At 41.1% G+C, this 288358-nt stretch overlaps 2 protein-coding genes, 2 long non-coding RNA genes and 1 pseudogene across 8 annotated transcripts; 3 read left to right on the top strand and 2 right to left on the bottom strand.

Moving 5' to 3' along the window:
• Positions 1–34169: 34169 nt before the first annotated feature.
• On the top strand, positions 34170–36005 carry LOC139588611 (cyclin-A1 pseudogene; annotated as a pseudogene).
• A 26718-nt stretch (positions 36006–62723) lies between these two features.
• On the bottom strand, positions 62724–86127 carry LOC139589135 (uncharacterized). Of its 2 annotated transcripts, none has more exons than XR_011678946.1 (3): positions 85993–86127; positions 82505–82584; positions 62724–63025 (listed from the first exon to the last, which is right to left on the bottom strand). It is a non-coding gene; the product is annotated as an uncharacterized lncRNA (long non-coding RNA). The 2 variants fall into 2 exon arrangements; XR_011678943.1 differs by lacking the exon at positions 62724–63025 and adding an exon at positions 70643–73133.
• Positions 86128–86131: 4 nt separating this feature from the next.
• On the top strand, positions 86132–113667 carry LOC139589129 (uncharacterized). The gene is made up of 3 exons (XR_011678942.1): positions 86132–86163; positions 100988–101035; positions 112173–113667. It is a non-coding gene; the product is annotated as an uncharacterized lncRNA (long non-coding RNA).
• Positions 113668–116838: 3171 nt separating this feature from the next.
• PCSK2 (proprotein convertase subtilisin/kexin type 2) lies at positions 116839–228797 on the top strand. Of its 4 annotated transcripts, none has more exons than XM_071425221.1 (12): positions 116843–117310; positions 134958–135062; positions 175457–175570; positions 176994–177102; positions 179163–179200; positions 197255–197331; positions 202770–202858; positions 205396–205571; positions 219621–219836; positions 221051–221151; positions 223132–223359; positions 227096–228797. In XM_071425221.1, the coding sequence occupies exons 1-12, from the start codon at positions 117131–117133 to the stop codon at positions 227580–227582; spliced, it is 1920 nt and encodes a 639-aa protein (XP_071281322.1). In that variant the 5' UTR covers positions 116843–117130; the 3' UTR covers positions 227583–228797. The 4 variants fall into 4 exon arrangements, with proteins under 4 accessions (XP_071281342.1, XP_071281330.1, XP_071281322.1 ...); XM_071425237.1 differs by lacking the exon at positions 116843–117310 and adding an exon at positions 131519–131554; XM_071425229.1 differs by lacking the exon at positions 134958–135062 and having other exon boundaries at positions 116840–117310.
• Positions 228798–233167: 4370 nt separating this feature from the next.
• On the bottom strand, positions 233168–250374 carry BFSP1 (beaded filament structural protein 1). Its single transcript, XM_071424143.1, has 8 exons — positions 250004–250374; positions 243885–243945; positions 240860–240955; positions 239973–240065; positions 239169–239276; positions 236791–237011; positions 235414–235499; positions 233168–234114 (listed from the first exon to the last, which is right to left on the bottom strand). Exons 1-8 carry the CDS (start codon positions 250372–250374, stop codon positions 233168–233170), a joined length of 1983 nt encoding a protein of 660 aa, XP_071280244.1.
• Positions 250375–288358: the final 37984 nt, after the last annotated feature.

Here is a 288358-nt window from a genome sequence, read left to right as displayed (position 1 = left end):
GACTACTTAGTGCTACCTAAGTTTCTTCTGTTGGAACTTGATTTGTTTGCAAATGCAAGGTGTTAACTTGTGCGCACCTGGAAAGTAGACCTGCCTTGAAAATACAGTCTTTAGAAGACTCAAAAAATTGTATAGCACCTGACATGGCTTGATATTTTTCTTTAAGTTCTTTAAAAAAGGTAGTTTTATATAGTTACAAAATTCACCAATATCTAGTGAAATTTCTTTCTGACTTGGGATATGCATATGGATTAGATAGTGGCAGACAATTCTGTGTGCCAGTTCTGCCTCATTCTTTGTGCATTGTAGCAGTTCATGTTACTTGCAGATTTAAGAGCCAGGGTAGATTGTGTTCAACAAAATTGCTGGGCCTTCGTTTCTCCCATCTCTTTGCTATCCTTAAGTTTTAGGTAGATTGACTCCTCATTCATGAAGCAGTAAGGTAATTTTCAGCACAACACACGCATCTTATTGACAATTTGCAATATGCTAATTTAGAGTGGAACCTTTTTCCTGACTTCCATTTTCAAGGGCCATCTAGGTCTATTAAAGTGTGTTTGTATGAATGAAGCTACTTCATTAGCATAAAACATTCAGAATTATAATGTGGAAGGTCAAGAATACAAGGCTTTATTGATAGCATTTCAGGAATTATGGGTTTCATTTGGAAGGGGAGATAGAAGGGATGGAACTTTAAAAGGAGTCTTTATATGGCAAGTTTAAAGCTCCCAAAATATATGCATTAAATACAGGTCAGATTACTGTTTTCTGCCACAAGGAATGTTTCTCAAACAAACTACATAAATCAGGGTCATCGGTACTGGTGGTGTTAACAATTGGTTATTTACAGCTATAATTTTTCTACTTGCAAATGCACTTTCCTGATATTAGAGGCATAATCTGTTGTGATCTGAGAGATGTCCAAGAGATTAAAACACAGTCAAATAAAACCAAAACTGATATGGTATATGTCTGTAGAGCCTTACTTCAGACAGCCATGATGTAGTACAAGTTAAGCCTGGTACAAAGGTACTGCCATTATTTACTGGTTGGAAATTTTCTTGTATGGAAGAAAACCAGAAGCTCAAGAATCTGAGACACTTTTGGATGCAAGCAATACCTTCCAGTATTTCTCATGCAAAAGACCCAAAACCCAACCAAACAAAAAGCCAAACAAACCACAAAAACCCCTTGAGACAGCATCAACAGCAAACCTAAATGTTAAGTATTTCTGTAGCTTGCCACTATTGAAAAACCACATAGTGGTGATATGGAAGAGTCTTGGTGCTTCTGCTCAAAGCTATTCTTACACCCTCAGACTTTAACTAGATTTTTATATTGTTTATGAGGTGGAACTCATCACTTGATGGGTTTTGAGGAAAGCTTTGTTTTGGGTGAAGAACATCAGAAACCCTTCAGAAGTGCTTTTTGTGATATGAGAATATGAGGTTTTGGCTTTCTGCTGTCATTGTACTCCACTGATTTGACTTTTGTGTCCAGAGAAAATATGTTAATAACTCTGCTGAGTTTTACCGGGAGGAGAAACTGTGGTCAGGTTACAGGATGGACACAAAGCCACCAGGTGGCAGAGGAGACTGAACTATCCAGCAGCTCAGCCAGTGGCAGTGCCTGGGTTTGTGCTCCTGGCTGGGAAAGAGACCAGATGTAAGGCACCTGAGCTCCTCGCTGGTATCTTCTATTGGGTTTTTCAGGAACTGGAAAAGCAGAGAGAAGGGAAGAGTCCAGCAGATCTAGTAACGGACCGAAGTATTCTGCTGGTCAGCTTAAATTGCTACACAAGTATGGTATTGAGAAGGCAGTGCATGATCTAATGCACAGTTATAGCATTTACTTGGAATAACATCTGTGTCCAAAAGCAGCATGTGCTTTCAATTTTTGTCCTTTTCTTCCTCTTTGCTTCTTATCCTAAATTTAAACTATTCACTTTCAAAAAGGTGAAATGAAAAAAAGAGATGCAGTTATTTTCTCTTCTCTGATGTACTGAAAACAGAAGTACTGATATTTTTTTCTATAAAGTACTAGACTATTCCCATCTTCCTGTTGTGTGTGAGGGAGCCTCATACTCTAAACTCTGCTGCCTCTCCCCTCACTGTCTCTGGCAAGGTAATATTTACACTTCAGGATTACAGATTTAAAAGAAAGTGGGGAAAAAAAATTTCCAAGTTCCAGCAGGGTTTCCTCTGGTGGAACAGTTCTGCATTCACTTCATGCTTAGTTTGCTAGATTGGTTTTAATTACTTCTTTTGTTTGATTTATAGTGAGAGATATTTGTTCTGCACCTCATTACTTGAGGTCTTCTGCATATGTCTAGAGCCCGCAAATTATCAATGCCCACCCTGAAGCCTGGAGCTGAATGAGATACCTAGGTGACCTGGGTGAGGGACACAGTAGAGGAGCAGTGTTGTCCATTCTGCTCTCACTCTGTGCCTTGGGGTGGGCTGGAGCACCTGACATATAACTTGAGAGACATTGAAGGTGCCCCATTAACTTACAGTGAACACATTCAGCATTTTCTCTGTGAACATTTAGCTGTTAATATGAAAAAAACCCCATAGCATTGGCTGGTAAGCAAGGAGCAGACAGCTTGTTAATATTCATTAGCAAAGTCCAGTTATTCTTGCCTTAGCATCAATGAATAATCTAGTTTCTCACTCCATTGAAAGTGTTAATTAGCTAAAACTGAGGTATGGGCACTATGTGACTGGTTAACAACAGTTGCCTGGAGACCTGAGGCTTTGCAAGTTTAGCAGGAATAATAACATATATTATATGTCAAATATAATTATACATTTCTATAAATTATTATAATATAATAATGCATAATATATTATAATAATACTATTATAATTGTATTATAATATATTATAATAGGAATAATATATAGTATAGGAATAATATATAGTTTAGCGGGAATAATAATATATATTATATGCCAAATATAATAATACATTTATAAAAATTATTATATTTATATTTATATTTATATTTATATTTATATTTATATTTATATTTATATTTATATTTATAGTTGTAGTTATATTTTAGTTTTATATTTATATTATTATATAATAATATATTTATTATCAATAACACCTGCCAAATAGAATAATAAGACCACATAGATTCCTAGATGATAGCCTAGAGAAATCAAATAGCATGGGAAACACAGGCAGCACAATTCACTGAAAGAAGATGGTGCTAGAAAATAATTGTTTGCTTTGCATTTTGAAGCTATTTCTGGTGTAAACTACTTTTCAAAAGCAAGCAAGGGGCAGTGACAGAGAGCCAATGTTTTCCTTTGCAGGTAGAGCCTGGGACATGCATCTGTTCCTTATGTTCTGGAAATGGAATTTATGGATGAACTGTTCTCTAACTCATAAAAAGCAGGAAAATCATTCATCTAGGGCCTGATGCCCTGATTCCCATGTGATTCTTTTCATCTTTAGAGTAAAGGTTATCTGATAGGTGCTAACCCTTCTTCTCTCCAAGCTGCAAATTAAAGTAATTAGCAAAGAAAGCCAGTGTAGATTTTCCATTGAAGCTGCAAAAATACAAACAGACACAGAGCATCAAGGCACTTTTTCTTTCTTGTTTAAACATTATAAATGTCATTGATAATTTCTCGGAATTAATCTTGCGAGATTAATTGCAAGAGCAGAAATGGTGTGAAAAGGGTAGGCTGTGAAAAAAAAAAACCAGGGTGAATATTAATGCAAGTACTCTGGTTGTCAGCGATTCAAGCAAACAAGACACTTAGAGGTTGGTTGGCTGAAGAATATTTCTATAATAGAGAGAAATGAAGTGTGTCATGTAGTAAATGCAATCTGAAGAGCCATTTCCTGGCAACAATTTTTGTTTGTGTCATAGCCCACCATTAAAGAAAGCATGGCTGTATGTTCCTGTGGTTTTGTGCTGAGACTTTCCATTCTTTGCTGTGAGCTACAGCAATGTGGGACATCCTGTGGGGAAATGAAACTTTCTAGGAAGTGTAGATGCTAAAGAAGGCAAAGGGTTGCTTCTTTGCATATGCAGTTTGGCTTGAAATAGCAGCCCAGAAAGCAAATTGTGAAAGTTCCTCAGTCATGATTTAAGTTCAAATTTGTTTTGGAGAACAAATAGGTGACTGATTTTTTTCCATTAGGAGTTTAGAGGTACCTCCTTGGCTTTTAGTGTTTGACCAAAACCTGACAGGTTGTTCAAAGAGACAGGTTGTTTGTTTCACAGCAATTTTTTTTGCTTACTTTACTGCATTATGGGCATACCTACCACTGCCTTTCATTTTCTGTAATTTTTAACTTATTGTCTTTTGGTGTCTCTTGTTCTTGGTTGGATTTAAAAGTTCTGCTGCTCAGTCATGCTGACCTCCTGCATTGTGCTACAAGGAGCAGATGCTGCAAAACTAGGAGATGGGTACGTGCTCAAGTGCCTTAAATTAGTTAGGGCTGCATTCTCTCCATGTGGGTTGGAGCAGTTCTGTAGGAAACAGTCTAAGGGAACAGTGTGTTCCAACCCCCTGTACTCTTACATCCCTCTTTTGAATCTTCCTATGTGGTGCTATAGGGACAAGTCTGTCTACGAAGGCTCATGACAGGTTCATGCATGGCTCACAAGCCAGTGTAAATGGCAAGGTTCACAAATGTAAATCAATCATCACCAGATCTAAAAATAAGGTTTCATTCAAGATAGTGCTTTTTACCATTTCCCTCAGAGCCAACAGTGCTAATTAAGCTTTGAAAAACTGAGCATGGAAGGAACAGAATACTGGTGCTTTCTCCATGAATAAAACATGGTTCTATGCAACAACTGTTTTTATGCCTAAACTGGAGTTGAACTTGTTTTTACAAATCATACTATTCCAAATGTAGCAAGCACTGACATTTGGGCACAATTTCTCTATAACCACATAAATAATTTAATTAGTAGTCCAGATTTTTCCCATTTTCTATTGGCATTAAAGGCAGCTATGAAACAAAACTATATTTCCTATTATATTTGTACTTGATGTTAAATGAGTCATGAAGTGAGGCAGTGGATAAAGAAGTATGAGAGAGAAGGAGGGAAAACTAGTGTCATCCTTATCTTCATTGAATGAGTCATAAACCTCTCCCCCGCCATGAAACCAACTCCAGTTCTACAGCCGGAAACTTTCATTGGAATTAAAGATGTAAAAAACAATCCTACCCCACCGAGTTACAGTCCAAATATTGCTGTGGTTGTAATTATCTCAAAATCATCCATATCTGAGTTGCAGCATAAACAATCTGTGCTCCAGCAATAGTTTTTCACACTTATCTCCACTGATGAAATATGCAGGATTTTGAATCTACCTGACTTCTTGTTTAAGGGTGTTTTGTTGTGATTTTTGGTTAGAGTTATTACTATTTGATGGCAGATACTGTTGCTATTATAAGAAAAGCAAATGCCAAAATGCTCCTCAAATGAAGTGTCTGATCTTCCCTTCTTAAGTATTGCTTCAGAAACAGGCTACGTTCTTTTTTCTGTAATTCTTATTGGCTTATTGGCAAAGGTTGCAGTGTTCCAGAGGCCAAGACACATCAAGGACAATAAATTTGTGGAGGCTAAGAGTTGGAATGATAAGCCTGGCCATGAGGAAAAAGAAGTAACATTATTTAAGATTGTTACAGGTCATTCTCACAGTTTGGTGAGGGCAAAAGAAACAATAATCAGGAAAGTTTTTTCTTAAATGCTCAGGATGCTAATTTCTCTTGAAAGGGAAGTTCCCTTTTTAAATTTTGCTTCAGGGGTCTCAGTGGCATCTGATCTCGCAGGAAGATTTTTCAGCTCAGCCTCTGATCCCATTGCTCATTCTGCCACCAGTTCTCCTGAGACTGTTTTCCTCAACTCATATTCCTCTCTTCCTCTTTCCTGCATATCTGCTGAATACCGGTGTATTGAACTAGGCAGCAAGAACGGCTCTGCTTTGGGGTGTTGCTGCAGCTGTGGAAGTGGAATGACATTCCTGTCACTTGGTCCCAGCTCACCCTTAGTTACAGAGAGAAATGCAAGAAGAAATCTGATCTTGTGTTCCTGGCTTTTAGCCTAGGAAAAGTGATGCCCATGCTTGGATTTCATAAAGGAAAACTGCACTATTCCACTTGCACTGCCAGCTCTGAGATACATGCTCCCTTTTCTTCCTCATTGTATGGTACAGCTATTATTAAAGAGATGCAAGGTCATTCTTCAAAAAAAACTTTCTTACTAGATGGAGTGTTGACAGCAGTGTGGTCCTGTTAAGGGATACATATTTCATGACATACACAGATGCTCTCTGAAACTCTCATGTAGATCCAGATCCTCTCCCTGGCCAAGATTTTTCTTGTGACCTAACAGCTTAATTTAGATGCTAAAACACGCATCCTAATTTTTAGAAATCTAATTTCCCTTGGGCATAGTTTGAAGCCATTGCCTGTTTAGATGGTAAATAGACCCATGAATGAAGTACTAATGCTCATTTTGAAAAAAAACCTGACTTTTCCTGGATCAGAGTGTATTTGGGTGGGAGAGTTTGGAAAGGAAGTAAAAGTGTGAGATGTAGCTCTTATTTTATAAATTTCATCTTACAAGACAGATTTTCTTCATACTTACAAAGCCTATTGATTGATATGGCAGATAAATGTAGTCTGCATATATATGTATGAGTAATATCAGTAACCCATTAACTGCTGCTGCCACAGTCAGAACTGGGTTGGTCATGGCTTTGTGCAGTCAAGGTGGAATTTGGGGGATGTGATAGCAGAATGACACATTAATGTGAAATAGAGGTGCAAATGTAGTTTGGATTATGAAAGTAAGGTGGTTCCAGAATACACTGGCACTTCCATTTTGCTTGAACATTTGTCTGTATGTCACTTATATTTGTATGGTGTCACATGAGAAAGGAAATATAGAAATGTATTACAAGTCTTTGCAAGGAGCAGGAAGTGATGGCAAAGAACCAGGAAAGAAAAAGCCATTCAGAATTGTTTGCTAATGATTTTTGTAAGAAATGCATTTCTATAGGAGAAACACTGCAAGAAGTACAAAAATTAAATCTGTTAGTGACAAAGTTAAACGGAAAAGATATCATTGCAGAAAAGCATGGAAAAGTCATGGAATGGGCCCTTGGATTGCTCTAAAGCCTTGAATCTCTGCTTAGTCCAGGACCAACAACTTGGCAATATATTGTAGAAGCTCCTCCTTGGGGCAAATATTGTAATTTTTTCAAAACTGGCCATAGCTAAAGAAGAGCAAAATCAATTTTAATGAAAAAGAGATAAAGCTGGTCCTCTACTAAACACAAATAGTGAACAGTTCAAGTCATGAGAATGGAGGACATTGGAGACCACAAGCAAGTTCCATATGGGCTCTGAGTGGCTTGCTTTTAAAAATCCCTGACCTAAAGTGCAGCAAATTAGTAAAATCCATAGAGGGATAAAATGTAAATATTTTACAGGTTGAGGGAGGAAACTTGCAATTGTATATTGGCACAAACTTTTAAAGGGGTGATGGACAGTGTGTTTCAAACAGTCACTAACAGTGGCAGGTGGGACAACTTAAACTCTTGGTTTTTTCCTCCTAAGAACATTTTCACTGAAATATATTGCTCTAAGTGCCTGGGTGTATTTGTGGCTTACAGGTATAGTGGACTCTGTCTGGATATTTAAAGTTTGAATTTTTTGAGAGGGTCAGCTCACTTTTGTTTTCAGCATGGCCAAAGAGTAATGATGTAAATGATCTTTCTAAGTATTCTTTTGGTAGAATATTTTAAATAGCACAAAATATTGCATGGCTTAGTATGCAACAATGAAAAGCTTTTCAAAAATCTGCTCATTTTTAAAGCTGATGTTTCTAAAACCAGCAAAGTTTCAGCTTTGGCACATGTGGAGGTTATGCAAAATCAGAATATAAAACATTTAAAGATTTCCAGGTATATCTTTGCAAGCTGATGAGCAACAATTCACTTAGAGGTGATGGTTTTCCATCAGAAAGCAATAGAGCAGAAATACAGAATGGGTAAATGTTTGCAGGAAGACAGGAGGAAAGTAAACATGTTTGTGATGACTGCTTATCATGAGCTGGCTGATGAGGGCAGCCAGCAGATGTCATAGAATATATTGTTTTTGTTCTTTCTGCAGTACATTTAGGTATCTTAGCTAAGTGCATTAAAGCCTTAACTCAGATACAGTAACTCTGCCTTGCATCACTTCATGCTGGAAAAACAGACCTTTTCCAGTGAACTAGAATGAACAGATGCAGTTTCAAATAGCTAGCAGATGTTAGAAACAAGTGAGCAGGAATCTGTTTGAGGGGCCTGTCTGGGGGAGGCAGGTCTCCCAGGAATTAGGAGAAAGGGAAGGAACTGAGGAGGATTTTTCTGAAGAAATGAAAAACAGTGCCATACTGACTTTTTTTTAGCTTAGGTGAACAAGGTCCTAATGAATTCCAGAAATCTCTTCACTTACACCTCCCTTTGGGGTTTTTTTGGTTTATGTTTTTTGCTTGTTTTTTTGCAGCCCAGGTGAGACTGCTAGCTTGGATATGGATATGTATTTAGGGCATTAGAATGGTCAGTAATAAGACTCCAGAAGTTATCTAATATCTAAGAACAATGTAGGTTTTCTATTACCTCTTTGCAGAAATAGAATGAGAGATTAATGGAAAAAAGGGCCATGTGAAAAAGACAGCAGAACAAAAAATGGAATTAGTATAACTTTTTTTTTTTGCAGCTCTAGAAGAGCTGGTTCTTCCCACCCAGCAGTGTCACAGAAGTTTTCAGCAATCTCTAGATTGCTGCTGTATAAAAACCTGAAAATTACTGTTGTGTGCAAGGTGCTTGCATGATGCAGATTACCTGGTTCATTATTTTTTATAAGGTATTACACATGGACCATTAAGAAACTCTCTACTTTATAGAAATCTATTTTCAGTCTGCTTGTGAGACCATGCTGTATTGCTGTTTCACTCTGTTTCTTTGAGAAAATACATTACAAAGAATGTTATTATTCTTGAAGGAAAAGAAAAGCCCAAAATCATAGACCAGCAACATTTATTAGGCAAATTTGACTGTTAAGGTGGGAGTACGGAATGGACTTTAAAGAAAGTATTTTGCTTTTGTCATTACACACTGATGGAAAAAGGCATAGTCATTCACCATGGGAGCTAAGGCTCCTGAAAGGTGAAGGTGGTAAAACATGGGAGTTTTAACTCCTCACTGATTACAACAGGAATCACAGAACAGGTGAGGCTGGAAGGCAGCTCAGGAGACCATTTAGCCCAACCCCCTCCCTCTAAGCAAGGTCATTTGAGTAAAGGTTTTCATGGCAGTGTCCAGTTGGGTATTGTCTCTCTCCAAGGATGTATATTCCACAGCTCCACTGGGCAACCTGTTCTAGACTTCTGTCAGCCATGAACCTTTTTTTTACCATTTCCTGTTTAATACAGAATTTACTGGACTTCAGTTTATGGTTGTCTTGTCCATTCACTGGGCAACTCTGATAAGTGTCTGGCTCCTTCCTTACTGACTGCACTCTGTCCTGCCATGCTTTGATATCCTCACTGATACCCCTAAGCCTCCTTTTCTCTAGCTTTTCCTATTCTCTCCTTACATGTCTGGTGCTCCAAGCCCTACTCATTTATAGCTATCTACTGGCCTCACTCCAGGATATCTGTGTCTCTCAGAACTAGACCTACCAATGAAGATGTGAGTGAGCACTCTTCTAAATGGCATTGAGTAGAGGTTGGCCATTGTAAACAGAGAGGGAAAGAGAGACTAAGGATCAATATGATGCTTGCCATCAGTTAAAACACAGTCAGCAGAAACAGAGTAGAAAACTATCTCATGGCAGCCTTACTTTATTTTTGAAATAAAAATGCTAAGTCTGTGTGGCGTTAGTACCAATCAATTTATAATAAGCACCTGTCCTGGGTTGACTATATGATGCTTTTATCCCCAGTCGTCTTGTTCTGTTGATGCTGAATAGTAAGCTTTGCACCTTTAAGATTTGTTCCAGAGAGTGAAGGGGGAAGAGAAGAAGCATGCAGTTTGTTTTCAGACACTGCTCTCACTCCTCCATACTCCTTCTCCTGTGTTGTCTGCAGGTGAACAAACAGCGGGACAAAGCTCTCCTTTATTTTAGTTAGTTTTAGCTATCTGAAGCAAAGAAGTTCTCTAGACTGTGATTTTTTTTCCTTTTCTTTAGACCTGTTTAAACCTGCTCCAGACTAAACATCCAGAAGAGCATCAGCAACTCACACCTGTAGCCCACTGGGCCCGAGCCTGGGCCGTGGCATTCCCAACACTGGAAAAACTGACAAAAGTCTGAGTGAGCTGAGCTGCAACTCGGGGAGGGGACTTTCTGAGTTTGTCATCTCTCTTGGAGCAGCAAGAGGTGTTATTGTTTAATATCGTTTAGGTTTTATTGTTTAATAACTAGGTTTTTTCTACTTTTCTCCAAAAAAAGTATTTTTCTCCTGAACCAGTTGAGAAGAAGGGCCAATTGAATCTGCTTTCCTAGAGGAGCCCCTTTAAGACTTCTCTCCAAAATTTGTCCTGAACCAGGACAAATACATCTAGTGGCGCCCAACGTGTGGCCCGAGAAAGTGGAAAAAACCTTTATTGATTGCGTGTTGGTTGTGCTCACTCTGTAATGGGTTAAAGCAGTCAGTAGCTATATTGCTTGAATTTGTAATGTCTCTTGGGGTGGAAGCCTTCATGTCATTCTGGTCTCTAGACCTTTTTCAGGTCTCAATACCTTTCTGGTCACTAGGATTATTGGCCCCAACACATAATTTTTACAGTAGAGGGGCACGGATTGGAATAGCTATTGTGCTGGGCTTGGTGATAATAATTTATAGGGTGTTTACAAAGATACTGGAGTCTGTTTATGATATATGTGGTTTATGGTTTCTTCATCCTACCCCTCATCACAGTTCCAGTAGTATGTTTTAGGAATTTATTAGTAATTGCACCCAGTTTGTTAGAGGAGGAGCAGGAAATGAGCCTTTCCTTTCCTTTCCTTTCCTTTCCTTTCCTTTCCTTTCCTTTCCTTTCCTTTCCTTTCCTTTCCTTTCCTTTCCTTTCCTTTCCTTTCCTTTCCTTTCCTTTCCTTTCCTTTCCTTTCCTTTCCTTTCCTTTCCTTTCCTTTCCTTTCCTTTCCTTCCCTTTCCTTCCCTTTCCTTTCCTTTCCTTCCCAGAACTTCCCGGAACTTCCCTTCCTGGAACTTCCCGGAACTTCCTGGAACTTCCCTTCCGGGAACTTCCTGGAACTTCCCTTCCCTTCTTCTCCTTTGAATCTGTCATGTCACTTTTTGAGAATGTTCCGTTTCCCCTGAATGTTAAAGAGACCATCTTTCTGGTATTTAATCTGGTAAGCTTCCTCTATATGGTCTGCAGCTTCTCTAGAATGAGGGCTGAGATGTCTAGAGAAGCTGATGAGACCCCTAACCCAGAAGCAGACTCAGGCATGGAAAATCCTGAGTAGTGTGGAGAATGGGAAAATATAGGCCAAACCCTGAAAGAATTTTCTGATCCTGTAAACTGGGATTTTCCACGTAAACAAATTCAGAACCCAGCTAAGATGAGGAAATACTTGAAAGAGAAGTGCCATGATGACTCTAAAGAGAAAAGGCTCATTGCAATAAACTGGGACCTGGCCTATGCTTATCGCACACTATTAGATACAGTAGGGCAGCAGATAGAGGCGGGGGGCAGGGAGATAAAGCAGCAGCTACCACAGCCACTCAGGCTGCAGCCAACATCCCACCTACTCAAGCTGTAGCTAAACCAGACAGTGAGCCTAAGCCACTAGCAGTTGCCACAGGAAAAAAGCACACAAGCAAAACAAATCGACCAGTGACGGACGATGATGATCCAGGGGAAGGACCCTCAACACCAATTACTGATACAAAAGCCAAAGTTAATGCAACTGACGCAACATCAGAAGCCACTACTGAGTCCTATTCCCTGAAGGATCTTCGTCGCCTAAGAAAGGATTACACTCGAAGACCTGATGAATCCATAATTAGTTGGTTCGTTCGTCTTTGGGGTGCTGCAGGCGAAGCTACAGTTTTAGATGGTAGTGAAGAGAAGCATTTAGGATTCCTGTCACATGATCCTGTCATTGACCAAAAAATGATGAAAGAAGCTAACCCTCACAGCCTCTGGGCACGGGTCCTGGGAAGTGTAGCACAAAGATACCTGTATGCAAACAATCTCTATATGCAGCAAACCCAGCAGAAAACCATAAAACAAGGGATTCAATGCTTAAAGGAAATGGCAGTGGCAGAGATTGTCTTCTCAGATAATGTAAACACTGTAAATCAGACTTAGTACCATGTACATCTGTGATGGGAAAACTTGTACGATTTAGGCCACAAAAATATGCTTCTGCTTCAGCAATAATGAAGTGGGATGACAATACTAAGAAGACTGTGCTTAATATAGCAAAAAAGCTCCAAGCATATGCAGATGTTGTACATAGCCCAACACATGCCAGAATTGCAGTGGTAAAAACACATCTGCAGAAATTAGAAGACAAGATAAAAGACAATCACAAAAAACTAAAAAAGGAGATTAAAGAAAGCTTTCTCCAAATCTCAGCAGTACAAATCAGAAGTTCTGGTACCCAATGCAAACGTTCCCCATACGGGGAGAGAAGGTACACCCCACAAGCTGAGCTGTGGTTCTTCTTGCGCAATTGCAAAAAAACCATAATAAGATGAAAAATCTACTGCAGCTCTGGCACGAGTGCATGAACTGAAGACTCAGTGAAGAAGTTCCAAAAGGGAAGCAGCTCCAGTAGCCCGTAACCAAACTGCCATATGATGATGATGACGATATTTTCAATCGCCTTGAAGGAACCTCCAAGATATATGCCCAAAGAAAGAAAGATAACCAGGCTTAGAGGGGCCCTTCGTCTGGCCAGGTAGAAGCTAGAGAAAACTGTGTTTTTTAGACTGTGTAGATTCATTGGCCTCGCACATCTGAACGACAAGAATATAAAGCTTTAGTTGACACTAGTGCGCAGTGCACATTAATCCCATCAAGACATATAAAAGCAAAATCTGTTTCTATTGCTGGTGTGACAGGGAGATCACGAAATTTTACTTTGGTGAAAGCTGAGGTTGAACCTGACTAGAAAAAAGTAGAAGAAATACTCTATTGTGACTGGTCCAGAAGCTCCATGTATTTTAAGCATAGGCTTCCTCCAAAGTATGTATTTCAAAAACCCAAAGAGACTCAAATAAACATTTAGAATAGCTGCTGTAAAAACAGAAAGCATCAAGGAATTAAACACCTTGCCTAGACTATCAAAAACCCCTCTACAATAGGACTCCTGAAAGTAAAAAAGCAATGAGTACCGATTGGCACCTTGACAGTGCACCACCAACAGTATTGAACAAATCAAAATGCCATGATCCCCATCCATAAAATAATCCATGAGCTAGAAAACCAAAGAGTAGTCACCAAAACCCACTCACCCTTCAACAGTCCTATTTGGCCTGTGCGTAAATCTAAAAGAGAATAAAGATTGACTATAAACTACCGTGCATTAAATAAAGTGACTCCACTGCTAAGCGCTGCTATGCCAGACATGCCGGAACTCCAGTATGAGCTAGAGTCCAAAACAACAAAGTGGTATGCCACTATTGACATTGCTAATGCATTTTTCCCCATTCCTCTGGCAGCAAAATGCAAGCCTCAGTTTGCCTTCACCTGGACAGGCGTGCAGTACACCTAAAACCGACTGCACCAAAAGTAGAAGCACAGTCCTACCTGTCACAGACACTTTTAATTAAAAAGCCTTTCCTTAGGATTTTTTCTCCTGAGAAGCTGAGAGGCCTCAGGAACAAAATGTAAACAATGATTATCTGCTGCTGTGGAATGCAACAGGTGGATCTGTGATTGGTCTCATGTGGTTGTTTCTAATTAATGGCCAATCACAGTCAGCTGGCTTGGACTCTCTGTCTGAGACACAAGCTTTTGTTATTATTCGATTCTTTTTCTATTCTTAGCTAGCCTTCTGATGAAATCCTTTCTTCTATTCTTTTAGTATAGTTTTAATATAATATATATCATAAAATAATAAATCAAGCCTTCTGAAACATGGAGTCAACATTCTCGTCTCTTCCCTCATGCTAAGACCTCTGTGAACACTGTCACAGCTACCATCTGCCATGAACTGATCCAGAGTGCACTAGAAAAAAGTGAAGCTCCAAAACATATACAATTTATTAATGACATCATTGTGTAGAGAAAGACAGCAGCAGAGGTGTTTGAAAAAGAAGAGAAAATCATCCAAATTCTCCTAAAAGCCAGCTTCACCATCAAGAAGAGCAAAGTCAAAGAACCTGCTCAAGAAATCCAGTTTCTAAAAGTGAAGTAACATGATGAACAGCTTCAAATTCCCACCAATGTCATCAAAGAAATCACAGCAATATCTCCACCATCCAACAAAAAAACCCCACAAAGCATTCCTAAGTGCCATAAGTTTTTAGAAAATGCATATTCCTTAGTACAGTCAAATTGTAAGCCCTCTCTACTCAGTCACCCATAAAAAAACTCACTTTCCACTGGGACCCTGAGCAGCAACAAGCCTTTGCCCAAATTAAGCAAGAAATTGCTCATGCAGTAGCCCTTAACCCAGTCAGGACAGGACCAGATGTGAAGAACGTGCTCTAATCTGCAGCCAAAAACCATAGTTTATCCTGAAGCCTTTGACAAAAGATGCACGGGAAGACTCAAGGCCAACCACTAAGATTTTAGAGCCGAAGCTACAAGAAGTCTGAAGCCAACCATACTCCAACAAAAAAAGAAATTTTAGCAACCTATAAAAAAGTCTCAAGCCACCTCAGAAATAATAAGCACTAAAGCACAACTCCTCCTGGCACCCCAACTACCCGTACTAAAGTAAATGCTCAAAGCAAACATTCCCTCTACACACCATGCCACCAATGCTACATGGAGAAAATAGATTGCTCTCATCACACAGCATGCCCATAGTATAAAACTAAATTTCCCTGGGATTCTAGAAATAACTACAAACTAGCTGAAAAGTGAAAACTTTAGTCTCGCTAATGAAGAAGAACAATAAGTGACATGTGCTGAAAAAATGTGACCATATAACCAACTGCCAGCGAAAGAAACACAATATGCTCTTTTTACTAATAGTTCTTGCCACATTGTGAGAATGAAATGAGAGTAGAAAGCAGCCATATAGAGCCCCACATGACAAATCGCAAAAGCCACTAAAAGAAAAAGTAAATCAAACCAGCTTACTAAACTCAAAACTGTTCTAACTGGCTCTAGGCATTGCTAAAAAAAAAGTCACCAAAACTCTACACTAATTCATAAATGATAGCCAATGCTCTGTGAAGATAGCTAGAAAAGTAGAAAGAAGCTAATTAGCAGCATAAAAGAAAACCAATTTAAGCTGCTGATGAGTGAAAAAACATCTCTACTGAGATAGGGAGGCTACCTGTAAAAATCTGCCATGTAAATGCCTATATCCCCAATAGTAAAGCCAATAAAGAGGACCAAAACAATGAGCAGGTAGACCAGGCTGCAAAAATAGAAGTGTCAAAAATAGACTTAAATTAACAACATGAAGAAAAGTTATTCCTAGCTCAATACGCCCATAATACCTCAAGTCATCAGAGCAGAGATGCCACATATAAGTAAACACAAGACCAAAGAGTAGATTTAACCATAGACAATATTTCTCAAGTTATGCACAACTCTAAAACATATGCAGCCATCAAGCAAGCCAAGTTAGTGAAGCCTCTATAGTATGGTGAGCAATAATCCAAGTCCAAGTATAAAGAGGCCTAGCAAATTAACTACATCACACCAACCCAGACACGCCAAGACAAGCGCTACGGTGCTGACCATAATAAAAGCCACCACTAAAAATAGTTAAAAATAACTATTTTAACTAAATAACAATAACTATTTAGACTATTTTTAACTAAAAATAGTTAAAAATCTACCCTGTGCCTCATGCTACAGCCCATAACACCATCCTAGACCTTGAAAAGCAAGTCCTGTGAAGACATGGTATCCCTAAAAAAATTCAGTCAAACAGCAAAACTCATTTCAAAAACAGCCTTATCAACACCTGGGCTAGAGAACATAGCATTAAGTGTACCATATCCTCTACCATGCACCAGCTGGAAACAAATTAGAGAGATACGACAGACTGTTAAAAATCACCTTGAAAACATTAGGTGAGGGATCTTTCAAAAGCTGAAAGCAACATCTGGCAAAAGCCACCTGGTTAGTTAACACCCAAAGCTCTACTAACCAAGTGAACCCTACCCAATCTGAGCCTTTGCATAAAGTAGATAGAGACAAAGTCCCAGTGGTACATGTCAAAAGCTTGTTAAATAAAACAATTTTGGGTTCAAACAAACTCGAGTACAAACAAACCCATTAGTGGCGTTATTTTGCTCAAAGACCAAGTTGCACATGGTAAATAATGCAAAAAAATAGAAGAACATGATGTGTACCTCAAAAAAATCTAATTGTTAAGTGAGAACTATATATAAATATTGCTGTTTGCTGAATGTTACTACCATTGTCTGTGTATAGCTATATATTAGATGTATAATGTACGTGTTTGTCGAGTTAGAATATATATTAGTTTTAGTAGTAAGCTGATGATATAAAGAGTAGTATGTCCTAGGTTAACTATATGATGCTTTTATCCCTAATCGCCTTGTTCTGTTTATGCTAAATAAGTTTTTCATCTTTAAGACTTGTTCCAGAGAGTAAAAGGAGAGAAGAAGCGAGCAGTTTGTTTTCAAACACTGCACTCACTCCTCCACATTCCTTCTCCTGGACTGTGCTGTCTGCAGATGAACAAACAGCGGGACAAAGCTTTCCTTTATTTTAGTTAGTTTTAGCTATCTGAAGCAAAGAAGTTCCCTAGACTGTAGTTTTTTTTTCCTTTTCTTAAGACCTGTTTAAACCTGCTCTAGACTAAACATCCAGAAAAACACTGACAAACTCACACCTGTAGCCCACTGAGCTGGGCCTGGGCTGCAGCATTTCCAACACTGGAAAAACTGACAAAAGACTGAGTGAGCTAAGGTGTAACCTGGAGAAAGAACTTTCTGAGTTTGTCATCTCTCTTGGAGCAGCAAAAAGTTTTATTGTTTAATATTGTTTAAGTTTTATTGTTTAATAACCAGGCTTTCTTCCACTTTTCTCCAAAAAAGTATTTTTCTCCTGAAGCAGTTGAAAAGAAGAGCCAATTAAATCTGCTTTCCTAGATGAGCCCCTTTAAGAGTTCTCTCCAAAATTTATCCTGAATCAAAACAAACACAGCACCCCAGCTCATTTCCATGAACCAGCCTCTGGGCTGACTGACAGACGCTGACTGACAGACGCTGACTGACATAGACAATGAGAGCTCTCCTAGGATGTAGGCATCTCATTGTTCAGAGTCTGGGAGCACAGAGATAGACCAATGATCTGTCTCGACCCAGGAGTTTTGAATGGGCTATAAAAGGTGCCGGAGACAATAAATGAGCCTGTTTGTCTGAAGAAACAGGCATGAGTCTGTCTTATGTTATTCCTCAAGCATAGGAACTCCACCTGACAAGCCTGGAGAGTACGCTGATTGTGTTAATACTGCCATTATTGAGCAGGTTGGGGAACTATTTTTGCAGCAGAACCAAAGATGAGCCTAGCTTCAGTAGTGGTGTTTCATTCACAGCAAAAAAAGACACTGTGTATCTTCTGAGTAATTGAAGTTACATTACAGGTCCTTACCACTGGCAAGAAAAAAATTATCTGCAAATATCTGTGGGAAGATGTATAAATGATCTGGCATTAAATTTATGTTGTGTCTAGCCCAGCTGCCCTGCTTTGACTTGTAGTTGTTGCTGATGTTAAGCTATTTAGCAGGGTTTTTCTGATCACTTTATTGTAGTTGATATTATGAATTCCTGATCCAAATTTATTTAATACTGGTTATTACAGTAGCTTGGTCCAATATGATCTGTGAAATCCACATGATTTTCATGAAATTGTGCATACTCTCTTCAAAGCACAGAGTAGTTTCCAGAGCAAAACTCAATACAATCAGACCTCTTCTAGGATTTATGCCTCTTGACCTGACTCATTGCTAGGAGACCAGGTCTTTCCAAGCTCTTATGATTGCGGAACTTAGCTCTGCCATACTTTTCTGCACCCTCCTGCTATCACTTGTTAACAGTAAAGAGAGGAGATGCTTTTCCTTCTATTTGAGGTATTGTCAACAGGCCTATGCAGCTTTCCAAGAGAAATTCTCTTCATTTGGAGCAGACCTCTACTTTGTTTCCCTACATCCAGTCTAGGCCATAAAACATCCATCCTGCAACAACTTAAGTAACACAGCATCTTTCCTGAATGGAGCTTTCCTATGGCATTTACCAATCAAGCACAAGATTGTTTTCTTCCAGGGCTCTTACTTACTGTAACTAAATTTGCAGACTGCATTGAAGTGGTATTTTGTAAAAAGGCAATACCTTTGTTGTCTGGGAGATGGCAGCAGTTCTATGCACTTATTTCTGCCATAACTCATTGTTTCTGGTACAAGTGACAAAACAAATGGTACCCATAATGGGCAAATCCTGCTCACACTGCCCAGGACGAGTCTTTTAAATGAAGTTCCAGTCAAGCATCTAACTCCAAAAGAGAGAAATTTTGAAAGCATCGTCTTTCTGATGGAATAAAAAATGTCATCCTAATCAAAGTGGAAATTGTCTGTTAATCCAAGTGGATGACTGTTGGCTGGCATACAGATAGTTTAAGTTTGTAACTTGATTGACAAATCTATGAGCAGGAACATGTAATTAAAAGTATTTTCAGGGCTCTGCACTGTTGTCTTGGCGATTCAAATTGATACTGTATTCCACATCAATCTGTGCCCAAAAATTGTTACTGTATCTCTAAAACCCTACACCTGGAGACCCCGTGTGTGTGTGTGTGTGTGTGTGTGTGTGTGTGTGTGGTGGTTGTGGTGGTGGTGGGGAGGGCAGTCTGGGTTTGGATGGTTTGCTATGTGTTGGCATGTTAGAGATAAGTAATGTGATGGTTGGCTCTCACAATTAAGAGATAAAAACTATGTGTATGTTAAGAGAAGTTTTATAGATATATAGTTATGTTATTGTGGTATGTTCTCCCCATAGTCCTCTTTCCTCTACCCCTTGTATTATTGTCATTGGACAGCCTTGGTAGTCGGGGCATTTGGGGGAAGGTCAGGCTTGTTACTAGGAGGCGTGGCATGGCAACATCTGACCTCCAATCATGTTATAAGAAAGTGATCTCCACCAATTGAAGGCAGAGAAGGAGCTGACTGACAAAATTTTGGGAGGGGCAAAGAATATAAAAGGCAGAGCATCCGTTTGGTGGATGAGCATATGGCGCTTTAGTCCCATGTTCCCAGTGCTGTAATTTTTCCTTATTCAGTCATTTGTTGTATTTTGTAAAGGTCTAATAAACCTTTCAAATTTTAAAAGTGACTGTTGTTTCTCACAGGCGTTTTTAAAAATTTCTCCGTCTCAGTCTTTGTTGCTTTTCTTGCCGTGGTATTTGCTTCACTGGCTGCTTGTTCTTTGTTCAGGCAAAGGCTTTCCTTTCTGTTTTGGTTTATTTCCTCAGCTTGGAGTAGCTATCTTTGAGCTGCCTTAAGGACAAATTCCACAGCTGCCTGCCTGAAGCTGGGGTTATTACACAGTCAACAGCAGAGTGGAGTGGCCCCCAGCCTCAGTCACAGTCGACTGCGCCAAGCTGGGGACAGAAACACCCAAGTTCCCCAGCCCAGCTGCTTTGCCTGCCATGGCCGCTGTGCTATGCCTTGCCATGGGGAGAAGGTCGATGCTGGATAAGCTGTTGGGCCTTTGTCTGCTGCTGGAACGGATCTGTGAGGCTCCTGCCTTCCCGAGAGGAATCTGGCACCATCTTACCCCTTTCTTCCTACAAGCCAGGGCCCATTGCTTCCAGGCCTCATACTGCAAACATTTGTTCCTGACACTTTGGTCTCTCATTGTCTCAGTGGGGTTGTGTGGGTTAGCAGTCAGATATCTTGCAGTTATTTTTTTTTTCACTTCCTTGCCTGGTGGTGTTCTGTTTCAGTACAAGCTGATTCGTACTGAACATTAATCTGGTTATAAATAAGAAACCCAGCCCAGTTCCATATACCAGCCTCTGGGCTAACTGACAGAGGTCTCAACATATAACAACTCACCTAAAATACGAGCATTTGACTGGTTCAGAGTCTGGGAGGTGTGGGGATTAGAGCAATGGCTGTCTAGAACCAAGAGCTTTGAATTGCCTGTAAATCAAGCCCCAAAAAATAAAACATGTTGTTTGGCTGATGATCAATGGAGGTCTGTTGTGTGTTAAGTCTCAGACGCACGAACATCACGTATCACTGTTCTATTCCTTAATAAAGTGTTGGTTTTTTACTTTTATTTATTAGTAATCATTCTTTATTGGTGAAAAGGGATTGTTGGAATCCTTAAAAGGACACAGATAATTCCAGAGTGTTCTCCTTTAAATTGTCTCATACCAAGACAACTCTGTGTTCAGCTAAGGCTTGTACCTGGCCTCTGTGCGAATTGATTACAACAAACTGTGGAAAGAGAGGATGATTTCATCTCTGATGGTATGTAGTAATACAGCAACCTTCCTCATAACACAGATTTGTCTTGTGTGAAACTGCCAAATTTTCTCATTGCAGACTTCTTGACTTTGACAGAACATTGTTAAGGGATTGTAAACAATTGAGAAAAATCCACAGAAAATCCAGGTGTTGTTTTTGTCTGATTTTAACCATGTTATTACAAGATGAATGTGCATTTTGTGCGTTTATGTGTGTAATTCAAGTCGCCAGATCCAGTTCTACCCCTGGGGAAAACCAAATACGCAAAGTACAATTTTCATTTTCCATATTATCTAGTATCTACTGGTGACTGTTGTTCATATGGAAAATGAATGAGAGTGCTGTCATCAAGGTCTTGCTTCAGTTATAACTTGTCTTTTCTCAACAACATACATGGAAGTGAGTGATGAAGTGTGTTTTTGAAGTGTGCAGATGCTGTGAAACTGGGGGAAAAAATTAATTTAGTTTATATAAGATTGTTTTGTCTACAGGAGATCTGACTAGTGCTAATCACTCCTTTTGTCTTTACAAAGCTTGCTATTTTCTTGCTTACAATTATTCAAATATGAAACTTTCCTGAAACCCTATGAAATGATCAGGCTTAAAAAAATTATCAAAATTAGGCCAAATAAATGTTCCTTTCTATTCATTTTTCATATGTGTATGCCATAGATGTTCATAGAAAAAATTCACATATCTAGCTATTCTTGTTCATGTCATTTAAAAATTATTATATATTTCTGATGGCAGGTTTGCTAATGGTAGGATATGGGGACAATGCTGGGAAAAGATCTATCAGCTGATGTTGGTGATAATTCACAGCTGTTTCCCTACTGTTGTGGTTTGAGAGGAAGTGAGTTTTTTGGGATGCTATGGTCAAACCAATAGGTGCTCAGATTTGAATATTGGCACCTGGTGTGGTCACTGAGGTCATGGATACGCCTCTGAGAACACGGGGGTTAAAAGCAGAGAACTCCCAGGAAAACTTCTCTTGGGTTCTGGCAGGGAAAGAGCTCCGACCTCCTGCCCTGCCCAGCTGCTGTGGCTGGGTGGGGGAGGTGAAGTAGGCCAGCCCCTGAGGATGGAAGGGTGGAGGAGCACTAAGAGCCATCGGGCAGCCACCCCCCCGCACCCCCCCCCGCCCCTCCTCCAAGGAGGGAGAGAGAGAGCGAGCTGGTGTCTGTGCCTGGGCCACCTGGAAATTTGATAGCAGGGCTGGTGAGGAGGAGAAAGGGGGTGTGGCGAGAAGGTGCCCAGCAGGGCAGCCGTGGGAGTTCTGGACAGGTAGAGACTGAGATTTTTAACCCTTTTCTTGGATGGTGGAAGCCTTACAAATGCTGATCATCCTCCTGAATGAAAAGAGAGATAGGGATGAATAGCAGGAAATGGGCAGTGTGATGAAAGTTTGTGCAAGTCAAAGATGTCCGAGAGAAGTTCAGAAGAATTCTAGGTGGCAGGAGATGATGGAGTGGCCTTTGGCTGGACTTTTCTTGTATAGCCACGGACAGAAGCATTTTTTTCCTGTGACACAGAGACTGCATCTAGGGGTAGGCAATGGCTCAGAGCCAAGGGAGTGCAGTGATGGTACCCCTCTGCCCCAGAGGTGAAATTTGGGGGGAACAGGTGTCCTGAAGGTGAGAAACTGTGCTCTTTTTGGAACTGGACTGTTGCAGTGTGTCACCATTTCCTGTCTCACCTATCCCAACCCCCTCAAGGATGCCAACCTTCCCCCTCCCCTTTTGCCCTCCTGCGGGGCACCTTCCAGCAAGGCGTTGTGTGATTGGCAGATGCCCCCCCAGGCCTGGGCTCATTGGTTTGTCCTAGTGTCCACATCCCCTGACCCTTCCCCTGCTCACATCTGGTTGGCCCTCACCTGTCCGTCCCCTCCCCCTGTCCCTGGGGCTTAAAAAGGACACGAGACCATGAGGTCGGCGTCTCTGCCGTGTCTCTGCCAGCTCTGTCTGGAGCTGATACCACATTCAGAGGTCTACCATGCTACAATAAACTCTGGATCTAAGCTACATGGCAGAACCCGCTCCTTTTCTCTTCACCGTTGCCTGAACCTTTTCCACCAAAGGTAAACTGAGTTCCTATTTTGCCTGGACTTGTTCTGAGCGCCCAGCTGCAGCACCTAGCCAGCCAAAGGCATCTCTGGGGTGAAAAACGCCACAGCTGCCGCCTTTGGTCCAGCAGTGAGGCCAGACGAAGCCAGGCAGGACACACCCCGAAACATTCGGGGCTTAATATTTAATATAGTGGCGCCCAACAGTGTGGCTGCACGGACCTGCCGCCCCAAAAGGAACCTCAGAACCTTGGAAAAGCGTTACAGCAGCTTTGCTTCCACTGGAAAGAGCTGTGGTTGCACGGCTCTCCAGAAGAGACTTTGGGACTGATCCCACAAAAAGCCTCGAGGAACGCATTGCGCCTTTGGAAAAACAGCTCCTTTCTGGTGAGCGAATTTTCCAGGGGAGAATAGGGGAGCCCCTCCTGCCCAAGAGGTCCTATTCAAGTGAAGAGACCAGCCTGCCTGACCTTGCCAGGAACTGCTTCGATTTCGGTGAGTATTTCTGCTCCTTCGGGGGGTAGTAGCTCAAAAACCCGTCTTTGCTGTGAGACGAGTTCCTTTTTAAAAACCCGTCTTTACCGTGAGACGAGTTTGCATTTTAGGCTGCGCAGCCCTGCGGTCATAAGGTTGTTCCCTCTGTAAAGCTTTAACTCTCCGGCGTGTTCTCGCCGCTTTTGGAATTGGCGCCAGCTCGGAGGAGCGGGACGGCCCTGCCTGCCCCTCCCCCCGGCTCGGCAGCGTGCTCTCTCTCGGTGCTTGGGGGGTGCTGCGTTCCCGGGGCGGGGGAGGCTTTGTCTCTGTCTCCATGCGGCGCGGGGCGGCCCCGGTTTCGGCTCGCCACGTGGCGCGGGGGGCGCTCTCTCTCTCTCTCTCGGCGCGGGCGGGGCTGCATTCCCGCCCGACTCCCTGCTGCTCCTGCCCGCGGCAATTTTAAAAGCAGTGTATACAGCTGCATTGTGAAAGCTTTCGTCTGTTATTGCCTTTTAACCATAGTTTTTTTTTTTCCTTTTTTGAAATCGGTAGCTGATTTTGGTTTTGTATTCGGTCGGCGGGAATTTGTTCTGTGCCATTTACGTCTAACATGGGCTCGAAATTAAGCACAGTACAAAAAGGAGTGTATTATCATATTATTGGAATTTTAGTTAATGCAAATGTAAAGTTCTCAAAAGGAAAATTGAAACAGTTTGTAAGGTGGCTTTTTCTGCACTTCCCACAAACTTCTCCTGAAGAAGTCCATAATCTTCAGTTTTGGGATAAAGTAGGGCATGAATTGATAACCTTGGGACAGTCTGGGAATACATCCTCAGCTAAATTTGTGTTCTGGAGCTTACAAATTCGGACTGCTTTACTCAAACAAAGGGAATTGGAGAAAAAGCCAAATGTTAAGCCATGTACCTCTGCTCTCCCTGTGTCCCCCCCTTCCAGCCCTGAACCTCTAACCCCAAAACTTGGTATTTTAAACAGAGCAAACCCTGCTCACATGCTGAGAAGTCGACTCCCAGTGCAAGTTAAAATGCCTGAGTCCCCTTGTCCACAAGGCCCTGGCCAGGTCTCGTGGAAATCTTCCCAAAACCCTGTTTCCCCCACTCTAAATCCCAGAGCACGTGTAAGCTTTTCGGAGAGCAGTGATCCCCAAAATGGCCCCCAGTGCCTAGGGGCTACCCAAGATGGAGGATGCCACGTGGCACCCTCCCAGACCTGGTCATCTTCTTCCCAAGATGCCCCTAAGTATCCCAAAATTCCTTCCCCATCCCCCTCTCCTCCTGGTCCTTGTGACACCTTCCCTCCCCTACCTGCTGTACCCTCAGCTCCGCCCCTCTACTCCTCCCAGGGGGTGTCTGCCGAGGTGACGTCACCAGTTATCTCCGCCCCTTGTTCCCACGGTATCCCCGCCCCCTGCCCTCCCCCTGTCTCCGCCCCCTGTTCCCATTGCATCCCCGCCCCCTCCCCGGGTTCCCTCGGTGGGGGCACGCCCACTGCATGTCCCCAAACCTGCTTCTGTGCTCCCGTTGCTTCCAATGCAAGGGATACAGGGCAGGAAGCTGCAGACCCAATACAGGGTCCCACTTTGTCATTTGCCCCTGTTTCGTATCAGCCTGCAGCCCAAGGGGGAGCTGCCCAAACTGCTAATTGGAACTCTTTTGGACGACAATTGATTAAAAGAAATCTGTAAATCCCACAAGGAGTATGGCCCACACAGTCCATACTTCCGTGGCCTTTTAAATTCCGAATTGAGCAGAAATGTAGTGGTCCTGCATGATTTAAAACAGCTTTTCTCATGCCTCATGACCTCTACAGAATTCAAATTATGGGAAGTAAAATGGAAACAACTGCTAAAAGAGGCTCTCCCAAGCTTGCATGCTGATCCAAACACAGCAGAAGATGCTAATGGCATGCCAATTACCATTGAGCATCTCACTGGTGAAGGGCAGTGGTCTGCAGCCACGATCCAAGCAAATGTAATACCCGTAGAAGCACTGGAGAAGGTAAAAGAAGCTGCTGAAAAAGCATTCTTTTCCCTCCAACCTGAGGGGCCTTTTGAGCCCTACAGTAAGATCAAGCAGTTGCCATCCGAGTCTTTTCTGAAATTTGTAGAAAGGTTGACTAGAGCCATTGAAATCCAAGTTAAAAAAGAGAATGCAAGGGAAGAGGTTTTAGAGGAAATGGCATTTACAAATGCAAATGAACAGCGTTGAGCAGCAATTTTGAGCCTTCCTCTAGAACCTTGCCCTACACTAAAAGATATGCTTCTAGTCTGTAACAGGAAAGTGCCTCTGATGAGTGTGGCTAAAGACACCAGACCAAGGCTGCTGCCAAGACCACCAGAGCGTGTCGCCATTGCCAGCCCTGCCCCCATTCCCTCAGCACAGCAGTACCCTGGGCAGCAGCGACGACCACCAATGGTTGACCCCACAAAGCCATGCCTGCTTTGCAACAGCCTTGGGCATTGGAGTAACCAGTGCCCCCTGAAAAAGCAATTTGATGAGTTTAGAAATGGCACGGGAGGGAAATTAGAAACACTCCCAGGGGGTCAACAACAACAAAAAAACTGAATGGGGAGTGCCGGCCTGCTAGGCGTGCAGACACAAAAAGAGCAGGCCAAGGGAATAAGGGAACCAAAACAAACCAAACACGCAGTAATGTTACTGTTTCTGTAAGTGAAGCTGATGCTTCAAAGACCACGTCTGCTGGTCCACTGTTAAAAATGCAAAAAAATAACCCGTTATGATTTAAATGAACCTATGTTAACCACGTCTTCTGTCAATGAGCCTTTCAGGTTGCAGCTGACAGAATCACTCCACCTGAAATACACTGACTGGCATTTTGTTTCTGTCAACCCAGAACAGAAAGGTACTTGGCACCGTATTCACTGTAAGTACATCGTCATTGGGGACGCCAAACACACACCACATGAGATTGAAATTGCTCCAGGAATGACAGCATCAGATCCTGAGCAATTCGTTCTCGGGCTACACTGTTTCCACCCTCCCCTGTTTCTTCCCAAAGGTCAAATTGTTGCCCAAGCTATCCCTGTGCCGTTTTTGCCTGAAGGCACCGAAAAACAAGGGCCCACAGTCGCCTGGGTCCAAGTTATTGGGAGAGATAAACCCAAATTATGGTGTAATGTCAGTAGAGGTGGGGAGTCAAAACGCATTGAGATGCTTGTAGACACGGGTGCAGACTGCACAGTGATCCCAGTAAAAGACTGGCCTGCACATTGGCCTTTGCAAAACGTTGCCGGTCATGTTAAAGGTGTAGGAGGCCTGCAATTGGCAAAACAGTCCAAAAGCATAATCCAAATTAAAGGACCAAATGGACAGTTGGCAAATATCCGTCCATTTGTGTTAGATTATTCAGAACCTTTGTTAGGGAGAGATTTGATGGCCCAGTGGGGTGTCACAATTGATATTCCAGACTCCCCACAGGATTTTTGTACAGCGGTCATTGAACAACAGTGCCCCACCCAAAAACTGAAGTGGAAAACGGACAAACCAGTTGAGGTGAAACAGTGGCCGCTCAGTAAACAAAAAATAAAGGCGCTTGAAGAGCTAGTGGAAGAGCAATTGAAAAAGAGTCACATTGTGGAGACCATGTCCCCGTGGAACTCTCCAGTGTTTGTAATTCAGAAAGCTGACAAAAAGAGATGGCGGCTCCTCCATGACCTCCGACAAATTAATAATGTCATTGAAGATATGGGCTCTCCCCAACCTGGTATGCCATCCCCAACAATGCTTCCCCAGGATTGGAAATTAGCTGTTATTGATATAAAAGATTGTTTTTTCCATACTCCCCTCCACCCTGACGATGCACCGCGTTTCGCATTCTCGGTCCCCACCATCAACATGGAAGCCCCTATGAAAAGGTACCATTGGACAGTTCTCCCTCAGGGCCTGAAGGCTTCCCCAGCGATCTGGCAGTGGTATGTCTCTTCCCTGCTTTCCCCAGTGCGTGCAGCTGCAGGAAAGGCCATCATCTATCATTATATGGATGATATCCTTGTGTGTGCCCCCAATGATGATCTACTCACACATGCGCTTGACCTAACAATCGATGCATTGATTGTTGCGGGGTTCGAGCTCCAGGAAAAGAAAATTCAAAAGATGCCACCTTGGAAATATTTGGGCCTAGAAATTGGAAATAGGACCATTGTTCCTCAAAAACTAGAAATCAATCCAAAGATCAAGACCCTTGCGGATGTCCACAAGTTGTGTGGGTCTTTGAATTGGGTAAGACCATGTCTCGGTCTGACTAACGAAGACCTTGCCCCTCTTTTCAATTTATTGAAAGGGGGAGAGGACCCCGGTGCTCCTAGGTCTATTACCCCAGAGGCACGGAAAGCTCTAGAAAAGGTTCAGATTGCCATGTCCACAAGACAGGCCCACCGATGCCGGCCTGACCTGCCATTCAAATTTATCATCTTAGGTAAGTCGCCACACCTCCATGGAATCATTTTCCAATGGGAGGAAAAACAAACTCCTAAGGTAAAGGGCACACCTAAAAAGGGCCAGGACAAGAGGGACCCTCTCTTGATCATAGAATGGGTTTTCCTCAGTCACAAAAGGTCCAAGAGAATGACAAAGCCTCAAGAGCTGGTAGCAGAACTGATCCGGAAAGCAAGAACCCGGATCAGGGAGTTAGCAGGATGTGACTTTGAGTGCATTCACATTCCAATTGAATTAAAATCGGGTCAAAATTCTATGCAAATATTGGAACAATTGTTTCGAGAAAATGAAGTGTTGCAGTGTGCTCTGGATTCCTACTCAGGACAAATTTCTGTCCACCGGCCTGCCCACAAAATGTTCCAACAAGATGTTCAATTTATTCTGAAATTGAGAAGTGCTCTGAGTAGGAGACCTTTAAAAAAGGCTCTGACTGTCTTTACAGATGTGTCCGGGAGGTCCCACAAGTCCATTATGACTTGGAAGGATCCTCAAACCCAGCAGTGGGAAACGGACATTGCTGAGGTGGAAGGTTCACCTCAGATTGCTGAATTGGCTGCAGTTGTTAGGGCTTTTGAAAGGTTCTCAGAACCATTCAATCTGATAACGGATTCTGCATATGTGGCAGGAGTAGTGTCCAGGGCAGATCAAGCAATACTGCAAGAAGTGTCTAACATCACACTTTTTGAATTGCTCTCAAAACTTGTAAAGCTAGTCACCCACCGAGAGCAACCATTTTATGTGATGCATGTCAGGTCACACACCGACTTGCCAGGGTTTATCACTGAAGGCAACAGAAGGGCAGATGCTCTTGCTGCACCTGCAGTGATGGCCACACTTCCAAATGTTTTTGAACAGGCAAAAATCAGCCACCAGCTTTTCCACCAAAATGCACCTGGCCTAGTTCGTCAGTTTCACGTCTCTCGAGAACAGGCCAAAGCGATTGTGGCCACATGCCCAAATTGCCAACAACATGCACTCCCTACAGTGAGTACAGGAGCAAACCCTAGGGGGTTGAACAATTGTGAACTGTGGCAAACAGATGTAACACACATACAGTCATTTGGACGGCAGAAATACGTTCATGTTAGTGTAGATACCTTTTCTGGAGCAGTCTATGCCTCTGCCCACACAGGAGAGTCATCTAATGATGCCATTAAGCACCTCTTACAGGCTTTTTCTTTCATGGGCATCCCCAGAGAATTGAAAAACTGATAATGGGCCTGCCTATAAATCCAAGGAGTTCGGGAGCTTCCTGCAGCAATGGGGAGTAGAGCACAAAACTAGCATCCCCTACTCCCCTACAGGTCAAGCCATTGTAGAAAGGACTCACTGCAATATTAAAAGAGTCCTGGACCAGCAGCAACAAGTTCTGAAGGTGGAACCCCCCCACATCCGGTTGTCCAGGGCGTTGTTCACAATAAATTTTCTGAATTGTTCCTTTGATAGCCTGAACCCACCCATCCTGCGCCACTTTGGGGGGAGCAGTCATACGAAGTTAAAAGAAAAGCCTCCGGTTTTAATAAAGGACCCTGAGACTTGGAAAACTGTGGGACCTTACAAATTGGTTACTTGGGGACATGGATACGCCTGTGTGTCCACCCCCTCTGGGTTAAAGTGGGTTCCTTCCAAATGGGTAAGGCCCTATGTTCCCAAGGTCTCAGAAATCGATAGAAGCGCCCCAGGTTGCCAATGCTGCCTGGAGAAGGAAACGCCGCACGCGTTCTCTGGAGGAAATTCCATTTAAGCCTCCTTTCTGGAATAGCTTGTAATATGTTTGTCTTAAGTTCCTTGTACCAGTTTAGATCCCATGGTTCGTGTGTAGCCTCAAGACTCCACGAAACCAAGCCTGCTCCTCGTCCTACTCGTGATCATCCCACCAGCGATCTCCTGGATAGTCCCTCAGCCCAAAAAACGTACGGACTACCTTGGCAAAAGACCTCGGACATCAAGAGAGAAACTGATGACTGGCTGAATGGACTGTTCAAAGACTGGGGACTCTCGGGCTGGGTGGGATCTATTCTGAAAACTGTAATTTTAGTACTGTTTGTATTAGTTTTTGTTGTTGTACTTGTTAGCATTGTTTTTAGACTAGTCGACCGCATGGTTCTCAAGTTGATTTCAAGCTCATCTCCTCCCCCTCCTGAAGTTTACCATTTGGAAGCCCTTAGTGCTCCAATGAATGACATAGAATCCTCAGTGGAAAGCACTGAACCTCCTGTAGAGGAGGAACCAATTTACAGACCATGGTTTGGCAAGCATTCTGCACCGCAAACCCAGTCCTCTTCTTTTTAAACAAAACTAGGGGGAGATGTTGCAGTGTGTCACCATTTCCTGTCTCACCTATCCCAACCCCCTCAAGGATGCCAACCTTCCCCCTCCCCTTTTGCCCTCCTGCCTGGCACCTTCCAGCAAGGCGTCGTGTGATTGGCAGATGCCCCCCCAGGCCTGGGCTCATTGGTTTGTCCTAGTGTCCACATCCCCTGACCCTTCCCCTGCTCACACCTGGTTGGCCCTCACCTGTCCGTCCCCTCCCCCTGTCCCCGGGGCTTAAAAAGGACACGAGACCATGCGGTCGGCGTCTCTGCCGTGGTCTCTGCCGTTGTCTCTGCTGTGGTTCGGTCTCTGCCTGTCTGTCTGGAGCTGATACCACATTCAGAGGTCTACCATGCTACAATAAACTCTGGATCTAAGCTACATGGCAGAACCCGCTCCTTTTCTCTTCACCGTTGCCTGAACCTTTTCCACCAAAGGTAAACTGAGTTCCTATTTTGCCTGGACTTGTTCTGAGCGCCCAGCTGCAGCACCTAGCCAGCCAAAGGCATCTCTGGGGTGAAAAACGCCACAGCTGCCGCCTTTGGTCCAGCAGTGAGGCCAGACGAAGCCAGGCAGGACACACCCCGAAACATTCGGGGCTTAATATTTAATACTGGACAAAGCACCCTTAAAAGGAAAACCCTAGAAGCAGCTCTAGTCCATGTGCAGTGGTGAGAACACTGGACATGGAAGGAAGATGTCATGATGGCAAATGATCTCTGGGCAGTGCCACGAGTGACATGGAAACACACAAGGTTTCAATGGTGTTTCCTGGGGAAGCCTATGGCACAAGAGGGACTCCTCACTCCTTGATGAACTGAGAATTGATTATCTAAAGGGTGGCAATGGACCGAGAGTTGGTGATCTGGGGGGTGGCAAATTAATTGAGAGTCTAAGGTTCTGTCTTGCTGTGATGTATTGGGAACCTGGTTGGGGAGAGGAAGAATGTTTGGAAGGTTTTCATCCTGAGTTCTGTGTATTTCTTTTATATATTGTAAGTTAAAGTTTTTTTCCTTCTATTCCAAAGCTGGAGCCTGCTTTGCTCTATTCCTGATCCCATCTCTCAGTACACACCAGGGAAAAGGTATTTTCATGGGGGCACGGGCATGGTGCCAGCCTCAAACTGAGACACCTACTGACAAAGCAATTTGTGTAACTGATGTCCCTGGTACCTATAGGGCTGAAAAAAAAAAATCAAGACCCACATGTAGCATTGTTTTTAATTCTAATACATTTCCAGCAGTCAGTTTTGTAATCTTTCTTATTTTGTGCTGTTATAGCATATTTTATTATTGATGGATTGTTCCTTTCCCCCCTGTGTTATTGGTTTTGCCCCAGCTGTCCATCGCTCCAAAGACCTACCCCTCTGTTCCCTGTTCCTCCTCCTATTGAATGTCAATCCCTCCCCAAGTCTGCCTCTTCCTCTAGAAACTTCCCTATCAATCTTGTGTCCTTCGAAACCCCATTGGTTTGTTTAAATTATTCTCCTCCCCTGCAGTCCCCTATTGGTTTAAACATTGTATTCCTCGCCTTCTGTTCCACCCCCAATTTCTCCCAATTGGTCAAAGACTGTATCCTTCCCTGGGACCGCCTCCCCCTTATAATCTGATGCATGCAGTTGAGTCTGCTCTTTTTGTCACTGAACCTCTGGGACTAAGCTTCTTTGGCGACCATACAGAGGGTTTCTCTCTGATCCTTGTCCCTACCCTCGGCACAGTCTGCAGTCCACCTGAGCCGTAGAGCTGTCATACCCTGCAGCTGCACCCCGGATTGGACAGCTTTCTGGGGGCAGCCCACCTGTGCTGTCGGTGTCAGGGGCTGGCTGGGCTGAAGAAATCGGGCACCCACACACGTATACCAACTCCCTAAAAAACACATACACACCCACTCACACATGCACCCTCCTCCACTCTCACTCCCCCCAAAAAACCCACAAAACCCTAAACTCAAAAACCCTGACAAAGGAAACAACTCACATGGCTCACCAGCTGAAAATTTTTGTTCAGATACAAAAATAGTTTGTGTGCTCAGTATCCCCAATATCTTCAAAAGAGTGAAATCTTTCCATGTAGGAAATAAAAGATCAAGAGCATTGATTTAATACAGAATAACAGAAGTGGTCTTTAACCTTGTGCTGGTACTAAAGTAGCTTTTAAAGATTTTGGGTGTCAGGAAACTAGGGAAGTTCTTGCTTTTAATATTCCCCTGTTTCAGCCTCACACTGACGAGATTAGGCTGAAACACTGGGCACTGAGGACAAAAGTTTCTAACATAGTTTTCACATTGTCCTGAGAACAACTGGCTTCTTGAGCTAGTAAGACAGAGATGGGGAGCAGAATTACTCCTCTGTTATTCCTTCCTCTGGGAGGAATCAGTTAGTGACCTGCTGAGCTACTTAGATGCAAGTCTATGGGACCAGAGGGGATCCATCCTAGGATGTTGAAGGAGCTGGTGGAAGAGCTTGATGAGCCACTGTCCTTCATTTATCATGAGTCCTTACTAGCTGGGGAGCTCCCAGATGACTGAAGAGGCCAAAGAAGGATCCAGGAAACTCTAGGCCTGTCAGCCTAACCTAGTGCCCAGCAAGGTTATGAAATAGATCATATTGAGTGTGGTCACATGGCACCTAAAGGACAGATGAGGGATTGGACCCAGCCAGCATGGACTTGGGAGGGGCAGGTCCTGCCTGACCAGCCTGATCTCCTTTTGTGATCAGGTGATGACCATGCTTGTGGATGTTGTTTACCTGTTGTCTACCTGTTGTCTACTTCAGCAAAGTCTTTGACACCATCTCCCATGGCACAGTCCTGGAAAAGGTGGCAGCCCACGGCTTGGACAGATGCAAACTCTTGTATGGGGAAGTATCGTGAGGTCTCGAGATATCGTGAGGTCATGCAGAACCCCTCCCCTTTTACTGTTAATTGACCGTTACCCCCTGTTATAAAAGACCCTGCCTAACCGTTAATAAATGCCAGTTACTGTCCACCACATTGGTGTATGCATGTGCTTGGCCCATGTGGCAGAGGCGGTGCCACTGAACCGTCCTCGACCCGGGATGCCATGCCCCAAGCAGCGGCAACAAGTGGTGCCGAAACCCGGGAACAATCCGAGAAGCGGGAATTGCCTGGGCAAGTGGACGGTGGCCGGAGCAGCAGGACTGTCTCTGGCGGGGAGGACGCTCCCAGAGGACCAGCAAGAGGGAAGGGTCTCCTGCTGGCATTCGGCGAAGGAGGAGGGCTCGCGCCTAGGACCAACGAAGGAGGAAGTCTCGCGCCAGAAAATTGGCGAAGGAGGAGGGCTCGTGTTGCAGCCGGCGGAAGAGGAGGTCTCGCGTCACGATTCGGCGAAGGAGGAAGTCTCGCACCAGGACCTGGTGAAGGAGGAAGTCTCGCGTCGATAGCCAGCGGTGGAGAGGATGGAGCCCCTTGCTAAGGTCATTTTTAAAATTCACAGAGACTGGGGCATAGATTGTGAGCCAGGAGATTTTGTCCTCGCAGTGTCGAGGCTCCTGCGCCCTGGCGCTGGGGTAATCAGGCATCCGGAGGATATCTTCCGTCCTGAAGCATGGGATAATTGTACTGGGGCCCTAGCGGAGGAGGCTATGTCCTCAGGCTCGGGGCAGAGTCTAAAATCATGGGGCAGGGTCATGCGGGCACCGAAAAAAGCTTGGCCAGTCCAGCGGGAGCAGGGAAAGTGGAAGGCCACCCAGGACTGCTTGTGGGAGGGACCCCGGCAGGGTGCGGACGATCGTGGGTCCGCTGAGTGTGGGGATTCGCAGCCGTGGGAGTGCTCTTCGCAGCTCCCGAGCCCAGGCACCCCATCTACAGGGAAAAAGCTGTCATTTTGGGACGGGCTGCTAAAGGAAGCGGGGAACGCGGCCATTGGTTCAGAGGCGTGGGGTGCGGCCATTGGTTCAGAGGTGCAGAGCGCGGCCGTTGGTTCAGAAGTGCGGGGTGCAGCCGTTAGTTTGGAGGCACAGAGCGTGGCCGTTAGTTCAGAGGCGTGGAGCCCCGCCATTATCTCAGGGTCGCAGGGCCCCGCCATTAGCTGGGATGCGGGGGGCGCCGCCATTGATTCGGACTCCAAGGGAGCCTGGACGGGGCCTTCGCCTCATGTGCCGCAGGGTGACGAGCCCCAGAGGGAGGGGGTCACCATGGCGACCCGTGGCCGGCAGGGCTGTTGAGGCGGCGCGCCGGGGGTTGAGCTGCCGGGCTCCCAACTGGACTCGGCCAACAGCTGCCACCTCCAGCGGCCGCGCTTACACAGGGCCGGCGGGCACCCTGGGTGGCGCGGGGCGGCCGGACCCTTCCGTGGGCTGGTGGCGAGCGGAGCTGGGCAGCGCGGTACCGACGTCGGGGCGATGCATCGCACCGGAGAGAAGAGCCGTGCGGGGCGGCGGGAGTCCTGCCCCGCCGCCCTCCGCAGCAGCGGCGGCTGGGCCGTGCTGGGGGTGCTGACAGAGAACGGGCAGCAGCAGCAGCGGCCCGGCGGTCAAGGTGCTGCTGTTATCAAGCGCTTTTCTGGCTTTGAAAACACCATCACTTCATGTAGAAAAAATGAAGTGCCCAACTGCATCATCAGTGCTGCATCAAAGCAAGGTTTTGTTATCTGCATAGATGATTCAGAAGATAAAGAAAACTACAGCTGCCAAGTGTCTGAAGAGCTGGAATTAAGCCACTGTGAACTGGATACCAGTGCAATGATATCTAGTATTCATCGGCGGCTGGATCTGAGTTCAGGCTCTCCTATGGTAGTGGAAGATGTTGTAACTCTGGCTGTGGGAGAGTATGCAGAAGACATTTAGTACCTCTCAGTACCTCCGAGAGGCAGAAGTAAGATTTAGGCCCAAGCCCTACTACATGAAGAAGCAGCCAGATATCACAACAGGAATGCATGCTATCCTGGTAGACTGTCTGGAGGAAGTAGGGGAAGAGTATAAACTTCGGACAGAGACTTTGTACTTGGCAGTGAACTTCCTGGAGAGGTTTCTTTCCTGCATGTCTGCTCTCAGAGGGAAGTTACAGCTTGTGGCAACAACAGCAATTCTTCTGGCTGCAAAGTATGAAGAGATCTACCCACCAGATGTGGATGAATTTGTCTATATAACAGATGATACCTACACAAAGAAGCAGCTGCTAAGAACAGAACACTTGCTTCTCAGAGTGCTGGGTTTTGACCTAACAGCCCCAACCGTCGACCAGTTCCTCCTTCACTATGTTCAGAGACGTGGAATCTGTATGAGGACAGAGAACTTTGCAAGGTATCTTGCTGAGCTGAGTCTCCATGTTAATCCTCTTCTGGAGTACCTTCCTTCACAAATTGCTGCAGCAGCCTACTGTTTAGCAAACTATACAGTGAACAGATCTTTCTGGCCAGAAGAACACCTTAACATCGTGACACTGGGCCACCCGAGCATTTGAGGAAGGCCCACAGGTCATAATTAAAAATGAACTAGGGGAATGGGAACAGGGTTGGAGACTGGTACTCACAGGGCGAGGGTACGCAGCCGTCAAGAAAAATAGTAAAATCAAATGGTGCCCGCTTAAGTCAATAAAACTGTACCTTCAGGGCCAAAACTAATGAAATTTGTAAAGTTTGTTTTGCAGGACTGAATCCTCAGACACCCCCGCGGCCTGTATACCTGACTTCCTAAAGGCTGCGACGAATCATCAAGCAGCCTGATGGCAGACCATCCCGGGGTCGTGAAAGAACTCAGTGACCAAACTAAAGGAGTGGCTGGCACAAAGAAGGATGGGGGGGGGGAAAAACAGCTCAGCAAAAATGTTAAGAGGTATCCATCAAGTAGAGTTCGAGCTCTGGCCAGGTTCTGGCTCTACTTGGATGGAATGCCAAGTAACCCAGAGTTCTTCCTGTGTCAAAGGATCAAAGGGCGATTTGGAGGGAACGTAAGTCTGGACATGGACTCTCCAAATCCTCTAGTTTAAGATCAAACAGGTCGCAGACTCTGGGAAAATAATTCGGTCCTAGGAGGTCAACTAAAAAAAAAAACAAAAACTGAGGAGGTCCTACAAAGATATTCAAAGACAGGGTTCAGTCAGCCACATGAATGATCGCCTTACATTTTAAGTAAGTTTGTGTTGTTTTTTTTTAGAAAAAAACAATTAGAGATAGTTAGCTTTTTGTTTGTCAAACATTTGCAGTTACACGTTTATTGCAGTTGTGTTATGGTGTTCAAGTTAATTGCATTTTGCCAGTTACACATGTTTCCTACTTGTCAGTTTTGCTTTATGTTTTTAACTGGTCATAAAAGGGGGGGGAAATGTGGGGAAATACCGCGAGGTCTTGAGATACCGCCAGGTCATGCAGAACCCCTCCCCTTTTACCGTTAACTGACCGTTACCCCCTGTTATAAAAGACCCTGCCTAACTGTTAATAAATGCCAGTTACTGTCCACCACATCGGTGTATGCATGTGCTTGGCCCATATGGCAGAGGCGCCGCCACTGAACCATCCTCAACCCGGGACGCCACGCCCCAAGCAACGGCAACACTTGGTTTAAGAACTGCCTGGATGGCCAGGCCCAGAGAGTGGTGGTGAATGGTGTTGCATCAAGTTGGTTGCCAGTCACCAGTGGTGTCCCCAAGAAATCTGTGTTGGGCTCAGTCCTGCTTAATATCCTTATTTATGATATGGGTGAGAGGATTGAGTCTACCAGATGACACCAAGTTGGGTGCCAGTGTCAATCTGCTGGAGGCTAGGAGGGCTCTGCAGAGTGACCTCGACAGGCTGGATAGATGGGCTGAATCCAACAAGATGATGTTTAACAAGACCGGGCGCTGGGTCCTGCACTTTGGCCACCACAGTCTCCTACAGCACTACAGGTTGTGGATAGAATGGCTGGACAGCAGCCAAGCAGAATGGAACCTGGGGCTACAGATTGATGGCAGAATGAACATTAGCTAGCAGTGTCCTTGTGTGGCCAAAAAATGGCATCCTGGCCTGTATCAAGAATAGTGTGGTCAGCAGGACCAGGGAAGTCAATCTTCTTAAATTGGCACTGGTTAGGCCACAACTTGAGTACTGTGCCCAGTTCTGGACACCCCAATTTGGGAAGGATGTTGAGATGCTGCAGCATGTCCAGAGAACGGTCAAGAAAGCTGATGAAGGGTCTAGAACACAAGAGTCTAGAACATGAAGGGAGTTCATGTTCCTGTGAGGAGCAGCTAAGGGAGCTGGAGAAAAAGAGGCTTATGTAGAACTCATCACTCACTACAACTCCTTGAAAGAAGGGTGTAGCCAGGTGGGGGTTGATCTTTTCTCCCAGGCAACCAGCGACAGGACAAGAGAACCCAGTCTTAGTCTGTGCCAGGGGCGATTTAGGACATTAGAAAGATGTTCTTCACAGGAAGAGTGACTGGTCACTGGAATAGGTTGCTCAGGGAGGTGGTGGAGTCACCATGCCTAGAGGTGCTTAAGAAAAGACAGGATGTGATATATAGTGCCATGATCTTCTTGACAAGGTGCTGTTAGGTTATAGGTTGGACTTGATGATCTCAAAGTTTTTTTTCCAGCCTAGTTGATTCTGTGATTCTGGGATTTGAGATGAGTATTTTTAGATGCATTGTAAAGCAAAAAAAAATTGTTCCCTTCCTGTGAGCAAACCAGAAGGGACAGGAAACTGGAGAGTAAATATTTTCAATGAAATTCACTTAGTCTTATATTTGCCTTCATACTAGAACATGGACAACTAATAGTGCTTTTCGTGGTCTTGGGGAGATTCTCTATCATGCCGTGTCCTACCATGAAGCTGAGGTATGAATCCTAATTTTCCGTAAGGTTTTGGGTGGTAGCTTGGGAGATCTCAGACTAAACAAAGGCATTGAAATTCTGAAGCATAATTACCATGTAGCAGAAATTTTCATTGTCTGTTTTCTGTAAATTAAAAGGACTATAAATTGACAGTATTGTGCCCTTAAAGAATAGATGAGTTAGAATTACATTATTTCTTAAAGACCAGGGAAATGCTGGGCATTTCTCTGATGTACATCCATGATGCTTCTTATAGAAGTAAAAAAAATGAATTATCCTCAAAAGCTGTACAGATGCTTCTCAAATGGGAGTTCTGGTATGTTTGAAGAGCAGTTTTTCAGCATTCTGAAGATTTGAACAACTGTAAAAATATCAGTGTTGTAGCCTGTGTTTGTTGGAACTTTAAACCTAAGAGTGTCTGCCTTGCTAAAACTTCATTACACTATCTGCATAAGTTAGGAAGTCCAAGAGAAACCCATCCATTTATTTCAGCCAAAATGCCACCTTGGTGCTTTGTTTAGCACTCTGAATATGCTCTGGTCAAAGGATTGGATTGATGTTCCTGGGGAATTTGAGTGACAAAGTAAACTGGTAATGTTTCTCAAGAGTGAGTATTTTACAGAGTTATTTTATAACACTGTGATTACAGATTCAGTCTTGTTTTGGATTTTTGAAGCCATTAATAGTGTATAGCTCTGGCTGGGGGAAAAACCAATTCAGTGTTGCTGCTTTAGTCTTCTTTCAATGCTTTAAATTTCTTTCTCTGATTATATTTTTACTTTCAAAAAAAACTGTCTCCTCCTTGAAGATTTTATCTTGTGCTTTCCTTTTTCACTGCAACTTCATTGAGACAAATAGGCACAAGGCAGGTGTTATCAAATTATCCTTTGGGGAGATGAGTCTAAATCCATAACGTTGGAGTTCTGTAGATATAGATTTTCTCACACAAGCTTCAAGGTAGGCTGAAATTCAAAGGTTTATTGAGAGTGCTTTGTTCTTGCTGTATTGAATTTTTGGCAACATGTGAGCTTTTAACAAGAGCTAAAAGGCCTTGTCTTTACTACTTTGAGTGATGCCATCCTTGGTGAAACTGCTTTTAAGTTTAACTTTGAACAGGTGTTATGAAAAAATTTCCCTGAAACATTAATTTCTGTAAAAGTAGTTAACCAGAAGAGTATTTTTTTTTTCAGGTGCAGATTGTTGTGTGCACAGTAGTAAACTGCAGAAATAATAAAAAAATATTATTTAGTCATTATTACAGGGACACATTGAGAAAGTTATCATGATATTTAGTGCTTTGGACTGGAAAGTCTGATCTTAAGTTTCAGTACCAGCAGTTTCTGGCTTGCTGCCATGAGCAGCAGGCTCTGAGGAGGGTACAACCAGCTTTTAAGGATCTTATTTTTGTTTTCTTGGCAACAAATTTTGTATTTTAACAGTACTAGAAATTATTCAAATAGAGATCTCAGATGTGGACTACATAAGAAGAAATGATGAGTGAGAATCTGGTTAAATATCAAATCAGTATCATAGAGAGCTGAGAAGAAAAGAAAAAATTAACCCCATGTGTGTTTCTACACATGGCCACCTGTAAAAGGGTTCTGGAACAGGAAAAGAAGAGGAGGTTCCATAGAACATTGTGTCAGTATTGTGTCAAACTGCATTAACTGTAGTTCCCTGGAGGAGTATGGGGACATGTAGGTTAATACAGCAACGAAGAAATAGCAGGATGTTTCATGGCAGCTTTACTTAATTTAGATTAATTTTTAGTAGATTGAAGTGTTCCTGACTTTTCTCCCATATACTGTGTAAGTCAATGTTGTATTTAGGTATTGCAAATTGTGAAAATCTTTTTCTAGTGTCCTGGCTTTTACATCTTCTTTTACCTAGTGCATGTAGTCTGATCTGGTCTGAGCTGGATATTATATTTAGTTGTCTGGAGTTCTACTAAACCTCACTTGATGCCCCAAGTACTCTGAATAGGGAGCAGTGCTACAGGGGATTGGAAATCTCAGTGAAAGTTTTAAGGGTTGGAATTTTTTTTTCTGTAAGTGGAGAGCACTCATCTGCACCACCTCGGTAATTGTACTGTGATTAAAAGTATCAAGAAGAAGAAATTGGTAAGGAAATGAAGCTTAAAAACAAAACAAAACAAAACAAAACAAAACAAAACAAACAAAAGGCCTCAAAAAACCCCCTATAGGTTTCCCTCGTAACAGTGATTATCTTGTAGACCAAGACTGCTTTTTGAGAATTTGCCCAAACCTCAGAATCAATGCACTGCTTTCCTCTTGAGGACATGGGGAAAATAAGTAAAAGATTATGCTAACTGTGGGTATGATGAGAAATGAAAGGCCCAAATAAATGCTCTCTAGGGATCATTTACTTCAGACTTCAAATTTTGAATCTTCAAGCAACCCTCTAGAAAATGTAAGAATTCATTTTGTTTTCCATGCTGAAAATGAGAAGAAAATATGTAAGTTGTATATAACTTTGTTTCTATGTGTTAATTTTGATTTCCAATTTCCAACAACCCATTCCATTCACTTAGGATATTTCACTTTTATCATCTTTCATGGTCAAGGGTTCTCTAGTTTGTGGCTGTCTCCATTGAGTAACGTTTTTCCTCAGTCTTCTTTCAATGGTGCAATGAACAATCTATAAACAGTAGGTAACTGGAAATACTGAACTCGAACAAATGCCTTCTCAGTACTGTAGTTAGTTGCAGGCACTGAGCTCATCTTTTCACACAGCTCCTGTTACAGCAGTCTTGAAAATATATGACAGCTGAAATCATCTTACAGAAGTGCCAGATAAATAAAAATATTCCTTAGTGTTTGCAGGATTTGGATTTCTGGTTCCTGGGATAGTTTTATACTTCTGAGATTAATTTTTATGGCATAATCTACAAATATAGTTGGATCTCCAGCCTAAAAATCATCTGCTTTCCTTGAGGAGTAGAATAAGACATCTAGGTTTTCAGGAGCATAATTTAAGGGTTTGCATGTGGTCTTTTGTTTGGGTGCCTAGAGAAGGTTCTGTGCTCTTCCAGTTGTACATACACGGAAGTCCTTGGCATCCCTATGAGGCTCATCTATATCCTTCCATTACAAATGGCAGCATGATTACAAGAGTTAAGGGGAAAAAAGTAATAAAGAGTTTAAATTGAGAGGTATAATTAGAGTTTTTCCATCCCTGTGGCATTGCAAAAACACCACCATTACGTAAGTTGCCTTGGTACATAGCGTGCACATCTCCCTGTGCTCTAGACATGAGAGGCAGTCGGTGACTGCACTTTGTTAGCTGGTAGCTCTGAATACTGACCTAAATTAAAACTTCATATGCATGTGGACAGTGCCATGCTCAGCTTTGGTTTGTGTGATGATGTAGGATAACAGGTTGCTATGGTAAAAACTGTGGTGACGACAAGCTGTGTGATGGCAAGCTAATATATGGTGCTTTTAGCAAAATGAAGAAAATACACTGAGAGAAATATTAGGCAGATATTTTGGTGAATAATGCTCTTTATAGTTAATGAAAAGAAATACTATTCTACCTGCATTCTCTTTGGATACTGAATCCAAACCAGATGGGGCTCATTTAAATCTCTGGCCATTCATTCTGATCAGTGTGCTCAGGCAAACAGAATCTAATTGATGGAGGAGCAACATAATTTCATTTTGTGCAGGCAATTTATACATTTCCTAAGATTAAGCTGAAACACAGATGCTTCTGTGAGTGGAAGAATGCTGTATTTAGAGAAAAACACAAGTATGTCCAGGGAGATATCCCCGTTTTTGTTATCCAACTTTCCTAAATTGCTCCTCTTTTGAGAAGTATGCATAGAATGTCTCACAGTTCCCAAGATTTGTAGTACAGTGATGTCTAGTGGATTCAAACTAGGTATTTAGCTATAAAGGAGGGGCATACAGAGCCTATATCTGTTCAAATGAGCTAAGCTAAGCCTTATTTTTATTTGCGCCTGATTGTTAATATAGTAGAATTTTTTTTAACATGTCCTAGTCTAAATTGGTAATCTTCCCATTCCTTGCTTCATCATGTTTACAAGTTAAGGTTTTCTGACTATTTTTTAGCCACTTTGTCTTTTTCAATACAGTTGTAAATAAATGGTGAGAGAGTGCAGTAAATGAAAGTAATTATTGTTTTAGTTCTGAGGAACAAATATACTGGAAGATGTTGTCATCAAAGAATGAAGTCACAACAAAAAACTACTTAGAAATACACGGAGTAATTAGTAAAGCTGAGAGGACACCATGACACTTGCATGAGGTTTTTATATTTGAGTTTGACTTTAGGTTTTGCTTGCAATGATTAAGCCTTATTAAAATTCTATAAAGGAGATGCTAAGTTGTTCATGTTCTAGCAATGGTAAATTTATAAAGGAATAGCAGCCAAAAAATGGGTGTCAGGGCTGCAAAGTGGCAGCACTACTAGTTGTCTAAAGTTCTCAGTAGAAAACATGTGCAAAACCTGCTAGATTCTGTTAGAATAGGAGAAGCTTATTGGTGTGGATAAAATGGTGAAAGGGCAATGTAACATTTAAGGGGCAATATAACATTTAAACATAATAGTTGTTCACCTGTTAACCCCTTTTTTTTCTGAAGATAGCTACATATAAGCTCAAAGCATGATGTCCTTTTTAAGAATTTCCTTTCTAAAAGGATGAAAAAACATTACACTTTATAGTTTTTTTACAGTCTAAGCTGATTTTTTCTCTTGTGAACTCTTAGGTAGGTTGAGAGAAATTGCTGCAGGTTTTCTTTAACATTTGACTTTTTGTCCTTTCACACATCACATGTAATTGTTGATATAATTTTGATCCAGAAAAAGTTATTTCCAAAGCTTCCTTTCAGATTTCTTCCATCTGGTTTCTGAAGTTTTTTTTCCAAATGGATTTTTCTCAGCTCTGCTGCATGCTGGTTGAGGAACAAAGCTTTAAAATCCATAACAAATAGATGGCTGCTGTATTGCCTCTTCTCAAAACAATATTGAAGCTGGTGGGACAGAGATTTAATGACTGCTGGGAACATTTCGTTAAGGTGTCCCTGTGCTTACTCTTTCTCTGTTTGCCCTCCTCTGTCTCTCTGGATCCTAAGGTTGGCTCAGGCAGGGGTGATGATTTTACAGTGGGTTGTGAGTCTCAAATCATCATCACTGGGAAGAACATTTTGAAACATTTTCAAAGAAGTGTTCTTACCTTGCTTTTTCTTGTCTGTCTTGCATTTTCCCATTACATCTAAATTAGATACATACATGATGAGTATTTAATTTATTGGTTAACTACTTGTTTATTACCTCTAAAATGGTTAAGACCTATTTTACCCAGTTCTTGGCTTTTTTTATTTTATATCTGCCTCTTGGTGAGTTCTTTGTGTCCTTGGGCTCTCCCGTGTCATCCATATCACCTTGTGCCTGTACGCCTTTCACCAGGGGATGTTCAAGTGGGTAGTTTTGCTTAGTTGGTTTTTCTTCATTTCTCGTTTGGTTTTTAAAGGAAGAGCAGTTTGTCCTGAGATATTTAATATGGCTTCAGCTGAAGGTGATGTGTAGCCTTTGCAGAGCAGCTGCTGGGATGAACCAGCTTAACTTCTAGTGCTTGAACTTCCCAGCCCTGACCCCAAATGTTCCCAGTAGATACCTGGAGACCCTTCTGGGTCATGCCATGCAGGAGAGATCCTATATCCCTTGAGGGATATAGGCAACTACTCGCACAATTGAGATAGTGAAGATCAGCTAGTATCATTGAGGGAGGCCATAGTTAAAAAGTCTCTTTGGTGACTACCAAAACCTTTATGGGTTATAACAGACCAGAGCCCTGCATTTTTACCATCTTGCTGGGAGGAACCAAGAGATCTGAGTAGCTTACTAGGAAAACTGTAGAGCAGTGCAGGTAAGGCAAAAAATACACCAATCTACTAATGCTACAGTGATTTAAAAAAAGTTATATATGATTTCTTCCCCTGACTGAAAAAATCTATCCTCCCTCTCCCTGCAAAATCATCCCTCTCTCTACCAGCTGCAATACCAAAAATACCATCAGTAGAATTTTAAGACAGAAGTTAACAGGATTGAATTAAGGGAGAATTAGGCTATCAAACAAACTGACAGATGGATTTTCTTCCACAAAAAAAAAAACCCCAAAAACAAACAACAACAACAACAAAAAAAAAAACCCAAAACCAAACCAAAACAAACAAAAAAAACCCCAAAAAACCAACAACAACAAAAAAAAAAAAGGCAAAAAAGCAGATATTGTGCCAGCCACTTACTATTGAAATATCAAGGATGGGATTTCTCTCACTTTTCTTTCTCTACTTTCTGTTTTTCCACCCAGGCTGCTGGGTTAATTTCCTGGATGCTGCATACATCTTGGGTTGCTGCCTTCCAAGCCTAACAAGCCTAACAAGCCAGTTGGTGCCAGCCATGGTTCTCTGCCCAGACATGTGGGAATGAGGCTGGCTTTTTTTGGTGCGTGGCCTGGTGGAAGTTTCGGAACTGCTGAAGTAGCTTGGACTGTGGGAATTTCTCCCTCTGCCAGCTCTCTACTTACTGCCCAGCCCTAGGCAGTGTTTAAAACAGGCCAGCACTCAGTGTACCTCCCTGTTCTTTTCCATGGGTTTTCTGCAGTCAGTCTCCTCCTGCTCCGCCTTCCATGTTCTCCACTTTCTACTATCAGCTGTTCTTTTCCTGTGTCTCGTATTCACTTTCTTAATTCTCAGCTTACTCCAATCGAATGACATTGTTTATGATACTGAGAAGAGATGAGAATGAGGGCCCAATGTTGTCATCTTGCAAGGTATTTTGATGGCTAATTGGAAATTGGAGAAATGGAGTGAATTACCTGTACTATGCATGCTTTCCATACCATCCACCTTGCTCCACTGTGCTGAGATGAGCCAGTGGGAAAAAACTCATTCTCTTTCTGTGCTCTAAAACCTCTCAGTGATGAAGAGTTTCTTTAAGGAAGCTTGGAAATCAAGGTTCTTTTTGATCTACCTATTTATTTCTCATCTTCTTGATGCCTACGTGGAACAAAGATGTGGACTTTTGAAATGGCAGGTGCTTTATCAAATAAAAACAACCAAAATTCAATCTCTTATGGAGGAGTAAAATAAATGATTTCTCTATTTAACCAGCATCATGTTGCATTTTGAGATTTTTGTAAGCAGCATTGTCTGCCAAGTTTCATGTCTTAAAATTGTCAAAAACTTGAGTAGTGCTCTTAGGAGTCAAATATGTGGTTTACACATGTGTATCATCCAAGCGTTTTATGGGCAGCTGTACATTCTTGTTTGTAGGCTGTGATGTTTTAAATTTTGTTTCACAATTTTATGTGAAAGTTACTTAAGGTCAAGTCCAAAAGCATTTCCTTATCACTGCTGCACTTCATGTAAGCTTCCAAGACAGAATACATCCTTAGCTTTTCTAGTAAGAAATGTGATGTGTTGTTCACATTTTCCGAGATGGAAACCCCTGGTTTTTAGCACCTTCCCTTAGAATCTAATCAAATGGGCCCCTTCAGCAGCAGTATGAAGATAATTTCAGGAAAGTGGCTGTAATGGCAAGTATGACCTCATGTCTGTCTTTACTATTAAAAGAAAACAAAGGAGAGAAAATGAGACCTGCCAAGGTGTGACCTTTTGTTTACAGAACCCCGGGTAATTACAGTATTTCAAAGCACATTGTCACAGCCATTCCATTCTTGTTGCTTCTGAGGAAAAGACATGAAGGAGACACCTTGCAAAGAACACAATTTTATTTGCAGGGTTGAGGAAAGATGTAAATGGCCCAGGGAACTTGTGAGTCAATACCTTAGATGCAGAGAATTGCTGGTTTAAGAGGATATTTGTTTTCTGTACCAAAGTCTTCTTTCCCCCATAACCTGACATGAAACTGAATGTCAGCAGTCAAAATGCTATGAACAATTATGTATCTCATCTAGATACACAGATATCATGCACTTCTTTTTCCTCTGCCCAGGGCCAAAAATCTCGTTCTAGATTCTACTTATTTTAGTAAGACTTCTTAAATATTTTTTTCTTCTCTGATGTAAAAATAAACTATTTTCAGTAAAGGAAACAAACTATGGAAAACTTAGATGATCTGGTAATTTATCAAGTGTTGGCTACCAGGAAATGGGACTCAAGAAATTTTTTTCAGGTGCTTTGAAAAATTTGTGTTTGCATTCATAATGGAACTGGAGTGTAGGCAAGTGCATAAGGTAGGGATCTAGCTATCTCTTTACATTTAAAACATTCCTAAGAAAACATGCTGATATACACACAATCATAATTAGTAATTATGGCAATTTCTGAAAGAGGTGAAGATCAAATTTATCTGAAAGGGGTGCAGTTCCTCATACCTCTCTGCAGAAAGACATAAGCTAGTAAGGAAGCTTGAGAGAGAACTACAGGCAAAAGATTTTGTTCAACATCCAAAGTTGCTTCCAGTTTTAGCTTTAAAAGTGTTAGACCTTGGTCCATTGCCAATGAAATCAATTCACCTGCTGTCCTGACATTCTCTATGAAGCATGTCAAATTTTTACCACAGAAGAATCTAACATAATATAAAAAGCTTCTGTTATAATCACATTAGGAGCTCTTGTACCAGTCATCAAATTTAGTTTAGCAAAATGCAATGCAAATTTGTAACACAGAGGTGATTGATGACCCTGTAAATTTGTTATTCAAGTCATTGCAGAACATAAAGTTATTTTCTGAAAATGCAAGTTCTCTGACTGAAAGTTGACTTGTGATAGTATGTTCAGCTCTGGGAAGGTTTGTGCTGGGTATTGGTAGAACAGTCCTCAAGTATAAAATTAAGAGGTTTACACAATGTACTCTTTTTGAGGCTACACAGATTATTATTGCTGTTCTTGCTGCTATTTCTCCCCTGAAATTCATATCCCACCATATGTGAAGCTTTTATCCTGCAAATAGTAGTTTGTGGTTGAACTCTATATAAAGTATCTCTTTTTTATGCTGCAGAGAAGACATTGAGGGCAGACAAGTGTTTGAGTCTTTCCTCAACATAGCATTTTAAGATTTTGCTCTCTTCCCTACATACTTGCTGTCATGCCAGGAGAAATTTTGCAGTGAGGAGCATACTCTCCCTCCATTCCTGTGCAATTCAGTTGATGCTCCTTTATGAAGTGTATTCCTCAGTGCCAAAAAGCAGCTCTTTTTCTACAAACTACTCCAAGCTTGCATGTTTATTGGATATACGGGGTTTTGGGTTTTTGGCTGGGAAACTTGTTTGTGAGTGGGAGAGGATACTGTAGATTTTGTTGCAGCATAGATGTTGCCTAGAAAAACTTCTTCCTGTTAAATAAAACCATTTAATTTCTCTAGTAGGTATCTTTAGAGGAATTTTAAATCTCAAAATGTAGTAAGAAGAATAGATAGTGTTATATATGAAAACTGGTTTTTGGTCCATTTTTCATTTCTGTTTTCATGTGGACCGCAAAACTTTTGAAAAGCAAAAGGTTGATCTCAGGTGTCAAAAATATTTAAAGCTCTTCAGCAAAAGTTTGCTTCTGCTTCCTTTTACTTTTTTAGTTCAGCATGGATATTAATCATGCATTTTGTTCCTCTAGTCCTTAATTGAAGCCTCTTAGACTTAATAATGGAGCAAATGTTCCTTTTACTTGAAAGCAAATGATAGTCAAGGTTCATATTTTTTAGCATTTAAATTGCCATTTATGATTGTTCTTTTGCAAGTTTTAAGCTCAGGTCTCTATGGCACAATATGCAAATACTGTATTATCCTTATTAAAGTGGAGGAGAAATGAAATGTTTTTGACATTTTCCAGAATAAATGCAGTTTTGCTGTCTGAAAGATCAAATCTGTATGGAAGCTGCAGTGCCATAAGATGAGTAGGAAGAAGTAAAATTGGAGAGATTTTAGGTTGTGGGGTGTTAATTATTTATAGGATCTGACATCTTATATGCTGTTTTGGGAGTAGATACCTGTTTTTCCAGTTCCAAACACCACTTTTATAGCTAATTGTGAAGTGACTCAGCATTATCTCTCGGTATAGATTATTATTAACCAAAATCTGGCACCCTACTTTTATGCCAGCTCAGGTACAACTTGCACTTGCAAAATGTATTGCTTTTATTTTAGAAGACAAGTTCTTGAGACAAAAGAATTCTTCAGTAACCTTTACAGAGGTTTCAACATCCACTAGAGTAAATATTCTGTGCTATGCGAAGTGAGGTTTCCCTTTTATTTTTATTCATTTTCTCTGTGCTGAATTCATAAAAGGAACCAGCTAACTGATTTGCTATCTTAATAACTAGTATATTAACGTTTGCTTACAGCTGTGATTTACTGTTGGTTATTTTGTTAGATAACTGGTTTCTGTCTCAAGAAAATATTCTGTTTCAAGAAATTTATTACCATGTATTTGTTCATGTGCACTGGTTGGTCCTCTCCCCTTCTTTCTCACACACTACAGCATCAGTGTTCAGAGCTTGACACTGCAAGGCGAGAAGTTCAGAGCTGAAAGTGCATTCTATGAACATGCCCCTTTCATGGGTGTTCCTGCCTGATGAGTGAGCTTTGCCATGGCTTCACCATCTGGTTGGAACTGTTGGCATCCCCAGCAGAGCAGTGAGTGGTGTAAGTGGCAGATTCCTCTGTATGGTGCTGCTGATTTAGGTCAGAGCTGGATGCTGTGAGATATGGCCCTGTGCTGTGTAAAGAGTCACTGAAACAGAGTGCTGGAGTATTATTGCATTTTCAGTCTGCAGTCCAGCACCCACACACCAAAGCACTTCGCTTTCTTTAAAAATACTGTAGAAAGGTCTCAGCTATTCATCATGTAACTAGAAATAAAAGGCAAGAGATCTAAGAGCTGGGGAGGGAACAGACCAAGAGATAGTTCTAATAGAAGAAAGGTGAGGCATCAAATAAGGGGAGCTACAGGAGGAAAGGGGTCTCTGACATGAACTTCACTTGCCTGGAAATAAGTAGCAGCAAAAAAAAAAAAAAAAGACCTTAAAGTTTTCTTTAAAAGAGACTACAGATGTTTTCTTTAAAAGAGACTTCAGCAAAATGTGATAGGTTTGAATACCATGAATAAGACATTAATTCCTAGTTAGGGTTCACATATTCGTTATGTGCAAGGGAATAAATGCTTCAGGTTGCAGACACATGGAAGATACGAACTTTATATCATGTAGAAAGATTTTCTTCCCTAAGTCTCCATGTACTTTACAGAGGAGGGATAGACCATCATTTTTCATACATACACATCCAGTTTTTGTAGACAGTCGTGGTAGTGTATCAGTAACTTGCAAAAAGTGTAATGACAGGAGCTGCACTGTGCATGTTGGACCCCAGAGCAGGATTCTATCTTCTTCCTGTCTGCACAGATCTATTTGTAGAAATATGCACTATGTATGACAGCTTCAGATAACCAGGCACTGGAGGGTTTTTCTATTTACCTTTCATTTGGCTAGAACTGCCTGCTAATGCAGGAAAAGAGGAATGAGAATATGGACCCTAGTATGAGTGAAGAAATGGCATGTGGAACTCTACCTTCAGGTTTTAAAAGCATCTTGTTTTATCTTGCTTTGAGTTTGTTGCATCTTGTTTTGAGTTTGTTGTATCAGTAGAATCTTAGCCTGGATACTAAAATTATTATGTTTTTGTATCGTAATATGGAACCCGAAGATGGAACTGCTCACAGTTAAAATATACCTATACTCTCAAGCCTACAGCGGCTTTCATCTAATTGTTCATTGTGCGTGAAAACATCACGCATGTCCCCAAGGGCTTCTCTGCCCTCCCAGGGACCTATGGGAACCCTTCAAGCAGAAGATCTGTCATGTTGATGCACTCCATTTGTGAGCTTTCTGATAAGCTCAGGGAGAGTTGTATTTCTGGGATACAGGGCAAGAGGGGAGAAGGATGGATGAACTGAGAGCCCCTTTTAGATGAACATTACCATAGAAACCACTGTCATTCCTCTGTGTTTGCAGAAAATGTTGGACACTTGCCTCTTGTGAAGTCAAGCTCATATATCAAATTTGTGAAGCAGAAGTGCCTCAGAGAACCCTGGGCTGTGCCTGAAGGAAGTCAGCACTACTTAAATAGGGCTGATCAACCTCCACAGTTGGGTGGGCTAATTAATGTCTGCCTCAGTTCTTCAAGGCTTGTTGTGAGAGGGAACAAGTGTGGTGCCTTGTCAGGCCTGCTGTGATCCCTGCTGAGGAAGAAAGCCTGCCCAAACTATATGGGACAGGCAATCTGTATCTTGTTCTCAGCTCTGGATTTGAGTTCCCTTTTGTGCTTTCATCTGTCCAGCTGTAAAATAGCATGGATATTTTGGGGGGTTTTTTTGTTTTTTTTTTTTTTTCACAAGTGAAAAACATTTTGTCACCAACAGTTATGGTAAGATCTCCTCCAGAAAGCTCTCTACATTAATGGAAGAATGAGCACAACACTTGAAGTTGTTACATATGCTGAAGAAGAGGCATTGAGCCCCTCTGTCCCTGCAATCAATGAGGGTTTGGATGACAGGATTTCCACTCGTAATCCACTTGCTAGCTTATTTGCCAAAGAAATCTTAAAATTTCTACCCATTCTATGCAATTTTTTGTTGTTGTTGTTGTTGTCCTTCATCTCTGGGACATAAGACAGAAGATGTGTTTGTGTAATAAGATACTGGAAGCCTCTGGGTGGATTGCCAGTCACAGACATCCCTCTTCTGGCCTTGCAACAGAGCAAGTCAGTGTGGCAAAGAGCCGCACAGAGAGAACCTCTCCTCAGAGGGACAGGGAAGAGACAGACTATCACTCTTTGGTCAGATTTTCTGCTCTTGTTTTGTTCATTTTGTAGATGCTAGGAGGGCATTTGAATTTATAAACTGAAATCTGTTGGGTTCAGGCATGTAAATGTACCTGAAAAATCTCAGTTATTCTGGGATTTGTTAGTTTTACCTATGCAGTGTTATATAGTATCTTTTTATTTTGTTTTCCTGAATCTGCTTGTGGATCTTTATAAATAATTGAGAATTTTTTTCTTGTTGAGATTTAAGCCTGTTCTTCTTATGTTAAAGAAAATGTCAAAGAGACCAAATTGATGTTCCTGTTTACAAAGCTGGAATAGCACTTCTAGTTTTCTACTGTTGTGTCATTTTTCAACCTTGATGCAGGTTGAAAAAAATTAGACTGAAAATATGATTTAACATTGTGACTTTACTTTCTATATTTATTGAGATTTGTATTCCCTGTCTTAAATATTTTTATTCTATAGGCAAAATGAAAGCTGAGATTCTGAGTGAAGGATTGGATTCCACAAGCTGGAATTCCAGGATAAACTTTTCTTCTTGGTATCAGCTCTACAAATCTTCAAAATTCTTACAGAGAATCACTCCTTTTGGCATGTATTTCTTGGTCTCTGCTCCCTGTGTTTACAAAATGAAGCTATTCTCCTTGCTTTCATCACATTAGAGGCAGTCAGCCTCTTGGCAGAATAAGGAAAAGTTGTTTCTAATTACAGGTTTTTTTTCAGGATAATGCTGCTTTCAAATATTGCTAATGATCCTGCAATTATTTAGAACCATTCTTTTAGTTTCCTGTGACCTTGTGTGCTCCCTTATTTCTTGCTGCAGTTAGTTTTTTGCATTTGAAGATACAGGGAAAACAAGAGACAAGGATCCATTGATTTTGAAAGACTTGCACAGCTCCGGGAGCAAAGCTGAGCAGTTTCGTGACTGACATTTACAATAAGCCCTAATATACACATCTTGAATTCTGCCAGATGAGAGTAGGTGTAAATTAAGGAGGTGTGACTACCTGTGAGATAATTTAGTCTGTTGACACCTTTTTTTGACCTACACCAAATCTTCTAGTTTGATTCATGTTAAAAAGTGGGGACATGGAGGTAAACCTGGAGAGTCCCTGTGCAAAAGTTTAGCACCTATTGTATTCCTTAAGTAGGAATTGTATTATTTACGGGCTGCCCTTGGGAAGACTCTGGAAGGGAATAGTAATTGCTCACTGTTTCTGTATAATAAGGGATGGTTAACTTCTCTTACACACTGTAGAATATTTTGTAGAATATTTTTCAGAAAGCCAGTATTTTAGATGGAGTCATGGTAGTGAGGGTACAAAACCAGAATAAGGATGCATGACTTAATTGTTCTGGATTTTGATGGGGTTCTCTTGGGAACTTCAGTCACTGTTGCATGAAACGGGGGTGGAAAATTGCTCTGGAAAAACATAAATCTTGCAAGATTGGATATTTAACAGCAAGAGTTTCTTTGTCTGGGGATGTATACAGTTATTACATAAAAATGAGTCTGCCAAAGAGAATAAAGCACCTAGTGTGCAGCCTTTGTGAAGTGCAGAGATCATTTTAAGCACAAAACTAGTTTTTATCAGGGTGGAGGATGCTGAGAGCTGTGGACAATGGCAGAGAGAGTTTTATTGTGTTTCAGCTTAATGATGCAGTTCAGGAAAGTCAGTGTTGAATCAGAGCTGCTCTGTAATAATTTATCAGGGTCAGGAGAAGGGTGTTCTCTACAGATGGAACAGGCTGTGCCTGAGATCCAGGGGCGATGTTGCTGGCCAGTATACGCATGTTCTTCCAGGGTAATGTTGCATAAGAAACAGGAACAAGGGATAAACAATTTGGTGTCCTTAGACTTGGATTCCTGCTGAAGAGGATTTGAATGAGACCTTTCCATTGCACAAGTGTCTATCTTTCAAGTACAATTTGTTTAGTTTAGCATATTGGCAAATACATGTATAGCAAATTCCAAAGAATCCCAGACAGTGTGAAGGAAGCATCTCAGTGCTCAATAAACTTCCAATTAAAAAAGTATTGGAATTCTAGACAGACAAAACCACTTAGGATCTGGTGTTACACCTGTCCTACCACAGGCCCTTGGTGATATTTGACATCACTAAGAAAAAAAAAGGAATAAAAGTTCTGTAAGTTCAAGTGCAGTAGCAGTAACTAAAAAAACTACACTGGGATAAATTTTACATGGAAGGAAAACAGAAGGCAAAAAATTAGTGTACTTTTAGAAGTGACAAAGAGAAACATTGAAGCTGGGACTTTAATATGCTTGGAGAAGGGGTCTAGAGAAGAGAAGCCATGCTGGTTATATAATAGCAAGAGCAATTACTATAGCAATACATAGTTCTGTGACCTTGAGTGAGTCTCAGTGAGCACAAAAAAATTGCAATGACAGTTGGATCATTCAGATTTTCAAAGAGATAGGATGGTTATACCTACCCTTAGAAATTCATAGTGATCTCACACTAAGGGAAGAAGAGGATTTAGTACTCCTGTATTTTGAGGAAATGTAACTAGTAAAATAATGCTAAAGCATAATGGAGAGTGACTAGATTCACGTAGTAAATGACATGGGAAATTAAGAAGTTAATGATTTGCTGCCATTTACAGGAGAAAACATTCAGGAATTGTTTTCTCTTCGGTAGAATTTCTTTCAAGTGGGGCAAGTGGTTTTTTATTTTTGTAAATTTTTCTTCTTTTTTTTCTGAGGAGCAAAGTACTTGGACCTATTATCAAACTGAAGGCTATGATCTGAAAGCTTTTGCTCAGGGTGAACTGAATACAGTGAAGGGCCATGGTATTTTGTGGCATTGCCCTTGCTTGTTGTGCAGAGAGAAAGATTCATTGAATTATCTCTTCCTGTAAATGAACCTGTGTGCCACGATTTTAGTACTGCTGTACTCATTGTCTGTTACTCAAGCTGTAGGTCTGGCCATTTGATCTTGAGAGACCTGAACTGGTATGAACTGGTATTCTAGGGGAGGAAAGGTGGTCACAGAGAATATTTCTTTGAAGTGACGGACCACAGTATAAACCCTCCTAGAAAAGGTCCTGTTGTCCCCCTCTCTACCTGTAAAGCCTTGTAGAGTGACACATTTGCAAAGAGATGGGAGACATGGGGTCAAAACTCCCAAGGAGCAGGAATTTAACTCTGCACATGGCTCTGATGGGAAGAGGGAACGTGAACAGAAGAGCATCTGAGGGCTACGTGTCATGGCACTCACCAATACTTCTCTCTACTGGCTGTCTGTAAAGAAGTCTATAGTAGTGTTATAGGTAAAAGGCACCATTAACCACAGATTTTGCTAGTTGACAGTGTCCTATTCCCCATCTGTGCTTGCAACAGAAATGTTTGATGGAGTTTCCTTAAACGCTCTCTGGGAGCTAGTTTCATGACCACAAGACAGATGTGCAGAAAATAAAACTTCTATGGTCTTTAAGAATATTCAACAGAAGCCTAGTGAATGACTTGCTAAAATTCTTGTGATGTCCTAAATATATTTGAGGGAAGAAGATTGATAAAAGTCATAGCTAAAAATCAGCCTTCCATGTAACATGTAAAACTTTATAAATCAATTCTAGAGACTTTATAAGAATTTATCCTATATCAGAAACCTGTTAGGAAGCAAGTTAAAGGGCTCTCAGTCAGATGTGCCCAAGGAATAATAATAGCATTTAGGAACTCCAGGGAAATAAAGAACTGTGGTAACTCAGCCCTTAGAGGAATACTCTGAAGGGAGGGAAAGGAAGAAAAGAAAAACTACATTAGCTAGTAGCTTGGCAGTTTTTGGCCTGAGGGCTAATTCTTCCAGGCAGTGTCATGCAGATGATAAATTTATTTTATTGTTTTAGAGACCATTTTTCCTTTAAAGAGAGATACCATTCCAGACATTTTCTTCTCCCTAAGTACAGCTTGTGCAAGTGAGGAAAGCTCTGTTTTTAACAGGAACCTGGGGAGCCTGTTTTGTAATTAGAATAAACAGTGGAAGAATCCCTAATGTTCACTACACTAGTTATTCTGCATGGAGCTTTCTCTGTTACCAAAATATCCATGTCTGACCTTTTTCTGAAAGGTGGGGAAGGGGTTGAGCATCTGTTAAGCACTGGTGGAAAGACAGATCAGAAGGTAAGGTAACACACGGGTATGTCAGTCAGGAATACAGTCCTGATTCTGTGGAAGGCTTCTAATATGATCTGAGGCAGTTTAATTTGAGGCATTGCTCTCTGACTTACCCTAATGGGAAGCAGCAGTGTTAAAACCCTTGCCTCACAAGGGTACTATAATGGCTAACATTTTCTGAAGTATTTGGATGTAAAAGGTGATGGTAGCAAAGAAAAATAGATATTTTGTGGTTTGAAGTGTATTGCATAAAGTCTGTGCTTACTTACCTGTGATAAATGAACTCTAGCATGTAATGAGAAGATCTGAAACAAAATTTTTTTAGTTATTAAAGTTACGTGTTTCTGGCCCTTGCCCCCATCCTTCTGATATACTGTTGTTATAAAAACAGTGTTCCTATCAATAGATTCATAGGAACTACTAAACTCTCCTTGCACTTTTACCTGTTTTGTCGCAGTAAAACTTATGTTTACATTTTTTTAACCGGAACAAGTGTAATCATAATTTTGAGCAGTACTTCACTTGCTCAAAGAGGGCTGTGACAAAATCATCTTATTGCCTTGAACATACCAGTTCCTTTCTGTAAAAATGTCTAGAAAGCTTCTCTTGACCAAATATGACAAGAAAAATATGGTTAAAACTTGACACATCATCAGAATGCTCCATATTGTGTTGTGTCTTTAACTTTCTTTTGTTTGTTTGGGAAATATTCCTCAAGACAGATTTAATCTGTGACTTGGAACCCCTAATCTATTAAATAATTGTTGACTATTCACAGGTCTTGGGTAGTTCCCCCTTTTATAATATGAAAAATGTAAACTATAGCCTGATGTTCAAGAAATATATTTAATTTTATTATATTAGTCTTAGAATAAATCTTAGTGAAAGAATGATCTTGGGACTAAGTAATTTTGCATTTAGTAATTGTTTGTTATTTTCTGTCTGTTAATAAACTGGGTTTTTTTCACTTTGCTCATACTAATTTTCTCCTTATTGTTGGAGAGGGATTGGCTGAAAATAAGGGGAGGTAACTCATTTTAGAACGAGTTAGATTGTCTTAAAGAAAGACAGCAGCCATCATTGCACATTACTTGGAACACAGTTTGCAGTTGAAATGTTCTAGGTGTGCTGAAATACTCGTCTGTTTTGGGGTTTGGAGAGCAAGTGAGGCCACATTGAGAGTTGAGTTAATTTAAAATAAAGAAAAAAAGCGCTACTGTTCTGAACAAATGCATCTGAATATACTTACCTGCTCATTGTTTCATGAACTATATAACTTTTCGTCTCTACATGAACTTTAGCAGTTAGTGAGCTCTTACTAGTACTGGTCTCAATAACCAGCTTCTAAGACTTTTATGTATAATTTCAACATACAAGAAGCAGTTTGAGGACTTATTTTGTTTGCCTTTTGCTTTTAGGCTATATCTCTGTACACTAGTAATTTGGTGCACTAGCAGTGAACCAAACAGTAGATCAAAAACTTGCTGATGAGCCATCTCTATTGAGTGTTGCCTGTCAGGTTTCTGTGGGACTAGATTTAGCCTGGCCTTCTGAAATGAGTGCTGGCATCAAATGGGCTTGGAAGCTGCTGAGAGGTTCAGTTACTGATTGACTCTTCTGTGCCACTGAAGCCTGGGTATGCAGTCACTGAATATTTCTAGAGGTCATGTTTTAATTGCCTCCATGCCCTGTAGGTAGAAACAAGCTGCAACAAAGTGTATTGTGTTTTTCCCAGCCTCTACATGCTTTTAACTACATTTCCCAAGTTCCTTTCCTTGATGGTTAACCTAATCCCTGTGTATATGAGGAAATGGAAAGAATGAAAACCTACTCTGATGGATTTGTGCACTGGATGCTTTATCAGTAGCACAGTGACTTTAGAAAATCTTTATAATGTACAATAACCACTTACTGAAAAAATTAATAATTTTTTAAAAATCAATTAAATAGAGTTCTGTCATTAGTGGTATTCATCATTCATTGGCATTCAATAGCTGCCCCAGCTGGTTTGCATTGCAAATTAATCTAATTTTACATGGATGGTTATAAATGTGTATGAGCTATGTTATTCATATGTAAATATTCTTTTGATTAAATCCATCTTCACTTGCCAATGCCCTAAAATGCTTTGATGTTCAATATTCTTCAAGCTTGTAGGCCAGGATTTTAGCCATCCTGCATTTTTCAGTAGTTTATGTCTGCTCCCACAAAGTCTTTCATTTCTCCTCAACAGAAGGGAGAAGGGCCTATAGCAACACTTCCTTGTATCTAACTGGGAACATTGGTTTCCTACATATTAGATTTTATTGTATGCTTGATTCAAAATGCTGTTTTGATGGATTTCTTTGAATTACTTGGAACACTTTCAAAAACAGGGGGTTTTTCTAGGTTAAAATTGAGATGATGATGATGATGATAACTTCTGAATTCTGGCAAGAGAGCTTTTCCACATTCTTACATGCTGTTGTCAAGCCACTTATTAGTGGGCAGTTGATTTATAGCCAGAAGGTGTCCTCTTCCCAAGAGAAAACTGTGAGATATTTGTTTGAAAATATCATGCTCATTTTATTTCTATAGCTGGTGAGGATATAAGGATTATAAGGATGTTATAAGGATAAACTTCATGTTTAAGCAGTACAATTGACTTGGAGGCTAACTGCCATCAGCTTACAGAAGTCTTTCATTTTCTACTGCTTTTGGGACCCAGTCTCTAAGAGCTGGTTTGAAGAATGCAAATCCCCATGAATTGGTTTCCTTACACAGTGATATTGCAGTGTGCTGCACCACTGTAAGAGCAAGCCTCAGTTCAGCTGCTGGCCATCATGCTGGTGATTCCAGGACTGGACAAATCAATCGTTACAGACAATGTCTGCTGGATCTTGCCCAGCAGCTTAATCAAGGAGGCTAGTTCAGTTTGGATCCTACTGACAACATGCCAGAGAGAAAACTATCTTGCCTCTAAGCAAAAGGATATTTGTGCTTTTGGGCAATAAATCACCAGAAGACATAAAGACCAAGAACACAATTTTTCTCATCTCAGAAGAAACTCATCATGATTTACATCCCTGGAACTGAGAAAAAAAAATGAGGCTCTGAATATCTTAGAAGACATTATCTAATTGGAGAAAAGGTTAGGTTTGTACATTTACCATCTATAATAGTATTTCTTTTCCTCAGCTACTGTTGGTCAGACTTGTGTGTGTGAAATGCAAATGCACGTGTGGGAGAGTAAGAGAGAATGTCGTATCATCGGACAAATTTGAGCAGGAATAGGGCGGAATATATTCAGAAAAAACTTATCCATTAGTCACTCACCCTTACTGCTTTTTTAGCTGCCTTTCATGCCTTCACTTGCATCTCCTAAATGTATTTTCTTTAGGAATGTAATTGTAGAAAGGTGAAACACAGGCTGTTGGTAATGCCATGTTCAGAAGTACAACATCTAATTAGAACTAAAGCAATAAATGTGTATCTGTCTGAGAAATGGACATAACTATGATTATAATGGTAATGAATCCATTGTTATTAAGAGGTACTTAACAAAACTGTGATGGTTTACCTTGAGAAGGCAGAAGCTGCACACTTTAGCTCTCAAAAATTAGTCTTTTTAGTTCTCTAGAAAAAGGATTTTTATCTTCCTTTAGACCTTTCCAGTTCACTTCCTTCCTTCCTTCCTTCCTTCCTTCCTTCCTTCCTTCCTTCCTTCCTTCCTTCCTTCCTTCCTTCCTTCCTTCCTTCCTTCCTTCCTTCCTTCCTTCCTTCCTTCCTTCCTCCCCTCCCCTTCCCCTCCCCTCAGGAGTAAGGGGGACTCCTGAAGGTTTACAAGCTCCAGAAAACGTGGTTCTAGAGCCTTTGGAACAAAGGAACTTCCGCATTCTTTGCCTTTTCATTTTGTTGCTAGTGCTGGGGAGGTTTTGGTACTTCAAGCATCCTAGGAGTCCTGGTCCCAAGTCCTTGCAAGTGCCGCTAGGTGAAATAAGTGTGACACGTACTTGACGAATAGTAAGGACAGAAACTGCTGCCTTCCACTACTAGGAAGAAATGTGTTACAAGTTTTCTTAGTGCACTGAGATGTCACAAATTATTTAACATCTGAGAATTTTCTCCCGTGGCTAAGTGACTTGAAGTTATTGCTGATGTGTCATAGGAGGCATGTGAAAACAAAGAACTGCTTCCAGAGGTGGCAGACCTCTGTTTAGTGTTTCTATTTTATTATGTGGCTATGTTTTAACTGCTCACATCACAATTTCCTCTGTTGCTTTCAATGGAGCTCATAAGTAGAACCTTTTACAAAAGAATAGGCTGTATCATATGGTCTTATAATCACTATGAAATGGTACAGGCAGAAATGCTCTTGAAGAAAGCTGCTGTAATTACTACTAGCAAGCACAATATCCTATAAGAATTCTAATGGCTGCTAAAACATCTTCTACCTATTTTAGCTGCTTTTGTTGTTAAAAGGGGAAAAATTATTTAAACTGAAATCTGGAAAACTCTGGAGTTACAAATCAGCATACGAAAATTTTGCCTTTGAAGATTGTTTATGGTGAAGTATTCATCACACATAAATATATAATGTAATGATACTAATAATGGAGTTGCTCAGACATTGATTACAGCTTCATTAAGTGAGATTACTCACTGTGATCTCAGTACTGCAAATTAGGTTTTGGAAATTTGAACTATAATTTAGTGAAGTAGAAAAATAAATTTCTTAGGTGGGACGCTATGTTAGAAAATACTTTTCTAACATTTTGTGAAATGTTTATTTAAAATAATAAATATTACTCTAATACCTGTTTATTTAAGATAGGCAAGCTTATCTAAAATATTTTTAAATGTAACATTTGTACATTAAAAGCATTGGGACACTTTATTTTCATTCTTTTAATTTCCTTGTCATAAGAAAGCTCTTCCAATTGCAGTGTGAGCATTTTTTCCGAAGTATACCACAAAAATATTTTCACGTCATAAATTCCTTTATAATCTTTCTTTTATGCATGTGACAGAAACTGAAATGGTTCATGTCTTAAACATTGTTATGAAGGAGTTTTGCCCATTTTAGCAAAATCTGTATGAAGAAGTTACAACTACAAAAGCCCACCCCTCCTTTAAGATGCCTGACTGGAACTTTGGACTGCCAGTTAAGCTGCCTAGGTAAGATAAAGGGGACACTATTGTTCAATCATCTCAGGTCTAGGGAGAAATAAATGAGGCTGAGGGAATGGAATGCATCCACAAGAAAGCCTAACACAGCAGAAAATCATCCCTGGCAGGGTTTGGGGTAAGGGCGACTACAGCCCACAGAGGTCGGGGTACACAGACTCCCCCAAACCAAGAGGCAAGGAAGAGGTTTCAGATGTAATGTCTGGTCAGAGGAGGTGAACAACCTTACACATCCTCCCTTACACAAACTGGCCCAGCTGTGGAACCCCCTGCTCCACAGGCCATTGAATCCATGACCTTTGCTTGAGAGGCAGATCAGAGGGAAATTTTATCATCCATCAAAGTGCCCCCAGACTAATTTCTTAAGCCTTGCACCACAGGACTGCAGGTGATGCAATGATGCAACATATCCAGAGCCTGCTGCAAGAGACTGTCAAACTGACATCATCCCTGTCCCAGGGGATGTACCTGGGCGTTCCCACCTGGCCTAAGCATCTATTATTCCAATGCTTTTTGGGGGACCTTCACCACCAAGATTGGCTGGAGAGGATCATTGGGACACCAGCAGTATAGCAGTATCTGGTGATATTTTATTCTGTCTCTGTCACTCTCTTTCTGTTCCCCCACCTCTTTTCTGTTTCTTTCTCTTCCTCTCTCTCTCTCATATTCACTCCTAAATAAAATCCATACTATTAGCTTTGGCATATTGTCTCATTTGCAACTTAATGTGGGCAGAGACATTTCCAATAACTTTAAAAACCGGATAGTAGCAGCATGTCATGGAGATGCAGCCCTATCTGGTAATTATTTTTGAGGAATGGCAGGCTAAAGAGATCTGTTTGCACACAGAGTAAGAGATACCAAGTCTCTTTAATCAGTAAATGCGAAGGTGGAATTTGCCAGCATGTGTGTGATAAATTACCCTCAGAATGAATGAAGGGCTTTTGGCTAAGACATAAATCAAAACTTGAGAAACGTATTTCCAGTTTTTAAAAACTTTGTGGTCTACAGTATAGTTCAGGAATGTGGAACATCAGCATGAGTTAAACAATTCAATTTATACTACAATGGGTGGAATAAAGCTTGTGTCCACCCTCTATGGGATTTTGTACTGAAGGAATGACACGGGCAGTCTCTTGGTGATCCTCCAGCTAGCTCCCATCTCCTGGCCCGTGCCAAGAGTGGCTGCCCCCTCTCCACCCCTCAGGTCGGTCTGGGTGGCAGTAGAGCAGGGCTGACCAACTCCCAGAGGCAGCAAAGCTGCTCTGTGTGGCTGCTGATTGGAATCCCGAGTCGAGGAAGCCAGAACAAAGGAGACGAGAGGGACCACTTGTATAAGTTCTCAAGAGGCTTTAATCTCCAACAGAGTCCACAGACAGGTGACAGGTGACCAAGCTCCAACCGGTTAACAACAACTTAAGAACAGGGGAGGGTACTAGGGGAGGATAACCAATAGTAGAACAGCAGGGGAGGAACATAGGCGGGATCAAATTCTAGGTAACCAATAGGGGACAACATGGGAGGGGATCAGGCTTGGCACACCAATGGAACTTTGAGGGAAGGGTGATAGACAGGGAAGGTTCTAGAGAAAGGGGTGGGGTTACATTTGATGAACAAGGGAAGAGGGCATTAGTACTTCCAGGATTGGCAGGGAAAAGTCTGGAAATCAGGGAGGTGCAAGGGAGATTGACATGGGGACTGACAGAAGATTAAGTGGGAAAATAGTATTAAACAACTTCAGGGCAAAACCATTGAGGAAACTGAACGGGGTACATAGAACAAACCGCTATAAACTCACAATAAGGAACACATTAAGATTACAACAGAAAAACAATCTACCACAAAGGAATATTTTAAGCATTATGATTTGATGTTATGGTGGGTGGATCAGTACTCCAGAAAGTTTTGGTTTCTAAAAGATGGAACTCTTATTGCAAATGATGGAGTTAATTTTCAGAGGGCTGCATTGGCAAATGCACAGGGGTGATGAAATTGTTGTGTGGCTTTTTTTTATTTGATCCTATTACCAAAAATTTGGTTAAATAAAAAAGTCCCTTAACATCAATGTAGTGTTAAGAAGCAGGCATTCTTTCTTTGGCTGGATGCACGGGGGAATACCTCCTCCCAAATCCATGCATGCTGAGTACAGGAAAGTTTCTGTTTACATACTGTATTTTACATACATATTCATTGATTGATAAAATTTTTCCTGAAATCATTAATTTTGCTTTCCCTGTACACATGATTGTTTTTGTCCTGGAGGTCTCTGGTGGTCCTGAATGGTTATAGACTCCAGTGCTCCAGCTGACATTCTCGAGTTGGCAGGGCACTGGGGCTGGTAAACTTCCAGTTGTCCTTTTTACACAATGGGCATTGTGCAGTTCCATAAGTCGGTGGTTTTGGTGGAACAAGCACTGTGTTAGCTCAGCAGGTGTAGACAATTTATCATCTACTAACAATCTAAATATTATTACCCTTATGAAGTTCAGCTCCTTAAGGGCTTCATCTGAATAGGGTGCTTTGGCATGCTTCTGAAAGGTTTATTGTACTCATCTTTACAATGTAAATGTCTTGCTTCTGAGACTAATTTAGGAGAAAACACTCTGGAATCTGAGTTTCTTCTAAAGAGAAGGACTTCAGTAATCCCTTTTGCCAATGAGAAAAATGAATACCAGTGAGTGAAAGTGAAAGAGACCTGTTTATTGACAGACCAAAGTGCCCGTACAGCACAGGAAAAAATTTAATAAATGCTAGATATTGAACTTTCAGAACCTTAGCCCTCATCCCATCCCCTCCCACTCCACCCCTCCTTCCAGCAGAACAAAAAGAAACTTAAAACACCCCAAAAAGCCTGGGGAAGAAAACACACTGGCTGGCCACTGGCAGGGAAGGCAAAAGAGTGGCCTTCCTTTTGTTTCAAGGAAGGGAAAAAGGAGTTCATGCAGCAGCTCAGGCAAAACAGATGGGGGGAACCTGTTGAATTTCTGGCGTTGGTCTCCTCGTCAAAGCAGATGAAGCTGGTGGATTTTGGTGTCCTTTCTCTTGTTGGTTCAGCTTTACCTGAGGTCTCGGGCTGCCTGGAGCGGCCCCTGCTGTTCTTCCTGCAGGTCCTGGTGAACTGCCTCAGCAATTGTCTGATTTTGGACTGAAAATAAGCCAAATAGTTCAAAAAACAAAACAAAACAAAACAGAAGCCACCGAAATGATTGCTCGTGCAGCATCCAGGTCAGGGGAAGGGATAAAACCTTCTTGCTTAAGCTAGAAAAAAAACTAACATAGCTAGGCTGCAATATAATGTCTGGTCTGTGCCACAAACGGAGAGAGTCTCGGAACAAAGCCGGCGCTGGACTTCCCAGGCTCCTGCCCCTCTCCCAGATGCACCTTAAAGCTACACAGCCATTCTGGGCATAAAGCAGATGATCAGGAACAGACTATCATCATAAAATCACCCCAAGTCTGTGAATTAACCCATGTTTACTAATAGGGTTACCATTAACTCTGAGGAGTGCTTAAAATGGCTCTTGAACCATGGCTTAATTCATGGAAGGTTATTGCACAGTTTAGAACCTATTTATTTCTTTCAAGTTTGAGTTCTAATTTTCATGAAGTGTATCTCATACTATCTCGTATCCTTTCCCTGTAAATAAGGAAATTTTTAGATCACTCCAGCAAAAATTTACAGAGGCTTCTCCTTCCAAACACAATGCATATTCCTTAATGTAACATTAACTACATTATTATTCTATTACTGTATAGACAAAACTATCAATCTTCAATTACATAATTAACTAAATTTTAATCATTACTTTTGAAAGCTATAGGGAGAAAAAATAGCACAAGGTTGGATCCTAAGTCTCTTTTTGTCATTCTTCTCAGACTCAGTTATTAAATACATGGTCTTGAATAACTTGCAGAAATTTTTTAACTTATATTTTGTATTTTTAGCTCAATTTTCAGCACTAATCACTCGGGTTTTGTAAGAAACAGCACAATGAGATGTTTGTGAAATAACCTTAAAAAATAAACTTAAAATAGCACCCCAAACATGGATAAACATCAGATGCTGTGAAACAGACCTCTCCTGCTAAGTGTTTGTAGCTCTAGTTAACACAAATTTACATGAGGAATTTGAATGCCTGCTAATATTATCTGTCTTCCCTATAAATGCATATTGCCAGATGTGTATCAATAAACCTCTCATTGCAGATGAAAAAGGAAACATGTTATTATGACTGATGTGGAAGTTTTCATTACTAGGACTGTTAATTTCTTAGATTATTAACTGAGTTTCTTATTTATAGCCTGAGCCATAGGATTTCAGGGCAAATACATAATTTTAAGAGTAATTGATGGTGTGTCATCTTACAAATACCAAAAAGGAACTTGTCTCAGGATGACAGGGAACCCTTCATCAAATTCAATATCTTTTTCACAGATGCAATCCACTGAGCATGCAGGGTGATGGTCTTTGTCATTCCTTTCCCATCTTTCAGAAGTATGTATTTCAAACGACATCAGAGAAAGCCTACCCTGGCAGGTCTGTAAGTGTGGATAGAGTCCATGCATGGTATCTCAAGAATGTATGAATGATGCCTGAGTCTCCCTTCCAGGAGCTTAGCCAAACAGAGCTGGTTTCCCTGTGTTATACCAGTGACAGTGACTCTGCCTCTGGAGGGTGTTCTGAGCCAGACCCATTGTATCAGGGGCAACGGCATCTTCAATCCCAGCACTGGCACTCTGTCACCATAGTGATTGTTATGGTTCCTTTTTATGTCCTTCACGTCACAGGGGGTTCTTTTTGTTCCACTTGCGGTTTGCCCACATTTTAACTACTTGAAATTCTTACACTGTTTCCCATCTCAAGAAGCTTGATCTTGAAATTGAGCAGCAAATATTGCAAGATATCCCCAGTGGACCCTTCAGAACCTGCAGTGGCAAGTGAGCAGCTTTTTATATGTGCTTTCATACTTAGATCAGCTTTATGTCGATTATAACTATCATAACCCCTAATTGACATCATAATTTTTTTTCCTTCCATTTTAACACAAGCTCAGAGTTCACAGAACCAGTTTTCTATGCTTAAACTCTATTCAATACTGGAGCTAGACATAGATTCATACATTTTAGTAAGTAGGGCTTTCCAGCTTCGTTAACTAATGTACCATGACAAATTTGGCCTGCATGATGAGTTTCTCCAATGTTGCTGAATTCAGATCTGATCAGCTAATGGGTAGTTTCATACACTCAGTGATGCAGAAGATTTTTTATTATTGAAGTCAAGCCAAACTAGAATTGAATGCATTATTCAACAGATTTTGCTAGTTCATCAGTCTTCAAATGGATGGCCTGGAGTCACTTCACTGTCCCAGGAGACAGATCATCTAAGAGCTTTTCTTCTCTCTCATACTCTATCTCAAGTAATGGCTGAAGGTTGCAAGCTCTGCCCAAATGTGCTGTTCTCACACTCCTACTGCAGAAGCCACGGATGTGTGAAGTGCCCAAAACTCGTGTAACACACTATTGCTTGTCATTCTTTTCCTGCCACTAGGAGGCTGTCTTGTGAAGATGATGTATAGCTCCTGTGAGATGCACTGCTCAAAACCTTCCTCTTCGCACTGAGCAGCCAGGCCAGTAAAGGCTTTTGATCACTATCACTTTGATTAAAATTTGAAAGGCTCTGTTCTCTATTGATTGATTTGTATAATAGCAGCAGGGATGAAATAAGGACTAGCTTTTCAATTTTCCTTTCTCACAGCTTCTTGCAGCTTAGCAGGACTTCATGGGATGTGGAGTACCTGCTCTCCATCCAGGTCCTCCCTAGAGTGGTATTGTAGGGAACAAAGTGTCCAAGCTGCCACCATCCTTGATGGCAGCAAGTCCCTGACATACTCTGCAAATTATGATTTTATACAGTCAAGGCTGATCTAAGGAGCTGTTGAGGAAAACATTTTCTTGGTCCAGCAAACCCATAGGATTCTGTCTCTGAAAGCCACTTCCTACTGGTTGCTTACTCACTTGCTCCCGCTGACACAGCACTCCCCCAAACCATTTTCAAAGGCAATGAACAGTCCCTGCAACAACTCAAGTAGACAGCAGTAGTATTTTTCTCCTCTAACACCTAAAAAATCAACACATGGGAAAAAAGCTATTAATCCAGCTACTAATCTGCCAGAATTGGAGGTCAAACATGGGTTTCTTCTTTTTTTGAGGTCAGGCTAATGTCTAGTAATGGATTGCATGAACTTGTTCATATTCTTTCTAGCTCGCATTATTGAGAGGTAATGAATTAATAGGAATATTCCTACAAAGCAATTTGTTTTTCTTGAGATTTTAAATAGAGATATTGCTGTCAGTAAAATATATATTTTTAAATTAATTTTTTAAACTTGATTTCAAGTGGCTTCACCAGTCCCCACAATTTTGAGACAACCTGTATTTGGCTGTTGCAAAACAGGACTTCCATCTGAGATCTAATATGATGCTCATGCTTTGCTTACAAGCTAATTAGAACTGCAGCAGACAATGCTTAAAATGACATTTTTTGTTGGTTTTGCAGGACTTAATTTTTGATGAGGACAAAAGAAGCCAGCCACAAAAGTGATTTTCTGTGAGGACCTGCTAAAAGCTTCCTTTGTGCTGGCAAAACCAGTCGCTGTCTGGCTCTGAGAATAGGCACACTGCTAAGCCAATTAGCAAAGCTAGTAACATCGTCACCCTAGAGATGGACACATGACATACACATACACTTGTCCAGTGACAACAATGGCTTCTTCTTTATTACAAGTTGTTCTCAAGTACCCCTAACAAAGTGTGATCTTAAGTCATTTGTTTCATCAAAACAGCTCATTATATTCATTGGACAAAGAAATAGCTTATTGTATTTTATTGGTACAAAGCAATTAATATCAATAATTAATTGGCAAGAGTTTAGAACAAATTATTATTAAGGCATGTATGCTGCTCAGTAAGGCACATATCCTCTAACTGCAAGTATCCCTTATGTGTCTTTTTTATTGGTTTCCATGCTAACGGTCTTGCTTTTCTTCCTTACTATGGATAAACTCGTATTTTATCAATTTCTTCTGCTAACTCAGTTGTTTGGCCTGCAGGCCAGCTGCTAAGCCCATCCATGTAATGTCTCTATGATAACATGTTTAAGAAAGAAAAAAACACAGGAATCCTCTTTCTTCCTGCCCTCCAAAGGGTGGTGAGTGAGCCACTGGGTCCCTTCCCAGCGTGGCCGGGGGCCTTCCTAGCGCAGCCGCTGGGGCTGTGCTGTGGCTCACATGGTGCCAGTGGGGGCCACATACCCAGCAGTGAGAGGCATTGGACCAATTCTGCGATGCGGAGCACAGACAGGATCAACCTTTCAGCCTTCCAGAACTCTACAAAAACTTTTTAATTGATAGAACTTGTAAACAAACGAACTTAGAGACACCAATTCTCTCTTGGATCAGAGAAAAAGGAAAGGTGAAGACACGTGAAAAGAACAACATGGCAACAACTAAGTCAGTGCAATAGAGGGAGGGGGAGGAGGAGGTGCTTCATGCATCCGAGTTGAGGTACTTCTGCAAGCCATGGTGAGGACTATAATACAACAAACTATTTCCCTGTAATTCATGAAGTGAATGGGGAGGAGACGCAAAATTCAACTGCAGCCCATGAGAAAAAGGTGGTTGTGTTGGAATGTGTGGATGCTGAGAAGCTGTGATCTGGTGAGAGACTTGAACAGAGAGAGAACCCTTGCTTCTAGAGACAGATGAAGAGGACCCTTGCGTTTATACTAAACCAGCTAATCCTTAAAAACTACCCTCCATGAGCCAAATGGCCCACAAAAAAAGAGTTGTGGGAAGACTGCTTTGCCCATGGGAAGGACTCACATTGCAGCAGGTTGGGTGGAACTGCTACTCAAGAAAATTTAACCACATTAGAAAAGTTCACAGAGAACTGTCTTCTGTGAGAAAGATCCCATGGCATAGCAAAAGAGACTCCTCTCCCTAAGCAAACTGAAGAAAAATTTTTGGAAGTGACAAACTGACTCCACGTTTTATCTCCCTGTGCTGTCAGTGGGAAGGAAACAGCTGTTGGGGGGGGGGGGTAGGTATTCTAAAGGTTTATTTTAGTTCTCAAAATGCTACTTTTCAAATTCTGTCTATAAATTTTTCTTTATATCTTTTAAGTTTTGATCCTGTTTTGCCTTTGGAGTTTTTTCTCCTAATAATTATCTCACCCCACAAGCCTTTTAATTGTTCTTTCCCCCTCCTCTGCCCAACTATAGCAAAGGAGAATGAGTGAATAATTTTTCTCATGGGTACCTGGTTTCTAGCCAGCGTCAACCCCCAGACACATTTATCATGATGTTTTGCTAAACAGCAGGTTTTCGTTCAAGCATGTAAATGTCAAGAAGTAGAGCTCCTAGCAACCAGTTTGCAAAGGTATTTTCAACCTGAAAAGAAGGTTCATGGTGTGTTGGCAGATGTATGTTTATTAGTGATCAGTAACTGACCCAGTAACAGCCTTGGGTAGGTAGGGTCTTCCTTACCTCTTTTTTTTAGTTATTACCTTACGAAAATAATACTTGACATGATAGGTATGCTCCAATCAGATGTTTTCTAGTTAGCTCAGATCTCTCAAACCAATCCAGAGACCTTTTATGCAGGAAGGATGGTGGGCAGACAACCTTTCAAGATTAAATCCTTGTATCATAAGATGAGAGAAGCCCTGATAGTCATTCAGTCCGTTTTTCTCTGTAAAGGCAGCATTTGTGACATATCCTGACAAGAGGGTTTTTTTTGAAAAATTTTCCTTAGATAGAAATCCTGACTTTCCTTAGACTATTCAGTTAGAAGAATAATTGCCCTTTTTGATAGAGAGACCTTTGGTTCTGCTTTTCTTTAGACATAACCTGATTTTTCATTGGTGTAGATTTAAGCCTCACCATTTTGTCTTTGCTTACTATGGGTGTGGAGAACATATAGGATTGCAAGAAATGTTCTTGTTGTCTAACACCTCAGTCTGCCTCCAGCATAAACACAGCCAGAGGCCTGAGGAAGAGTTACTAAGTTCTCAATTTGATTCTTCCTCTCCTTGTAGCAATTTTGTTTTGTTTTGTTTTGAATGCTTTTCCGTCCCATTTTTTTCAGATTCCTCTTTAGACTGCACAATCATTGTATACTCTTCCAGGTCTTGTCTTCTAGGCTTCTGACTATTGCCCTGTTCTGTGCCTTTCTGTTCTGGTTTGAAGGCAAATCATTGGGAGGAATTAACTCCACGCAAGTATCTTCTGAGACATCCCAAATCAGAACTACAATTTAATAGGAAAATTACAGTAAAGTCAATAGCACAGAAACACTGGTTTAAACTGACAAAGTCACAATACGACCTGACATCCTCTTGGTCAGGTTGATGGCAGCAGTCCAATAAAATGGTAGCTACAGTCCCATTGGTGTGATGAGTGTTGTTCTGTCCAAGTGGTGATCCTGTAGAAAAAGGTATGGTCCTTCTCTGGAGATCCAGTAGTGGTTATCGAGCTTTTGTGCTCTGGGAATCCAATGGTAGGGCTGCTCTGGTGTCCCAGGCTTCACGTTATACACAGGTATAGGGTATGTCTGGTTCCTCCCCCAGGGTGGGGCATCTCACAATGGGATGATGTAATTCTGTGAATCGCTCTACGAGACCTTGATGGCCTTTTAGTGGATTTGGGCCCCTCAGGGTGGCTGCTGCTTCCCTGGAGGGAGCTATCAGGGCTGAGTTGTGGAGAAGATAAAGAACACTGCCCCACCATTTTTACCAGCTCATGTAGATGGTAATAGAATACTTTTGGTTACACCTTCCATTGTAACTAAGACACTTTCTTAAACCATACTTACTACACTGATCATATTACATCAGTCCAACCTTCAGCCATGCTGATTATGTTCCTTCTTTATGTCCCATTTATATCTTATTGATCTCATTATTGCTCCTTTTTTCTGGGAAGTGTGTTCTGTTACAGTTAGCATAAACAGGATTTTTGGCTAAAATACATGATATAAAGAAGATCTGTGACTTGCTTTTGAAGATGCTTCCATTCTGTTTGAAGTAAATGGTGACAAAGTCACTTGTTCTTCAGATGATTATATTCGAAACTAGTAACAATGGAGAATATTTATACATCTCCCTCTGCATCTGAGACCTGTTCTTTCATTGTTACTGAAGCTATTGCTATTGAGTCCTGAAAAAGCTTGTAGTTGTCTTAACTTGTGCTGAAAATGACCTTTTCCTTTGGACCAGGCAAAAGGATTTCTTTTGCAACAAATTCCAGTCCATCTCTGCAAATTTGGAAGCGGTACTCTTCTTGCATGTAAAAAAAAGAGCTCATGCTTCTCTATCCTGCTATCAATTAAGTGGGTGTGTTCCCCCACACAAATGTCTCTATATGACAGTGCAGAGCAATGCATTTAATATGGTAGCTAAAATAGGAGAAGGTAATCTATAAAAAGCCCACATTCTCTCCACATTTTCAAATACTTTGTTGTGGGAAACAATGCAGTATCATGAATCCCTAGATGAGAGAATGATAGACTGGATATATCTATCTATCTGTCCATCTATCTATCTATCTATCTATCTATGAGTAAATGTTCAACCCTTGAATTTCCACAGTTCCATTGAGTATGTACTTGCTAGACTTCTGTGTCATAATAATTAGAACCTTGAAAGTGTGTTTTAGATACACTACAAGCAATTGAGGGCTATTGCTGAAAGTTACATTGCTTGTAGACACTGACCAAATAGAAGTTTGAAGGTGATATTCAAATGACTTCAAGATTCAAAGGAATATAAGTCCTGCTGAGTCTAAGGGAGCTTAAGTACATGTGTGGAACATTTCCCTTTTCTCCACAGGAGATCTGCTGGTCTTCGCAGGCATACTGAGAAGCAACACAAGAAGTGTGTGCCTCCAATGGTGCAGTGATGGAAGGATCAAGAGAGGTAGATAATAGACAAAAATGGGCTCAGCTGTGGATGTAGTGGTGTGCTCTGTCTTCATCATTGAGACTATGACATGCGAATGAGTCACTGAATGTTATTCAGGATTGGGACAGTGTTTGGCTCTCAAAGGACTGGTATCTCCCTGAATATCTGTGTGACTGAGAAAGTTTTGCCTCAAAGAGGAATGTAATGATGTGAAATAAGTTTTTAGTGGTTCGCTGAGCCTGTGCTGATTTAAAGTGGTATTTTTGTTTAAGGCAATGTACAGGTTGTCCAGTCATATATTATCTTGGAGTGTTTTTAAAGGACTACATTTATGGGAAACCAAAACCAAAACCAAACAAAACCCACAAGTGTTGTTTCTTTTTCCATCTCCTCTCCCCTCTTGCCCAACTGAAATCCATGGTCAGGAAATTGCCATTTTTTTGGGTCCCAGTCCTCAGCAAGTACTCTATCCTGGCTCTTAAATCTGTCCCAGTAGCTGAGAGTTTGTCCCAGACATTATAAACTCTATCAACATGCCTTTCAATTCAAATCTTATTAGCTTTTATTTGCAGAGAGGTTGCCCTAACGTGGCAAAGATCATGAGTTGTTTTTCAGATGCTGTTACTGCATAGCAGCTGAGTTGGCCAATAGATCTTGAATTTCCTTTTGGCATCCAGCCCAAGGGAACATACAATGAGCAATTTCCTCAAACATTGCATTGCTGGGAAATTCATCTTTTTCTTAGCTAGCCTAGCTACCAGATCTAAGCAGGGGGCAGTATGATTTTTGGCTTTGATATTCTGAAACAGACATTGGAATAGAAAATTTTCCTCAGTATTGGGCTGTCTGTACTTCCATGGGGGCATTTCAAATGATACAACTGCTTTCTTATCCTGCCATTTTCTTAGAAGTTTCTTTACTGTAGCTATCAGTAGGCTGTTTACTAAGTAATGTGTAGTCCACCAATCCTGTGCAAATATTTTATTTCTGGTAAGGAGAGAGAATTTAACAATCAAAACGAAACCACGCAGGCAGGAATTGTATTTTGAGTCTTCAGAATTAGCTATTTTATTATTAACTCTTTAGTGTCTAATTCTGATCTTTGTATACTCCAACCTCCAATGCTTATTTCACCAGTCACTAAATGTCAGTGATTTTATCTGATTCTTCTCTTTACCTATCTTTGCAGTTGCTAGATTGTTCAAATTATCTGTCACTTCAAAACCGGTTCTCACACTTTTTTCTTTCAATTGATGATTTTTTAAGTGATAAAAAGCTGTATATGCATTACTTGTGATGCCTTGGATAGATTTTCAAAATTTCTCCTGAGCAAGATGGAGTGAGAGGATATATAGAAATCTAAAGATTTCTATATATCTACATAATTGTATTTCATTGTTCCCATGGAAATTGTTGTTGTCTGTTGCCTGTTATTGTTGTATTGCCACACTCTGAGAGTTCAAATAGACAGCTTGCTTTACTGTAAGGGCTTTGCAATATAACTGCTACTGCTACTTAGCTGTGGTTTTCATTCATGTCCTTCATTCATTTCTTTCCCTTCAGTTTGGATCTTTGGGGCTAAGATTATTGACCAGATTAAACGTTCAACCTGTTTTGTATCAGGGACAGAAATTCAGGTCAATAGACAAAAAGTTAATTCCCACTTTGGTTTGTCTGATTTTTGTTTTCACAATTGACATGTGCTCCATACATCAGGCCTCAGTCCCTTTCAGTTGGTGTATTTTGCCTGTCCATAATGTACAGGATTTTGGAATAAAGACACTTCAGTGTAGTCAACTGTCCTCCTCTACCTCTCATCATTTTTCTTCCCTGGTAGATTCCCCTCTCTGGGCACAGTTGTCTAGGATTTTTGGCTGCTTTGCTTGAACACCCATCCAGCTCTGAGTAAGGACAAATTCCATTATCTTTGCTTGGTTTGCATAAATGTACTTTGCTTTTCTTGATAATCAGTTTTGATCATTAAAGTCTCCCTCCTTGATGACTGCCTTTGCTCTGCTCTTGTCATACATCTTAGTCCAGGTAGCACATTTAAACTTTCTGAATGGATTGTTGCTTTATTGCCGTTTCTGCTAGATGAATTTTCGTCAACTTCAGCAAAAAGCTTCTGGGGCTTTTCTTGTTTGGTTGGATTTTAGTTTTGTTTTCTTTCCTTCCCCTTGTCTGGAGGCTTTTCATCAGCAAAATTTTTCAGCAGTATTTTTGTTGGGGTTTTTTTTTTGGTTTCTTTTTCTCCTCAGTTTGGGGAGCCTGAGGGGCAGCTTTGGCAGCTCTGAACTCTGCAAAGACCAAGCCAGTGAAAGAAGGGACATTAAACTCCACCAACTTTGCTGGCTGCAAGAAGATCCATGCCTGAAATCCAGCAGGTTCCCAGCCACTTTGTGAACTCTTTGCCCCTCGGCCACACAATGAGGTCAAGGTGGGGTGCTGTTGCAGCCTGAATAGTTGCTAGTAAAGCCCAGGGTAGGGAAATAAAAACGGCTTTTGCATAGTACCCACAGATGTTTTAATCAGCCGTGCGGTAAGATGTTCAGGTCCAAGGCACACACACACACAGACGGTCCAGGTTTCTCTCTCCCTAGGGACCCCCCAGGAGTAAACCTGGTCTCAGGGCAGTACCAAGATGAGGGCCAATAAGGGAATAGGGAGGAAATGGCTCAGGGACATACGAACAGACATAGGAATGAGGGAAGGAGCCAATGGGGTCTTAACAGCTTTTTGAGGGAAGCTTATTGTGTCTCCCTAACTTAGGGGATGCCCCCCAGGGCGTCCACAGGGTGGAAGGTTAAATTTTCTTTCTTTTTCCTGTGCTTTGTGGATATCTTGCTTTGTTAAAAAACAGTTTTAATAAACTGTTTAATAAACAAGGTGGTTTTTTTTTCACTTTCATTCCTGGCATTTATTTCTCTCATTGGCAGAAGAAAGTGGAGTTATTGAAGCCCTCTCTCTTTAGAGAAAAACACTCATTTTAAAGTGTTTTTCTCCTAGAATTCTCCAAACCGAGACAAGGAGCTTGACATCTACAAGGAATGTTGGTGTTGTTCCTGCAGAAAGGGAAAACAGGTCCCACTATTTTTATTCCTTCTTGATCTTGATTCAGGAACAGAGGTCGTGCTTACTTATCTAAAGTGCTAAAGTGTTTATTATCTTTTTCCATGTCTTGCTTCACTTTTGGGAACTTATTAATGTCACTCTCTTGAAAGAGAGACTGTTAGATTGCACTTTGCTGCTTCCTTCATCTTAGCTCATTAAGCCTGGCTTGGAGATCTTTCTATCCTTGGAGAAAATTTAAACATTCTGATGATGTCCACTAATCTTACTTAGGCAAAGCCTTAATACAGAGAAAGGTGAGCTTAGAAATTATCCCTTAATCACCTTTAATTTGCGTTCAGTGTCATTGTCACCATGCTAGAATCAACGTCTGACAAATGCAAGGATGAACACTAACTTGTTCAGCTTCACTGTACTGTCCCCAGCCTCTACTAGATGTTTCACATATGTTTTGATGTAAAAGTGCATGTGATGCACTGACACATGACTCTTCAACTAATTAAAGTTGAAAAGAAGGGTGTTTATTGCCGCGCACTGGACACATGTGGAATCCTTTCCAAATACAAGTGCAAGGAGTGACAGACTTTTGCTCTCTGTTTATAGAGAGAAGGTTTTACATATCCAAGCAGTTTCTAAGGACGCATAATATATAATCATTACCTGCCCGCTTCATATTATAATGAGCTGAATATCCACTATGGCTGCGCAATTGTACTCCCTTAATTGGGTTGGTGTGATTTTGAAATAAGGGAGTGGGTGTATGGGAGGAAGAAAGCTGTCTTCCTCGTGGTGGACTCTTCACCCATGGCCAGTTGGCAGGACTTTTTGATCTGCTGGTCACAGTCCAAGCCTCTCCTAACTGTTTGATTATTCTTAAGGCAAGGTATTTCTATGATCTCTGCTCCTTCACAATTGCTACATCTATCCCTGTCACTCCTAGCTTCTTTCCTGATGTATTTGTTACTCTTTAACAAAGGTACTTGATTCTTGCCACCTATAGCTTACTTGCCACTAACTTAGCTTCTTAACTAATTTTAAAATCTTAACTAAAATATGCAATCTTCTACTAGCCCAAATATATTCCCACTTGGCCCCTCAACTCATCTACAGTTTTCAATGATCCTAAATATATTTCCAGCTGACCCCTTGACTCACATGTGTGTATTTTTAACCTCAGGCTGCTAACAGTTGACTTGGTCTTTTTCTTCCAGAAGTTGTAAATGCAAATCTTCTTGTTCATTGTAATTCCTGGTCCTTTGCTGAATTAAATAACTTTTTGAGTAATTCTATAGGGACTTGTAAAATGAAGTATCATCAAGCTTTATATCAATATACCTGTACTTGTAGCAACTCTAAATGGGTTGTCTCAACTTTTCAACAGTGAATTTCTTCTTAAGGGAGGTATGTTTTTGTTACTTTTTCCTTCTTCCTTCAGAGCAACTGACTTGATTCCTTGATACTTTTATGTTATAAATGGTGTACATTTCCCAATCCAGAGCTAAACCCACTTCTCTCTTTTGTACTTCTTTGTAAATTTTTTGTGAGATTCTAGTTATTTTCATTATGGACTCTGGATGTTGTATATATTTTTTCAGAAGGGGTGCCTAAGCTAACCAAGAACCAAAAGTGGGGCACACATTTGACTTGGATTCATTTCCTTCTTCCCATCATAATAGTCTGAGGTTTTATATCTTGCTTCACATTTACCTCTGTACTTGTCAGTTTCATTCAAGTAGTTTGGTTGTCTTGCTTTGTTTTGTTCTTTTATTATTTTGGGAATGGCTCCAGCTGTTTTAGAAGTTGTTAATGAATTTCAAAAGAGAATAAAAATTCATTAACAGAAAATAAGTCCAAAAAATCAAGCCCTTGTCTTTGGGTTAGTTATTTTAGTAGCTGTGGCATACCTTCAGGACAGGGAATACTACCTCCCAGCAGGATCCTCATCACAAAGGAATGGGGAGCAATAAGAGGTTTTGTGCTGTTTACAGTTTTCTTTAAATTCAGCTACTATTTCAGCCAAAAATATAGAGTATTTGAAGCACTCTGCTGGTACTAATTCTCTGACCACTGAAGTAATTGTCTTTTTAAGCTCTTGTAACACAAGTAAGCAAACTTACAGAGTTTGCTTTTATCGCCAAACAGGACTACCACATTGCACATAATTCTTTTACTTATGATCTACAGAATTCTCCTGTCAAGAGCAGGATGTAGGTCTTTCAAGATTTATGCTATTAATATCATGCCAAGCAGAGTCTTTTATATTTCTCTCCCAGAATTTCTGAGATTTACTTGATGTTAGAAGACATAAGCCACAAAAAATTTCAGGAAGTAGAAAATATGAGGCTTGGGAAGCTTTCAATCATTTCTCCAATGGCCCAAACTTTGGACACTTAGCTCAGTCTTTTGCACATCTGCTTGAACTCACCCATCATCTTTGGATGTTGTCACAACATACAAAGAATACATTTACAGAAAATTTTCTAAAGGGGTATTGAAAAATAAGAGGATTCCATTAAGGTACTGATCAGTATTAAATCAATGACTAATGATTAAACTTTGTTATAAAACTAGGCTTCAAGCAATAATTACTCATTATTTTGAATATTATATAGATTCTGTTAATGTGTAGCCTCCAGTGCTGGAGGGTACAGTTAACTCGAGATCAAAGCTGTCCTGAGGTAGCTGGAAACATGTCACCCTGGTAAGTATCTGTGGACAGGGTGAGCATTTTGTTTACATCATCATATCTCTTATTAACCAAATTTTAGGTGAAATGATTAAGAGATTAGGAGGGGAGATTGTGTCTCTTTCAACACATCACTGAGTCAAAACCTACCCTTTCTGAGGTTTGGTGTTTTTCATTGAAAGATTTGCAAATCTATTATTTGTTAGTACTGCAAATGATTTTCATCTATTTGCTGCTTCATGCGCTTAAGGAAGAGGAGGCATATGAGAAGGCGGGAAGAAGAGACAGCTTCTAAATATGATTTTTTCTCATGGTATCCAAGAACTTTGGTACAAGCCAGTATAAAATAGAAAGGTAGGGTAGAGGAGAAACAATAATAAGGAAACACCAATATCTCTCACTAAGTGCTATGGTGGGTTAGTATGTTTGATGGCAGTAATAGCTTAAGCTAAACAGTCAGGAATCTCATAAGGATACTTATGAGCACAAAAAATTAGGTGAATAAATGTTTAGAGTGTATTCTTATGGTGCTCATTACTTTATTTGACACAAGCTAAATGCTCTATCATGCACAAGATGCGTAAGTCTATGGTAAGACTATTACTGTCTTGGTTTGGATTGCTTAATGCAATATTAAGAAATACTTGGGTTTTGTCTTAGTTTTACCTGGTATTTCAAGCAGAAGTGCCAAAATGTTTTGAGCATAAATACTAGGGTTGTAAATATGCCATATAAAGCATAGAAAAAGTGTTTTTTAGGGAGATGCCTGTGTGATGAGTTCTTTTCTAATTCAATGTCATAAGTTACAATTGCAAGATGTAACCAAATGTATATATCACCATCTGTTAAAACCAAGTGGGGCAGTGTTCTTCACCTCTTTCATGACACATCCCTAAGTTTCCAAACTAAGGCAAGTCTAAGTTGGGTGATATTAAAGGATCTTATCTACTATATGTATGCTGTAACACTTTTTTATTGCTCATATATATGATGCAAATTTGCGAATCAAACAATCACCCGATAACATCTCTGTCTGCCTGAGTTAGTTTAGTTCATCACTGCCTCTTTCATATCTTGAGGAGTGTAATAATATTCATTATAGGAGTAAATTATGTTTCTTATGAACCTTTTGTTATGGCTTTCATTACAACCTATTACCTGTGGTAGTGTTCACAGGGGTTCTCGGATAAGGCAAGAGACGAGAATGTTGACTCTATGTTCAGAAGGCTTGATTTATTATTTTATGATATATATATATATATATATATATATATTACATTATAACTATACTAAAAAGAAATAGAAGGAAAGGTTTCCTCAGAAGCTAGCTAAGAATAGCAAAGATAGAAAAGAATGATAACAAAGGCAGCTGGCTCTGACAGAGAGTCTAAGCTATCTGGTCTGTGGTTGGCCATTAATTGTAAACATTCAAAATGGCCCAATCACAGACACACCGGATGCATTCCACAGCAGCAGATAACCATTGTTTACATTTTGTTTCTGAGGCTTCAGCTTCTCAGGAGAGAGAAAATCTTAAGAAAAGATTTTCACAAAAAGATGTCTGTGACAATTACCTGCAACTTTTTTTGGTTTTCTTCCTTCCTCATTGGTGTGCAATTTATTTAACACTTTTTTTTGTACTCCTTTAATTTCATGTTGTAAATATTGTTGTTCTTCAGCTACTTCATTAGCTGCATTCTGTTCAGCAGAATTATTTTCAATAAGTTTTTCTTATCTTATTTCTTGCTGTTTCACGAACTGTTGCAGATAAGCTTGAGCTCCAAGGGGTGTTCATTCTCCTCCTCCTTCCTGATGCGTGTCTCCACTGCATTAAACCCACCTTTTAGTTGCCTTGAATATCATTACTTGCATTGATGTTTTTATAGTATTTGTCTTCTCTGTTCTTGGCATATGCCCATGCACTTTTTTTAGTAATGTTTTTCATAAGTCTGTGCTCTTGCTGTTTTTCTCCTACATGTGTATCTTGTTTGCTGAATTGGAAAACCTCGTCAGAGTACAAAGATCTGTGCTTTATGCACAGTGGCAGAAGAAACAGGTAATATCTGCTAGGAAAAATAGTGTAACAAAACAAAGTGAGCTTTGAAAAAAAAGTTCTTTTGACTTTTCAGACAAATTTCAGTTTCCTGAAATCAACTGCTGAAAAAGGCAAAGTGAGTTATTTTTAAATTGATAGATGTCATTCTTTTTGTCAAAAGCTTTGTTTTTCTGGGACATAAAGGAAGTATTTACCATGTAAGGTACTTGTGGGCATTGGTTTCTCCCAACATGGGGCCCTGTCTATAGGTGAATGGACAGAACACTTCATACTTTCAAGAAAGATTTGAAGTTTTGTGTAGTCTACCTGGGTGAAAAGAAGGGCTGTATTTTATAATGTGAGGTGAAGTGTTAACAGCTGCTGTCCTATGATACATTTGAAATGTCCTTTCAGGTCTCTCCTTTCTGCCTGTTTCTGTTGCTTCCTAGGACAGGGATCGAAACCAAGGTCCCATTCAAGGCTGTGGGTAAGATCCTGGACTGATTAAACTGAGTGCATGGCAATGGAGACCACATCTCTATCTGACCTGAGGACAGAGATTAGAGGATTTGTCAGTGTTTGCCATTGAAACAGAATTATAAGATACATTAAACCCATGGTCTCTCATGTTTAATGCTGGAGATGGGTGATGCTGTGGTACACAGCCTAATTAAAAAGCAGTTTGAGATTTTTTCCTCCTTTGCTATTTGATGACACTTTCAGAAGTTTACTAATACATTAACATAAGGAAAGATTTTTCCTACAACCATAGCTCCTTAATTGCAATTAAGATGCTAGAATGATTAGGGTTGGAAGGGAACTTAGAGATTATCAAATTCCAATTTCTGGGTCCTTAATGAGAACTGATGGACACTGCAACAACTTAAACCGATTGTTACTGTGGAAATGCTGTACTACTGGAGGACTTTAGTTTTCAAATGAGCAATTAAAAAAATTGATGGTAAATAGGGCTTTGCAGAGCTTTTGTTGTGGTGCCATCCATGCTGCTGATCTGCCCTGCCTAGCCAGGACTTGTTTGAGCATATGGTGGGCACGCTTGATCACAGCTTGACCTGTGGGGGAGTGGGGAATGCCGGTCTTATGCTCCACCCCCCACTGCTGGACAAACTCTAGGAACTCCTTGGAGGCATATGCTGGGCCATTGTTGGTCTTAATCTCCCTAGGAATCTCCAGCACTGAAAAGGCTTGAACCAGGTGTTGTTTTGGCATGCACAGCCCTTTCCCCTGCATGGGCAGAGGCATAAACCGCACCTGAATATGTGTCTAGACTGACATGTACATTTTTCAGGCGACCAAAACTGGGAATGTGTGTGATGTCTGTCTGCCACACTTTGCAGCTCCCAAGGCCTTGGGGGTTAACCCCAACACCCAGTGATGGCACGACCTGGAGCTGGCAACTGGGACAGGTGGGCACAATGGCTCGAGCCTGACTCCGTGTTAGCTGGAACTGATGGATCAGACCTGGCACATTTTGATGGTATTGCTGATGACTTAGCTTTGCTTGTTGGAAGACGTCTGGAAGGCATGCCATTTCTGCTGGGGTGGCAAGGGAATCTGCTTTACAATTACATTCTGCAATCTTGCCTGGCAAATCAGAATGTGACCTCACGTGCATGACATAGAACGGATGCTCCCGCTGCGAAACTAATTAAATTAGTTTTGAGAGCAACCTGAAGAGATGCTCGTTCTTGATGTCTTTGAGAACTGCCTGCTCTGCCCTGGACACTACTCCTGCCACGTAGGCTGAATTGGTAACCATATTAATTTGCTCTGAGAACTTCTCAAAGGTCTCACTACTGCAGCCAGTTCGGCAACTTGGGGCGACCCCTCTACAAACTCAACATCAGCTTCCCAATGCTGAGTCTGATGATTTCTCCAAGTCATCACTGACTTGTGGGATGCCATCAGTGAACACTGTAAGCGCCTTGCGTAACCTCCGACTTCTTTTCTCAGGAGCAATGAGGTGGAATTCCTTGTTAAACAGCTTGTGTGATGAGGCATGGACTGATATCTGTCCACTGTAGCTGTCCAGAGATAGCTGGAGACTGGCATTGCTCTGGAGCAGGTGCTCTTAACGTCTCTTTTGTCAACCTCTCCGGAGAGTTCCTTCCGTCCTTAGAAAGTTTGACCGGGAGGTCAATACACTGAAAGCCACAACCAACCAGCTCACGCAATCTTACCCTGGCCTTCTGGATCAGCTGAGCTATCAGCTCCTGTGGCTGTGTGATGCTTTTAGATCGCTGGTGGGAGAGGAAAACCCACTCTATGATTAAGAGCGAATCTTTCTGCCCTTCGATCCACTGGAATATCAACCTGTGCAAGTGTGGTAACTTTTCCAAAACAATGAATTTGAAAGGCAGCTCTGGCTGATAATGATGAGCCTGCCTCTTGGCCAAAGCCTTCTGCACTTTTTGGATGGTGGTTTTTGCCTGTGGGGTCAGTTGCCTGGGAGAAGCTAGCTCAATAAATTGAGAAGGGGAGCTAGGTCCTTGTTGGAAAGGCCTAGCCAAGGCCTAACCCAGTTCAAAGACCCACACAGGGAATGGAAATCCGCTAGGTTTTTGGGGTCTCTCTTGATTTCCAATTTCTGTGGCACAACGGTCCACACAGTGATCTCCAAGCCCAGTTACTTCCAAGGTGGCATCCTCTGAACCTTGTCTTCCCACAGTTGGAATCCAGCAGAGGTTAAAACTTTAACTACTAAGTCAAGTATGTCTTGGAATATTATGTCATCAGGGGCACACACAAGCACATCATCTATGTAGTGTAGGATGATTGCCTCCTTTTTCTGGGCATGCACTAGGGACAGCAATGAAGCCACTGGCAGATGGAAAGACAGCATTTAAGGCCTTGAGGCAATACTCTCCAGTGGTAGCACTTCACTGGGGCTTCTGATTGATGGTTGGAACTGAGAAGGTAAACCGTGGCACATCTTCTGGGTGTAGGGGAATATGGAAGAAACGGTCCTTGATGTCCAGGACAGCCAGTTGGCAATTTTGGGGAAGCATTGTTGGGGAAGGCATCCCTGGTTGGAGTGACCCCATGTCCTCAATTACCTTGTTTATTTCTCTTAAATAATGGAGGAGCCGTCACTTATCCTTCCCTGGCTTTTTTATTACAAAAACTGGGGAATTCCAAGGGCTAGTTGTCTCTTCAATGTGTCCTTTAGCCAATTTAGCTCCTCTACAAGCTCCTCAAGTGCCTTCAGCTTTTCCTTACTGGGTAGCCACTGATTTACCCAGACTGGATTATCATCCAGCCATGCTAACTTGTGGGCAGGGCACTCCACAGTGGCTGCTTCCGAAAATCCTGGGGTGTCTTAGGGATGACCAGTTTGACCCCCCCATTGGGACATGGTGTCTCTCCCCCACAAGGGAACTTTATAATCAGTGACAAATGGATGGACACTGGCCAATTTTCCATCAGGTCCTTCAATTTGCATGACACTTTTTGATATCTTTGCCAATATGACTCCTCCTCCACCTTGGATTTTACCAGCCATGGGTTGCAAACCCCAAAGTGACAGCCACAACCTTTCAGGTATGATTGTCACATCTGCCCCTGTGTCAAGCAACCCTTCCACGTGGAGATAATCTGCTTCAGACATTAGGTTGCATCCCATAATGCATTTGTCCTCATCAACCACTTCTCCCCAGTAGACACAGGTGCCTTGTCATCTACTGAGATTTCTGATGGAACAGGAATGGTCAATGGGCGATGATTTGCCCCTTGGCCAAATAGAAGGGTGGCTGTAGACAGCGCGCAAGGAGAATGAGTTATGTCCCCCTTGATGGTTATGGGAACCACCTCAATCTCCATGGGTGTGTGTGCAGTGTCCCCAATAACAAAGTACTCACTGTCCAATCCTGTGTGATCTTTTGTCAAGTCCTGCGAGTCCTCTGGCAGGTCCACTCCAATGACTGTCCACTGGGTAGACCTGAAAACAAAAGCTTTGGTGGTCACAAGCTTGAAATGCTTGTGAGGCCACCATATTTTGTCCTGTAAACATTTCTTTTGTTGTCCTACACCCCGCCTCCCTTCCTTCCCCTTCTCTGTTTTGAGGGAGGTTTTCCCCTTAGGGATTTATGTTGCGCATTTTTGTTATGGTGCAGTGCGGGCCTGCGCTCATGTTCTAGCTTTTTGGTTTGATGGTTTTCTTCCTGTGTTGCTGGCTTTGGGGGCAGTCTCGGGCAAAATGTCTTGGCTTTTTGCATTGGAAGCAGATGACACGTTGAAGCTGCTCTGGTGACATCTGTTGCCTCCTTGCTCCTGGAGCTACAGCTGCCACAGTCCTTGAGTTTGTCGGCCTTGCCCACGCCTTCCAAACAGTTCCGTCTTCAAAGCACAGGGTTCGATCATCTCTGCCAGTGTAGGTGGAGGGTCAAGAGGCAGTCCCAGGAGCACCCTGCTGCATTTCTCTGTGCCATCTCTTTCACTGTCTCCACCTGTGTTCTGGGGTCTTGTACTTGTCTCTCATCTTCTGCACGGAGCTGGTCGACAAGCTGCAAGAAACTCTCTGAAGGAGACTGTTTAATATTAAAGTAACTAGCCCTAGCTTCAAAACTCAGCAACTGGTTAAAAGTCTTGTCCACAGCTTCAAGATCTTATCTAGAATAAATTTTGATAACACCTGAGCTTCGTCCTCGGGCTTAGCCCGCTCCCCCTTGCTGCATAGATGTTCATAAATGATGTCATTATTTTCTAAATCTTTGGCACCCTCTGTGCTTTGCTTAAGTTCTACCAAGAGTCCCCTCAGAGATCTTTTCCAGGAGCTTTCCCATAGATCAAACTCAGATTGAGTAAGCAGGCACTGGAAAAGATCTAGGAGGTCAGTAGGAACTAATTAAAGGGATGTTAAAGTGGCTCTCATCATGCTTCTAAAAACATCACTGCTTCTCCCAAACTAACTGACTTTTACATAATTCTCTCTTTCTTTGGAAGGAGAAAGACTAATAGTTTCTAGGCCCACTTCTACCACCAGAATATTGGACAGGGGTTACTGAGGAAACTATTTCTTCCCCCCCCCCCCGATTTTGAACCCCAGGGTTTTCCCTTTCGGCCCTACCCCCGTGGGACCTAGCAGAGGGGCCGCTTTCCCCTTGGGAACCAGCAGGGACACCACCTCATCCCCCAGCCCCATCCCTGTGGGAGCCAGAAAGGGAACTACTACCTACCCCAGCCCCACCCTCTTGGGGACTGGGAGGAGGAACACCCCCTCCCCCTGCCCTACCTCCTTGATAACTGGGAGGGGGGACACCGCCTCCCCCTGCCCCACCGCCGTGGGAACCAGGCAGGAGCACACACCCCCAGCCCTCGGCCCCACCTTCTTGGGACCCGGGCAAGGGGGGGTGGGAAACAGGAATGGGCAGGGGGGTGGGGCCTTGTGGGGAGGCAGGGCAACCGTGGGAACCAGGGCCAAGGTTGGAGGATGACATCATGGGGGGAGGGGGGGGGAACATGGAGGGAGGGGGAGGAGTCTGCAAGGGAAGGAAGGGGTTGTGGGACACAAATGGTTTGGGGGAGGGGACAGGTGGGCAAAAGGGATTGTGGGAAGAAGAAGAGTAGGTGAAGAGGTCGGCCATGTGGCCGCCGACATTATGGCCTCTGGCCATGCGGTCAGCATCATCTTGAATGCCAACCATGTGGTCATTGCCGTTCTGGGGATAGGGGGGGTCAGCACGCGAAATCGGGGAAACAGGGGTTTTAGGGGGGTGCAGGGAAGGTGCTCTGTCAGCCTGCGCAGAGCTGCCAGAGCCCGGGTACTGAGAGGGAGGTGGGAGGCCACTGGCTGTGCCAGGTACCCTGCGATTCTCGGAGTGCCTCGCTTGTCCCTCTCACTTCAGGGGCAGACGGTTGGGAGGAGGGGTAGGGGGAGCCGCAGGAGGGGAGATTTGCTGTGGCTGTCCCTTCAAATCCCTCTTAAGCACTTCTTTCTGAATTACAAGGAACACAGGGAAAAATTGAGACACTGTTCCGTCTCCCTGTTCCACTTTTGCTGTTAACAAAGCTCCAGTTTTGTCCTAGGCTGTTTTGCGGAGATAGAGCCAAAAACTCCACAACTTTGTGAAAGTCATAAAGCCGGTATGTTTATTACAGCACTGGACGCACGTGGGAATCATTCCCCTAAAATGACACGCGTACCTCTGGGAACTTCAGGTCCCTTTTTATCCCCCTCTCAAATACATATGCATACAGTTTCACAATAGGTTCATACATATTCATTTTGACGAATTTTGCTTGACATTTGCCGCTAGTTCTTTATCAGAAAGAATTCCTTGGTCAGGCTGACTTGCTTTTACAGCAGTCTTTCTGTCTCTCTTTATCACCCTCTGCCTCCTCCCCCTTATCTCTGTCCTTCATTGAATTCCTGCACCTAGGCCTTGCAGTCAGGCTACAGATTACAGGCTTCAAACTACAGACTTAACTCAAAGATGTACATTTCACCTAAATCAAAATGGATTTCTACTCTGGAGAATTTCTACTCTGTCTCAAGGCAGAGACAGAATTAATGTTCTGCTGGGTAAACTGAGGGAAATTAAAAGATATCCAGTGAACGAACCGTTTCAAACTGCTTTGGAAACCTTAGCGTTTCCACTACTTAGGGTTATCTCTAACTAGGATATAAATGCTTCTCTGTGTTGCAGAGAAGTTTGCACCCATTTTGATGTTACTTGCTCTCTGCAACACTTAGAATCTACCTTCCTTAAGAGCACAAACAGAAAGCTGAAAAAAAAGCACTCTGTCCACAGCCAAGCCGGGAAAGAGTGCGGACGGCCCCGGCCCCCCCCCCCCCCCCCCCCCCCAGGGTGGAGCGAAACCGCTTGTGTGCAAGCCGCGCGGCTTTTAAAATGGCGGCCACGCCTCTCCGAGTCACGTAGCCACTGCGCCGGGGTCAGTGCTGTGCGCGCCGGTCCCCCCGTCGCTTGCTGGGGTCCGCCACTGCCTACGCTCCCACTGCTCTGCACCAAAAACCGCCTGCGCTGCCGAAACCCGCTGCGCGCGCTGGCACCACTGCTGCCGCGCCGCGGGAAACCGACCATTGGAGCCACGCACCTGCCCAGAACCGCGTGCTGCCGCTGTCCACAGGCCGGGAGCCGCTGCGCCCCGCGCCGCGCCGCCCGGATCCGCTCTGCCGGTAACTGCAGAGCTTGGAGCCGCTCTGCCCGAGTTTGGACCGCGCGAATAAGCGCTGCGCGGACCCGCAAAAACCACGGGACGCACAAACCCTCACACTCGGGACCGGACCTTTCCCCTGCACCGGGAACTTACCCCCACCCTTCGGTAACCCCTCACACTTTCAGGGGGAGCCCCGGGGTCCCACTACCACTCTCGGGTTTTAACTTACCCCTCCTTGGGACCTTGGTTGGAATGATGTTAACGAAGTCCTACATCCTAAATTGGGTTGCAGATCCTACCCTCCTGCCTCTCTGCTGTCCAAAAAGCGGCGAAGAAGTCAGAGGAAGTTCAAGTCCCAAAAGCTTACGTAGTGGGAGACGAATCCACGTGGGCACCATCTGTAAGTATCCGTGCCTAGCGGGCTGTTCGGGTCCAATCCGGCTAGCTATGGACCCCAGCCCACAAGATCTTACATAGGACAAAAGGCAAAAGATGAGAAGCGCTCTTCTCCACGTGGGGACAAATGTCTTAAGTTTGTTTCCTTGATAGGAGACACCTAATGGTCCAGGTGACTCCCCAGATGGCAAAGAGGGCGTCGCCTTCTCCCGGGGGGGGGGGGGGGAGGGGGGGGGCGGCGGAATGGGGGATTTCGAGCTGAGGGGAAGAGGGGGCGGAGGAAGGGGGCAACAACAGCCAATGGGATACAAGTGAGCAAGTGAGGAGGGGTGAGGGGAGGGGTAAACCAGGAAGATACTACCAACGCTAACGGGGGGGCGGGTGAAAGGGGAAGACCATGTGGTGATAGGATACAAATCACGTGAACAGGGCAAATAACCAAACACCCAGAGCAAATAACTAAATAACTATTTAGTGCAATACAACAGCATCTCACAGTGTAATTCTGTGAGTCACTCTGGAAGACCTTGAAGGCCCTTTAGTGAATTTGGCCCCCTCAGGGTGGCTGCTGCTTCACTGGAGGTAGTTATCAGTGCTGAGTCATGGAGAAGATAAAGAACACTGGCCTGTCATTTTTACCAGCTCATGTAGATAGATGGTAATAGAATACTTTTGGTTACACCTTCCATCGTAACCCAAGACAACAGCCATTTGATTACAGATGCTCCTAGTTTAATAATAAGTTTAATAATAGTTTAATAATTAAAGACAGTTCAATTAACAGTCCACCAGGAGTAGTGATGATTGGCTTTGTGTACTCTTGGAGTAAAATTATATCTGGATTTAGTTAGGCTGCAGGCTACCATATTTACTGGATATTTTCCCTTGGTGGCAAGAGATGTTTGTTTTGTTCTTTGAAGGAGCAGAAGCAATACTAAAACGAAAAGAAAGCATGACTGAAATTTACTAACAGCAGGATGGATAGGCACAATTAATTTTATTTTTGCTTGACAAAATAATTGCAGATTTTTTTCCTAAATCTCCAGTGACTATAATAAAAAAAAAAAAAAAAGAAAAAAAGAAACAAAAGACTCCTTAGCAACTTGGAATGATTTAGTTCTGCTTATTCTAGATGCCTTTCCAGTCAGAATGCTCCAGTAAGAATGACAAGGTATTTTCTATAAAGATATGTTTACATACTTAGCTGAATTGAGGTCTTTATATAGTTAGCTCACGCAGATGAAGATATTTCCAATGTTTATGTTCTTTTCTACAGATTTTTTTTTTCAATCAAGATTGTATTTGCTAAGCAAGAATTTATTCAGAGCACTGTGTTCCTCAATTTATTTTATGTCAAGAGAGAAGGGCAGGTCTCAGTATGATTAAAGTATTGTTCAGGATAGGAGTAGAGCTGTGTGTTTGGAAACAGTCATACTGGTGATTATTTAGGAAAGTCATGCAACTCTGTATTTCAAAAAGGATGGTGTGTATTGTTAGTGAAAAAGCAGCAGAAAGGTGTGTATCTTCTGGGTCTCTGCTGTTTGTTAGCTGTCAGAGATGTGCCATTTTATGTCTATCAGAATTAGGTGTTGTAACAACAGTTAGTTTTGGCACTCAAACTGATTTTGGTAGCTTCCAACCTTCCCACTAACATTTCAGTGAGTTTGTCTGACTTTCTTGGTGCCTGCAGCATTGGTTAAGGCTATAAATCACAAGGTTTTTTTTGTTGTTATTGGTGATGGTGGGGTTTTGGGGGGTGGGGGATGTTGTTTGTTTTTTGTTTGGTTTGTTTGTTTGCTTGTTTGTTTTTAACTCTTTTGCTATAGGATGAGCTGTTCAACATGGAACAGACCATTTTGCTGTCTTGAGCAGGACCTCAGTGTTCCCCATGGAAATACATCTCTGGCTGACATGTCATTTCTCAACCACTGCCTATTTCATCCATGTTCACACCTTCACAAAAGGAAAAGCCCAAAATACTTAATTTAGATACAGACAAGATGCAAGGCTGGTATTGTTGCCCCATTTCCCTTTGGGAACAGACACAGGCCTGGACTTCTCCCCCATGCAGAACAGCACAGAAATCCTGCTGGGAGTTAAACTTGAATGAACTAGAAACTTATTCTCCCCCTTGCATCTACAGTTTTCTGGTTTTACACTCTGTGCCTTTGTTATCTGATAAACCCAAACTCAGCCCTGTCTTAGTGCCTTAAAACCTGCATTTTTCTACATTGAAAGTGTAAATTTTGAGATGTCATTGTGTGGCAGTGTTTGAGGGTCCCCAGGACAAGGGAAGAGATGAGAATCTTGATTCCATGTTTCAGAAGGCTGATTTATTATTTTATGTTATTATATTATATTAAAAGAAAATGGTACATTACAATTATACTAAAAGAATAGAAGAAAGGATTTCATCAGAAGGCTAGAAAGGAATGAATAATAAAATCTTGTGACTGACCAGAGAGTCCGATACAGCTGGGCCATGACTGGTCATCAAGTAAAAACAATCCACATAAGACAAATCAAAGATGCACCTGCCACATTCCACAGCAGCAGATAATTATTGTTGACATTTCTTTTCTAAGGCTTCTCAGGAGAAAAATCCTAGCAAAACGATTTTTCAGAAAATATGTCAGTGACAGTCCTTTCTTTGCAATTTTGATGGTTTGACCATATTGTAAGCAACTGAAAATAGCAACTTACAGTTCAAGAACATTTCCCATTTTAGTTGCAGTAACTACATACACTATTGTGTATGGTTCCTTGTAAGAATAACAGTAATGGGATGAAAGAACAAATAGGCAATAATCTCTTTTTATGGTGATAGAAAAATCCTTCTTGATTCATGAATTATGCTCATGGAATTCATGCAAGGACTAACACACCAGAAATCGTGATTTTATGCTTTTCTCTTTTCATGACTACTGTTACCTGCATAAGCATTTGACGTAGCTGTTTTCTGACCCCTTCCAGAGAGGCTTGTTCTCTTTACCAAGCCCTGGAGTTTTCAGCATTGTTCAATGTGAGCTTTAATTAAAGTCAAATCCTGAGCACTTTGGCACTCACAGTCATGTCAGTGTGATTTATTCATCTTCACTTGAATAAAGAAACCTTGCTCACTTGGTTTTCCTCCACTGAAAGTTAGAACATGCTCTCACAAACATGCTCATTGCCCTCTGGAATTATGTCCAATAAACCTCCTCTCCCACTGGGACCTCTGATGCAGCCACATCCAAGAGCTACTTGTTTTCATGAAAGGAGTCAGTTTGCCAGAAAACTCCCGTCTCTGCACCTGTTGAAACATGCTATTATCACTGGTCATCAGTGTGGTCTGGTGCTCCTAACAGCAGATCTAAGAGGAACACAGCCTTGGATATCACCAGCCCAGTGAAGCTCTGGAGAATTATATTGAGACCAAAGAACAATTACAAAAATTGGACCAGACCTTGGCACTGCTGCTCCACAAAAATGTGCTCAACCTACCAACAGTTCAGCATGGAAAGGTGTAACCTCCCTTCCAGAAGCTGTTTTCCTACCTTCTAGTGACTTTGTGTATCTGAGAGCCAGTGAGATTTTTAAGTCCTGCTCAGTTAAGCACCAGGCTTAAAAGCCTGGCATAACTGCTACTGTGTGGAGCAAACTCAATTACAGTGCCAAGAGGAGCCCTGTTGGCTGACTGAAGTGCAGCTGGTCAGCTCTGTGCTGATAGAGTGAGATCTCCTCCTTGTTATGCCATTACATCCTGCTGGCAACTACCTCTACAGACAGAGAGGCAGCAACCAAAGGTAGCAGTGACACGCACGACTGCTTGAGGTCAGTCCGTGAGGGTTGAGAGCCACACAGCAGCACTGTGGAAAGCGAAAAGCCCAGTTCTTTGCTCTTCAATTTCAGGTACTTTTCTGAAGTTCTGCTCTAGTTTGTGTTGTTCTTAGAGGAGATTAATTAACAAGTTATTTTAGAGACCATAACTAAAATGTAAATGCACAGATAAACAAGGAACCATTGGTGGAGAGGGGTGAGAATGCCTCAAATGCCTCTTTTCATTTTGCTGACCCAGTCTTCTCTCTCTAGTTGGACTAAAGCAATGGCATTGTTCTTCAATTATTTTTCTCCAAAATCTTATGTGTCTCTTTGCCCATACCAGAGAAATTGGGAGAAACAGAGGAAAAGGCAGACTGACTTGGAGCCACTGATGTATCAGTATATTGTGTTTGGCAGTCTACTTGATGACAGAGCTCTTGGCCCTTTAGCTCCAATTCCTTGCCTTTTCTGTTGTCCTGCTTAACAAACGAAAGTGATATTGCTGCCATTTAAGCTGCAACTTCTCATCTGACATAATTTCTGTTAAGACATTTCCTTCACTACAATTTTCTATGTAAACACAGATGTTGAAAAAGGCAAGAAAACTTGAAACTACCTCAAGAGCAGCCATTTAAGTTATGGATAAAAATTCATGCTTTTATTCATTAAGTTATGGATAAAAATTCATGCCATTTAAGTTATGGATAAGAATTCCTCAACAAATAGTTTGTTGCTCACCTACCAACTCTGTCACCATTACATTATGGGTTGATGGAGACTGTTGAATCTGGGAAGAGAATTTTATTCAAAAATACTTTGTTATGAAACTGACAGTTTTCTGGCTCATGGTATCCCTGAGGGCTAAATGGTGAGATGGGAAATGGTTTTGATCTGAGAACAGGCACAGAGGATCTCTTCTACTGCATGCAGATGACTGCATATTCATTCTCCTGTTCCTGGTTCTCCTGATGATGGTTCTTGACTCATCTGTGACATATAAAATAGACAACTGGAAAATCCTGGGACAGAATGGCAATATGGCATAACTACTTTTGATACAGTACCAAGTAAGTACTGAAAGAAGTCAGTATGTTTTGTTATTCTTGTGTGGGAGTCAATTAAAGGAAGACAGGCTCAAGTGCTCCTGCTCACTCAGAGCCCTGGTTTACTTCCCTACCAGATGCTCTGCCTCCTTCCTTTCTCAATACAAGCATGATTGAAGCAGCAAATTTCCCCTACAAAGTGTGTATGCAGTTGTCTGCTGTGGTCATGAGGACCAGGGGAAGCTCTGCTGACTCTCAATGGTTCTGTATCTGGACACAAAATAGACCTTTGCGATTCATTCGCTCACACATAGTTTCAAGTTGTTTTGTGTAAATCCATATCATTCCTGATTGTCTTTGCAGGACAATCCTACCTGTCAAAGTAGTTTATTCTTTTCCTCTACAGCCACTGAGTAATCTCTCTCAGGAATCCTGCACCCCAAACCCTTCCTGGTATGGACCACACATAGCTTTGAGGAACTTGCTGTTTGAATAGACATGGGACTAGCTGTAGCAGTGTGAAAACTCACATGCTGGATATTTTCACAAAATTGTAGTAATCTCACAGTGCCAACAAAGGAATGACAAGGAGCCCTGGAACAATTACTAGGCCCCCTTAGCTGGGAAATAAAAAAGCTAGATGAAATGAAATAGTACAGAACAGTACTTCAGATCACCAAGGTTTGCAAACCCACTGCACATCCTCATAATCAGGTTAAGTGGTGATATATAAGAAACATCTTCCTGGAGGTGATAATTATTTTTAATTCCCTTTTTTCTGTTGTCAAAACTATCCCATTAATCAGCTATTGTACGAAGGATAATTTTCTGCTATTTTGACACTTTCAACTGCATGCAGTGCTGCTGGGTTTGGGGCATCAGAGACTTTTGTTGAGCCAGCTTGACACCTTATTATTTCTTGTAAATTCTGCTTTGGAGGTTCTAGATATATGTATTGAATTCTGATCACCATTTCCTTTCATTTGTAAAAATAAACAATGTGAGAGTATAAACAGTCTGCCTGGCTCTCAAAAAGCTGTATCAGCTCTATTTTAGCTCATAGTCACAAGGTTGTTTCCCCTCTTCTAAATTTTTAATAAGACAAGCTTATATAGCAGAGAATTATATTTGAAAAGCATTTTAATTCAATTTGATTGGAGTATCATGAAGAATTTACACAATTTACACATATATATAGAAAGAACTGGAAACAAGAATTACACAGTAGCATAATCTTTTAATGGCTGCTTCTATTTTGATTTCATTTGCTTAGAATAATAGCAAAAATCTTATGTGGTCAGAGAAAACATCTCTTGTGGTTCAGTGAGCAAAAGGATAAATAAGTTCATTTCATGCAAGCTTTGTTAGATGGATTTGTTCAGTGTCAAATCAATATTTTGGTTGTTTTTAGCTAGAAATAATTAAGCAGGATTGATGGCTAACAAGTTATCAATAGACTGAAATGAATCCTTGGCAAAAAAAAGATGAGTTCACAATGAACAAAGGAGAGGGGTCATTGTTAAGTATCTTGATTATTTCAGGATAATCTCAGGATTATCTCAAGATATCCAGTTATTCGCCTTCTGAAGTATTCTGCTTTTTAGAGCTGACACCTTTAAAGAGGCCAGCAATTTAGGCTGAACTCTCATAGTAAGGGCAAGGAACTGAAACATCTTTTTCTACAGGATGCATTGAAAAGACTTTTTGTGTTACCTATGAAATACATATAGATTAGGTAATACTGCATTTTTATTGGGTTTTAGTGCATTTAGAGTAATTAACTTTCTTCTTCTCTCCACAGGTTACAGTGTCTGATGTTTGAATAAAACAAATGTATAAAATAAAAATTTGTAGCATTTTAAAAGAATTTTGGGCTAAATACCAAATTCCCAAATCTACAAGGTGAACTCCCTCTTCTAGAGTTTTTGAGTGCATTTACATGGTCTCATTAAAACAAATGCTGTGTGTGCATCTGTAAGATCTTTCATTAGTCAGATTTGATGTTCTGAAGAGGAGCTGCGAAGATTAATTTCTTTCCATCTCTTTCTCCTCACAAACATATCCATTTTTTATTATTTATCCATCACAGTCTTCATGTTATTTGATAATGCAGCTGCTGATGTTTGCTCCATGGAACCAATTGTCTTGTGAAGGTAAATGACATAAGGACATGTGCTGGGGTTTTTTTTTGTAATGGCAGTTTTCCTGTGAAAATAGCAGCACACTGACATTCAGATTCATAAATGTATGCTTTATGCTATAGAATCTGCTGTAAAGAAAAAATAACAAACCAGACCAGGCAAAGATCTCCTCAAGTACATGTAATAATACCAATTTCAAATAGATGCTGCTGAAAAATGCATGGTGCATGACTAACAGACATTTCCAAATGTCATAGAATTCTTTGTCCTGAGAGGGACAGCACAACTTAGATTAGCTTTAAATTCAGTATGTTCTGCTCTGGTGATATATCCAGGGTAGATAAAGCAGACAAGAAATAAATAAGGAAACAGGAAAATGTCTTTTTTTTCTCCATGGACCAGGATAGGAATAAAATCCCATTGTCATTGTGAAAAACGCCAATCACTTGTTTTTATAATATTAAAAGTTTAATAGTAATAAAATGGTTATAAAAATAGTAATACAAGTAGAGTAATAATAATTTGGACAATTTGAATTAGGACAGTATGAGACAATAGAGACAAAGAGTTACAGACCTCCGGGTACCTTTTTCTGGGCAGCACGAGCCTGAAAAAGGACCCCCGTTAACAAAGGATTAACCCTTAAAAACAATAGCCTGTTGCATATTCATACACTTCATACATGATGCATAAATTCCATTGAAACACAGGATTCTGTCTGGTCATCGTCAACTTCTTCCTCTGAATCCTAACAGTGCCTTCAAGGCAGGAAGAAGTTAGTTTCTTTTGATAAGAGGGCAATAAATTCTTTTTCTCTGGAAGATTTAGGTGTCCTGTGGCTGCTATTTCGCTGCAAGTCCTTTCTTTAAAAAAAGTATCCTACATAGCATAGTTTCTATTTTAACATTTTTTTATAACCCAAAACTATATTTAACACACTACTTAAGAGAATTAATACAGCACTACTTTCTAACACAACACATATAATATTCATTTTAATATTTGCAAAAAGCCAATCATAAGATCTGCATTTTTCACAGTCATGATTCTCAACCTTGTGTTTTGCCTCAAAACTTTCTCTGCTCAAATTGGCTCCCTTGACAAACCTCAGATACCATAAATTTTAGGTATGATAAACTTTCTGCTTATCTCTTCCTTCTTTTCTTGGGCTGGCCAAGGCACAGAGGCTGCAGGTTAATTGCTTTATATCCCATACTGAAAAAGACACAAGAGTCCCAAGTGGAAGCAGTCTAAACTGCTCCACAGATGTCTTTCTGCACAACATCAATGTCACGGACTCTAGGGCTTTTTTTGCTCTATTCTCTTAAATCATATGAGGCAGTGTGAGCTGGCATTCAGCTTTTTGATCTTTTGTTAGCCTTTCCTGCTTGGCTTCGATATTTTGATGTTGTTCAGAGACATCAAATGTTTTGATGACTCAGAGTAAGACACGCAATTAAGTGTAACAAACCCATTCCTGTGATAGAGGACCTTTTTGTTTAGAGGCCCAGCCAGGAGCTATAACTCAAGCAGCACAACAAATTAATATCTCATTGATGGCGTCTCTGGTCTGGGGGTATATTAACTAAAAGTTATGCACAACAGGAAAACAAGTGCATTTTCATCAAACAGCAGACAGCATGCAGAGTTGATGACAGAGGCCAGTAACTGAAACATAAAGACTGAAGTACAGTCATGCATTCCTGGGAAGAGCGTATGGGAAAAGGGAAACTCAAGAAACTTTAACGTAAGGACATTTTAGATGAGATTGGGAAACGACGGTAGAATGCTGCAGGAAGGATGTGGAAATGGTACTGCTCAGCATCCTCCCTGTGGCAGGAGCAGGGCACAAGAAAAATATTGGTGTTATATTGTTCCCAAGTAAGGGGAGATATACACCTATATTTGACAAGATTTGGTAAATATACAACTGACAAGTGTTGACATGTGTGAATTCTCCCTCTTGGGATGGCTCAGTAACTGCAGTGCTGTGGGGTTAAAAGAGGATATTCAGATGCTTTCCAGTTATTCAAGACAGAATAGCTCTTTCAGCCTCTCCCATTTCAGGAAAAAAACCTGACAGTTCTGGAAGAGATTTGTGCCCAGTTTGTGGTTCAAAATGTTTGGATGGTTTCTGGTTGTGAAGAATTCAGTGGTGTCAGTACTGATAAGTGGCTATTAGAGAGTGAGGACTCAAGGAGCAGAACTTTTTGGGATCCTTCTGGGTGTTTCCTGTAGTTCCTCAGTATGCTGTCCAGTTTTCCTTTCTGTTTCACAGAATGTTGCTATCTAGAGGTGGAACATTTCCACCTCCTAACCCCAAACTTCTTTCATCTTTCAATTTTGTGAGGAACTTTTAAAATTTAAATATTTCTGGCCAGTTTTAATCAGAACTACAGTTCAACTTCTCCCTTATTAGACTCTCTGTTTTCATGACTTGAGGGTTTTGATTTTCAATCCAAAGTAAATGCTTCTCTCAAGCAAGTAAAAACATTTAGCTGATCACAGGTTCCAGGCAACTGTTTTGTGAGTGGGCAAGGCAAAAGCAAGGATGATTTCTAACATACTGTCAATCACTAAGGGCTGACAATTTTGCTACCATTTGGCCCTTGAAAAAGTGTTGCCTTCTGTCTCTTAATACTGTCTGACAAAAAATGTAAGAAATCAGGAGTGCAAGCACGTTGACATTCTACCCCACTAGATTAAGTCTATAGGGGGTTTGTGGTCTGGCTGGTTTGCTATCTTAGCAAATTTTCTTAGCCTATTTTCAAAGTCCAATCTAGTATTTTAAAATCTGGCCTAACTAGCAGTACAGCCCTGTACAATGAACAAAAAATATGGGTGGTTTTTTTTTTTTTTTTTTTTTTTTGTTCATCCTCTTCCAGAAGCATTTGGTTTTCTTTGGGCACAAATAGTCTTAATTTTTTACTTTGATAATTATGTTGAGTTGTGCTTTATTTAATGTTAATAATGTTTATTGAGTTCTCTCTGAGATGGTTATGTATCTCTGCTTAAAAATAGATGTTTATAAAAGAACTAAAATTATTTTCTGGCTGGTTGATTGGATCATTGCAATTTTGTTAGACCCACTGTGTACAGAGAGGTAAGTCTCATGTTTGCTGGATGCTCTTTTAAATACATCAGCCATGAGCATCCCTGACAACATTTATTATTACCAGGATAGCTTCAGAGAGCTATAAGTGACAGTTGAGTTACTTAGCCGATTTCCTGTATTGCCATCCCTTAGCCCAGCCTTAGCAGTGAATGACAATAGTATTAATATTCATAAGATAAATCTCTGGTAACATTTTGAATATAGATTGAGAAGCAGAGAAATGAGGGAAGCAGTCAGGGTCAGACCTTCAGACATCATAAATTTGTCCCAGTGGGCAATGGAGGTGTGCTGCATTTTGACATTGTTCTTTTGAGTACTTCCCACTGGAGAAAACTTCTCTAATTTTCTCAAACTAGAAACTATAGAAAAAATGTTAAAACCACCATAGAGCAGTGTTCCCTCTCTTTACTTTTAGGCCAGAGGCCTGGGAAGTTGTGCTGGATTTGACTGGAGTAGAGTTAGCTTTTGTCACAGTGGTTGGTGTAGGGCTGTGTCTTGGATTTTTGCTGAACATGGGGCTGAAAATATAGAAATAGTTTAGTTATTGCTGGGTAGGGCTTACACAGAGCCAAAAGAGATTTTCCATGCTGAATGGCATCATGCTCAGTATATAAAGTGGAGGAAAGAAGGAATAAGAGTGGGATGTTTGGAGCGATGATGTTTGTCTGCCCAAGAACTGTTACATGTGATGAACACCTGCCTGTCCATGAGAAACACTGAATTAATTCCTTATTTTGCTTTGCTTGCATATGCAGCTTTTGCTTTCCCTATTAAACTATGTCTTCATCTCAACCCACGAGTTTCCAACTTTTATCTTTCCCTTCTCTCCCTCATCTTGCTGGTGGGGCAGCGAGTTGCTTAACTGCTGGCTGAGGGGAAACCATGACAGAAGTTAAGCTGTTTGCTGGTGTTCCAAGGTGCAAAACTGCTTTTTGGGGTAGGAGACAGGTGTGACTGTGCCTCACCTTTGTGATTCCCTTTGAAGGCGCCCACTAAGGCTCCAGGGCTCTATCCCAGCCCTTCCTCTTTTCTCTTGCTCTTCAATTTCTGTGACAAAAATAGTCCAGAATAGTGTGGCCTCTGTGACCATTCACCAAAGAACGAAAGAAAATCTAGCTCCAAAGTTGGCTGCTTACAGGAGGAATAGCTTTGGAGACACTGCAGAAGTGCAGCAGGCCCAGCTGAGACCGGTCTCTACACCCATGATGATCACCATACACCATGGACAGCTCCCCCATTTTCTTGGCTCCATCACTTTCCTTTTACAACAGATGAATTTTCAATTATCTCTGTATCAATAACATGAACTCAAAAGATAGTATGAATGAGAGGAAGCTGCTTCAAAATATTTTTTCGTTAACTAGGCAGTTGTGAAATTTTCATTGGTTGTGGACAGAGCAGAAGAGATATCAAAGGTTTTTAGCATTCAGGCCATCAATTGTGCCTCATAGGGACTAGCACTGTGCTTTACCTAAGAAGGCAGAAAGTGAACAAAACCTGCTCTGCTTGTTGCCTGAACCTAACCTCAACAGAAACAACTCTATCCTATCATGGCGCCATTGATGTAAGGCTATGCCAAGATTAAACTTTATAAAGAAAAATATAATTCTTGTAAATATTAATCCATTTTATTCAGTGGCAAGAACCTTTGGTGTCACAGACAACTTTTATGAAAAATCCTTTCCTTAGGATTTTTCCTCCTGAGAAGCTGAGAGGCCTCAGGAACAAAATGTAAACACTGATTATCTGCTGCTGTGGAATGCAACAGGTGGATCTGTCATTGGCCCATGTTGGATGTTTGTACTTAATGGCCAATCACAGTCAGCTGGCTCGGACACAGAGCCCGAGCCACAAACCTTTGTTATCATTCTTTGCTATTCTATTCTTAGCTAGCCTTCTGATGAAACCTTTTTTTCTATTCTTTTAGTATAGTTTTAATGTAATCTATATCATAAAATAATAAATCAAGCCTTCTGAAACATGGAATCAGATCCTCATCTCTTCCCCAATCCAAGAACCCCTGTGAACACCGTCACACCTTTGGTGCTTTCTAATAAAAATTTAATTAATTTCTAATAATAATTTAAAATCTTATGGTGCAGGCTAAACAGGTAACCAATTTCCAAGCAGACCTGAGCAGTGAAAGAGGCACCTATTTTCCTGCTTTTAATTTAGGGGTTGAGTAACTAGAAGAAAGGCAAAAACTTAATATATTTTCCCTTCAATTTTTATTCTTTGTTATTAAAATACACCTGGCTCTAGCAAATATTTCCACAACTGCCAAGCAGGCAAAATTTGGATTTTCAGAACTGATTAGATGGACATGTTGAAAGGCACCTGTGAAAATTTTACTGAGAGGAAAGTATGTGCTGAACTCTTTCTGAAAATCAAAAGGAGCAAGGCTTTTTTTTCTATTTGTACAAAATAAAATCTTTCTTAATAATGTATTCGGTCCTCAGGTTGTATTGACACAGATCTGGGTGGGGTTTCTCCTTATATATTGTGGTTTTAAATCTAAGTATTTTTTCAAAAGGAAGACTCATGGGTTAAAAAAGGGATGCACATTGATGAGATTGATGAGACTGTGTTCAGCAAGGGACTTGGGTATGAGAAGTTTTCCTGGTAGCCTTCTGACAGGCTCAGACAGACCCCATGTCCTTTAAAGGGTGTGGGGAGAACTTTGTGCTTGAGAAGGAACTTTGATCCAAACCAGATAATAAGATTTAAGATGAGTATGAATTATGAATCTATTCCAGGTTAAAAAGAAAAGATAAAAGCTCTCTTATGGTACCCTTTCTTAGTGGCTATTTGTATTCAAAATATAGCTGAATGCTTTTTTCCTGCTACCTCACTTAGTTATGAACATTTTGCTTTTATTGACAAACCTGCAAGTTTAGGATGAAAACAGTTTGCAGCTGATTAAGGATAGTGTGCCTGGCAATTTCTTGCTAATCTCTCTTATTATGCCTTTCATAAAAATGGTAGTCATGGTATAAATCCTAGTTTAAATCAATACCTGGAAGTGCTAATCTCCGAAGAGGAAAATGTCAAATACCTCATTCTGTGTGCAAAGTCTCAAATTCTATGGCATAAACATTAAAGGCTACTGAAATGATTCGGCTTTTTTTTCCTTTACACAAAGTTTTGCACTTCCTTTTCTAGCATTTCAGGTGTCATTAGCCTTTCTTATATAAACTTTACCTTAATGGTGGTGGGTGCATGATATGTCTGACAGTGACACATGGTCACTGTTCACCCTGTGGAGGAGCGACTACTGGTCCCAGCTCTCCCCCAGGTATTATTGTGCCTTGAGTTATGGAGTCAGCTTCCTTCCTTATTCATGGGATCTCTTCTGAGAAAAGTTTCTGAAAGCCCTAGGTGTTAGTTGCACGTGTAAGTGCAATGTAGCACTTAAATGATCAGTCAAGAATCCTGCAGCCAAAATAAGTGGTAAATTTAATCTGTTTTGGGACCTTAAAATCAGATTTGAATACTTACTGTCAGTATTCTATCCCATCCCCATGATGTTTTCCTTGCTATTAACATTGAGACACACAGTGTTTTTAAAACCCTGCTCTTTGCTCTGCAGTGCCAGAGGGGAAAAGGCAAATAGGTGAACTGTAAGACTGGAAGATGAAATGAGGACATAGTGTATTTCAAAGTAAAACGACTTTACCTGCCCACTATTTCTGCTCCATCTCTGCAGAAGTATGTGCTCTGGTTTCTAAATTAAAATGTTCTCATAAAAATATTCCAGAACTTAGAGAGTATTTTTGCTGCCACTGATATCCTTGGTTCTCTGCAAAGACAAACTGCTTGAGCACCATAGTGCATTAGGGAACCTAATTCTGTAAAGCACTTTTTGTAGATTTTTCATGATTGAGATTAACAAACTGAGAAGGACAGAAATTTTTAAATTTTAGAAATTTTATTTTTATAAAATTTTTTATAAGCTACCTATATGTACCTTATAAGGTACATATATGTTTGTTTTTATAAGGTACATGTATGAATTTTGTTTGTAATTGTATTAGTTCTGTTTGTAATTGTATTAGTTCTGTTGCAAAAATAAAAGCCAAAATTAAAAAAAATCTTTAATTTCCTTTCATTATGCCCATGGATAAAGAGAACACTGATTCCATCTCAGCCCCAGGAAGAGCCAAGGAATACTGTGCCATTAGTGTCTGCAGATATGTCTTAATGCTCTCTTTGTTTTAGACAGCTGTTTCTGAAACATGTTCTAGTAGTCCTTCAAATACAAGCAGCAGAGCATGTATCAGGCAGAGATAGTTGGGGCTGGGGGGTCCCTGTGATCCTTAGTAACAAATTAACAAAGTATTAACAGATTAGTGACTAAAACTGCACTAGATTAAAGGTTTACAAGGAAGAGACATCCGAGTTTGGGTGGTGTTCTCATAGCAATGGAATAGCATGAGAGGGATGACTGCTAGGAGAGAATCATAGTGTGTGCAAATGGATGGTTGCAGATACCCCAAGAATGATTTGGTCTCAATGGACCTTTTAGAAGTGTTTTTTGAGATAGGGACAGCTTCTCTTATAAAAGAAGCTCTGTTCTCCTAAGGATTTTTGTGCATTTCAAAAAAAACCCAGCCTGTTTTCAGCTACCATCTTTAAGGAAGTGACCTTGAATTACACATACTCACACTGATTTTCTCCTCTAAAAATACTGTCAGAAAGAATATGTCTAACACAATCCTCTTTTTACAGCTCTGCAGCTGGAAGGACCACCACTATTCTACCATTTCACAAAAGAAGGTATAGTTTCTCTCTGTTTTTTGGCAACTTTTGGAAGCCAGAAGCAAATAAGTGTTGAAAGCTTATGAATAGTAAATTTGCAGATTTATACCTAAGACAGCTGCTGACAGATTCTGTTCACATAAGCAGTCCTGCAGTAGGATCAGCAGGACTGTGTACAAGCAGACTCAGGCACAGTCTGCTTCTCTGAGATTACTACAGTGCAGAATTGCAATCTGTTCTGCCTCCATTGCATCAGTGACATTTCTGTTGACATCACCAGAAGTTGTATTGTCTGATGGAGTTGAAGCAGCACCTTTCTTTTTCTGGGAATGAAGTAATTTAGTTTTATTGTAAGGGATGGAGGCATTTCACACCTCAACATTTCCATATTCCAGCAAAGACTAAATGTAATTCAAGTGACCTCTCAGGAATTTGTGTGGTGAATCTAGTAGGTGGATTAAACCTTACTGTGGTTTCAGGGAACTGTGTGATAAATTAATAACTGTTCACCAGTTGGACTTGTTTGCAGAGTCTTAAGGGCATACTGTGATGATGCTGTGCTGAAAAGGTGCTGCATTCCAACCCTTACTGATGTACAGAGACTGCATTAGCTGATTATTTAGAGCTGGTGTTAGTTGCTTTGCAAGATACTATGTCAAATATTAAAATCAATACCTATGGAGATGAACACTGGGCAGCTGTACCAGAAATGGAAACTGTTGCAGGGAAGCTGCCTGGAAGGAGGCAAACAGGAGGCTTCTTTGCCATGACAGAAATATGCATCTTGTTGACAGGTTTGCTCAGTTTTTAAATCTCCCATAGCAGTTTCTCACTGTGGCTTTCTCACTTGGACTTTGCACGTATTTTGTCCCTATCTCTTCCCTATGTGTCTCTTTCCAAACATTTTTCTTTTCTAAATTTCATTGGTTTATCAATCTTTCACTTTTTTGCCTCCTTGATTCGCTTCTGCATTCCCATTGCCTTCTCTCCTTGCTTTTCCTTTCCCTCAGTCTCATACATTCTTTCTTCAGGAACCTTGACACTTTTTCCTCATTAATTCCATCTTTACATTTTCCTGGGCAGTATGCAGGGCTGGTGGGGTGTAATTACCCTTGCCACACCCAAATGGGAGCAGGCCTGAAGCTTCTTGAGGCCTTAAAACCATTGCATCTTCCAGACACCCCTGGGCTTTGAAAAAAGGACAACACCAGCTGATCCTGACTGATCACAGGCAGTTCAAAAGGGGAGCTGCAGCTCAGTTTCTTCTTTAGGGAGGCTCTGAGACTTCCATCCTTTCCCAAAGAGACCCCCAAGGTACAACTAGAACCTGAGTTGTTATGTTGGATCAAGGTATCCTCTGCTGTTTTGTAGAGAAGGTCAGGTCAAGATATTCTTGCCATATATTTTTGGATTTTTGCCCTCAGTTGTCCTTGGTTTAATGCAGTCAGAACTGGTAGAGTTAAGTACAAAAGGTACAGGTGGTATCCTGCCAGAAGTATATGTTTTTACGACCATAATGTGCCTGGTCTTAAATCCCCCTTCTTTGTCAGTGCTTTTCCTTAGATGTGTGATTCTGTGATCATGTTTTTAAGAGCAGCCCTATCCCTTCTCTTCTGTTTTGGTTGATTGAAAAAACCCAGCTGGACTTTGCAATGTTTGGGCTGACTTTTGGTTTCCATGACTGTCTTAAGTGTTTTTTTTTTTTTTTTAATACCTGCAGCAATCTCAATCTTTCTCGAATCTGACTGTCCAGAATTATTTATGTTATTCCAAATATTCCCAGCACAAGTAATTAAATTCTTGACTACAGAGAAAGCCTGCTTTTGTCAGAAATTTTAGGTAACTAACAATTACCAATGACTATCAGCAGAAAAATACCTAATAAGTCCTTCAATTTCAGATGCTATTTAACCTTGCAACAAACACTGATTTTAAGATATAATTTCCTTTAGACATGTGTGAGTAGTTTGTATGATTTTTAGTAGTTTGTAGTTTGTATCCCTTTTCCTGAAGTCAGTCTCACTCCTAGCATTTGTTTGACTTCTCTTCATACATTGAATAAAATAAATTCAGATCTGACATCTGAGCCAAATCCTTGGAGGTCAAGAAAGCTGTAATAAGCCCATTGCAGCTTTGTGGCCTGTAGCCACAAAGATATCCTTCTCCTGCTGTCATGAGTGCCAGCTCACAGCCCACTCCTGCTTTGATTTGCTGATGACCTTTCTTTTCAGTGCTCAGCCCTTTTGAGACTCTCATGAGGGATGCTACAGAAATGAACAGAATCACTTCCTGAGAAGAGAAATGCAAGACATTAAACAGGCAGCAGAAGAAGAGAAGAAAAAATACAAATACTCGGTTCTTGAGATGGAAAATATTGTTTCTCTGCCAAAAAATTAGAATCCTTGTAGACTCCCGTCAGTTGCTTCTGGAGAGAACCAATGTTGCACTTTGTGTTTCCTTACAACATTTAATGCAAGTGTTTCAATACTGGGTGCCTGATTAAATTAGATATCCCTACTTTATATCTATGTTCCCATTATGTAGGTGAATGTCGCACTGGAATGGAGGGAATTCAGTCTCTGAATTCTTGTGTTTAACCACTCCCCTTTAAGGTATGCAATCACTACATAAGTTTTATTTTTTAAATCCTTTTGTCAGGACCATCATTTATCATGGATATGTGGGTACTTTTATTTAGATGATTAATATATTACTAGCAATCACTGTTCAGTTTTAAGATTATTAACAGACTGCTGAATTATCCCCCAATGGCATAATGGGTATATTAACCCATGTCTGTAGAGCAGCACCGAGCTGTGATAGTCACCTCTTAAACAGGGTGATTCAATCTATGATTTTCAAGGTATGAGCAAATGAATGATACTGGTCCATCTGCACTGGGCCAGTTCAGGAAGAAATGGTACTTGCAAGGTAGCAGGAGAGGAATTGTGATGTCATTTATGTGATTGGATGGAAGTGAAAATTGAAGAACAAAAGAACCATCCCCAAACAAATAAAACCCTTTACCCTTCATAAAGGAGGAGCTGTTTCCCACCAGTACCTATCAAGGGATTTGTTTCAGTAAAGAAGGGAGAGAAGGAGGATTGTTGTGGTGTCTTTTAGGCAAGGAGCACACTGGCATGTGCCATATATCTTGAGCTAAGAGCACAAGCACACAGTTCTTCCTGCTTCTTCTAAAGGGTTCAGAAACTGATATATTTTCATGAAAGCCAGAATAAGGGAAGTTCACTCATTTTTATATAACTGATTCAGTTATAGAGCTGAAACATTTATTCCTTTTTTTTTAATCCCTGTGCGTATTCAAGGCCTTTGTAGAATAAAGACAATAATTAACATTAGTGCTAAGCTGTTTTTATCCCTAGAGCTCAAGTGCTTTGGAAGGATGAGAGTTACCAATCTGATTGAATGGTTCCATCTACCCAGTTAAAAAGACTTGAGGCAATTTTTGGAGAACCTGGTGAATGAAGCTCAGGCTGTATGGGATTGGACAGTGGGGAAAGACTCCTTGACCCCCTTCTGTGGGGCTGTATCTTGCTCCTCAGAGCTGGAGTTGTTTGTGTGTATGCTTGTTGGTGTGAAAAGGCACATAAGATAGAATGTAAAGGAGATAAAGGTTGTTTTATATAAATTCTTTCACTTTCGGAAGTTAACTCTGTGGAGTATTGAAAGTGAAAATAGCTACTTTTTTTGACTGTCTTGTTTTCCTCTACTGAACAGCACTCTGTCTTTGCCCTGAAATAGTTTAAAAGAAGCTGGAATGTATTTCTGCTAAAACTCAGCGATGCTCAGTGTTACAAATCACCTCATTCCCAGGATAAAATCTGTTGAACAGAAGCATCACTGGTCACAGTGCTGTTCTGACTTCTTGGTGTAGCTCAGGAAAATGGGAAGGGTCATTGCTGCTGATGTTATTGCATGATTTGTTGAAACAGAGGCAAATACAAATCACCCTGTCAAATCAGTAAAGCAGACAGTGTCACCTGGGCCTCACAGTACATTTTATTAAAGGGTTTGTTTTGGAAAGGAAGAGAAAATCTAGCAATAGATCTGAAGATGAGGCAGTTAAGACAGAAAGCATGCCTGAATTTCTTATTTGAGGAGCTGAATGTCCTCACTTGTCCCCTTGAAAAGGTAAAACTGGACAAGTCATGATTTATCTGGTGCCTGCGGCTTTCAGCTAAGAGTGAGGAGTTCTAGGCTCTAACCGCTTTTCCAAGACCCTACTTTATTTTTTATCCAATGGGTCCTGAATGTGAAGTGCATGAAGAGTCTTTTTACTCAGTCTAAGCTTTAGGTGGTTACAGCCTATGGGATTTCAGCATTGTGTTTCTTGGCTTTGTTAAATTTTTTCTCCTTAAAGCTTTAAACCCTCCTTGGGATATGGTACTGCCATCCATTGGGTCATAATCCTCAAACACAGTACCTAAGACTTGGTTGGTGAAGTCAGAATGAGATTTCAGGGGTTTTCAAAATTGAATTTGGGACATTTTGCTAAGGTTGTTTGAAAATGGAAGTTTGGGGGCTTGTATAAGTTCCATGCTCTGGAAAACTTTCTTCATATTTAGAGATCCATGCTTTTTACTCTTCTCATGCTGATAGACTTTTCATTAATAACTTTCACATACAATTCAATCGTTCTAGTAAAAAAAAAAGAAAACAACTTTAAAAAATATTTTTCAAATTGCACAGGCCAATGAGTCAACCCAGTAGTGCAGTGAATTGATAAAAAGCCCTGGTCTTACAGCTGTCATGTAATGCATGAAGATGAGCTGTAACCCACTGTATTGTCCCTGGCAGAAAAATTTTTGAGGGCGACTGTGAAGGGGAGGAACACCAGTGAGCTTGCATTGTTTCATACAAGCTTTGAGGTAGGCTGAGTCTTTCAGCTGGAGAAACTGAACATCTGGTTATTGACTGTGTCTATTCCTACAGTGGTAAACAGAAGAGTTGAAACCAAAGTCAGAACAAAATCTCTTATTGTCTAGATTGCCTGCCACGTTGTGCACATTTTGAGCTGTGTGGTTGGTGCCACCTCAGTGAAGCTTGTGTATTTCACCAGCTGTTAAGAGTATTACTCATGTAGTGGAGAGCTCAGGAGAGAGGCACTGAAAGATTTAGAGCAATGCCACCTAGTACTAAAATTAAATCTCCTGAAACAATTTTAATTTTTGCAGGCTGTAGGTTTTCTATTTCTTTACTTTTTCGGCAGTTCCACTTGTTAGCATTAAACTTGGACGTCAAAAAACCACCTTGAGGCACAGTTAGAGGATTTGCTCAGCACCAGCTTGGAGTTGCAATTATGGCTCATATTTTACCAAGAGCAGCAGGGAGAGCTGACCAGGAGGGGTCTTCTTGCCTCACTTCTCCTGTCTTATATCAGTTAGTGGCTGGATACTGATACCACTACTTAGCAGGTGGGTGTGCATCTGAATTTGACCATTTTTAGCCTTTGATGTCTGATTGTGAATAATTTTCCCCCCGCAACACTGTTTAATTAAGGTGACCATCTGTTCCTTATTAAAAAAAAAAAAAAAGAAAAAAAATATCCTTTTTTCAGTGTTGTTCAGCCTATATCAGTTCAATATAAGGACATATTTTGTCCCATATTTTGGCAGTGATCACACAGAGGAGTCTATACAATAATTTCATAAGATCAATGACTGTTCCATGGGAAACAGAACATTGCAGGCTTTCCTTTTCCTTTACCAGTGCTCATTTTTCTGGTTGTGTTTTTTTTTTTTTTCCAAATTTCTTTTCATTTTTGTATTTTCTGGTCATACAAACAGCTATTCAATATCTGCAATGCATTACTGTGATCCTTTAACAATGAAAAATTAGTAGGACTGTTCTACATTATGCACTTCCATAAGAAAACAGAATATCTTTCCCACTGAGACTATTTTTTCTCATGATGCCCTTCATGATGTTGGTGATCCTTCTGCCTAATTTGTTCGTGGAGGCTGTCACCATTTTTCAAAGAGATGGCTCCTGAGAGTAACCTGAACAGGATATGACTAAAAGAACCTGGCAAAACAAGCCTTTGGGCAAAACAGCAATGCACATTTGGAGAGCCAGATGCTTTCTTTCATTTTTTAAAGATAGCGATCCTTGGCTCTGCAAGACCAGTGTATTATCATATATAGTGGGTAAGATGTGCATACAAAGGCAAACCTGTCTTAAAAACCAGACCTTTTATTTCCTATTAATCACTGATGCAGATCTGTTCCCATCAAGAGATAAGGATTGCAAAGAACTAAAAATTATTGAGAAGTCTCTTGAAAGCCCCCCCCCCCCCCCCCCCCCCAACCTTGAAGCCACCATGGTAATGGAAAATAGGGTTTCACTTTCTGAAATTTGTGGTGATGGAAAATAGGTTATCACTTTTTGAAATCTGATCACGTAGCAAAGTAAAAACAAAACCAAAATGACATCCAAACCAAATGACACACTAAAATAAATTTCAGTTTTCCCTTACTAAGGTGTTTATTGAAGACTTGCATTCTCATTGGCTCCTTGAGGCTTCTTTATTTTCTACAAGTGAAATAAGGATTTAACCAAAAACCAGGTTCTTCCAGTAGTTTTGAAATTAACTCTTGAGCACAGCCTGCACATGCTTTTGTTGTGTTCATTATAGTTATATCACAGAAGAAATAGTAACAGGTAATACATTTCTTTGTGAACAGAATGATGATAGGAGAGGTGTTTAGGGCCCAAGTCATGTTTTTTTCCTAGTGATTTACTTGTTGGGGTTTTTTTTGTTGTTGTTGTTGTTGTTTTTCTTACTGAAAATTTGCATTTTAAATTCTGAACGTGTAGTAGCTATTTGGTGAATTGTCTAGTAAGGTATGATACTGCTTAGTGTGACAATATGCATACACTTAATGAGTTGGAAAAGGACAACACTACAGAAACAAAGGTAGAGAAATAGAGACTTTTGTTGTCATGCTAAAAATCCAGACAAAATTATTTCTGCCAGAGGAGAATTTCAAAAAATAGACAGCTTTATTATTCATCTCCCACTGAATTTCAGTGGGCTTTGTATGGCCTGGCTTTTAGAAAATCCTCCATTTTTCTTTACAGAAGGTTGTTTACTGCTGTTGTCTACAGCAAAAGCACTTAGGAACCTCTGAGTGGAATTAAGTTTCTTTGTCCAAACAGTCTCAGTAATCATTACACCAGATGTGAGATGAAGGGAAAATCAGAGTTTTCATTTCTTCCTTTGCCTTTCCCATTGCTAACCTCTAGCGAACAGCTTTTTGTGGCACAGCTGGTGACAGATGGGCTGGGGTGGTGGCTGGTGGCAGCCTAACCTCAACCTTACCATGTTGGGACATGGCACACTGACTCTCCTAATTCCCAAGTCAGTGTCTCTAGTAGACTGTCTGCAGCATCCTCTGCACTTTGTTTCACGATTTTTAGGTTGTGCCTGCATTCCAGCTTCAGTGCCTACCTACCAGGAGTGTAAAAACACCACTGGTTTCTAGGAAAAAGTTTTTAGGCAGAGGCTGGGAATGAGACACCCAAATATGACAAAACGAGAGTAGCTATGCAGAGATCCTGAAGGAAATTAATTTCAACAGGGTAAACATCTCTTAACTTAAAACTGATATTTTGGTGTGATGCTTTAAGCCATTTTATGGATTTTCTTTTAATTCCTGCTGACATGAGAGGAAAGGTGCTGGTCTGTAGGCTTTTCCAGGGTGGAAGGTGAACTGCAGGTGTGTGAAATTGGTACTAGGAAGATCACAGACTAATTCACCTCAGTCATTAACCAAGCACCTTAACTCTGGTAGTACTTGGCAGCTGAATTGTGAGAAAGTTGATCAAAGCTGCCCAGCACAGATGATGACGATCATTTACTTGTAATTGTCTGTACTTTTCGATGGCCTGCAAGGCTTTAATTTACAATAGAAAATGCAGATACTTTGTAAGTTCCAGCAAAAGGATATTTATACAAAGAAGTTGTGATATGTTTATTTCCCTATCAACAAGTAGAACAAATTTAGTAGTGGAAGAGTTTAATTTGCCTTTTAGAAAGTTAAAATTTCAAAGACAAACTTGAAAGAAACCTATATTCATCTGCATATATGGTGCCACATCTCTGATTTATGAACAAAAAATTAAGTCTGTTCATAGAGAGCTTTTAGCTCAGAGGAAGACAACTTCTTATTTTATTTTCATTCTTACCTGTATATGTTACTTTTTGGGGATCATTCCTCTTGGTTTTTCTTTAAAATCAAATGCTAAAAAATGGATTATGGATTTTCTTCTGAGTTGTTATTTTTGTTTGGAAGCAAAGCCTGAGATTTTAATGCATGGAAATAAAAAAAATTCTATAAACATATTGTGTTTCATATAGATGATTGTTAACTGCTAAGATAAAAATTATGAAACCTTCTGTGGGAAGCATAACATGTTTGAATGAATGAAGTCTAAAATGAAAAGGAAACAATAAACACAAGATTTTTCAAAATTTTTTTATTAGTAATCAAACACCCCCAAAAATTGTCATGGAACTGTCAACACCATATGTGAGTTATGATTGCAATAAATTGTATTTTTGGGGACAGCTGTTTTGTTTTATTGTTTGAGCAAATGTTCACTATTAATGTTCTACCAAAGCTGAAGAGCTCATTATTATTTATATTTTATTATTTATAACCTGTATGTTATCACCCATTCCTCTCTGTCAAGGAGATGAATAGTTGCAAGGGCTCAGAAAGTTGAACAAACTGTAATTATTGCATTCTATTTCTCAGCCTTTCTGCAATGAATTTGAGACACAGTTCAGAGTTTCCCAAAGCAAAGTTAGATTAGTTAATAATTGAAGAAACTTTCATCACCTGTGTGGGTGGACTTCTTGGAGACCAACTTTCTGGATCTTTTGATGTTTTGTTTTGAATTCCACTATCAATCTATTTTTTATGATGCATGATCTCTGTCCCTAACTCTACATATCCAGTCATTTTCCTTCACCCACTCATTCATATGGTCAACAGACATCTTTTTACCTCGTTTTTATTGTACCCTAAGTCTGTTGTTGGCTTTTGGTTTTGTTTTGGCTTTTTTAAATGCTAGTATTTCCAGGTCTTGCTTAGAAGCTTTCTCTCATCCATTGTTATCTTCTAAAATGTCACTGGGACCATCTGCTCCAAACTGACTCTGCTGAGCAATTCTAGTTCTCTAAGATCATTTGCACAGACATTATTTCTCCAGACAGATTGTCTTCAGAAAAGACTCAGTAGCAGAAAAAGCATACAAGTCTGGCAAAGGTAGGAATCATATCCTCTTAAAATAAATGAAGCATAGCTGCCTTAGCTATGCCATCTTCTTTGCCATAGCTGCCTAAGGTGAACATTTGTCTACGTGGATATTAAGCAGTGGCTAAGAGTTGGATTCAGGGAACAACTTCTGTGCATGGATAATCATATTCCTATTTAGAAAACAAACATGTACATGCCATAGTCTTTTGAGGTTTTTAGAACAGGCCTAACCTCAAACCCTTTTTTAAAGGGTTTAATTTTTCTTTTTTGTAAATGTGTATTTTACTTGTAAGCTATTTCTCTCTGTTGATTTTGGATTGTGCCCTCATTAAGGAAGTGTAGGAGATTATGCTCAGTGGTTATCTCAATAGTTTTCACTTCCCTGTCAGGTGCCATGTTACTTAATAGCCCCTCCGGTCCTTATGTCTGGGAGCATAAATCAAAAAAACACCAAATTGCTTGAAGAGGTAATTACACCTTTCCATTGGCATGCTCATTGCCTGCAGCCTGCTGGCCTGTAGTCAATGGATGCTGAAAACTACATTCTTTACTATCTGCATTAGCATGTCACTAAATTAGTACATGTTCACTCTGACACTTGCATAGATAAAAGTTTATTGGAAAGATTCTGACTGTAACTTAAAGTTTATATAACTAGAAGCTGTGGAATAGGCTCTCAGATTACAAATGTCTTTTAACTTTAAAAGGCCCATGCAGTTTCACATGGTGATGGCACAAAATATTTTATCCTTGGTCATAATTCCTGTGCCTGGTAACTGCTAAGCTTCCTGGGCTCACATATCATAGATATAGATGGAGTCCCTGCTGTAGCCGTCTCTCTCCAGTAACAACATTCAACATAACATGCAACAGATCATGTGCCTATAAATAATTCTTCCATTGTTAATATATTTGTAACAGTAATAAAATATTTTGATAGTATAAAACAATGAAAATGGTCAGAGAAGTATTTTTAAGTAGGGAAAATGATCTTGAAGTCATCTAAGATAGATGTATGCCAAGCTCTTTAATCCAGAACCCCCACACAGAAACACTGCTGTTGCTTGGCTTCATCATGCTTGGCTTTGCTGTGGTAACTCATCCATCCATCCTTCCATCATTGTACTAAAATGGCCTAGATGTGTTTTATGAAAATCCTCTTTGAAATAGTCATAGCTGATTACCAAATCAGCCCAAAGTGTAACTCATTTACCATGGCTTCTGCTTTGCTCATACCTATGCTGCTCATTATCAAAACAAACCAATTAAAATTTGCTTTTATACACTGTCATAAGATGATCCACAGCAATGATAGTGGACAGATACACTGTTAGAGAGCTTCTAGAATCCTGAAGTGACTTTGATCCTGTAGCTGCAGTGGGCCAACTCAGCATGGGATTTTTCAGCTCAATTTCTATGGCATTTCCTCATAGCATTTCACTCTATTATTTTCATTCTGTACATTCAGTTATGCATGTTGTCCTGTGTTCTGGATACACAGACAATATATGGTTTATATTCCTCTATATTCTCTAGTTCTTGCTTTTATTCATATAGGTCTGTTTATTCCCTGTCCTAAATAAAATTTTCAAATGATACTGTTTCACTTTCTTTCAACTGTGGACTTTTAAACTATGCATCCAAGTCCTTTCCTTGGAAATCTCTTCTCAAGCCTTTTTAATCCTATTTCTGTTCCTCTAAATGTAGGTATTATCTTTGAGCCTGCTCCAGAGTCCACTTAATGCATATATGCTCACTTCACAGCTTCAGAAAGAAAGGTTTAAGGGAGACTCAGAGTTGTGCCAAAGAATGCTTAAGTGTTTTGTTCTCTCATAACATGCAATTAAATTATTGCAATGTTCTGTTTCCAGCTCTTCAGAAGACTACTGCTCATGCACCTGCTAGGATGAATGATTAAAGATGAAAGCAATGTACATCTTAGACTTAGGATTCTGTTACTTCCACAGCAAGGAAATGAGTTCTTGCAACTTCCTCTGACATACTGGTCTCTTGGCATGTGTGAGAGCCTGTCTGAAATATCCCTCATCTGCCTCACGATCGTCATTAGGGAGACCACCAAAGAAACAAGACCCCTCCTGTCTGCTGATCTTGTAGGGGAAAGTCATATGCCTGAGACCTGAGAGCGTTAGTTATTCACAGGTGTTGTTTGCTGTATGCTACACTGAGCCCAAAGAAGGAGGGCACTTTTTGCAACAATAGCCTTGGAAACTGTCCCACCTCTCCGCCTGGGTGGACTTCTCCTGAGTTTCAGGTGGTCTCCCACAGAAGACCTCCACCTGTTTTACAACCACCGTAACAGACAAACTGAGATGTAAGAAGCCTCTCCATCAAGGACTGAGACATGAAACCCCTATGTGAAAAGGCCCCTCTTCTCCTTCCAAGGATTGGGACTGAAACCCCTAACCCGGGGTAGGTGTGTGGGGGAGGCAAACTGACCAAAGCAAGACGTTTGCCTGCAGTTGTGACCACTGGACCAAGAAGACAATGGCTCTTGCTTACTGCTGAGAACATGGACTACCTGTCACATCTATTCTTTATTGTATCTGTTCCCCCCCCCGTCCCCCCAATTTTCAATAGAATTATCATAATAAAAACCTCTGAGTTAGCTAGAGATTTTGAGATCTCCCCCGACGTAACAGGCGGATCCTCGACTGGACTGGACCAAAGGACTTCATCTTTATGTTTGGTAGCTATATCCCCCCTCTCTCTCTTTTCTCTCTATTTCTCTATCTTTTTCTCCCCCTTAATCCCTCTATCGCATTTTGCCATGGTCATTTAATAAAGGTATATTTGTTTTGATTATTACTGCAAATCCCCGAGTCGGTTGTTTGCACCCTGAGATCAATCCTTGAAACATCACGAAACCTGTTTGTAAGGACGGATTGTGACAGCAGGGCGCCATCCCGTGCAGCCCTCAGGGAAAGAAACGTCTCCTTTAAAGTTAGTACTTCATTGACCTCATAGTGAAAGCCAATTACAAGTTGGCTTTCACTATGTAGTAATTGTAGTAATTTAATGGTTGTTTAAAAATTGTAGTAATTTAATGGTTGTTTAAAAATGTAGTCAGAAATCCATTTGGAATTGGGATTTTTAAATTGATTTTATATCAATTTTTTAAGCACTGTTGTAGTTTTCACTGGTAAAGCTAGTATTGTTGTTTATTTGCCTTGTGTTAGACAAGCCAGAATTTATGGGGGAATCTTAGTCTCTTTTACTGGACTTACTGATGAAATTGAAAAAATTGTAGTTTTTTTGCTCCATTGTATCTATGACATTGCTTGTGTCTGGGAGACAATACTGTGTGACATGTCAGTAAATAAATAAGATACAAAAATTAAAACAGCCTTTATGACACAGACTAAAAACTGATTAAATGCTAGGTTCTTGAGTATAATTACAAACTGGGAATCATTGCTGGAGTTGATTTGATTCTGCAGAGGTTCCAAAGGACTAGGGCCAAGACATTATCTCCGTAAAATCTTGCTAATCCAGTACATCAATATAAACTCATTACTAATAAAGTGAGTAGGTTAAAGAAGAAAGCCATAAAGTATAAAAGAGATTAGTGCCAAGTGATTGATTGGAAAGCTCCATGCACATAAATTATGTGTATTTTGACCTAGTAGAGTCATAAATATTTAGGTACAAAGATTGTTGGCCACACAGGATACAATAACCTGTCCTGAAGAGGGCTCAGGGAAGGCTGAGAGATTCGAGAGTCAGCATCAGCATTGCTGCACATAAGGGAGACTCGGCAGCATGGAGGCTGAATGAAATCCTCAGCTGGTGAAAGACTGGGTACCCAGTAAGAATAGAATTGTGATGTAACATCAATTTAACACTGGCTTGACCTCTGCTGAAAAAATACCTGAATTGTGATGTAACATCCATTTAACACTGGCCTGACCTCTGATGAAAAAGTATCTGATGCAGCTGCAGTTCCCAATTCAAGAAGTAAAAAGATTTATGTGAATGGTTGAAGGGACGGAAAATATGCCTTACAGGAAGACATTCAGGGGAGTGTTAACTCTATGTCTTTATCATCACAATCTTAAAAGTCAACTGGAGAAAATGATAGTTCAGCAGTTCCATGAAAAAATTCATATTAAGAACAAAACCTAGAAGTCAGTGTAGGATTGATCAGCATTTTAAAGAAAGGCACAGATATAACTTTTTACAAATGACTGTAAGCAGTCATTGGAACATTTCCCCAATGGCTGTAATAAATCAGTCTTGATTGTTAATTCAACATTTGTATGTTAAGGAAAAAAAGGACTACAGACCAGATGCAAGAATTAATGCCAATAAGCCCTACAGTTAACATAAAGTACTAAGTTAGAAATCTTAGTGGTCCTGTCTAGTCTTAAACTTTTGTAGTCATCAACATAATGACTATTTTTCTTTAAATTGCTGCTTTTGGTGGAGTTTCTCTTCTTGGTGTTTAGATTTTACTTTTTAAACTGGCCTTTCCTAAACTAATCCTTTAAAAAAAAAAAATTATTTTTTAACATAACACAGACAAAGCCATCAAGGCTTGTCATTATAAGGTTTACAAGCTATAGACAGTGGGTGCTCCCTTGTTGACAATGTCCCTTTAATGGCACCAGCTTGCAGAGCAGTACTGACAGGTGGCAGTTGGGGCTGTCAGAATATGCACAGAGAATGATTCAGTCACACCCCTCACCCAGACCTGTGCTATGATCTTCATTTCTGAATGTGTGCAGGATCTTGCCTTGCTGGTAAGAGGGAGCCAGGAGGGCTGCTCCATTACCTTTGTTATTGGTGTTCCTCTTTCTATGGACTGGCACCAAAATAAAAAGAGGTGTGTCAACCCAAGGAAGACCTCTGGGAAAAGAAAAACCTATATACAGGAATTTAAATTAGACAAAATGCCTTTCTCCTACTTTTATTTTCCTTTTGTTTCTGATACCAAGGAACAGCTGTGGATAGAAACCAGCAGGGCCTCTGCTAGCTGTCAAGTAATCACCAATAGGTATAACTGATCCAGGAGCTCACAGGCCCGAAGTTACCTGGAAATGCTTTAATACTGGAAAAATATTGTAAGGAGAGGCGTTGCTGACTATTAAGGAAAACAAACAACTTGGTTTAAAGAAATAATATATAAAGTTGCTCTTAGTAACTGCCTCTTCTTTGATCAAGCATCTAAAAGATGAATTCTACCAACGCTAATACTAATCTCTTTATGAGACTGCAAAGTTGTTTTCCTTCTCTACTGTGCCATTTCTCATGGTTTACCTTTCCTTCATGTTTGATTTTTTTTCAACATCAGTCATTCATTTACAACACTTCTGTTTATGTAACTGGGCTTTGGATTAGGCTTCAAGTTGCCATTTCCTTTCTGTTTGAATAGGGATTTCTTTTATTCAGAGGAAGGAAATCAATAATTTGTCATGACAAACCAATGCTCATTTGGATTCACAATGATGCAGTCAGCTCTTCTGTTGTTTTCTAAAGCATTTTAGGATAATGGAAGAAGAGCCTTGTTTCTGATTTTTGATGTTTTCCTTTGTTTTCCCTGATTTATTTAACATCTACTCCATTTGACCATTTGCAGGACAGATTACAGTAAAGCTATAATTTTGTTTTAAAGAAGATTGTGCTTTCTGTGTCCCAAGTATTTCCCAGGGGATCATTCAGGGATCCATCCATCAAAGGATTGACCTTTGGTATGACAAATTAACAGATGTATCTGCGGGAAAAAGCTAAACTATACTTTGCCATAAACTTGCATAATCTGTACTGTTCCTTTCCAATCATAGCAGATGGCAGATTACTTACAGAACTGAGCTCCCATTCTTTTTAGGTGCTGCTACCTCTGCAATCCCACCTATGCATGGAACATTCTCAATGCTTGACTGTCTCAACACAGGGAAGGCCCAGGTACTTTCCTGTCAGTCATCCCTGAAAACTGTCTGGGGATTGCTCAGGTAGCCTGGACACCTTCGAGTTCCTGAGCATCCTGGCAGTACAGACCGGGATTAGTGAGGAACCCTCAGCCTGGGCCTGAGGTTTTCCCCCGGCATTGCACTATCACTGCTTAACCATCTCCTTGTCCCTTTGCTTTTGTAAAAAGAGGGATAAAGGACAGGTTGCTGAGGGCCCTGTGAGCAGCTGGTGCAGGGTTCTGTCTAGAACGGTAGGTCTGGGGTAACTCCAGATATTTTGTGTTCGCTGGGTCGAAGAGAGAAGCTGGGCGCCAGTCCCGGCGGTGAAGGTCTTGCCAAAGTCTTTCGTTCTCCAGTCCCTACAGCCACGCGCGTATAGGCTCCAGGTTCGGAGCCCCCCCCGTCCAGCCTGTCTGCCTCCCCTCGGCGACCTTCCCCCTCAGCAGGAACAGCCGGACAAGTCCCGACTCGGCTCGGCTCGGCTCGGCTGGAGCTAGGAGGGGGCTAGCGTGCGCCGCACGGGGGCAATCAGGGGGTGCGGCTTTGCAGGGGCAGGACTGTGGAAGGTGGGAGTGAAGCGTGGGTGGGGTGCTGGGGAGGCGTGCGGAGCGTTCCGGGAGCCGCGAGCTGGGAGGGAAGGGGGGCTGAGGCGATCCTCCCCTCCATGATTGGCAGCGCGGCGCGTCCCCCCCCTCCCCGCTCGGCTGGTGCTGCCCCTCGGCCGCCGTGGAGCACGCATCCGCACCGCTCGGCCGGTCCTCTCCGCGCTGCTCTCCTCTTGCCTCTGCTGCGCTCGTTTGTTTTAATTTTTTTTTCGTCCTCCTCCCCTCCCATCTTTTGGGCGCTTCCCCTCTCGCCCGCCCGCCCGGCGGGCTGCCTCCGCGGGTGCTCAGCGTGGGGCCATGCCGCCGGGGCCGCCGCTGCTTCGGGGCTCCCTCCTCCTCCTCTTTCTCCTGCACTTCTTCGGCCCCCCGGCCCGTGGTGCCGTCTACAGCAACCATTTCTTGGTGGAGCTGCACGACGGGGGCCAGGCGGAGGCCGAGCGGGTAGCGGCGGAGCATGGCTTCGGTGGGGTGCGGAAGGTAAGCCCCCCGCGCAGGGTCGGAGCTCTGCGGTGCCCTTCACGTTGGGCTCAGATCATGTAGCGTCGTGCCGTGGGCATGCCGGCGGCGCAGGGGTGGCCCTGGCGCGGTTCTGGCCGCCCCTCACCTGCGGGAAGGGATTCCTGCTTCTCGAGGAATAGCGGTGCTAACAGCAATTGCAAGTGCTCCTCGACATTGGCCCAGCAGGGTGGTTATCTTGGAGGGAGAGCGGAGTTTCCCATATGGTAACTCCGTGCCTTTTGACTTACTATGTAAACATCCTGCCATGGAGAAGCTCCCATCCTCCGGGGCTGGGGCTGCCACCTAGGGCTTCCCGAGCGCGCCTGGAAGGGCTCGGAGCACCTACAGGAAAAGGAAAGATTCATCTCCATGGAGAAGCCTGCACACAATCTGAATAGAAGATTTCATGGGGGTTTTGACACTCAATTTTTGATGCTGGTGGGCTTCTTTATACTCCAATTATTCTCCTAGAGAAATAGGATGACCCCATGATAAGTGTGAATGTTTTTCACTAAAAATGTAAGTTGGGAAACTTCAATTGCCATTGGATGTTGTTTTTGCTCCTGAGGTTCTAGGAAATCAAGTGTAGCCAGAGTGACAGGTTCCCTCCTGGCTCCTAGAGCGTCCACCTCTGCTAGAAATCTCTCCCATTCAAGTAATAATTAGACCTCTAAATATTTTAGGGTACAGTAAGACCTGGTGTGAAAACAGGGAGAGGCTGATAGAGTGCCCTGGTCATTACAGTTCCTGGCAGACTTGCTTAGAGGGGTGCGAAAGGAAAGCGGTCTGTGAGTGTTGCTGCTGCTTGTTTGGTTTTTTTCTTTTCCTGGTAGTTATACAATGACAGCCTGGTCCTACATCCAAGGAAATGAATGATAATACCATCCTGAACTTGAATGAGTGAAATGGCTTTAAGCCTTGATTTAAAAATTAAAATTAAAAAAACATACCAAGTGAGACTCCCTCCTTCAGGTTGCCTCGTTTCAACTCCAGTGGGAGCTTGTTAGAGAAATGAGGACAAGATCATTGTTGCTGTGACCACAGCTAATTCCTGCTCTGATAAGATGCTTTTGTTTTAGGCACACAGACTTGTCATGATAGTGACAGCTGCTGATCCATTTGGGATAGGATTCATTGTGTGCATTAGGTTTTGTTATATGAGATTTAGATACAGGTTTTTGGTTAACAGTTTTCCTTTTCTAGTCTCTTCCTGATTGTGCTCCCTTCATCCTCTCCTGGGGTTATCTGACTGATAAGGCCTTATGAGGATAGAAGGGTATGTTCCTGCCTAGATCAATTTCTTATGACTTTTGCTAGATGCTTTCAAATGATCCTGTGGTCCAAGTGGGGAAGAGACAGGAAGAGAGAGAGGATTTTGTAGGATGGAGAAATGCAGCTTCTGGGCTGTTCGAATCCTCTCCCCTCTACCATGCTTGTCCCCAGGATGCCTCAGCCCCATTACGAGACATACAGCTTCTACATGGAAATCAGCCTTTTAGCTCACCTGAGCTGGAGGGAAGTCCCTTGAGTGTGCAAGAGAGAGAGTACCTGTTTTCCAGGACTCACTATGGGGACGCTGTGGACACGGTTGTCGCTAGGAATGAAGCCCAGCAAAGCCGTAGTGTGATGTGTGTGTCTGCTCATGGCATGGGGCAGTAGGTGATTGCAGTGGGTCCTGTACTCAGCACATACTGTCTGAAGTTTTCTGGTTATACTATGCCAATCCCTGAAAAGGCAGTAAGCTTGCCACCCCTCCTCCCCAGCTCTAAGAGGAAATAGCACTCTGCTTTCTGCAAGGCAGTAATTTTAGGGGAGGGGAAAAGTTGGTACGGTTTGGGTGTGTTGGAGGATAATCCGTGAGAGGTTGATAGCAATCGCTATTCTTAACAGGGTTTGGGTGGTGATAATTGGCTGCCAATAGAAGCATGTATCATTTATGCCAGTGGCTCTTCAGTACTCTTCAGCTGAGGAGTCTCCTCTCTGCTTTGCTATTGTCAGGCTTGTCTAGCAGCCTACAGTCTGCAGACAGCTTTCATGGTGATATCGACAGTGCAGGAAGTTGAACGTGGCCATGTAGAGAAGCGCAGAGCTGTTAGTGGGGAAGCTCTCGAGGGAAACTACTATGTGTAGATATGCTGTCTAATGAAATTTTCAAAAAATACCAGCACACCCCGCCCCCCCCCCCCCCCCCCCCCCCCCAAATTACATCACAAAGAGAAGTGGTCTTTTAGCTACTTCAATGACACATGCTGTTAGGATAATATATTGAGTTACTTACTTAAAACAAATCCAATTAACTTTGCCCATATTGGAGAGGAGCTATGGTCTGAAAATAATCACCTTTGTTTCAGTGCAGTGTAGGAACACAAGAGCGATTCTTCTTTTTTAATGTGTGTGAATTTAAGATGCATATGAGAAAGATTCCTTTTATGCCTTTAGGGTATCACAGATCTCTTTTAACATGATTTTATGGGAGCTGGTTTTTAAATTATGTATTTTTAGTGCATTTTTTTCCCCCCAGTAACAAGGAATCTCTGAGCAAGTGCATACTACGTTCACTTAACAGCAGATTTCTATAGAAATACATGAGAAAGCATTGCCTTTAAGATTAATGTTATGGACTGCATGATGCGCCTTCTAATTGATTCTTTCGCCATGCTCCCTACCATCATTCTGAAACCCCTACAAGATGTCAGGTAGGCTAAATGTGTGCTTTAAATTCAGTTCTTGGTAAGTTGATTGAGAAGGGCTTGGTACTTAGATAAACAGGTGCTTTTGTTTAGGTCTAGGGTCCTAACATGTCAAAAAGAGTAGTCAGTTTGTCTTTAATCTTCCCTGAATTAATCCTGAATACAGATATCTTTCTAATGCTGATTGTGTTCTTTGATTCTTATTTTAATATTTGCAATTTTTCAGTCCATTTTTACCTGCTAAAATTGATTCCATGTATTTCTGGTGAAACAGATACTGTGATAAAACATACTTTTTCTTAAAATGGTTAGTCTTACCATCTCTGAGCATTCAGGAACTGTGAGAATGCCCCCCTAATATTGTAAGAACTGCAAAAAGAACAAGTTTTTGATTTTGATCGATTTCCCCTCCACCCATTTGATTTATTTGCCTCTTGGCGTCGTTGTCACCAGAATACATTTCTTAATGCAGGCTGAAAAAAGCTGCTTTCTGATCTTGCCTTGCAATTTTCAATTAATTTCTAACAAGGAGAGGTGGAAGATGCATTTAGAAAAGTCTTCTATTTGGAGATCAGAGTTTAGGCATCTCTTTCCATTTCATCAACAACAGCAAGACTGAGAGAGTCCACAAAATGCCAACATAACTAAAAGGCTAAATATTTTGCATTGAGGTTTTAACAGGCTTTTAAACAGCTAGTGGCCCCAGATTTTAAAATAAGAACCAAACATGGATTTGAAAACGTGGAGAATTTTATGTTTATGTTGCCTAAAGCTGGTCTATTTTTACCTTGTATCACCTGATTCCTTATCCCTCTAAATCTTGCAAAACTCAGTCTTATCTCTCACAGCTGTGACTGCTTTGCTTGCTGTTTTTTGCTTAGGCAGCTGCTGGTTGAGGACCAGGCTTTGTGGAACCAACCAGTAATTTCTTGATTAAACACTGCGAGTGTTCAGGTTTTTTTTGGTTTATTTTTTTTTTCTTTACCTTGCATAAATACAGACTTATCAAAAGCAAAACTTAACAGATAAGGAAGCTATATTTCTTTCTGCAGCACAACCCACTTCCCTGCATTTAGGCAGGGAGCCTGTGAGGTGGGAGTTGATGTGGTGTAGAAGGCAGACCAAGAGGCAGAATAATTAGTTCACAGCCTTGAGAGCACTTTGCTGGGATTTCTCTCAGGGATCCTGAACATTTCATCCTGGGATGCACATGCTAAAACCTTAAAATGCCCTCCTGTGCAGATCAACCTCTAAATGTGGAAAATAGATGTTTACTTCTTCTTTTTTTTTCCTTTAATACTTTAATGTTTTGTGTTTTGCCTTGGATGCATAAACAACTCCAGAAGCAACCACTAGGTAACTTGGAACAAACAAACAAAAAAATCCTGTTACTTAAATGTAGTCAATTATGCACATGAAAGCTGTAAATTATCAAGAAGATTTGTAAATCACAGACTCAAGCACATCCCTAACCCAGTTTCTGTAAAGCTCCTTCTCTACCAGAGACTCAGAGTGTTTGTTGGTGGTGAGTGTTCTATTTAAACTATAAAATAATTACCTTGTCAGATTTTAAACTTGTTTGAGTGTAAAACAATCAGGTTAGTCTCCCCTACAGTAGATCCCCAGTGTAATTGCTTCATTACTGTTTTGAATGCGTGGTGTAGTTTTTTCTTAGTAAAACATGCAGATTAAACCTTACCTTTACAGATTTTTGGTTTTTTTCGTGAACTACAGCTCAGTAAATAGAGTTATGGAATTCTCTCAGTTTATAAAGCTGCCTGCATTTATAATTTTATTTATTCCATATTGTTTGGACCCATTTGCAAAACAGAACATGTGGTAGAGACCGAGGAACTGCATCACAAGTGCAGTTCTTTTTACACTTTTTTTTTTTTTATGCTGCAGCCCAATGGGGAAATGTGCAATTATTGGTTTTCATTTACAATATATTTAGTTTTGCCAGTGTCAAGGAGAAAACCTGTAGGAAGTGGACAGCATTCCCTGAATGCTGTGATCCCAGCATACCAGAACATGCTGTGTACCAATCGATCTGCCGTCTAGCCCAGAGTGCTGGGCGTGCTTGGCATTTGTTTATTAGCAGGCAAATGGTCCCAGAGACTGGGTCTGTTGCTTGTCTCCTTCAGAAAAGGACAGAGGTGTTTGAATTTTTGTTTTTTTTTTTTTTGAAAATCCAGCTGTTGTGTGAAGGTGAAAGATAGCCTTCTATCTTCTTCACATAACATGCCAGATGACAAGATATAAGACCCGACCAACTCTTAGGAAAACTTTTACTGCTGTAACTGTACTGATGTGGTTAAAGTGGGGAAACAAATTGCAGTGCTGTTGCTATCAGTGTAGGAGTACTGACATGTTTTACTCATTCCAAGTCAGAACAATAGGAGCAGAAATTTAATTTCCACTGGAGCTTTTAACAAGAAAACCATGTTGATTTCAAACAAACAAACAAAGAAAACCAAGCAAAAGCAACAGCAACAGAAGAGCTGCTTGACTCCCTGGAACAGTTATGCTGGTAATAGTTACTCTTTAGTGCAGCTAAATAGAAGTTTGCATATGACCCTTAACCTCATCCATCAATGGAGTTGTTCAATTAAACTTGAGACATGTAACTCAAGTTTCAAAGGCTTGTAATAAAGCAGTTGCAAAATAGTTGCCAAAGCATAGGTAGAATTTATCTGGTAGATAGTTTCCATTAGTAAGTTCTGAGAAATGTCCATGCTCACAGAGTATTCTGTGAACTGGAAATCAAGCCAAATTGTTTAAATTAATAATAAATTATGCCAGTTCTTACTAAAATATTATAGCTGGGAAACACTTTTGTGCAGGTCCGGTCCACAGAACGGGTGGGTAGTTTCTGTGTGAGCGGTAGTGGCAAATTCAGTGCTGTTAATAGATGTAAAATTTACCTTTGTCCTGCAATGTTATTCCAGTCATCAGAAACCCTGTTCTTCTTTTTTTTTCTTTCAACTTTGCAGATAATTAAATGGGTCAGGTCTCTACAGGATGCTGCTGCATGGCAGCTATAAATATTGCAGTGAGCAGCTCAACACTTCCATCCATCCATAGCCTCTGGTGGGAGGAAGCTTAACTGCTCAAGTATTTGTCAAAGTCTAGTGTGTTGCTCTTGTAAATCAAGGCAAACTCTGCATTTAACTCTCATGAGTTCATTGAAAAGGCAAACCCTGTGCTACTAAAATGGAGATTTAATTTCAGCTCAGCAGGCTCAGGCCATGTTTTGTGACAGAAAGCAGCATCCCAGAGAGAGCTGCATTCGGTGTGTACTGTGTGAAGTTCTGAGTGGCCACAACGCACAGTTTATCATGCAGTGTGAAATACAATTTGGTCATAGATTTATGACAGTAGCTCAGCACTGTAACTCAGCTGTACTGGCTCTGTTCAGCAAGTAGCAGGAGCTTGGACTTAAAAAAGAAATTATGAGCTTGGCCACTCTCCATTTATACACTGTGATTATAAATAAATAAATTGGGTAGTAACAGCTCTTTCACAAGGAGTGAACTGGGACATTGTCCTGTATTACCTACCTGCTTAAACAGGACTTCTGTGGAAATGTTACATTCTTAACTACTTTGTCCACAGAAAGGAAATGGTTTTATTGACCTCAGTGTTTACATCAAACCAGTTGGCACATGTATCCCAGATACTCATGAGCGAACTAAATTATTTGCTTACGAGATGAATAAGATGGTAATATGTCAGAGCAGTTTTATCCAAAGAATCAACCTATGAAAACCTGAAATACAGCAAATATATATTTAAATATTATTATTATTAAGTAGAGAAATTTGCTGTTCCAGATGATTGTTGGATACAAAACTAGAGCCAAAGAGGTAAGTCTTCCTTGTATGCATAGTAAAAGAGGTGGAATATAGCCTTCCCTTTCCTGATGACAAAGGATCCTTTTTTCTACCTACTCATTTTTTATGAAAAGCCAGTGAAACGGAGGAGTGTGATTCTGAAATCTGCTCTGTGGGTGAGTACTGTCTCTGTCACCTACTGTGCAACACCAAGGGCAGCAAAAACTTCTTTTTAAGGCTTTTAGCTGCAGCCAAATATGGTAAATTACCTATAACCATGACTGTTGGATTCCCATCAGTCCCATGGGGACTTTATGCTTCCCTGTATCAACTAATTTTAGAATGGTGTTTCAGTTGAACTTAGCTGTTTAGAAGTTACTTAGAGCCAGTTGTAAAGTGGAACTGGCAGTTCAGAATTTGAGTGAAGTATTAAAAATCAGAACTGGAATATTTGGACATTTGGAAGAATTGGCTGCTAACACTGATGGAATGATGGTTGTGGATTTTGACATCATCATCTTGAACAGCATTTCCTATTTTAATTTTTATATTGCCATTTAAAAACCCAAACTCCACAGGAAGATGTACTTTTTATCTCTTAACTGTAAAACCATTCAATTTCTCCTACAATTAAGATATAGTTCAGAATAAAACCATGTCAGGAAAGCAAGTGGATATTTTTCTTTCTTTTGATGAAGATTAAAACACTCAGTGTGATTCTGTAAAATTCCTTTCCCCCCTTCTATCTGAACAGTTATTATTCATGTTAAATATATTATACCTTGCTAGAGAAACCAGTTTTTCAGGCTCTAAAGGCTGAAACTCTGAGTGATTAATTAAGATTTTCCTTTCCTACATTTTTCCTTGACTAATGTCATAGGAGCAAGATAACATACAAGCACATGCTGAACTGAAAACAATTTCTGCCAGCAATAGACTTCCATCATTTATTAATTGGCAGTAAAAGACTTAATTCACAGATGCTTGAAAGGTCAGTGAGGGAGGCCCTGGGAGGAAGGCTAAGGGGTGGTGTTGGGTGTTGCCGTTTGCTTTCCTTTCTCATCATTATTGCTAGGTTTAAGTCGTCCTTTTTTTCTTCTGTCTACCACAGAGCTCTTGATCCCATTCAGAGCAGCTGCTCCTTGTTGTGAAGTGACCATTATGCTTTTTTGTCAAGAGTCAACAGGAGCTCTCTCCAGGTTGTGATGGCGTGAGTAAAGGATTTGCCTCTGACCTGATCTTGCAGTAGTGAGGCTAGTGTCTGTGACTTCCTCCTAGCAGAATCAAGAAACTTTACAAAAATAAGGAAAACAGCAGTGTTCCAAAATGTTTTCTTTTCTTGGCTCTCTTGAAAATGGTTTTCTTGAGGCTTCCTTCCCCTGCTTTTCTCAAGCATACTACCTTATGTTAAAAAAGAAAAAAAAAAAAGAGAAACAGTGTCCTTCTGTCCTTTAATGTTGCAGTTTTGTTTCTAACCCATGGACTTCTCTCCCATAAAGCACATATTTTTCTGAAGGATCTGACTGCTTCTCTGGCAACTGGAAGACTTTTTCAGTGTGGTGTAATAACAGAAGCCTCTCTGTGAAGCACTTTCTGTCTATCGGCTCTTCCTTGGCAGCCTAGCATTAAAGAGACACAAAGTAAAAAGGAAAGAGTAAAGGTTTTGAATTGCAAGAGTGGTCAGATCTTGTTAAAGTGTCAGTAAGAGCTAGCATCTTTGCATTAGAGTAATTCACATAATATGTGCCTTCTTGAGTAACTCTTATCAGTAACCAACTAATTTTGCTCTCAGTTGTTCTTATCACTCTACTTCATTCAAGCTTAAGTTCCTGACTCTGCTTTTAGATGCTGCATGAGCTAAGCACTTGCACAAATGTTTATGTAGCCACTTGGTTACATGAACGTAGACTTAAAAATAATGCCCAAATGCCTTACTGGAAATCAGCATCTTAGTGTTTAGCAACATCTTTCCTCTTCTTCATCGGTGAGGTTTAAGTACTGGCATTTTTGTGTCTGGAGCATGCTGCATCTGAATGTTGTTTTTTAAATAGCAAACTTTAGCTCATGGCTTTTATCTCTGTGTTTCTGAAGCTGATGTGACACCAGGCTCCTGTGTGACAATAGTAGTCAGCCTGCTTGGTTGCATGCTTAAAAGGAGAGATCGGCTGGCTGTAAATCAGGAGTGAGGCAAAGTGGCCTTTTATAAGCAGTGCTAATTGCTGTCAGCAGTATTGATCTATCTCAGAGGCATACCATAGCCATTTAAATTTGCAGACTCTAACTGAATCAAAATGTTTTTTATGAGTTTTGTCTAAGGAAGATATACTGATAGGAAGAAGAGATTTCCATCTTATAATGCTTAAATATATTACAACCTTTAACAAACATTTGTTGTTAAAGAGGTGCCTGATTTCTCACAGATATATTACATGTGTAGATATACCCATTAATATATGTTTGCAATGGCACTTGGCATTTTACATTTAAGAGTTTCATATCACAGTCTGTAATGCTGTGCAAACATTAATTAAGTGAATCCTATCAATAAATGAAATAACTAAACTAGTACTTATAGGAGTATGTCATTTTACATGGGAGGCAACTGAAACAAGAATGTTACTGCTCTCATTGCCTAAGATTTTCCTAATGTAAGAAGATAATGAGACTGATGTCTTTGGAAATTTAGTTCTGGCTCTGTCCTAGAGCAGAGTTGCTACCATGTGAAGCAAGAGCAGAGACAGAAATAGCAAAGGAAATGGTCATGGGTTGAATGATCTTGGAAAGAAGGTTGTTTGAGGTGTGAAAACTTACACAGAATATTAACATCTTGAAAGATGCTTTGAAAACACAGCAGAACATCAAAAAAGTGACAGGATACCTTGAGGAGCTCCATCGCTCCAAGCAGGAGACAGGTACTTAGAGCGAAAATTTTATTCATCTTTGTTAATAGAATGTAGAACTGGCAAAGCCACTTCCGTATTACCATCCTTTTTCTTCCCTTTATACTTACAGCATGACTGCTTCAGACTAAATGAGTTATGGTTAATTAACTGGGTCAAGTACTGACTAATTGTCTCTAAAGAATGTCTGGAGTCTGATTTCTGTTTGTCTTCTTTTCTCATTTTTGTTTGTTTAGGTTTGTGTGTGTGCGTTTGTTTTTTCTATTTTGTTGTGTTCCTTTGTTATTGTTTTGTTTTTATTGGGTGGAAATGTTTTTGTTTGTTTTAATGGGATGGTAAAATTCTCCCAATTTGTGTAAAAAAAAATATGTGTAAGACATACTTGCTTTAAGAAAATTTAATTGATTCACCTTCTCATGAAATCTTATTTACTTAATTATTCTAAATGATATGTGTGTTTCTCTGATCTTTGTGTGGTTGTAATGGAATTGTGTAGGTGAATGATTGGAGAGGTTTCCTCCTTTTCCCAGTGTTTGTTTGTTGCTGCTAAAAATGACAACACAGTTGGTAGATGCTCCCAGTGACTTTTTTGGTGCTGAACTCCAGAATTTTTTCTGGTGCCCAGGGCTTGACTGAGGTGCTCTTCTCACAACCACAGCCACCCCATTTATGTAAGAGGACATAATGATGATTGTTCAGCCTTTACTTCAGCCTGTCAGCCAAACAATAATAATTGCCTACTCCTGGTAATGACAAACTGGATTAACCCAGACAGTCCAATTTGAGGTCTAGTGTATAAGCAACATTCTCCTCAAAATCTGGGAAGTATCCTGCTTTCCACGGGGCATGTGGTAGATTTGATAATGGTGTTTACAGTTACTGGGGAGTATCAGATAAAACTCTCTAAACTGCACAGATCCATTCCCATGAAGTAGAATAACCATTTTTAAAGTGTCAAATGACTTCTCCAATTCACTGATAAAACCATCAGCAAATCCAGAGTATTGTCACTGATGACTTGTATGACTTGATGTGCTTGCAGGATGGAGCTCTTCAGTGACAAACCTAACAGTGACACAGATACAGTAAAACCTTACACCTGTGTGATTCATTGAATTGCAGATCAAATTCCTAATATCACAAACTTGTAACCAAACCTATGGAGCGGTGTTTTGTAAGTGCTTGGAAGCACTAGGTGGGGTAATCAAACAACAAAACTGATGAGAAAATGACAGTAGCCATTGAACATCAGAATTGATCTACCTGAACAGCAGTGCTTCTCGTACAGACTTCAGAGTGAAAGAGCTCCTGGGGCTCAGCTCTGCTTGTATTCTAACTTGGCCACCTCAGAGAAGTGAGATGGATCATGCTTTGAAAAGGCCTCTTTTTTTTTTTTTTTTTTTTTGCCATGAATTGTGCAGGGCATTCAGATGAATTCCATGTGGACAGATTGGACATGTAAGTGTAAACGCAGTCCACAACTGGTTAAGTTTCTTCCATTTACTTCCAGGTTTTTATTAAACACCTCATGTCCAGCTATTGAGACGGTTTAACCTTGTTCTTGCTGCATGCAAGAGGGACTAGACAAAAGGCTTTGTTTTATCCTTTTGGATAAAATAAAATCCTAAAGTACATATTCTACAAATTCTTGACTTTACACTGTTTCTAGAGGAGAAAATATTTTGCTGTGGAGGTGAGGAAACCTTTGAGGAACCATTAGAAATGACTTCTGCTGGCTTGAGAGGATGTAATAGAACTTTCTAAGCAGTGTTGCTGTGTTCTTACAGAATAACCACAATTCTAAATAACAGTAACAGGTGGCCTTGTTATCATGTGTGTTAAAATATTACCATTTAATTTTGTATCTCGCTACTTAGTCTTGGTCCCTTCTTACTCCCACCACCAGTTGCTGATTCCTTTAAGAGATGGTTGGATATTTATATGAAACAGAGCTAAAAACACATGAAAATGTCTAAGACAGGCATTTATGAATTAATTTGTAAGAGAAATTTTCACTTTGTGTTACTAAATTGATTTCACAAGGATGGTCTTAGGATGTTTTCATATGAAATGTACCTTCTGGGAGTGTTGAAGCTATGGCTATAACACCTCCACCTGCCAGATTTGCCAAGAGAAACAGATTAGACTTCGGTGGAGGCAGCTGGCTAGGACACAGGTACAAGGAGAACTGAGCTGGAAGACTGAATCATAGCACTCAGACCTGGACCTGACTGTGCTAGTCCTTGGGGCTGTTTGGAGCTTGTGCAGAACCCTGGTTCCAACAGAAATCCTTATTTTGTGCCTTCAGCATAATTATAGCACACAAATGAACAAGTGTGAATCCTTGCCTGGGGCCGTGGGGACACAGTAGACTAGATTTCATATTGGGTGATCTCTGGTGCAGCTTTAGTCCTCTGTGCTATTTCACATTTCTCTACCAATGTTTGAATTAATCCTTTCATGTCTGTGCTTTGTTCTGTGTCATTTCGGTGCCTGAGGCCGCCTGTGTTTCTAGCTGGCTCTTCTCTTACATGGCCCTTATCCCTAAAGTGAGTGAGTGTTTTTGACTTCAGACTTAGCTCCCATCTATGTATTTAAAGGTGAAATGATTTCTAATGCTAATTGGGGTAGGGAAAAATTAGAGCAAGAGAGTATAAAAATGATTATTGAATATTTATAAGCATCCTCAGTGCATTTGGTGAAACTGGGATGAAAAGGTTTCAAAAAGGTTTCTAATTTCTGCTGTGAGGTACTTCGTTGTGCTTCACTTACAATGGTAACTGAAGGTGTGAGGACTGTGGGGCCCGCAAAGGCTCCAAATACATTTATTTTGTAAATATATGTACTGGGTTTAGGTCATATTTTCTGTTGGTGTAATTACTGAGCAGTAATGGGATGAAGGAGCTCACCTATGCCAATTTACGGTTCCTTTCAAAGTCAGGAGGGATGCTTGGGCAGTGCTTGGACTCTATGGGGAGAAATGTTTTGTGTAATACTTCTTTAAAAAAAGAAAAAGATTAAATTATTATTTAGGGAATGGGTATATATTCTTTTCCTTTAGCACCAGTGTTTGTTTGAACTCTCACATCCATGGCCACATATTCATACTAAGGCAGGCAAGGAGCTCTGAGGAGGGTCTTTGTCAACCTGGCTGAATGAGTGCTTTCTGTGAATGTCATTCACTGACAGATCCATTTATGCTGATTTCGGTGACCAAAGAAGGTGATAACTTGCTATAAATTGCACTTCTTGTATTTATAAATGATTTTGCTCAAAAGAAAGTTGTTGCAGACTATTGTCCCCATTAGTAATTTGGGAGAGGAACCTTAACAAAGGATTAAAGTAAACTGATTTTAGAATATTACAGTATTGGGGAGAAATCATTGGAAATGATGCACATAAGTTAGCAGAGTGCTGTAGGTATTCTGCATTAGTGTGAAAGGCAGTATGGGAAGGCTGGGCAGAGGTAGTTCCCATTAAAATGAGAGGGGGAAATCCAGGTTGTTCTTAAGCTTTTTGTGGGCACCATAATGTATGTAGAGCTCTGTAGTGAGCCAGTAAAATGCAATGTTAAAGACAAGGAGCCAGTAAAATTTTATATTAAAGATAAGCCTTGGAACCAATTTTCATCTTTTTTTTGTATTCTATATTACCTCTTAAAACTAGTGACAGACAGTGAATGCTGGACCTCTCCCTGAGAGCCAGATAAACTATTGATGCCACTGGCAGCTTAATTCGACTTGGGAATTTTCTTAAAAATTTATTGCTGCTTCATAATACCTTTGCTAGATGGGTTTTTCTGGTCAGGGGATGCTGATGCTTGTTTTCTGTGTTAGCTCTGCTCAAGGTGGTCTCACTTGTTGCAGTTTTAGAATGAGGAACAGTATCTGATTTTAGTCTTTCTGTGGCTTTTCTTTAAACTTCTGCACTGCTTTGCAGCTGATACTGATTTTCTTTGCTTTGTGGCAGGCAAAACTGCAACTGATGTCACTGTGCATATTGTTCAAGGCAAGACCAAGAAAGAAGAGCAGTTTGATTTTGTCAAGTAGACAAGATGGGATGGAGCCATCAGCTCTGGGGAACTATCTCTGTGTGCTGCCCCATCCTAGATCATCGTAGGTGTCTCTGAGGAACAGGCTACTTTATACCTGATTTTTCCTACTCAGAGCAGTTGAGGGCTCAGCAATGGACTGTCTTTTTCTTCCTTTTAGTACCAGGGAATGGCATCTCTCAGGAGCAATGCTTGGGCCTGGCAGGCAAGAATTGTAACTGCATGTTTACAGCACGTCTTCCCAGCAGTGGCATCTAGGACAGCACAGTGTCACTCCCTTTTCTTTCTAGGGAAAGACTGTAAGGAGGAGAGTGCAAAATGGTTCAGAACCATGAATTTAACTAACTCATTTTTATTTCAGTAATAATTACACCTCAACCTCTGTGATTCAGCAGTAGCCTGAGGACAACTAAGATACCTCAGATGTATTGGTGCTAAAACTGTGGACAATTTGAAACTTTTCCCGCTTCTTTCTATACCAAATGGTGCATCTTGGCAATCTTCATAGAATCATGGGATTGTTAAGGTTGGAAAAGACCCTAAGATCATCAAGTCTATTTTGATATCAATTAAGCCTCTTCCAAGGAAAGAGTTTTTCTTTGCTGCATTTAGTTGATCACTGAATTTTTAAAAGTTATTTTCTGGTCCACATCCTTCAGGAAGAGGGTTAAAGACATTTCATTTTTGCTCCAGAAAGTGTTATTAATAACCACAAGGAAGCTGCAAATATGAAGAAAAGAAGGAGACAGGTAGATATAAAATGTTTTGCTCTATTTAGTGTTTTGTATTTGTGATTCTGGTTTTGCTTATATGTATTTTCCACTAGTACTGTCATACAAATATTGCAAGTAATGAAGTGCTTGTAATTCCTGAGATTCTGGCAGTTGTGCCTTGTAATGGACAATATTTATACATCAAGGCAATAACTACGCCTATTTCTAAATTATCCTCCTCACTTGAATGTTAAAGTGCTTTCCAGTAATTAGTTATCTTACTTAATTGCTAATTTTTTTTGAGGTCAGGAAGCTTTGCTTTTGTCTTACAAAAAGAACCTGAGCTACCAGGCTGAGTGCATTATTGTTCCATGGTACATGCTGAGCCTGCTGCTGCCAGAATAGTAATTTTACTCCATAACAATTCCAGCTTTACAGCTACAACATTACAGAGCAGATACTGTTGATGACACTTCCAAGTCTTTATGTACAGGAGATCTGTTTTCATTTCATTTCAGTATTTGCACTGTTCGTCTCACTATTTGCTCTTTTGCTATAGCTCCAAATCAAAAGACACTTCCTGGAGTAGCTGATAGTGGGAACGTAAATCCTCCTGTGAGCTGCCTGTGTCCTCCATTTGGTTGGGACCAATAAGTTACTGGCCTGGTATCAGGAGTCCCTCAGAATTGGAAGTTTCAATAATTTCTTGTATTCACAGATCTCAGTGCAAAATCCTCTTCAAAGCTTGACATTTTAGGCCCTTTCCCTGGTGTCTGATTTCTCCCAAATGTATGTTCATTGATTTCAAGGATTTACTGCAGGGTTTAGATTCTTCCTGAAAATTGCTTGGTTTCTGCTATTAATTATTCACAATTACCAGTGCTGGATCACAATCTTTCAGGTATTGCCTTACTGAGCTGCCTTCCTAGGTGTCTCCCTCTGGGTTTAATTGATCTGGTGTGAAAAAACATGTGAATTGTAAAATATCCAAGTTCCTCAAAGATTACTGGGATAACTGTGGAAAGAGTGGAATAATCTTAGTCAATCTTATTACTTTGTCCATAAATCTGGTCATTGTTGTACTAATTGTAATTGCTTATGGTCAAACTTGAATACACCAGCTTTAAAAGGTTACTATATGCAATATTGCTTCATGCTAAGAGGTATTAGAAACTAACCTTATATAGAAAATAAACAGCAAATATCTGTTATTGTATATTTCCAGATATCTTCAGAATTGCTTAGCCTAATCCTTAAAGGAAGAACATCAAGATCAATATTTGACTGGATTTGATTTTAATGGTTGATACTAAAATAAAAGGAAGAAAAGTAGCCTGATTTAATGGAGAGAATTAGAAGGCTAATTAGGCCACAGACAGCAAAGGATGGTATTCAAGCTGTAACTTGTAATCTGCCCATTCTGATTTTTTTTTTCCCCTGCATGTTTTTGAGGCATAGAGTAATGTATTAAGTGGGGGGGGGGGGGGGGGGGGGGCCTTTGCCTGGAGAGCCAGAACTATTACCAAACTCTGGATTATGTAAATACCTGATCACCCAGTTGGTAAAGATGTCAGATACAAGTTTAAATGTAAATCTGCTTTTTAAAACAGTTACCTAAACCCAGACAGAATTTGAACTTTCATAGCTCTGACTCCGGGGATAAGTACAAAGTGCAGGAGATTTTGGTGGCCTTTACTGTAAGCTTTCATAGTCTTCTTTCTCCTTCTACCTTAGCTGTTGTATTTTTCACAAGTGTGTGGAGCTGAAGCTAAATACTCTGATTATTCACCCAGAAAAGCTTTCCAGTCAGCCATGCAGATCAGCTCCAGGGAACCATAATGATTTTGATGAAATCTCCTTAACCTTTTATAAACACTTTAAAAGAGGTCTTTTTATCAGAACAGAATGCTTAGATTTTTTTTAAAGTTACTTCATGCTTATATATCATATAGAATGGAATTTTAACATGAAAATTAAATGCTTTCATTTCATTGATAGTAAATGTTTCAATTAACATAAAGAAGTACTTTGAAGAAAAAGAAAATCCGAACTTGCCTACTCATTTTTGAAATTACCAGATTGTAGACTTTCAGAATTCACTATCTTCTATTTCCACACTGCTTTCCATGTATAGTAAATTATGTTTGTGGAAGTGTACCAGATATAGTGATAGATTGACTGAAACAGGAGGTAATTTTGTAGAAGGTAATTTATATTTATGCACTGTATATATGTGTGCACAGGAACAGAATCTGTTTTATGGCAACATGATGCTGCTACCTGTATTCAGCCCAGGTTTTCTCAACATTTTTTCTGTCTAGACATCAGCCTTGGTATTTCAGTAAAGAACTCTGAACTCCTGCTAAGATGTTTATTTATCATGAAGTACAGATAATAAAAAGGGAAGGAACAGGCTGTCATAGCTGTTCTACAATATCTCTTTTAGAAAGGTATTTTACAGGCAGGGTAGTCAAACCTTTGAAGTTGAAGTATCCATAGCATTAATGTGTAACTTCCTGACCATTTTTTTCAACTTTTACAAGGACTAGCTTAGTTTAAAAATGTGCAGTTAGTTGCTTAGATTTAAATGTTCAACTAGAATGTACCTAATAAGTTCAAATGGGGAAAGAACTGATCAGTTGAGATTCAAGTGGAGCTTCCTAATTAAGTGCTGGAAATGCAATGATGTTCTCCTAACACTATGTCTTTTAGCCTTCTAAAAGCTAAATGTCTGTGAGTATTCCAGTTGCTTTCTGCCAGTCCTGATGAGAGAAATGCATTTAATGATGGGAAGCCCTCCAGAGGTGTTTGCTTGCTCCTTAAATGTCTTGGACATTAAAGGTGCAGAACACTGTTCCCACCTGAACACTGAGCTGTTTTCCTAATACGCTTTGTGTGTTCCATTTCAGGGTGCTCAGAAGAAGCTCCCAAGTATCGTATTTTTCTGAAAGAGGAAATCTCTTTGCTTTCTGCTTTCCATCTTATGGTGTCAATTTGAGTATGTTACAGCAGCTCAGCAAAGTATTTATGTAAGGCTCTCTTGGTGAGCGATGCTCTCTGGAGTTTCAAATCTATTGCAGTTAATTTTATTCTTTTATTCTGGCTTTTTCAGGAAATAGGGAATGCTTCCTCTTGTGATTTGGGGTGCCTGTCAGAAATATTGACACTATTGACCTTAAATGTAAGGTGGAAAGAGTACCAAGTGCATCCAAATGAAGTTATGCACTGTAAACCTGCAGCAAACAACTTTAATGCTGCTGGGTGCACTTCTCAAAAATAACTTAAAAGTGGCATTCTCAGGAGTGATTTGGGCTCTTTGGTATTACTCTTCACAAGTCTTGTTGTAGATTCCTGAATCACTTCACAGGTAGAAGTTTTCTTGTCATCCATATTAACAGCCAATAGCTCCATTATTTTTTTTTCCTCTCTTCTTCCTCAGCTCCCTTTTTTAGAATCTGGATACTTTTTTTATCACAATGGTCTTGCCAAAGCCAGGAGAAGACGCAGCCTGCAACACAAGCTTCGTCTGGAAAAGGACTCCAGGGTAAGTGTTTCATCATTATGTGCACTGTCAGATTTTCTTTGTGACACAGACCATTTTTTTTATGTGATCAGGGTGATGATCAAATCTATGGCTATGATTATGGGTTTTTTTCCCCCCAATGCTTGTTTCAAGCTTGCTGGCTTCTGTATGCATACACTTCCCAAATAGCCTCAGCTTTTATTTTTATTTCACTGTTAGAAGTAGTCATACATTCTCTGAGATGTGTCCTCTCTCCAGTAAGATTCAGTGATGCCATAGTCTCCAGGACATCCCTGTGCACTCTGTAATATGGGGAGAAGACATCTGAGGTACATCTCCTGGTTGTCCCCTCCATGAATCCTGCTACCCATGGGCTATTCAGCTCTGAATACCTTGTGGTATGAATGGTGGCACTTTCTTAGCAACTGCCATAGATTCCTTGCTTCTCAGGGAGTAGTATAAACACCAGTTACTAGGAGGGTGTAAGCTGTCAAACTTGAGTAGTTCTTTTAAACGCTCTTGCTTGCAGTCTGTGAATGGTCTGCTCAGTTTTCCGAAGCATAAACCTCTCAGACAGAAGAAGGCGGCCCCTTTTGCGAAAAGCTATGACCTGGCACTGACAAATTCTTTTTCCTTATACACAAGAGTTTTTGCACTGGTTTGATACTGGGCTGAAGTTGGACCAGGTAGCGCAAAAAGTACATTTACTGCCCAAAGAAAGTAGGTCAGCCTAAGGAATGATATCATGACAGCAAATAGATTATTTTTTAATCCTTCATTAAGATGTCAATTCACTGCACTGTGAAGAGTGGGAAACAATTTTATTCCAGACAGAATGTGATGGCCAGATTTGTGTTATTGGAATACCTGTGACAATGAAACACTTGAGAAGAGGAAAATAGGTAAAATAAGATCATAATTGTTGTTGTGACACCAGAGCAAGCAAGATCTAATGAATTCCCAGCTTAATTTCTGCAGAAGCAGGAAAGTTTCAAGTGATTCCACGTCCAATTAGGATGCCCATGCCTGGTCACTTCTGTAGTTGAGAGCCATGTGAGGGAACCAGATAGGTTCCAGGTGCTGCCTGCTCCATTGCTCTATCCCAGGATGCTGATAGTTGGGTGCTCTAGGGTACCTCTTCCTGGTCCCCTTCTCTAAAGAGAAACATACACGTGAGGGATTACGAGGCAGAGACCTGTCCAACCTGCCTTGAACAGAAATTCACTGGCTTCCGTTGTTTGGTTTACTAAGCAGAGATCAGAAAGTAAATCACTGTGGAAAATCTACAATTAGTGGATACTAAAGCAAATATCCTGAGGTGTTTTCTGTCTCTGAACCACCCAATCTTGTAAAGTCACTTATGAGAAAATGCATGAGAAAATTTAAGAGAAAAAGCACACAATTAAGTCAGAGCATTGAAAAGTAGTGGCTGGGTACAGTCACTGTGCAGAGTCATTCCATATGCTCTTTGGAAATAAATATTTCTGTAAGTCTCTGAAAATTTTACAAATACCTATGATATTTGTAGGAAACCACCAATTCTCACTGCAGCCTAATGTCTGAGCACTCCTGTACTAATTCCAGACTGGCTCTTGCATTGATACCTCTAGACTAAATGTCTGCACTGTTATTAAGAGCAGCTTAAGTGAATCTGCCTTCTCATTCAGAGATGGTCCCTTTTGTAGTTATCTGATACTTGCAGTTTCTATACTTGCAGTTGTCTTCTGTCACATGTCGTGAAATCTCATTTTTCCTGATAATCTCCATCTCATTGTGCTACTGCATATCAGTGGCTCCCTCTTTTGATTTCAGGGAATAAAGCTGTGTTTAAATAACTGAGAATATCTGCAATATGAGGAAAAGGATGAGCCTGGGTGAATTCTGACTTCATGGTTTGCACTGGCAAATGGAAGGGTGATGAAGCAATATTTCATCTCCATGTGTAAAATGACATTTTCTTATCTAGCCTGTCCTGTTGAATAGTCCTTGAGCTCTTATGATACCATATAGGTCAGTTAATTTATGTAATACAGTTTGAGAGCAATTAAAAAAATTAGTTTTATCTTCCTTCTTCTTTTCTAAGTGAAGCCATAAAAATTCCTGTCAAATTTGTGTATAAATGGCAACATGAGTTGTGTTGACAGTACTTAATTTCAAACTCTAAAAGTAATTTCTAAATGTAATGGCAGCTTTCTAGACCATTTACAATCAATTTTACTTAGCAACAAATGTCAGCACTGTCATGGTTAATATGTGAAGCCAAGAATTAAATGTTCCTGTTTTCAGGCTAGCCAGGAAGAAAACTACCACCACAAGGCTATAAAAATCACTCAGGAACTGTTACGGTAAATGCTGCTGCAAAAAGTTGCTTGGCCCTACCCAAATGTGAGGAAGTGGACTGTACTTATTCTGTATACTTTTCACTTTTAAGGAGGTTACAAAGCCCAGCTAATTTTAGTTACTAGCTGGAAAACAGCACAGATGTTCACTCAATTAATTAATGTTTTTTAATCAAGGAAATCCCTCGAGGATCCATGTCAGCTTTTCAAGAGTCTAAGACAGATGTCACAGCACTATGCAAACAGGTTACTGCATCATTTCTATGATCTACATGTCTTTTTAAATGCTCAAAAATGCTGTGTTGTGTAAAATTTACTGTATATTTGAACCAAAATAGTTTGGATCTATGCTACAAACATTACAGCAGTTATGTGATAAACATCACTGCAGTCAAGGGGGTGGAAACGGAATGTTACTGAATTTTTAGAAGTCCAGCAAGAACTATTCTTTGTTTTGGAGAACCCTCTCAAATACAATGGTTTTAACATTATTTAATAGATTCATATTGCTGAAGCCTGGAGCAGTACTGGCAGTGGATGAAGGTACATGTAGTGTTGTCACATAGTGTGTTGTCCTATTGAGCTGTTCAAGAAAAAAGTGCAGGTGCATGAGGCACCGTGGCTTTTTGCTGTCAGTACTGTCCTTTCAGGGATCATTACTGGCAAATTCCACAGTGAACTGAACTGCTTCAAATGGAAGCTGTTTTGTTTAAATTACATTATCTGAGGTATGGAGAACCTTCCAGGAGAGCTTTGCTTTGACTCTTTTGCATCATTTGCAAATTTCTGTGGTTTCCAGGTGCACTTCTATTTTGTTATTTTAGCTTATATACCTTTGGTGCCAAATGAATCGCAGGGAGGGGAGGGATTCCCTTTACTATTTTTAGATCTTTAAGCTGGAATTCTAAATGAGCTAAGGCTTTGCAGCAACATCTCCAGCATTCTTCTTGTGAAATTGCATTTTTATGTGCATTTATGTCTCCGACCAAAAGGTCAGCCATTAGGCTTTTTTGTCCTTGGAAGACTTCATTTAAGGGGCTGCTCTACTTTTCCCTGGAGCTGCAGACAGGAAAGTAGCCCTTGCCATGATCCATGGACGCAGACAGCTGGGAGGAGGTGACAGCAAGGATAAAGGCCCTTGGTGGAAAAGCTGTGAGGAGCCAGAGTAGTATGGGACCAGCCATCAGTGTGAATGTGAAGAGAGAATAAGTGGGACAGGCTGGAACAAAAGCCCAGAGTCAGTGAGATGGTTGAGTGATCTCGGAGTGGAGGAGTCCATGAGCTGAGTGGGACATGGAGGAGCATGTACTGGCTGGAGAGACTGGAAACAAGGTATCCACACTGACATCAAAATCGGTAGCTTCATAAGTGCAGGTCACAACCCAGCCTCAGAGCAAGGGGACCTTTAGAGAGTCTTCCCTGTGAGTAAGGGGAAATAACAGCTTCTGTAAGACCAAACTTTGCTTTTAATAGTGAGGGCTGGTAGTATGTTTATCAATGTGATTGCCCTGGAAAGGTGAGTCAGAAATATGGAGATACTTCATATTGCCTTGTTTGTTAGTACAGTAGAGGCAGGATGGGAAATTGAGTCTTCTCCTACTCCACCACAGTTAAAGGAAAACACAACCATGGGATTTGCTTCTGTAGTGGGCTGATGCTGGCTGGATGCCAGGTGCATGCCAGTTCACTCTGTCACTCCCCTTCCCAGTGGGACAGGGAATAGAAAACATAATGAAGGGTTCATGTGTTGAGATATGGACTGGGAGAGATCACTCATCAAACATCATGGGCAATACAGGCTGTAAGTAGAGATATGAATTGAATTTATTACACTAACCAAATCAGAGCAGGATTATGAACCCTTAAGAACACCTTCCCCTCACCCCTCCCTCCTTCCCAGCTCTACCTCCTACTCCAGCAGTGCAAGGAGACAGGGAATGGGGTTATGGTCAGTTTCACTGACCATAACCCCATTCCTGTGAATCACCTGTGGTTTCTTTGGTTGCTCAGGGAGGAATTGTTTCTCCATGCCGCTGTGAGGGCTTTCCCACAGGAGACAGTTCTCCACAAACTTCCAGCCTGAGTCCATCTCATGAGCAGCTGCTGAAAACTGCTGCAGTGTGAGTCCATCCCATGGGCAGCAGTCCTCCCTAAACCACTGCAGAGTGGGGTCACTCTTGCATGGGGTGCAGTCCCTCAAGGACAGGCTGCTCTAGCGTGTCTCTCCTCTCTCCATGGGCCTCTCACAGGGTCACAGCCTCTTCTCAGGCACCCCCAGCTCCTCCACAGGCACCCCCAGCTCCTCCACAGGCTGCAGGTGGATTTCTGCATCCCTGTGGATCTCCATGGGCTGCAGGGCCCAGCTGCCTCGCCATGGTCTGAACCACAGGTTGTAGAGGAATCCCCCCAGCTCTGGTGCCTGGGGTACCTCCTGCCCTGGCTTCTCCACTGACCTTGGTGTTTGCAGAGTTGTTCCTCCCATATGTTCTCACCCCACTCTTCTCTGGCAATTACAACTGCACAATAACTTTTTTTCTTTCTTCTTAATTGTGTTATCACAGAGGCATTACCACAATTTCTGGTTGTCCCAGGCTTGCCAGTGGCAAGTCTGTCTTTGGAGCTGCCAGGGCTTGTCTCTGCCATGTCTCTGACATGGTGGAAGCTTCTAGCAGCTTCTCACAGAAGCCACCCCTGCAGCCACACTGCTACTAAAACCCGGCCATTCAAACCCAGTACAGTTTAATTGTTACTTTCAAAGCTGACTTACCTTCTGGTCTCCTGTATTATAAATACAGCTGTGGTCTCAGCTATATTATTATGTAAACATTTTAAAAAGTGGTCACATAAATAAAAGGAAAGAAAAAATTCATGGTAATTTTGTTACCTTTTTGATTAATACTTCTATATTTTTGCTGTTGGTGATTATTTTCTGTTAATAAATAGTCTTCCACTGAAGCGAATGGTTGAAACATAGTTTTTTCTCTCAAAGATTATTTTGGTTTTTCCAAGTTTTAGATAAAACCATTTTCCTCCCACACAGTCTCTTTTGTCACACAGCTGCCAAGATTAATCCTGCTCAGGAAAGAAGCTATAATATTTAGAGAAGAGCTGAGTCCCATTTCTGATATCTCTGTGCTAGTGGACCTGTGTTGCTATGGGGAGAATAAATATGTATGTATGGAGGGAGGAAAGGTTAAATGAAAATCTTCCACTGAGAGTGAGTTTGGCACTTAGATGATGATTTCTTTGGAAAGAAATATCCCAGTGATGTAAGTTGTTATGTTTCAGAAAGGAATTAGAAAGGGAGACTTGGCTGTGCTGATCCAGGAATCTGAGGAGGGTGGATGCAGAGCTTCTTCCAGAAGTAGTTAACCAGGTGCCCATGGTTAGCAATACTCCCAAACTGCTTGTCTCATGGGACAAGAAGAAGAAAGGCATTGTAAATGCAGAGGGTTTAAGCTTTTAATTGAATAAATCAAAATCTTTCATCTCTTTCCTTGCCTGAGGAAGGAAAGAGCCTCTTTCTGTGCCCCTTTAATGTGACTGGCTTATTGTTGTTGATCCTTTATGTGCCCCCTTAATGTGACTGACTTGCACTGGGTTTGGTATTTTGCACTGAATAGTATGTTTGTATCACATGGTTTGTTCTGTTTTTTCTCGAAGCCCCTGTGGTGGTGGTCTCTCCCCAGGTTACTCCTCCCCTTGCCCTTCCCATCACTTATATCCCATTGGCTGTGGCTCCTCTCCTCCACCCCCCTTCGCCTGGGTTTAAAATCTCCCACCATCACACAGTCGACCTCTTTTTACCTCTCCCTGACCCCTTAGAGGAGTTCTACAATAAATCATGGGACGGTCATCCCGAGGAGAAAGAGCGCCTCCCATCTTTTACTTTTGTCCTTGTGAGATTGAGTGGGGCCAGGGATCCAGAGCTAGCCAGATTGGACCCCAAAGGCCCCAGGATCAATCTTACAACTTATTTGTGATTGGACCTTTGCAACCTGTGAATGCAGAAGTGCCCTCTGCCCCACTCCCAGGCAGGGGTTGTCCAGTGCTGCCAGAGCTTATTTCATCCATGGCTCCTCTTTAACAGGGAGAAAGAGGGATGGATGACAGCTTGAGAAGAAGCAGCACAGCAGCCCTTAGCAAAGGCAGCACAATGTAAGTCAATTGTCAGGGCCTTTTCCAGGACATTAGTGACAGGTCTGAGCTGGGCTAAAGGCGGAGCCTTTTGTCTTGCTCTCTTAGGTGTCAGCACAAATCTTCCCCTTTGCAGAAATTAAAATCTTCCTGATAAGATCAGGAAGACCCAGTTTTCCTCAGTTCTCTGTACTTCTCCAGCCAGTGTAGAATGCAGTGTTCTGGGGACACAAGGACTAGGAGCCATTAGAGCTTTCCCTTGTTCAGACCTTTGTATTTGCTGTGGAGGTGAAACTTGTTTCTCCAGGCTTCTGTTACTGAAGGCAAATAACATTCTGTCCCTGGAGCAAAGCAATAAGAGCAATTAACAATTAAGTTTTTTTAAATGGCAATTCTTGGCATTTTTCCTCCCGCTCCATGCCCCACATCTCAATTTCTCAGATTCCTGACCAGTTTGATTTCCTGGATAAAAAAAAAAAAGCTTGGAAGGTATCCCAAGATGCTTCTTCCATCTGAGAAGAAAGCTGGTTTGCTCCTGAAAGCAAAAGGGCGTCAGGAGAAGAAGGGGCCATCACTTGACCAGTTCCCTGTTGTAATCCTGCTGTTGACACTGTGGGTGAAGGGAAAAAACTGCACTGTTTGTACAGTTCACCACAGCAGTGATCCCAGATTCATACAAAACTTTCAGCTTCTGTGGAGCTAAGCATGATATAAATTAATGTAATGCCCAAGACTTGCCATCCTCTCTCAAATCTTAGATGGAGGCTTCAGGTTCATCATCCAGTTCTCTGCCATGCAGGGAGGTTTGTGTGTGTTATGACAGAGAGATGGCAGAATGGCAGGACAAAAAGCCCTTCATGTTTTTGTCTCTTTTATGTAAATACATGCTGCAGATGGTAGAGGTTGACAGATTTCCCAGTAAAATCTATTTAGCATTTTGCTGTGATATCTGTTGTCATGGTGCTGGCATTCTGGTAGGATTATGTTCAGGAGAAATTTGGAGCTGCCATAATTTTATGAGACTACAGGGCAGCATTACGCCTGCATCACTGTTACCTTTTGATATGAAACAGAACATTAGGTAATCTAAATGCTCTGCTTAAGTATCTGTATTAAATATTGAACAGCCAAGGAAAACTCATGGGAGGAAATGTCTTCTTTCCAATGCTGAAAAAAACCCCAAACTACCCTCAAACCTACACACTGCATTGAAGCTGCACTGCACACAAGTACTGAAGAAAGTTGTGTCTCAGCCATCCTGATGAAATGAAGCATGTTGTGCAGAAAACAGGCAGTGACTTCCATGAATGGATCCCTGGGTTATCATTTCTGATGTAAGTTTCTTATGCTTTATCCAGTGTGTTTGAGGAAGGGTTTCCAAGAGTTTGTACCTGTTCACAGTGGGAGGCCTCTTCTGGTACTGTTACCAGCTACTGTTACTGTTTTTCAAGTTGATACCATCTTGCACTGTATTTATATTGCTTTCCCACACAGCTCAGGGCTGTTTTTGAAAATCCTGTGTTTCTAATTCATAATGAAGCCAGCTTGCCAGCATTGTAAGAAAAAAAGACAAATTTTTTGAGGGAACTTGAGTCATCTGTATGTCATCTGGTAATTGATCTTGTGTGTGTCTTATCACTGAGAAAATTTAATGCTTAAATGGGCATTTTTCTTCTATGATAATTGGACCCTTTGCAGATATTGATGGGTTGTTATTGAAATATATGGGTTTATTATCTGAGAACACAAGAAGAAAGAAGGAGCAGAGATCACAGCACAGTATTAAAAAAAAAAAACAAAAACAAAACAAAAAAACTCAGTCAGTTTCTGGGAAGGTAGAATTCAACTTCACTTCATACATGGAAAGAGAAAGGGTCATACAGGCAGCAGGGCACAGATAAATAATTGCAGGAAATATGCTACATATGGTGTATGAACTGTGTAATTCCAAACAAGAAATCATCAGGGCTACAAAGAGGAGATTTAAGTGTCTGTTCAGTGAGGAAAAAGGTTTTCCTACTACTCTGCCCTTCTTGCAATGCTTATATAAGTAAGGAGGTACTCCTCTGCCTCCAGAATGCAGAGGATAAACTAGTCTTTAGGTCATTAAATTGCTTTTGTGATAATGTCAAAAGAAATGTATCAGAAATTCAGTGAGGCATCAAGTTTGGTTCGTGACTGTACTATGTACATAGCATGGTTATTGTCACTGCAGACAGTCATTGCTGAATTCCCTGTGATTGCCTGTTGAAAACTAAATCTGAGGGAGTTCTATTTTTGTTGTCCCTGGCCTTTGTAGACTCTGTTCTTGCCCAGAGAAGGTTGCTGGATTTAACTGCTCACAGAAAGCCCCGTCCAGCTCTGTTTTGTGTAGTTGACCACTGAGAGTTTCAGCTGTAAAGCACCTAGCTGCTCTTTAATTCAAGTATCACAGTTATTATATTATCAGTTTCTGTCTTCAGAAAAAGGACTCTCTGAAGATAAAAAAATGATGAGGCCTAGAGTTATTCAGATACCAAAGCAGTCACTTAGAATGATAGGGAAGTCCTCTTCACTGCAGTGTGAGCGTGTTGAGCATGTGCTGAAGAATTTCACACTTTCTAAGTTTAAATTCCTCAGATGTTGTGTGGCATCACTGGCTCATCTTTGGACTGCATATGTATATTGTATTTGTGATGTGCAATACGATTCTAAACTAAAATATCACACCATTGAGTAATTCAAACAGTTTGCAACTGGAGAAAATTATGTCCTGCACAATGTACAAGCTAATCTTAACTGATCTATATTTCTATTTGTAACTAGAAAGATGGAGAAAAGAACCCAATTGATCAACATCAACATTAAAGAATGTTGAAAATCTTTTATATCTGTTATATGAAAAAGCACCATTAGCTGCACACAATAAAATAACAGACTATCAAAATGACATCAAACTCAAAACACAGAGTGTCTTTTATGAAAATACTGTATAACTGAGATTACAGGGTAAGCTAGAAGTATTTCTATTAGAAAAAAATACAAATGAATGTACTGTAGGGTGATAGACTGCTGGGCAAAGGCAGCACTGTGGAGATTAATGTAGAATTTTCCAAAAATAAAAGCAGTGATGTACTGTAGTCTTGGTGCCACCAGGATCTGGGGAGTCTGCAAGGTTGATGGTTTTAAGACAAAATTAGACAGTGATGATGGCTGAACTGGATGTGGCTAATTTCTCTCTGTGGCTCTGGGATGGTTTAGGTGACCCCTTGAAGCTGCATTGTGTCATGTATTGCATCATTTTTGTGTTGCTGAACAGGATACTTGGAGTGAGACAATAGAATTAGCTTTATTTCTCAAAACTGCTTGTAACCATGAGGAAGTTCAGTACTTTTACAAGCTGGACACATTCAGCCTCTGTTCTGCTGCCTGTAATTTGCTGAATTTGCATTAATTAAGTTTCTGCTTATTGTTGATGTCTTTTCTCCTGACTGCAGTGTAGCTCCCCTGTCTCCCTCTGCCTTTTCCTGTTTCCCTCTTGTTTCCTGCCTGATGCGGAATCTCTGTTTCATAGAGGAGGCCTTGCTTTTGTTATTTGTCTGTGCAATTTCCAGCCTAGGATCTTCAGAGAGGTCTGTTAAATATTACAATACAAGCAGTGGCAGTGGCGAGGCTGTATAACTTAGGGTCTTTTTAGTACAATGTAGAGAAGAATGGACAGAGTGAGCCAGTGGCTTTGCATTAACATGGAACCCACTGTGATGCAGAATTTTGCTTTGGTTTAGGACAAGTTTGGTTTGGTTTTGAAAAAGGAATGCAGTGCATTGGTATGCTGAGCTGTTATGACTCATTTAATTACTTTAATTAATTTAATGTTTGTATGTTATGTTATGGCTGTTAGTCAGTGAAGGTTGTGAGTATCTCAGCATTCACTGGATCCAGGAATCCATAGGCATACTGTTGGTGCTTGATGAGTGCAAAATACGTGGGGGTTCAAAAATGACGAAGTTCCCAACATTAGAGCTGTGATAGAATTCAGACTGCCATGTGCAGCTCTGTCTTCAAGGTTGGCTTCACTTCCAGTTTAGGAAGTGTGTCTTATTCAGCTATACTTCCTTTTCTCCTGTACAAGTAAATTGTATGCTAAAAAATCTTCCTCAGGAACAATGTAACCAAACATTTTGGGCTCTGTTTTCTTTTGGGCAAATCTCTAAGCCTAATAGAAAATAGAGAGGCTGGAAAACTGCCTTTCAAAAGATTTTAAATATATTGTTTAACATACAACTTGGGAAGATTATAGAATTAGTAAAATATTTTATCTGTTATATATGGTACCCAGACTGTGAGATGATAGGTCTAGAATGGAGCAAAACTACAAGTTTATTTGCATTCTTTATTGATGTCAGAAAATCAATGTTAAAATCAAATGTTAAAACAGTTGATGGAGTTTCTTGTGTGTACACTTATATGACTAGAACCATTTAATGTATATGACATTGGCAGTAAATAAAAGGTGGTGCAACTGAGGGTGTGCAGTTAAATCAATAACAATGTAAGACTGGAATACTTTTTGGTGTTGTGTTTTGGGGTATCTAAGCATGGTGTACCAGGCCTTGTGTCCCAGGGCTGTGGCTTTGAAATCCCCACCCCCTTTCTCCTAAGAGACTTAAGTTAAAAGAATCACTTTAATGGCATATGCTACTGTATCACACAATAAATATATTATGTAATACATCCACTTCAGCCATTTAACCTACTTTACTGTTTGTATGCATGATGTGCTCCATGAATACAAAAAGGGGTTTTACTGAGGTCACTGAATGTTGATTGCAGTATTTGGAGATACAATGGAAATAAATGAAAGGTTTAGTTCTAAATTATTTTAGTAGTAGTTTGCTGCAGTAGTTATTTGATGCTGCATTGGACTACTGCTTTTTCAGCCTCTAAAAGCTCAAAATAACCAATAATAATTAAAATGCTAATATGTATGTCATGGGTTAGTGAAGTTGAATAAATGCTTCTTGGCCTTGGGAATTTCCATACTGAGGGAGAGAACAGGCCTGGGTAGAACAAAACACCATGGAAAGACTAAGAAATATTAAACATCTCTATGGTACATATTTTCTCTAATTATTTGTAAAGTTTCAATTCCATACTATTATAAATGGACTCTGTTAAATATTACAATTTTGCTTATAAGGAATGATACGTGAATGACCACATTTCTGTGAAAATACAGCTTTGTGTTTTACGTTGCAAGCTTCCTACTCTCTGAGTGCTGAAAAGAAGTACACCCTTATTGTAGGTACAGATTTAATATGTCATCAATGTAAATTGTCTGTCTTCATGGTCTTTATCTTACTTGATTCTGAGCATTATACTTCTGTACAGAGGAATATATGTTGAGGGATCCATGAGCTTTGCAGACATAAAATCTTCACAGGAGTACCAGAAATGCCAGATCTAATTATTATTATGTTCCTGGTCTCACAGCAACGTCACTGAGCTGATTACTGTCAGGCTTTAGGTTATGTAACACTGCAGTGCTACAGTTAGCATTAATATCTGGTTCTCTTCTTCCTTGCCAGCTCTTCGCACCCCTATTCCTTTTCTTTGGAGGAGGCACAGATACGTTGAATGTGTCTGCATCAAGAACCTGAAAAATAAAATAAGACACTGGGGTGAGGAGGTGCCCTGTGTTTTGTCTTGGAGTCTGAGGCTGAGGGATTGATTACATTTGTTCCTATCTTACTTGACTTTGTCATCCAGCAAATATGATAAACTCAGTGCAGAGCCCATCATCTGTGTTTGGCTGTTGCTTTCTCTGGTGCTCATCCAGCCTTGCCCTGCAGAGCTTTTGGATTGCTTTCGTCCTCCCTGCGGTTCCACCAAAGTCAGGGCTATTATGTCTGGAGGCATTTTCTCCCAGCAAAACAAGGAGTTTGAGGAGCTGTTGGCTGTAGCTACTTCATGCTTTGGAAAAACCAAATGTAGTCAATGACTGCACAGTGACTTAAAAAAATGAGATACCTTCTATAAACCTTGTAAGCACCATTTTAGCTGTTCTTTTTTTCCAACTCAAAACAAGCTGAACTTGTGTTCAAAACTTCAGTTATCTCCTGGACCTGCTCCCTTGGGCCAGCAAGTATCGCTGGCAGAATTTGGACAAAATGCTGGATATCTTAGGCCAGGATATACTAATATAATTATGCAGGCAGTGCTTGCTCTATTTTCACTTCTCAACTGGAATGCTCTCCTGGAAAAGTATTCATTGGAATATGTTGCAGTTTGTTTGGGGATCCCTGGGGAGGCTGTAACACTGCAGGAATATGTTTTGCTTCTTTTGGAACTAGAGCTTTTCTTGGAATAATTCCCTTGATTGGTATTGGACTGTTTATTTTCTGAAAACAGGAAGGAAATATCCATGTTAAACTTATTTCCCTGTTTCCAGCTCTAAAAATATACATATCTTATAATTTTAAAGGGCCTTTCCCCAAGTTGTGCAGGGCATGTTATAAGAAGAACTTATGAAATTTTTTCCGTTGGACAGTCAACTAACTATAATTACTGTTTTCCCAAGGAAAAAAAATATCTTTAAGACTTCAACTCATATTGTTGATAGTGAGTCACAAGGAAGTAGAATCTACATTTTCATGTTTGAAATACTTCATCAGGAAAAAAAAAATATAACACCAAATTATTTTATTTAGCAAAAAAAAAGTTTCATTTTGTTTCAGAGTTTCTGGTTGAAATCTTCCAGATTTTTTTCATGGTAATTTTTGACTGTTTTCTTCATTTTCATTATTCTTTCCAAATGAACATCCTAATCCCAGATTTCTGTTGTTCTGAGTCCAGTTTCTAGAATGTGAAAAGTATGTTTCATGCATGTTTCAAGGAAGAGTAGCTAGTGGAAGACAACCTCCAAAAGAAGCATCTGATGATCAGCCAGGACTCCTCCAGCCAGCCTTCTCCTGGGTAGCTCGCTGCTTACTTCACTTGTCTTCTTAATTGGTTCTGGATGGCTAAAAAAAAACTTAGAGGCAGCAGTGCCACTGTGAGGGACTAGAGCTTCTCACAAACAAATCCAGGGGTGCTCAGCTCACTCTGCCTTTTCTGAAAACATCTAAGGAGGCTGAGATTTCATTCAGTCAGAGCAGACTTTCCTGTTCCGAGGAGATGATGCAAGCTGAGTGGTGCAGTCCCTCAAAGGAGAAAGCGATTTACTGATAGTCTATAATTCACTGCAAACTAAAAAGCCCACCATTTGACTTGAGAAGATGATGAAAAACCTGGAAAAGGGGATATAAATGATTGGGTTTGGGTTTGGGTTTGGGTTGGAAAAGGGGATATAAATGATTGGGTTTGGGTTTCATATCCCTAAGGATGAAAACTTTGCATGGAGCGAGCAACTTCCCATAGGGACAATTTTTTTGTTTCATGTCAGAGTTGCCATAATGCTGTCTCAGTGAATTTGGATTTTAATGATAAAGTGTTTTCACTTCCATGTGCCAGAAAGGTTTGGAAGTAAGTTTAAATGTATGAAAGAAATGCAAGTTCCAGATCGAAATGGAAAGGTATAAAAAAGAACATTGCTTTTAGGAGTCTGAATCAATCTAACATTTATTGGTGTCCTGCTATTCACTGTAGACTGTTGAACATTTTTGCATAGAGAGAGGATGTATTTCTTTAAGGACAGCTGGTTACGTGAAATGTTGTTTGTCAGAAAAATCAACTCAGCGTGATTTTCTTACTAGCACTGCACTTGAGAAGTGTGTGCAAGGTGAATTACCTACTTGACTTGCAAACAATGAATAATTCAGTGGGAGCCAGAAAGTCAAATGAATCTTCCCAAATACTTTCTGTCTTCCTACAAAATAGACAAAAGTGAGAAAAGGACTGCTTCGGTGATTTAACACTTGCCTCTCTCCCACTGAAATGATCTGTCCATCTGAAATAATTTGTAGTCTTTTATAGTATTTAATGAAATAATATTTAAGTGCAGGTTTCAAAGCACATTTCAAATATGGATTATGTGTATTTCACAAATGCTTGAAATAAATGTGGGAGGAAGAGGACCTTAAATTTTCCAAAAGGTCATACAGGAAAGCAGAGGTAAGTAGGAATAGATCTGAGATGCCCAATCTGCTGTCTGGAAGAAAAAAACCCCAACAACAACAACAAAGTAGAAGTTGGATTACAGCCATTTGTAGTCTTTACAACACCTGGGCACTAAGAAAGCTGAGATGAGAACAGTGGGAGAAAAATGAAACCCAAGAGATTAGAGCAGATCCTCTGAAGCCCAAAAGACTTATGCAAAGGACAGTAACCTTAAACTGTAATTAGTTGACTAGTGCTTCTACATGCATGATCTGGAGGTGCAGGAGAAATTACTATGCTAGAGGCTATGTAAGCATAAAAAACCAACACAGTTGTATGGAGTCATTTGTCCCTAGGTATATTCCAGTATTAGTGGTCCTGCCTCTGTTCCTGTCCTTGCTTCTGCATGGCTCATTCCAGCTTTTCCCAGGTATTTCTTTATCCTGGGTAAAAGCAGCAGCAGATGGAGAGAACTTCTCCAGCATTAATAGAGATTAGAGCCAACTTCATGCTCAGGAGACTTTAACCTAAATAGCACTTTTTCATTTACTATTTTCATTCTTTGCTGTCCAGTGAACAGCTTGCTTTTTGCATAAAATATGCGCAAACTGACTGTGTTTTACTTCATATATCTGAAATATACATGTGCAATGTTTCCCAAAAGGTATAATTCCAGCAGCACCTTGCCTTTGTATTTTCAGGTGAAAAGCAGCAGAAATTTGGGGAACTGTGTGTCTTTTTGCTACCTTAGACCTGCATTAGACTATACTACTGACCCCAGACTTGTAATGATTGGCTGGGGAGGAGATGGTTTGTCAGATAGATGTATCAGTGATTTCTCAGCAATTAGAGTTACGTATGTGTTAGAGGTTTTTATAATATTTGCTTCTGGAAGTTGGAGGTCTCCTGGATCTTAGCAGGTAGGAAGCTGTTATTTAGCTCCTTGCAGTCTTCCTGCCCGAACTGCCAGGAGCATCGTCAGGACTGGGAGTCTTAAGTCTGATCCCACACTGCAGCACTGCCTCCAGGCTCAGGTTCTGTCGTTTGTGAGTGCATTACACTCTGATGGAGATGGAAATGAAATGATAAATAGTTTTTGTCTCATTTGTGAAGTTATTTGAAACCTCTTTTAATATGTTTTGCTTGATTAAAACAGCAGCTGCCAGCCCAGACTGACTAGGGGAGCTAATGATTTTGATGAAAGACATGATGAATAATTTGCTTGAGATTTATATGGGGTTTTTTTGCCAACTCCTGAGTTAAACTGAGAGGAAACATATGAGGGGAGAATCGGAGAGAACTTTTTTCAGTTCTGCCTTTATTTTTTTTCGTGTGAAGGTTGACAACAGATAAGGTGTTTTTTTTCCTTTTCAGCCCTATTTTATATAAAGAGCTCAGATAAGATTTCTGAGCAATAAAGTAGCATTCAAGGACTGTGTTTTCATGAGATCTCAATGAAAAAAACAAACATAATAACCATATGCTTCCTTCATTCTTGGCCAAGCCATGACCTCAGTTACACATTCATGTAAGGTATGAGCTTTTGCTTTCAGCCTCTCTAAATGTTGCCTGCTTTGGGAATTAATATAAAGGGAAAAAAAATTGCCCTAGACAGTTTTCATCACCTGTTGAGACCTGTGAAGTTTGAGTTCAACTGGAGGGAGGCTTTGAAGAGTTTTTCCTTAGAGGGATGGTGTTAAAAACAAGAGACAGATGTTTCTCCAGTTTGCAGCAGTGAAAATCTGAAGTAATCTCACAGAAGTGAATAGAGTGGACCGTTGGACAAGAGAAGATGGAACCTGGGTCTTTGCACTTCTGGAGAACTGAATCTTTTCCAAGAAGCTAATACCAAATTAGTAGTGTTCCACTGTAGAGGCTCACCTGATTATTTTTTGCTGTAGTGTTCCTGAGTTTAAGAGTTTAAGTGTTCATGCCTCTTCTGGAGCGGTGGCCGGTGGAAAGTAAAACGCCCAGGCTAGATAAGTGTCCAGCCAACCTCCAGCCAGTCAGGCACTTCCCCAACCCGAAGTCAGGGCCTTGTGCCCAAGGCGATGTCAAGCCTTGCGGACGTGTGGCCGCAGTAGAGAGCTCCGAAGTCGCAGGATGAAATGAAGAGGCGACCCTCAGTTTCTTCGGGGGGGGGGGGGGGGGGGGGGGGGGGTGGTTTTATTGGTAGGGAAACGTGCAGGTTCAGGTAGAAGGAGCTGAGGGCCCCGAGGCAGGGAAAGCCTCGGTTTTACAGAGGGTGGGAGGGGTGAAAGATAGCAAATCAGAGAGGGATACATTAAGGATTGGCATGATCGGAGAACCCATCAAACACAGTTGCGGGAGGGACCCTGGCCCCTAACCCAATCACTCGACACCCTGGCCTGAACTCTCTAGAAAAAGAGGCAGGGGTGTCGAGTGACAGGCAGGCTGCCAGGGGTGGGGAACAAGAAAGATAACCAAGACAACTGAGGAGGGGTTTGGGGATTGACACAAACTGGTAACAGGGCAGGACCTTCTGAGAGAACAATGGGGGGAAAACTGAACAAACATAAAACACACCACAACATCTCCCCCTTTTTCGTTTAAAAATAAAAGAACTGTAAGGGCAAACACCGTTCAAGTAAACCTAAAAGGGTGGAAAGTATAGTCTTCAGGATGGACTCAGCCCAGCTTGACAGGCCCCATCCTTGAAAGAGGTCCCCCAGCCAGTCTGATGTCTGTTGTTTTATTTGGTGGATAAGGCCTTGTATTTTATCTATGGCCACCCTTGCGTCCTCGGCCCGAGGTGACAAATTAAGGCAGCAGAGGCCCTCAAACTCCTCGCAGCGGTGGTGATGCAGTAAAAGCAGGAAGTCAATTGCCGCGCGATTTCGGAGGGTCGCCTTCCTTGTAATTTCCTCGTCTGTGAGGAGGTCTGATAGCGTTGCTGACGTTAAATTGGCTTGCTTAGCTACCCAACACTCCAGGTGGGCCAATTCACCTAGAGACTTGGCCACAGACACCCAGGGCAAAAACAGGGTGAGGGCTACAGTTTTTGGTTTCGACCAATGTTCAATTTGGGAGTCACAATCCGGGTCGAGATCTTTGAGATCTCTTTTGGAGCGGGCCGAATTCGGTTGTGCTCTTTTCATTTTCCAATCGCGAATTTGGGTAATGTTGGGTGTAAGCAGCGACAGCCACCCAAAAGTGCAGATACCTCCGGCTAGACGAGCGGGGATGCCAGCCCAAGCTTGGTCCCCGCAAATGAAAAAGATACCTCGGGGCAGGGACAGCGGTTGGCTACCCAGGGTGGAAGCAAGTGGCATCTCGATGGTCATTCGACACCACTGGGCAGCTTTGTACTCGGGCCTTGATGGTTTGATCCACGAGTACCTGCTGTCCCAAGTGTTAGGGGCGAACTGAAACCAAATACAGAGGGAAGCATTGGCAGAGCCGAGCAAATTAAGTTCTGGAGGTTCAGAGCTCAAAGGGGCCAGCCCCTTGACTCCTTCTCCCCAGGCATTTTGTGCATTGATTTTTAGAGGAGGGGTCTTGGATAAGAGGGAGGTGAGGGAAGTATTGAAAGGGGAGGGAAATTCATTAAGGGAGAGAGGGATCCCCACAAGGCATGACGACATAGGGTCCTCTGCTGAGCCCATATCTAAACATATGTGTTCTTGGCCGAGGGCGCTCGCGAGGGTGCGCCAAACGTTGGCCTTGGGCTGGGGGACGATCCATGGGCCCACTGATGGCATCAGGGTCCAGATGAGGACGGCTGTCAAGCGGGCTAAGATGTAGACACGTTCCATCGGGGGAAAACTAAAATCAAACAAGAGACAGACATAAGGAATGACTCTGAATCAGGTCCTGCCCAGGGCAGGGAGAGGGTTAAACTAGGAGTGGCTCCATCCCTGGGAGCTTCCGCCGCCGCCGCCAACATGCCTCCGTGACCTGTTCTACGTTTTCTGCTCTCAGAGTCTTCCCAGGGCGGAAGGGCTTGACCCACTTAGCGGGGATCCATCTCAGACCTGAGAGGGTGGACACACAAGCGTATCCCCTTCCCCAGGTCACGAGATCGAAAGGCCCTTCTGTTTTCCAGGTCTCCGGATCCTTAATCAGGACAGGAGGCCTGGCCCTGGCCTGCAGCTGCTCATGTCTCCCGAAATGTCGCACGATAGGCGGATTGAGATTTTCAAACGAACAGTTTAGGAAATTAATGGTAAAAAGCGCCTTCGCGAGACGGATATGGGGGGACTCCACCTTCACGGCCACTCGTTGTTGTTCAAGAACTCTTTTTAGGCTCTGGTGGGTCCTTTCTACCACGGCCTGGCCTGTCGGGGAATAGGGGATGCCGGTCTTATGCTCTATTCCCCATTGTTGCAGGAAGCTTCGCGGCTCCCTGGATTTATACGCCGGGCCATTGTCTGTTTTCAGGACCTTGGGGATGCCCAGGACAGCGAACGCTTGAACTAGATGTTTTTCACAATCTGCTGCCTTTTCCCCTGTGTGGGCAGAGGCATAGAGTGCGCCGGAGAAGGTATCCACTGAGACATGTACGAATTGCAGATGGCCAAAGGAAGGAATGTGGGTAACATCCATCTGCCACACCTCGCAACTAGATAGACCTCTGGGGTTAGCTCCCAAGGGTATTGTTGGGAGCTGGTGGGACTGGCATTGAGGACATGTAGCCACAATCGCCTTGGCCTGTTCGCGTGTAAGATGGAATTGTCGAACAAGGCCAGGGGCGTTCTGATGAAATTGCTGGTGGCTGATCTTGGCCTGACTGAACAGATCAGGGAGTGGGGCAGCTTGAACAGGAACGGCAAGGGCGTCAGCACGCCTATTGCCTTCCGCAATAAACCCAGGCAAATCTGTATGTGACCTGACATGCATCACATAAAAGGGTTGCTCTCGGTGGGAGACTAAGTTCACAAGCTTAGAGAGCAAGTTAAACAAAGGGATGTTTGATACCTCCTGTAAAATTGCATTTTCGGCTCTGGAAACTACACCCGCGACATAGGCTGAATCAGTGACTAAATTGAATGGTTCAGAGAACCTCTCAAAGGCTCTGACGACTGCGTCCAACTCAGCAACTTGAGGTGAGCCTTCCACCTCGGTGACATCTGCCTCCCACCGCTGAGTCTGAGGATCCTTCCAAGTCATCACTGACTTGTGGGATGCTCCAGACGCGTCTGTAAAAACTGTCAAAGCCTTCAGAGGGGTTCTACTCTGAACTGATTTTATAGACAATGTGAATTCCTGATTGAATAATTTGTGGGCCGGCCGATCTACTGCAATTTGGCCGGTGTAGCTGTCCAAAGCCAGTTGAAGCGTCTCATTTGTTTCCAGAAGGTTATCAATCATCTTTCTTTTTAGATGGCCTGAATCGAATTTTAAAGGAATGTGGATGCAGTCAAAGTCACAACCTGCCAACTCTCTGATCCATGATCTAGCCTTTCTGATCAATTCTGCCACCAGCTCGGCTGGCTGCGTCATCCTTTTGGACCTGTGATGGCTGAGGAACACCCACTCTATGATTAAGAGGGGATCCCCCGAGCCCCGGTCCTTGCCCTTGATGGAATCGTCCCACTGGAAAATCACCCCATGGAGGTGTGGCAGCTTACCTAGAACAATGAATTTAAATGGCAGGCCCGGGTGATATCTGTGGGCCTGCCTGGCCGAGATGGAGTTTTGGATCTTCTCCAGCGCTGTCTGGGCCTCTGGGGTAAGGGACCTTGGAGAACTGAGCTCTTCTCCCCCTTTCAATAAATTGAAAAGGGGGCCTAGGTCTTCTGTTGGAATACCTAGCCAAGGCCTTACCCAATTCAAGGACCCACACAGCTGGTGGACATCCGCCAGGTTTTTGATGTTAGTTTTAATAGCCAATTTTTGCGGAACAATGGTCCGCTTCGTTATTTCCAGGCCCAGGTACTTCCAGGGTGGCATCCGTTGAATCTTATCTTGCTGGAGCTCGAACCCTGCAACAACCAATGCATCGATTGTCAGGTCAAGCGCGTGGGTAAGTAGGTCGTTGGTCGGAGCGCACACTAGGATGTCATCCATATAATGGTAAATGATGGTATCTTTGGTGGCTGCACGTACTGGGGACAGCAAGGAAGCGACGTACCATTGGCAGATCACTGGGCTGGCCTTTAGGCTTTGTGGAAGGACCCGCCAATGATAGCACTTGCTTGGGGCTTCACGGTTGATGGCAGGAACCGTGAAGGCGAAACGCGGAGCATCGTCCGGGTGTAAGGGAATTTGGAAAAAGCAATCTTTTATGTCAATAACGACCAAATTCCAATTTTGGGGGAGCATCGTTGGGGACGGCATCCCTGGTTGGAGAGGCCCCATATCTTCAATGATGTTGTTAATTTGGCAGAGGTCGTGAAGGAGCCGCCACTTATCTTTGTTGGGCTTTTTGATAACGAACACTGGGGAGTTCCATTCGGACATGGTCTCCACCAGGTTGCCTTTGAGTAGCTGCTCCTTAACGAGCTCATTGAGCGCTGCTAATTTTTGCTTGTTGAGCGGCCACTGCACTACCTGCACTGGTTTATCTGATTTCCAATTCAGTTTCCAGGTAGGGCGCTCATCAGTGACCGCTGCCCGAAAAACCTGGGGAGCTACTGGGAGGTCAATTCGGGCTCCCCACTGGGCCAAGAGGTCTCTCCCCCACAGGGGTTCCGTGTAATCTAATACAAATGGGCGCACTGAAGCCAATTGCCCATCCGGCCCCGTAATTTGTACGACGCTCTTAGATTGGCGTGCCAATTGTAAACCCCCGACACCTCGGACGTGGCCAGGCGCGTTTTGCAATTCCCAATGTGACGGCCATTCCCGGGAGGGAGTGATCGTTACATCTGCTCCTGTGTCCAACAAGCCTTTAAGAGGCTTGCCCTCTCCCCCTTTCGAGATATGGCAGGTGATATGAGGCCTTTCCCGCCCCAGGACCTGGGCCCAAGCTACTGTTGGATTTTGGAGTTCAGCCGGAGGAAGCCCCAGGGCCCAAGTCATTTCGGGAACAGGGATCGCTTGTGCAATCACCTGTCCCTTGGGCAGGAAAGTGGGGGGTTGGACACAGTGCAGCCCCACGGCGAACAGTCCCGGGTCAGATGGCAGAAGACCCGGGATTATGTTCACCTCTAAAGGTGTGTGTTTAGTGTCTCCAACAACGACGTACTTACACCTTATCCGCCCCCAGTTTCCTGGGCATTCCAGGCTGACTGACACGAGTTGAAAATCGGAGTTCTTAAGATGTAGCGGCTCTGTCAGCTGCAGCCGGAAGGGTCTGAAAGCAGAAAAGGTAGTTAGCACGGGTCTAGGTTGGAGACATGCAACATATGACAAGTCCGGTGAGAATGTGTCTTGTTTGGCAGGCGGCGGTCCCTGAGATCTCCCCTCCCTGCGTGGTGTTGGTTGTCCCGCTCTATTTTTATCATGGCGCAGGGGGGAACTGCGCTCAGATGTTAGTTTTTTGTCTGGGTTTTCCCCAGGAGTCCCTGCCCCTTTTTGAATTCATAAAATTCCCGCCGCAGCGGGCAGTCGGGCATCCAATGCCCGAGCTTTCCGCACAGATGGCAGGGTAATTTGGCGGCGGAAGGACCGGGAGCAGGCGAGCGGCAGGTGGCTTCAGAGAAGGTGTCTTCAGGCGCTTCTTCTGCGGTGCTGACTCGGGGCAGCAGCTGTTTTTTCTTCTCTCCCTCCCTAGATGGCATGATTAGGACCTTCCGGGTGCAGACTTCGAGCATATCATGCAGCGAGGGGGGTGGGTGCACCGGGAGGCTGAGGATGGCATCCCTACACGCAGAGTTTGCATTCATGGATGCTACTTCCTTCAGGATATGTTCTCGGGCAACCTCGTCTGCCACTTGCTGCTCGACAGCTTTTCGAAGACGCTCGACAAAATCGAGGAAAGATTCCTCGGCGTCCTGAAAGATCCTGGAAAAAGAAAGGAGAGGAGCCGCCCCCGGCAGCGCCAGGAACGCCTTCTCGGCTGCCCGCGCTGACTCCCGGAGCGCTTCCTGGGGGATGGCACTCGCCTGCGAGTGCCCATCTGCCCAGTTGCCGGTCCCAAGGAGTTGATCGACGGCCAGGACATTGCCCATTAGGTCCAGCCCCGTGTGGGGCTGTTCCCACAGGCTCGGGAGGGCCTCCGTCACTCCCCTCTTCCAGGCTGCCTCCCACATAGCCCGCTCGGTGGGATTGAGCAGGCACGTGAAGAGGCGCCGGATGTCATAGGGGGTGACATCGGCTTTGGTAAGTGTTGCCTGCAACACTCCCCGAAAGTATTCGCTGTCCCGGCCATAATCTTTCTGTGCCTTGCACAGCTCCTTGGTCTGTGAATGGTGCAGCGGGACCCATTGGCGACGCACCCCACCATCTCCCTCTGGATGGTAAACAACCGGGGCTGCGGATGGTATCGCAGCAGACCCCAGTTCCCGGTTCCCAACTCCCCCCCCCCCCGGAACCCAAAGCGCGGGAGCCGGCAGGGAGAGCGTGGGAACCGGGAGAGGAGGAGGTAGGGGCGTGGCTGGGAACTTGAGCAGGGCGGTCCGATATCGAGGGACCCTCCCAGGAGGCGGAGACAAGGGGTGGAACTTTTTGACTGGCAGGGGGTGGAGAGATGGGAGGTGGTATGGGAGGGACCGAGGGAGGAGCCATGGGCGGGGATGTGGGAGGAGAAAGGGGAGGGATTACTGAAGGGGAGGTTTCGGGAAAGGAGGAGGGACCAGGAGGGGGAAGGACGAGGGGGTAGAACATTGGGAGTGGCCGAATGGCAGGAAGGGGTTGGAGCTTGGGAAGAAGGGATTCTGGGGAGAAGAAGAGGGCTTTCCCGCCATTTCGGCCATGTGGCTGCCTCCATCTTGGGCCCCATAGGAGCCATTTTGGGGAATTGGAGGCGACTGGGAGCAAACTGGGGACTTAGAAATTAGGGTTTTGGATTTTGGGGTTTTAGAAACTGAGGACCTGGGGATGGGAACAGGGGAGGTAGGGGAAGACGAGGAGCCCCTAAGAGACTGGCCAGGACTCTTAGGGCGGGGGGGCCGAGGATTCTGAAGGGGGCCAGGGGACGAATGGTCACCCTGCACGGGGCTGGAGCGCACTGCACCCTTCAGAATCCCGGTTTTACGTTTATGGGGACGGGAAGGAGGGTTGGGGTAGAGGGAGAGGCGGAAGAACTGGGGCGTGAACTAAAACTGACCGAAGGTTTTTCTGAGTTTCCTCCTGCTTTCAAGATAGATCGAATTTGTGAAATCCAAAAAGCTAACGGAGAAAGCGAGGTGTCTCCTGATCTAATCAAGTTCGATAACTTGGCATTTGCCCTCTGCCAAAAGGCAGGATCCTTAATTAGATCGGGGGAGGCTTCGGGAAACTCAGAAAAAAGCCATTGGATTAATTTTTTAACTTCCTTTTTATCAACGGAACAACCCCCCCCAACTAGGATACCCACAACTTGGTAAAACAGCCCCTTCTGAGCTGCCGAGAGCAAAAAGTTCGCACCCATCGCTCGATGTTATAAGTGGCAGCGGCGGTAAAGCCCCCCCGTTCCAGTAAACGCGAAAGAAAGAAAGAAATAAGGGTGCCCACCCCTGGCCCCTGTCTAGAGAAAAAGAAGGGTGGTGACGAAACACCAATAGAGGGGAAGGCGACAGGGAGAGTAGCAGAATACTCACAAAGTCCGGAGGCGACAAACGAAAAGCTGGAACGAGGGGTTTCCTGCGACAGGACGACTCCAGGGTGCAAGGAGCTGCTGTCCAGGGTCCCTGGGGAGCGCCACCTCGCGAACAAGGTCTGCTCGACCACAGGGTAGTTCCGCGACTGCTGGGATTCTCGAAATCCCGTCCGTGGGGTCCACGAGTCCGAAAAAGGGGGGGCCCCACGCCGGGCGCCAAAACTGGAGCGGTGGCCGGTGGAAAGTAAAACGCCCAGGCTAGATAAGTGTCCAGCCAACCTCCAGCCAGTAAGGCACTTCCCCAACCTGAAGTCAGGGCCTTGTGCCCAAGGCGATGTCAGGCCTTGCGGACGTGTGGCCGCAGTAGAGAGCTCCGAAGTCGCAGGATGAAATGAAGAGGCGACCCTCAGTTTCTTCGGGGGGGTGGTTTTATTGGTAGGGAAATGTGGAGTTTTTCGGTGGAAGAAGCTGAGAGCCCCGAGGCAGGGAAAGCCTCGGTTTTACAGAGGGTGGGAGGGGTGAAAGATAGCAAATCAGAGAGGGATACATTAAGGATTGGCATGATCAGAGAACCCATCAAACACAGTTGCGGGAGGGACCCTGGCCCCTAACCCAATCACTCAACACCCTGGCCTGAACTCTCTAGAAAAAGAGGCAGGGGTGTCGAGTGACAGGCAGGCTGCCAGGGGTGGGGAACAAGAAAGATAACCAAGACAACTGAGGAGGGGTTTGGGGATTGACACAAACTGGTAACAGGGCAGGACCTTCTGAGAGAACAATGGGGGGAAAACTGAACAAACATAAAACACACCACAACACTCTTCCATCCTGACTGTTTGTTCCTCTGACACCATTCTTTTTTGTTGTTGTTGTTGTTGTTGCTGCAGGAGCAGCTGGTGTTGGGATAGGGAATATGATTGCATTTTAACAAGTTCTTTCTAAGCTAGGACATTACCCAGATCTCATTTGCAATTTGGTCTATGGTGAAATGGGGTGAGATGAAACAGGAGAGTCTAACAATAATAACTGGGTTGACCTTCCCTGAAACAAAAGTGAGGAATGATGAGGGGCCATACCCAGAAAAGATAAATGAAATTTTCAGGCCTTTTCATGAACCCCAGAGGTTTTTTCTGGTCTTTTGTTCAAGTTTCCCTGTTTTGCAGAACGCTCCTATTACCCTCAATCTCATAAAATGATATTTTGAACCAAGACTTCAGCAGTTTCATCCCTTATATAATTCTGCTGTATTGTTAGCATCGCTTTGTTGTTTATAATTTTTCTTTGGTGATGGTCATTTATAGGTACAGCTCACCTTGCCCTTAAAGGAAAAGCCCAGAAGAAAAGACATCATCTCTGATGTCATTGCATTGGTGATGACTTGCCATGTCTATGATTCTGCCGTTTAGCACTGGCTGTTTAACACTTCTTCAGGCCCAAGACACGTAGGACTTTCTATCCTGGTGCCAGTCTAGGCATCTCTTAAAGTTGCCATGAAGCAAATCCTGCTGTAGTAGGTAATTTTCCTAAATCTCCCTTTAACAAAAGGAGATTGTATCTTCTTCTCTGGGAAGATACATCTTGAGTGCTCGCCATAACACAAATTAATTCTGGCTTTTTGGAAATATGAAGAGCCCCTAAATGCGTGTGTAGCAGGCACTGTTAGTATTAATCAGAGATTCATCACTTCTCATATGAAAGAAGTACAATTTCATGAGGGAAGCTTTTCTCTTAAATTTTTATTCTGTGGAAACCATAACATGAATTTTGTCTCAAAGTCTGAACCGAGTAATTTCCATAGAATTTGCATGCACATTTTTGATTGCCTGCAGTGAGAATCCTGAGCAAATTATTTTCCTTTATGATCTGCTAAACATTTGTCTCATTGGAAATAAACTAGGAAGAGAAAGAAGTATACAATGAAGACAGCAGTTTATGGGAGTCTGTGGAAATCTTTGGTGATAGACTAGATCCTAAATATGTTTTTGCTTTTCTCAGTCCTTTGAGGTATGGGCTCCTTTCAATGAGCATGAATAGAGAAGTCCCCATTAATATTAATGCAAGTTATGTATGTGCACTGGGAGCAAAATATACCCTAAAGTCAAATTATTTTATGCTAATAATGGAACTGAAAAGATACTTCCTCATTCCTGGCAAAAAAAAAGTGACAATCGTTCATAGAATTTTCAGCAGGATAATTTTATCACTTGATTTAAACCAGCCTCTGCTCTGACCCAGTGGGAACTAGGAAAAATTCTGGTACCAAAATCCCTGCTGTTGCACATGCAACTGCAATTATTAATGAGTTTTGTGTTCTTCAGGAACCATTTTTCATTGCTCTAGGCAGTGAATAAATAGAGGGGCTTGTGCCAACTTCAAACCACTTGGATGACCTGATCCCTTGAAATCAAGGCAGAAACCCCTTTGCCTCTAAGATTTTTGAAAAAAAAATTTAATTCTGCAGATGTGCTTTAGAGAGAGGCTTGGCCAGCAGTCTGTGGGACAGGCTGCTGGAAAACATGGGCAAGGATGTAAAGAGCCTCTCTGCTGAAGTGCGTGTTGAGAAAACCCATTAGGAATATTCAGACCACACTTTTGTGTGTTAGTATCAAAGAATGCTCTGGGTTGGAAGGGATCTTAAAGACCATCCGGTTCCAACCCTCTTGCTGGGCAGTAACACCCTCCAGAAGACTAGGTTGCTCAAAGCCCCATCCAGCCTGGCCTTGAACACTTCCAGGGATGGAGATGCCTTGTGCTGCTCTGTCTCTGTGTTGTCTCTGAGGAGAATTTCCTCTGTGATTAACTCAGCATATTAATGCTTGTCTCAATTTCACGGGATTTTTTCCTTCCGTGTGGGCTCTGTTATGCTTGGACCAGCTGCGTGTGTCCTCACCACTGCACTGTGTTGTCTCTCCTGCCTACAGTTTCATATGGGATGTGATCCCTTTGCCAAGTCATTCATCATCTGGTGCCTCTCTTGTCAAGAAAAGAACTGTAGGCTTTTGCTGGGGACATATGGGTTCAATATGCTGTTCAAGCTGAGTACTGGACAGCTCAGGAGTTCAGGCGCAGAATGGTACTCTTCTGCCAATTGATGACAGCCGGATTCTGGGATGAGGTGGGAAAAGTGCACTTATGTGGATATCCCTGGGCACCAGCAAGCCCTGCAACTGCACTCTGCAGGCTCCAAGGCTGTGATACCTTATGAAGGCTGACCTAGAACAGAGACTAGACAGAGCTAAAGAATAAAGTAGGTATTTATTAAAGGCCTCAATGGATACACTTTGGGCAGCACAAGAGCCTGGCCAGGGCTACACCCAAGATGAACCCAAAAATGGTCACAAAATGGATGACTGGTCACAAGGTTTCACACTTTTATAAGCTTTGGTCCATTAGCATATTGGAACTAATTCTAATTGTCTAATTGTAACTTTAGCCCATGAAGTCCCATCCTTGTTTTTCTCTCTTCAGTCCACATTCTTTATGCTCTTGGTCCTGAAATCTGGATCAGTTGTCCTTGGTTCCCAGTTAGAGAAGGAATTGTTTTGTCTACCTACTCTGTGAAGAGAGCTTACCATCCCCTAATACAAAGCCCAGACCCACACACTAAAGCACTACAGAATCTGAACAATATAAAAGCTTAAATCTGAGGCATCAGCTGGAACTGAAAAAGAACATTTGACAGTTAAAAAACAGGATTCTGATGTACATGTCTTGACAAGGATCAAGTACAATCCTCTGAAAGAATCAAAACAAAAACTAGTTTGGATAAAGGCCAGAACAGGAGGACTCTGGCTGTTTCTTTCCTTTTTGTAAGCCAATCCCTTACTTGTCATTTTCCCCCACCTTTCCTCTTATTACAGAAAGTGTTCTCTAGAAATGATTCTGTTTTGATGTGTGGCAGATGGCCTGTCCCTGGCAGCTATACTCTACTGAGTGCTGTACAGCAGTGATACATAAACCTCTGCTGATTTTATTAATGTGGTTGGTGATGGGGATCCATAAACCTCTGAATCTAGGCACTGAAATAGTGCAATTGCAACCTGCACAGCTCAATCATCAGTAGTTTCCTACTTGGCTGGTAAAGGCAGGGATGGGAGCAAGCTCCCATGTCTTTTCTCTCATGTGTATTATGGTAATTAAGTAGCTGTGAGCAACTGCTCTGCTTTTGGTTGCATGAGCAGATGTGTGAATGTCAGCAGCAGCATAATTGCAATTTTCCCTCTGTCAAAAGACTGACTGGCTTCTGTTTTGTGTCTGGCTTCTAGTTATGAAATTTCCTCAGAGAAGACATTGTGCAGCCCATGTGCTATCTACTAGACAGCTCTTTAGGAAAATCAGTGGTTTGCAGTTTTTTATCCTGTTTCCGCTGCAATAGTGGCAGACCTCTGAAGGTGTTACAGATGGTCAAGAAAGGCTCACTAGTATATCACTACCACTCATGTGAACATTGAAGTTTTAAGTATTACAGGTTTTAAATACTAGAATAAGCTTAGACTTCTTTGGCAATTGTTGCTGTATCACTCCAGGCAGGCAGCTTTGTAAAAATAGCCTTTGTTCTTTATTAAAGCTAAATGGATCTTCTGCAGTTGTCATTACCACCTGGTTGGAAAGTGTTGACAGCAGTGGGCTGTAATCCCTCCTAGCAACCTGTCAGCATGGTACAGTGAGGACCCAAATCAGGGCAAGGACCTCAGGACCAGCTGGAGGAGGGGTGTGTGGCTGTCCTGTCTGTGCAGAGGTGCTCCCTTTCATGGTAGCCAAAACAGCTCTTCTCAAAAAAGCTGCATCATTTGATCGCAGAGCAGGAAAAGCAGGGAAAAGAAAAATTATATTGAGCAGTGACAGTGCAGAAGAGGTTACAAAAGAGAATAATTGCATTCTTCAGGGCACTCTGAGGGTTGCAGTCAGGAAAACACAATCAGAAGGCACTTATGTGCTTTTTGAAACCAGTTTTGAGAAAGCCTGGATTCTGCATGGTGGAGCCAACTTTTACTTCACTGTCACCTCCTGTCTCCAGGTTTGAGGACTGACAGCTAGTTTTAAATAATTCTTTTAATTCAGACTTTCTTAAATTAATTTAGATCAGATTGATTTTCAGCTTAGTTCATGCACTGCATGTAGGACAGCATCACTGACACTAGTCTGCCTGCCTTCTCTCCCAGGGCTGTGATTCCATTTTTATTCTGGAAGCTACTCTTCAGCTGTGATCCTGGTAACAATTTTGCTACCTCTGGATCCAGTGGGGACAAGCTGCTCAGAAGGAGCAGAGGAAGCTGAAGTAAACTTTTATTCTAAGCTCCAGGCATAAGGGAAGTCCCCTACAGATCCTGCTATGGTAACCATGACTGAATGCTGTCATTTGATTTAGGGGTCAGCTATATAAAAGTGTCTGGGTTTTTGACTCAGAAGTGGTTTAGAAACGGAATACAGATGAAGAGCAAAACAAATGACATAAAGGACAGGACAACAGGCAGCTCTTCAGTGAGTGAGACATTAGGGAGGATTTCCTGTAACATGGAAACAAGGGTAATGTGTGCCAGTAATTGTGTGAGAGAAAATGCATATTAAAATTTTCCAAGCAGATGGTCCAAGGTGAGTGATAAGCTATTTAGATAAAATTTAAGTGGGAAGGAAGCTGTGGAGAATGAAGTGGAAGTATGATGAGATATAGCAAAGGTCAGAAGCTGGCTTTTAATTGCAGAAGCACTTTGGTGACCAAGGGGTGTATTTTCAGCATATGCTGAAGACTTAGTTTTAAGACTTCATCCTGCTGACTCAGTTTCCCTAAACTACTTCCACAGGTGTATTGCAAAGCCCTTCTAATCTGTCCATATGGAATATATTGAAACAAAGTCTTATAAAGCAAATTTGCATCTTTACAAAGGAAATACATGAAGTTAGAGGTGAAGCTGCTTCAAGTGGTGCTTTATGACTCCAAATATGTCTGGGCATTAGCACAAATATTCACACATTTACAAGAAGTCTCTTCTGTGATAGGGTGAGTCAAAAGAACTTTTCTACAAAAAGAATAACTTCACCTTTTGGGTGAGTTTTCCCATAAAAACCAAATTCAGCTGATTTTTCTCCAAGTGGTATTTTCTCACAGTCCCACATATCTGAAGATTTGCTTTGTGAAATAAATTAACTTAAAATCAACGGTTAGAGAAATCTTTAGCCTATGAGCACTCCTCTTTTCTTGAGATCTATCAGATATTCATCGCTTGTGTGGAAGTAGCTACTGTACTAAGGGAATCACTAAAAAGGTGGTTATATAAAGGTGGATTGTGTAGAATATATCTTCTTATAGGACCAGTGAGTTGTGGAGTAGGAGGGAAGTCCATTGCTAGATGACTGCCCTGGGGTATAAGAAATGGTCCAAAGTTACAAGTGATGACAGAGCGAATAATTAAATTAGAAGATTCAGCATCATATGAGCATCTGTCTTCTTTGCACAGACACAGCCAAAAGGTTTGCAATCTTAAATGTGATCTGGGTCTGATTTCCATTTAAACTAAAACCCTTCTTATACTACAGAGAGAGTGCAAAGAAAACTTAGACCTAATCTGGTTATCACCTCAAAGATTGGTGGTGTTCTTTGTAATAGGTAAAAATCACTCTAAAAAGACTTTCGCTGTTGAGGAAGAAGAAGAAGGCAAGTTTAGTTTTTTCCAATCATAATGTTATAGGAAAGTCATATCTGCAGTACTTGGCAAAGGAATATAAGATAAAGTTTCTGCAAGTCACAGTTCTCCTAATATTGCAGCTAGGTAGGATCTGCAGTTGATAATGACCTATATACAAAAGGCCCAATTTTATTTTCTGTCACCAGGCATGCTGTTTATACCCACATAAGGGGTGATTATTCTGATTGATTTGGAAAGGCTGATCATTTCTTTGACCCATATAACTGGTGAGACAGCAAAGTGCAAAATATACCCAGAAGCTGCCAATAAAGTGTCCCTGTGGTTTGCAGTCTCTGCATATCTACTGGAAAGACTAATGTATAGTTATAGCCCAACTCCAGGGAATTTCTTTCTTACAGAGATCTTTGATTTTGTAACTGAAGTGACTATCATGCTATCTTGCAAGAAGACGTGGAAGAAAATATAATTTACTTTGTCTTTTTTTGGTATTATGTAGAATAAGAAGAAGTTTTTCATTCCTTTGGAAACTTCTTAAGATTTCAGAAATGCTCTTGCTCTCATGCTGGCTTGTCTAAGAAGTGGAAAAAAAATTTGAAACACATTTGAAACACATTGCTGAGAATAGCCAGCCACTGTGATAGTGTAGATCCTGATATGCTTTTCCTGTCCAACTGAAGAGAAAGTAGAGGTATGAACCAGTTTGCTTGTACTTGAGGCAGTGCACAGAATATCAAGATATGCAGGGCTTTTTCCTCTGTCTCAGTGTTTTCCCTTAATAAATTCTACCCCAGGGCAAAAAAAAATCTGTCAAAGAGGGCATGATCCTGTGAAAATTTCTGTTTTACCAAATTGGCATTTTCCATTGTAGACTGTCCATACTCAGCATTGATTTTACATTGCAGCTTGACCAGCTCACTTGCATTTCAAAGTAGAAGCTGGAGGAGCTATTGATTGCTTAGCTGAGCAGGTTGAATATGATCTGCAGTCTCCTCTTACGCATTGATTCCTTGTCTCTTTACTCTCTGTATCCTGAATGTCTCTGAACTGTGAGAGGGCTGCTAAATGGACAAAAATATTGATTTCCTTTCCTCTTATTTTATTTTCAAAAGCTCCTTATTTACCAAGAACAGAACTAATATCAGGAAAAGAAAAGATAACAAAAAAAGGCAGAAGGATGGAAGTTTTTGTGTATTTTTTAAAAAACAAAGGAACTTGGTTGAAACTGGAGTCCTGTAAGTTGTGTTTTCATCAAGAAAGGTTATTTGCCTGTATGAAACCTTTGAACTCAGGCTGTTCAGCTTCATATTTTACTATTGTCTGATCGATAATGAACTTCTGGGGTGGTTTCCTAAACGGCTGTACCTCTAATGTTAGGATTATCTGTGATTTTTGCAGAGAAGTTAATGAGCAGTCCCAGCTATGCCAGGTTTTAATGCAGAATGCAATCAGTAAGTCTTTTGTTAGAGTTTTTTGTACAGTGTTTTGTTCCTATTTTGTTCACCCACAAGTGTGACACATTGCGATACCAAGTTTAGAGGGACAGAGGAAAAATTCAAGGAACATAAGCCGGAGTCAAATAAAAATTAGGAGACATGCCAAGAGAGGGATCACTTCAGGGACAGCATTAGTGTCCAGACATTTATGTATCTGCTGATGATCTGTGTAAGCTTAAGACATGTTTGGGATGGCAAATGGGGCAGGTTACAGAAAGGGTAAAACTAGAACGGGTCCAGAACAATCAAGTGTGATAATAAAAATACACAGGAGGTCCTTGATATCTAGTGACATTGGTTCAACTAGTAACAAAAAAGTAAAAGCAAGGTAGAGAGATGCCTAAAAATAATGAAAAAGAGCTATTTTACAGGGAATGTTACTTCTATAAATCAAAGCAATTCTCATGTTGTCTGTGCTCATCATTGTGAAAATAACCATTTAAAAATAAAGAGTGATACAAGTATTTTATGGAAGGAGATGCACTTTTCCTTTAATGAAATATTTGAAATGAAAAAAAAAAAAAGTTCATGTGTGCGGTGGTGTTCACAGGGGTCCCAGGATGAGGGGAGAGACGAGAATCTGACTCCATGTTTCAGAAGGCTGATTTATTACTTTATAATATATATTATATTATATAATATAAACTATACTAAAAGAATAGAAGAAAGGATTTCATCAGAAGGCTTGAAAAGAAAAGGAAAAGAATGATAACAAAAGCTCATGACTCTCAGAGAGTACAAGACAGCTGGACTGTTATTGGCCATTAATTAAAAACAACCATGACACAATCAGAGGCACCTGTTGCATTCCACAGCAGCAGATAATTATTGTTTATATTTTGTTCCTGAGGCGTCTCAGCTTCTCAGGAGAAAAAATCCTAATGAAAGGATTTTTCATAAAACGTATCTGTGTATATGTGTCCTTTGCTTAGACGTGGTAGGGAAAGAAAGTTCTGTTGATAAACCTCCAGATTTCTAAGGATTTGTTCTCTAGCACAGGATTTATGCTGGATCAGCTGTTACATTTGTGCTATAGGGTAAGTCCCTGTACAAAACACTCGCCAGGGTGCAGCTGGGGAGAAACTTGGAGAAATTGTTATGAATATATCCTCCAGAAACATCTATGTTTAGCAACAGTGTCTTGTTGCTAGGTATGGAGAGATCCATGAGAGCCTTTGAAAGTCATTAGTTTGCTTGAGAGGAGCAGTTCTCATTTTATTAATAAGGACTGGATGGTCAGTGACACTCACAAACCCTCTAATATCCCTGCTTGTGCCTTCTGGGCCACAAAACAGGCTCAGAAACTTTGAAACTGAGCAGATGGATGCAACTCTGTCACAACAAGTGGCATCAATTTAACGCATTGCTGTATGTGATGGGTTGACCCTGGTCACATGCCAGGTGCGAGCCAAAGCCTCTCACTCCTCTCCAGAGCTGGACAGGGAAGAGAAAATATAACATAGGAAGGTTCATGTGTTGAGATATGGACTGGGAGAGATCACTCATCAAACATCATGGGCAATGCAGGCTGTAAGTAGAGATATGAATTGAATTTATTACACTAACCAAATCAGAGCAGGATTATGAACCCTTAAGAACACCTTCCCCTCACCCCTCCCTCCTTCCCAGCTCTACCTCCTACTCCAGCAGTGCAAGGAGACAGGGAATGGGGTTATGGTCAGTTTCACTGACCATAACCCCATTCCTGTGAATCACCTGTGGTTTCTTTGGTTGCTCAGGGAGGAATTGTTTCTCCATGCCACTGTGAGGGCTTTCCCACAGGAGACAGTTCTCCACAAACTTCCAGCCTGAGTCCATCTCATGAGCAGCTGCTGAAAACTGCTGCAGTGTGAGTCCATCCCATGGGCAGCAGTCCTCCCTAAACCACTGCAGAGTGGGGTCACTCTTGCATGGGGTGCAGTCCCTCAAGGACAGGCTGCTCTAGCGTGTCTCTCCTCTCTCCATGGGCCTCTCACAGGGTCACAGCCTCTTCTCAGGCACCCCCAGCTCCTCCACAGGCACCCCCAGCTCCTCCACAGGCTGCAGGTGGATTTCTGCATCCCTGTGGATCTCCATGGGCTGCAGGGCCCAGCTGCCTCGCCATGGTCTGAACCACAGGTTGTAGAGGAATCCCCCCAGCTCTGGTGCCTGGGGTACCTCCTGCCCTGGCTTCTCCACTGACCTTGGTGTTTGCAGAGTTGTTCCTCCCATATGTTCTCACCCCACTCTTCTCTGGCAATTACAACTGCACAATAACTTTTTTTCTTTCTTCTTAATTGTGTTATCACAGAGGCATTACCACAATTTCTGGTTGTCCCAGGCTTGCCAGTGGCAAGTCTGTCTTTGGAGCTGCCAGGGCTTGTCTCTGCCATGTCTCTGACATGGTGGAAGCTTCTAGCAGCTTCTCACAGAAGCCACCCCTGCAGCCACACTGCTGGCCATTCAAACCCAATACACTGTCTGAATAGTGTTTAGTAGCCTCTTCACCCCTGGTTATCACTTCATTTATAGAAATGAGCTGTCGCCATTGCCATTTAAAAGTGATTCAGTTTTGTTTTGTTCATCTGACTTGCTGCAGTTCAAGTAGATCTTTTCTTTTTACTATTGAGGAACTTCAGTGTTACTACTTCTGTTTTGTAGTGGAGAGTCACACAAAAATGGATTACTTAGTAGCTTTAACAAAAATGTAGAATGTGAGATGGGTGATCTTCTCTGACATTGTATTTCTCTAATATATACACCTCTCATGATACAGATGGAATGGATAGTAAAATTAAACATCTTTGTCTAAGAATTTAGAAATCAGAGGTGAAAAATGTGCACTCTGTAACTTAGCATTGGCTTTAGCAGCAAAGGGATGCCATTTATGGATAATACCCCTAAAAGCTTGTGAATGCTTTCTCGTAACTTTCTAAAGGGTTTGTCACCAAAATTGCAGTAAAAAGCAAAAACTGTCTAACAACATTTTTAACGTTAGAGAGTCAAGGTGTTACCTTATTATCTGGCCGAGATGTATCACAGAAATCATCCACGCATAGCCTGATTCTGCAGAGAGAATCATTCCATGACACATGACATATACTAGATTTTTCAGATTTTTCATACAGTCAAAACTCATGGAAACAAATTGGGTCAGTGTTCATTGGTCTGAAGTTGTGTAATTCTTAGTACTTGGTGTCCTATTGTATCCGTATTTCTTTGCTTCTGATGTTAAGTACATCTTCATTCTTTGATTTTCGTACCAGTCTTTTCTGGAGGAGATGTCTCCAACTCTGCCAGAGGTAGAGTCTGGGGTAGATGTTCATAGATGGCCACTGGTGGCTCTTTATCTTTTGGGCTATTCCCAGTCTGTTGAGATGTCAAATTCATCAGACCTCATCTAGAGGAACAATGCCCTGGAAAGAAGCTTAAAATTCTTTTTCCCCAGGCAAAGGCAAACAAAACCCCTTGACTAAAGTTATACAAAAATTTTTAAACTGGTATGTTTTCCAACAGGTTGGATGTGCTGATCACTGGCTCAATTGAACTTTTCTGTTTCTCTCTTTTGTTGCCACCATGTTTCTTGGGATATGAGACATTAATGCTGCCAACAGTCAGTACAGCGTTCCACTATCTGGAGGTGGTTTGTTTGGTGATGCCTTTGTGCATCTGGACACACTGTCCCAAACCACCTTCAAGGGATGTTGATCTTTAGTACAGTTTATAGGGCCTGACTCTGACCACCAGCCTGACTTCTTCAAAAATACAGGCTATCAGTTTGCTTACTTCACCTTCAGGAACAGACCTGTATTAACCCTGAGGCTTCAGAGAAAAAAGAACCATTACTTCCTTTGATTCATCAGCTCACTGCTATGTGCTTGTTGGTTTTTAAATCCCCCAACATGCCTATTTGATGTCATCAGTTGGGACCGCCTTCTTCCTCTGGAATTTGATTCAAATTCTCCTGTTTTGAAGTTCTTGTTATTAGAGGTTCAAGTTGTGGGTACTGTTCCACTTTTGTACACCCACTGGTATGATTTAGCAAATCTGTCATTTATGCTCAATATAACAGAGTCATTTAACTGCAGGTTCTCATTGGTGCAATTAACCCTGTTCCTTTAAAATGAGGAGCTGATTGTCTTGGCATTCATGGGAGCGGAGAGCATAGTGCAGTGCTGCAGTTCCTTGCCCTTCCAGAGCAGTACTGCAGTCAATTGATTATTTTGTTAATTGGTTTTGCATCCAGTGTCCTGCTGGTTTATTATCATCTAAGTGACTGTATGCACCATGCAGAAGTATAATGAAAATCAATACTTGAAACCTTTTTTTCCTTGTAAAGAAAGCCATCCATGGGCTTTGATACATGACCTTCATTCTGGTTACAACACAGCTAATAAATTTTTCATAATTTACTTTTATGCTAATAAAGTAGATGCTCAGGTTCTGATCTGTACTTAAACTTGCATCCTAATGAAAAAGCAAGAAATTACTTAGGAATGAAATAAACAGAAGGCTGTTATTGTAGATAAATAAGCCTGATTTTGAGATGGTAAAATTCATGCTATTTTTGTAAGAAAATCTTTTTGTTTCACTAGGTTCTAATAAATATCATACTTCACAGGCTTGAATCATTTAGTGACTGTTATCAAAAGCCTGAGTCCTATAAATGCTGCTTTTTCTGCTTCAGTTAGAGAAATAAGGATTTAAAAGCTGGTTTGAGGCTGCAATGTACGTGGGAATGAGGACTGGGTTCCAAGTCTGAATGTCACACAAGCCGATGGGATTATGGATGTTACAAGATGAGAATGTTTTCCAGTACTTTTCTACTGTTGGACATGCAGACATGTTCTTTTATGTGATTATGAAACCTTGATGTGGTACTTAATGCCTTTGTATTACTGGGGACGCCTACTATTGTTTCAGAAGTAGAATCAGATGCAGTCCCTCTCCTGATCTAGACTACATATAAAAGCAAAAATTTCCTTCTTGGGAAAAAAAGTGCATTTTTCTAACATAGATATCCAGTTAGCAAGAAGACAAGGATTTTACTGAGTCAGCTGTGTGCAGCCCTAAATGGGCCATTTTCCACACAGATCACGGGATTTGCATTATCATTTTCCAAATTTGTTCTTTAGGGATCTTTTTTTCTGTAATATATGGATGTTACCCGTTCTTGGGCTCATTGCTTTCTAAAGACATGTTTGTGAGGAAAAAGGCAAATTCTTACCTTGTGCTGGTTAAGATCATGCTGCGAGCCAGCTGACTAAGGCAATTTTTAGCTCATGGAAAAAGCTAACAAGACCTTTTCCAAAAATTTCAACTCTTTTTTTTTTTTTTCCTCCACAAAAATGCCTGATCTTTTCCAGATTCAATTGTATGATTTACTGTTATTTGCAAATATGAGGAAACCCCCTTTGTTTTTGAGGTGAAAAGGAGGTCCCAGAATTTCTGAGAGTGTTCTTTCTGTGGATGGTGGCATCCTGTTTGCCCTTTCTCCAAGTGAAACATTTAGAAAACAGCCTGCAGAGTGGTTTCAGTTCAGTGAAAATTATGCCTCTTTGAGGGGTGTATTTCCTTGTCTCAGGAAATTATAATGTTATACAAAAAATACACTATGTTGTATTGTGAAGATGGAACAAATCAGACAAACGAGATGATACTGAAGAGGGAAAACAGCCTGTGCTATTTCTGCAAATTGCTCTCTCTCTTCCTCTCCGTTGTCTTAAAAGACAAGCCAGGGCTCCCCAGCATTGCTTTTTAATTGATAGAAATCCTTTTGTACTTAATCCTAATTCAGTGCCTTAATGCAGGCAGGTCCTGCAGAGCCAGCAAGCTTACATGGGAGCACAAACAACTGAAATCTTTTTCTCTGGCATCCCTCTGCATGAGGCTTGTCTTCTGTTCCTAATTATGTTCTCTGGTGACAGCTTGGGGTTTGCAGTGGCAAGCAGAGAGGCAGGGGAGAGGCTGGGAGGGGGGAGGCAGAGCGACATGTGTTGCTCTGTCTCCATGGCATCACTGAGCTTTGTCTTAGAGCTGTCAAACACTGTGCTTATACCTTTCTTTACTGTGTACAGCGACCTGGTGCCATGAGGTACACCTTGTATTGGTCCTGCTTAGTCACTGTCCTCTTACCAGGTTATTTCATATTAGGTTTTTTCTTTACTTTCAATCTGTTCCATTTTTAATGAACCTGCAAAAGTATTGGATGCACACATATAAGTGAAAGAACCAGTTCAGTATATTACCACTTGGTGTCTTTAGTTAAGGAGGTAAAATTCATACAAGAATTCATACAAGTATATTGGTAGAAACCTTTGACACTGCCTTTTCAGGCCATGCTGTGCCCTATCCTACTCTCTGTGAATTAGTATTAGGTTTTCAGGGTTATAGTGAAACAAGAGAGATGTGAGGAAAACAGCTTTTGGCCCCCATCAGTTAGATCCCAGTTTCACCTCTGTCACAGTCACCTCACTGAGCACTGTCTCTTATGTGCATGCTTTAATTAACTGAGATAGAAAGATGCCTCCAAGAATGACTCAACTGTCCTAAGATCTGATTGGACCTTTGGATGAATTTCTCCTGTGTTGATTTTGACTGACACTCTATATATAAAGTTGCTATGACACAGTAGTGTAACTCATATGTATGCATTTTTAATCTGAAATGCCAAAGTCACACATGTAGAAGTTGTTCTCTGAGTTATTAGATTTATTTAATAACCATGGATTCTTTTCAAGAACACACCTAACTAAATGTTAGGGGGTCTTACTGCCTTCTTGTATTTAATGGTTTTAATAATTTTTCATTTTAATTCCTCTTTGATCAGATTTTTTTTCTTTTTCTCTCTCTCTTTTTTTTTTTTTTACAATTAAATTTTAGTACTCTTCATGCTGTCTTGTTTTCAGGTGTTAGGCTGAAGAGTGCAAAATAAGTATGCCAAAGTTGACAGCACCTTTTGCAAGGTCTGTGAATATGTTACTAATATTACAACTCCAGTTACAGCCACTGAGTGGTCTCCTTTAGGAAGGCTCTTTTAAATGTGTACAAATAAGATGGTTATGGTCTGACATTTGAAGTTCCTGCCTCCAAAGATATTTGCATGTTTAACTTTTCTTATATTCAACAGTGCTTCCTTAAATGTCTTGTGGATTTGCGGTGCATAAAGAAAAGGATATCTGAAAATCTGTAATGACTTGTGTTTTATAACCTGTGTTTTCATATCCTATACTTCAGCCAGTGTGGTCAGTTTAATGGCTTTTTTGCCATATAGTTTTCCTTGCCAGTATATTTATTTATCACTTATTTAGTGCAAGGATATTCCTTGAAAGTAGATCATTTTACAAGACATTTTTGAGAGCCTCAGAAGTATGACGAAAGCTCACAAGACCAGATTTTTTTCTCCCAGAAAATTTCTTTGGCATTGTCCTGTCCTGGTGTAAAAAGGGGAGTCGGGGGGATTCTTTTTGATTGATTTTTTGGATGAAAATAAAATGACAAGGTTGCCAGCACGTGTACAGCCCCTATAGGAGTCCTTCACCTCATGTATAATGTTGAGGCATAAATAATCAGATTGTTCCTCCCTATCAGCCAGGAAAGGTTATCTAATGGTCTTTTAATGCCCTGGAGAAAAATCTGGAAAAGTAGAAGTGTGGTTGAGACCTGCTTCCTCACTTTGACAAATGTCTACAGCTTGGAGCTGTGACATATTTGGAATTTGTTAAATAATTTTAGCTTCTATTTTTGTGGCAATGGAAAATACAACTGTGACAAGAGGACTCATGATAATAGTGATGCCTGGAGAGGGGCTCATTCTTATGCTGATTGGTTGGTGTCTAAAACATGTTCAAGCTGAGTTTTTTTTCCAGATAGGTCACTCTGGGGGAGTCTCTTCCCCTCACAGCTGTTGCAGTAGTCCTGGAGCTTTCTACCTCTTTGTAAATTCTGACTGGAATCAGTCCCTGGTTTAGAAGTTGCAAATGAATGACACAAACACAAATAGTGTGTTTTCATAACCCTTATCACTCATGAAAACATGTCTAAAATAAGCTTTTTACATGTGTCAAGAATGCTGAGGTAAAGATGTAAAAATTAACCCTTCCAGGTGAGGAAAGCTGTGCAACAGGAGGGATTCATCCGAAGGAAGCGAGGATATAGAGACATCAATGACATTGACATCAACATGAATGATCCTTTATTTACAAAGCAGTGGTACCTGGTAAGTTCTGAGAGAAAATCACAGTAATCATAACTAAATAATTGGCATTCAAGCCGTTCTATGCAGTTGCATTGTTTTCCAGCAGTTCTTTCCAAATGCAGGACTTGGGAATGGATCCAAGGCTCTGTTGTGTTTGTTTTAATTGTACCCCTTTTATATTGGGAAGATCCAGCACATTTCAAGAGATAAATTTCATTTCAGTCAATGGAAAGATCCTTAGAAGGCTTGAAAGAGAACTGTATTGATGTCCTGTGGGCATTGCTGGTGTGCTGATGTGACCCCTAGAACTGCATATGAATCATGTCTTTGAGCTGTTGCCAGGTAAAATATTGTTATGGAATTATAACAAAAATTAAAATGTATTTGCTAGCAAAAGTTAAAGCTTTTCTTATGGAAATTTGAATAAAATTTGTCAAAAAAAGAACAGCTGAAAATGGGTGAATTTTGGCTTAAGCTAATGTCAAAGGAAATTAATATTTTGCTTAATTGTTTCAGTTTTTTTGTGTCAGTTTTTTTAGAGTGAGAAGTCTTTAGTCATGAAAGAAAAGTTATATTTTTACTTGGAATTGAAATGATTTTTTAATTTAAAAAGTTGATAAAGTAATTCTGGTCAGTTTTATTGTTGCAACATATTTATGATTAAATACTCAGTAAATGCAGTACTGCCTTGTTAACTTAAGAAGGGTATTTTTGCTTAAGAGTAATGTTTCTTCCTCTTATTTCATTTCTTATATTTCATTAATCCATCCAATATGGCTGAAGGTTTTTTTTTCTTCCTGAGGCAAAAGTTTTCAAATGAATTGGAGGCAGATTAGCATGGATGGGATTTTATCCTTGATGAGTCGATAAACTAAAGTGAGGATTACATCACTTATCTTCTGGTAGTTAATCAAAATGTTGCGGTGATAAAAATAACAAAAATTTAGGAAGCTATACAGTAGATCCCTGCTTTCAAGAAAAAGTATTTCCTGCTCATAAAAAAGTCCTCTGTAAAATCAGTTGTTCTAACTTTTTTCCTAGATTGATCCACTGGCTGACATGTTAAATGGAAAACTCCTTTTTTGGGGTCCAAAAGATTCTGTGTTTAACCAAATCTTATAAACTACAAAAAATTGAATTTTGCCAGTGTTGGATTTTTCAGGTTTTTTTTTTGTTGTTGGGAGGTTTTTTGGTTTTTTTTTGTTTGGTTTGTGTTTTTGTTTTGTTTTATTTTGTTGTTGTTGTTTTTGTTTGCTTGGTTTTTTTTTTTTTACAGCTGCATTATTTCAGTAGATTTGATTATGGACAGATGCATACTCCAAAAACATATGGAATATATTTTCTGTACCAAAGATGCGTGCAGAGGCATAAGAGAAGAACCAGTGGCTGTGGAAATATGTCAGTCAAGTAAAAAAACCTTTTTTTTTTTTTTCTGATGTATTAGATTAACACTGGTCAAGCAGATGGGACTCCTGGACTTGACCTTAATGTAGCTGAAGCATGGGAGCTGGGATACACAGGGAAGGGAGTAACCATAGGAATTATGGATGATGGTAAGTGAAGACTGAGTACTAATTTAATCCTTTAGGTAGACTTTTTTCATTTAATTGAAGTTAAAAAAAAAGATTAAAAAGTAATAATCAATTACTTGTAGTGGTGAGACTTCCAGCCTCTATAAATACTTTGAGATCTTCAGTGAAAATATGATACAAAGATAGGGGTACCGAGGAATGGATATCCAAGCATTAGAAATAGTTTGCAATTATTACTCAGATATCTTCCAGGGCACACTGTAATGGCTATTAAACCTAAGGAGAAACTCCCCTTGATTTCTGTAGGCACTGACTGGAGGAGGAAATTGCTGTACAAAAAATACCAAAGAAAATGTTTTTTGGATTACATTCTTTTCAGTCATCGTTGATAGCGGAATAATTAAACACTTTCATACTGAATATCAATGAAGATCTGCATATTAGATATATTGCTAGTTTCAGACTAAGTTCAGGAAAGATGAAGATAAAAGGTACAGTTGAAGTTACAGTTCTTCTACTTATGGGTTCTTACTGAAGTAAAGGAATTCCATGCAGTCTCTCAACTCTCTTCTTTGGAATAAATTTTGAATGTTTTCCTTTAATGGGGCTGAATAAAATTAAAAATAAATAAAATGTCTGTATCAACATATGTTTTCTAGAGTCAGCCAGGATCTGTCCTTACCTATTTCTGTTCCTCACTTGCTTACTCCTATGGCAAGGTTTTTGTGGAAGTAAGAAAGTAGACTCAGACGTCTGGATATTAGGAAGAAATTCTTTGCTATGAGGGAGGTGAGATACTGTAACAGGTTGCCAGGGAGGTTGTAGCAGTGTTCAAGGCCAGGTTGGATTAAGTCTTGAGCAACCTGATTTATGTATTGGTGAAAGATTGATCTCATCTGAGAGATGACCTCTTGTGTCATAGTTTCACTGATCTCACAGAGGCAGGACCTGGCTTTCAGATTAGCAAGGCATGACTGTCAGGGGAATGATGGCAAACTATTTGAACTTTGCGTCAATAAAACTGATGGTCCATCAGATACAGCTTTCACAGAAGGGAGTAATTTGCCTTATAATTTGTTTCTAGGAACTCTAAAAAAGATGACCTGAATAACAGGATTCTTCATAGAGATTTTTATTGTCCATATTCCATTTGGATCAGTAACAAGGGTCTCCTAAGGCAAATATAATGCTAAGGACCTTACAGAATGAGAAGTAATCTTTCCATCAGAAAAACTGTGATGATATGGCATTCTCCTTGCAAATGAAATAGATCATGTAATGGGAAAGTGATTAGAAAAACAGGATTGAGTGGTGATGATGAAAATGTAGCATGAGATTGGTGGCTTTTGCTTTATATGTTTTAACTGGCTATGTAATAGGTCATCTTATCCCAGCTGAGCGTAGATCTGCTACCTTTGTTACACCATCCACTGGGATTTTTACATTTGCCATGTATAGAAAGATGCCATGCAATAGAATGAGTATTCTATTATTCTATTGCCATTCTATTGCCATTCTATCATTCTATTGCAATAGAATGGGTATTACACACTTAGAATCTTTAGCACGCTACCAAAATGTGGAGCCTATACACAGATATTTGCTAAAATCCTTTAATCCAATCGTAAAAGTTCTCTTTCATGCATATAATCTGAAATGTTTGCCTTAGTGATCACCCCAAGTCTACTCTAGGTAATTTTCTACTTAATTTACATTGGTTAAAAATACTCATTTTTCTATCCTGTACTGATCAGTGCTTACTAATCTTGTTAGTTTTGGTATGTCTTGAGATGACAAAACTCATACAAAGATAAATTGTGATTTAAACCTTATAAATAAATATGATCTAGTCTACAAAACAGTAAACTTTGTCATTGAGCTCACTTTTTCAAATGGCATCGGGGTTTTGACATAAATGATTGAAAAGTCCACATTTAAAAACTGGAATCTCACTTCAATCAGTTGCATTATTCACCAAGATTTTTTCATATGGTTGTAAAGGAATCTTGTTCTGTGATCATTAGAAAATCTTTTTTGAATATCTTAACCTTTGGTTTCTGTTCTGTCATGTCTTGTTGCAGGAATTGATTATCTGCATCCAGATCTTGCATCAAACTACGTAAGTTCATGCTCATGTTTTCTGTAAGATGTGGATTTTCTTATTACTATAGTCTCTGCTACAAAATTTTAAATAGGGAGTAGAACAGCAGTACTGCTGGACTCCTGATCTTAGTGATCATACATTTCCCATTGAAAGAAGCAGACTGAAAATGGGGCTACCTATGCAAGGAGTGGAAATGTGACAAGGCTCTTTGTGGAGAAATGACAGTCTTGTGTCACATTAAATACGCTGCAGCTTGCAATACTGGATTTAGGACAGAAATGAGTAACCTGTGAATTAGAGTTCTCTAAGTCCTGCTATTAAGATGCAGAATGCCCCTATCACTTGGAGAGCCATGGAGTTGTGGGCTGTGGCAAGGCATGTATTAGCCTTTGAAACCTCCAGGAGCAGTTTAATTCCTTTATACCAGGTATTTTGATCCAGTGCTTCAGAGCATGTGCAGGCCAGATTGTGTATTCTCAGCACATGCTATGCAAATGATTGTTCCTCAAATCTACCTCAGGATTCAGACCTTTGGACTAGAGTGTTCCTGCTTTTCTTAACTCTTTGTCTCCCTCCAACACTCCATTGGCACTAGCACTCCTATTTCAGGTCCCTTCCTGAGGGAAGGCCAGGCTGCTTCAGCTGAGCAATGTGGTTTAGTTTGCAATTGCAATTAAATGAAAAGAGGAACAAGGTGAGATGGAGATTTTGGAAAAAAATGTCAGCCACTTGGATAGAACAGCTCCAAAATGAGGAAGACAGTTATTTTTACATACGGACAGTTTGGAACATAGTAACACACACAGGATGAAAATCTATTTGTGTTGCAAGTAGCAAAGCACATTTGGTAGATAACAAGTGGATATAGAATGCTTTGGAGAATGCATTTGGGATACAGCTGACCACAGAATGCAGATTAGCCAGTTTCACTACTCCTTATGAACTGGCTTTAATAGCAGCTAATTAAACCATGTGCTCTGACTGCAGAATTCTCTTCCAAGAGAAATAACTCAGTAGGATGCTCCCATAAATTGATAGAAATAAATAATTTTTTAAAAAGCAGACTTTTTTTTTTTTCAGAAATTGTGCTCTATGTATGTTCTAGCATGTGATGTGGGCAAAGCACATGCTCTACATTCACTTTTCAGCAGCAAGTGTAGACAAAGTATATGGGGATATTCTGTTTCTAAAAATCCTGTTTCAAATACACAAGCAAAAAGTCTGCACAATATACCTGATATAAGAATTCTGTTGTAAACAGTGAAATTAGGATCATGCCCACAAACAAAAACTAGATTCTACTGTAATATAGTGCTTTCTCTTTTAATTCCAAAATACTTTGTGTTTAATGACACATATAGTCCAAAATATTTTGTGTTTAATTATGGATATTTGTCAGGTTTAGCAGAAATATATTGGTTTTAGAGTGGCAATAGTGAATATTCTGGAAATTAGTGGAAAATGACACAGAGAAGGGCAGTGCGCAGACATGATGGTGGAAATCCTGAAGTAATGGAGCTGGAGAGAAATCTGAGTGTTAAGAGATATTGGGATGAAAATTGGAAAGAAAAGCTGTCTGGACATGGGGGTCATCAAACCTTTAATGGCAGTCATGGAAGACTTGTGAGGAAACTGACTTTGAAACAAGGATCTGAAAAGATTTGTGCAGGAGTGACTTTGTCCAAGTGAGGAGAGTTTCTGTAGTAGCAGTGATCAGGCTGTAGAGGGAAAAGCCAAGATTAGCTGGCTAATACAAAATGCAGAAGCAAATGGCTGGTTGGTAAGACAGTCATTAAAGGAGCAGCAGAAATCCCATCTGAAAGATCTTGAAGGAAATAAGACCTCCAGGCTTTAATACTGAAATTCAAAAATAGGACTTTTCACATGAGGTCTATGGTCCTAGGCTAGCACTGTGTTTGAGAGGTGGCTGGTTAAGGACAAGGTTAATTCCTTGTCCTGCTGATAAAACCTGCCATCATCTCCTTGCCCAACCACAGCAGAGCGAGTGCAGGGCTTGGTTCGCCTGTACTTTGCCTCTTCCTACAAGGCTGCAGGGTCCTTGAGTCCCAGGAGTTCCTGCTCTGGCAGCCTCCTCTGTCTCTCAGAGGCCATGGGGGCCTTTTTCCCAGTAGGTAGTAGTTTGGGCATGAACTAAAGATGAGGACTTAAATTCCACTGAAGAAAATATCAGTTTAGATGTAAAAATGCAATGAAACGAGTCTCTTAAGCTGACATAGCAATTATAGTCATCTTTGTACAACTCCTATATCACATTCTTGGTGTTTCACTATATCTGCACTTTGGGGCAGCTTTCTCTGAAGTACTGTTGTTTATTTTTAGCAAATGAAAAGCTTCTCAATTGTATTAAAGCCTCCATACCCTGACAGTGTCTGTACATCTTGCTTGGAAAATTGGGAGCAATTAGAAAGTCTCTCAAAGGTGGTAGGTTTGGCAGTTGAGCATTTTCAAGTGTAAAACTTTGTCCTTGGCTCCTCATTTTAATTTGGCTTTTATGATTTTGACTTTCTGGTTTTTTTGCTTGAATAGTTTAATGGAGGTTAGCACTTAGATGAAATGCAGGGTCAGGGAAGAGAAACATCTTTCTGAAGAAGTAAACTTTGTACTTTCTCTTAAGATGTTGAACTTCTACCTATCACTTGGAGTGCCCTTCCATCCATATTTTTCTTTGTAGTTTTTTAAGATTTACTGCTTGAATCATCCATTTCTGGTTTTAATGCTTTTTATATACATGGAAAGACATGTGCCTGCTCATTGTGTGGGTGGACTGCTCTCCCACCATTGCCTCCTGGCTTGCTGCAGTATATCTACTTGCTTTCCTGGCATCAGGGAGTTATGGCAAAGCTGGAATTTTCCATTCTACACTGTGAATGCAGAGACATTAATTGTTGAATGATCTGTATTTTCTTCTGAGGCTTGGAAACCCTGCAGGGAACCTTGGAAACCTTCAGGAAACTGTTTTTTTCACCACTAAGAGAGCCCTTCATTATGAACTGATAATTAAAAAGCTGGGGCCTAATCTACACCATGGTTTGCTCTCAAATGATAATGTACATATAAACCCAGCAATTTTCAGGACTGATTTCTCCAAGATACAGCATCTGAGTGAGAAAGAAATGTCAAGTTAGAGGGGCTGCATCTGAGATATGTCTATTAAAAGGGAAAAAAAGCAGTTTTTGGGGATGGACATAGCAAACTATTTTAAAGAAAGAACTAAGCCAATGGAGATTTCTTGTGCCACAAACAGAAACATAAGCTGAGCTCTCTCTGATACCAGGTTTTTATTGTGGTATTTTATCCTTGGCCGCTGCCTGCTGGTGGAAGTCAGTGTAGCAGCATTTTCCCACTTGGAGCAGTGGGGAGCTGATCATCTCCTATAAGTGGGTTTGTCCCTGATTAGCAGTAGTTAGAAAAATCAGGATCCCACCAAGAGACTTGGGCCAGGAGTGAAAAATTTCTGGTTTTAGTGTCTGAACTCTGCCAGAAACTGAAAGCTTGTTTCAACAAACCTAGGGAGAGAGAGAGGACAAGAAAAACACTGTAGGAAAACTGGAGGTGACTATGTGAATAGGTAACATTTTCACCAAGTATTGATAAATGTACAATGAGAATCAAGCAGCATTTCTTAGTAATAGATAACAATTGAAAAGATTTTGAACTCTGTAGAATTGCACAGATGTAACATGTACAAACAAGCATCAACCTGAGCAGTGGTTTATTGCTGGCCTTCCCCAAACCTCCTCTCTTTTCTTGTCTGTCCTCCAAGTCCTTATAGTGCAGCCTTATCTTCTAAGGTCCTTGCCAGCTTTCACTCAAACTGTACACAGGAAAGGCCATATGTAAGGAATGAGGGAAGACTTTTTGGATTTACCTCAGGGTTAGTCAAAGTTTTCCGTCATCTATCATTTCTCATTTAGATGTGAACAGCAGATTGCCTTACCTATCTTCTCTTCCCGCTTTGTCAGCATCTCCAAACAGAAAGCAGTCTTTCTCTCATCACTTTTGATAACTTGTCTCCGGCCAATACCGTAACAGCTCCCCTTGCCTTGCTGAGAGTGGGAGCATATTTTTGGAATAATTATCACATAAGCAGTGAAGCAGGGAAATGTTCCACTTCTGTTCTGAGCTGCATTTGCCATTGTTTGCTAGAGGAACAAAAACACCATTGAATAATCTTTACAGCCACAAAACGAATAAGAAATAATACAGGCAATAAATTTTGCACTGCAATATGTACAACAAAGCATAGCAACAGCACAAAGGATCTTCTTACTTTTAGAAAGTCTTTCCTTCATTACCATGTTTTTCTTTCATTACCATGAATTTCTGAGTATGATTTGGCCTCCCTGCACACCACAAAAAGGACCAGCAAACTGTTCTGGTAGCCATGAGCCTGAGTGCAATGATTTACCAGTACAAACCATCAGTATCTCCAGTAAAAATCTCTAGGGCATAGTTGTGGGATTTTTGTAGAGCTGACAAAGCTCCACTGACATTTATTGATCCACACTGCTTTGGCCTTGGTGACCCACCACTCCCCCACCCCCAAATCCCAGCTGATTTTTTTCCTGAGTCCAGTAGAGTCCACATATAACTGGTGGGGAGAAAAATGTTGTCCCTTTTCAGGGCAAAATTTGTTGGAAACACTCTGAAGAGATTGAAAAGCTCCCAGTGTCTCTGCACTTAATATGAACCCAGGGAATCCTCAGGAATTGTAAACACAAACCATAGGAGAGTCAGGTTCCTACTGGCCTAGTGTCATGGAATGATATCTGGCAGCTTTATGAAATCTGATTCCCGTGGCATGATTTTCAAAAGACTCTGAGACAGACTGCATTTCCTACTGCATTTCAAAGGGCTATGCAGCACATGCACTAGACACTTTATTTCAATAAACATTTACTTCTGATATATGAAAGGTATTTTATGGGAAAACTCTATGTGCTGACTGTAATTGCTAGCATCTATTTTTAATTGTAATGTTAAAAAAGCATTTATTATAAAAAAAATAATATAATAACTTGTTTCAGCACATCACTAATTAGATTTGGGCTTGGTTGATTTCTTTTGGGTTTTTTGGTGTTGCCTTGGAGTTCGGGTCTTGCTAATACATTTTCTAAAATAAACACTAGCATAAAACCTAAAAATATCAACCAAATCCTGGGATAAATTCACAATACATCCTTCTGCTAGCACTGAAAATTCAGTTAGAACACTGATGGATGAAGGCTGTTAATGAAATTTCTGCCACAATCTGCTTCAAGAAATTGCTGAGAATGAAGCCTCTCTTTTGCCAGGATGGAAGGATGGATCAAGTGTTAAAATGCGAGGCTGACTGATGCCTTAGCAGTCAAAACTGGTAGCCTTTTATTGGGCTGTTTATGCTGCTCAGGTGGCGTCTGGCAGCTCAGGGCTTATTTTAGAATTTAGAATATGATTACTCAGGACATGCATGACAATAAAGTTTCACTGGAAAAAAATTAGAAGTTACTGGGAAAATAATTAAATTCCCTTTCAGACGTAGCTATTTTTTTTTCTGTTATTCTGTGCAGGATCAGCTTCTGGGCTCATTTCTATGCTCTGTGCAATCTGTTTTGGTTTTTTTCCTCAGAACATAATAAAGGCTAAAAAAGAGATGATGCCCTCTCTGATCATATCAGCCAGGCATATAAGGTTCTCAGTGTACCTGGAGGGGTGTCCTGAATTAGTCACATACAGAAAATGCTTCAAATCTTGGAAAACATAATAGGCTTCTACAAACAGTCCTTGCCTGCTCCCAACAGTAACTGCTATTAAAGGAACATGTCACTGGTACTCGTATATTGAAGTCTAAATAAGATGACTGGACAGTTCCTCTGTTCTGTACCTTACTGCTGCTTAACATGAGCACTGCCAATGGGGGAGAGAAGCCTGTGTAAAGGAGATGTCAGTGTCTTCCTATTTAATGAAAGGTAAAAAGTTTCTGTAATCGTAATCTCTAGCTTTCCACTTAATCAAAAAGATGGAACAGCAGAAAGAATGCAAAGGCTTGTAGCAGACCCCGTGGAGCTGGTGAGATCTCCATGGAGGATTGAGACGTAACAGTAGGAACTGCTGAATCATGATGAGACAGCAAAATAAGCTCCTGTCTTCGATCCCCCACCCCATAGCTTATCTATGTAACCTCATAGGCCACTTCTCCCTGACCCCTACTATTGGACAAGTTTGGATCCCCCTATACCCTATAAAAAGGGGCTGTTTTAGCCCATTCGACAGAAGAAGAGCTATCGCTGGAACCCTTCACAGCCTCCCCAGTAAATCATCGCTGTGGAGCCACCAGGACTTCTTCTCCTCTCTCGTGTCTGCTTCTGCCTCAGCCAAGGTGCCCTAGCGAGCAAGCAAAGAGTTGAAGTCCTAAGAGAGCTGATAATCACAAAAGTGCTGACAATCACTGAGCTTGCTAAGGGTAGCCTGCGGCGGCTGTGAGCTGACTGGGTATTCGGGCACTCTGTCTCTGAGAGGGACTGAGTTTCCAGACCACCTTGCATTGTTTGGTTGATAAGACCAAGATCGGGGCTTTATCATAAAGACTGTTTCTCCTCTGGATTATTTCATATGGCCAGAGGGCACAGAAAGAGGCTTTTTCTGCAAAAGAGGCTGTGACTTGTGAGGGAGGTGTGATTGCCCTAAGGGGAGATGATTTGTGTCACAGAGCTGTATTTACAGCTGAAAGCTGGATTTCATCTACTGAAAGTTGTTATGTGAATGGCTTTGCTGAAGCCCATTTTTAGAGATCTATGACCCTGAATGCTTGACAAGACATGGGGCTTAGTGATTAGTAGCATCCATGCAGCTGGAGTTGGCACTGTGCCACTGATATTGGTCTCTCCAGGGGGATGCACTGATTTATGCTGGCTATAAAATAGCCTCAAAACACTGTTCCTTTAGAATCAAAAGGTACTCACATATTGTAGTTGCATTTGACCTTTATTATTTTCTGATCAATGTATGCAGCAAGAAGTTTCCAGCTCTATTCTATATTAGAACCACCTGAAAGGGATAATTTTCAAGTTAAATACATGCCTGGTGTGCAAGCAATGTGAGATGGTGCCAAAGATACATACTGTGCAAGCCAACAAGCACTCATTGTCTGCAGCGTTTACTTTTCTCTATAACCAATGCACTTAATCAGTTGCACACTGAGGAAGTGTAAGGTGGCTAATTGCTTTAATCATAAAGCACTAGTATTAATTTTCACTTAAAGCATCATCTAGGGAAAGTAAATGAAGATTGTTGAAATGAGAAATGCACAAGGATGAAAGAGCAGATGACATTTCTGCATCAGTTCTAGCCGATGTTTTTGGAATTGGCTTGTGTCTCTCTCTAGGGTTTCTCCAAGTAAGCCTTTTTATAACATTAAAGTGTCCATGGGAAACTGAAAGTGAAATATTTTTATTTTGTATCAGTTCAACCTAATTTTAAATATTTGACATCCAGAATGTGCTGAATTAAGAGCAGCAATCAAATCCCACTCTGGTGCTTGGTGCACTTGGGAGAAGAGGGTCAGACACATGGTCCCTGGAGGCAGTGAACACCACATAATTTTAAAATCAAGTTCAACAAATTGAAAAAAAGAGATTTCCTTTCCCCAAAATGAAAGTAATACATTTTGCATTGAAAATGGCCCAAACAATTTTTAAAGATTTTTCCGTTTGAAAGCCTTAATTTTCTGTTTCTCAAAGAATACTTATTTAGCTGCTGATATTTTTTAAGACTCTAACCGGTGTGGAAATCCCTGAATATCCACCAACATTTAGATGCAACTTAATTAAAATTCATGCTGTAGTTATTTTTGGTTACCAAGGTATCACCAGGGAAGTCTGAATTAGATGGTGCGTGTGGAGCACTGTTCCCTCACAAAGCTTCATCAAAATTTCATGGGGTTTAGGGAGAGTTTTTTGGGCCCAGTGGTGATTTTGACAAGGAAAGTCACAACCCCACTTTTAACTACTGGACTTTCAACTTTTAAAAGGAGAGCTTTGGCCAAGTTCCTCTTCTAGGAGTGTTGGGGGTAGGACGGTCGGGATGGATGGAGATGAGAGATCTCTGAAGCCAGGTCGTGGAATTTGTGGTTTATTGCAAAGGGCGTGGGTGCAGGGCCCTGCTGGGAGCTTCCAGCTGCAGCTCGGAGTAAGCCCGAGAGAAGAGAGGGGTAGAGAGGATGAGGGGGTAAGAGCGTAAAAGGGCAAAAGAGCAAAAGTGTAAAACAGCAAAAGGGTAAGAGAGAGAGGTTCCCGTTACAATACAATAAATCTTCTTCTATGTTGAATATTCTAATTCTCACTAACCAATCTAGTACAATATACAAATCCTATAGCATTTACATACAGCCTATAAGAATCACTACATTATCATACTGTGTTACATTTTAAACACTAAGAACTACTCTTTGGACCCCTTCTGCTAAGCTACTAGGGTCTGCTCTGACCCTTGGACCTGTCTGCAGGCAGAGGGTATTGTTTCATCAAAAGGGGATTACTTTCAGCCGGCCACACCATTGTTTTCCAGTTGTTCAGTAACTAAGGTATTTCAAAGCTTGCTTTCATTTCAGTCTTGCTTATAGTTTCTATATTCTCAAAATCTTTTGCCAGGCAATCATATTTATAAGGCTTTCCTGTTTCATCTTCCCCAACACCATCTGGATAAGCCAGTCTTGCAAAGTAAAAGAGTGTAGGAGACCTGGAATTTACAAGTAGTGCCCTTTTTTTGTAATCAAAATGACCTAGATACAGTAAATAAAGCTACAGATATTCACCAATACTTTAAACACCTCTCCTTCACTGTACCTGTAACTTAATTCAGTTAATTTGAAATGAATTCAGTCTTTTCCATCCTGGCACTTGTGGTGGTCTTCATGGGGGTCTTAGGATGAGGGAAGACATGAGAATGTTGACTCCATATTTCCGAAGGCTTGATTTATTATTTTATTATATATCTTATATTAAAACTATACTAAAAGAATAGAAGAAAGGATTTCATCAGAAGGCTAGCTAAGAATAGAAAAAGAAGAATGATAACAAAGGCTTGTGACTGACCAAGACAGTCTGGACAGCTGGATTGTGATTGGACATTAAATAGAAACAACCACATGAGACCAATCACAGATCCACCTGTTGCATTCCACAGCAGCAGATAATCATTGTTTACATTTTGTTCCTGAGGCCTCTCAGCTTCTCAGGAAAAAAAATCCTAAGGAAAGAATTTTTCAGAAAATATCATGGCTACAGGCACTTCATCTTGGCATGGTTATTTGCTTTGCATTGTTTGATTTTATTTATATGCATTTATGTTCTTCATGTTAATATTTTATTTCTTGGCAGCTATGTAAACCCCTGCCTTATTTCAGATTGCTTTGATTTAAGTATAATGTTCACAATTTCTGTTTCTTTCCCAATAGAAGCAATATACATAATGAACATCTCTTACCAGGGAACAGAATAGCAGTGCACAGTGTCTTATAAAATGCTGGCCACATTGAAGTCAATGGTAGTTTTTGTGTTAAAATCAGCAATTTGACAGATGATGTAAACAGCAGTTTGTTCTACTGTGCATTGCCTTTATTTTTTAAGCATAACAGTGAGAGGCATAGACTTCAGCAGAGCAAATAATGATACCAAGGGCTGTGGAAACATGACTGCCTGGGATAGCATGTTTTCCTGTGGAATGGGAGCTTGTGTTTGATGAAACTTTGTCTACTTCCAGTACTGTATAGCTGGTTTTTTGGTGAAACTTAAATGTATATGGTAGTGGATACCTCAGTCACACGTTCCCTGTGCTGTCCTTACTTGTAAACATTGATGCAGATTGGGAAGGGTTGGAAATGTTTTTCAGGCAAATAATTTTCTGATTTTTGTTAAATGAGGTGAATCTTTAAATATGTACAAAGGTGAGGATGAAGACTGTGCTGTGTTCAAGGACTTAATCATTTCAGTGCTATCAGATGATTTTTAGAATTCCTTCCTGTGAGAAATGAAATCACTTTAATTCAGTGGCACTTAACTCATTTTCAGGATTAGTCAACCATGATACTGTGTCTGACAGATGTAGTTGAGGATCTTTCTGTCAGTCATCTAATGATGTCTAGGACACTTTTAAAATTTTAACATCCAGTAAATTGCTGTGAATACATTAGCTATGACCAAATATACTAATCTTTAACAGAAGAACCTGGAATGATCATGTACTATTTAGAATCTTAAATACTTGAAAAACTTAGTATGTGTGGATTTACATGAGCACATTCTGAAGATTCCACCTTTTCGCTCTGTAAGTTTGGATTTAGGTGGTTTCACATGGAACGAGCAATGCAAACTTTAATTAATGCCAGAAAATCTAAATTGGTGCATTAAAATTCCTGAGAGCCCAGTATGTCTTGACAGGAATTAAGTCACATTATAATTCTTCCCTGGGGTACTAATGAGGTCAGCTTAAAACTGAAATAACACACAACAGGTCTTCAAGACCTTTTAACTCTAAGGATTGTACATCAAGCTGTGTTTGCTTTTTGTGACAGAAGAAATGCAGGTAATAGTTTGCATTATGTTTTTTGAGTCTCTTTGAAATTTTCATCTCCTTTTGCTTCATCTACAATGTCACTTTTATGCCTTCATTTATCTTCCATATTGTCCTGATTTAGGGCAAATTTGGGAGGAAACCTCCAAAAGGGGGCCCCTCCAGAAAGCAAACTCACAGGCCCCTCGGGAAAGATTCCTTGGAGAGAAGTGGAAAGAACCTGTTTACTTACCAGGCGCAGCACCCCCCAGCACACAAAATGAACAATATCAGATGACAAAGCTTTTTCACTACTCTGAAAAAGATGACAAATTCAGAAAGTCTCTCTTGGGGGTGGTCGCTCTGTTATCAGTCCCTCCGGTGCTGGGGTAGCTGCTGCAGGCCACAAGGTGCAAACTCCCGGTGTTCCCCAGGTCCCAGTCCAGAGCAGGCTCGAGTGGTTCCAAGAAAGGGAAAGAAAAACAGTCCAGGGAAAATTTGGACTGCTTAGCTAAACTAACTAATGAGCAGAAGCGAAAAGCAAGAGCAAAGCAGGAGCGAAGCAGAAGCAAGAGCAAAGTGAAAAGCAAAGCAAAAAGCAAAAGCAGAACCATGTACTGCCCTGTTTCTGTGTCCCGCCAGCCGTGGGGGAGCAGGCTGATAAGAAACCAAGCAAAACTTTCACTCTCCAGAGCCAGTCTTGAAGGCACAGAACATAATATCCAGCATAAACGGAGCACACGAATGGGGATACAAGCATCATAAAGTCACCCTAGGACACATATTCATGCAATTTAGGTGAAACACCAGCTGTGTGGTTGTTAACAGTTCTCTTGTCAGCTGAGAAGCCTTTCATGAGAAGGAAAATAACCAACTAGTTTTCTGTCTTGTCTGCTTTCACTTTCAGTTCCTCTGCATCACCAGACTAGCTTTCCCTGTCCTCCCCTCTCCATAACCCACATGGACCAGGTCTCTCTGTTGTAGGTCACCCCCCAAACCACCTAAGCCACTTTGATTTCCCTCTTTGCAAAGGTCCAGTTTGGCCATTCTGTAACAATAGGTTGGTAGCTTCTATAAGTGGTCATCTTTAACAACCTGCCATATTTGTTTTCTGAGTGCCATTGCAACCACAAGTCCAGTAATGCTGCATTTTGCTGTGAGCATTGCTGATAATTGTCAGCTTTTTTGGACTCTGCAATGCGGCTGCCAGTGCCTACTGATCACACGCTGCAATAGGGAAAGGTTGGCTCTCCCAGCATAAGTGAACCACTTCTTGCCAGACCATGTCATGCTAAATAGCTTGACTTGGAGGATTGCTGAGTTTGTATTGCAGCCTGTGAGCTATGGGTTTTCTTACAGTGATGAAAAAAAAATAAATCTCCCTAATCCCCCACATGCCGCTTAAGAGACCTTGATGCTGGGTGTGATCTGGATCTTGCTATGTTTGATGAGAAGAATCCATGCCAGATTTTGCTAGATGTTGGGCTCATGGGCAGGAGCAAGATGGTTAAGCTCCCGGTCCCTTCCTGCTTATCCTTCCAAGAGGTTCTAAGTGCTGGCTGCCATCAAAACATTGCAAACACAACCTTTACTGCAGCTCAGTGCCCAGCAAGCACATATTTTATGTAGCGATGGGCTTGTCAGCTATTTTTTACAGGGACATAACTAAGAATAATGGACTTGGACCTCATTTCTCTGCTGCCAGCTTTATACCTCTATTAGTTTTTCAACTTCAGTAGGTCAAACTAATGCATAATCAAAGTATCTGAAGAGGAAAACTATTCATTGGAAGAGGAATGTGGGCCAGGTTTTTAATAAAATGGAATGCTAAAACTAAAAATTGTGGAGCAGGCTAAGAATGCCAAGAGGAGAATAATGAAGCAGTGTTTTTATTATAAACAGAAATTAATTTGGCTGCTTCTTTTTAGTAAAGTCTCATGATGTCTGCCTCAATTTCTTTTTTTTTTTCCTATGTCAGGTAAAGATGCAGGGGAAAATAATGGAGGGTATTTCAATAAGCTGGTTTCATTTTTAAAAATTGATTGCAAAAATTCTCTACCTCCTAAAAATTCTGCCCAACATAACATTTTCTCTGAATCTTTGTGATTCCCATTTTTTTGGTCCTGTTTGACTATAGACGTATGAGCTAAGCATTAGCAAACACCCACAGGGTTAGATGGCAATTAGCTGGATACATTTGGACTTTCATTTTGTTCATTGGGAAAACACCTGACAATCTTGGTACCTGAGAATTAATTTCTGATTTCCTTCCGGTTCTTCAGAGCTGGGAAAGAGCTGTGCTTAGATCTTCCTGGGTGGTAGATCTGTAGCACTGCTGTACTGCCTGTGTGCTTTACCCTGTGTGAAATAAAAAGTGTGTTTACTCCACCCCTTTTTTTAAAGATGCTCACATGCTGGGGAGTGTCAGCCAGCAGTGGAACTAATGCTGGTTTTCTCATTTTGTCTGCAGGGGAAATAGGAAGGCCATTACTGTGGTAAAAGTAAAATAAGTGGTTGTGTGACATTGTAGTGCCAAGTGATTTGTAGAGAGGATCATCAGTTACGTGACAAAGAAATCTGTTTAATATAGAAAAAGAATACAATGTGATATGACCTCAGCAAAGCTATTTGTCTTCATAACTGTAACTTTAAAAATAATGCTACCTTAATGAAGATAAATGCAAATGTTAAAGTGAGACTCCATGTTTTTTTCAACTGCCTTTTTGTTTGTTTGCTTTTAAACCTAAGAACTGGAAAACTTTCAGCTTTGCAAATTAAATTGTTAGATAAGAAGTGGGAGACAGCCAATTTGTCTTCCTATAAACTCTGAAGCTGGATTATTAGAATTCTTATATTTTATAAGCTCAACAATTTTAAATGTTGTAAATGAAGCAGTTGAAACTTGTTGTTTGCAGTCAGTTTATCTTCTTTTGACTATAATTCCACTAGTTTTTCCTTTGGCCTAACCCAGATGCTTGGTGATTGTTGAGGAAATTGAAGGTTTTTTCGGTAATAACTACAAAATGAAATCACTGTTGTGGTGAGCTCTTTACTTGCTCATGCTGTGGCCAAGTAGAGCCTGTACTGAATACCTGGAACTGGAATACCAGGAGGGCTTACAGGCACCTCAGGTACTATTCTGGACCCAGGACACAACTCCATCAATTTCAAATAACGTTCTGATTTATTATTCTGTGGCTGTTTTGAAAAGAACAGCAGAGAAGTGTGCTGCTGTCTTATTATTCAAGATCTGGCTTGTGTTGTCTGGCTCAGTATTTTTACTTTCGTGATGTACCTATAAGAAGTGGGTAAGAGGATACAGTTTCTGGGGAGACATAGCAAATGTCACCAGTTGTGAATTTGCTTTTTAGGGTTAATATCTTTGAACAAAACCCATTACTTTGTGGATATATTCTTGGTGTTTACATGGTCTTCAAACCAGCACTGAATTTGCTGGATAGAAATATAGGACATGTACATTAGTTCCTATAGAGGCAGAGGCATTTAAAAAGTTACAGGGCTTTTTTCATTTCCATTTTCAAACCCCCACAAACCAAACCAAAATAAAAGTGTGCTTCCCATGGCAGAGAGGAGAGGGCTTATTGTACAATGGCCTACTTAGCAGCAGTGTATCTGGCTTTTTGTTAATGATCTTTAAGCCTTGCCGCATCTCTCCTAGGTTAAACATGTTGTCTCCTCTTTCACCTTTTGGTGAGAATGTTCCATTTATTTAAGCCTGTGTGTACAAAACTGAATTTCATTTTGCCACCACATGATCTTCAGACTTATTTTAGTACAGTTTCCCTGAGATGTTTTATGTTGTAATTTGAGTTCATGGCTTTGCTTTCTCTTTGGATCAGTAAAGAAATCAAACAAAAAAAAAAAGGTATCTTGCTGCCTCAGATCTAGTACAGGACTTTAATGTCATTAATAGAATCAGCCTGTGACCAGTGGGATGTGGCTTTGTCTCCTGCACTAGCATGTGAGCATAGGCATATTTCTTGACTTACTGGGAAAAAGGAAAGTGTATGTGAATTACACTGCAGAAGTTTTTCAAGTCAGACAAAAATTTATGGGCTTACTGTATTATTCAAGGTACATAATTTTATTACAGTGCTGAACAACTCATGGGACAACTGATTTATTGTTAGTGTCATATTTTGCATAATGAATTTTTTGCACAGATGATTTTACTGTATGTGTTTTAAAAGGTAGAAGACAATTCTTTGGGAAATTTTAGTCTAAGGTTATTTTTAAGGAAAGCAGAACTTTATACAGAGGCAAAAGTAATCTATTTGTGTCATGTATACAAGCCATTACTTAATAAATTATTGAAAGGGTCTCATCCTCGGATCTGATACTCTTCTGTTAGTATTTTGTTTGGTGTAGAGGCTAGAAAGCAAAAATAGAGATATTCCTTAAAGAGCAATACCATTCCTCTCTGTAGTAGCATTTTTATTATATAATAGATATTATTTATATGTAGTTGTGTATAGATAATGACTGATAGACATCAAATCACTCTGCAGCAATGAACTGATTTTGACTGAACATGAGGGATTAGTTTCACCTCATTGTAACACCCAGTGCCAATGACTGATCTAAGGCCAGACCAGTGCTTGAGGTTGGAGGCTCAAGTTCTTGCCGAGGTTGAAAACCAGGCAACTACCTTAGATATTGAAAATCAAGTGTTAAACACTTCAAGTCTAAGAGAAGGAACTGCCACTAGACTAGTTTGGCAAGAAAACAGGGCACTGAATCATCAGAGTAGAAAAGCAAAGTGTTCCCATTTCAGCATGCTATTGTGGATCCTCATCTGCACTGGTTTTGATTGCAACCTCACAGGTTCCTATGCTAATTAATTTTCCATGTTAGCAATAAACTCCCTCTTGCTGCCTACTGGGGATTCCAGCCTATGGAGGAAAATGGCAAAACACAGATTTTAATATTCACTTCACAAAACACAAAATGAAATATTTAAGCTGTCCACTCAAGCAGTTCCCTTTGTGGTACAATTCTAAAATTGTTTAATTTCTTAGTTTAGCTTAAAAAAAATTAACAAAAGCTGAGGCTTAGATATTTTTGGATTTAATCTTTAAATTAGGAACTTGAAGCAGTCCATTTGTACTTCTCTCTGCTGTTTCATTATCAATTTCACTGCTTCCATAGTGTGTGAAATATTCCTTCACAATGCTGAAACTCACAGTCTTTTCTCAAAGACCCTAATAAAGATAAATTGCTCAGTTAGCAGTTGTTTTCTTTCCAAGACTTCTTAATTTTGCCCTTTGTCGAGGGTTCCCCCTCCATTAGTTATCTTTTTCCTATGAGTGCTGTGATCCAAAATGAAGCAAATGAGAGCTAAATGATCTGGCTAAACAACTTGGTTTATAGCCTGCCTAAAGGTATCTTTCCATAAGCTGCCTTACCTGGGGTCTGCAGTAGGGCTGCAGTTTGCTGTAGGGTGTCTGAATCATTCAGGCTGGAATCCCTTTGTCTGTTACTGCTATGAACACAAGTGGTACAGCAGCACAGCTAGAAGGGCTTTTCAGCCTTAATTTATGCACAGGGGAATTCTAGAGTCGAAAGTGGTTGATACAAGGTGCTTGCATATTTGATGATGTCCTGAAAAGTCAGCCTTACCAGACCCCCTTTGAGCTTAGGGTATGTAAGTGGGACTGCATTTCTACTAAATGGGAAAATAAAACACAGTTGACACATGACTGAGTTTAAATCTTCATTTGTACAATATTTTTAGAGTGGAAGCAGAAGTTCTGAGTGAATATGAAGTTGGCAGTATGCCTGTGTGGTATCTATGACAGTGAATTTTGTAACTCATTAAATGTTCTGTGGAAAAGTACTTGTTTTCTGCTGCTTTTAAGTCTCCCCCTCAGTAATTTAAATTTCTTAAATTATGAGAAGTAGTAAAAAATAACTGCTTGTCCACCTTCTCAGTACTACTCATGAATTACAGACAAATGTCAAATTCCCCTTTTTTCCCTGGCTGAAAAGTGATGTTCTGTTTACGCTTAGCTCATGCAAACCTCTGCCATTCAAAGTGCTGTATAAGCAGTTGGGGTAATTAAAAGAAGCAAATTACCCAGACACCTGGGCACAAAGACTTAGAAGCACTGAGAATTTGTAGCTATAGCTGACATGACTGGAAGGCATCTTCGGACTGAAAATCAGGGCCTTAGTGTGGAGATATGGAGAGATCTGTAAGGATCTCAAGAAGAAATTAATCTCTGAGCTAGAAGACAGCATTAAGTCATTTGAGAGCCACTCTGAAAATCTCTGCTCCATTTAAATGCTGCAAAATATTTACTGTCTGTGCTGTATATAAGCAACCAGGCTTTGAAGTGACCACCCAAAAAACCCCACTGTACAATAACTTGAAAGACACTTAGTTTTGCCCTCTAAGTATCAAGGGCAATGTTATTCTCATTTCATCCTGGAACAAGTTTTTGGGAATTTAAGGGTTTGAATCCAAAACTTGGGTGCTACCAATGGACTGTCTATTCCTGTATCTCAGGAACTGAGATTCAGATGAAAGGGAATGTTTTTAGGAGCAAAGCTATTCATGCACAAATCTCAAATTATCTTCAATAGCATGCTCAGCCAAATCTTAAAAGGAATACAAGTACACATTAATTGAGAATTAACATAATTCAGTTCCTTGAGTATGATGATTATTAAAACATAAACTCAATGAACATACACTTGAGAGGAAACTGCTAAATATTTTTAAAAGCCTAATTTTCAGACACCCTTTATTTTTTCATTAAGAGAGAAAAAAGGAGATGGCACTTGACTTTCTGAAACTTTCTATTTGCTTCTGATCAAAAAGTTGCTGAGTCTCCTTAACTGCTGATAGGACAAGTCACGAATAGATTAGATTTATACAGAAAGCAGAGACATGGGATGACATTTTGAGAAGTGCCTGAAAGCCACATTTGTGATGCTGTTCAGACAACTAAAGGAATGAGAAAATATGCAAAGAGATTTTCGGGTATATGTGCTGGCCATTAATGCAGTTTTCACAGTTGAATTTTGAGAAATTTACATTCTTAGGCATTGAAATGCTTGTAGAAATCTTACTGTTGTGGTATCACAAAGAAGGTTTTCAAAAATACTTCTTTTGTGGAAGACCCAGGTGTCTTGTCACTTCCACCACCATTTGGAAAATGGGATTTAACCTTTGCTTTGCCACACCAAATAGTTTAATACCAGAATACTTTTGTCAGTGTTGATGTTGATGCCCAGTAGTAACCTGATCTCTCACACCACCTCACAATTGACCACACTGGTCTACAGGAGGCTTTGCATGCCAGAAAGCATTGTTCCCTAGGCTTGCTGGTGTGGAAAATAGGAAATGGCACAGCACTGTAGGGACTGGTTTCTGTCCAGATACATCTCGCAGAATGAAGAGGGCAGTTTGCTATTGATTCTCAGCTTTTCATTCAATTTGTGTTTCACTTCATGTCTGTTCTTCAGCTGATTTTCTGTGTTCCTTGTGTTTTGTAGAATGCCAAAGCCAGCTATGACTTCAGCAGCAATGATCCCTACCCCTATCCCCGCTATACAGATGACTGGTTTAACAGGTAAATGGATTGTGGGCAGCCTGCTCTTCACTTTGGTTTGTGTAAGAAATTCTGCATTTTTGTGAAATGTCTGTTTTCTGCTAAATTCAATCATCACAGAACAGACACTGCAGTCTCACTGCTGCTTGAAAATTAGAGGTTATTAACAACATCATTTTTTTAGGTTTATAGTTTATAAATGAAGTTGCTGCTCCAGAAAAGTATATTTTTCGATTGTTTGGATAAGTGATGGCTACATAACTTTTTGTTGAAAACTTTTTAAAGATTTCAGGGCTCAGACTGAGTGCTTATCAAAAAACATTTCAGGCCTATTTGATGTGGTTTTCATCTCTGACTTAGGATGACTGGATGGTCTCCTAGTTTTGGATGGGGGTTTTTGTTTTTATTTCTAAAGAAATCAATTGTAGTTCTGTCAGAGTGACACAACAAAGAAGCAGCTGTGCTTCTACCTCAGATATGGGCTTCCTGGAATGGATTAAACAAAGTTAGGAGCTGTGATGTCCTTCTTTGTAGTCCTGCAATTTTTCGGCCAAAGCAAGATCTCAATGAGACTTCTGCTTCATTTTGTGAAAGGACCTCTGACACTTATAAAGTAGTATGAATCCAGTTAGTGAATGGAAAGTCACAGAAAGACTAGGGCTCTAATTTGTGAAGGTCTGCTGACTTTCTTGCTTTATTTATGCAAAGGATCTTTTTAGGAGAAAGATACCACTTAGCTCTGGAGAGGAAGAAAATTAAAATTAGCTTTAGTGTGTAATGGTAGCTTTTGTTGTTTTCAGTGTGGAACTTCATAAATTTGGGTATGTTCTGCCAAGTCCCATTAACACTGATTCTGCTGCTATCAAGTATTTTATAGTGGGGCCCATTTTGCAAAGTAAACTCTCTCTGGAGGGAGAGTTACATGCCAAAGTCTCTTTGACTAGACCTCAAACATTCCAGATGTGGCAGGGGTTATTGTCTCTGGTCCCAGGTGCCCCTGGCTAACTTCAAGCACTTCAGTGAAGCATTGAGGGTGAGCAGCACTATTGTTTGTGACCCAATCTGTGATAATTGAGAACAACATGATTCAGGTTGTCATAGAACTGCATCAGTTTCCTCTGTTTCTTGGGGGAATGGAGAGTTCAGGTCAGCAATAGGAGGAGGAAAACCACAGAGAAATTACTTTGCAGATATCCTTTACTGTTCTTTCTTTTCAGAAAAAAAATAAAATTGATACTTAGGAAGTATAACATTTTTTGTCAATGAACGTTAGTCATACTGGGATGCTTCATCCCTGGAAGTGTTCAGGACCAGGCTGGATGGGGCCCTGAGCAGCCTTATCTCATAGGTGGCATCCCTGCCTATAGCAGGGAGATTGGAGCTAAGTGATCTTTAAGGTCCCTTCCAACCCAAACCACTCTATGATACGATGAACCTTCAGATTTCTTTTGCAAGACGGAATTTTCTGTCTTGCAAGGTAAATCAGGGGAGGAACACATTCAGTGGAGCATCCCTTTCCTGCCTTCATAGTATCAGGAAGGATTTAAGATGCAAGATTCTTATTTTTCTGCAGGTTAAAATGCAAACGAGCATTCCATATCCAGCTGTCCAGGAGTAGCTGTGACTACTGTGTATTTCTTTGCTATTCTGTTAATTGAGCTGACATACTCCTCTATAAGCTCTTGCCATGGCTTCTGACTCCTGAATTAGTGTCACTGGTAGGTAATAGCTGTCTGCCTCTGACAGTCTGTCCCTACGTATAGCTACACAGGTGCATCTGGATAGGCCATGATTACATAGAATATCTATTGAGAGAAACCTGAAATAAAGGCTCCATTTTGCACAGCCAGTAATGCCTCTCCCATCGAATTTTATGCATGCAGAAGGATCAGACTCAAAATAGGATAAAGAACATATTCCATAAAAAATACATTTCTATGTGAGCAATTCAAGTGTTTTGTGGAACAAGAAGCAGAGGAGTGATCACTAAGGGGCTTTTGTGAGCTGCCAGCTGCATGTGGAATGTGTTAATTAGACTTTAAGAATAAATAGGAGAGGTTTTTTCATGGAGTATTCCATTATTCACAGCTGCTCTGTTTGTAAGCACAAATTCCCCTTCCATTTGGGGCTTTGCAAGACTGCTGGAATCACTTTGGCCTGTCCATCTAACAGCCACTGGCCTATGAAACCATGCAGGGTGGTTTTTGGAAGGGAAGGGTGGTGCCTCAGGCAGGAAATTGCTATCAGGCAGTTCAGCTGCTGCTGTGGGCAGAGGCCCATAGATGGCTTAGCAGCCAAGGGGTTTATTCTCATGTTTGCTGTATTCACTGTTTGACTGTGTTCAGATCCACAGTTTGGGGACCCAGCAGGAGAGTGTACGCTTGGTTCAACGTGGAACAGAGTTGTGCTTGAGCCTGAGGAGCAGTGGGAGCAGTGAAGGAACTTGAATCAAGCCCTGTTCCCAAAACAAGAGGCAGCCCCACAGAACTCAGTGTTTTCTAAGAACCACTTTGGGAACTGACTGATTTTGAACACCCTCTCCTCCTGAACCACATTCAGTACCTTGGCATGTACCACATTCTGCAGTGAAGAGGTAGCCATAGGAATTAGTGGCCTCATACTACCGTCTGATTTCATGTTGTGAACATGCAGAAGGCACAACTTGGGCTTTCCATCTCAGGACAATGAGATTACAAATTTCTGCCCTGATCTAAATTACCAGTAATTATCTCTGCTCCTATGGCCTTTGTATTCTCTCTATTCTCTCACTCAGCTAATGAGTTAGCAGGGAAAAAATTTTTTGCTACTTTGGAAACCTATATTCTTCAGATGTCAGAATCTTTTGCTAACTGTGGATCCAAACCAAAGTAGGAGAATGCTTCCCCTTCTGTAAATAATGCTTAGAGACTGACAATGTCATGTGAGTAAAAAGGGGATTGCATTTGCCCCACAAAGTGTCCATCTGAGCTCTGCATGTTTAATTGCTGCCCAATGCAAGCAGCTAAACTGGTCAAGAAAGGCAGATGGTCCCATCTATTGAGACTGCAGCTCTGCATAACCCTCCCCTGCAAACAGCTGAAGATAGGATGGATGGGTCCTGTCCTTTGCTGTCTGCAGAAACATTTCAAAGCAGATGAAAAGGTACCTCAATAAAAATCTGTGCCACCTCTGATGCTTTCAAAACGACATCAGTAAGGAGGCACGCACAGGACCATTGGCAGTGGATTTTAAAACAGAATTCTTTTCAAAGACAACGGAGAGTGAAATTTTTGTAGCTAGTATAGAGGTATTTTTTAAAATACAGTATGCAAAACTGTTTTTCAACTAAATCCACTTCTCCTCCTTACTTTTTCTATGCATGTTCACATAAAATGTGTTCACTTACATAAAGTTTATGCAAGACTTGCTCTACTTGCTAATATATGCTTTACCTTTGAAGTAGCTTGTTCACAGATGAAAATATTTTTGTGTTTTATCCCCCTATGTTAAATATTGAAATAGGGAAGAGGTGAACACTGTAGAGAAATGCTGTGATTTGTTCTTCTGACATGAGTCAATTCATAGAAACCACAAAGGTTTAGCAATGATACATGAACAGCAAATAGGGCTGACTTGGAAAAGTCTGCTATTTGCCATTAATAATTCAACCAAATGCATTTCCATGAACTCGTAAGTGATTTTTTTTTCTCTCTAGTCAGCAGCACAATATTGAAACTCTGAGCTGCTGGAATAGGCCTGTTTACAGTCTCCATTGTGTGGGCCACTGCTCTGGAGAGGCCAGGACAGGGAGAAGACCTTCTGGTAGAACTTTTTTGTCAGGAAGGTCCTAATACAGTTTTTCTTACTGTAATCTGGCAGCATCAGTGATGTTTTGCACCCCAGCATTAGTCAAACCAATTTTGAACAAAGCCATTTATTCTTCTCTGTGCCTTGTAGTTGGCCCATAGGTGACTAGATAATGAATGCCTAGCATTGCTAGCACCTACCAATGAATGTTGTGTTTCTGTCACACTTCCTTGAGCAAGATCGTGAGAGAAAATCTTGTTGTTTGATTGTTGATAGAAATTTCTGTAGCAGCTGAATAAGAAATCTGTATTTCTGTCTTCTCTGCCCTTTTGTAAAAGGAAGTGGATGAGATCTTCTGTCATCTCTCTTTATGGAGCTGCCTCTAAAAATATATTCTCCTAAGTAGAGCAGGAAAAAGTATGTCTTGCTTCTTATCTTTTTATTGTTACACTTAGCTTTGCCAGACACCCATAAGGGAAAGAGAGGGAAAAAAGGTGATTAAAACAGTTTTGCTGCCTTCCAGGATGGTCCATCTGATACTCAGTATAACCTTTATAATACAGCGTTTTGAATTGCACGAATCCTTAGCATGCTGTAGAATCAGTGCCAGTTTCAATGCTCAGAGTGGATTGATGTGAGCAGTAGGATGGAGTCATATATTGATTTAACATCTTAGACTAAAAAAAACCCTGACAGCAGCACAGGTTTCAGTAATTTCCCTGCTGCTATGCTATTTCTTAAAAACTAGGTTATATTGTCTGCATTTCTCTTCTCTTGAGTTTAATTTCTAGGATGAATTAGGAGAAAGGAAAATGCAATTTCCCTTCCTGCAGGAGCCACTGCCGGTGGTGCCAGTAACTGCCACTACAGCGAAAGAGTCTCTGTTAAGAGCTGTAAAGCACTTCATAGACACCAGGTATTATTGAAATACCATGTGTCAACCTGGACCTCTGTATCAGAGCAGACTTTTCGCACTTGAGCAGAAAGCAATTGCTCTGTGAGCTGGAGCACCCTGTCAGCTCTTTTGAGAATCAGGCACTGGCTGAGAGGGATGCATGTGCCTTAGGTCCCACGGCTTTGCGCCTGGCCAGCCATGTGCAGCTCTGCTGCTGAGGAGTGCAGCGACCATTGTGGCTCCCTTCTCCTACTCCAGCTTGGTATTGCACCCACCTCTTTCTGTAGCATTTCTGTTGTGGACAGGGATATGCTCTTTGTACGTGTTCAGACAGCAAAAAGGCAGCCAGACTGTTCCATAAGGTTCACAGTAATGGGTGTCATGGTGTCAAGACACAAAAATAAAGGAACTAATATTGATTTTATATTTATGGTGTTCTGTCAGGGGCTGTTTCTGCTAAGATTTGTTAACGAGGCAGAACCTGTCTCACAAGCTAAAATGAAATGGCCTGAATAACTTTACAGTTAAATGCAGTGTAGGGATACATGTTAACCTCAGAGCAAGCCTCACTCATCCTGCAGAGGGGAAACTGGATATTGCCTGCTTCAGCAAGGAATGAACACGTGCCAGTATTCAGCACTCAACAGTTTTGCATTGAATGGTTTTCCTCTGCAGCACTGGGAGCTGACTGAGGCAAAACAAGCTCACCGTGATCCAGCTCAGCTCAGCATGTGCATTAGCTGGGGTTCATCTGGTTTCTCTGCCTTCCTTTTCACAGCCACGGGACAAGGTGTGCAGGAGAGGTGTCTGCTGCTGCTAACAACAACATCTGCGGTGTGGGAGTTGCGTACAATTCCAAAGTGGCAGGTATGGTAGCAATCCAGGGTGTAAATAGCCCACTGTGCTTCAGGCAGAGCTCCTCCTGCAGAGACTGAGGGTGTTGCCCAGGACGGGCTGCAGATTGGTGCTGGACCATGTATTTATTACTTTTCACAGTAGCTGGAGAGAGGAATTTCTCCCTGGCTTTGCCTTTTCAATCAAGGGCCTTATAAATAAAGGCTTTTTAATAACAGTGCAAAAGAGCAGCTCTGCTCCTTCATATACAAGCTCCTGTTTGTATGCTGATTTTCAGTGCTTCTTCCCTGCATAGCTATTGAATCGTTTGTGCCAAATCTCATTTTGCAGGAGGTAAAGTATCAATTCCTGCTGCACTTAAAAACCATTTGAAAAGGCAAATCTTATGCTGCTCTTACTCTTTAGGCTCTCACAGGGCAGGACCTGCAGAGCTGTATATCTCTGTGGTTGTAGGTTTCCTCTGTTTTAACAGTGATGCAGAGTGATAAGAGCAGATGCAGAGAATGAAACAGGTGGTACCTAGCACTTAGCATCCACACCTTGGGTATTTTTACTTCTAACAAGCTCTTCTCTGTACATAGATACTGAATACAGTGCTTGGAGTGAGTTAGGCTCTCCACACCATGTGTCAGTTTAGTTGAATCTGAAGTAATCCAGTTTTCCCACTCTTAAGACAGTTCCATGATGAGAACTGAGGTACAGCAAGCAGAGATAGATGCTTATGAATTTCACTTTACTTTCCCTGATCCACACCAGAACATCACCCATTGCTTCTTGGAGATGGTTCACAGTGTGTGTACATGGACAGCGCTGCTCTGCTTGGCCAGCCCGTTTCACTGTAGTGCCAGGAGAATCTGAGGAAGGCCACATTTCACCTGTCACCTACATGACTGAAAGCTGAATCTCCACCAGAGAAGAGCACCAAGCAATGTTTGCTAAGCTCTTACCCAAGAAATATCAGTGAGAGTTAGTAACTGGCTGGGCAGGTCTAATAAATATCTCCTTTCTTCAGGAAGGGTAACATCTCCTTCAGGGATGGGACATTCCACAAAATTTACATTCTTTCAAGAGTTACTCTTCAAGGAATCTGAATTGAGACATGGGATTTTGTCTGGACCATGTCCATATTATTGATATAACTCTACAACTGCAAGCTGGTTGCTTAAAAATCAAGCAGTGTGACAATATTTCTGGTGACCAACAGCCAAAAAATAATCTTCTGTGTTTATCCACTTTGCATTAAAATCCCCTCAAGTTTTTGGAAGTGCCAGCCAGCCTTCCCTGCCTGAGGACAATATGCATTGGCAACACCACTGTGTGGTCCATGGCACTGGAAGTCCATGAAAGCTGAGGGTCTGCTGTTGTCATGGTTTGGAGTCATGTTTGCAGAATGAATGGAAAGTTGATTGCAGATCTGCATTTTATATGTATGGAAAGCAATTTCTCACCAATTGAGTTTGACTTCATGTTAGCTTGAGTTAGCCCATCAAGAACATCCGGCTTTGGTCTGATTTCTATTTGAAATTTATACCACCTTTTTTTTAGCCTTATATTTGAAACAGACTGGTTTTCTATTGAATATAGTAAAGCCACTGGCTTCTAAATCAGGATCCTTATTGCCATTCACACTGTTTGGCACTGATTTCTGCCCAATCTCTGTCCTAAACCATTGGGAAAAGCTGAACATCAACTCAGGGATACAAATAAAGCTTGGAATGAATCCCTGGTTACTCAGGTCTCATCCAGAGGCCGTGACAGGTTGGCTGTCACTGGAATTGTCCTGTGTGTGCGGCATGATGGATGTAAGGGCTTGCACTGCTGTCTGTTGCACTCTGGCTCACTTAGAGTCAACACTTTAAGGTTTTATGAAGTTGACATGTCCTAAGATTGTATCATTTAAACTCTTTTACTTCTACTGCAGTATGGTTAAAGGAAGTGGGTTTTAGTTTGCTTTTTTCCTCCACATGCTGGCTGTATTTTGCTATTGCATCTGCATGTTGACAGAACGTTGGCAGAATGACAGAATATTTTTCCAGGAAATTGCTGTGTAGCATGTTTCCCTCCTCTGATTAAATTCTGGAGATGCACCCAAATAAATAGAAAAATTACTTGAAAAACTAATGACATGTGAACACAAAACTGAATGTAACTTAGATGAGGGAGGGAACCTTACTCTTTTTTGCTAGCTTACAAAATCTTATTTTAAATGCCATTGATATTATTTAAGCACTGAATTTCTAAGACTGCTGAATTCTGTTATTTTTAAAGTGTTCTCAAAGAGTAGATGGAAAATATGGTGTAATTAGAAAGCTAACAATAAAGTTCTTTTTCTGTCTGGGCTGTGCTGCCTTGGTGGCTGGGTGTTTAATACTGGCATCCTGCTGGGTAAGCACACCCTGGTGACATGGGAATGTCAAGTGTAGAATTACTGAATGGGTAAAACTGCCAGTGACTTAAAATATCTGTAACTGGTGGCCTTCTGCAGGTGCTGAGATTACATTTTGTGCTGGGTAATGGATATTTCATGCTTATGTTGATTAAAACTACAGGTATTCGAATGCTCGACCAGCCGTTTATGACAGACATTATTGAGGCTTCCTCCATCAGTCATATGCCTCAAGTCATAGATATATATAGTGCCAGCTGGGGACCAACTGATAATGGGAAGACTGTGGATGGACCTAGAGAGTTAACGCTGCAAGCAATGGCAGATGGTGTGAATAAGGTAACAGTTTTAATAATCTGGGTTCTGGGGCAGAATGGTGTGTACATGCTTGAACTGAAAACAGTGACTTGGGAACACAATGCATTTGCAGAAATTATCAAACTTTCACCATATTTCAAGGTTCCTTTGATGTTCACTCTGCAATATTTTGGTATTGATTTTATTGTATAGTCTCAGCATACTGTGTTTATCTTTAGCCTGCTAACTGATGCTTTTCATAGGCCATTGCAGTCAAAATGGAAGAGCCTGAACCTGTAATATTCCCAGGTTGAAATATGTCAGCTGAGCTACTGACACTGCATTTTCTGTTTTGGCGTGTTACCAATTTAATTATTGTTTGGATTTGGAGTGTCTCTTGGGTTACTCATGTAAGGTCATTATTATAGCTGTGATTAAACTGCAACGGTTCGGATGTCCCTGGACTAATATCATCCAGGAGCCTCCTTGCTTATTCCCACATTCCCAGCTCCTTCTAGGAGCAGTCTGTGGTCTTTGTAAAAGACACTCAATATCACCCTGTGATCTGTTTAACCTGTACACTATAAGATGGTTGGAGGAAATGTGTGTGCCACAACTCAAAAATAAAATAAATTAGCCCAGACAAACCAACCTAGCAAGGCTTTATCTCTACCTCTTTAATGTCATGCAGCCAAGACAACCATGGCTGCCCCCTGGTGCTGTAGGGAATGAGCCTCCTCCCCTTGTCTGGTTGTAGATTGGTTTCTGTATTGACAAGATCTGAAATTACCCAGAACATCTGCGATAGTTTTCTGTGGGAGCTCCACAATTACTTTTCCATCCAAATTATTTCTTCCTTTTGCTTGTGCCAGATTCTCCCACTCTTCATCACCAGCTCACTGTAAGCAGCACATTCTGTTTACCATGTTTTGTGACATGATAATTCAATCTACTGCTGTGACAAGTAGTGAAGCATCTACAGCTTTCTCAAATGCTGACCCTCAGATGTTTTGCCTGTAACAGAGGGATTATAGTTGTCTTCAAGCTTCCACCCATAAAATTTACTGCAATAACAATGGAAGACTTGTCAAAAATTCCTTCTGAGTCTGCTCAGTTTTTTAGTATAAACTGTACAAACCTCTGATGACTTGAGTCCCTCTGAAGTCACCTTACACAGGCTGTGTTTCTTCTTGTGATTTTCATTTATCTAGTGTTTCCATAAAGATCCCCTTAAACACTTTGGTTTTTGAGGAGAATCTTTCTTAGATGTGTAACAGTTCTAGCAGCACCTTGATGTGTTATTGTTGCTTGATCTCTCTTCCACTTATGTTGGTTGTAGCAGATATAAACTTTGAACACAGAAAAGTTTCCATGTAATTTCTGTGCTGTCCTTATCTAATGGAGAACTTGTGTAAAAGTAGCAAAAAAGTAGCAAAAAAAAAAATTTCTGTGCTGTCCTCATCCAATGGAGAACTTGTGTAAAAGTAGCAAAAAAGGTGGAAGATTGAAAACTGAACTAGAGTTATTTTACCCTTCAAGTGAAGCAGATTTTAAATCATAATCATGGGGATTTTTTGTAATTTGGTATAAAAAATACCTTTGAATTAACTTGCTGTCCTATTGCCCTATGCTTTAATTTGTGCAGTTACACTGGAATTAACCTTCTCTTTCAATGTTAAATATCAGAGTAGGGATTTTTCTTTTCTGTTTTATTGCTTGGTTGGAGTCCCATACGCAGAGTGTTGGGCATATTACCTTTTTAATACCTTGCCTTCAGGAGTGTTTGTGATTCTCTTCAAGAAATAATTTGCAGTAATAAGATAAAAAGAGGCCCTGAGATCACTCAGGTTGAAGGCTCAGGAAAGAGAGAGCGCAGTGACAGTGATCTGTGCTTTGGCAAGGATTGCTTTTATCAGGAGACATATGTCTCTTTTATCAGGAGACATAAAATTAACAGGAGAGCCTGCAGTAGTAATCCAGTTCTCTTGGCAATTGGAGAATTAGGAGGAATTATACTGGATTCTACAAAAAAAAAAAAAAAAAAAAAAAAAAATTGCTGTCTTGGGGCAATTACACTTAACCTTGTAGTGGCAATATCCCAGCCATCTCCTGGCAGTATGTGCACAGAAGATGGGACAGTTCTGCCCCAAATAACTCCCTTTGTGTTATGATCTTAGCTTTATCTACCCTTCTTTTGCTCATTACATTTCCTAATGGAACAGTTTTTTTGGGTATAGTTTGTTCCGATTTGGTTTTTTTGAGGAGCCAGATTTTCTAGAGGTATTTCAAGCTGTCAGTGGATGCTGGGTATTCTCCATGATACTCTGAAAAACCCACTACAGAGCTGGCTGCATGTAAAGGAAGACTAACAAGCCTTTGATATAATACCCTTTTACCTAGTTTAGGTCTATAATATATGCATCACATTCTCTATTGACTAAAAATGTAAATCTAGTTTATTATTATTTCTCAGTGTAACCCTCCTATCTTATTAAAAAGTATCTTTTGTAAACTGAGAGACAAAAAAATGTAGGAATTCTTTTTATCAGCCTAGAGCTGATTCTCACCAGTTATGGCTCATGACTTAATGATGAAGCCGAAATATTGGCGGAGAGGAAGCAACATGCTGAGAATAAAAATGTATTCTTAAACTAAAAGCAATACTTGCAAATGTCCTTGAAGGCAATATAAGAGCTCTTGCATGGAGCAAGATTAATATCCTTTCTTCTAATGCAATAAAATAAAAATCAGTAAGTAGGAGCGATACAGAATTCTTACGTAGAATATGCATTTAATTGAGTTGACAAACACAGGTAATCTTTGCCTTGCTGCCACCACACTTGGGAGCCCTGTTCAAAGAGGACACTGCCAAGTGTTTCATCCTTCCCACAATCTCCATTCCACTTTCATGTCCTTCAGAATTTCTCCTTCCAGAGCTACTGAGATTTGGGGGTAACTAGTGACCTGATAATGACAATATGATAAAAACTGCAGAAACTGTGAAACTTCATGTTTATATGTCTATTTTTATGTGTTGAAGCCACCCAGCTATAACCAGCTGGACTAAGGCCAACATTTCTGATATATATTCTTCTAGCTGAAGATGTCCCGGCTCATTGCAGAGTGGAATTGGACTAGATGGCCTTTAAAAGGTCCCTTCCAACCCAAACTATTCTCTGATTCTATTTTCCTACCTTTCCTCTTCCATTATCCATTCTTGGCATGTGTTAAACTCATTCTTGCCTTTGCCTTAATCATACCTTCATTTTGGTGGGGTGTTTGCTTGGAAGGTAAATAGCATGAATAGAGGCAGCACTGAATTAAGGACAACACAATCTGTCATCAAACTGGCAACTCCTTTATGGGCTCTCTTACTAATTATATCTAAGGCTAAGCACAAAAGGGATAGTGTGTGCATGAACTGGGTGTCAGCATAACCCATGTAATCAGAAGTTATTGGGAAAGGTACTCAAGCTGCTCTTTGTTGCTAAGATATTTTTTAATGTGATCTGGCTTCACTGTGGTATCTCAAGGATTTAGTTCAAGGACAGTGGTCAGCAGCATGGCTGGGTCACTGAGCAGTGGTGGTTGCACTGCAAGGATATATGACCTCACAGTTGAATTAGCAAGAACTTGGGAATAGGGATTGAAAGGAGTTTCATACACACAGTGGTCCACAAGTATTTGGCAATTACCAGCACTGGCTTGACACGGGTGAACACTCTTACCTGATGCAACTTTCAGCTGCTAGAAAATACTTATTTGGGATGTAACTCGAAAGGACTTTTTAAACTTTTAGTTTTTAAAGATTAGACTGAAAGTTGTATGTTTACTGTACTTGTCTAATGAGGGGGCCTTGCATTCATTGTATGCATAGTATGACTGGACAAAGCAATGCTGTGTGAGTTACTTATCCCTTGTCTGAGCTGTGCTTACCCACTTTGGGGGTTAGAAGGCTTGGAGAGGGAGGTAGAGATGATGGAAATCCTGTGACAACACATCTCTCTTAAATAGAGACTTTCTGTTCTCTAGTATCTTGCATCCAGAATTTCATCACCTGTCATCTTAAACAGGAAAAGGCAACTTAGGTTAAGGACTAATTCCACTTACATTTTATGGTATTAACCTGGTTGTAGTGTAGTGTCCAGTAAACATTTCATATTTGCCATTTCATGAGTCTAGTTCTTTCCAGCTTCAGTTACTGGAATTTAAGGCAACAAAAAGAAGTAATCAAATAAATTGGTCTCTTATCTATTCCATTTTTATGATGTAGGCTTTTATATTAGGAGGTTGTGAGTGGTTGCTCATGGACTGAAATAATTCCTTGAGATTTCACCTTCTCAGCCAGGATATATAAGACATGAGCCATTTGTGCTTGTGCTGGTGAAAACATTAGTGCTTCCCTAATGTAGTTGTACCTAAGAAAACAATGCCCAAGTACAAATTACCTGGGGAGCAGTATTAAGAATTCATAGTCACATCATGGCTTTGTAACTGGGCTCACCAATGAAGGAAGAATTGACAGTGTAAAAAAACAAAAGGAAATATTTTTCATTTACCTCTCTCCAAGTGCACAGAAATTGTGTTATTGTTCTTTGAAAATATCATGTTAATGAAGTATATACAGTTAGATGCCTCTAACATAATTTTATTGTTCAACAGCTAAGTGAGGACAGGAAAATTTATTATATGACAACCATCTGATTACTCACTTTTTGAGGAAGCCCACCAAGCTACTTTATAACTTGGGAGCCTTTTACTATCGTATTGCCATTGTGTCTGAAATATGCATTATAATTCTATGCCTTGTCTTTTTCATCTAAGATAAAATCAAACCTTATTAAAACCCCACACATGTTGTATCTGTTTGCAATTCTGAACCCTGGTCATCTGACAGGGATCTTTTCTAAGGAGGCAAGATACTAATAGAGCCTGAAAATGCTGATTTTGTTGTCTCACTCTGCCCTCCAGGAGTGTTTTTTTTTGCCTAATCTCTGTGCCACAGCTCAGCAGATAACATGGTTTAGCTTCCCAGCAAGGCTGATACTGCAAGCTGGGAACCTTTGCACGGTGCTTCCAGGAGCACAGATGAACCTATGAGGCCAGAGTTCATCACACCACTTGGGAATGCTGGGAAACCAGCATTGTCACTGCTAAAGAGTAAATTGGGTGTGTTGAGTCTTTCTGAGTGATAATCTAGTTCAGAAATAATGAGAAGAGAATGAGATTGATTTTTTTGCAAATATTATCAATACTAGAATTAGCCTGTTGAATTGTTGTATTATCACTTGTGGTACACAGCCCAGCATCCAGCAAAAAAGAAATGGCTAATTAAAAGGTTTTGCCTTAGCAATTTCCAAGTTCCCTTCTCGTTTCCCTGCAAGACTGAACCCTCACTGAAACCTAATGCTGCCTCTCTTCACCAAAAATATAATTTTACATATATTTCTCTTGGCTAAGAGAAACCCATCCAATTTCAACAGCAATTTCGATGTAAAAAAATGGCTCAAGCATTATTTTTAGCCAAAGGAGGTATTAACAATTAAGCAATTAATTGTGGGTTGGCATATATGAGTTCAGTACTCTTCTGTGACCAATTCTAAAATAAGTTACAGAAAGCCTTTTATTAGAGTTTATGAATTATATGTCTTAGATTTTTTTGAGCCTTGTATGCAGCAGTCTTGGAGTTTGGTGGTTATTACTTGACCCAAATAGTTTCAGAAATCTGCTAGGACAAACTGGACAGACAGTTATTAAAGGCAGGAAAATGTGAAAGGGACACAAAAAGGAGAAGTATGTTGGAAATGTGGTTCCAAGTGATAGTTATCCTCTGCACAGTAGCCAAGTATTGAACTGAGTTCTTGCTCCTGCTAAAACAGCCTTTCCTCTTCCACTGTTGAATACCAGAAGGTTAGGCCAGTAGGGAAGGGACAGACAGGGCCTTCATCAGTGGTGAATTTGAGAGGATAACCCTGTTGCTGTTTCTTCTGAGCTGAACTGTATGGCTTGTGGCTGTGCTGGGCTTTTCCAGGGTTACAGTTCAGCATCTCCAGGCCTTCGGAAGGAACTGGATGTAGGAGAAGTGCAAAGGCATTCAGCTCAAACAGGGTAGCTGTGCGCTTGAACCTGTGTGGTGGCAAACTTTGGCAATCCAAGTATGTTTCCTGCTATGTTTTCTCTGAGGTATCTCTGAGGTTAAATCAAGGTTGCTTGGCTGGCTGTCAGAAATGTGTTTCTGCCTAGATTTTGCTTTAGGTTTTTAACAGTGCCCAAGTCATCAGTATAGGAAAGGAGCAAAGGGATCCAAGAAGTCACAGGCTACCAAATTGCTCTAGGCAAATCATCCTGGCAGCTGGAGGAGCCAGGGGAGTGAGAGATGTTAGGGATGCAGGAACATGCAGGCAGGCTCCAGAAAACCCTGGCAATACAAAAAATGGGCAGCAGTTCAGGGATGCCAAGGACTCGCTGCCTCCAGCTGACTTGTACTGCATAGCAACCTCTGCAGTAGGTCGTTGCAGCCTGAATAGCTGCTAGTAAAGTTCAAGGTAAGGAAGCAAAAAGGGCCTTTGCATAATATCAACAGATGTTTAATTCAGCTGGCCAGTGAGATGTTTAGAGTCCCAAAGCACACACATGTGGAGGGTCCAGGTTCCCCTCTCTCAAGGAGCCCCAGGGTGACGCTGGTCTCCAGGGCGGTACTAAGAAAAGGGCCAATCAGGGGATAAGGAGGGAGTGGCTCAGGGACACAGGAACAGACATAGGAGGAGCTGGGGAAGGAGCCAGTGGGGTCTTATGGGCTTTCGAGGGAAGCCTCTTGTGTTTCCCCAAGCCAGGGGATGCCCCCCAGGGTCTCCACAACTCCCCATTTTGAAATTATTAAGAAAGCTTTTCTGAAGGGTCAACTGAATCAACACAAAATGACAAAAACAAATAAAAACCCTCTACATGTGTGTGCTTTGGGACTCTATTAAACATCTCACCACATGGCTGAATTAAACATCTGTGGATATTATGTAAAGGCCCTTTTTGCTTCCTTACCCTGGACTTTACTAGCAGCTATTCAGGCTGCACAAATGGCGCACTGAACAGAGACCTCTTCTCCTAGAATACATCTGCACTAGATCACCCTGAGAATTGGGGGTTTTTTTACCCCAGTGTGGTGAGTTTGAAATTTTGGTTCCTTCTTCCTTTTACTCTCCAGTGTTGGGAAGAGACTGGGTTAAGATGGAAACAGCACTCACCCATGCAGAACAAGAAGTTTACCTTGTTATAAATGCGGTCCCATATCTCTAATTTATTAATTCACAGACTTAAAATTTAGGAGCAGTTTTTAATTGAGCAGCCATTTTATAATACAATCAAATGTAATCCAGTAGTTACAAAAAGAAATTTGGCATTGGTTCAGATAAAGCATAAGCAAAAATCGATTGATCGGGATATGGGGAGGGCATCCCACCATCCCACCCTGCCTCACATACAAAAGGCAAAAGGATCCAAACACAACTTATATACTGTATGCTAATTCATATTCATCAATGTTTTCCCATAAATCTCCTCCTGTTTTAGATTCTCAAAATCTATGTCACTGTACTGCGCAGCGCATGCTCCTGTTGTTGCTAAGGGAGGAAGGTACCCCCCTCCCACTTTTGGCTCTTTGGTAGTCTTCTTGGAGGAAGGCCGACAGTCTTTCTTGCTGTCCTCTGAATAACCTGGCAGGTGGTGCGTGCGCATTAAGCTTTGTGTTATGTAAGTAAGCACCTTGTTCCAATTAAGCCTTATTATTTTATAGATAAGACCACTATTTTAGACTCCCTGTCTGGAATTTCCCAACTTTATTTTCTTTATTGTCCCAGATTCTCAAGGTCGGTCCTGCTCTGGGAGTTGTCTTAACTTCATCTTGATGCCAGTTCTGGCTTGGGAGTCTCCCTAACTTTTGTTCATCCCAATTTCCTGCATCCTGTTTCTCACATGTATCATCTACGAAAAAACCTATCTGCTTCATAACACTAATCACATATACTTTTCCCAATTATTTTCCCAAAATATTGATGTAATTACAGTTTAGTTAGCATGAATCACACCCATTTATCAACCTCCACCTTAAAAATTCTTTTATTCAAGAAAACTTTTGTTTTTCAGAGGGGGAGTTGAAGTGTTTTGTACACTGGTTATTTAAGCATTTTCCTTATATTTTGCAGAACTCAGTCCGAACCAATAAATTTTTGGAAGTAATTTGGGAAAAGTTAAAAACTAAGACAGAATTCCGTTCTTTATTTAATATGATGATGAAATCCATTCTGAATCTTGAGGACCATTTAAAAAACAGCTGAAAAAACCCTCCTCTGTGTTCCCCTCTTTGTGCCCCTGCACCTCCTCCCCTGTCACACAGACAGACTCCTCCAGATTCTCCCATCTTTACTCCTGCTGCCCAAGTTGGCTCTCACCGCATGGCCGCAGCCGCATAGTCACATTGATGTGCTCAAGATGGCAGATACCCCATGGTTGGAGCTGCGGGGTCCCCCCTTCCGCCCTCTGGTACTTACACTTCCTCCCACAGACATGTTCACCTTGGTTGCTATAGCACTGCGAGACGGAGCAGGTGGTGAGAGCCATCCCCCCTCGCACTGAACAGCTGCCCCCGCAGAAAACCTGCGGCCTCCCCACTGCTGCTCCACATGGCTGATACTCACTGTCCAGCCCGCCCCGTGGCAGCCCGCTGCACGGGGGCTAAGGGCGGGCGGGCACGACCGGCGGGCCTAGGGTGCTGCTGTCGACGGGCAGGCAGACAGCCCCACCGGGGGATGGCTTAGAGCCGCAGTCCTGGCTGTGAAACCACTGCCCCCATGCCAGCAGCGCCCGCAGGCACCAACCGAGACAGACACCCGAGAAGGAGAAGAGGCTGAATTTCAGTGTGGCGACTAGCACCGGGAGTGCGATGGACTTTGCATGGCAGCGCACCAGCAACGCATCCAGCACCACCAACACAAACACAAACCCACTGAAAAAGGTAAAAAAGTCCTTGCCATGAACATTTTGGGGACAGTGAAATGGTTCAATGTCAAAAACAGATACGGTTTCATAACCCAGAATGATAACAAAGATGTGTTTGTTCATAAGACTGCTATAAAAAAAATAACGCCAGGAAATACCTCCACAGTCTAGGAGATGGAGAAATTGTGGAATTTAATATAATACAAGGAAGAAATGACCCCCAAGCAGCCGATGTGACAGGACCTGGTAGAGTTCCAGTGCAAGGTAGTAAACATGCACCAGACTGCAAACCTGTGAAATATTATCCACATCATAGAAGTCCTCCACACACCTACCAAGGAAATAGAACCCAAAAAATTCCTGTGGCATCCGTATCCCCCTCCCACTTTCCCCTTTTCCTTTCCATTGTCCTGTTACTCTTTTTTTATGTTCCCATAAATTCCTACCTCCCTTTCCCCTCACCTATGGTCTCCCTCCACTAATCCTTTTCCCCAGAGTTCCTTCGTAATACCAGAGGGAGTGTGATTGGGAGGGAAAGAAAGGAAAGTTTCCCTAAAGTAACCATCTTTTTCTTAAAAGTTAATGATTTCTATTTAGAGTTTCCAACAGGCACACCACCTACCTACCTTGTACAGGATCTGTCAGAGCCAACAAAACCGCCACAGGTGACAGAGAAGCAATCCCTGCTGAAGAAACCTTCTCCTGACTCAGTTTCCTGATAAACCATACTAAGCAAACCCTGCATCCCTTCTGCCAGCTCTAAGAAAATCTGTTTGGACATTGGGGAGTCAGAATTTTTTGCATTTTGAAAACTGTCTTATGAGTGCCTTTATTTGTTTTTGTCATTTTGTGTTGATTCAGTTGACCCTTCAGAAAAGCTTTCTTAATAATTTCAAAATGGGGAGTTGTGGAGACCCTGGGGGGCATCCCCTGGCTTGGGAAAACACAAGAAGCTTCCCTTGAAAGCCCATAAGACCCCACTGGCTCCTTAGTACCGCCCTGGAGACCAGCGTCACCCTGGGGCTCCTTGAGAGAGGGGAACCTGGACCCTCCACATGTGTGTGCTTTGGGACTCTAAACATCTCACTGGCCAGCTGAATTAAACATCTGTTGATATTATGCAAAGGCCCTTTTTGCTTCCTTACCCTGGACTTTACTAGCAGCTATTCAGGCTGCAACAATAGGTGGCTATGCAAAATCAAACAACCAAAGCTTCAGGAAACACTGGCTCAGGTACTAGCCCAGAGGCCATAATGAATGAAGAAAACAACAAGGGGGGAAAAACATAGTTTAAGTAATGCCTGAAGTTACATAAAGTGAGAAAGGCTGAAGTCTTCTGCCAGCTTGCTTTTGCAAGGTAGCTCACAAAAGATATTTCTCTGGCATTATGCATTTATGGAAGATGAGAAAAAGGGGTAAGAATATTTCTCAGGGAATGTTTCCTCATGGTGCAGCTTCCCACTAAAGACACCGGAAATAGAAAACCTGCTCTTTTCTTAAAGAGAGCTTCACAGGAACTGTCTGTGAATTACTAAACATATAGCCTTGCCAAACATTTAATTCTGGTTCAACTTGAATTGAGAACTGGGCCTCTCTTGGGCTGGTATTAAATGCACCATGATCCATTTTCAGCTCTGAGTGAGATATATCTTCAGATGGCTCAGAAGGGTGAGTGCCAGGCCATGCATCACTTTTGGAGGAAATGAGCAGGTTTCTACAAGATTGTGGAGGAAAGATACTCTTTAAAATGTATCTTAAAACCTTCCTGGCGTTGTGTTCTTCCTGAATCTTCCTTCAGGCTCCCTCTAGTGGTTACAGTGTATGTTACTATTGCTTTCTTCAGTCCCGTTTTTGGTCCACATGGACAGCAGCTTGAGTCACACTAGTAATATTTTTTAGGTTCACATAAGGTTGAGATGCAAATAAGAGCTTTCAGTTCACTTTAAATATGATGTTTAGTTAATACAACTGGATTTTATTTTTCTGGCTTATCACAGAATCATAGAGTGCTTTGAGTAGGAATGGACCTTAAAGGCCATCTAATTCTTGAACCCCTGCCATGTCACGAGCAAGGATGCGACCCACTAGATGAGGACTAGATCAGTTTTATTACTACTACTATCCAGAGAACTGAAAATTTACTTCTCCTGAAGCTGTATATTTCTACCTGGTAAACTACACAATCCCTGAGAACAGTGACCAGTTTGCTTGTGCAGGCAGTCTCTCTGTGGGATCTGACTGTGGGACATGTGAACTACAAGTCCTAAGCATCATTACAAATAATGCGGTTGAACTGCTGTCAGTTTATTCCAGCAGTGTTTGCTTGTTTTTCCAGTCCTGGCTAGGAAGGAAAGGCAATTGAAATTAGAGTATTAAGAGATGAGTTGTAGGTTTTAACACTGAGACCACTTATGGATATGACTCCTGTGAAAGCAATATCGTGAAGCCATTCTCAAAGTTACAGTAATTGCATGCATAAAACCCATCCCAGAGTTTCAGTTCCTCTGTGACTTCCCCTTGCTTCATACCAACAATATGTTACATGCATTTTCTGCCATTCTGCTACAAATCCCATTCATGGGGTAAAATGCTTGGCAGCACAAAACAGTCCTGCTGAGCAGGGCTAAGTTTTTTTCTCTGTGCTGGACACTGCAGAGGTTAAATTCATGTTAGCACTTTAGTGAATTTCTCACATGAAATTGAAGTGTTTCCCTTTCAAATGACAAGAAAGGAGATTGTTTAAGAACGGGTCCATACATGACGAGCATCCTATTCCTGCCATCTGCTTTCTGTGTTGGACAGCCACCTGGTTTTTTGGGACTGAGGCTGTCCAAAGCAGGTAGAGGGTTGCAAAGTGGTGTGGTGGTGTTGGTGGGCATGGTGGTGGCAAGATTGGTATGTAGCCTCTGAAGGCAGTCCAAGGACAAGGTTTGGGCCCATAAACTAATGGCAGTCAGAGCAAAAAGTGGGATATGGAAAAAGTCCAAGAGAAAAAAGGCAGAATTGGTGTTGTTCTACTGAATTTTATTTTTAAAATAAATTGCTAGCATGATTTTGTTCTTAAAAGTACATATTTTTGCAACAGTATCCTCCTCCCTTAAAATGCAACTGATAGCAGGCCTTTGTGGAAGTTCTTAGATGGATTTCAGAGAGCTTTTTCATAGTCATTATCTTTATTATGAAAATCTGTGTCCTGAGATGTTACATATCCCAGTGTCAGCAATCCTGCTGTGCAATTCAGTGGATTATAATGCAACTCACTAACGTGCTTGAAATAATGAGGTTGCTCTGTTCAGTGGGGTGCAATGAAAAATAGAAGCTACTGCTGGGAGCTCAGATTTGATTTAAAATCCTGACTGAAAAGGTTCCCTATTAAAATGCTACTGCAGGTTACTACGTTTTTATATTCATTAACTTCCATTTCATGCTGGGCAGTGAGAAGACCAGAAGAAATTTTTTAGTGTTTTGCTCAGTGCATCTAAACAGTGTGTTAAATTCTAGCCTTGCAGACTTCTGGTGCTCTTGGAAGTAAATGTTGGATTACTTGAACTAAACATAGAGAGAAATGGTGGCTGTGCTCGAATCAGTTGGAGATCTGAGCTTTGAGTTCCATACTACAGATCTTTCCCTGGGAGTTGAAGTTCTCACATCTGACTCTCTTTCAGACAGCTCCTACCTCTTTCTGATTATGGAATTAAAAGGAGCTGAGTTGATCCTTTCCCACTACTTGCCTATCTGGAAGCTGGGGAGAGGGTATGGATTTATTTAGTTTAATTAATGGCAAGCCTTTATAGTAGCCCTTCAGCTTCAGTCAGTTCTGTCCGTCTCAGAATAATTACGAGACTGTTTTTCTGTAGATTTTTTGTAAGGCCTTGTAGCTTTATTTCCTCCTTAAAAGTAGAATCTGGTTTGTCAGAGAAATAACTGAGCCAATCATACCTTTGGAAAAAGAAATGTATTGAGAGAAAATAGTGCTGGTAAAGCTTTTTAGCCATTGTCTGAACCTAACTGGATCTTACAAACCCAGCCTGTGAGATGACCTATATCCCTTTTAAAACACTTTTCCTCATGGCACTTAGACCATGACATAAATGCTAATGAATATGTAAAATGTCTTGGCATGTGCCACAGGAGCCTTCAGGGTATGAAGCAAACCAGATGACAAATGGAAGTGCTTTGTGTACACAAGATTGCAGAACTGGCTTTGGCTGCCATTTATCTGGATTTAATAACCTGCATAGGTCTGTGTATCACGGCTGAGGTTTCATATATGTTTTATTTGTACCATATTTCTCCTTAATTGATGCTCAGCTTTACAATTAGATGTGCAGTTGTTTTCCCAATTGATGGGGGCGATTTAAAGGACATGGATACCAATAAAGAATGGTCTTATTTTACTACTAATACTGAGGCAACACAGAGGCAAAATAATACATTTAATAAAACAATAAGCTTACTATGCACTTGGCTTCAGCAACAAACAAAACAAGCAAGATAATGCACCTAATAAGTACTGTATGAGGGAGAGAGAATAGTGATTGAGAAAGATATATCACAAATTGCCTAAATACCATCCTCCAGAACCCACAGCCACTGGGTCTGTTGCAGTGGCTATTTGGAGAACTTTCCAGGGAACTGGGAGGTCCTAGAAGTGCGTTCCCTCCTAAGTGAGGTCTCCAGAGTCACTGCGAATGGAGTGTTCCAGCTTTTATAATACACTTCCCAACCAACAGGGACCAGGGCTTGGCCAGAGCGCAAGCCGTGGTGGGATTTCTTGCAAATAAACATCTGGTGGTGTCAGTTGGGAAGGTTTCTTTAAATGATACATTTATTAACATATCTTGCAGATAGTTACATAAGGTCATGTGAAAGTTTTTAAAGCAGTCGGTTTCATGTTAAAGCAGCTTGGTGAGTCTGTATGCAAGATTCTTTTGTTAAATGGCTAACCATAGACAGTATCTATTTTATGATTTTCAGGATTCATCTAAGTCAACTTTCGCTTGGGCCTGTTGTTCAAGCCTGAGCACTTCAGAAGTTTAAAGTTGCTGCTATCTCCTATTTGCTGTTTAACTCCAGAGGGTTGATTTTCTCCTCTCACAGGGCCGGGGTGGAAAAGGCAGCATCTATGTCTGGGCCTCTGGAGATGGAGGCAGCTATGATGACTGTAATTGTGATGGTTATGCATCGAGCATGTGGACAATCTCCATCAATTCTGCCATAAATGATGGGCGGACAGCTCTGTATGATGAAAGCTGCTCTTCAACCTTAGCCTCCACCTTTAGTAATGGGAGGAAGAGAAATCCAGAAGCTGGTGTGGTGAGTCCTGATACTATTGTGCTGCTGTTGCTGTGTTTGTGCATGATGTATATCTATCTGTATGACCTATTGCAACTCTGTGTACTTCGGAGCAGCAGATGGTTCTTTGTTGTGATGAATATTTTCTCATTTGCAGTATGTGATGGTGCCAAAACTGTCAGCTGAGAAGATGTGGGATTTTTACTGAGAACAGAATGATCTTCCATCTTTTAGAGCTTCAAAGGAAAGTCGGTGCTTTCCTTTATCAGAAACCAGATTACAAAGTTCAGTTGCCCTCTTTCTGGAGGACAGTGTGACAAAAGGTTTCTGTAAAAATCTAAGTTAACATCTGAGATCATATTTTCTTGTACTGGCAGACTTCTGCTGTACAAGCAGCACAGAGCAAAATGACATTTAGTCATCCACGGAGGACATATGGGGGTTCTGATTACCAGAGCCTGCTGTTGCTGCAGGGCCATACCTACAGCTGGAAAACAGGCAAGTTTAGTTCAATTGTATTTAGGATTCTCTTCCACTGTAATGATCACGGCTCTTTAGCACCTTCAGACTAGTTCAGTTTACAGAGTGGAAAATGCAGGCATACTGACTCAAAGTTCTTTTTTGCAAAAAGCTGTTGTACGTTTTCCATGGCCCTGTTTCAAATCCCCAAGACACAGTGTGCAATCCTAAATGCCCACATGCAGTAGCAGACAGAGCACTGCTTTCTGTCTTCAGTCAGCTCTGTGATGATACCAGCCAAAATGATCTGTGGCATCTTTGTAATTATTGCCATAAAATGCATTTCTGAGGTATTTTTCTGGTCTCTGCTAGTGACTAATCTGCACAGAAGACAGCAGCCTGGTGCTGCTGCTGGTCTCGGACAAATGTTAAAAAACTCAATAGTGTTAACAATTCTAGTTTCAAATCTTTTTGATAATCAGAAATGAATTTAAGGCCTTTGGTGGTTAAGCCATGTTTGTAAGAAGTTTGTAAGGGTTCTAAGTGATAATGACCACTGGTTTACTACCTGATGACTTGCTCTTTCATTTATGCTCTAAATGTGTCTCACTGTGGTTTTAAATTGATACACTCTTCCAGAAAAGAACAGAGCATGGGCATGAATACAATGAAAGAGCAAGGACACAAACTCCAATTTCTGTATTTTTCTGAGTCTGTATTTTTCTGAGTGAAAATGGGATAGCTGGTTTCATTAATTACATCTAATATCATTGCAGGCTACAACAGATTTGTATGGCAACTGCACCCTGCGTCATTCAGGCACATCTGCAGCTGCCCCTGAAGCAGCCGGAGTGTTCGCCCTGGCCCTGGAGGCTAAGTATGCTGTTGAGAAATTCCTCATGAGCTCTAGAGAGGAGAGGACCTGTGGTTTATTTAATGGTGTTCGTCATTTCAGTTGGCTGGCTGTGGCATGAGGCTGCAATAACCAGCTCAAAAGCCACCTTGTACAGTAGTGGTGTTCATCGTGACTTGCAGATGGAGCAACAGCCTTGCCAAAGTTGCATGGCGGATGTATTTTGGCTGTCTGGCTCTCTCTGTGTCCTCCCCATCCTCTGCATCTGGGAATTAGACTTCTCTAGCACTGTTTGGAGGAAGAGATTATTTAATTTCTCCACGTGTCCTCTGTGAAATGCCCAGCCTATAAAAATATAAGAATGACCCTGTAATAAGAGACAGGAGTTCATCTTGTGCTAGGATACTGTCTGCAATGACAGATGCTTAGGAAGAGGACAAGAAGTGAGGATTAAAAATGATCTTACAACAGGAGCTTTGTTGAGCCGTGATTTGTAGAGACAGCAGTGGGTCTCTTCTGCTTAATAGCCAGAGGCAGATTGATCTTCCTTGGAGTTGTCTAACTCTTTTTCAGATTGTCTGTATTTGGCACCTAGGTCATCCAGTAACAACCAGTTCCTCAATATTTTTTTTTGCAATGGTCGTGTGGAATGTTTTCTTTGTTTTCTTAACCCATTGCTGGTAGCTTGCTTCTGTGCTCTGTAATTGCTCTGTTACATGAAGGAATAAATATCCATTGTCTGTTTACTATCTCCATGGTATTCCTGACGCTGGAACCATTTTTATATCTTGAAATCATTACCTTCTTCTCTACTGATTAGGAAAAGTTTTCCTTTCAATATGTTTTTTTTTTTTTCATGAACTGAGGCAACATTTGCTTAGTTACAGAGTTTCAGTTGCTGTAACCACAACATGAAGTGAGTACTATGTGCATAGTTTCCTTCAACAGTGCAGAATAATGAAGATTTGTGAAAGGAGGCCAAGTTTACATTAACAGAGCAATGGCTATTGTGCTCAGAACATGACTTGGTCCAAGTCTCATTTTTCAGGTTTTATACATGTAAAACACATGCCAAATGTTTAGCTTGGAATGATCATTCCTTCTACTATCAAATTCATTCAGTGGGACAGCCACTATATAAAATATTAATATGCCCATGAAAATGTAAAGGTTTAATGACTTTTCTGACCACTGAATGTTTAAACTGGACTGGAACCTAAATATCTCAGTAATAATTATTCTTTTTCATTTGAGCTACCCATAAAGACTGGAATTACGCTGCCATTATAATGAATAGGAATTAGACTTAATACCCCTGGCTTGTGCTTTGCTGAAATTTCTAGGCTTTGCTGAAAAGGCAGCAGGAGAGAGAAGGAACTGTCAGTGTCTTCCATATCCTTCTGGCTGTATTGAATTGTATTGTGCATCCTGGATGAGCCTTGCCAGGAGTCACTGACAATCTCCCATGAAAGCCTGTTCTTGCCTGCATTATGTCTGTCAGCTCATACACAATATAGGACTGATGTGTCTCTCAAACCAGACCAATCTGTGAAATAGAAAGTACAGCTTTAAGATATGGAGCAAGCTTTTAAAAGATCTCAATAAGAATGATGCAAGCGATATCTTCTTTTCAGCTGTCTTGTGTCACCTTGGGGAATGACAGTAAGGCTGTTCTGGTATACATTCAGCCCATACACATGCTTATTACTTGGGGCACAGAAAGCTGAAAAGCACGTCCTTTTAGGCTGATGGTTTGAATTAGAAGCGGTTTTGCAATTTTGGAGAACATATTTGGAAAAGTACTATATACTTCAAACCTATTCTTATTCTCACTGAGCTCAATAGAAGGACCAATAGAAGCTTTGTTACTGATATGTGTGTAGTTACAATTTCAGTGTTATTCATAGAAGCAAACTTTACCCAAAGCCTTACTCAAGCACAGTTTTTCTTTAATATCTGCTTGGAAATACTGTAATGTTTGTTTCTCATGTTGCTCTTCCACAGCTTGCATCTGACATGGAGAGACATGCAGCATCTGACAGTGCTCACCTCCAAGAGGAATCAGCTTCATGATGAGGTTCACAGGTGGCGTAGGAATGGTGTTGGACTGGAGTTCAACCATTTGTTTGGCTATGGTGTCCTAGATGCAGGAGCCATGGTTAAGATGGCAAAAGACTGGAAGACTGTTCCTGAGAGATTCCATTGTGTTGGAGGGTCAATACAGGAACCTGAGTAAGTGAATAGTCTGGTGGATATGTTTGGCTTCTTCCAGGCATCTGGGAGACTGCAAGCATAAAATTATGTTAGCAAAGACAGTTAAAGAAACTTAATGAGGTTTTTTTGTTTCCTAAGAAACCATAACATTACCAGTAATAAGTTGATAAAACATTTTTTATCAACAATGCTTGATGAAACTATATGATTTTTCAGTTCCTGGCTTGCTGGAGCAGTACATTCTATAGCTCATCCTATATGCTAGTGCCAGTAGTGTTAATAGCAACATTCATTTCTCCTGGGCACTCGCAGGTATATTTGTGGTAAAGTTTCTGTGAATAAAGAGCCTATCCCCAAATGAAAATCTGGGAGACTGGCACTGTAAATTACATAAACTGCTGCCACATGAAATATCTATCAGCCAGGTCATATCTCATTGTGAGATTCTTCAGCAGACAATTTTATCTCCAGAAGACTGAAGCAATTATCTACAAGTACCAGCACTAAGCACTATGGCATTTAATTGCGCTTGCTTTAAGCTCTTAAATTCTCTAATTTCAGGGTAGGTAGTCAGGTTATTTTCTGATTTACCTTTACGTGCTAAAGTGAATGAGTCAACAAATGAATGAATGAATGCTAATTGACTACAACAGCTTTAGTTTAATTTAAGTAATTGAAATACTAACTTAATAATGGCCTGAATTATATCTATACCATTTGAAATTTGACTTTTCAGTGCCATTTTTGAAGAGAACATTATTCTGTTGGAAACAAAAAACAAACCAGGATGCCACCCTAGCACATAGCTCAGCCAGGGAAAGAGTGGATTTCCCCCCAACCTTGCAAATTGAATTTGCATGATTCAAGGTTCTGCAGCTGAGCTCTGAGTTTTAATTTATCTGTCCTATGCATACTCACAGGTAAAAAACAAATGAGAATACCAAAGCTGGTTTTAGGATATCTCTAGTTTATTAATAATTAAATGCACAATAATCTCATTTATCTTAGGATAGCTCCATTTACTGAAATGGGGATCATCCTAGAGGAGGAAAGAACATTTATTTCTGTAGGCTGTAAGGGTGTCTCCCTGTCAATTGCCTGACACATCTATATATTAACAGTACTGCTATAATATTTGTGTTCCCCAATGAAAATGTCACTGACAGAAGATGATAAGCATTATGAAGTGCAACATGTACATTTTTTGAATTGCACGTGAAAAAAATAGCTAGCTAAGTCCCAGCATCTCCAGAGATTCTTTGGAAATTAAAACTCTGCATCTTTGCTGTAGATAAGTGGGTTGTTCTCTTGGTTTGGCTTGCTGAAGCAACATTTTATATATATTTTCTCTATATTTTTATTTAAGTATAGATATTTTTATATATAACAAATGTATCTGGTATAGATTTATGAAGGTGAGTAGTTGATACAGAGGTGTGTTTTAGAGCAGCATTGTCAATTAAGCAAAAGGCCAGGAAATAATTAACAGACATAATATACCGTGTACTGAACACAACCAGTATTTAAAATAGAAACATTTGTTAGCAACAGGAACTTTTCCTGACAAGGGTTCTGGCTGGTTTAGGGAAATACAAAATTTTAAGAAAACGTAGTCCATTAACTGAGGAACAGGAGCACACAGGAGCTCCCTCTGCTCATCTCCCACTGCACCTGTACTACACCTGCAAAAGTGGACATACTATATATAATCTCCCACTGGCTCCTATGCCATGGACATACTATATATATATATATATATATATATATATATATATATATATGTATATATATACACACAAGTTGGGTAGTGGCACATGGTAAGGCTGTGGAAAATCCACTTTCTCTTCTTCACCTTTGTGTCAGGCTTTTCCATTAACCCTGGTTCTTTTTGTTTCTTTAGGAAAAATCACCTAGACTACAATAATTAGTCTAGTGAAGCAGAGACTATTTGATCCTAGTTAATAGGAAAGGGGGAAACAGAGGAAGCCTTTTCTCGTGATTTTAGAGAGCTGAGAGAGCTTTTGCACTGCAGTATTTGAGAAGGTGGAGAGAAAAGCTTTTTGCAGCTGTCAAACCTTCTGCAGAGCAGATGTTGTGGGAACATATTGCTCTTGCTTCTTTGGGCTTTAGTCTGGACAGGAAGAAAAGACTCATACTGTGATGTCCCTCCTCATTAACTGAAGGAGATAAAACACTTGTCACATCTCTGGGAATGAAGCAGTGTTTGACAAAGCTTTGTCCACTGTGTGAAAAGTCTGTGAGACAGCATGAATTCAGATTGAGTTGAGATAGAGGCTTCCCATGCAGAGAAACTGCAAGCACGTGGCAACTGTGAAATTACAACCCTTCACATCTGTCTGCATGTAGTGCATTTTCTTGTGCTTTGACATGTCAAATAAGTATCTCAAGAATATTGTGTTAGATGCTCAAATGTTTTAGCTATACAATATTTATGTTATGCCAACTTCTGCTCCATAATACTCAGAACACAGGTTTTTCAGTATAAGGTAAGTGTTTAAATGCCTTGAGGATCTCGATCTAAATGAAGTTTTGCTCTGCAAGTACTTCCAAGAAGGTAATACTCTATGGAAGGGGGACAGAGACTGGCCTGAGCCACAGAGTGATGTACCAAGTGTAATATCTGGAGCTCATCTCAAGAAGAAAAGAGTTCCTTGAAGCTAGGCTAGAATGAAATGCTTTCACTGGTCTCTAAAGAATGTGGTATTTTATTAGCAGAGGGAAAAAGCTGGTGCTGATTTCTTTTGAAAAGAAGGTATTCATTACCACAGTGTAGTCAATGCCCGTCAAAAGATTCTCAATTTGCACAAGTAAGGTCAGGGAGAAGCCACTGGAAGACAAGATAATGACAAGGTGACTGGACTCTTTTGTGACTTGGTCACTTTCATAATGATTGCTGTAATTCTTGTCTTTCAATTATTTCTTTTTGACAGAGGAAAATGTCACACTGCTTAAAGAACACTGATGGTGAAGATGTAGAGCATTTTTACACTTTCCATGTATTTTGCCAGCCAGTTTCTGAGGCAGTGGGTAATTGAAGTTGCATCCTGACCCCAACAGGTTTAGAAGGCACTTTACAGGCTCATCTCCCCACCCCTGGGCCAGACTGCACTTTGGTAACTTAGTAAACATGTGCAGCTTCTTTCCTTGGTGTATGTACTCATGTACGGGAGCTGTTCAAGGATGGAAATCTTTGTGGAAAACTATTTTTCCAATGAGCCAACTCCAGCATCCCACGCTTGTGCTGGTTTCTAAAGCAGAACAAGGACATAGGGTTTAATGTGACTGCACTGAAATTCTGTGCAATTGGTTCCTCCAACACCAGAGAGCCATTTGCTGCTGTCAGCTGTCATTTAAGGAAACTGACATGACTGACTGCTCGTGGTTCTTTTACTGAGTATGCACATTATTATGCAATTGCCCAATATAGGAGTGATAGGTAAAGACAACCACTAATGTTAGTCCTTAAAAAGCAGTATGTGCTTCTAAATTTTATTACTACTCTCTTTCTGTAGATGTACATTTCATAATTATTTTCAAATTAAGGTTTTGGTATAATTTTCTAAAAGGGGAACATTTGCTTTCTGACTAGGTTTGCAACTATTATTTTCTTACTTCTTCATGTATTAATAAGGAAAATCATACAGTGTTTTTCTGTGAGGCACTAAAACCCAGTACTTTTAGCATAAGCCATATTGTACTGTTTTAATTTGCTTAATTATCTTTTGACCTACAGAAAGATACCACCAAGTGGCAAACTGTTCCTCACACTGACAACTGATGCCTGTGAGGGGAAGGAGAACTTTGTCCGATACCTTGAACACGTGCAGGCAGTTATAACCGTGAATTCCACTCGGCGAGGAGACCTCAACATCAACATGACCTCACCAATGGGAACCAAGTCCATTTTGCTGAGCCGGCGCCCCAGGGATGATGACTCCAAGGTGGGTTTTGACAAATGGCCTTTCATGACCACTCACACTTGGGGAGAAGACCCCCGAGGTACCTGGGCTCTGGAGATTGGGTTTGTTGGCAGCCAGCCCCAGCGGGGTGTGCTGAAGGAGTGGACACTGATGCTGCATGGAACTCAGAGTGCACCGTATATAGACCAAATTGTAAAAGATTATCAGTCCAAGCTGGCCATGTCCAAGAAGGAAGAGCTGGAAGAAGAGTTAGATGAAGCAGTGGAGAGAAGCCTGAAGAGTATACTGAGCAAGAAGTAGTGCTGTGTTGCATGACGGTGTCTTTCCTTCCCCAGACCCTTCTACTCACCGTTCTACTATCCAAACCTCTGTGTTAGACGTATTACAATGATTGTCTCTCTAGACAAATTATCATCTTTTCCTGATTTTAAAGTCTTATATCTCGTCAATAATTATTTTACTTGCCACTGAAGCAGTCCATTTTTTATCTCTAAGCCAAAAAATGTACTCCCACCAAATAGTATGTACAGTTTGTGACTGTAAATGATGATTTTTCTTTTGTGTCATACAAATAGGTAATAATCTGCAAAGAAGTTAATGGCTTTTCCCTTCATATTTATGTGATATATGTTTGTATTTAAAAAAAAGTGAATTTTTACACTAGAAGTTGGTGATAATTGAGCACATTTTAAAAAGTGATAGAGAGAGAGAATCACAAAGAGGTTGTATGGAGAGGTCTTTGAACATGCTCCTTCTGCATCACTGACTTCAGTGGGACTTCCTCCATTGGGTTTAACCAAAGTACCACTAGACCCCACAAAAAGAAATAATCCAGAGATAAGGAACATTCACCAATCTGATTGGCAGAAATCCAATTCTTTTGAGAGTTTTATTTCATACTGCAGTTACACTACATACACTCTTCAGCTACAGGATGGATCAACAGATATGCAATAAGGAAGGCAAAGCAATGCCAAAGCTGGGTGGCAGGGAGAAGTGATTTGCAAACCGGGTCAGGGCCTCCTAGAAGCACAAATCCCAGTTTTGCTAGAGTTTTTTTTAGTTTGGTTGTTTTGGGGATTCTTTTCCTGTGTTGTTGTTTTTGTTTTTTGTTTTGTTTTGTAATTTTAGCAATTTAAATCAATTTACCATCTTACAGCAGAACAAGCACATAGGGATGAGCTGTAGGATTTCTGGCAGTTTGTGTGCATCTTCTGGTCTCTCTACTGAGAGGTTCTCCAGCACTGTAAATGAGGCTGTGTCAGCATTACCAACCACAGACACCTGTTTTCTGGGGTTTGCAACCCAGCTGCCAGTAAACTGCTGTGGGGAAAATTTGAAGCACATAGTTTCAGTCCCAAAGCAATTTTTAATTTAAATTTCTTTTTTTAAAGCTATATATTTGCTGGTATTATGTTATACAAATATATTTAAGGAGAAAAATATGCTGAAGTTATTAAAGTGTAATGCAATGTTGGCCTTCTTGAGAAATAAAATGTAGTATATTTGGGAATATTTGCTGGCAGTCATTGTTTTTTCTGTTTAAAGTCAGTCCCACCTTGACTTTTTGGACATGAGTTAAAGTCCATTTCTCTCATCCTCAAGAGTATGCTCTGGCTATTGCTGCAAAACATAACATTCTCCCTGATGGGAATTACTGATGGAAGCAACCACTACATGTTCTCCGGTGTGAGATTCGAAATTTAACCTTCGAGAAACAAAGGGTCTTGATTCTGCAAATATTTAGGCACTTGCACTAAAGTTCATCAGTGGACCTACTTAAATGGTAATTTTAAGCAGATATTTCAGATCTTTGCAGGATCCAAGATCTACATTTTAGCAGAGACTACTTTCAGATTTTTTAAATTTATTTTTAATATGCAGAGTATGAATCTAAGATGCTTTAATAAGAGTTGTTCTGGTTGATCCGGTGCATAGGAGTAGAAACACATTCAGTAAGTAAATATTTATCTAACAAATTAAAAACATAACCCAAAGGTTCTATGGTGAACGTTTCACTTAAGAATGTATGAGAATAATGTTAATTCAAGAGACTATCAATCTTTTATTTTTCCGTAAGAGGTTTGTTCTTTCCTTTTCCAAATGAAAAATAAACAGCTCAACAGCTCAAAGTCTATGTGAATTACACTCTAAAGCCAAGCCAAGCAGCCTCACACTACTCACAGGTTTCTCATTGCATGCAGCAGTCCCATCAGAAAAATTTACCACATATATATATATATTTATGCACACACCTGTATGACTAATACATACACACCTGTGGTATCACTCTCTGTGTGTTTTAAATATATATATAAAACATACAATATATATATTCAGAGTACGTTACGTATATTTGCATATAAATATGTCTAGAATTACATATGGTATGTATGGCATAATACACATACATCGTAACTTTTTGTGTGTATGTGATCAAAGAGGTCACTGAAAGTTTTTACTAGACTTCTAAAATCTGGAAAAGTTTTGGAATAAGAAAAGTCCATGTGGAATTCATAAATGAACATGTACATGATTTTTCATTGCATTCATGTAATTTTTCAGTTGTCTGGTAAATTATTAAATATAAACCAGCAAAATAACTAGATGGCTGTCCATATTTTCATAATGCTGACATAAGTTAGTAATTGCAAAATCACAATAATGAGTGAAAATGGTGAATTTTGATATAATTATATATATAAAACTACATTTATATACAATATAGACATCTACTTCAAATTCTTGGGGATTTTTGGTTCAAGGGATCACTGAAAAATATGTCCAGTTAGACTGATTTTTTATGGTATTGCTGATGCAAAAGAAAGTTAATTTTTTAGTATTTATAATAAAATGGAAAACTAAGCTCATGATGCAAAACAGGTTTGCCCTGTGATGATGTTTTATAATATCAGTAAAATAAAGAGCTGTTATAAACTGGCAGGTCCTATCATCATTGCTTATCTGAAGGTACATGGGAGGTAAAATGCTGCTCTCAGTGTGATGACTTCCTACTTCTCTGCTTTTTACACTGGTAAAGAAATTGGTATCCTGCATATACTGGATACGGAGAAGATAAATATTTGACAGCAGCAGATTATGAATAAAGTGTTTTATGTTAACTGTGAAACTCTGTCACATAGAAGATTCATGCCACAGGCTGGGAGGAGCTTTTTTTAAATTTACTTGGCATTATTTTCATGGTTCAAACCCATTGGCTCCAAGGTCAGCTCTGCAAAGGCAGCAGCAGTGAAGGTGCTGAGCTGCATTGGGAGGAGGATGATCAAGAATAGAGACTGTGGTAGTTTTGCACTTCAGCTCATAAGCAGCTCTGGTCCCAAGGAAATGCTACAGCAGATTTTTTTCCTCTGCTGTTTGGAGCACTTTGATTCACATTAAGCCCCGTTTCCCTTTTCATCTCTACTTCCCCCCCCCCCCCCCCCCCCCCCCCATAACTTTTGGGAACTTTTTAGCTCCTGTGTTCCCATGGCAGAAAGTACATTTCATTTTATAATACTCTGTCATGTCTGCAGCAGTACAATCTGGCAGGGGACCTCCTGATCTAGTTTTAGCATTTAAACACTTCATTGAGAATCTGCATTTAATGTAGAGGTTAGCCCCTAAAATAACGAGATTTACTATACACTTCAGCAAGGTCACTATTAACTACATACTACTAGTGGTTTTCTATGTAAATTTCATGCAAATATACAGAAAGTTTCAAGATTGTAGCAGAATTTAGCCCTCACCTCTTCTTAGTCCTTGAGTTCTGCTGGTTGCTGCCCAGGCAATGCAGTATGTGATTTCCTTCAGCAGTAAGTGCCATCAAACCAGCTTTAGGAGCAGTTCTTACACCACACTGAAATGCTGAGCAAGGGTTACAGCCATCATAAACCAGGTCTGGGTCAGCAGCCAGTGGTGACACCACTGCACAAAAAGGATTAAGGTGGTGGAGGTATTCACACACTGGACACCTCACCCAGGCTGTCCTGACATTGCCTCCTTGCCATTGAATGAGGCTTTTTGTATTTTGAACATTGGGTCCACTGTATTGCAGTGAAATCAGATGGACTGGGAGAGGGGGAAGAATATCCAGTTCCATCCAGGTACTGCCTGAACCTGTTTATACTCTACTTTGTGACAGAATTATTAAACATCCTGCCTATTGCTGCAATGAGGGTAGGTTTTTGGGGTTTTTTTTGTTTAGCTTGCAGCAGTCAAATTCTTTCAGCAGCAATTATTCTGGGCAGTTGCTACCAGGTGATCAGAGTCCAGCCTGCATAGGCATTGATAAATTCCTTCTCTGCAGTTATTTACACTATTAATATATTAAACTGAAAAGGAACATGCTCTAGTAAGCCATGTCTGGAATAAACTCCCACAGCATTCCAATAAACCAGCATCAAGAAAAAAGTCCTGACTAAAATTGTGACTGTGAGAGTCACCTGTCCCTGTTTCAAAGAATAAGGTGCCGCTTTACCAGACATAACAATCACAGTAGATCAGATGCTACACCTGTGCTGGACCTCATGAATGAAATAACCAAACCCAACATATTATTGAAGGAAAGCCTTGGGCGCTGTGAGGAGTTCCTGAAGCTCAGACTTGTCAGCTCAAATGGCTTTTAACCTTGCTTTCCTGCAGCTGACAGGAGTTAAAAGGCAGAAAGAAAAGGCACAACAATACTGGAAGCTGAAATGAAAACTTAGAGAACTGGCATTGGATTGAACAAGAAATTTGTAGAGACTAATCTAGTACCACCCTTCAGTAAGTCTTGGGCTTTAATGGGATCGTTTGTGTGCCTGGTGTCAAGTTGAGGCCTAAATGGTGTATGAGCACTTTAAGTAAAGCTAATTATTTACACACATACAAGCAAAATATTTCCTTTCTCTGATTTTTAATTTGTGGTTTTTTGTTTGTTTTCTTAAGCTGAAGGTTTCTGGGAGCTGCAAGTGTTTCTTTTTGCTTCCCCAGGCATGGGAAGGTGGAAAGGCACTGTTTATTCCAGCAATCCTGTGGAGCTCCATGTGACTGCAGGTGACAGGAGTGAGAATGGATCCTGTGGCAGTATGAAACTCTACAGTCCAAGGAAATGCTTAAAAAGAAAATAAAAAATACCTAAATACTCAGTCTTTGCTGCAGTCTGCTCAAAAGATCATTGGCATTCATAATTACATCAGTTGTGTTGGTGAAGGACAAATAATAGCTTTTGTAAGGGAGATCTCCCTTCGGGGAGAATTATTCTGAGATCTGCAGTAAGAGCTTATCTTGAATACAGGAAGTTTGTCTTTGTTGCCAAAAAGAAAGGTCTGCCAAGCTCATTGCTATTTAAAGACTTTTAAAGGGAGATATTTGGAACAGGTTATTTAAGAGGTATCCAGCTCTTTCCCTGGACAAACTGCTGCACACCACTCAGGTGATGTTTACAAGTAGGATCTGTTTACAAGTAGGGTCTGTGAGTCAATGTTATAGGCAAAATAAACCCACAGTGAGTATCTTCGGTAGAAGGCAAAACTTTTATTAAATGAACCAGATGTCACAAGTTAACATTTGCAGATATCTCAAAGATGGGGGGTCGTATGGCAGTTGAAGGAGCAGTAGAGGAATATGCAAATTTGTCCTGGATACTGTGGAAAGCCAGGCAGCTCTGTCATAATAATTTCTTCCCATGTGTCCTAATCATGAAAATGAGTTGCATAGGATGTGCCCTGGAGAGCACTAATGGTTGTTGCACCAAAGGTGAGCCAGACAGAATTGCCATCAAGGTTTCAATCTGTTCCATACCAAACAGCAAAAATCTCACTACTGTATCATTCGGTCAGGAAAAAAACACAGTCATTTAATAACTATGCCAGACAAATTGACTATCAGAGGGTATGTGTCACTTAAGAGCCTTTGTCATCTAGTTTCTTCTTGCTTGTCTTCTCTATCATTGTCTCAACAATCATTGCTGTCTCTTCATATGTCTGAATTTTGTCATCTGAAAACTTCTCAATGGACTCCACCACCTCCACCTTCTCATAGCTCATAGAGCCAGGTAAGGCTGCTTCCCTGAACAAAAGGCCCTGTTTATCTGCTCGCTCATATTCTGTCTCTCGGAGGAGTCCTGGTTCAGTTGGGCTTATCAGACCAGAGGAAGTAACTGTCTCAGGCTCAGAGATGTCCGGGTACTTTGTGATTTGCTCAATTTTTCCTCTTGCTTTTTTCCCCCATTCAAGCACATCTTCTTTCCCCTCCTCTCTCTGTTTATCTGGGAGTTGAAACTCTTCTCTCCTTTCACAGATTTCCCCTTTCTCTTTTTCTGGTGGTTCGGCAGGTTCTGGGAGCTCTGGTATGGACTCCACATCACCACCATTCATCATCTTCCCATTGCCTGTGGAAACTGTGATCCCTCCCCCAGCAGGGATAGAGGGGGCCAAGATGCATGGTTCTTCATAGCCTTCCTCCCCTGTCACCAGTACATAACGCCCTTTGGGATGGGCTTCAGACTTAGCCTCTGGTCTCTTGTAGACTCTTATTTTCTCCCTCATAATATTACACAATTTATCAAAGGCTTTACTTATCTGGGCTCCATCAGGTACATCCTCTGGGCCTATTTCTTTTTCATCAAATTCTGATCCTTCTTGCTCAGGTTCACACCTGACTGAGCCTTCATGCCTAAACTCCATCTGATCTTGGTCAAAACTTTCCAGAGTTCTTTTGTACGTTCTTTCAGGTGAGTGACTGTCGGTTATGTCTTTTGACATCAGCTCCTTTTTCCTGGCAATTTTCTTTGTCAGGCCTTTTTGTCTGGGCTTTATACTGGCAATGTCTTGCATGGCCTGGGTGATATCTAAAGAAAATTCAAAGCAAAGGGAACAACAAACAGTGCTTGAATACAGTCACTGCAAATGCTAGAGCTGCCTCTTGCCCTCACCACTGCAGGTGGAGAGCCTTTGTATCCCGGGGGGCTAAAAGAGAGCCAGGCACCTCCACTCCTGACAATTTGGAGTATGGATAGATACTGAAAGTCATGGCAGGAGGGAGCAGCAGTGGCTGGTGGTCACAGAGCTAAGAAGCCACCCATCTACAATGGCATCACTCTGTCACTGAGCTCTTAGAACCCCCTGATTCTGATCTCCTGGGCAATCAGTAGGCACAGATCCCATGAGAGCTTAGCAGCAGCAGGAGATTAGGCAAGGTATGATTTCCGTGGCATGAGCAGATAGAGCAGAGGAGACAGGGGTTGAGACAGGGGTAATTACAAGAACAAGAGGACAGACAGATATTAACATACTTTCCCTAAGGCAGCTGTTTTGTCCCCTGCCACAATACAGTAACACACATGAAATACCATGCTCATCATGCAGGAGAAATCAGTGTTGTGTCTAGAGACAGGCCAAATCCTCAGCATGTATAAAACACCACTTTGCATGACAGTAATTATTTACAGCTGTTGAGGATCTGGCCTCAGGCATTTTGGACCCATTTAATATAAAACTGCTACAGTTCACACAGCAGTTAGAAAAATTACAGCTGCATTACAAAAACATCCCTCATACGATGGTTTGTCTCCATTCTCGAGGCAGTTTGTCATTATTAAAACCCCAGTGAGCCTTGGATTTAAGTCATCCCATATGTTAGAATGTATCACATCCATTCATTTGTTAAGAGCAGTCTTTCTCATTTAGCCCTGGCCATTTCCTTGTCAGCAGGTTTACAAGCATCCTAATTCTAATAAGCCAACATACAACACAGAGAAAACATAATTCATAGGAAAACAGGCCTCAAAAATGTCCTGTGGCACTCAACACATCTTGGTGCTCTTTGCACATCACTAAAGTGCAAACAAACTCAGAATGAGTCAACACAAAACCTGCAGCTCTTTCCACCATTTCAGATGCCTTTTGATTTTACTCTTGATTGGCCTAAGTAGTAAACTGTAGAAATTAGCAAAGAAATGCTTTTGCTTGTGGTTTTGGCCTTTGACAGCTTGTCTCAGGGACAGTTAAGGTAAGCTGAAACGGTTGCATTTTCAAGCCTGTAGTCAGGCTGTCATGACTGGTGGCCATATTAAAGACAGATGGACAAACAGCTTAAAATGCAATGATGCTTCTCCTGACATACACAGAAAAACACATCATAGGTTTACCTCTTCCCCTCGAAGCCTGAGGCTGGGCAGGTCGATAAATCTGTGTGAAGAGTGTGACTGGGGTTCCTGCTATAGCAGAGTTTAACCTGTGGAGAATATATGTGCATCCATCAGTTCTCTCCCCAACATTTCAGTGAAAGCAAGTGAAATTGTGCAAAAATAAGCACAGAGCTTAAAGAAATGTACTCCTCTGTGGTGAGGAGTCAAAAAGAATGATGAGAACCTGTTTCTTGTCTGGGGAAAATCAAGACAGCCACAGCACTTTCACAGGACTGAGGTTGGTTTCTGCCAGCAGGAGAAATGGAATACTCCAGTAGGTAAAGTACACCAGTAATTACAACATGTAGCAACAGCTTTGCATTTGGCATGGCACTTTGAAAAGATGGGAGGTTGTTAGATGGGCAAACAGTCAATCCAAGCCTACCAGAGGTCAGCAAGAACTGTAAATCCATTTTTACCATGCTGGCTGGCAAAATAGGAAATTTGGAGCAGTCCTCCTTGGAAAACATTCAAGAAGTCAGTAGTATTAAGGGTTAAAAATTAAAATTGAGAGGCAGGCCTATTGAAAAAGTTACTGTTGGCCTCCCCAGTCTACTCTGCTGGAATTTGAGATATTTTGTCCTGTCAGAGACCCTGTGTCAATATGATTTTTGGCATTGAGAATTACTCTGTTAAGGTACTTCTAACTAGAACTCAGTGTCCAAAATTAGACCCTGAAAATTAATTAAATTCCCATTCCCCACACATAGGGTGGACTATTAAGTGAGTGTTCTTCCCCTGCATCTTCTGCACAGCCCAGAGCAGTAGTTTGAGTGCTTAGGGGTCTGGCTCTGCTGCTGTGCAAGATCCTTTTGTCCACTGTGGCTGATGGTGGACATTAGGGGGAGACAGTGGTCCTCTGTAGGTTTAAGCGCAACCCAAATCCCTGCCAGTTTCTTGTATTTTTCCTCTTTCTCCCCATGCCTGAGGAATGGCTTTGCTGGGAAGAATGCTTTGCTTTACAAGGCATTTGCTTTGTTTGCACCCTCCAAAAATCAACCTGCCGGTAGTGTTGAACAAGTGTCACCAACACCCAGTCTGAGGAGAGGATGTTCAGATTGCTTTTGTGCGCTCCTGACCTCTGTACACTGATGCCAGGACAGCATATGGAAAGGAGACTGCAAGGACAGGAAAGCCCAAAATGGCTCTGACCCTTTCCTTGGCAGAAGTTTCACCAGATTTTGCATCTATTTCAATTTCTATCCCTAGATATCTACCAGTGAAAGGTGTGAAAATGCTATAGCGCTGGGTGAATCAAATGTCCTTAAACATACATTTTTCAAATGAGATAAAAGAGATCCCTGGTCCCTTTGTGAGTGCCCAGAAATCCAGCCTTACCGGCTGTCCTCATTCTCGATGATCCGTTTGTACCGTTCCAGCTCATTCTCCAGGGACTGCTGGTAGATCACCAGCTGGCGGCAGTCAGTGGTGTACTTCTCCAAGATCCTCTCAGCCTCCTCTATCCCCTTCCTAAGGTTTTCAATCTGCTCATTGTAAAGTTGAATTTCATCATCATAACTCTCCTGGGTGTTTTTAATTGCTTGCTCCAGCATGGTTGTCTGGTAAATAAAATTGGTGGTGAAAGAAGCAGCTTTGAAAAATTCACCATCCCCATATTTTAAGCATAATGAAAGGCAAGTCATTCTTTACTACAATGTGATGCTGCACTGCTGAAACACAGGAGCAATTTCACTACCTTTGTTCAGTTATTCAAAAAGCAGTAACTTATCAGAGTGGGCAGGGCCTAACAAGGACAGTAAAAGTTCTTAACTGGGAAGATGAGCTCAAGAAATACCCATTCCTCCTTCTCTGTGGTTTGCAGACAGGGAAAATAAGACCAAAAGTCACATTTTAAACAAAGAACTCTTCTATAGAATTCAATTCCTCAGGCTTTTTACTTCAGCAATAAAACCAATGAGCACATCAACCAGGAGGTGGCAAAAGTTGCCTTCCAAAAATAAAGGCTGAGTTTCAGGTGGGATATTTCACCCTGTAAATCTCCTCTCACTTTCTTCTGCTATTTTTAGCTATTTATTATAGTTATTTTGTCACTTTTTTTTCCTACTTTTCAAAGAGATGAACTCACAAAAAGTTAATGGGGGAATAAGTGAATAATGAATTCTTCAATAATTGATTTATTTCTATATGCTTCAGGCAAGATAAAAAAAAGGACTTTTAAGAGGCTAAATACTAAATATAGAAGTGATGTCCCTTGTCATTTGTTTGGTTATATAGCAGTGTATGAGTAGACAGAGACTCTTTTCTGTTCAGTGCTCATGGGGTGGGACCCATGACCTCTGGGGCACATGGCTGTCCGGTCCAGAAACAGGAAAGCAAAGAAACTTGATGACACCTTGGTCATCAGATCCAGCCTTCACCATCACAAGCTACTGTGTTACTGACCTGCACTCATAAAGCTATTTCACTCTCTTAATCTCAAGGCACAAGAATGAATGAATGAATAATCTATTTCTAAATGGGATGGGAAGATTTGATTTTGAAAGCAGCACGATTAATTCTTCAAAGACTGCCTCTCTCCACCTGCCAGCAGAAGGCTGATTTCCTCCCCTTTTTCTCTATATCGATTCACTATCTCATCCCCATATTGATTCCTGTCCATACCAGAGTGCATGTGTCCTTTCCACCAGAGCATCAGATGTGAGAAAGAGACCAAGGAAAATACACTGTCCTGACCCTAATGAAAGAAGTTATGCTCAGGAAGTTATGAGCTGCTGCTATGGCTGTCCAAAGGAGTCCAAAATCCCACCAAATGATGTTTTTGTCAATATTTCATTCCTCTGACCTGGATGGACAACTCGAGGCACAAAGGAAGCTGTACTTGGGGTCATTCTCCACCCCATCTGCTAAAAAATATTCAACTGCATGGAGGTAGAGATGCCATTGGCAACTATTCAGATCTGGTTTCTATCCACTGCAGCCTTCAGCTGCTCCTCCACCTCCTGCCACCCTCAGCCCTGCACTGCACTCATGTTTGCAGGCACTGGCTGGAGACAGAAGGTTGATTTAGGGCAGATTTGGCTGGGAGATGGGCAAGGACAACTAGTCAAAGTCTTTTTACAACTCAGGGCTTGGCAAAAAGCACATGGTTTTTCTTGCTGGTAGTGTCCAAGCACAGGAGAGATGCTGGCTAAATGCTTAGTAGTGACATGGATGAAGGCAGAAAGTCAAATGTAGCTCAATAGTCCTCTCAGTTTTGCTCCACAAACCTGTCCAGTTCTTCCCACAGCAAGCTTAGCATTGGATGTGGCAGTGATAGAAAGGATGGGGCAGAGCCCTGAGGGTTCCCCATCAGTTTTCTTGGAGCCAATTTCTAGCCAGAACTCAGCAAGTAAGAAAGTCATAGGAACCCTGTGGTACTTTTCCATTCATAATGTCCTGCTGATTCTGTCCTGTAGGAATCCAGTTGCATTGTGGAAATCTTCCCTCATTAGCCACTCTGATAAGCAAAGACAGCTTCATTGCACCTACAATACCTACAGCCCATCCTGGCCAACTAAACCTGACAATTTGTTCCATTGAGAGAATGGGAATGAAACAGTTGAAGAAAAAGATGGAAATCTAAAAGGAAAACACACCTCCAAGTCCACCAAGTTAACATAACCATGTTAAAGCCATGTTAGAGGTTTTACTGAGTGACCATAAAAAAACCAGTTCATGAGCAACATGGTTGTGTTTATGGCTAGTGATTCCAATACCTCTGTCTGGAGCTTGTATTTCTGTGCCTGTAGCTGGCAGAGGATGCTCTTGTATTCCTCCAGCTGGCTCTGCAGAACAGGGATCCTCCTCTCTGCTATCAGTTTTTCCTAGTTGGAAGAAAACAATGTATGTACAGGAAATTATGTTTCACTCCTAAAAAGAGCCAAAAGAAATTGCACTACTGGAAATAAACTGTAAAGACAAATAGAAAATGGCAAAAGACAGATAAAAGATGGGGATTGAACCTCAAGCCAAATTCTATTGAACGGTAGCACGGCTTTAAGAATAAAGATATCAGATAGCAGGTCTGTAACAGTACAGCTTAGACCCTGTAAACCTGTTCACATCTTCTTCCAAATAATGAACATTCCTGCCATAGCCACTCATATTGGTGGAAATCACCAAGTTATCATCTAGTCTGTATAAATTAATTTCATTTAAATTTTCACCACATCTCAACCCTTCAGGATAAGATTTCCTTTCTCTTAAAATATTCATATATCCTGCCTGCTCCTCCTCCGAGAAGAAGCACAACTACTTCAAATATCTCTGTACCACACATTTTTGGGACTAATATATATGCTGGAGTGCACCTGACAAAGCTAACCTCTCTTTCCTCATTGATACAGTTTTTCAAAGCTACAGTAAATTTTTTTCTCCCATGTTCACTACTCAGTACTTACACATTGTTTTGACAGTTTTCAACTAACCTTGGAGTAGAAGTTAAAAGATCTGGGACACTTTAGGTGTAAACATCTTTTTCTTACTTAGAGCTGCATATACTTCCCAACAGCAATACTTGCCTCACATATGCCAGTGGTTATTGGGGACACACGAGGAGTTGTCTGGATGATCTGCTGCAAGACATTGACATAGGTCTGGATTTCCATGAGGTTCTGTGATAAGGTAAAAACATTTTCATTAGAAAATGCCATAGTAAGGTAGACATTTCCATGTACTCCTGGGGCTTATTTTTAGATATGTAATGCTTTTAGCCCATAAAAGTCCAATTCATGTTCAGGCTTTTGTTTGGAATGCAACTTACAACTGCTTTTGAGTGCAGGAGTGCTAGCAGTTTCATCATACTGAGGATATATCACAGACTTTTGGATAAGGACTATACAGTTCATAGTTTTAATTGAAGATTCCATTCCATTTCCAATTTCGTAAGAGATTTTCAAAATAAGAATCACAAATATCTTTGCATGTGGCACGAAAAAAATATTAACTTTTTTCAAAAGCAGCAAAGACGGGACAGTGGCCTGATCCCAAGACCCACAGTTCTCCCAGGAAGAAGGCAACAAATGTTAAAGTCAGCTGCAATGGAATCATACTTCCACAGGCATATGCCTGCTCATTAACTGGAGTGTCCTTTCCCAAAAAATTGGATGATGAAAGCAACAGCTTCCTTAGAATGAAATATAAGACAGCTGGACCAGCACTTTGGGTTGAACCATGACACCAGGTTGACAAATTCAAGACTCTGCTACAGCTGTAGTTACTGGACCCTGAGAAGCATGTTTGGGTGCTGGAAACCATCCGGTTGTTGCGCCCACTGAAAATAAATAGTGCTATATGCACCTACCAAAACATAAATGCAACTTGCTTTAATTTGCCACCATTTGATCATGGAGAAGGGCAAAGTTCCACATCTACCTCTACAAGGAAAACAGCAATTTTAGCCAGTTACCTTCTTGTATCTGTCCTTTGTAGCATTGATGTCATCCTGCAGGAACTGGGACTCAATTTGCAGCTCCAGGTTGCACAGCAAGGCTTCATCAGCTTCCTGCAATGCAGAGACACATGGCATGGCGGTATGTATGACTGGGGTGCCAAACCCACAGCAGGCCCACAGGTACTGCATGAGTCACTGTGCACATGGAGCAGCCTGCCTGAAGTGTAAGAGCCTACTGTAACATACAACAGTGTCATGAAAACAACCAACAGGAGCCATGTTACTCACCATGCCCTGCACAAATGTAATTTACAGTAGAGTTTGGCACTGGCACTGTCAAAATAATGCTGGGAGCCAAGTAGTAGATGTTTGAAATACCAGATTTTGATATTAAAATCTTGAAATGGTGGATGAATCTTAAACAAATGACATCAGCAGACTAAGGCATTGATTTCTCTAGTGTCATGACAAGATCTGAGGTGTCCTGATGACTTTTTAAGATCCCTAGTAAAGAAGTCCTTCTAAAAACCCAGGATGGTCTGCAGTATTTGAACTCTCTTTGGTACGTTCTCAAATACTACAAATGTTTGCCAATTTGGAGCCATTTCTGGAAATAAAAATGACATTTGACCAAGTTTAGAAAAAATCACTTTGCTGCACAAGTTTATAATACTTTGGAATTTGCAAAGACAAAAGTTCCTAACCTCCAATTAGTTCAAAGAGCAAACCATATGACTAGAAACCATGATCTGAGTATACAGGTATGAGTGGCACTGATATTTAAATCTAATGAAATCTCCATTTCTGTTCAAAGGCTTAATTTAGATTTTTCCTATGTTCTGTTATTTAACAAAAACCAGGGAATTTAAGGTAATTTCTCTGGAACTTGGTAATATATTTTATAAGTATGTGAGAGTAGTGATACATTTTATTTTTCTATTTAATACATTTTTTCTTTAATTTTTGAGAAAGCATCTTAAAACATTTTAACTGAATCTTCCTTGCAACTCTATAAAACTTGCCGGTTCCTCCACCAGTTTGCAATTTGCCTCAAGAAAGTCCTGCTTTGTGCATTTAGCTCAAAGAATAAAAAAAGAAGTCTTTGAAGGCACCTCTTTCAAAATACCCATGTGCCATTATCAGCTGTAAAAATACCTCTGTGAGCGAATCACAGGTTGCAAACAAACCATTGAGATCTGTGGGTGCAGCACATGACTGGTAGAAGAGGATTTTTCCTTTTGCATGCATACAGCACGCGCTGTTCAAAAAATGTGTAGATGTTGGCTGTCTTATTGTGCTGCTAAACCTCCCAGGCACAGAACTCTCCAGCAGGCTCTGCTTTGTGATCCAGGGGCTGATTCAGACACATCCAGCCCAGCACATTCAGAGCCAACCATCAGGAATGCCTGCTGCTTTTCTGCACTCCTCTCTCGTCCTATTGAGAGGAAGATCAGCAGGACAATGGCCATGTTGGGAGGTTTGGGAGGGAGCCAAAAAAAGCCCCCAGGCCCTTAGATAATGCCTATAAGCAAATATTTTTGCATGCGATAAAAAAAAGCAGGTTTTGGCTTTCCAAATGTTCCCCCAAAGGGGAAAAATACTTCTGCTTTTATTCCATGCTTTCAAAGAGACCAGCTTCCTCGATGGAGTTGTGTATCAGAACAGTGCAGTGTCTACACATTTTCTTTTGAACTTTGCAATATTTGCTAATCACTCGACTTATGAAAAGCCATTCTGCTTTATGTTATGATTCCAGAACACTGGTCCATGTGCTGAAGCAATATTTTCATTACCAGGGAAGAGAAATTCTTTAGATCTCTCCAGAACCAGTATTTTCCCAGCTGTCAGATAAAGAATGAATTTGCACCTGCGCATGCAGGTTTTCAGGCCACATCTTGGGTCCTGTACAGAAAACCATCTGTATTCCCTCCAGCACTTGGTGCTCCCAGTGCAAGGACCTGCTGCAACAGGGGTGTCCAGGGACATCCTGGGATAATAAACACCCTTGTGCCTCAAGATTTTGTGAACTGTGCCAACTGTGCCTAGGGTTGGTGAATCAATTCAATTTTCTTTAGCGGCAGATTCATTGAGAGGAACTGTGAAGACAGACTTACCAGCTCCAACAACCCCTTACAAAAGAGTTACCTTCACAACATTTTTTAAGGGTTTGCAAGTTGTTCAAGAACAGAGTATTCCGGAAAACAGAACTGATGCGGGATGTCAAGAGCTCACTGGAGACAGAAAATGCACTTTCTGTCTTTTCTTAATATAAAACATGTCCTTAATATAAAACATTGATATGACAATGCTCCAGCAGATCAGGTCCAGCCATTCGTACAAAGGAAATAAAAAAATAATCTCTATTTAGTCCACCTTTAATTTTTTTCCAATACAGAAGATGAATGATAGCCTGTGCAAAGTAGAACTGGGGAAAGTTATTATGTTCTTCACCCAGATGAAGGCTAGCAGCAAGAGAGGATGAATCAAGATTTTTCAGTTTCACAGACCTGGTTTGGAAACTTTCAAAATACTTCAGCCAACTTTTGTCTTTCTCTGAGCTTTGTGTTATATTAAATGTTGTTATTTTTATTATTGCTTTTCCCATGGTATTTAAGAACTATATTGATGTAAAAGGAACAAACCAAGGGGAGTGGCAGTGTCTCTCTTGTTTGGAAACCTAATGGGAAGCTGAGGGTCTGTCCTGGGAAGGGCTGACCATATCCTGCAAGGGACTAAGGAGCTTTGAGACATTCCAGGCTTCAAAACATGGACTTAATCAGCAATTTTTCACGGCATGGTTATCACTAGTGACTGTATTTTAATACTGTAGCTATGTTTAAAAAGTGTGGGGAAAAGGTACGCACATGCCGAGGCTCAGACACTTACATAGGGAGGGGGAGGATGGAGAAGGGCATAATGACAAGAAATGCCTTGCTCTGACATTTTATCTTCCTACTGCTTCTTCAAAGCAGCTCGCTGTAGTAAATGAAACCAAAGGAAAAAATAGTACACCTTTCCCCTGACATTTTCCCATACTCACTTTATTCAGGTGCTCCAGGGTTTCTTTTAGCCTCTGCTGATATTCACGTTCATTTCTATACCTACAAGTAGAGAAAAGGAGATAGAGTTCAGTGGTTCATCCCTCTGCAAACTGCATTTTTCTCTGCACTGTCATGCACAAGATATGCTTCACGCTAAAGGAGAATATGAATCTTGAAAGGGCCCAAAAGATTTATTCATGGGTTAGCATTAATTATTTTTTGGTCCCAGATGCTGAGGGTAATCTCAGAATTGCCTAAATTCTTGTCTTCAGCTTACATAACAGAATACAATGAAATGCCATATATTTGCTATCACTTTTTTACAGAATGTTCAAGAATAGATTATCTACAATAAAAACATATGCCATTGGTGTTGAACTATAGTGACAGCCATTCAGCAGTGATTACTCTGTGAGGATTTTCTACAATGGCACATGAACATTTAATTACATTGTTCTTGGTTTTCTATTATACCTGTTGTTGTTCAATAAGCACTTTAATGACAGACACATTAAACATAATGATTGCAATTTTACATATTGACCATGTAGGAAAGATGTTGGATTAGGATGCTTAGATGGATCAAGCTTTGTGTCCCCTTTAATGGTAATTTGTATACTAGCTTGGTCAAAACAACAAGTGAGCCTTAGTAAGGACTGCATTTAACCAACTATTCTTATGCTTTTATAAAGCACCCGCAGGTGCATGAAGTGCATGTTTCTGGTGCTGAGATGGATGTATAATGTGTTTATGTTTGGTTTGAGGAAATATAGCACATATTCTTTAAGAATTAGGGCTCCACATTTGTATGTAAATAGAATTATCTTCTAGAAATTCTTTTTAGCCACAGAGCACAAAACTTAGTTGTTGATTATTGTAATTTATTCCCTTCCTTAAGTAAACCTCATATTAAATGTTCAACAGTAGATGTGGCTTAATGGGACTCCATTAAAAACAAACGAACAAAGAAACAAACAAAAAAGCCCCTCAAAAACCACCAGCCAGAAGCAACTTTGGCAATGAGACTTTGCCATCAGTACTGAACAAGTGACTTATCAAACTCCAACAGCAGCAGAAATACAGTCTTAACCCTTTAAGTTTAACACTTTACTTTTCCTAAATAATAGATGTAGAAAGATATGAAAAAGCTATCATTATCTTACTTTCTACAAGAAACACTCTGGTAGGTGACAAGTCAGTTCTGGTGATTAGGATCCTTCATTTGCAATAGAAGCAATGGACACCAGTACAAGCCAAAATTCAGAACTGAACATAAGTTCCTGTCTGTCTTCTAAAATCATTGATCCAGCCCATATGTGCTGGTGATTTCAAAGGGCTTTGCTTCAGTCAACGGGGAACTTGACAGCTCCTAGACTGAGCACATCAAGGATCAAGTTATAATGATCATGTCAACCTCAGTTCTTCCTTTTGTCTCCTGAAGGACGAACAACCAACATTATTCTCATCTCTTTCAACACATACTGGAAAGCTGAGTGGATGATGTCACTCACAAACTGACCAGGACCACAAAGGAAGAACTTGGCAGAACAAGGAAATGGATTTAACCTGGTGCTCTGGTTTACAAAGTTCTTCTGAAATCCCATATTAGCAGGGTTGCTCACTGGTCTGTTTTAAATTCTTACATGAACAGCAAAGAACCAAGTGAAAATGATGAGGTTTTATTTCATTATTATTCCAACAAATTGCTGATAAAACAATGTCCTTTTTTGCCAATTAGTACTAACATCAGTTTCACTTCCAAAACTAGAATATTTTTCAGCTTCAGAAGTGAAACTGCCTTTGTTTCAGGTGTTTACCAAGTAACTCAATTCCAGCCAGTTTTCTATTTATTTAAAAAAATATTTGTGTGCATTTGACAGTAAACAGTTTCCTAACTTTGATATTTTCTGATAGCTGGGCAAGAATGAAGCATATTGTGGCATCTTGTGACAATCAAATACACAGTTACAATAAAAGGCTGGTTTTCCACTCACAGTAATATACAACCATCTAAAGGATTCAGTGTCTAAACCTCAGCCCTAATGTAATTCAGATGTCCCTCATTGCTAGATCCTCACTCAAAAGATTTTTCAGTTACTAAAATATTCAGCTACATTTTCCTTTACTCTCAAATAACCCAAATATATGCTGTGCCACACAGCTGTAAATCCACTTGGCAGCTTGAGAGAGTTAGTATTGCATGATTATCCTTTGAAGAAGAATTTCTTTCAAGTGAAATCAAGTTAAATCTTTTCCAGAAGATCAGTGCAAAAGTGCTGTGGATCTCTTTGAAATGCTTCAGAGACCTCAGGATGCCTCTGTGCCTGCTGAAATGTATTTGTAAGCGCAATGGCTGACAAGTCACAACCCTGTTATGCTTCAAAGTTGATTTTGATGTTTAGTAATTAGCTAGTCATGTCCAAAAATTTTTTCATTAGATGGTTGCTGGTCAGACATTCCTGGAGCTTAAGAGATATTAAGTTAATTTGCTTCATTAAAAAAAAAAGGAAAAAAATTAAAAAAAAAAAATTTTTAAAAAATTTAAAAAATTTAACAAAACATGAACCTCCTCATCTAGTCAGGTAGCATTAGGTCGGCGACAAATGTTTTTGGACTGTTGAAAGAAAAGGGATGTTAACTGGCTTGGGTTGTTTGGGTTTTTTTGCATAGGGGAAAAGAGAGGGGAGTAAGCTGCCAGGCCAAGCAGATCTGAGGATTAAAGATTTCAATCACCTCTTTTTTTTGGACTCTGCCTCCACTGCAGTGCAAGGGCTCACTCCCCTCCAAAGAGGAAACAGTAACAGTCCATCCCAGCAATGCACGATGGCCAGATACTCAATTTGGTGTCAAAGCTGAGCCTTTCATCTGAAGGAAAATGTTGAATCTGTTGAATCCTACTGAAAGGTAGTAGCACCTCTTGGCTACTACCTTTGTAATTTTCTCTTTCCCTGATGCACTTCACTAACCTTTTCTCAACAGACAGCAGCAATTTGGGTGCCAAGGACAGCACAGACTATGAAAGAGAGGTCCTACAAGGATGATGGACAGGCCAGTAATATTTGTCATCCAGAGTCATACCCTGAATGCTCAGATGAGCCCAGGAGGGTTGTGTTTTGCTGATTTATGAACGGATTCTACCTGTGTTATCAAGAAGCCACTGCTGAGCAGGTGACAGCCACAGGACAATATGCTTGCAGATTGTGGAGAGTGTGGAGGGCAGGCAAATGATCCTCATCTTAGCTGCAGCAGAATAAAGTCCTTCCTATCACTAGAGAAACAGCAGCAGTGACAAGAAAATCCCTGCAGACAGGGCTGGAAGGCAGCTTTGCCAGTGGAGTCCCCATATCCTAGCTATTGTGTTTACCACTTTTCATTTTCTCACACGTGTTGGGTCTCTACTGTGGCCCCAAAGGGTGTTAGCTCATCAGAGTATCACCACACAGCAATCTTTTTCTGGAGAACACTGTGCCAATTACTTTGTCCAGGGAACCATATTGCATGTTCAAAATTCACTGCATTAGCAGTGCACAAATTTTTTAAATAAACAATTGATTAGCAAGACTTTTAATTTCTGAAGTCCATTAATCCTGTTCAGTCAAGGCCACTAAAATCTGGATTCCAGCATCTTCCCCAATATCATGGAGAGAGAAATACCATTCTGTCCCACAGCCAGATGCAATGTTGCTACAATGGTGCTGGTCAATAAAGGTAGCATAATTAGAATTAGTTTTTTTATGAGTTGCATCCAGACTATTCCCAGCATTGATTTTTTTTTTTTTTTTTGCAACTTCAAGAGAAAGAATTCTTCCTGGTACAGAACTGAACTATTCATGTTAATGAGAAAAGCTATGAAATGTGACCATAGAGGACTTTAAAATAAATTTTAATGTAAGTTCTACTTTTTAATGGTTTATGAACACTTAATTGCACAGACCCAGTAGTCTTTGGCCCTACTCTGTCTAAATGCAACTTTAAAAGGCCTATTTATATAAATGTAGCTTAAAAGGTTTACTTAGATATAAATCTGTTTCCCCAATAGTGAAGGTGAGTGAAAGAATGGGTTGTAAGAGTCAAAATTCTTTGCATTAGTGAAGGACAGAGACATTTGTCAATTAATTGATTCAAAATACTCCCTCTAAGAGATTTTGTTAATCCCAGTGCACCAAAAGCTTTATGGTTCAAGTTGCAGCAAGAAACCTGCAGTGCCTGTTGCCAACGGAATGCAGACTCAGGGGGGAGAGCAGGTCTTCAGCACAGGAATGTTTCTGGTTTCAGCAGCCCCTAATAGGGCACAGAAGATTATTCCTCCCATACTTTGTTTAGGGAGCTTTGTTTATAACTTCCAGGAACTGAAATCAGAACCATCAGATGGCAGAGCACATGTTAACAGAGCAGTGGCATTGTTTTAAAACCTGCTACTCAAAACAATCCCAAGTTTTTCAGACACTGAAGAAATGTTCATGTCTCCTTTCTAGACAAATTCAGCAGCTCCCAATAAAAAAAAAAAAAAAAACTCACCAAAATTCACTTGTTGATGTAAACCAATTGGTGCGATTTGGTTAAAAAGCAGCCACTGTCTTTCCATTGTCATGGCCCTGTTTATCTTTAATTTTTAAATTGTAATTTTTGGCTTGAATTTAGCCAAAGTTTCCTTCTTACTTTTGTTTACAGCTGCTGAGTGAGCATCCCACGATTGTACAAGTACCACCCATTTTTTCTAGGAAGCCACTAACTACCCCTTTAGCAGGTCCTAAATCTTACTTTCTGAAAGTACAGCCCTTTTTCTGGGTGTTGTCTCCTCCTCTGGATTTTCAATGCCCTGTATTATTCCCCACCTATTTACAGTTTGCTTAGAGCAGCTTTAATAAAAGCAAATTACTTTGTGTCACATTACAATCCTGTACTATTCACATAGATTTTTAACTAATATGCAGCTAGAAAATTAAGTACTGAGTGTAGTCAAATACTCATGGGCACTGTGTAATAAAAACCAAGTACCAGAGTCAACACCTAAATTACAGCATTGTCTCATAGTTGAATTTCCTGCTCATAAATATTGGAATACAGTTCTGCCTAATCAGGTGCTTATTACCCACTGGCATGGAGTCAGGACATTGTGGACATCTGACCACCGGCAGCAATAAGCCTCAGTGCACCTGGATGGGCTATTGTCTCCGGTCAGATGAAAAAGAGAAATCAGGGCTTGGCATTTCTATAGGTATGCTGTAGATCACAGCCCCCATGTGGCTGTTCATTTGGCAGTGTGCCAAATTTTCATGGGTGAAGTAGTAGATAGACATTTTGGGGGTAAAAAATCCCTAAGTAACAGGAGGATTAAACTCTTTTGTCCTATGAGCAATGCTCACCAACTCTTGTGTAATTAAGCCATGTAACCAAAATTGCCTGTTGCTGGAGGGAAGGCACTCATCTCCATCAGCATGTGAGGCTCCTGCTCTTTGATTTATGGTGGCATAGAAGTTAAAGAGATGAAATTAGAGGAAGCCTATTCTTATTCTTTTAGTGGCATGAGATGGAAATACAAGATGCAAAGAAGAAAAAGAGGGCAAATTTTACACACCAGGAAAAGAATTATCTCCTTTCTTTTCATGACAAATCACAGATATGGTTGGCACAGATTGGCTCAGGTGCTTCATAGTGGCTGTAAAGAAGAATTTCTCAGAGACATCCTGCGTATTTCAGGAGATGTTTGGCATTGTGTAACTCTGGGCTGCTCAGACACAAGACTTGCTTTGAGGCACCTTGTAGTCAAATAGGGTTATTTTGTCTTTGCAGCTCAGAGCACAGTTCTCCTAAGCCTAATGAACAACAGCAGCTGACATGTGCCAGGGCTGCTGCTATGGAATGGAGAGGGCGTTTTCCCATCTAGGAGAAGTGAGACCATAAAATGCAGAGCTTCAGATCCCTAAGTCCTGATACCTTACTTTTCACCTTACATGGGCTTACATGGGCTTACATACCGTCCTTCTTGATAAATCTGATGCACACAGAAAGGCATCACCCACACACAAGAAGTAGCTGGTGACACCAAACCCATCCTTATTACAAGAATTAACTATGGAAATAACACCATTCATCTTCCATGGATTGTAAGCCTTACTTGTTGCAGTACTCATCGAGCATGCGCTGGGCATCCTTCTCCTCCCGCTCCAGCTTGGCTCGGTCAGAAGCCAGCTCCCTCATTCGTTGCCGGTTGAACTCAATCTGCCCAGCAAAGGCTTCATCCAAGCCCACCAGCTCATCCATGCGCTGGAAGGTCTCCAGCTGCTTGCGCAGGATGGTGTTGCGCTGTTCCAGCACACGCGCCCGGTTGATGTAGCTCGCAAAGCGCTCGTTGAGCTCCTGCAGGTTCTCCAAGCCCCGGGCTTGGGCCAAACTGTCGAATTCTGGGGAGCCTCGTAGCTCATCATAGGCATCTGACCGCTCGTACTTCTCCTTGCGTACCTCACGGAGGAAGCTGCTCCTGTACATGGCTTCAGAGGGGCTGTGCAGTGCCGGGGTCCCCTCTTGTGTGCCTGCCTGTCTCTCCAGTTTGGATCTGAATTACGTCTGGGGGGTTTGGGGAAGAAGAACTGAACATAATCCCCCCCCTCCCAGATGATTAGGACTTGTCTCCAGGGTGGTTTGTGGCACTAAAGGCATCATCTGCGGGAGTGAACTAAATAAATCCCAATGGCCCCGCCTTGGAGCTGCCCATCCAGGAGTCAGCAGTTTGGAGGAGCGGTGGGTACAGAAGGGCTAGGGGCTTTTCTTTTTAAGCATTGGAATCGTGGACAGCCAGGATAAAAGAGAGCAACGTCCAGCTTTCACCCGGTGGATTAAAGCATTATCCATGGAAAACAAAACAACTGCTTTGCAGTTTTAAAGGCTGAGCTCAAAGCCTTTCATGGCTGTGCTGGGGGGAGAGCTTTGTCCCATGGGGGTGTCCCCAGGGCTGTGCACAGAAGCCTTCTGCTGAGAGAGGATTTTGGTGTGAGTGGATGGCAGCCCTTGATTTTTGTTATTTGACAGTTTTGTTATCATTTAGAATGATGGGATAGTATTTAAAAATTAATATGACTCCATCTCCATGGGCAAGATTTGGTCATTTGGTTCTCACTTCAGGCTTCATGTCAGGTTTTTCTGCAGGTTAATTCTACCTGGCATGAGAAGCACCCAAGCAGCAGTGGTACTAAAACCTCTGGCTTAACAAAGCCTCTTTGGGAAGCCACTTTCTTTGGGTATAGCCAAAAACCATGTCACCTCATGACTTGGTGGACTTTCCATATTATCCCAGGGGGAGCCACCATTCTTCCTTCACTTCCACTGTAATGGAGTCTTGTGTGCTGCCATTCCCTAAGAGGCTTTAATTTCCCCTCGATGCATCTCCTCTAGTATTTTTTTCCTGTCTTTCATTTTGAAAAATCCTGTTTCGTGGATGTGTTCTTCCCTAATCTACTGTCTGCCCAGACAGAAAGCCCAACACCAAGCCACTCCAATGTTGAGATCTCTGTTAATAATTCATATGAAAGTCAATTTCACTTCTTAATGGTCATAACTTAAATGAATACTTAAATCTCATGTATTTTGAAGCCCAACAGATCTCAAGGCACTGATGGCAAGTACAGAGGTGAAGAAAGAAGTGGGTGCTCAGGTGACTCAAAAAGTTCAACTTCAAAAAGAAAGTTTGGCTTCTCTGCTACTAAATCTGAATCAAAAGGGGGAAATGTTCATTAGACATTTCCTATATATTTCTTATTTTGCTTCAGATTATTTGGAAGTGCCATGGGGAAAGATCAATGATGTCTCAGAAAATTTAATTAGGCTGTGCACACAGATTGTGCAGTTCCATAGTCTGTTTCCAAGGTATATAAATAGCAAAACAGAGATAGACCTTTCAGAAATGTCTGGGATCTTTATGAACCAGTGAACGTGAAACCACTGATTTCCATGCTGCACAAACATATCAGCATTTGCAGCTCTTTGGCAGGAGCAGCCTGCTTACCCCAACAATGTAGCTGAGCTTTTAACAAAGTTAGTCTTTCAGAAGAGATCAGAAAGTAGATTCTGCTGAATTGTGGGTGGTGTATTTTCATGGCAAGAGTTTTTATGGCTTTAGACAGCCTTTCAATAAAGTAATAGCCCATGTAAGTGCTATTCCATCTCTCTCTCAGTGGCTGGAAGAAGCACTGACTCCATGCTGATCCTAACTCCTTAGTAAGCGGACAGGCCCTTCAGTGACTCACCATGTCCCTAACCGCAGTGGTCTGGCTGCAGGGGAACCCTTGCAGTCCCAGTTTTTGTTATTGAAATTTATCCCACGCTTTCTACTGGGAAAATCTGGGTTTGGTATAGCATACTTTGCTATTACATGCATGTCTTTAAGGTGAGATCCCTGATTCCAAGACCTCTTGGGCAGTTTCTGTTGTTGACTTGCTATAGACGCAGCTTTACCAGGGCCAAGGCAAGCTTACATGACTCAGGCTCTGTGTTAGTGACTTTTTGAGATGGAGGTGAGTTAAGGAGTCACCCTGGCCTCTAGACAGCTTGTGAACATGCAAATCATAGAAATTATAAAATGGTAAAGTCTGGAAAAGGCCTCTAAGAACCCAGCACTGCCATGTTCAATACTAAACCATCTCCCCAGCTGTCACATCCACAAGTTTTTTAACATTTCCAGGTATGGTGATTCCACCACTTCCCTGGGCAGCCGATTCCAATGCTTGATAACCATTCCAGCAAAAATTTTTTCCTAATATCCAATCTAACCCTCCCCTACCACAACTCAAGGCCATTTCCTCTCATCCTGTTACTTGTTACTTGGGAGAAAAGACAAACCCCACCTCACTACATCCTCTTTCATACAGTTGTAGAGAGAGATAAGGTCTTCCGCAGACCTCTTTTCTCCAGACTAAACACACCCAGCTCCCTCAGCTCCCCCTCATCAGACTTGTGCTGCAGACCCTGCAGCACCTCCATGTCCTTCTTGTAGCAGGAAGCCCAAAACTGAACACAAATGCAGCAAATCAGAATAAGATAGCCTAAAAGGAAAACCAGTTTGGAACAAACTTCAGCTGTTACTCTTTTCAGTATAAACAAGAAGGAGCATACAGAAACAATTTGCACTTTCCCACTTTGTCCCCAGATTATGCGTGACTTCTTCCAATAACAAAGTCTGAAAGCTGGTTCTTTGCTGTTGAAATGCACTATATGATATATCACCATCAACCCAGAATGGGTGTTTACTTACACAGCTCAATAAATCTCTGGTACAAGCGGGTGGTTTTTTTCTTCTTTAATTGTTTGTATTGCTATAAATCACTTTGCAACCTAACTTGGCTAAATCCCTAATGCACAACATGAGTATATTTTGGCAGTGCCAAAAACCTGCTTGTACTCCTTACTGCTTGGCTAGGTCAACACAAGTTTCTCAAATGAAACAAAAATGCATAAAATACATTTAAAAATGTCACAATCCAAAGGAACTCTATCTTTCTGATAAGAACTAGTCCAGTCCCAGCTGTGCTTGTCCACATTTTGCTGGCCATTGTTGTGGGGCAACCTTGGAGCTCCTGTACTCTCTCCCTGTCCTGGGAACTTCCAGCTCTGTTTCTTTTCTCATAGCAAAAACCTTTTCTACATTGGGTTAAGACAGGGTAAGAGTCATATAGATCCCCCAAGGCAGTGGGCTCAGAGTTTTCAAATTAATCCTACAAGTTGAGTGCTTTCTCAATAATAATATGACAGTTTGTTGGTGCAACTGTTACTATAAAATGATCCTATCTACTGGTACAGCCCAGCTGAGGCACTCAATTCACCCTTGCTGTCTTTTCATGTTATTTGGCTTTATTCAGAGCCTGATGCTATAGCCCAGGGTTTCCTGTTCCTGTAGTCCAGAACAAAACTTCAGAGAAGGTGTGATAATGAAATGTGTCACAAGTGTTTCATGCTGAGATCTCATAGATGGAAATTGAGGTTATTCTTCATTTTGAAAACCGATGCTCAAGAGCCATGTCCAAATACATAACATTAACTATCTGAAAAAACTGCTGTGAAGACATTCAAAGCAGAACCTCTTTGTGAATATGATTGATCAGAAAGATGAAATGAATTTGTGCTGATTAGCTTTAAGGAAGAATCAAAGAACATACATTCAAACATGAAAGAGACCAGCACACTGGAAAAAAAAATAGTCTTGTGTGTTTCTTCCTTTTCCATGACCATAGTAAATAGATCAAGAAATAATGACTTTAAACTGTGCAATATAAGCTATGAATGAAATATAAGACAAGTAGGCTAATCGTTACTCCAATGAAGCACAGGGAGTAAAATATTGCAAGATCTCAATGATTTAAGCACTTTAAAGATCAAGCTAAACAAACTCTATCCAGGAGTAAGGGATGCTTGTTTCATCCTCCTTTAGGAGAGAGAAGAGTTTATTGCTGATTGCCAAAACACTATTGAGAGGTCCTTGCCTCTTCCCTGGGCAAGTAATTTTTTCAGGACAATGATTTCTAAGGTCTCTCCTAGTCCTGTGAGGTAAACCCTCCCACTTCTTAAGTACCCTTGCACTCAGTCGCTGAATTTTCTTTAGATGTTTTTATCTGGTGGGTCATGTCCATGCAGTGCATCACAGATGGATGATGACTTGCACCCTGCTTCTTGGACTCTTCTCCCAGAGATATTCTTACCCCTCCAGGCAACACCAGGTTACTGGTCAGAGCCCAAAGGTGAGTTTTCCCCTATTATGTTATGCAGCTCTTGACAAAATAAGTGCCACCAGAGGGCTGTAGTTCTACAGCAGGAGCAGGCTGTGGGTTGGAGATTCAGCACCATGTCAGTCTGTGACATAAACAACCCCAGAGATTCCTGCAGAGAATTTGCTTTGCAGTAAGAAAGAAGCTGGGTTTTGTCATCATTGCAATAGTAGATGTGCTGCAACAAGCTGCTGCTTCTGCTCAGGGGGACCAAATCCTGCTGGGATAAGGATGAGTCCCCTAGCAGAGGTGGATGTGCTGACATAAAGGTACATATCTGATGCCTTGCTCAGGACACATCTTCCCCCACACCTGTCGAGATCCAAGGGTCTGGCCTGGCCAGCAAGCCAGTCATAGCCGGGATCAAGTCAAGGCCATGGAAAGCTACACCCTAAGTTCAGGGACACTGTTTCGAGTTAGGGAGAGTTAAAGTTTGTTTGAATGGGATCATGGGAGTTACTATGTTAGTATAGATTACCTTGCGTGTTATGATTAGTTAGGATATTTCTAGAATGTTCCATGTTAGTGCATATAAGTTGGGATCACCCCTTGTTAGAGGTCTTAGTGTTTGGTTGTATTCAGGAAAGCTCTTGTTACTGTGGGAAGAAGAATAAAGGACCCTTGGATTTTCCACCTAAGACCCACTGCCCACTTTTTCTTCTGCGCTGACCCCTCACAACATGACACAGACTATCCCAAATAAATACCCCAAACTAACAGCAGCACTGGAACAGATCCCTTTCTAAGACTTTTCGAAATCAGGCCAGAAGAAAATCTGCTGCACACATCTAGTGCTCAGTTGTACTCTTCAGAGAGATGGGCATGGAATTTGAGTAAAGGAAATGACATTGTTAACTTTTGTAGTGATCGTAAACAAAATTAAAATGGCAGGAAATTTTTGTCTGTTTTGTTCTGGCAAGTCTGTGATAGTAAGTAAGTGATTTTCCCAACTGCAGTGGTAGGCAGACAAGTTTTACCCAGTTAAGCTGAGATGTTTTTCCCTTAATTTTGGCTATGAGCCAGCAGAAATGCCACTCTGATAGATGCCTTTTCAGTCAAAGGATCAGATGTGAAAATTGGGTAAATACTCTGGATTGTATTTTTAATTTTCTATTTTCTTTTTATTCTATCCACTTGGATTATTTTTCCCTTTCTGAATAATGCAGAAAGCAGCAAAGGACAACATATCAAAAATAAATTAGATCTCTGACGAGGGGTTCAGACTAACTCAGACCTCCTGGGAAAAAAAAAAGTAGAACTCAAGAAAGTAAGAAGACAGTTTGAGCTAATTGGAGATAACATTCCTTTCAGCACTTAATATTCCCTGACTTGGGGCACAGGATGGCACCTCTCCATACACCTCATTATTTAATAATATTGCTAATTTGTAAGGACAGAACATTTTGGATATACTCTGATATGTCTGTATCTTGTCACCCTGAAAATGCTTAAAATTGAAATATCTATTCAGTCTTTGTAGAAATAACATTTCTTGAAAAGTTGATTCAGAAGCTTCAAGTACTGTGTCTATTTCTTTGGCCCTTCAAACCACAAAAAAATTCACTTGAACAATTCTCGTTCTCTCAGAATGTCTTCAATGAATGAAATATTTCAGACCAAATTTTTCCATGCAACCTTAAGGTTTTTCCCATTTCTTTTTGAGTGAAAACCACAGTAATTGAGATATATATAATTTTGATGGGACCAATAATATACTTCACAGTATAGAAGAGAGAAAATAAATCCAGTTTTCTCACTGAAGAGTTCGTAATATGAGGAAAGAAAAGACATAGCATGTCTCATAAACCAAATGGTCTTTCCTTACATATAGGTAAAAAAGAGTAGGAAGCTTTTTCTGTGGAGGTGTTTAATTTCCTGGGGGCAGAAAGAAAGTGGAAAGGCAGCTGAACTGAATCTGGGTTTCACCTGAGCCCTGCAGGCAATAGTCCGAATTCCTGTGACAGAACAAGGAAAACAAGAGCCAGAGGAGATGTGCAATTGCTGCTGAAATAAATACCTCAAATGAATGAAGCAATAGAATCAGGGAAGGGAAACAAGAAAAGCCTAAAAAGAAGGCAAAAGGATAAACTTATATTTCTGGCTGATATTCAAAAGCTGTTGGCATATGCCAAGCTGGCTGCTTGGGGAGACTACCAATGGTAATTCAGAGGAAGAGCTAATGGCAACTAAGCACTGACAGTAATGGGAGGTCCAGCACAGAAATCAGGACAAGGAGCCTCCAGCAGACTGGGGAGAGAATGGGCATGGCTCAGATGCCCCACTTGTCTCCTGCCTCTGCCCCATGAGTGGCTCAGTGCCAGCGTCTTGTTAAGGACAGCCTTCACAGAGGAGGATGAGTGAGACCACAAACCACACACGTCCCAGCACCTGCAAATCTGAAAAGCTGACCCTGATCCTCACAGCAACCAAAGGCACCTGCCACTCAGGTTAAACTGGCATTCAGAGCTAATTGGCTTGTCCTGACCAAATAAAGGAGCAAGAAGAGAGCCGGAAATGTGTATCTTTCCTCCCCAGCAGCACCCAAGTGCACACAGCATCTCCCCCCTGTTTCTGATGCCAGCAGCAGTGTGGGATCTCAGCACATCGTTCCCGATGTCCAGAGATGCCAGGAGAACCCTTGGGGGTCTCGAAAACCCTGGAATGTTGCCAAGAGTGTTTGGTGGCTTGATTTTGATCCATCCACAGAAGTAACAAGAGTCTGAGGACAAGAGAATCACTTTAGAGTACAAGGTGTAAAAGAGACACATTTAGAGGGTGAGATATAGACTTTAAGGTTTTTGGTACAGGGGGGTTATGGAGACAAGATGGAGAGATTGGGGCGTGTCTTGTCCTTCTTCTTTCTTCTTCTTGTCCTCCATCTCCTGTGATGATGTTGGCACTTAGAGATTGGTTTATGGTGAAGGTGCACTTGCCAACATGGGTGAAAAGCATTGGGAAATAAAGGTAAATATTGTATACATAGGTTTTAGTATAAAAAGACATGACCGCCCCGTGGGTGGTCAGAGAGTGCCTGTGACTGCTTGCAGATCAGACCTCTGTTGGGCAGACAGAAAAATTTTGTAGATAAGAAATAATAAACAACCTGAAGACCGAAAAACTGAAGAGTCCAGACTCGTCCTTTGCATCGCGCCCACCAAAGAACCACTCTACCCGTGTCGGGGCAGAGACAGACAGCCAGACCCGACACAGCAGTTGCTGTTTTTTCCTCCCCAGGAAATAACAGTTAAAAACCACACATGTGGCAAATGATGATGTCTTTTCTAATAGCATCCACATGGGTGTGTGCTCATTTTGAGGAGCTGCTCTCAGACACATTTGAGCAACATTTCATCACAATACTGGGGATGAATAACCTCAAAATGAAACGAACCATTATACACACTGTGCACAGAGAAGACTGCAAATTCTGAACACACACCATTTATTTCTCTTTCCCTCCTCTCTGCCCTGAACATTTAGCAAAGAACTGCTAAAATCCTACCTTAAATTTTCAGAATGTAATAAAACTAGGCAAGACGCTTGAATTCTCTCCAGCAGCAGATATATAAAGAAAGGTACTCAGTAGGGCTGATTTTTATTGGATCACATCTCCAGTGCAATGTCACAGAAATGAAGCAGACATGTTCTAATTCAAAAGGCAATTTTTAACCTATCCTGTTTATCTGGAAAATCATTCTGCCCTCAGAGCTGCCAAAGGCATTCTAGCAACAAACATACCTACAGAGGGACAAGTAAACAACAGGGAGATTTGTGCCTTGAGAGCAGGAAACAGAATTCACCAATTGCAACAAAACTGACCAGAGAATTTTTTTGAAAGAAATTTCACCAGGGTAGTGTTTTCTTCTCCTCTTTCCCTAATTTCACCATAGATGAAAGTGGAAATGTTAAAGAATGTAAGACATGTAACAGGATAAATGAAGTAATTTTGAATAAATTAGAGGTGAAAACAGAATTCTCCCCCTTTTTGTATTGCTTGTTAGCTCTGCTTGCCATGAATCCTGTTAAAGAGAAAACATGATAAAGCACTTTGTTAGTTTTCCTTCAGTAAAAGTTCAGGAAACAAAAAGAGGATGTCTGTGACTTGAGGAAAAGATCTAAATAGGATTCATTAGAAATTAAATGCTTCCTATGATTGAAGCAACAGTCCATTTGTTCACTGCCATTGACATTGGTTTGCATCAGTCCAGCAGTCATCTTATTGTCATCATGGTGTAAGCCTGGTTAGAGGACATGAAGACTACAAATAAAGAATGGAATTAGTGAGGTTAATGCATATAAGGGGAAAGACCAGCTGTCATCATAAATACAAGATTTTCCATGTTATAAAGGCATTTGAGGAGTCTCTTGTTCAACTCTCTGATTGTCTACAGCGGGGAAAAGCTGGCTATGGGTGCAGTATCAATCTCTGACATTCACGGGTATTTAAGTAAAAAATGAGAGTCCTGTTTATTTCCTGACTGTTTCTGAATGGCTTGAGTGAAGAGCAGATCACCATGAAGAGCTTAGGTGGCTCTTCAGGTTTTGAGGTTTTGAGGGAGTAATGACAATCCCTGTTCGACTGGTCTCTGGGTATTTGAAGAGCAAGTTCCTAGACACCAAGTGTTTCTTAGGCTCTCCAGCCACTCTTTCCTCCAAACAGGTTATGAGATCTTGCTGGCAGCTGAATCACTGATGCAGAGCTTTTCTGGAATCCCCAAGCATCTACAGGGAGATATGAAAACAAAACAACCACCCTGTTTACACATCTTCACAAAGGCAGCACAGCAGAAGTAGACCCAAAAGGTAGCGTTTCACCCTTGTCTCCCCCACTCTCAGCTCCTCTGTGCTGCTCTGCAGAGCTGTAATCACTCTTCTTCAATTACGAGAAGGGCTTACTTCTTGAGTTTATCAGTGCACTCACTTCTGAGCTACATAGGTGTTTGGAAGCAAGATGGTAAAAGAGCTGCTAATCCAAAGATTACTTAATTACTCTGCCTAGTGATTGTTGCCTGCTCATCTCACAAATAAATGGCCATTTTTTAAAAAAAATTGAGTTTTAGTATAGGCTGTTATGAATAATCTAAACAACTCATTGTCTCACTAAAATGCACTTTAGAGCTCCTTTATTTTACAAAGCGATTGTTGGAAAATTTGGGAGTGGCATCTGTGAAGTGTTTACCTACATGTCTCTAGCTTCACAAAAGTATTGGAAAATGCCTCTTCAAGGACATGGTCCTAATTAGCCTTTTAATTGGTCAGCTTTTTATCCACTCTCTTATACCTGTGCTACCATGGACTGAGTCTCTGAGTCTCTTGTTAGTACCCTTAGCTGTCATCATGCCTCCAGCCTTGATTGCACCTAAAAACAGCCAGCAACAAGCAAGGTAGTAGCCTGAGAGGGCTATCAGTAGGATAAGGTTTCTGAAATTAATTTACAAACAGAAAAAAAGCTTCTCAGCAGTGAGAAACACCTCCATTTCCTTTTCTTTTTGCAATTCCCTCAGACAGACTCTCCTGGTTTAAAAGAAAGATGTCTGCCAAGGAAAGGCAGGAATCTCCCCAGAACGGAAAATATGAACCCCTCCCTTGAAATTATTATAGCCTTGAAACATTATGGGGCTTTCAGCATATGGGCTTTTCAAAGATATGGGAAAAGAAATAACAGGAGATATATATATAACAAACTGGACAAACAACAGCAATGACAGCAACAGCAACAACAAAAGAAACCCCCAGGAACCCCAGTGACAGCCTTTCCTCTCACGCCCTGCTGTTTCCCCTTTGGTGTGGTTTTGACCACAGGCCACAGGGGTTCTGTTACAACAGAGGTGCTGTCAGGGGGTGCTGCTGGCTCCCAGAGAGGCCTGGGCACTGCCATGGCTCCCCTGTGGCCTCAGGGGCAGGCAGGTGCAGGGGGTCGTGGTGATGCCTTGAAGAAGCTGATCTAGAATAGAGGCTAGACAGAGTTAAAGAATAAAGTAGGTATTTATTAGAAGACTTCAATGGATACACCTTGGGCAGTACAAGAGCCTGGCTGGGGCTATATCCAAGATGGACCCAAAATGGTCACAAAATGGATGACTGGTCATGAGGTCTCACACTTTTATAAGTTTTTGTCCATTTGCATATTGGGGTTAATTGACCAATTATAGCGTAAGGTTATGAAGTCCTGTGAAAAACACATTTACTCTCCTATGAAAATTGAAAAAGTTTAATAAAGGGCAATAGGAGACAAGGACCATAGAGCAAAGGTTATTATGGCCAGGTGCATCTTGGCACTCAGCCAAGACCACACTGTAATCCTCAGCGATACCCCTTAAATACCTTTTCCCTTACATCAGCCTATTGCATATTCACAGACCCTTATGCATAGTAAACTTTTCCCCAAACTAGTTTACATGTTCCAAGAACTGTTTAGCATATCTTCTTCTTGGATCTGTCTTTTTAGAGCATGCGTATTCCTTGGCTGTGGTTTTAGTCCATTTTTATCACCTCCAGTTTTTGGGCCTTGGTCCACCGTCTTGAGATGGTGGGTGCTGATAGTTGGCAGGTGCTGATATCTATAGCAGATGTCCTCTTCATATGTTCATTGGATGTTATCCCATGCAAGCAGGCATTTTAAAACAAGCATACTTATATCAGCTATGTCTAAGATTAATTAACAACAGAAATAAAAGCTATATCTTTATAACAAAGTTACTTTAACATCACACATATAAAATCCATCTAAATATTTGTGAAAAGCCAATATTATAATATGTATCTATAACAAGTCTCATCCTTCTTGTTTTTCTCTCTTCAGTCTACCGTTGTTTATGCTCTTGGGCCTGAAACTTGTAACGGTTGTCCTTTGTCCCAAGCTAGAAAAGAAATTGTTTTCTCTACCTACTCTGTGAAGAGAGTTCAGCAACATTTAATATGAATCTCAGAACTACACACCTAGGCAGCACGGAATCTGAAAAATATGAAAGCTAAAACTTAAAGCATCAATGGGAGCTCAGGTGAAGGGGAAGATGGGACATTGCTCCTTTGAGCAGCTCACAGGCAGCTGGTCATGATGTTGGGCTACTGCAATGGCAGGGGCAGCCCCAGCTGCAGCAGCATCCCACACGTGGGCTGTGGACTCCCAAACAACCAGGAAACAGGGAGAAAGCAAGCAGCCTTGCAGTGTAGAAACCACTGCCAACTGGAGTCTTGGAGCCTCACACACAGGAGCTGCCATAGGGTCAGTGGCCCAGTGGAAGGCAGTGTCAGTTCTGGTCCCGAGTTTCAGCATTAGATGTGCTGGTTCTGAGCTCCCAAGTGACAGGGAAGCAAACCAGCAGGCCCTGGTAATAGTGCCAAAGGAAAAAAGCAAACAAACAAACAAACCAGAAAAAATTCAAACCCACCAAGTTAAAGGGCAACAGGATGCAACATTATAGTCTAGGGATGGTGTGGCTGGACAGTGCCCAGGCAGAAAAGGACCTGGGGATACGGGTCGACAGCTGGCTGAACGTGGGCCAGCAGTATGCCCTGGTGGCCAAGAAGGACAATGGCATCCTGGCCTGTATCAAGAATAGTGTGGCCAGCAGGAACAGGGAGATTGTTCTCCTGTACTCTGCACTAGTGAGGTCACATCTTGAGTGCTGTGTCCAGTTCTGGCCCCTCAGTTTGGGAAGGACGTTGAGATGCTCAAGCATGTCCAGAGGAGGGCAACGAGGCTGGTGAGGGGCTTGGAACACAAGCCCTGTGGGGAATGACTGAGGGAACTGGGATTGTTTAGCCTGGAGAAAAGGAGACTCAGAGGTGACCTTATCACTCTCTACAACTTCCTGAAAAGTGGTTGTATTCAGGTGGTGTTGGTCTCTTTCTCCAGGCAGTAACTGATAGAATGAGAGGACACAGTCTCAAGCTGCATCAAGGAAAATATAGGTTGGATATTAGGAAAAAGTTTTTCACGGAAAGAGTGATAAAGTTCTAGAATGGCCTGCCGGGGGAGGTGGTGGAGTCATCATCCCTGAATGTGTTTAAAAAAAGACTGGATATGGCACTCGGTGCCATGGTTTAGTTGAGGTGTAAGGGCATGGGTTGGACTCAATGATCTTTATGGTCTCTTCCAACCTAGTCATTCTGTGAATTCTGTGAATTCTGTGATCTCAGGTCAGATCCACTCACAGGGCCAGCCACATGGCTGCTGCCTCCATGCCCCCCGAGAAGGAAAGGCCTGCCCTGGCCTCAACCCCCACAGGATCCTGAGCCAAGCCTTCACCCATCGTGATATTCCATGGGAGGGGGAAAGGGGAGTGGGAGCAGAGGGTGTAGGGGGAAAAAAAGTGACAATTCTGGGCATTAGATGACTATGGCATAACCCCATCAACATCAGTGCCCCCAAGACAGATGAAAAGAAAAAGGCTATTTCTTTAAGAAAACAATAATTTATAAAGGGTAGCCTCCTCTTCAGATATTAAAGCAAAAATAGATTATTAGAACACAAGTATTTCTCTAACTGGTTTATCAAGGTACCTGTCACATTATGAAAACACTCAAATCACTGTTCCACTGTCGAGAAAAATAATGACTCATTTCCCCAATTAGATTGCTCTGCGAATAGGTGCTAATCACAAATCTTCTAGACCACCAAAATTGCCCAATTTTGTTACAAAATTAACTACTTGTGTCATAAGAAACCAGTTGAGTTTGAGGTTGCAGACAAAACATCATCTGCTGCCTGCCTTTAAAAAGTTAATAAAGTGCACAGACAGGCTCACACAGACCATTATAATCCAAAAAGACTATCAACTTTTCAGTACAAAACAGATCAGATCATTATGCAAATAAATCCTAAGCTCAATTTATGGCGTCTTGCAGTTGGTGAGGGACCAGTTGTCTCTTGGACTAATACAAAGGCATTGGCACTGTTTTTAAGCAAGACAATGAGTCTCATCTTCAGTCCTCTGGGGTGGCTGTGAAAAAAATGCCAAAATGTCAGGATCCTACAGATTAAATATGTGACACAGACTACAGGGACAGAATGCTTCAGAAGACCCTGTCTGTTCCTCTCCTGTCTGGCCTTGCCAGTAGTGACCCTTGAAGCAAAAAAGACATGCAGAGCAGACATCCAAAGCTGAACTTTGAGATGCCATCATATCAGGAAACTCTCCTAAGGCCATGGCCGTTGCTTTCCAAATGTGACTGAAATTTTGGGAAAACAGAAACTCTCCAGCACTATATTCTAATTGTTAGAGAATCGGGCATTACTTTACTCTAGCCAGGATGTTATTCTGTACAGGATGTGCAATATGAATCATTCCATCCACACATGCCCAGTGTAGTAGAAATCATTCCATCATTCCACCACACATTTTTTTTACCAGACTTTTCACATGTTTATACATAAACTAAAGAAAAACTAAAGAAACTCTTGTTCATTGATTGCGTATTACACAATTCTTAGTATTTGGTCTCCTATTGGTTACTGATCCCTTTGTCTTTGATGCTAGTTTGGCCCTCATTCTTTGGTTCCCTCATAAACCTTTTCCCAGACCAGGTGTCTCTGCTCCAGGAAGTAATGTTTGTTAATGTCTGTTTATCTCCTCTGTATCTTCTGTCTACTCCCAATCTGTAGATGTTAAACTCTCTGAGTCTAGGAATTTTCTTTTTGTTGATTGAAGCCCTGTCAGGCCTCACCCATTGAAATTCAAACCATCAGTGAATAGAGTCTTTTAAAGAGAAACCTTAATTTCAGCCCCCTTGGCAAAGGTGAATAAACCCATGATTAAAGTTACTCAAAAAAGAAAAAAGTTGTATCATTTCCAACAAAACATGAAAAATGTCCCTTGGCATTCATTGCAGAATTACCCAATATTTGCCTGTACTGATTCTGCCTGAACACCAAGTATTTTTTATTGAGCAAAATTTTGGGTCTCAGGTTACTGCTGGAAGCAGTCTGACCTCTTGAAGCATGTGAAATAACTGCATGCTGGAATCACTGAGAGTCTATTACCTGACAAAAGGAAACCACTTATCATTTATCTCAATTCACTGCATCAGCCTTTAGGGAAATTTTCCTAAACACTCAAGGCAAATTCTCCAACTCTGGTTGTACAGAATTGCTCTGGGGTCACTGCCTGATCCTCCAGACATGTTATTATTTTGTGACTCCCTAACAGAAATATAGAAAGCTGATTGTTACTATGCAGTCAACCATGTGATTTAAAGAGGGTGTATTAGGGAGAGAGGCATCCCCAGTGACAGCTGGGAAAAAAAGGAAACCAAGTACCCTGTGATGAGATGCATTGCAGGATAAATCCCCCTTTTCTCCATGATACTACAAATTCCCTCTGATGCCTGGCAGGTTGAGTCAAGGAATTAGAAAGGATCTGACAGGGAAATATTAATTCTCATTTGTGGAGAGGAAATAGAATTGAGGGAGATAATGGAGAAAAGCAGCCTTTAAGTCTCCTTGTAACTCTCAAGAACATGGTATAGCTCTTGCCCTCTTGCCACTCCTTGGCCATGGCCACAACTGGTTCCAGGTCCCTGGGAAAGGATCTTGCCCAGTGGTGCTATGATTGCAGATGTCCATGCTCCTCTCACTGACTCCTGATCTGAGCTGCCACTACTGTATCATGCTGTCCTTGGGAGCAGGGGAGTGGAAAAATTCATGTCACTTGTTATCTGCATTTCCATTATCTTCCAGCTCTTGCCTTACGTTAGAACAGACTGAGTCCAAGTAACATGCTCCCAGTTGTCTTGAGGTGTCTGCACCAATTTGTCCTTTTGACATTTCTTATTTTTATCATCTCCTCCACCTCATTCTTATGCTCTTCACTTTCAGACCACACAATTTCTGGTTTGACCCTCTCTATATTCCCTGAAACTCAACCTTCCTCTAGTATGGGGCTGGACTTGCTGGTTTGGTTTGCAACCTTACATGTGTTTTTTGCTGCAACGACTTCAGTCAGCTTTGCTGTTTCCACATCCACTGCAATACTGGAACTTCACAACTTGACAAACGCAACTCACAAACTGTAACTCCATTTTTTAAATTCTGCTCTTTCTTTAATCTCAAGATTACTTACCAGTTTTTAGGTACAAACCATTTAATGTAAAAAATTATGTCTTGCTGTAATTTTTTAAAAGGATGACTACCATCCTCAAAAATGACATCATTTATTAGCATTGATAATGTTTTAGAGTAAGTCTCACAAATCATTAGTAATCAGATGCTGATGTACAATTTTCCTTCCAGTGTCTCAAGCAATTTATTTAATGGACTCACTGAGAGTTCCAAAACTAACAGAGATCAGATTGAACTGAACTGCTCAACTTCATTATCTTTTTCCTCCTATCACTGCAAAGCTTTTTTTTCCTCCTACTCTGTCTGGAAACTAGAAAAATGGGAAAACTTAAGACCAATTTTCCATAATGCACACACAAAAATGACAGAGTAAATGTTAGTGGGAGTATCATTGGCATTTTCTGTGACCTATCTCCCATGTTCCTGGCACTATTAGGAGGTTTTGCAAAACCAAAAAGAAAAGGGAAAGAAAAGGAATAAAAAGTTTCCCTTAGCTTTGCATATAGATGAGCTTGTAATAATTACTAAAGATTAGTAGCTGAAATGTTCTTCATTTCATTCATGTTCTACCTAAAGTTGCAGTCCTGAGAGCAGATTTCAGACTTCCAATGACAAAATGAAAAGCAAAACCAAAGCCTATAAGAAAACAAAGTCCCATTGTACAGCACAGCCAGATACTCTCTCACGTCATTGTTTTTCTATTATAATTTATGGTTTAGGTTTTTTTCCCTTAAATGATTTATTTTAGTTCAGAACCCAGTGCTTTAAGAAAAACTATGCTGTGGTTGGAGGCTGTGTGTTCACCAAAAGGAATTTGAAGTAAATAATTTTTATATTGCTTCCTACAGTCATTTAGTGTTGATCTTCACTGTGGCCATTTCCTGTTTCAATAAAATGTTATTTACCTCCTCCCTGTGAAAGGTTTGTGCAGAGCTCATTCTAAAGGGCATGTTGAGGCATGTTTGTAATAAACTCCCCTTGTTTTGTCTTTTCATTATAAATGGCTCACAAATGTAAAATACTTGACAAGAAAATATCAAAAGAAATAACTCTAAATTATCACTGCAATTGTGTACAAAAAAGCTAGTTGCCCACAGCTATGTCTAATTCTGTATTTATGTCCAGTTTGCTACAAGGTTATGTCAGATAAGGTAAATTAACCTGGCATCAGCATGACAAATGTGTGCTAAACACTGAGATTTCATATGTGCTGTCTCTGTTCGCTCTCTTGGCAGAATGTGCTTAAGTCTTACCCTCAGTAAAAGCCAGAAGCCATGCACCCACCAAAGCCACTCTCTCACTCCTCTCCACAACTACAAAGGGGAGAGAAAATTTAATGAAGTGTTCGTGGGTTACACGAGGGGAGTTCATCAAATACCATCATGGACAAAATAGGCTTTAATTAGAATTACAAATTAAATTTATTGCTAACAAAATCAGAGCAGAATAATGAGAAGTAAAATAAAGCCTTAGAAACACTTTCCCCCCACCCCTCCCTCCTTCCCAGCTCTACCTCCTACTCCAGCAGCATAAGGCAAGAAGAGAATGGGGGTTATGGTCAGTTCATCACCTGTTCTATCTCTTGCTGCCCAGGAGAGGAGTTGCTCCCTTGCTCCAACCTGGGTTCCCTCCACTGGAGACAACTCTGTGAACTTCTCCAATGTGAGTCCATCCCATGGGCAGCAGTCCTCCCCAAATCACTGCAGCATGGGGTCACTCTTGCATGGGGTGCAGTCCCTCAAGGACAGGCTGCTCTAGTGTGGTCTCCTCTCTCCAGGGTCACAGCCTCTTCTCAGGCACCCCCAGCTCCTCCACGGGCTGCAGGTGGATCTCTGCATCCCCATGGATCTCCATGGGCTGCAGGGCACAGCTGCCTCACCATAGTCTGAACCACAGGCTGCAGAGGAATCCCATCTCTGGTGCCTGGAGCACCTCCTGCTCCTCCTTTTCCACTGGCTTTGGTGTCTACAGAGTTGTTCCTATCACATATTCTCACCCTGTTCTGGCCACAATTACAACAGTGCAGTAACTTCTTTTTCTTTCTTCTTAAATGTGTTATCTCAGAGGCATTACCACCATCTCTGATTGGCCCAGCCCTGATGAGCAGCACATCCAACTTTGGAGCTGCCAGAGATTGGTTCTGCCAGACACATGGGAAGCTTCTAGCAGCTCCTCCCAGAAGCCATCCCTGTAGCTTGCTTGCTAACAAAGCCAGGCTGTTCAAACCCAGTGTACCCTCTAAGGGGTAAAATAAGGAAACAGATCAGAGAGTATGTTCATTGCTGCTGGTACTCCCAAGTTCTCGGAGGAAACCATCCATGTGAACATTGCACAGAGCTGTGTCCCCATGTGATGCTTGAGGTTATCACAATGTGGCTCACCCTGCCTGGGCCAGCTCTTCAGCAGGAAAAAGAGGCAGCTCACAGTCCTGCTTCTTATTTAAACAGTACATAAATACACTCTGCCCCTCACTTTATGAGCCAAAGGGCTGTTTTCTGTTAGAGTTGCCTATGGTAATGCTAATATGGAACAGTTTTATGAACACCATCAGCAATTCCAGCACAGTCCTTCAAACAAAAGAACTGAGAAAAGGGAAAAAGCTGTAAGAAATAAAGCACAACATATGCAAAACCTACCAGTGCCTTTACAAGGTTTCTTGTTCTCCACCATAAAGCAAGGCAATCACAAGGCATGCTGAAGTTTACCTGGTGTTTTTCTGTAAAAGCAAAGAGAAACAATAATCTTTTGCACAAAAAAGAATTTTTACACATTAATATGAGGAATCTTTCATGTCTTACTGATGTTTTCCTATACTCTATGGAAGAGATTGTGCCCTTTCTGTTAGCCTGTAGCCTAAAATGGCCTGTGAATGTCATGAGACATTTTTTTAATGTTCTTCTTGTTCAAAGTATCCAGTATATGTCCCTGTATGCATTTGGTGCCTGCACTGACACGCACCGCCAGTGGTGTATTTTACAACACAAGACCAAGCTGTGATTTGGACTCCATGGGGCCCAAAGCACAGTGATATTGTGTTGGAGGTCTGTGTAAGGCAGGAGGATGTAAAGCTGGGGCAGCCGCATCATTCTGTTACTTGGGTGTCCTTCCAACCATCCCCGGTCCTCATTAGAAGCAAAACTGTTCAGCATTCCATCCACTACAGCCACCACTCTTCCCTTTGCCTTACCTTTTCCAGCAGGCACAAACCAGCACCATTTGAGGACATTGTGAGGTTTTGTGCTCCTCCCCTGCAGAAGCCACAGCCTGACACACTTGAAATGAGAAACTCACCCACATCAGCAGACATTATTTCTAACTATTCCCTTTCTCTTGATTAATCAGCTGCATCTCAAGCAGAGGTCAATCAAAAAACTGGGTCATAGTCCCTCTGGCTGCAAATATGTAGTATTTCCTACACACCTATGATGTTAATGGTGGCATAAGCATTTATATCTTGATAAGATATATATAAGTCGGGGAGATTTCCTTAAAAGTTTTTGCGTAGTCCCACAGTACCCCCTTGAGTATCCCATAATGTTCCGAGTAATCTCTAGTAATCTTTCCCTCTTATCAGCTAAGAAGTCTAGGATGAATCCCTTTGAGATAGTCTGCAGTTTCAGAGGTCCATCAAGTAGTGGCTGAAGAGTTTTAGTCTTGGATACTGTGCCCTTTATCCCTAGTCTGCTCAGCTGATGTTGTTGTGCTTGTTTATCAATTTGCCTATTGATTACTCCCAATTAACTTGTAATGTCCAGCATCATATGGTCTAAATGGAGCAAGTAAATTCACATCTTTCCACATAAACTTGAAAAGAGGAGGAGAAAAAGCATCTCTGAGAAGTTACTAGGAAAGGCTGCTCTTCAAAGGTCAGAGGGATTTGTAGTGCTAAACATGCAACTCCAACATCATGCATCTCTTCTGCTTTTCAGTTTCTCAGTTGTCTCAGGACAATAAGCACTTGAGTCCACTTGTTCCTAGTGGTAAACAGCCCTTGAATCTACCAGATTTTGTTTTCTGTTGATCAGTTTTAGGCTGCTGCTACATTGCCCTCAAGGCTTTAGGCAGAAGTTACTTGAACTTATTTTTCTGTTCCCTCCCTGGTGAGGCAATACTTCTTGTAGCTTTCATTGAAAAGAAATTATACCTGTATTTAAGCTTCCCCTCTTTTGGCAGCACCTCTCTGATATCACAAGTGCCTCTCTTCTGACATCTCTGTTTGGCATCAGAGAACTAATTTTCTCGTTTTCAGGTAACATCACTTTGGTGAGGCCTTGCTGCTTCAGGTGAAATGAAGGTAAGGATTTTTTTTTCTGGATCTTTGTTTTCCACAGAAGGAAGGGGAAGGTACCCATAACAGGAGCAGGACATTTGAGCACTCACATAAAATGCAAGCAGTATATTGTCTGGCCTAACATGCATCTCATATGTAATACACATCTGCATTTTAATGAATGAACATCCAGATGGATGTGCCACTACATTAGGGCATACTTCACACGACTGTTTGACATTTAGTTTCCTTGTTTTCTAGGCAGTAGAAGGAATTAGCAGAATATTCTGCTTTCTTTTGAGGCAGAAATTGGGATTTGAAATGCAGTAATCAGTTCTACTTCATCCTTTCAGTCAAGTAAAATTGAAAGATAAATAAAGGAACAAATTATCTGGAAAAATACACATGTATCTCAATGATAATAGAAAGAGAATCACAAAATCAAGGCTCTAGAATAGGTGAACACCAGAATTAGGCAGGAGCTAGTTAATATAGGTATTAGTTTTGCATGGCCAGGTTTTGGTAGCTGGGGGGGGGGGGCTCAATCTTCTTTGAGAAGCTGCCAGAAGCTTCTCCCATGTCTGGCAGAGCCAATGCTAGCTGCCTCCAAGAGGGACATGCTCCTGGCAACGGCTGAACCCATCAAGAATTACAGTAATGCCTCTGTGATAATATATTTAAGAAGGATAAAAAGAGTTGTTGCACAGATGCAATTGCGACCAGAGAAGAGTAGGGTGAGAACATGTGAGAGGATGTCTTGGTTTGAATGACAGGTGTCTGCCAAGGAAGACAGAAACCTCCCTTGGAATGGAAAATATTACTCACTTCCCTCCAAATTATTATTACAATGTTAAAAGTAATTGTCTTTCAGGCAAAGGTATGGGAAAAGGAATAACAGTTCTTCACTAGTATGCATATGGATAACAACACAAACAAACAATGACAGCAGCAACGCTAAACAGAACCACAAACCCAGCCCCCACGGGTACTTTCCCTTTTGGTGCGGTTCCGGTCACAGCCGGCAGGGCCACTGGTGGCTCCCGGCCGTGCAGAGTGGGTGCAATGATTCCCCCGCGCCTGCAGGGGGCGCTGCGGTGTGAGCTCAGCCACCTTTCCACGTGGCAATGGCGACTCAGGTGACACAGAAAAGGGGAGGTGGCTGCCTTGGCCACTTTTGTCACTTAAGTACCCGTCGTTATCATCTCTTAGGCAACAAATGGGACAAAATTCTCTGAAGGAAAGAAGAAGAAGAAAAAAATTCCTAACCTCCAACAGAGTAATAGCTCTGCAGACACTCAGGTCAGTGGAGAAGGAGGGGCAGGAGGTGCTCCAGGCGCCAGAGATGGGATTCCTCTGCAGCCTGTGGTTCAGACCATGGTGAGGCAGCTGTGCCCTGCAGCCCATGGAGATCCATGGGCATGCAGAAATCCACCTGCAGCCCATGGAGGAGCCCACACTGATATAGGTGGATGCTTGAGAGGAAGGAAGCCTGTGCTGGAGCAGGTTCCTGGCATGGATCTGCAGACCCATAGGAGAGCAGCCCATGCTGGAGCAGATTTTCGAGTAGAAGTTGTGACCCTGGAGCAGGCTGTGCCTAAAGGGCACACACTGGAGCATTTTATGGAAAACTGTTGCCCATGAGATGGACTCACAGTGGAGAAATTATTGGAAAACTATGTCCTGAGGGAGGAAGTCCATGCTGGAGCAGGAGAAGGACTCCCCTCCCTGAGCAGCAGGAGAAACCACAGGTGATGAACTGACCATGACCGCCATTCCCATCTGCCTGCACTGCTGGGGGAGGAGGTAAAGCTGGGAAGGAAAAGTGTTTTTAAGATTTATTTTACGTCTTATTATATGTCTCTGATTTTGTTATTAATAAATTCAGTTAATATGCCCAAGCTGCATCTGTTTTTCCCATGACAGTATTCAATGAGTGATCTCTCCCTGTCCTTAGCTCATGAACCTTTAATTATATTTTCTTTGTTCTATCTGCTTGTGGAGGGGAGTGAGAGAGTAGCTTTGGTGGGTGCTGGACATCCAGCCAGGGTCAACCCACTACAGTCTTTTTTGGTGGTATGACTGTGATCATGAGGATTTCGTGATAGGGATAACAACTGGGAGAGGTAACAGGCAAAACAACTGTACTGGACAATGTTAGAGAGTGGAATGATCATGCGGAATTTTTCTTGTAATTGTGGTGACCAGACAAGGGGTAGATTATGTGTAAATTACCCACTTTCGTTCAGTATTTGGATGATGCTATTTTGATTTTTGTGGGGTAATTTTTGTTTTGTTTTGTTTAGTTTGGCTTGTTGATGCAAGTGAAGGCTTGTGATGAATGTAGATTTTAATGATAATCCTTTAATATGTGATTCATAAAGGTGAGGGGAGGAACAGTGGAGTAGTCCTGTAGCTCCTCCACTGCCACAGGAACGGCTGCTTGTCCTGTAGCTCCTCCACTACCAAAACTTGGCCACACAAACCAAATACAATAACTAAACCTCTGAAAAGAAAAATGAAAATGAGTAGTTTAAATTGCTCAGTATATACAAAAATAAAGACATTTAAAAGTTGTCATCTTCCTCCTGTCAATGAATATATTGAAAAAGAAAGATGAATTGCTGGAGGAAAACTACAGGAATTCCTCCTGGAAATAACTTCACCTTCAAGACACTTTCAAACAGCTGCAATGACAGAAAAGCAAATAGGAAGGGTACTGAAAGCTGTAAGTAATTTAAAATTAACATCTAGGGAAGAAAATGCTGATTTCATCTAAAAAGGATGTTCATCTAGAACTGATCTTGAGCTGGTGATCTGATCTGGGTTGGGGCATCCTCCCTCACTTCCCTCCTCCACAGCCTTCTGCTTTGGCCAGTTTTCCCCTCAGCATTCCAAAGTAATTAAAAATATTCTCCTGCTTGTTAGTTCATCTTTTCTTGTAGCTGAGTTTAGTTATATTTCTTTTCATTTGCAAGTTTGCTTCTTACGCCTACAAGATCTGTTGACACATTGAGGTTTTGATTTATCAAGCAGTCCAAATAACTCAGGTACAATTCACTTGAAATTGAATGTGTTCCATAATGCCATTTAAAAATCAATCGCTTTCCTTGCCTGTGGAGAGAGATAAGATCGAATTTAGCTACCGAGCATTCTGCAGGCTATGGGACGTGCCTGCAGAATGCCCTGGCAGCACAGAGAGGCTTCTCTCTGCCTGACCATGGGGGAGGAGATGTGACATGGCAGATGCCCTACGGAGAGGAGCCTGCTGGATGAACATGCACATGATGAACAGCACGTGATTGCCATCATATAACATAAGGACATTAAAGGTGTTGCTGACGTGGCAATGTGTGATAGGTCGCTTAGTGAAAAATACCATGTAAGGAAATACTGTGCCTTGAAGAAGTATATAAAACCAGCTCCTTTCTCTTGATAAATGTCTCAGTATCCCTGATGATCTGAGTCCCTGCATCAGCCGTTCACACCTGCCTTTAATCATCTTTATATAAAACCAATGAGATCCTACAGTGCCTAGGCTAGAGCAACAGAGTTGGGAAAGGAATTCCAGTTTTAGGATGCAAAGCATCAGTAACTGCATCACACTGAAAAACCTTAATAGAAGTCTCTGAAGGGCTGCAGGCAACAACAAGCAACAAATTTATTTCACTGATCAAACTGAGGAAACAATGCCAAGAAGATATTAGGGAATACTTGAGAATTTAGATATAAATGTGCCATTTCAAATCTTGCCATCGAGGTACAGAAAACCAAGATTTTGTTTCAGAAATTTTGAGTTGACTTTAAGAATTCCATTCATCATTGTGCATTAGAGGTGACACAACCACCAGAAGAATAACTGTTTCAATCCCTGCCTTGCAAAACAACAAATTGCAAATTGCCCTTGCTTGCAGCTGAGTGCTGTGCATTGCTGTGCATCTCCAGTTTGATTAACAGTGCCACAAGCCAAGTAGCCAAGAGCCATTCATAATTGCATTACAATTCTTTATAGATTTAATTCTATACAAGAAAAGCTAAGCTGGACAGACACCTTGTCAGACTGTCCCAGTAGTACCCTATTCTTTTTCATCAATAGATCTTGAAGTGCTCAAGGACTCCATGACCTTTCAACTCAGCTATCTCAACAGAAAGTTGTGGCTTTCCAACAAGACAAAGCCTGTAAACTTCCAAGGCTTTTCATTTTATATAGGGTAGGAAAAAAAAAAAACTTTAAAGCCCAGTAAAAATATTGGCTTCAAACAACTGAGATTTTTGGTTTGCTCACATTTTAGAGCTCCAGACTGCAAATTTCCTCCCAAATTCTAATAATTTTCAACTAAATGAAGTAAATACAACAAGAGTGTTATACTAGGAAATACTTAGCAGCTTTTATAGTGTCATAGAATATCCTGTGTTGGAAGGGACCCACAGGCATCACTGAGTCCAGGTCCTGGCCCTGCTTTGACATGTGGATCTTACTAGTAAAAATACAGTAAGTATATTCTGTAAGAAATTATCAAGCTTTGTTTTTCCTTTCAGTGCCTTCCCTGTTGCATTTAGATATTCACCATATTTGAGTTTTCTGTCTGGAATACAAAAAGACCAATAAAGAATGAAAAGCTGACAAACAAGCCACTGGCTCCTCTTTGTCTTCTGCCAAAGCATTGCTGGGTATCTTTGACAACAACCTTTCCTCAAAAACAGTCTCTCATTGACAACAGCTAATTCTTTCTTTTTAATAATTTCCCTGGGCATTGTCCTCTCTGCCTACTAACTTTATAGTTTATCTGTTTTTCTCTGCACTGCAGGAGCCAGAGGCGGAGCACAAAGCTGAAAGAATCTTGTGAGAAGCAGGTAACAAAGAGCATTAGCTAAAGCCCTTTGGAACAGCCTTGAATGACATGTGGCATAGCAGCATGACAAGTCCTCATAAGAAAACACATTTCTATGCAGGTGTCCATATATCTCAGCACATCTTCCTTGCCTCCAGCTTTTACAGCAATATTGTATTTTTGGCATCAGCCCACAAGTTATTCAAGTAAGGGAGTCCTTAGAAGGTAATGCCAATGCTTAGATTTCTAAATGCAGGGCTAAATAAAAAATATTTCCAAGGCATTGAATTTGAACATTGCACTCCTAATATATACAATAGAAGTCAGCTGGACCTGTCAGACATTCAACACTTCTGAAAATTTGGCTTGCTAATTACTGAGTCAGGAGCCTAACGGTAGATGTACATCCACTGCTGACCATCCAAGCTGCTGCTTTACAGATTTCCACACCACCAGCCTCTACAACTCCTCGGCAGAAATGCCACACTCACAACGTGCAATTACTACACCCATTCCTGTGTCAAGAATTATTTATGCATTTAATTCAAAATGCCTTTGAGGTCTTCCCCACCCCCCACTTTTTGTTTCATTAATTATTTGATGGGGAAAACAGTTCTGGAGAGCATTTGTTTTCACTGTTCTCTATCATCCTTTGAAAAAACTGCCCAATTTCTGCTTCATATTTATTATGGCAATATTTGGATTACAATTTGAATAAACAGCCAGGGGGAGTTTTGCTTATTTGTAGTTAAGTGTTTCTCAAGAAGAGGGGTAGAAACTTCAGGTCAGTGCTGCTGCAACAGGAAGTACAAATTAATATTTTCCAAAGCTCAGTAATTTAAATTACCTTGTGTACAAACTGTCAGGAAATCAGTAGGAAGCCTTGCAGTGATTTTCTCCTTAGAAGGAGCATGGTGGAGAGTGAACTAACACACAGAGTCACACACCACATGGATGAGCACATTTATAGTAAAAGACACTATCTGGGCAAATGTGTGGTGACTGACTTTCACACTGAAGCAAAGCTTAGGTGCAGCTGCTCAGAGGAAAACCCATGCAAGTCCCTAGATCCAACAGGCTCCTGCTCATCATGCCTTCCTGGAGGCTGCAGGTACAAAATAACACGTTCCTGCTGTTGGATATGGGGCTACTTAGAGGCTTGAGGCCAGTAATGTTCATTATTGTGTGTCATTGCTCTGACTCTCACCTAATACTGTGCATGGTTCACAGATGCACAAAAGCCAAGACAGTGTGGTAGACAAAACATAGCCTAATGTGCCCTGTGCTTGGTATTCCTCTCTACACTATAAAACACTTTTGCCTCAGCAGTGGCACTGGCAACCAAAAATATTCCTTAGATATTTATAGGTTTGTGCTGGACCAGCACAACCTTATTTATGTTCCATCATGACTTCACTGATGTTTTCTGACTGGATTGGTTAATGCTTCTGGACATGAGTCCCATTGCTGCAGCAAATTAGAGCAACTGGCAGAGGCAGTTCTCCAGTTGCACAGCTGGCTGGCACCAAAAGAGGGTCTGGCTCCTCACTTAACATATGTCACTTGGTATTAGGTGATTGCCCGAGATCAAATTTTTTTCCTTCCCTTGTCAACACTGCCCCTATTACAGTTTGTGTAACCTCTGTAGAGGGGTATTGTTTGCATTAGTTTCTGCATGAACCATTTGTAAGTAAAGTCACATTTAGCTCTGATTGTAGCTGAAACCAATTTTCATATAATTCATTAATGTTGCTACAGTACCATCTCAAACCATTTGGATTTCTCTCAAATGTTGCCCACTACATACAGTGTGGCTGCAAGATCATTTGTAAAGATAAGCAAAAAAAACAGTTTAATCCCTTTGACTAAACTTTGCTTAACTCTTTTTTTTTTTTGTTTGCTTGTTTTAAAGGGCTTGAGGGGTTTTGTGATTTATTTATTTTTAAATTCTGCACTAGGGTCCATAATTGAGGGTCTCAGAGAGAAGGTCACCTTCCTTCCCCATGTTTCCTTGCTCAGATGCCACCTACCAGGTGCTAACTTTATTTTGGGGGTTTGTGTGCTGTTCCTGCTAGGACAGGAGCCACTCAGCCTGTCCCTCGTTGTCACAAGGGAAAAACATATCTCCACTGGTAAATTCTCAGTTTCTCTAAAAACAATTTGGGGAGTGCTTTTACATCGGCCTCCGTACCTACTTTTTGTTGACACAACCAGACTATTTCATTTGAATCTTCATACTGATATGAAAATGCAGCTCTCAAGAAACACAGAAAACCCAGCACTAAGAAGTACACTGGAAAGTCATTGTTGCATTGATAGCTTCATCTTTAAATCAGCTCTGGGACAGAGTGAGAGAAGGGAGAGCAGTGCAAATATGTGATACTTATATTCTCCCCCTCATCAGAATAGCATTCTCAATAAACCAGCCAAGACAAACACCTTCTCCTTAGTTTCCTTGAATTTAGCCATTGCCTAAGAATCTTGTAACAACAGAGTTGCAGTGTGGTTAATGCACAGTGAATAACCACAGCATTTCAACCCCACTCCACATGTGATCAGCCCAGTGTGGTCAAGCATTGTCCTCTCATGTTCAGAGATCAAGGCCCCTGCCAGACAGAGAAAGAAGGAACAGTTACAGGTCAAAACAGGGTAGGTTACCCCATAATTACAGACACTGATCAAGAAGAAGAATGGGAGGCTTTGTATTGAGGAATAATTGGCACACAAGAGTCCCAATGAACAAACTGGACTTTTCCTTCTTGAAGGACAGAACTTATTTCCTGTTTTTGTTACTCATGCCCTTTTTAAGGTTGTTAAAAAGCGCTGCAGATGAGCACTTTCAGATCCACAGATTCTGAATATTTCAGTTGACAGAACATACATTTATTTATTACTTTAGAAGAATAAAGCATGCTTGGCTCAAATATAATTATATGCTGCACATGTACCTTATATTATAAAAGTGATTAGCAAATGACCTAAGCTTCACTTTTAAGTGTGCATTGGGACCAGGATCTCTGTGTTGCAGATGGATACACTCAGCATAGAAAAAGATCTGGTTTTCCACATGCAGTTAAAATAAGTCTCATCAACATCCCCAAACATTTCCCCCTTACAGAAAAAAAAGACCTCTGGAAATCATACTGTCCAGTCAGGCTGTCCAATTTCCCTTAATTAAAGTTAATGCAGATTCCTTTAATGAAATAAGATTAAACATGGCTTATCAATGAACCAATATTAAAATCCTGTGCTCTTTGTCACCCAACATGCTGGATTACAAGGCAGATATCTAGGTAATAACAAACCATGAACATTACCATGGGATTCTAGATATGCCACCAAAAGATAGCAGCTTGCAATTCACAAGCCGCATTGTGCAATTTGCTTTAATGCACCTTATTAAACACTTAAGAAACAATTTATCAAAAAAAAAAAAAAATCCCACTTATTCCCACACTGCTAAGCTCAAGCTCAATGTTTTACAAAGATTTATTGCTATCACAAATGCTTTACTACCAAAGAGTGTGATCAGCTGGAGATAGGCAGATGTGGGCAGGAGGTTTTGGAGCTGAGGGAACACTCACAAACATCCTCCCTGTAACTGAGGCTGCTGAAAGAGGAGGCATTAATCCTGCAGCAAAGCCAAACCAGCTCCTACAATCCCTGTTCCTCAAATCCCAGTTTATGCCTTCCATCCTCTTTACTGGGCTTGGTTCCTGTATGATTTTGCTCTGTTTGCCTTAGCAGAAGATCCAGCCCAGGGTCCTCTTCCCTAAGAGGAGGACCTCGCCTTCAGCTTGCTGTGTGACTGCAGATGAACCAGTTGCAGTTATAGTCTGACAACACACATTGCCATTACCAAAACTTGCCATGGATACAGCACAGCACCATTTTCTCCAGAAGCATTCCTACTTTACCTGTTCATAAACAGGACTGGAAGTTTTTCAAAATACTTTGAGAAGTTATGAACAAGGCCTCATTCTTCTTTTACTGAAATTGAAGAGAAAGGAGCTCTGTTATTTTAACAGGTAAGTTTGATTCTACTGATCAGCTTACTATTTGTAATGCTACATAAGATAAAGTTAAACCTGGATAATTTCAGCATAATTTTGAAAGATCCCCCCCGAAATGCTGATTTAGAAAGCAAAGTTCTAGTACTCACAATCGGTGTTTTATCTGTTTTACCAAAGGATAAACAATTTCCCCATACATGTCTCTTTAGAATTTTTTTTTTCTTTTAGCCGAAGACTGAAGATAATGTTTTCCTACTAAATTCAGTATTATAGCGGCAGGGTGAATTTCACATAACTGCAGCCTGAAGGATATCTTTTGTGAAAATGAAAAATGAACACATTGTTTACCTAACAATACTGTAGCACATGCATTCGCATAAGACATGAGCAGCTTGCTTCCCCACTTCCAGCATTCTAAGATGCACCTTGCACTGCTGAGGCTCTGCTGGGAGGTTATCTGTAATAAAGAGCTTTCAGCTGCTGGGCAGAGAAAATGTCTCACTGCAAGCCAGCTGTTAACTACCATAATTTGAGTCTAATTCACTCCTCCCTTCCTTTCCACACAGAGTAGCTTCCTGCTTTTTTGCAGTTTATAATGGTGCTAATTGTACTGGCTTCCCATTAAGTGCCGTCACCCCATGCTGTTATTGGGTTCAACCAGGTGTTCCCAGAGGATGGGCCATGCTTGCAGTCCCGTCGTGAGCATTTTCATTCCCGCTGATTCATAATGTGCAGATTAACATGCTTTAGGGGTTGTTTTCTCTGAGCTGCCTCCTGGCAGAAGTCCAGCTACACGGCACTGCCAGGCTGGGCTGTGCCTCTGAGTCCGGGGTGCTGCTGTCTGAGCCTCCTTCACAGGGCCATGTTGGGACCCAGAAGGCTCTTCAAACTACATCTTCATGATGTATTAAAGGTGCAGATTTGATGTCTGGGTGTCTGTTCATTAACCTGAATGTTAAATACACCCTGACCACATCAAATGTGTGGGCCTTAATAGGGTACCACATGTTCCTTGCAGTAAAAATAACTTTAGAATATGACAGGTAAAGTATGTTGTTAGTCAGAAGCTGAAAGGCTTTTTCAGAAATATAGCAATACTGACAGAATGAAGAAGCAGCAGAAGAGTTCCCACTCATCCTTATTCTCATCTCATCCTTATTCAGAAGCTGATCCACAAACATCAATCTGTGTTATGACTAACCTTGCTTTTGGAGGAAGGGTATTTTGAGGAGCACTTTAGAGAGGAAACATATTGTAATGAACCCCTGTAGGATCTTGCTGGCAGACTAAAATCCTCCAAATTAAATGGGTGGGTTAGAAGGTCTTGTCTTGCATGGCCATGCACTTTGCACATGCCACTCTACTTTCACCTGACTTGGCCTTGACTGTTAATTTTTCAGCCTTCAAAGTTTCTCTTTCACTCTCTCTGAAAGTGATATCTCCAATCAACTACATATGTTTCTGAAAACTAGAGTTTTTGAGGAAATTTACTCAAAGTTCTGATTTTTAAAAGCGGGATGAGATAACCAAATGTTATAAGATAAAAAGTTTTTGACAGCAACCTAGGTTTTTTGGAGTTTCTTAAATAGTTTGAAATGTCAGTCCTTTGCAATGAGCACACACAGTCTCAATACCAAAGCTGGGCAGTAGAAAGCTGTACTGAATGTATCATTGTGCAACAGACTGCAGCTGAAATCTTCAGTACAGGTCCTGCCTGGAGTAGGGGAAATCAGCGGAAATTTTGGCATTGATTTTAATAGAGATGGGCTGTCAAATTTAACATTTCTGCGTTGTGCCCTCTGTGAAAAACACCAATAACTTTTTTTAAATTTTTAAAAGTTTAATAGTAATAAAAAATGGTTATAAAAATAGTAATACAAATTAGAGCAATAAGAATTCGGACAAGCAGAGTTAGGACAATAAATGACAATAAAAACAAAGAATTATGAATGCTCGGATGTTTTTCTCTTGAAAACATGGCTCGCTAACAGAGGATTAACTCTTAAAAGCAATAGCCTGTTTCATATTCAATATCTCATATATGATTCAAAAATTCTTTTCAAACAAAGGGTGTTTTCTGGTTATTAAGTCAGCTTCTTCCCTCATCTTGTAAATCAATTGTCTTGGTACATCAAAGTCTGGTCCCTGATAAGGAGGCAATAATTCTTCTCTTATAGTCTTGATGTCTTGTTGCTGTTATCTCTGTGCAAAGAATTTCTTGAGCTAGTTAGAAGTAGTATTTTACATCACATAGTTTTTATTTTTGTATTATGTTATAGCCTAAAACTATATTTAACATGCTACTGTAAAGGATTAATACAGTATAACTTTCTAACATAACGCATATAATATTCATTTTATATTTGCGAAAAGCCAATCATACAATATGCATTTTTCAGACCTCTGAGATGCTTTTTGTAGGAGCAGAAAGAACTTGGAAAATTGTAGAAAAAAGCTGAGCTCCTGTAGGTACTTGCTTGGCTATTGGCATTTGAATTCACGTTCCTTCCCAGGAAGCAAGATCATGTCTGGAAAGTAAAGCCCTGCAGCAGAGCTGCTCCCCACTAAGGCACTACCAAAATCTAGAGCAACAGTCCCATCCTGTTCTGTCTGAAAGAATGAACTAACCAAGCAGACACTAGTTTGATGAAAACAACTTCAATTTCAGGGCTGAAACTCCCTGATGAGATACAAGGGGCAGCATTCTGCTGCCCTCAGCTGGGGTTTGATTCCCGGCAGCAGTGCAGACAGGGAGCAGTTACCTACTGCTAGGGAAAAAGCCAGAGAAAACCTACAAAGAGGGCCAAACTTTGCAGGGAAACTAGTCAGGAGGTAAAATCCAATAACAGATTGCTGACTTGCTGGCTTGCTTAACATGAAATTAATTTTCATAGACTTTTTGTTTTATAGCAGGAAATTAACAGCTCAGTGCTTGCATGCAGGTCAGCTCCTGGTAGGATTGATATGAAGTGGGATAAGAACTATGAGCAGAAGGAACAGGTTCTGAGTACACATCCTTCATCATATATGGAACAAAAGTATTCCCTGCCCACATTTATGAGCAGTAGAAATGGGAAGGAGTGAGAGATAGGGCTTCCAGTTAATTTTATCCGTTTCCTTTCCCATATCCCCATAATGTTTGTTTCTTTTCCCAAACATCACATTTTTTATGGCATTAGAAAGTCAGCAGATACTGCCCAAGCTACGGAGATCACTGAATCCCTTCTATACATCATATACATAAAACATCTCACGCACCTAAATCTTGTCATCTTCTGCACTGTAAACAACTACCCTAAGTTAAACCTGTTGCACAGAAGCTGTAAAACAAATAAGTTTTAGAAGTGGCAAAGAGAGGTCAGGATGCATTTGCAGAGAAATAAAAACCATTCATTATGAAGGATGGTCATATTACTCTTATAAAAATTCCATGTTGTAAATGTACTGAGACAGTCATGAGACTTGAAGATCTCTTGATCCTGTTGTGATACACATGAAAGTTATGTATAGACATTTCTTAGCAGGCACCAAAATACAGAATCAAATATCCATGGATCTCTTCTAAAAAAAAAGCACATATTTAAATGTCTCAATAAGGAAGGGAAAAGTTCTGACGATGTGCAATGGATAATAAGCAGAAGTACTTCAGTTGCAGAAATAAATTTTTTCAGGACTTCCATCAAAAATCATTTCGTATTAATCCTAATAACTTCTAGTGAAGCTTCAGGGTAAAAGTTCAAAAGTGCATTTGTGTCAGATTCCAAAAGCATTAAAGCATCTGAGAATATACCAGGTTTATGATTCTACAGAACTATCAGAACTATATAGGGAATTTATGCAGCCAAGAGTATAAACAGACAACACAATTTGAAAAACCCCAAACCTTTCTAATTATTCATACTACACCTTCACCTTCGGAGAAACAGTATTTTCTGGAGAAATTCTGCTAATTCTTCTTGCTTTAAAAAACAAAACTGAAATCACAACATACTTGAGACTAGCTTTGCAGGGGGGTACATCATCCCAGCTTTACCAACTGAGGGATTTCACAAAGGATCCAGACAGCATCAGAGTAGCATGACTGGTCCCATGGAAAAACAAATGCTCAAAACTGAGCACTATTGTAAATTCTGGTGCATCACTAGAAAGCACCAGATGACAGTTCTCAATGTCAAACACCAACTGCCAGCACCAAACACTTTCCAAACTGTAATCCAGTATAAGATAGCAAATGAAGTCCTTGAATATATTACCCAGAACTTCTACAGAGAGAACCTGATGCCTGAATAAAACATATATTGAATCTGAAAGCAAGACTCCTGATTGCAAAAGGCTCAGAAAGAATCTTGGTAAAATTTCCATGTGACAAAACTGGGTACCAGGTGGGGTGGGGTGGAGAATGTATGAAGTGAGAGGAGAAATGTGTTGACTTCAGAATGGAAAAATAATAAAGTGTAAAGAAGTGTCTCATGAGGCAAATCTTGCACAGGCCAGTGACAGCACATTACTCCATGTACTTAAATCCTCAATTACTGATACTATTCATCACAAAATTATACTTATCTTCTGAGGCTAGGTGTCGCAGACATCTTTTTATGAAAATCCTTTCCTTAGGATTTTTTCCTCCTGAGAAGCTATGAGGCCTCAGGGACATAATGTAAATAATGGTTATCTGCTGCTGTGGAATGCAACAGGTGGGTCTGTGATTGGTCTCATGTGGATGTTTGGAATTAATGGCCAATCACAGCGCAGCTGGCTCAGACTCTCTGTCCAAGCCACACACCTTTGTTATTCATTCCTTTCTATTCTTAGCTCAGCTAGCCTTCTGAGATGAAACCTTTTCTTCTATCCTTTTAGTATAGTTTTAATGTAATATATATCATAAAATAATGAATCAAGCCTTCTGAAATATGGAGTCAAATCCTTGTCTCTTCCCTCATCCTAAGACCCCTGTGACCACCATCACAGGTAGGAGCACAGAATTTTTAATTTTTTATACTCACAGTCTAAAACCATGACAATTAACCTTTTTGGTGTCTGGTGCCAAACAAAATCTTTTGTGAGTTTTACATTTTTTGGTAGTTAGGAGCAAATTTAGTCCCCTTCAGTGCCTTTTTGGACATGTAATCCTTAAGAACTGGAGAGAAATTAGCACAATCAATAATCTGGCAGGTGATGATGACAAGCACACACCCAAAGCTGCTGGGTGTCTCAGAGCTGTGCCTGCAATCATTCTGCTCCCTTATAGTGAGATTGATATGGCAGGACATGGAGACAAATGGAATGGATGCCAGGAGATGGCCAGGATTGGCATTATGAGTTCCCACTGGAAGATCCTGTGACCTTCATTACACACGTACACCTTGCCAGGCATCAAAGAAAGCTGCAGGGAAAGATGATATTTTTTTTACCTGATGTGTGAAGTGTGCTGAAAAGAGGCCCCAGGTACCAGGAGGAGAATTGCCTGTCTGATGCATCCTTTCGTTCCTCTGCTTATCTTCTTGTGCAAGCATGTATTTTATTTTGGTGACAGCCACTAAGTGACTGGCTGCCTGTGTGCAAGAAAATACCACTCCATTTAGGAAATGTAGAATCTGCCTGAAAACAGAAGAAAAGCAAAGCATTGGAAAGACTTAGAAGTCAAAGAGACTAAATGCCAAGGCAATTATCTTCTGAGAAATAAACCAAGGTATCATTTTCATACACTGTCAAATTATGACAGATAAACAGACCATCTAAAGAGAAAATCCTTTTAATTAAAAAAAAAAGGTTTGCCTCCTGGGAGGGCCAGCCAGTTGGTATTATGTATTTCTAAGGCATTTGTCACTAATGCTTTACTTCGAAACTTTCACTTCACTGTTGTCAACAAAATTACTGTCCCCATTCAGTACATGTAACCAATTTCTTATAGATCCATCCTGCTCAGACAAAACTGACTGTCATGGCTTAATGCCTGCCCATTCAAAAGGGGTTCCACTGAAAAATTGTAACACTTCAGACAATCTGCATACAGTTTGTTTGTCATGAGGTATACTGTTAGTTTTTGAAGAGCTTATATGAACGAGCCTTTCATATTTTAATAAGCAGGTGCAAAAAGAAATAACTAAAACGTCCCATTTTTTTGGGACACATTAAACTGGGTGTTTCAGAGGATGCATGAAGCAGTCATAAGGCTTGAAAAACAGCTATGGGAATTAATTTCCAAGGCAGTTGAAAAAAGGAACTTGATATATCTGGTATTGGGTGTTGGAAGTCATATGCCTTTTTCTCTCATCATTATCCCAACACTTCCTAGAGCTCTGTACTGGCCTTTTCTATACTCCAAGAAACTCCTGTGAAGAGGACTGTCATCATATTCTGTGCAACAGGTCCTGACAGAGACAGGACACAGACAGAGACAGAGATTTGAAGCATTTTGGTAATGTATGTGTTGAATAACAATAAAGACTGATGTTTCTTTGATACCTGGGAATCTGAAAGACAGAGGATAACGTAATACTCTTGCTTTCTCTTTCACTTTCTCTGTGAATTGACCTTATTTTAGCAAACACTGGACCAATTTTCATCCACTTCAAAGGAGCAGGATCAGAATCCCTGTTCTGTTGTTTGTAGAAGCTGGTAGCTGTCAGCAGCAGCATTTTCACATCTGCTCTTGTCTAAACATCGTAAATTATGCTAAAATGGCTTCTGTAAAGATGCACAGCATGGGAAAATTGAATTTGCTGTTTTAAAAAGACAGTGGAAAAAAATCAGATGTCAGTTGAAACACCAGGTAATGAGAACTGCGTAGGAGTAATTTTCTGTTCTCTTGTTTTTATAGAATGTAGAGAGAAGTACAGAGTAGAAATCAGGAGAAGCCATTAGGACAGGCTCTGTCAGTGCCTTTTAAGTCAAAATGCTTATTGGCTGATCCATGATCAAAATCTGTGGCAAATGGTATCAAAGACAGACCTGAAGGCTCAGGATCTTGCCATGCTAGTGGTGCAGTTAAGCTCTCTTATCTATATCCAGGGCTCTTTTTTGCTAATTGCTTGGCAATATCTGCTGGTAGATGTTATTTCTAAGGCAGAACATTTTCAGCTTTTGCACCATCCAAGGAGAGAGAGAAAGGAAATCCAAGTGAAATTCAAATTTTCACAATGAGGAAGGAAATAAAGTTGCAATTTCTTATTTCCAGATGAGTTACCTACTGCAAATTGTGAGGCTGCAAGCTGAATGCAGTTAGAACTGGTCAGACAAACTGGAGCCCTCTCATCGGTCCTTTTGGAGAACAAACCCTGAGGTGAGAGCAGCTGCATCATCCAGTGAGGCAGATCAGATTTATAAAGCCATGCAGTATAAACAAACACACTCATCCTAAAGCTGAAGTTTGAATGTGGCCACCAGCTTCCCATGGGAGACATTCTCTGGGTTTCACAGACCAAATTAAGCCACCTATTTAGCCATCGGTCTGTCTTGAGCTGTAATGAACATGCTTCATATTTTGTTCTGCTCCTGTCCTCAGCTGCTGTCAACAGAAAAAGCATTTTAGATCTTCTTGAGAGAGGTGGGGTGTGAGTGCTTTGAGTATGACAGCAAATTAGGTTAAAAAAGGGTTCCCTGAGCAATCATCTCCTACTCTGTCTACCACAAAGACCAAGAGCTGACAGAAAACAATGAAAACAGGTATCTTGTGAGATTTCTCTCATCCTCCAGTAAAGTGTCATCTGAATCACATTTTGGCTGTATCATGTTACCAATTAAAAGTGTTGAAAATGTTAAAAGGGTTCAAAATGTTAAAAGAAGTATTAGTAATTGTTGAAGGCTTGGACATTTTTCCAGATAATTTGAATTAATGTAGTCAGACTTCCCTAAAAAAGGAAATGTGGCCTCTCTCCTACCTTGGAGAATGTCATTAACTGTTCATTTAATTTGGGAGCAATGGATCTTACATGTTTTGTGGCTGAGTATTTGGTTCTGGTTTATTTGTTTTCATACAATATAGGTGAAAGGAGTAAAGAATGCCCTTGCCAGAGCTTCAGTGTGTAACACTTATGGCCATTCCTGAGAAAGTAATTACAATCTTGAACTTTTAAAATGGCTTTACGTCTTCTTCAGTACATATGTACACATATTTTTAAACTTGGGCTTCAGGAGAAATATTCTCAGATGCATGTCTTCCCTTCAAGCTCTTGATATTGTTAGATGTAGAAAATTTTCCCTGGAAATGAGATTGCATGTCAGCATGATGCTGAGCTTAAAAATGACCAAGCCATACTTCTTAGAATTGCTTTTGTGAGGTTAGTTCAGGGGATAGAGATAGAGAGGTGAAACCTGGCGGGAGAGGGACATGGGGACTGCATGGCTTAGTGAATGATTGTGCCAGTGAGGCTGGGAGATTTAGAAGCTATGGATGACTTCCTTTCATCATTTTACCTTCATATTCTGCCCCTGAAACTGTTTCATGAAAAGACAAACATTTCTCCAAAATACATCCTTCTGCAAGGATGTCCCTTCTGATAGACACAGGCACAGGCTTTTTATGTAAGCAGCATGATTAATGGCTCTCTTGTCAGCCATTCAGGGAAGACAGGAGTAATCTCTGGGCCATTTGCAGGGGATTTAAAAAAGCTCTAGGGAGTGCAGGCGATCTGGGCAGTGAACAGGGCATGGCAAGCAGTGGGCGTGTGGCACTGCAGTTTGCAAAGACAGTATGAGCAGGAAGGGTGCAGCCACCTTTGTGGTGGTGGGTTGTGTGTTAAGTGGCTGTGATCTTTTGGCTGGTTGTGGGATGTTGTGTGTTTTGTTTTGTTTTGTTTTTCCCACAGTAATGGTTTACAAACAATTAAAAACCATTGCTGCTGCTGCCATCAAGAGTGTGCTAATCTAAACAGAATCCCCCAAGAAGCTGTGCAGGCTCCTGGCTGCAGGCAGTGTCTAAGAGTGGTATTAGATCCAGAGGACAGTGCACGAGTCATCTGCATGCGGTGTGAGCAGGTGAGTGTTCAGCTCTGTCTGGTGGCAGAGCTTAAGGAAGAAATGGATGGTCTAAGGAGTATTAGTGAGAGCCAAACAGAAATAAACCGGTGGAGTTACACTTGTCCAACCCTGAAAGAAACTCAGCACTAATCACAGGCACTCTGCCCCTCTTGCCATCAGGCAGCAGGAGAAGACCAGTAGATGAGGGGGATGGAATTGGTCCTTGCTTAGGGAGGTAATTAAATTCCCTCCCAACCCCCCATCACCTTTTCATGTGCCCTTACAGAATAGATATGAGGCTCTGGTTCCAGAAAGCCAGACAGGTGACACTAAAAAAGAAAATCTGTCTGGAGTGTCCCCCATTTGCACTTTGTGTGTCAGAAGGATCACAACTTCAAGTACGAAGAAGAAAAGAAGGGTAGTTGTAGTAGGTGACTCCCTATTGAGGGGAATAGAGGGCCCTATACATGGACCAGAACTATCCCACAGGGAAGTCTACTGCCTCCCTGGGGCAGGGATATCACCAGGAGACACCCTGAACTAATTCAGCCCTCTGATTATTACCAGTTGCTGGTTGTCCAGGTTGG

Source organism: Agelaius tricolor, unplaced genomic scaffold, assembly GCF_023055355.1.
Source record: "Agelaius tricolor isolate 1412-34295 unplaced genomic scaffold, bAgeTri1.0.p SCAF_1, whole genome shotgun sequence".
NCBI classification, from domain to species: domain Eukaryota; kingdom Metazoa; phylum Chordata; class Aves; order Passeriformes; family Icteridae; genus Agelaius; species Agelaius tricolor.
This window is presented reverse-complemented; position numbering and strand designations above follow the sequence as displayed.

Bases quoted from the DNA above. Each gene is read 5' to 3' on its own strand.
- BFSP1 (XM_071424143.1), bottom strand. From the start codon at position 250,374: ATGTACAGGAGCAGCTTCCTCCGTGAGGTACGCAAGGAGAAGTACGAG. The intron at 239,277-239,972 runs GCAAGTATTGCT...TCTTCCAACTAG, and splicing joins TAACCACTGGCATATGTGAG to GAAAAACTGATAGCAGAGAG. The intron at 234,115-235,413 runs GTAAACCTATGA...AATTTTCTTTAG, and splicing joins TCAGGCTTCGAGGGGAAGAG to ATATCACCCAGGCCATGCAA.
- PCSK2 (XM_071425221.1), top strand. From the start codon at position 117,131: ATGCCGCCGGGGCCGCCGCTGCTTCGGGGCTCCCTCCTCCTCCTCTTT. The intron at 202,859-205,395 runs GTATGGTAGCAA...TTAAAACTACAG, and splicing joins GTACAATTCCAAAGTGGCAG to GTATTCGAATGCTCGACCAG. The intron at 221,152-223,131 runs GTATGCTGTTGA...GCTCTTCCACAG, and splicing joins GCCCTGGCCCTGGAGGCTAA to CTTGCATCTGACATGGAGAG.